This window comes from Molothrus ater, chromosome 3 (genome assembly GCF_012460135.2).
Source record: "Molothrus ater isolate BHLD 08-10-18 breed brown headed cowbird chromosome 3, BPBGC_Mater_1.1, whole genome shotgun sequence".
NCBI lineage: Eukaryota > Metazoa > Chordata > Aves > Passeriformes > Icteridae > Molothrus > Molothrus ater.
Genome location: NC_050480.2, coordinates 88,182,124 through 88,414,720, shown reverse-complemented (window position 1 = coordinate 88,414,720; position 232,597 = coordinate 88,182,124). Strand labels below are relative to the sequence as shown.

The following is a 232,597-nucleotide window of genomic DNA, read 5'->3' as shown; positions in this document are numbered from 1 at the left end:
GAACTCTATGCCCCCAGGTGAACTTTAAATCACAGTTGATTTGCTGTATTCCAGGTCTGAGCTGTTGCTTCCAGTGAGCTGCCTGCTCTCCTGGCAAAAATACTGAACTAAAAAGGAGAGACAAAAAAGGAGAGCAATGAGCTAGTTGTAGATGTGGGGGTAAGGACCTCATAGAAGAGTAAAAGGCATCATCTCTTTTGCTCATAATTTTGCATGAGGTGGAGGTAATCCAGCAGTTTAAGGCAGGGAAGATACTGGGGGAACTAGGCCAGGCCAAAACAAGTGACACCTCAGTGTGCAGTGCCAGACTTCCAGCTGTGAAGAAACTGTGTTGATTCTTATCCCAGTGGTATAAATGTATGTTTCGTCAAGGCTGAAAGGAAGCTCCTGATCCTTTGCTGGCACTTAGAGCTATAAAAGCATCAGAGTTAAGCAGGCAGAGACCAGTGGAAGCTAAGTGGAACCTGACAGCAAAAGCAATAGGAAATACACTGTGAGCAGGACAGGGTGACACCCCAGGCCCGACAGGAAGCCAGCAAAATCTGGGAAGGAAAGACTCTAGCTTCAGTGTTTGCATGGGTGTCTCTCTGACAACCTTGGCAGGACAGTTCAGTCCCAGAGAGCCATGGGTGAGATGTTTTTTAGCAGCTGTGAACCTGGTTATTGTGTGCACTGGGCCACTCCTTCTCTCTGCTATTGTTTCACTTTTCCGGCTTTGTTCCTTTTAACTTTTCCATCTGATCAGACCCCATAGAAATTAATACTACTGTAAACAACCACTTAAGACAGTTCCATATGCTTTAGAAATAATATTCATGTTTTCCAGTTGAGAAACAACTGCACTGAATTAAACCTGCCCAGGCTCTTCAGCAGGCCCTGGTGACCTTACAAACACAGCACTGGGACAGTTCTTCAGTCAATCCCTGCATTCTCTAGAGTAGAGCACTTCTCTTTTGCAGGATTTCCACTCTGCCAGCACTCGCTCTGTGAGCATTGTGTTACCAGTAATTACATTTACTACAGCGTGTGCCAGTAAAAATAATTTGCCAGAGTCAGGTGTGACCATGAAGTATAATTTAGGTGTATGTACAGGTACTTTGTGCATTGTAACTACTCAAGATGCATTATATATAATGATGTCCTATGTGGGTAAGTACTTCTTATGGATAGTTCATTCAGCTCCAAGAGGAAGTAGGATCTTCATTCTACTTTAGGAGTTTTTAAATTTAGGAGTAATGCTCCATAAAATTCTGTGTATGTGTCCTGTCAGTGAATTCCTCTTCCCTGGTTGAAATTGCACCTCTCACTAAGAGATCTCCCATCTCTTTTGCATTTTCACTCAGCTACCAAGAAATTTACCTTATCTAAAGCATCAGCTGCAAATACACTACAGCTGGTTGTAGGACAGTCCTGCAGGAGAGCCCTGCTATCTTCCCATCCCCCAAGCACAGTCCTGGCTGTTTGCTGTTCAGCAGTTCTGTTGCACGGTTATTTTCTTCACTTTCACTGTCTGCATCTGAGTATTTACAGTACAATCAGCTGCCAATATCTTAGTGAGAAACACAGCAAAACCTTTTCTGTTTCTGAGAATATCTGCTTTTGCTCAGGCTACTCTGTCCTGAATTCCCAGGGATACAATAAGGAATAATTTCATTGTGTTTTTCTTACAGCCTATTTTATGGTGTCAGAGGGGTTCTCTAGTGCACTCACTGTGTTATCTAGGTGTTCACTGATATATACCTTCATCCAGCTGATAGCTCTTTGCTTAATTTACAATTTAAGCCACTGGATTTTGCCAGTATTTGCAAGGAAAACTCCCCTGCATGGTTCAAATTTCTGTCCATAACGTGTGCATTTTTCCCAGCATGTGCTCAATATTTCAGGCCAAGCTCATGAACTGACTGCTTAAAACCAGCACCAGAAGCACAACAGTTGTGACCTTTGGGATGTGAACATCTGTTCTGCTCTCCTGCCAGGGCAGGCTCCACTGCTGGAGCTGCTCTGTGGCACAGGTATTGCCAGCTCAGTGTAAAGTGTGAGCAGATGCTGGAGGCAAATGCAGCTGCCTCTGTACCCTCGCTGACTACAAACCATTTTGTGGTGACTACAAAATGTGGTGACATTTTGTAGAAGGTATACCTTCTGCCTTGTTGTCCTTGCAAAAATCAGTAGGAGAACTCATTTCCAGGAGGATACCCCAACCATACAATGAGAGTGAGTTTTTTTCAAGCCATAAAACACATGTGCATTCTTTAGTTAAAGATCTTTTACAGCTCTTGTGATTTAGACTAAAGACTTTTAGACAAGATGTGTTTTATTCTCAGCAGTCTTTCTGCAGTCAGTCTGTCCTTACAAGGAAGATTATTATCAGTAGCTTTCCATAAAAATCAATGTAAACTAGATGTATCTGCTAGTCAGATTATACTAATGAGAACTGCACAAAATCCATTACCAGATTCATTAAAATATTTTCCTTTTTTAAATTTGGCTTCCAGCTTAGAACAGCCTTCAAACTATTCCATTAGTGCTGCTGCCTCCCCTTTCTGTTAAGCTAAAAGCCGAGATAACGTGTGCTCAGAGCAAATGAATGATGCAAGATGATCAGTATGCCGGTACAGCTGTGCTGGAGATTTGCAGTTGCATTTAAGCCATTGGTAAATTTACACAAGCATTTCAGAGATCAACTAACTGGCTTCGAGGCAGAGCACAGTACCTTCCTCCTCTTGATACAGATGTCATTAGTTCTGGGAAGAATGGGACTACCACAGAATTATTTATACAGCAAGCACTATTTGTTTTAAGAGATGGTCTCTGAAGTGAAAATAGTCTCAGAGATTCTAAAAACTTATTTCTGACTAAAATAAACAAATAAGTAAGGTCTTGTAAACCAAACGAAGATGTAAGGAACCCTTCCAATGTTTTTATGAAGTCATTTGTTGACAGAACTCAGTGATGAGGATATTAAAGGAGGAATATTTAGTAAATATTTTGCTGCCCTCCACTGGACAAGCAGCAGCATATCCCCAGCAAGGACGGCGCCGTGGGACCCGTGTTACTTCAGATGCAATTGAAGCCGTGAGTTCTACCTCAAGCGAGCATTACAGGGGTTTGATTTTTGAATTAAAATTGGATGGTTTCAATTTTAGAAATAATCGAAAAATATTAAAGATCTGCCTGGTAGAGCAGAGCTACCTGTGAAGGTGTGGACCAGAAATTGTTGTGCATTCAGGGTCCAGAGGTATTTTACTCTTTCTACCCTAATGAGAAGAGCAATACAGAATTTGGGGTTTATGAATAGGTACCTGGAAATAGAAAAGATGTACTCGTTTCTCTACTCCTGTAATATTTTGATCTATGAATATGAGATATCTGCAGACATGTATGCCTGTGGATGGATTTTGTGCTTAGTCATTGTACATAACTTCTGTGGTTTACAGCAATGATGTCATGTTGACCTTGCTGTTAATTTATTAGCAACTTTGTACCTGCTGTAGTCCTTGACAGAGGACTAACAGCAGTATTGTATCTAGAAACATTTATTATTAAAATATTTTCCAGTTTGAATAATGTTCGAGATGATAGCCTGAAAGAATTGCTTTATCAAGCCAGGAGACTGAGGCAGTCGCTGGGACTGAAGAGCAAAACATTCCTGTGAAAGTAGAGAAAGGACTGCTTAGAAGGGAAGGGGATTTGCAAAAAAACCAAAGTAGCAGACCTGCATAGACAGGGGTCAGAATTGGTTGCTGAGAAGGCTGGAAGAAATATTCACTGTGTATCTACAGTTGGGAAATTTCCTGTGTAAGGGACACTTTTGATGACCACAGGCTTGATACATGATGTGCAGAACACTTCCTTTGGGACTCATTAGGTTTCCATTTGTATATTGCAGAGCATATATCGAGCTGACCCACTCAGGCAAGGACAGTTTTTAGGTTTGGCTATGAATATTTTCACCACTTATTTTGTTCTGACATTTTCATATGAAACACAGGAAGTGGAAACAAGAACAAGAAACATTAATCAGTTTGTTTTTGGTCCAAGAAACTAGGCGTGATTCATATCAGACAATAAAAATGAACCACATGATAATCAAACCCTGAAGAGCCTGAAACCTGCTGGTAGCTGTTTGTAGGAGGATGACCACATTTGGTTTTTTTTTTAATGTTCATGTAATTTGCAGTTGCTGTCTCAGTATTATAATTGAAAGGATTATGACAGAACAGATTTTAGGTCCAGTCTAAGTTTGAAAGCTACTTAATAGCTACTATGTTAGATTTAATTTATCCTAGTTGATAATCATGCTGCTACTCTCCTGGTTCAAGTTTTACCTTACTATTTCTCCAAATGTCAAAGATCTGTTGTTTGGGGTTTTATTTGTATTTGTAATGTTGCTTTCCTGTATTGCAGAAGTTCTACCCACCACAGTGTATCCATACCAGGTGGCTGTTCTTTGTGACTGCCCCTAACACACAGCATTTGGTTAACTGTGTTACAGGAATTCTTGCATTTGATTTCTCTCCCTTTTCTTCATAACAACATGTGATTTTATTCAGCATAAGGAATTTTATTCAACAAATAGGAACAACTGTTCAAACTCCAGTTCATATGAGATTTTTTTAAATGTTGTATTGTAGGAATATTAAAAGCAATTTTTTTCCTGAAGGTATCAAGCACAAAATGTTCAGGCTGTCTTTAAGGTAAATATACATGTACTTTAGCAAAAATGGCTTTTTAATAATGATGAGATTTGTTTTGACACAAGTAATTTTGATCTTTACCTTCTAAAAATAAAGAGGAAAACTCCTCCTGGCTCGTTCTTATGGTGATCATGATAAGAAATAAATCTGTTTAATATCATACTGTCCTATGTTGAAAAATATTATCCATGTCTGGATAATTAAATTCAGGAAACAGGAAAGAGAAAATCATCAAAACCATGTGAAAAAAATAAGGCAGCTAGAATAGTCATCTAGTGAAAGTCTGTAGGAGAGCAGGAAGCTGACTTTTTAGAGCAAACTTTCAAAGTAAAATCCAAGTGTTACATTCAACACCTAAATCCACTTCTCAGCAAAATAGGGTTGAATTATCCCACTTCTTGAGGGTTTTTAACACATGTTGGTTAAAATTCTATTATTTTTCCACTAAACATGAGGAAGTGCTATATTAGTGTTCTACCCATGGAACATGCTACCTGTTGCTTTCTTATTGTAGAGGATTCTTCAATATAAATTTCAAAAGAATTATTGTGTATATTTCTAGACCCTGATTTTATATATTTACATGTGTAGCACTTATAAATCTTTTGCTCTGTGTAGAGCTAGAGTATGTTTAGACAGAGATTCAAAACACATTAAATAAGAACACTTATTAGGTCATTAACATTTTTTTTAATTTTCAGACATAGTTTTTTTTGTATAAAAATAACTTCAAGGCTAGTGCTTAAGAGGTTGTCTGTACTGGCCTATCACTAATAGTGATCAGAATCACCAGTAAATATCTGAATGATAGATACATGTATAATGTATCCTACCACTCATACAGTGCAATTTCAGGTTGTTTTGGTTCTACTGGTGATACTCTGCAGTACTTCATTATGCCTGTATTTAATCAATGCTGCAGGTGTGCAAACAAAAATGGTCTCTCTTATTCCTTTTTCCTCCTATCTGAAATTTCTCATTTAGAATTAGTCAAAAATACTATCTTTGTTACAATAAGCATGCTACGATGAAGAAAAATGGAGAAGTAACCATGATTTTTCTTGATAGTTTATCCATGATATTTTAAATTTGAAATAGCCAAAAAAAGTCTGTTAATAATACTAAAATACAACATGCTTTGTAGGTTTGTTTTCTTTTTTTTTTTCTGAGCGAAATGAACTTAAGTTCATTTAATGGAATTAAAAACATCCTCTTTTATTATAACATAACACTCCCTTTTTTTCAATATATACATGTATATATGTTATATGTATTTATATGTGTTTATTTCCTTTGTGTATAGAAGAATTAGGAGACATCCTGAACTGTACCTTCATTTAGGACACAATTTAAGATTAAGCTTAAAATGGTTTACTTTCTCATGAAAATGAATAGAAAACATCCAAAGATTATGCTATTTTATGAAGTAACCCACCAAATTTGTTTCTAAATCCATGAGTGGGTTTTCAATGTATTCTGAAATCATAAATCTCCTTTAGTTGGTGTAACATGCTGTGTATCAGTACAGAAGCACTGGTGCTGAGCTCTGTGCATGGCTGCAAGATTTCCACAGCTAATCCAGTGCTGCCACAGTCCGTGGTCTGCAGAAAGACACGGCAGCTACGTTTACACTACTGAAGCCCCCATGTAAATTCAGTGGATGCAATTGGGTTTCATGCAGCTGGATAAGAAATGCATTTCCTGACAAAACACTCCCTTTTTGTGTATAATTACCTGTGGAATAAGCAACTCGAACAGCAGATATTTTTTTTCCCAGGGCAAGAAGTCATTGTTAGAGCTGGGGAAGGAAATGTCTCATACCTTCCGACTAGTCTATTGGTTTGAGAGTGCATTTACTGTAGAATGCACCAGGTAGCCCAGAAAAGGAAATTCATAAAAATTACATTGAGTTTTCTTAAGGGAGATATCAAGTAATCAATTTAGGTGCAGATTCATATTTAGGAAGCTGGGGCTGTGTGTTCTCCAGTCCAAACCATCCTAAACTTCTGGTTTTAGTAGGCAATGAGGAAGCAGGTCCATAATTTTGTCTTTGTCTGACTTCCTCTGAGGCAGCCAACAATCCCTTGGGAGTGACCAGTGCCAGAGCTAGGCATGCCCTTGGCCTTCAGACTTTCTTGGAAAGAAGAGGAGGGTCTTCATTCCTTTGAGTTGCAAAACCTGACAGTTTTAAAATATAGTCCAGGAAATAACCAAACCAGATACATATTCTATTGGCAGCACTCACAAGATATTTCTTGATAAGTATCTGCCTCTAAATAACAATTTCACCCCCAAACAGATGGGCAGAAAACTCTACCATGGACAAATTTGTAAGGATACACCCCAAATAAATGAAAAAAAAACCTATTTCCACACTGCAATATTCAAACTTCTTCAGGAGTTCTGGTTGTCTGGGGCAAGTGAGTTAGCTCACAAAATGTAGCCCACTACAGAAATCCTGCCATGAATCACAGGAAAAGCTCTATGCAAGTTATAAATCAAGCTCTCTGATTTTTTTTTAGGAGACAAGACACTACTAAACAAACAGATCATTGTGTTAATTGCAATCAATACACATAAAAGTCCCTTGAGATCGCTCACTTTGGTTGTACTGGAAGACAACCCACCTCAAAGGATCAGGTAAGTGGGCAACCTGCTCTTGGTAGTCTCATCTGCTGTGCAGTTGTCAGAGCAGTCCTGAGTGTTGCAGGGAGAGTGGCCCTGGTGTCTCCAGCAGAGGCTTGTCGAAGAATAAAAATTAAAATAGTGACCTTTCTTCCTTTGAACTTACCAGACATATGCCTAATTAGACTCAGGAAACCTTGTGCAGCCAAATCCTTTAACTACTCACATTAAAATGTGGCTCTTGATGTGGATATCTCTACTGCATTAGAGGATCATGAAAACAGCCATTTGAGAAACCTTGGAAGTGTGATTTATTGAATGGATCTTTTCTCTATTTCTCAGCAGGCATATTCTAACAGCCCTTACATGTATTTTTCTTACAGTGTGGCTTACCCAAAAGGCTTCCCATCCGAGTAGTCCATCACTGTGGCCTTTTGAGTTTGTGACAAGCAGTCTGTGGCTCAGGTGGAATTTACAGCAAGTCAGTAGTTCTGACAGCAAAGACCATATTGTCATTCATGTCCTGACAGAAAGGCAATCTCTGTGTCTCTTCTGTACCACACCAGATCAAACACTCATGCTAAAGACTAAACAGAATGAAAGGAAAGATTTTAATGGTCCTTGGCATAAGATAGCATTGAGCAAGAAAGGAAATAATGCAAAATTATTTCTTGATTGTTAGAAGGTCCATTTTATCCCTTAAAGTAAGGAGAGCAACACTTGAAGATGTGAATATATTTTGCTATGAAGCCATCAGCTCTTCTGGTTGGTGGATCAGGCAGGTGAGTCATTGTTTTCTTCCTCCTGGTACCCATTACAAAGAAACTTGTGTGATGCTGACTGACTCCCTGATGGGACTCACAAGTGAGTTGTTTTTCTGAGTTTAACCACCTTTTGTTCCAAGTGCACCCATTTCCATCCTTGTGTAATCTCTTAAGGAGTGTCTTCTTTTTATTGCAGTCAGTATCTTTATTTTTATTTTGTGGGACTTTTTTGTTTGTTTGTTTTGTTTTTTTAAGTCTGCCAAAAGCAGTCACTTTTACTGAGAATTTTTAACAATCTTCGGGCAGATTCCCACCCCAACTCCATCACCCATTTGTCAATCTTATAGAAATAGGGGAAGATTCCTGATTTTTACTAGAATAATGGAGCTTTTAATTGTGGGAAGCTTGTTTTTCTTTTTTCTTATAACAGAGTTACCCCTCTTAGGGGCTTTTTGCAACTAGTCAGTGTTTTTCTTGCTAATGGAATTAAGTATTATTTATCCAGCTCCTCCCTCTAGTGGTGACCAGAGGGCTCAAAACCGAAGGAAGTTTTCATGCTTTATATCTACAGGTGAGCTTTATATCTACAGATCACACAATCCTGTGCATTGGTGGCACCCTTGTTTTCTGTAAATGCAGTATTGTGATTACTAAGTCCGCTATTTGTGAAAGAGTTTACTAATTTTAATATTTTTTGTGGATACTAAATCGAAGAAATTAAGAGGGAAAGAAAGCAATTGGAGCAAAATTAGATACTATACTTTGAATTAAAATAGTGTTGCTCTTCATAAAGCTGCAGTGAGTATTTGACCTAAAACTTTCAATTGAAAAAGAAAATTATTTTATTGTTGAAATCAATAGAGATGTAACTGCCTCCTAGTCTGTATTCAATTAGAAGACTGCAGTTTCTCCACAGGACCTGAAATCTTGTTTAAGGGGAGGAATCTACTGGATACATGTAGAGATGAGTTTAACCAGCAGAGCAGTGTCGAGGCCTGTGTGGAAGCAGAGGCTTCACCAGGCTGATGGACACGGTGGCTGCAGTGCTTGAGTGGTCACAAGCTGTGTCCAGGAGCAGATCAGGGCTAGGGCTTTGGTGTGTGGGTTTGTTTTACCTATATATTTGTTTTCTAATTACTCTCATGGTATGTGTAGTTAGACAATTATTTAATGTGTCCCTGAGATGCTCTTAAAGAAACTCGAAATTCGCTGTAATGCAGATAGAGCCGCTTGGACGGCTGCCGGAAACTTCCCGATACAGCCAGGCTGTGCTCTCTTCCCGGCAGTGCAGGCTTCCTCTCATGATTACTTTTCCTGGTGATTATTTAATATTAGCTTGCCAGTTCTCCCTAATTTTCTGTGATTGTCTGAGAACATGCAGCTTTTTTTATTGACTGCGCAGCTGAAATGAATTTATAAACAGAAAGAGCAAGTTTTAGTCTCACTCTGTATATTAAGCAAGAACATTTGGAAACTGATTATTTTGGTCAAAATGAAGAGACTGATGGTCATTGTGAGTTCTGTCTGTGGAGGGGGCTTAGAAGGGGGTTGGCATTTAGGGATGGATCAGAGTTGCTGTGCTTGTGAGCCAGCCTGCTGCTGTGTAGGTCACCTCCTGAGGGGTGCATGGGTGCCCTGCTTGATGTGGGAATTGCAGGAGCCCCAAAACATTTATGTGATTGCACTTGCAGTGTCTGCCAAGGGACAGCTCTGCTACAAGAATTTACAGCCTTTCTAATGTACTCTGAGAAGAAGCAGCTTTGCGGTTCCTCACACAGCAAAAACAAAACCAAAGCCAGAACCAAGTGCTGTTCCCCAGAGCTGCTTGCTGCAGTCCCAGCTGGTTGCCTGCACTTGGCACAGACAGGCTGTCTCTCTCCACCTCCCTCTGCCTCCTCCCTGTCTGCACAGCCTTGTCTTTGAAATCTTCTTCCCAGATGCAGGGGAAGAAAAGGCCTGCCAGCTCTCCAGTGCTTGTTCCTCCCGCAGCTTGCAGAGTCACTGAAACTTATTTGCCAGCAAATTTGCCTTTGGATGGAAATCAGAACTTGGAAAATAAATAATGCCTCTTCATTGCCACCATGGAGACAGGGCTGAACTTGGACAGTCAGTGGAACCCACAAAGCCAGTGTGCCAGCAGCATTCAGCAAAGGTATGGAGCCCCAGGCCACCAGATAACATTTAAACACAGTCAGCTGTCCCTGAGGAGCTTTCCATGTCCACATGGAAGTGCTGCTGATTTCCTTTCGTGGCCCATTTTTCTTTTAATACAACTACCAAGGGCAAAAAGGACAGTCTGAAAGATTTATAAATATAGCAGCCATATGCTGCAGTTTCAATATCAAAACAAGGTACCACCCTTCTCTCTTACCAAGCCAGCTCTGAATCAAATAGGGTGAGAAGCAGAGCAGCACCAGGGTGCAGGTGGTCAGCACAACTTTTTTACTGCCTGCACACTGTGATCCCACAAAAATCTCCAAATATCTTCCCACACCTCTCCCCTCTGCCTGTGGAAAGGCACCTGGGCTCCAGAAATCTGGCCTTGTGTAAGACTTGCTTGGCTTCTCTCAGCAGAGAGGAAGCAAAGGCCATGGCGTGTTAAGGATGGCTGCTGTGGGATTTGGGATTTTAGTCACTCATTAAGAAGTCAAAATACACTTCTGATCCTCTGTGGGGGGAAAAAAAAATAAATTCACAGACTGAAGCATTCTGGTGTCACTCTGAGCAAGCTGTCATCCTAGCAGCCAGACCTAAAAGTACATGGAGGAAGCGGAGAGGTTTTAAGCGCTGCTGTCATGGTAGGCTCTGCTCTGGTACCTGATCTCATCTGCGCTGTGCTGTTACATGTCCTGCATGTGTGATGTGAAGGTTTCTGAAGCTCAGCTGTCATGTTTGCCAAATGCTGTAGGCTGCACTAGAAATGCTGGTTTCTCAGCCATGAGTGTTTCTCTGAATATAGGCTGCTGTGGGAATCAGTCCTAGGGTTAGTAATGGCAGCATCTTCTCCTTGCACCTCCAGGACTGTACTGAGCTACAGGGTAAAACTACAATATCTTCTGCCTCAAGGTATAACTAGAAGGTGAATAGAAAGTGCTGTGCTTCAGCATGGTCATTAAAAAATATTCAACTGTAATAAATTCACTTAGAGCTTACAAAATTCATTTATCTATTGTTAGCAGAGTGATCGAATAGAGTATGGAATTGTCAGAGTTGTGGCACAATTGTACAATTTTACTGGATTTCTACTTTCATAGGTCTCTGATTAAATTTTCTTTTTATTTCCTTAATAATGACAACAGTTTTCTTTTTCAATAGTACTTGTTTAAGGTAAGAAAGGTCAGGAAAGAGTACATGTTGGATGGAATAGCACTTGCTTTCTATTGTGCTTTAAAAAGTCTGACATATGTTGCTACCAAGCAAGCTAACATTAAATTTTAAGGAGAAAGTTAGTACCTTGACAAGGAGCTATGCCACTTTTTCATCAAATTTTTAATCTCAATTTTTTATCTGTAAATGGTGAATATAAAATCATGTGGGAGGAGAATTACCTTCTTTTATAAATAATATTAAATGCTTCCTTTGTGTAACTCCTTTACATTCCCAGAACCTTAGGTTAAGAAACTTGGTCTGTATGAAGATATGGAAATTGCTTAAAGTTGCATAATTGCTTGAAAAATTAGATGAGATCAGTAATATAAAATTGCTAATTTGGTTGACAGGTTTTTAATGCTGTAGTATTTTCTATATTATGAATGCATTTCTCTTTCAAAGGGGGACAGCTCTTTGCCTGTTTTAAATTCTCCCTGCAATATCTACGTGTGTCTCCTGCAGTTTTAGTGTATTATTAGAGACTAAAGTTGAAATACATGTAGCATAATGCCATTATCTTCAACAGAGCAATAAAATTGTTATTACTGAAGGCAGCTGGTAGTACAAATTACTTTTTTCCCTTTGGGGAGTATCTGAAAGACTTGAAACAGAGGACAGCCCACAGCAAAAGCAGAGAAGGTTGATTTTATGACTTGTCTCCTATGTGAAGGTTTTGTATTACTCTTACTGTCCTCTTTCCACGTTCCATTGTCTAATTTCAACCAAATGTGAGTCATCTCAGAGTAAGGAGTCAAGGTCCCACAAGCTTTGGGAAATACAAAATAATAAAAACATGAAAACCTAACCACTAAGAATGGCTGGGGTTAGCACTCTGGTTTGAGCAAGAGAAGCAGAACACAGCTTCTCTTTTTCCTGGCAGCAGAGGCTGGTCAGGCAGCAAATGCCATCTATGCCCTGTCAGAGGTCTGGACTACCTGCAGCTTATGGCAGTTTTCCCCATGTGGCAAACTGTGTAAAGGCTGGCAGAAGATATGGAAGGAAAACAAGGGCTGAATAGTCTGTAGTGGGGATGTGTAAGGATCAGTGGTGACAAAGCATACTGAAACAACCTTCATTTGTTTGCTATTGCAGCCATTGCCAATTATGGCTTCAAAACTGAGAAACAAATTTGAAAGTTGTGTGGTAGGGAAAGCCTTGGTGTGCAAGTGGTGATACCAATGACTCAAAGACAGCTCTCTTGATGAGTGAATACTGAATTGGCTCTGCAGGATTTCTGAACAATGACACCTTTCTGACCATGAGCCTTTCCCTGATGACTTTCAGAAATTTGTTTCTGGTTACTTATGGGTTTTGAATGATCTTCTTTTTTTCTGTCACAGAAATAGAGAGACTAAAACTTTCCCTGTCATTAGACCCAGAAGGAGGTTTCTAGAGAAGATTTCTGGCTCGCTGAATCTGTATTAACCTTACAAGGAAATTAAACCAATCTGATAAGATCATAGATATTTGCTTGTAAATTTTTTTCTTATTTTTGTAAAAGTAATTTTTTAAAACAACTACATTTGAATATTTGACTGTAAACATAATTTTAGCCTGGATACTAGAAGAAGGCAGTACAGCCAAACACTGTTAACCAGATAATTACAGGCAATTTAGGTAGCATTTTAGTGAGATTTTTTTGATGGAGCTGTTTCTACTTTATTTTCCTAATGTTTCTAAAGCTCCTTAACTTTCAAAGGGACTACCTTTTCTAGACATTCTTACAATTAGAAGTGTGTGAAAGAATGTTCTTGGTGCAAACTTCTGCTTCTGCAGACAGCATGAGGAAGTAACATGCCAGCAGCTGCTCCCTCTACAGAAACCTGCTGGTGGTTTATCCAAGACATTGGGATATTCTTTTATATCCTGGGCACTAGGTAAGTGTACTGGAAGAGAAAAATAGGCCCATTTCACAAATCTAAATGTTTCTGAAGCACTGATATGGAACATGAAGGACTTTTATTGGTGTAATGTTATACTTGATTTTGTTCTCATTGAGCTAAAGCTGAAATGAGTTTTCCATTTCCTTCAACAGGAACCAAGGATGGTTTTTTTACCTGCAGGGAAAAAAATACAGATTTATTGTGTTTTAATGTCCAGGATTTGGTATTGGCAGGCTACAGAGGTCATTTCAGTGAAAAACTGACAGAAGCTTGTATGACAGAGGCAATGCCAGCTGGCTCCATGGCTGAACCCATCAGCGACAGTGGTAGCACCTCTGAGATAACACAGTTAAGAAGGAGGAAAAACATTGGTTGGGCAACTGCAGCCAGAGAAGAGAGAAATAAAAATATGTGAGACCAACAACTATTCAGGCACCAAGGTCACTGAAGAAGGAGGGGGAGGAGATGCAGGAAGTACTGGAGCAGAGATTCCTCTGCAGTCCATCGTGAAGACAATGATGAAATCTAGGGAAATGAGACCATGGGGTTCAGGAAGTCTTAAGCTCATAAGTTCTGAAAGGGTTAAATTTGAAAGGCTATTTCATTCATTGCTTTGGCTGCCAGACCTGTTATTGGGGAAATAATATATTGAGATACATGTATATTCTAGAGCTATCTTCCAGCTGGAGTTAAGGTCTTTCCTGATGAACCATGTCAACTTGAAGCTACTGGACAAAGGGAAACAGGGGTTTAATCTTTTCAGCTGCTAGAACACATCCCTCTGCTCTGGTCTGCTCAGCATTTCTCTCCTCAGCAAGACTATCAAGGGAGGGAGGAAGACAGAAATAACAACCATTCCCAAAGTTTCTCCTTGGGGAAGCAACACAAACTGAGACACTTGTCTGCAAGTGACACGAGACTGAGTTATGAGCATCAGGAGCCATGAGCAGGAAGGATCTGCTAGTTCAGGAAGGTACAGGAGGACATGGACTTGGTGAGTGCAGAGATTTTAAAGCTGCTTTAACAGGGCAGATGGGGATTTTTCTGAGTGTTTTTTTTAAGGTGTTTTATATGTCTTTTTTTTTGAAGATACCTCACTAATCTAGAGGCTTGTATTTCTGGGTCAAGCAGAAGTCAGAGAAGGGTCTAAGAAAAGCACAGTCTGCCCTGAACCACTGAGTGTGTGCTAGTGCTGCCCAGCATGGAATGACATTTATTTCACTATCTTCACCTCAGCTCAGCAATCCTACATTTTCTTCTACTTTGGAGGCAAAAGTTACAAATTATTCGAACTGACTGATGTGATGTTTTGCTGAAGAAAAAAAGGATGAGATCAATATCCATTTATACTTTCATAATTGTCTTAACATCTCCATTTTCCCCATCTTGGTGAAGAAAGTTCAGCTCATAGACTGGCCTCTGCCTGAATGTGCAATGAGTGGATAAAAGAGAGCCTGTGAGCTTCTTCTGAGTCCTAGTCCTGTAAGCACTAAATTGTTCATACCACAGCTGTTATAGTTAGGAACACATAAAGATTTGCTGAGCTGATGATTTCAGAGCCTGATCTTCTTCAGAGTATTTTGTAATGACTATGACTTCTCTTTGAAATAATCTGGTGGTTTGGTTTTTTTTTTGTTGTTTTTGTTTTTTGTTTTTTTTTTTTTTTTTGGTGGTGGAAGAAAACCTAACAGCTAGGACTTTTCCATTGATTTATATGAGATTTAGTAGATTTCAAGAAGCCTTTTAGATGGAAAATGAATTTGATATCAATCTTAATGCAAAATGTTCTTAATGAGAATATTTTCCACGTTGGAAAATAAATTTTCTGATGTTAGGAGATGCCTCATCCAAGACTGATTGTATTTATTATACCACAGCTTTTCTTCAGTTAATCAGACAAACCACATAATAGATGTGCTGTATTAGGCATGGCTTTTATATCTGTTGTTGACTTTAGTGTGTGGCTCTAGGTGTTCTTACTTCATGATATTTGAGCTGCTGTTAGAAAAAAAATAATTTGTTTTCCTAAGGGCTTTTATCAGGCAGCGATTACTTGAGTGTCTTCTCTGTTTTCTAATGAGCTAGATTTATTTGACAATACCTTGTATGCCTAAGGAGTCTTCTTATATTTCCTTCAAAGCTGTGAAACTGAGGAAAAAAGAATGAAATTGGGAGTGGGGAGAAAAGACACTACTACAATACTAAAAGACACTGAAAACCCCTGAAAATTTATATTCCACTGTATTCCTGCCCACTGAGACCCTGGTATTAGCTGCCTACTCATAATCACACAGAGAAGGACATGTTTTCTGGGACATCTTTTGAAATGAACAGAAAGGAGAGTTCTCATATGAGATATCCACTGGGTGGCAGAAGTAGATCAGAAAAAAATGGTATTCAAACATAGGAGGGACATACAAGTCTAGCCACTAAACTGTTTTGTAGCAGCACTATATCAGCCTGACACCTGAGCTGGATGTGTTTGAGATTACCATGAGATACTATATTAGATAGATTCCCCTTTCTGTATGTAAGAAGAAGTAGATTTGTGGATATGCATTCTCATCCCTTCTTTCTTTTTACCTCACCAACTACAGGAACAGCATTTTCACAGCAAAAGAGGGCCTGGACTGCCCTGCCTTATGATCCTTTTCTTTCCACCCCTTTTGATGGAAGACGCTGTGGCTGCAGCTGGAGGCTCTGCTGTTCTGCTCTCTTCCTGAGCAGAAACTTGCTGCTTTGGAAAAATTACACAAGAAGGTGTCTTAAACTCTGTCTACTCCAATGTTGCCACAGCTAAAAGCAATTGTTAGTATTGGTACAACAAAGATCCCTCCAAAGGTACTTGTGCCCAGGTGATCCAGGTCCTTGAGCTGATCACTTTTACCTGTAGCTCTCCCTTTGTCTGACCTGGGACTCAGACTCAAACCAGTTTAAGAGAGGAGCTGAACCCAGTGTAAAATAGTGGGCAACTAATTAAGAGATGTAGAGGGAAGCTGATAAATTTAATAGTGATTAACAATCTTCACCTCACTGTGGTTAGTACTGGACAAGTTTTAAGCCAGCCCCGTGAAAATGAAGGTAAAAGAGCAGGAGTTATGGACTTGGAAAGCAATGAAGAACCAAGAGGTAAGCTTTATCCTTGAACATTTTTATGATAAAACTAAATTTAAAACACAGTCTACATATTTCTGTCATATGTAATTCTGTTAGAAGCAAAGCTGACACTGTGATCCAGCATGCTCCCTATGGATGTGTGTGTGCTCTGGTGTGATAACTGAACATCCTCCATCTGTCCACTGTAAAGCCTCCAAATCCTAAGTGACCTAAGAGATCATGAATATGATGTTTCATAAGAATATAATCCTGGGGTTTGTAAGAATATATTATTTTGGTCCACCTCCTGTTTTGTTTTGGTGTTTTGTGTTTAATTTTTTTAAAATACATTCTCTACAATATCTGTGAGAAAAAATATAACTAGTGTTGTCATTGTTTAGGATGTTTTTACAGAGAAGTTGGCCTTCTTGCCAGAATTTGTCTTTTAAATCTGTTGTTTCACTGCCCTCCAAACACTCCTGCTTCATAACTCACTCTATCCCCCCTTCTCTGCTCTCTGTGGAGCTCCTGCTTTTTTGCACTGCTTGGGCAGAGAATGATGCAGTAACCAGCATGGTTAGTCTCCATGAATACTTTTGCCCTATTAAATTCAGGGCTCAAGAGCATCTTTATTATGTGTTTTATTATTGTGGGGCTGTGAGGGCTGTGGCTCAGAAAGACATGCTGCCTGGCAGGTGGGCAGAGCAGTGGTGGGATGGGCTGAGCTCAGCATCTGGAGGATTATGTCCAACTTCGTGTAGGGCCGTTGACCTGGAATGCTTTTAATTTACAAGGGTAGTTCCCAATAGCATATTTCTAGCATTCTTTCTTTAGAGGGCCATGAATGCCAAGTTGTAATAACTAAAATGAGGTCAGCTATATCAGGCCCAAGCTATTTGACAGCACACTTTGCAATCTCTGGAATGAATTGGATGAAAGAAACTGTTCAATCTTGTTGTGGCATGACCTATTCCCCCTTTTAAAACTAATTATGGCAGTATTATTCCACTTTGAACTCTACTGTTATATGTACACAACAGTATGAGATTTTGCATGTTTTCTTGACTCACATGGTAGTGATTTTTAGATAAAACTGCTTCTAGCTATATTGTGTCTAATCTTTGAATAAAAATATAAAGATATGATTCCACTGCACATGCATATTTAACTACAAAAAATTCTGTATTCTATGCAAATCTTATACACAACTTGCTTTATCTATATTTGAAAATCAGTAGAAGTTTCTAAACAAAAGTTAGCATTCTGTAAACAGGTGTGATAGACACAAATAATGTGTTTGCTATTTTGAGTTTTTTTCACTGAATAGCAACAATCTTAGTCCACAGCAGCAAGAGTGGTGGGGGAAAGAAGGATGTTCTCCAACAGTCTGTATATTTTTATGCCAGATGTAAGAAAGTCTGTTGGTACACTCACTGAAGAATTGCACGTTATTCAAATGGTCCAGGTCCAAATTTACTGTCAGAAACAAATTCTTTCAGCTAGGCTTAGTTCTGGGTGTTGTGCCATTGTGAAATCATAGTATTGTTTAAAAAAATCCTTTAAATATTTCCTGGATATCACTTAGAATAATTCCAAGTTTTGAAATCTGAATGAAAATTGTAATGTTATTAAAACATCTCAGAAAACTAACCCTAATCAGGTCTTGTCAATATTTAATTTTAATGATGTGTAAAATGCTCAGCACAAAATTTGCTTGAAGAAAAAGGAGGATACTAATTTCACCATCTTAAAAATAAAGAAAAAGCCCCTGAACACATTAAATATACAAGAAGAGAGCTCTGCTATTGTGGTTTGGTTGGTTTGTTGGGTTTTTTTAGTTCTAAACATATAGCTGAGGTTACTTGGAATGCCCTACTGTATTTAAATAACACATGTTGAAATATGTTTATTTTTTGCTCTTGCTTTTTCTAGTAAGGAAAATTAAATCTAAGACCCTCTACACTTAGCTACTGGGATGGAAATATTTTTATTCATGGAACACATAGCATAATCTTTATTATCCTCTGTATTAGTTTTCTTTTTTTTCTCCCCTTACTATTTAAATAAACAGCAGAAACTTAAGGCAAAGTTTAGCTAAATTTAAATTGTCATTGATCTATACAAAAATTGTACCAAGTACTCATGGGCTACTGTTATCAGCCCAGAAGAAATCATGCTCTTAGGGACATTGTATGATGCTGACATGAGCTTTGGACATGCAGTGGCTTACAAAACTTCTTCTAGTAACTTGAGTGTATACATTTTCCAAGGAAACAGTCCAGATTTTCCGAATAAAAGATGCTGAGTGGAAGGACATACTGGAATCGGAGAAAAAAGCCAGGGTGTGGGAAATGTTAACTCACAGAGCAGTTGAGTAATGCCAGCTGGTCCCTGTTCCATTCCCCAGTGACCTTTCTGTAAATGAACCCTGGCATGACTCACCCAGCACTCCCACCTCCACACCTTGCCTGCCCTCCCTCCCTCTGGGGCAGCTGAGAGCTTGCAATGGCAGTCATCTTCATTTGGCTCATTCATAACAGCAATTTGGTGTTTGGGCTTGGGGTTTTTTTCAGCTCCTATGCATAACATCCCTGTCTTTTCCTTGGGTTAAGGTAGAATTCAGCATAACGTGATGTAAAACTGCACCCTTTCAAAAAGAAGCTAATTTTTGCCTTTCTTCTGTAAGGTTCATCTTAACACTTCTTTTAAAAAATTTCTTCAACTGAGTATTGTCTTCTCAAGTACCATCCTTTTAATTATTTGATGCCAGTTTAATATGGTACATGTATTACCAAGGAAAACCAGCTCAGTATGACACAACACATGATCTACCATCTTTTTCTCATGTGTCAAAGGGCAATTAACAGTGATGACTGCAAGAATATTATCTATTTATCTTGAAGGAAAGTATTAGTCTTGCTTCACTCCCTAGGTTTCCAGAAATCAAGTTCCCAAAGACACTGGGATCAGATTTTATGTCAGACACAATTTTATTGCACCAGTTTATTGCTGAACCTTGTGTAATAACAGGATGGACTTGATTATACTTTGAGCAGTACTTGAAACTACAGAACTGGAAAGAAAATTCAGTGGTTCAGTATTTTCTGAACCACTCAGGATCCAACAGACTTGAAAAGGAGTCAGAAAATAATTGAGCCATTTCAGTGAGCCATTGGGGAGCAAGGCAAGCCTTGCGTCACAGAGGCATCATGCCATTTCAGGAGTCTGTAGCTCCTCAAATGCAATTCCATTTCATGTCCTCCTTTCTGATTTTTTTCCCTATCTTCCCCTCATGTTTTCCTTGTTTTTCTGGCTGTATCTCATATTTTAGCTTTTGAAATGGAAGGGGGAATAATCCATTTACTTAGAGGGAATTTGTATGTGTTAGGCAGACTGAAAGGGAAAAATTGTTATTTCTGGAGGTGCCAGAAGCCTGATATCCAGGAGTTTTTCCAGGTATCTTTGTTAGAAAAAAAGACCCACTGAATTTTAGGCTTGCCTTGATCATTTCTGATTAACTTAAATTTATAACACCCATTCACAAAAATCTCCATGATCTATTTTTAATGATATTATTATTCCCCTGTTTCTTGTACTTTGACAGCTGTTTGTATTATATTAATTGAATGGTTGACAGATTATTAAGAATAGAAAAATTCAGTATAAAATTACCTTCCAGTGCCTGTTTCTTGGAGTTAGCAGGAGGAGTCTTATAAAAACTCTGCTTAACTGTGTAGTGTTAGAATAATGGAATATGAATAAAAAGCCTATATTTTTGTTCTAAAATCTTCTACTGTAACATAATGCAAATCTTGAATAATCACAGAACTCTTATCTATTGTACTGCAAATAATGAATTGTGTTTTACTTATTATAAATTTATAGATGTATATGAATTTTCAATAGAGAGTATATAAGTAATATTTTAATTTGATCAGTTGCAGAATATGATGAGAGTACTTTTCACAAACTTCTATTGTACTTCAGTAACTATAAAGTTTTTCTGTGGAAGGCTAGAACATGAACCAGGCAATTTACTTAAGTAGCAATGTAATGCTGCTTAACATTGTTTTCTCATTTGCTCACAACTTACACATTTTTGAAAAACCAGTAAATTAATATACACAGATGAGAAGGGACCTCCTCAAAGAACCAAATGATGGAGGAGGAGGAGGAAAGAAAGATGGACTTTTGTTTAAACATTACTGATAGGGAAAAGGATCCCCCTTTCTGAAATCCCAGCCCTAAGGAAACCTATTGCAGTTTTATCACTGATTTTCTTCCATGTAAAAGCTATCTCTACATCAAGAATAAATTTCTAGTATTGACTAGGCTATAGTACAGGTGTAATACTTTGTGATGTCTGACTTTGCCTTAACTCACTTTGGCTTCTATATCTTTAGTGACAGTGGTACATAGGTCATGATAAAAACTGAAATATTATGAATTCTTAATTAACGCAACAAAAAAGTTGCTCTTGAAATGCAATCAATGATTATTTGCTTGATATTTACAAAGAGACATGGCAAATGGAACTGTTACATTTGAAGTTGGGGAACTCAAAAAATATCTCATTCTCTTTTTGAAGTCAAAAGAGAATGAGATGATAGTAGGAATAATGCAAAATGAAAAAAAAAGGACAAGAAGACAATCTTTTTAAATAATGATAAATAAACTTGATAAGATATTGTCTTGATAAAATGGGACTTCTTCATTGTTTGACACCTTAAAAAGTAAATTAGGGAAACATCCAGAAGAAACTATTTAGGATGGGGACTATGACTTAATGATATTTTTTCCCCTGCTTATGATTTCATTGACTTCCATGACTTCAACTTACCTCAAGCTATCATTTTTTAGGTATTAACAGTAATGGTTGACTTTTTAACTGACTTTCACTAGCTGTTTTAATAATTAGCAAAAATTTATTTTTCAAACAGATTTTATTTTTCTGATACATTTAGGAATCTCTGTAGAGTCCATCTGACATGTGTCATAGGACATGCAGCCATGGTCATTGGCCTAGTCAGGTTCAGCATTTGATCATAGGCTTAGCCTGTGGTTGGACTCAGACTGATGAGTGCAGGGGGATACAGTATGGGTAAATGAAGGCGGTGTAGAATGTAATCTTATCCCCCAACGAGTTGCAGCTGGACCAATCACTAAAGATTAGGAGCAGGCCGGATCTTAACAGGCCACACCTGTAGCAAATAAGAACAAGTGGTATAAAAGAGTGGATTGGTGGGATCTGGAGTCAGATGACTACTGCAAGGATCAGGAACAGTCAGTGCTTGGAGGAGCTGCCCGTGGGAAACATTGAGGAGGTATGAAACTCTGGTGATATGGAATCCTTGCATGATAATGATAATAGAACTCTTGATATATAAGACAACAAATGAGATCCAGCTCAAAATGGTTTGAGTGTTTCCACTTGCTTTCTGGACTTAAGAGGAGACAGAGTACCACCACTCAGGTAGCACATCAGATTTGGTCAGCTGAAAGCCTTCTCCAGTGTTCCTGAAAATCCACTTTACAAAGAGGTATTCTTAGAAGTCATCCCAAGTCAGGGATGAAGTTACTCTCACTAGCTCTGCAGCTGAATTTAAATAACTGACTACTGTTCACTTTCCATCATTGTGGTGTTATTTGAATGCATATTTAGGCATCTTGTGAATTCGCAAACATCCTAGCAGTTACTCTGAATTCTGTGCTCCATGTATCTGTTAGTTCTGTATTCAGTAAGTAAATTTATGAAAGAAGTGGGAGATCTCCATAATAATCAATGAACTTTTGTAGTTTTCTAATTTTTGATTTTCAACAGTTTTTGTTCTGTGTCAGTTGAGCTTGACAATTTTGTTGACAATTTAAGAACATACTTACTAGAAAAGTTTGACTTATCAGAGGTATATGGCAAGTAGCTGGAATGAGTCAGACATGGCATAATTTAGAAGTCATTCCCTGCTTCAGGATTAATCTTTTGACTGTTTCTCAGTATAGAAGAATATAGAGTAGAAAAGCTTGTATTTTCTGCTCTCTGAAGAAGTTCTATGTGCCCTCACTGTGCCTTTTTCACATATATGGGAACTTGCCATTATTTTACTCTCCATCTTTTTGGACACAAGGTTCCAGGCCCCCATCACTGACTTTTTGTCTGAGGAAAAGTGTGTGATCCTTTGTAAATGAGCATTTATTTCTCACAAATTTAAACCCTGACTTTTAAAAGATTTGGAGTACTTTCCACTTCTACCAGATGTTCCACCCATGTTTAATGGGAACAGATGAAGTCATTTGAGGATGTGAGGATATTTTTTGATCCTTGGAACTTGGGTTATACTCTTCGCAAACATCTGAAATATCCCTGGTGCATTCAAGTCTAAATGGAATTCTACATCACTGCAGAAGCAAGCTACAGGTTATCATAACAGAGGTTTTTATTTCCCCTTCCATGTCTCTAGGGTAATTCAACTTGAAGAATAACCCTATAGTCAATAAGTTCAAACTGTGGCTATATTCTCCTCCTTATCTTTTTTTCCTAAGTATCTCTTGCATAGTAAGGTGGATGATCTTGATCTTTTTGTGAATGAAGACTCTTGTAAGCAGAAACCTTTGTGTACCTTCATGTCTCTATTAGATATTTGATACAGTTATAAGTAGAAGATGGTGGTGATCACTGCTTCAAGCCACTCTCTAACATGAAATACATTTTATTTTTAATTACTATATGATATGCTAGAAGATCCAGTGGGAGAGAGGCTGCTTTGTTCCAGCATTATTGCATAAGTTATACTTCACTGCTACTTCTCATCATATGTCTCCACCTCTTCTTTATGTTGGAGGAGACAAAAACCAAAGTAATCGCTCTATCAATTTCCTTTCACTGTTTTTTATGGACATTTCTGTTGAGTTGGTTCCTAGGTTTTTTTGATCCTGGTGCTGCTTTTGGGTTCTACCTTTTAAGAAATATGAACCATGTTGTACACTGTCCTCATTATGCCTTTTTTCTTTAGGTTCACTTACATCTGGTCATTCCTTTCCCTTGGAGCTCAATCTTTCATCCATCTTGACTCTAAATTTTGCAAAAGAGCAGTCCCGGTTTCAAAGAGTGGTTCATAGTCTTACAGATGTACTTGTGTGTTGATTTATTATCTTTCTAACTCTATTAGGAGCTCTTTCTCAGAATGAGGGCAATGACAGGATGTTCTCCAGTCACCCTGTATGCAAGGCCATTGTGTCAGGAGGTCACACATCTTTCTACTGATGTTGAACACTCGAGTATTATCCTGAAACTCCCTATTAGAGTACTGAGAATTCCCATGACTTGGATCAAATCCATTACCAAAACACCTTGATTAGAAACCTTAATACTATAACAGCACACAACAATTTACTGTGAAATAAAGCATGGAAAGTAAGCTGTGATTCTCTTCTTGTCTGCTGTGGCAGAGGATTAGCATTAGGCACAATGTCTTTAACTCAACCACCTGACCACTTCTTTGGGTCAGTAACCAGGGCAACAGCTCTGCCACTTGCAAGCCATGGATGTCTGGAGAGGAGTGCTACAGGAAACTCAGCAGCTCTGGGGTTGACCAGTTACTTCTAAAAACTGCTGCCAGCTCTCCAGTAACCCCAGAATTTCATTTCCTGTGAGGTGGCAATCCTCAGCATACGTTGTTCTACTGTCTGATGCCTCTACTGCACCTCTGCCACATGGGTTGGAGCCAGCTAAGAAACATATTTTCTCACTTAACTGGCCAGTGACTTTTTTTGTGAAACTTCTGCACCTTGAAGTCCTTCACTATTTTCTGATCACACTGACAATCATTCAGGTTTTTTCCTCTTGAAAAAAAATATTTTTCCATGAAATTTCCATGTAGTTTCTGCTTATTACTTGCTACTCTTGATCATTGTTTTTGCACTGTGATCTCTTTCTTCATCAGGAACCATTTATAAAATGACATTGTGCTCAGGCTTCAAAGTTACTCTCTTGAGCAGACTCTTACAGGAATTGCCCAATCAGCTGCTGCCTTCCTGTGCATCTGGTCTCCTGCTGGCAGTAACAATAGCAAGCCAGGCAATTATTAAAGTTACGTCTTTTCCATATTGAGAATCATCTATTAATGAAGAACAAAATGGAACTGATATTTAAACACAAATCTAATGTACATTAACACCTAAAGGCTGTTTATTGTTTCAGTTCTTGAATGTGCTAGATCAGAAATCGTAGGCTTACCTGATATCTGTTTCCTCCTTGTGCAAAACTCACCAGGCGTAACTGTTGGAAGCAGTTGGCAGGGCAGCGTTTTGAGGCAGGACTGGATTTTCACCTTGTTCCGGTTCTATCTGAAGCAATACCAATAAAACCACTGCTAGAACGAAGTACTTGTCCATAGAGGTGCTTCCCAGAATGATTATTACATAACTCACAAGGTCAAAATCAGATTTTGGAGCTGCATGTTATCAAGCTGTTGTAAGATAATGATCTCATCACAGAAAAGTTTTGAGTGTTAGCCAGTGCAAATATATTTGAAACAACTTTTGCCTACAGCACTTCTAAATCCAGTTCTGTGTTGATCAATATGGATTATATTAATTCACAAGAGAAGAAAATAGTATATGATGTAGTTTACAAGATACCTGAGTTACAGGACAGCTGTTGAATTAGCAAGTTACCACACACACAGGGCACAAGAGTGCTAGAGTCTGCTGCGTGTAGCCTTTTAACTGTGATTTATCCTACTTTCATCCTTTTCTTTTTTTTTTCTCGTAGCAAATCGGAATGATTTATCCAGGTGAACTTTCTGTACAATCCAACTAAATGAAACTGAAATAGTGGGAACAGATTCTGTATCTTGAGTCACACCCAGTGTGGTACTCTGAAAATCACAGAATGGTTTGAATTGAAAGGGACCTGAATCATCTTGGTCCAACTCTCCTGCCATGGGCAGAGACACTTCCATCAGACTGAGTCACTAAAAGCCCAAGCCAACCTGGCCTGGAACCCTTCCAGGACTGGGCCATTCCACAACTTTTCTCGGCAACCTGTTCCAGTGTCTCACTATCCTCACACAGTAGTATTTCTTCCTAATATCTAATCTAGTATCTAGCCTGCCCTCTATTAGTTTAAGGATGAAAAAAAAAAGTCTAAAGGTGCTAAAGTGCCAATAGAACTAATATAGCATTGTGCAGTAAAAAATGGGGACCCTCTTATTTTTATTTTTTTGAGTGGATAGAAATCTGTAATATTTCTGTGAAATCTTACAAGTTCAAGAAATGCCTATTTCCCAAGTTTAGAAGTTTCTGTGCATTTTAAATACTCCTGTCTTCTGTGTTAATGTTCTGTAACTGAAAATCAAATGCACTACCCTTTTGTAAAGATCTGTTTCATTCATGAGAGCTATTGACATTATGTAATTTCATTCCAGATTTGGATAAAGCCCTAGTTTAAATGTTCATGGAGTAGCTTCTGCTTGGTGTTTACACAAAGAGACAGGGTTCCAAAAGTGGACAGCCAATTTAAGTGTTTGTATCTGTAGCCTGGAGTGCCTACATTAGCATCACTAAACTGTAAAGAGCTGTCACTTAAACTTTGGAAATACAGCTTTTCAACCATGCTTATTTTAAGCAATGGCTTAAATGACAGGGATTGTGGAAACTTCTGTTTTGCAAATCCTGGGCTCCAGCTACTATTTTCCAGTTGTTTCTTCTCATGCATTAGCTTTAATTTCTCTTTTACAGCTCCAGTCCCTGCTCACCATAATAATCCAGAATTCATTTCAGAATCTTGACTGTGCCACTATAGTAAAGCAAAGTATGTTTATTGGAGAAGTGATGGAAAATACAGAAACATTGGGTTGCCATAGGGTGGTTGAATTTCTGTCCCTTAAAATACAACCTGCTCTTGTGGAGATATTGTGGAGAGTGTGATGTGGTTGATGACAGCATAATTAAGTAAATGTCTTGCATCGCTAGTTCTCTAAAGCATAAATTCTCAGTGGGGTGATTACTGTAGAACCTGTGTTTATTAGCATTTCCTACTGAGGTGGTGCATCTGTCCCCCTTGTTTTGCTGTTTTTATATAAAATCTGGTTTTGCTGATTCCTTTACCAGTGATTCTTTAAGCAACCTTAAAACACTCATTTGTAACTTCATAAATATTGACATTGTCTAGAATGCAACCTCATTAGGGTGTGAGGTGACACCCTGGTGTCCTAAACACAGCCTAATCCCTTACTAAATTTTGCCATTCACAGGCAAACATATGATTATCAGAACCATAAGTAGACTTTATGTATGGGATGTCTACTGAGGTGTAAAGAATTTTTGTTATTTACCAGAGTGGGCTTGATCCCATGAGAATTACCTGTCATACAGAGATGTAAATTGAGCTGGCTCGGAGTCTACAATTATCTCTGAGCTTATTGGTTCCTGGCTGACTTCCTACTATTTAGTGGCTGATTTTAAGGGTGGATAAAAGTAAAAATAGGCACAGAATTTCACTGAAACTTCAGGCCAGACAAGTCTGAGAGCAAAAACCATGTTTGAAGCTAGAAAAAAATATTTTTAATTTTGAAACACAGAATATCCGGAGTTGGAAGAAACCCACAAGAATTATCAAGTCCCTCTCTTAAGCAAATAGCCCATACTAGGATTGAACCTGAAACTTTGCTATTATTAGCATCATCCTCTCATCAGCTGAGTTAATCTCAGGGTCATAGGTCAGGAATATCAGTGTAGCTGTCTACAATATGTAGAAATGTCATGATTTTGCATGTGACCACTAGTACCAAATACAGAAGTTGATGTAACTCAATCAAACTATGTGACCTGAACTCTATTGATTGGAAATTATTTAAATATGTGCATTTTTTTGAATCATTATGCAGAAAAGTATATGAATTTAAAACATGCTGGTTTGTGATCAGTCTTTTATGCTCCACCACTTCATCTGTTCCATTTGTCCCTCACTGAAGGACATGGGAGAGGGCTCTTCCTCAGTGTTGCAGCTAGGAGGAAAAAAGTAGAATTTGTGTCTGGCTAATTGGAGCTTGGGAGAATTGACTTTCACATGGTTTCTCCAGTGCTGAGTCATGCTACCTCCATGACTCACATCCTCAGGATGATGTCCTGCAAACACTATCCAATATGCACCATGTATGCAAACACCAATATGCACGCCATGGAATTCTTCTCAGTAAAGCCACTTTTGAATAAGGTACTTCTGAGTACTTGTGCAGTACATGAGTATGCAAGTCATTACAGCAGCAGGCCTACATAATCATGAAATGTTTATTGATGTGCATTTTATATTTTCCAAACTTTTTCGTTGACACAGCACAGCTATGTTCCTGTCTATTCTATCCTTTAAAAATTCACTGAGGGAAAGTAAACTGAAAAGTTAAAATTCTTCCTGAGCAAGGACGAACAAAGGCTGCAGATTGTGATGCCTGTTTCAGGAGGAGGAAAATAGACATAGAAGAATAGCAGGTATATAAGTTTTGAAAGGTATTTTTCTTAATCCCAGTCAATAAAATTTCAATCTTCAATATATTTAGGTAATATCAGTGTTCCTCCTGAGAGTTTCCACAAGGAAACAATTTCTGTCTACATAGCCTTGGCTAATGCAACTTGATTGTAAAATAAGCAGAAACTTAATTTGAAACCACAGAATCCTGAGACAAAGAAAGACATTGAGAACTTTCAGAGTGTGGGAGGAGGATGACACAATTTTTGATTGCCTGAAGCTAGATAGGAATATAGTGGAGACCTCAAAATGACTAATTTGCATGCAATTTGTGCTTAGATTTTAGACTGCCATTTAATTTAATTTCTGCATGCCCTCATTGGGCACCATACTGCTTAATGCTTTACATAAGAACATTTTTTCCCCTCTTCAGACTCATTATTTAGGAAATAACATCAAATGCTACTGACATGTAAAAAGCTAAAAAATCACCATTTTAATAATTTGAAAAAATTTAATTGAGAAAAATTTTAATAGATGAATAAACATGGTAGCAACAAGATGATCTACTGGGGGCTGTGTTCACATCCACTTTGCGCATCATCTCTTCTACCATGACCAGGATAAGGCCTAACAAGACTTATACTTCTATCCCAATTTTTTGGTGTAAATTAAACAAAAGTTTGGGTGTTTTTTTTTTTTGCGAAGCCTGGGAGATCACTGGTAGATTTAAGTCACAAGACCACTGCTTTAGTACTGTAATTTTCCAGACTTATCTATAGATTCAGTTAAAGGCAAAATTTATAAACATAGTGTTCTAATGTTTCTAAAGTTATTCATAGGAGATAAATTGGTTAGAGTCATCAAAGTTTGTAAATGATTCATGCTTAAGGAGCCACAATACATTGGCCATGAATGGTGGGAAATTTTTCATGCTATAAACAGAAATATCATCATTGTATAAACAACAGGCCAGAGGTGCTAGATTTCAAAAAAAATGATTCTGTCAGATTTAAAGCCTCTTAGAGTTGACATTTGCTATTATCTACTCTGCCCATGGTATAGTTATTAAGATTTTTTATGAGCTTTTTTAGCTAAAGTAGGTATTGTCTACTCCATGGCAGTTCACTTGCAGAATTTCTTAAGCATTTCTCTTCTAGAGGCTCTTTTTTTAAAGTGGGGAAAAAACTATACAGAAAATACACATATGTGTGTGTCTTCAGACAGATATATATATACACACATATATGAATTCACAACAGCAATCAAACTGCATCATCATAAAATGAGAGATACATTTGTTCATGGCTGAGCTGCTCAGTTTCCCAAACATGTGGTCAGAGGGAGGATGGGAAACTATCAAAGTTGTTCGTTTCAGATGTCCCCAAACCGTGCCTTTCTGGGATACGATTTAGAAAGAAAAGCATCTTTTAATCCTTTGCTGTGTTGGGGAAGGCAGACAACAGCAGGGTTGCTTTTTAAAATTTCTGTCTTGCACTTAACTGAAAGGTGAAAACCCTTTCTGTCAAGTGTGGAGGTGTTTGGCTGAACTTTGTGTGTGATGGGCAACACAGACACTTCCTGCCTTGTTCATTCGCAAAAAATCTGCTGCTCATTGGTGATCTATATAGAATATTAATCCTGATGTTTCCGGGTATGTCGTGCCTGGCTTCGTCTAGCCCTCGCTGCTGGACCAAAGGCGGCAGCTGTGGTGTTTTCACCGCAGAGATACCTTTGGCTGGCTGGGTGCTGCAGCTGGGCACTCAGAACAAATCCAGGCAAAGTAGGAACTCATTTACCTTTGGCGGAAAAGGTTCAGGCAACGGTGAAGAGAAAAGAGCGGATTCTATCGTAGAGTCTTAATCCAGAGTTTTATTTTAGGATGATAGACCTCTGAATCTTGTAACAGCTCCCAATAGAATCCAGCTGCACGGTCTTGTGTCCTTTTAAGCCCTGGGGACAGGGGGAGGGGAAGAGATGGGACGGGACAGGTGAGGGCCAACCAGGTGTGAGGAGGGGAAGGCTCAAGGGATATAGATGCTTGCACAGGCCAATGAGCCCGGACCTGAGGGGCATCTTTTGAACTTCTGCCAACCACACGATGCCTTGCTGGAATGTTAAGATTGATGGACAGTTCTTAGCAGGAGGGCAAAAGGGGGAGGGGGAAGGTTGGCACACCTGAGAGGTTGGGATAGGTGAAACAGGAAATCACACTGCAACAGTGATCCTCAAAAGAAGCTTCCTGTAAAAGCATATTGGGACTACATTTGAAGCCAGACTTGTCTCCTGGCTAAATGAACTTTGCAAACACAAGGTTTTACACAGGCATGGGTGTAAGGCAAGCAGGAAACATCTGGGGGAAGAGAGTGGATGAGGTCTCTTACCACAAAATAGATTAATTGATCATGGATACTGGTGTGCCCACAGTACAAATAAACCACTCTTGGAAAAGCAGCAAGATAACAGTTGGCCCCAGACCCTGAAAATGGCTGTGGCAGAGGGGGTAAGGGCCTTGAGTATGAGAGCAAGGAGCCTCTGCTTGTGACTGCTGGCCATCCATAAGCCACACAGGTTTCTAATGTAGGTGTGCTTTATTTGCAGAGAGCTAGGGAACAGCACTCCCCTTTGCACCTATCAGCCTCAGACCCATGTTAGCTAGGCACCCAGTCTGATGAAAACTAACACTTCTGTGTTATTTACTTAATGCTTTTCTCTATATGCATTCTGTCACAGAAGGTCAAGGCTTGTGTTACACAGCTCTGATATTTCTCCAAGAGCTTTCATGGATGTGCAGGAACAGGCAAGGGGAACATCAATCACCTAGGTACAACCTGTAAATAAATAATTAGGGAATGGCCCCAGAGGTCTTAAATACTGCTTCAGCTGAGCCAAGTGGGCTTGCACACGTCTTTCAAGTGTGGGGATTCTCAAAGTTTTTGTGAAGGTGGTGAGAAACACTGCCTCCTGCTTTCAGTAAAACCTCCTTACACCTGAAAGTCATATGCTTATTGTCTAAACACAGTGTTCCCAATAGTCTGTCTCCTGGACACAGCAATCTCTGAGGCCAAGACTCAGAAGTCATTTTGTCCCTTCACCTGGAGAAGAAACGCTGAATGATGGGCAGGAGTATATCACCAAACTACTTCAAACCACCGGCCTGTCCCTCTGGTATCCAACAACTTGCTGATCCCCGATGCAGCCGGGGGTCGGGATGCTGTTCCAGAGCGGGGAAAGCCTGTCCGAGCCGGGGCCGTGCGGGACGGCGGGGGCGGCACTCGAGCTGGCCGCGGGCCAGCAGGGCCGTGCCAGGGCGCGGGGGCGGCGCTGCCGGCGGGGCGGCTCCGCGGGGCCGAGGCTGCCGCGGTGGAGCGGGCGCGGGGCAGAGCGCGGCACGGCAGCGGGAGCGGCCGGCGGTAGGGGGGCACCGCGGCCGCGGAGGGACGGCGAGCGGCCGCCTGCAGGTCAGAGGGGTACCGGGGACGCGGGGCCGGGCGGGCTGCCCGGGGCTGCATCCCGGCGGGGCTCCATCCCGGCGGGGCTCCGCTCGCTGCAGGAGCTGTGGGGACAGGGACAGACACGGGCAGGTGCAGCCCCTGGGGCGCCTCGGGCACCGCTCCGCAGCCGGGCAGCCGCCGCGGGAGCCGGCCGTGGGCGCTGGGGACCCGGGGGGCTGAGCTAGAGAAGCTTGTGCCCCCTTCTTAGTAGGGAGCTGACAGTGGATTCTGTCACTGATGCAGGGTTGGGTGGTTTTGTTTTTTTTTTTTTTTCTTTTTTGCAACGTGACTGTGCTGCGTGCAGGAGATTGGACTAGCATGACACCCTCGCTTAGTTTATTGGCACGAGATGAAATAATTCATGTCCTGCTATGTCCTTCTGTGCCATACAGAAACCTGCATTATTCTTGCACTGTAACCAGTACCGGGTTACTGGTTAACTGCTTTAATAGGTTGTGGCATGGGAGTACAAACTTTACAAGAATTAGTAAAGTAGACGGGTTCATAATAACTGCAATTATACTTGTTTCTGTACCTGAAAAGAAAAATTTACTCTGTGGGCCACTTCTGATTTTTACTATTTAGTTGTGTAATGTTTAGATGTACACAGTATTTACTGTGCTGAAAGGATCTGGTCTTTGAGGATTAAAAGGCTGGGAAACCTGTCCATTGGTTGATTGTGAAAGTCTCCAGCTTCCAGGCACCTGAGAAAGCCTTGTGGGTCTGTTAGAGTTAGTAAACTTGGAAATTTTCTCTAAACCTTATTGATTGTGGTTGTTCTCATTATATATATATATCACTCAAATATTTATTCAAATACATAATACCGAACTAAAGGATGAGCACAAAATATTTCTTTGAAGGATTGTGCTAAGTAGTTTCCTTAGAAAATTTATTTTTCAGCATGAAGACTTTGACAGGATACAACATGTTAGAGATGTGCAAAATCAAAAATTTCTCTTGGGGATGCATAGCAGGATTATAGCAGATGTGCGATGGCATCTCTTGGTAGTTGTGATTTTAGGGTTTGTGTCTGGTATCAGTACTATCTGAGATTCTGGACACCAAAGCTCCAGCAATCTTACTCATTCAGCAGGAGATGAGTAGCCAGAGGTGGTTAGAGATCTAGGAAACATAATCTTTGGGAAAACAGTGAAAGAACTGGAATGTTGCGATCTAGGGAAGCAAAAACTGATGAGAGATGTAACAATCTTTGACTGTATAATTGGTTTCTGCAGAGTGGTGGGAAGCAAACTCTTCTCCACATCCAGTGGAGATATGACAAGAGCCAGGAAAGGTTAGGTTAAATTGGTAGGGGAAATCCTGTCTAATTGTACACGTAATTGAGCATTTCATGTCCAAGCAATCACCTAGAAATCCATAAGGCAAATGTGATCCTGCCTTCCTTTTGTCAAAGACACTAAATAACCTCTCCAGGTCTATTAAAGATTCCAGGGGTGGCAGATGCAACTAGGAGACCAGCCTGTGAACTCATATACTCCTGATGATGATCATGCATATCAAAGAACCAACTCTGTGAGGTAAACAGGGCTTAGTGATCCATTTGTAATATTTCACTCTCATGCCTAACTTTTATACTAGATTTTGTGTTTCTTCTCCCTTCTGCTCAAACTGCATTTGCCATTGAAGTCTGAGAGGAGTGGTGTGTGATCTGCTGATGAACATCACATCTTGGTTTGGTACCATCACAGCCAGTAAATTGACTTGTTGGTAAATGTTAGGAAATTTCAGCTGCATTTTGAAGTACAGTTCTGCAAAGTGGATCACATTGTTTCATTGAGTCCTCAGTAATTCAGAGTGTCTCAGAAAGTCCATGAGGCAGAACTACTTTGGTTTAATTAATGTCTATATTGGCTATGATTATCATTGTGGAAAGTACTCAGAATATAATTCAGTTTGCAAACATACTTTGAAATTTGTAGTTTGTCCTACTACATTTAACAAAGTTTTGCCTGCAGTATTAGCCAAACTAATTACAGAAATAGCTGACTCAAATGAGTATGGGTGGTTTTCTTCCCCTTACCTCCATTCTAGAGCTTTTTGCTGCTTACCTCAATATTTATTCTTTTATCGTGTTATTCTTTGTATTATGTTTATGAATTTAAATGTTAATTATATTACAAATTCTACCACAGTCTTTACTTCCAGAAATTAACTTCCTGGTGCAAAAAAGGATCACTTAAGTTTTTTGAACATTCCTATTTTATAAGAGTGGGAACAGGCAAGGTCTAACCTGTCTTTCTAGATTATTTGTTACTATTCTGTGTCTGTGTTCTGCCCTTAGTATTTGGAGAGACATTGAATAAAGCTGATTCAATCTTTCCAGTGTCTCTTTATGAAAAAGGAGACCCTTTCAATGCTCTTAGTCATCTGTTTTATTAAGATGTCTTTGTTTCTGCCTTTTTTCTCTTCTTTGAGCTGACATGACCAGAGCTGAGCCCAGTAGGCCTGCTGAAGACATGCTGTTCCTGAGGCATCTTCTGCTCCTTGCTTCTCAGCTGCTTTCCATCACACCCATGGCAGCATGGCAGGCTAGAGTGCTTGAAGAGTAACCAAGATGTGCCTTATAAAATGTCTTTCATTTGTTTTTTCTGGTTTGTGGCTCTGGACCCCGTCAGAGTTTCTCTGAATCATCTCAAGGATGAATTTTGTCAGGGTATAGCAGTAGGGGCTCCCCATGGAGGGGTGGCAGGGATGAGCCGGGCCTGTCCCACTGCCCCAGCACAGAGCAGAGTCTCGGGGGGCACCAGGGCAGCCCCAGCCCTGCACACCTGGTGCCTCCCTGGGGAATGGCTGAGGCCAGGCTGGGACCTGGGCCTGCGCCTGGACCTGGCTCCAGGAGGCCCCTGGCCAGGTCAGGCTGGGCTGTGGCATCACTGGGACAGGGGCTGATGGCCCAGGGGGCTGACATGGCAGCTCGAGTTGTGGGATGGGCTGGTGAAGGCTTGTTGCTGCCACAAGCCCTTGACTCATTTCAGAGGTTCACTGACCCGAGTTTTGTGTTGGTAACATGTGAAATCTACCCATCAGCACAGTAGCAGGTATCAGAAATATCTGGAAATGTTGAGCTGTAGGGAGAGTGGGCCTACACAACCTGGAAGGTCAGCTTTGCCATCTGTGCCAGGTGACAGTCACAAAGAGTCTGCCTGAGAGTTTAGCTCCCCCAGTTACACAAACCAACGTGGCCTCTAGAACGGGTGTTCTGTGATAGAGAAGTGTGTGCTTGAGCACCGCATTGTTCTGCAGCATTCCTTGGCTCGCCTGTCCTGCAGCGTGTCGGGCTGCAGGATTTGCTGCCTGCTGTGCATTCTCTGCGTGGAGAATCCAGGGCACCTACTCCAGCACCGCTGGTGGCAAAGCTCAGATCTTTGGGTTGAAGGTGGCTCCTCCAGCCAGGTCTGCTTGTAAGTAGCCGATACTAGTCATCTGGAGTAAAATTTAGGGTAAGCAGACAATTATCAAGAAGATTGCTACGCTATGGCAATACATACTGCTTTGTTGAGTAAAAACAACCCCATATTAATCAAGGCTTGACATTTCTTCCCCCCTTTTTGCCCATGAAAATAGGCTGAGCCCTGCAAGGCTTCTGTGTTCCTTCATTTAGAACTTGTCTGGCTCTGGAAAAACACAATATGTGGTAGAAGAAAACTTAGGCCTGTGGGAGTGTAGAAAAAATGTCTTGAGGGACTTTTTTTCTCTCTCTGGTTTCTGTGGTACTGGGGTGCAGTGAGACTTACAAAGGAAACTTTTCCAAGTTGCTATTAATCTGCACAGGCATTGTTTTAAAGCACTGCTGATTGATTTAGTCTTTGAGGGTAGATGTCAGGCACACTATTCATGATTAACAGCAGATAGAGACCAGGGAGATGAGCAATATTGATCATACTGAAAAATACTATGAGTGGAGAATACAAGGTAAATATGTGTCAACCTTTTGGAATTTTGTGTGATTTATATAATTTGAATGTTGTGTAATTTATATAATTTCAGTGTTGTATAATTGATCTTTTTATTAGTGTGCTTTATGCTGTAGTGAAAGAGGATTTAAATAGTGAGAAGTTAATAGTTGCTCCAAGTAAAACACACAGGCACTGGAATGAGACCCAATCTCTATAACTAAGAACATGCAAAAATTCCAGGGAAGTTTGTTTGAACTTGATGTGGTGCAGAATAAAACCATTATTCATGCCAGTGAGATTTGCATTTTTCCTTGAATTTTCTGTCTGTTCAAAACAAGCCAGTTAAGTGTACTGTTTTAGCACATAGGAAATTTACATTTCTACCTTGTATATTTGGAGTTTAAGGCTGCTTCATAATTCAGATTTTTGTATTCCAAGATTTTTCTCTCTCCTGTGGTTCTGGTAGCTTGCTCTGAAGCTCTAGTTTGAACTAATAACAAAGAAGGGCTGGAGGCTTCTTAGTAATGACAGAAATGAATATAAATATGGCAAAATGAGCTGGTTATGGAGATCACAGAAGGTAAGACAAGGAGGGACTGGGATGAACTGCAGGTCCTCTGGGGCAGGAATAGTTGAGAAGTGGCTGCAAGGGCTCTTTGGCTGTGGAACTCTAGTTGTTGGTGTCTTCTGGCAGCTGACAATGGGACAGAGGCATGAGTAGGGCTCAGGGACAGGGGAGGTTTGGCAGAGATTGTGGCAGCAGGGTCTCTTTAATTCCCTCACACTTTCCATCCAGACCAGTTCTTCTCATTGTCTTTTTTACTGTCCCACGTTGTGGGGTGCCTTTTATGGCCTCTGCAGTCATCCATTTTTACTCAAGCTAACATTTTTTCTTTCCCTCTTCATTGCCCCCTGCTAGTCCCCCCCAGGCTTTGGGAAAAGAGCTGGGATCTCAGGGTCAGTTGTTCCTGCTGTCAGGAAGGGTGATAAAGGGAGGTATGAAGAGAGTGAGGGGCCTGGGCAGAGGTGAAGACAGCACTTCAGTAACCTTTTAGAGAGAGATTTACTCCTTCTGGAGTCCTGCTTGATGCGAGGGATGTCTGGCAGAGAGGCACAGCAAGTGTGCCTCACATACACTCAGTCTCTGTCCTCGGAGATGGTGGCAGAGTGCTGTGTGAATAGGTGCTAATCAGCGGTTCAGGATGTAGCTCTGCCATTCCCGTATTTAGCATGGGTAAAATCTGCTGCAGAAGGGGACTACTTGCTTACAAAAGTGCAGGTTTATGGGTGTAAAAGATGTTGAATGAAGAAGTGATCATTGGGTTTTTGAATGTTTTAATTAGGAAGTTAATCTTATCTGGGAGGGCTTTAAATATGGAATATACACAGCTGTGTATGTGCTGTGCAATAAAACTTGTAGGATATTTAAAGATATCTATTTATCTGTTGAATATGTTAGAAAAGTGTCTTTACCCAAGCTGTCTTTGAAAGGGAAAATTGAGTTGTTGGGATGAAGAGTGCCCCATCTTCTGTGGCTGGAGTGTTCATTAACAATGCCATTTGATTAGCTCAGAACTTTTTTGTATATTTCAAAGACCGCTTACTCTACCCAAGCCTCTGTATTTTTTTTGCATTTAATCCAGTTTACCAAATATACAGTATTGATTTGCATTATCCAAACTGAAAGTTCTTTTCCCTTTCATGTAAATTTTCAGAGCCATTGTGATGACAAAACATGTCCTAACTTGCCTGAACTAATTTTTATCCTACATCAAAAAATGGAAGAAAAAAAACAAACTCTGAGCTCTAGTTTAAATTAAGCCAACAATTTTTAAAGCATGCCAACTTGTATTTTCCAAAATATGTTATAACAATCTGTACTTTCTTCATTAAGTAAAGTTAATGATTTCCAAAAGTTTTCTTTTTAGTCAGAACTGTTTCAGCATATAAAAATGAGCCCAGTTAAGGTGACTGGAAGACACATAAATGAAGCGTGCTGCAGCTGGTATAACAGCAGGAGTATATCTAGGTGTAGCCTTTAATAGACATTTGGGAAGTCTTGTCAGAAGTACCTTGTGCTCCTTTTGGTCTCAGTTGGTAATTCTAATTCCCACCCCCATATGAGCTCCCTGGTTCCACAAGAGTTGCCAGGATCACATATCTAGAGGTCTAGATAAATTTGCATAGTTGTATTAAGAGTACAATTATAAAAGTATCAGATTAATTGAGATCAGTTTAAAATTTGTGGTATAACCCTTGCTTCACTAAAGTGTGCAGACTTTTGCCAGACTAGCAGAAGAACTGCCAGCAAGCATGATGGGCTTTCTAGACTGTCTGTGTAATTCATACATTTGAGGGAAGATGTATGAAGTAGTATGCAATTCTTTTCCTGATGTTGGATGCTGAGAAGGTTCAAATTTTAGGTGCAACTAGAAAACTCCACTGTCAGTGTCCTCAAATGTATTTTTTTTTCTTAGTCTTTTAACCACCTGGGATTACCCTGGAGCTGTGTCCCCAAGAGACTCCATTGGACAGAGATCTAAGCAAGGCCATTTAAGCCTCTTTAGTTGCAACCTTCCTTGACCAGATCAGTATGTTCCTCCTTACTTGCACTTGGGATCTGACCCTGGTTTTCTACTGTTTCCCCTTTACTCATTGCACATGGAAAAGATGGAATAATATTCCCAGCTGATTAAACAGTGTAAGTAAGCATAGCTGCAGTGTCCTGTGTGGAGAAGAGGAGCGGACACATCTGTGCAATGTTTACAGGGTGGGTGAATTATGCAGAACGTGGCTTGTTAGAAGAAGTGGAAATGGACCATGCAGAGTATGGTAGTATTGTGAATTCACTTCTTTCTTAGTTGTGGGAAATGTTGCAAAAAAGCATTCTTTGGGAAGTGACTCTGAGATTACACTTTATGCCCAAGACAAAAACCCATGGGAAAGTTACATAATGCTGGGCTTCCATTTTATCAGAGGTTTGATTACCCATGGAAAGTGGACATGGGAGTCTCCAGCTCTTTAATTCTTGGTCTTGATAGCACAGGACTATAAAGGGTAAAGTAGATCACTCCTGGCAAAATATAAGCTGAACTGAATGTCAGTGTCTTGGTAAGAAGCTATGTGCCTTCTTCCCCAAGTGGAATGGTATCTGCCTAGCTATCACATTTTGCTTAAAAAGTTTCCATTAAGAGGGAGCAGAACTGGGTGGATAAAAGTGAGAGAACTTTTGAGATAGATCATGACATCTTCTGTCGACTCATGGGACAGAACAGTGTGGAAAAGTACAGCCGAGAACACTGGAGTTACTGTGCAGCCCTTCATAGCAAAAGTGAAGTGAAACTCTGTGTGGAAATATAATAATACAGAGTGTTAATATGTGGAGGGGAATTATCAAAGACAACCCCCCTAATTACCTTTCCCACTGAAAAGAAATTTAAATTCTCACCTACTGAAAAGAAGTCCTCTGTCTTTCAGAAGCTGTCGTTTGCAGTGAAAGTGAGCATCAAATGGCAAACCTAAGAAACCCAACCAAATAAATTAAATGTCTTTTTGAATAGCTGTGTCTGGAAGTTAAGAGAGAATGGGGAAATAATGGCAGTTAGGAGACCTGGAGGCATTTTTTCCTGTCCCTGAAAAGTAAAATCCAGAATTCTTCGGGTCCTATGTAGAATGACACCAGCCATGAGAAATCAGTGATGATAAAATCTACCTAAATGCTCACAATATATTAAACTGTGAAAAATATGCCCTTTCAGTACAAAGAAGATAAAATGATAAAGGAGTTTTTTGCTGTTTTACTACCATGGAAAAGAATAAGTGTTAGGGAAGAGGAGGAAGATTTGCTGAATAGAAATAACAGCAAATTCTTTTTAAAGGTCCTAGACAATGGTGGTTTATGTTTGTTATTCCCTGGTGAATTTTCAATGAGGAGAAAGGAATGTAATTGTATGCCCCTGTGATTAAGTCCATTTGCTGTGCAAAGGGGCCCACATGGCCATGGCGTGCTCATGACTGGGCTGAAATGAACATTGACAAGTTTTGCCAAAAAGGGGAGGGAAGCCGGAATGCAGAGGATTTCATTAAGGAGCTCAAAAGAGAGGACAGCTGCACCTAATTTTCAGAAGCACATATTTGTCTTCGAGGAAGCTAAGCAGTACCAAGAATAAAGATTAATTTTTATTTCCTAAAGAGCAAAGACATTCCATTTATTTTATCTTGTGTTTTCTTTTCTGATCTGGATTTAAATAAGGTATCTGCCGTCAGAAGAGGTGTTTCTAGCAAAGGAGAATTTCTTCTCTGTGCATGCATAAGTATACCTACTAAGTACTCACTGTAGTTGTCAGTGGCTCATGGCTTGATGGTACCTCTCAGTAGGAAGGAAAAGGCATTCAACAAAACCATCCTGGAGCTGTCCAATACAGAGCATTTCCTTTGAAGAAGGCCTGGTTTTCTCTGTTCTTCAACACTTGACCACATGCAGTTTTGGACTTGTTTCATAGTCACTGTATGTGATTTTTAAATAGATCTGGGTGATCCATGTCTCCAGCTCCTGCAGAATTACTTACAGGATGCTTATTGGGCAACTGCAGGCAATGAAATCTTGCTCAGAAATCAAGGAGCTATGAAAATTCTGTTACATGGCGATTTCATTCTGAAAACTCTCTTACATTAATACTACAATAGAACACTGGGCACTGATGATTGACACCTGAAGTAAATATGTAATTGCTTTAAATAATTAACCTGTTTTCTCCTTTGAATAAACAGGAAGTAGCCTTCCCTCCTGAAAATGAGTAGGTTAAGATGTTGAGAACATTTTGATACAATGGAAAATATTGATAATTATTACAAAAATTGTTATGAATTACTTCTATGTCCTTTTGTGATACAAACACAGATTTTTGTACTTTTCCATGAAGTAGTTATTTTCTAGTTTTTGTTGCTTACACCTTTTTCACTAGTTGATGTTTTCAGTCTATTTTGGTTTTTGTGGAACCTTAAAAACATGACTGAAAAGAAATTGGCTTTCTGTATTTGTATATACACTTTTTTCTCCTTTAATGCTATCTGAGAACCAATTATCATGGACGTATATAGAGTTCCTGTTCAAGTTCTTTCCAAAACATACATGAGAGTATTTCATTTTAAAGAGCTAAAATATAAAGTAATGCTTATGTATTATAATAGCATTGCTAGCTCTTGTGGCTAAATCGTAGCTAAATTGTGTGAGTTCTCATGAATTACATAGCCCAAACAAGAACCAAGAATGTAATCACACATTTTGAAATAAGGCTCAGTTACAAGAAAATCCATTTTAGTGAGAGCTGGATTTATTTCTTATAGTTTAAGTAAGGAAACAGTATATGATACTATACACACCATTTTTGACTCTTGATACTATACCAAAGATTCCTCCAAAGATACATTTTTTTAGGGAGATGATCGTTATATAAAATAAGATTGTAAATAACCATATGAAGTTATTTAGCCTATTGCATAGATTATCTAGAATTCACACACCACTTACATAATTATTGAGGTCTCAAAGTACCTTCAAATACCACAATTTTTGCAGTGGCAAATATAACTTCTGTGACATTACCCTGAAAGACTTAAGTTGGCATTCTTGTAGAATTCAATATTTCAGTAGTTTAGTATTTTGTAAACATATTATCAACACTGGAGGAATAGAATTTCAAAGAATACTTCTTTTTGTTTCTTTACATGAAAGACAATGTGGTGGAGGTTTGAGCACTGCATATCATTCTGTAACTGGAAATAGAATAGCTGTTATTTAAAGTTTCAAGTTAGAGGGTGTAATGTGTATGCTTATTTATTTTGATTACTTCTTGATCTGTTTTGTTTGCAGGCCCAGTTGTACAGACACAATGCTTTGTTTATGCCTTAACACAACAAATTACAGTCCAGGTGCAGATTTTATGATCCATTGAGATCACTATTTCTTTTTTTTTTTTTTTTTTTTGAGTGGAAACTGCAGTCTATCCAGTCATTTTAAGTTGAAGAAGTTACACTCTGTACAATACTTGGTTTTGTCTAAACACACAGATGTTAGTTTTACAACCTGTAGGTAAATGCTATAGTTATTTTTACATGTCTGTGTTAAAGTTTACATATTTTTTATACTTCAGCATGAAATGTAGACAATAACATACTTTATTAAAACCAAATTTGTCTGTCTCTTCCTTAGTATTAAATTCTGTAAAAAAATTTTCTATATTCTTTGGCAGAAGTAAGGTAACATTATTATTGGCTTGTAGCCAATAGCACACTTAATGGCTTCTTTAGGATTTTCCTCTTCAGGATGTCTCTGAGCAGAATTGGAGAAGTGTGTCTCTGTCTCTGGCACTCACTCAGTGATGCTCTGGAGCACTGACAGCCAAGACCTGTGGCAGGGGCTGTGCCTAACTCCAGTCTACCTTCACCACCACAAGGTTGCCCTCTGGTACAGAGGTTTCAACACCTCTTGGTCATACTGTGTTCTTACCCCTTACCTTACTAGAGGAGATAAATATACAAATGCATTTTTGAACCTTTTTAAAATTCATGTTAATTAAGTCTACTAACATTTTTTCTGCAAAGCAAACTTTATAGACCAGGAACATAAAAGGGACTATGTTTAGAAACTCTTCATCTGGATCCATGTTGATTTCTTTTTGTGCTTGTTGTCTGATTTAAATTATTTATTGCTATATTTTGGATAAGTTGATTATATAGCTTTTTTACCTTTGTTTTTCGCCATATGTAGTTGTTCATGCTGCATTCTTACTATATTTTCAACAGTTTATCAATCCCACAATTTAAAAGCTAATAGATATTTTCTAGTAACGCTCTAAAAATTATTAGGAATCTCATCATTATGGTGAAAAAATATAAACCAAGTTACTTTATGTTGATTCTCCATGGCATAAATGTAAGCACTAATGAATCTCTAGATTTGGGGTTTACCACAACACAACAAGAACCAGCAGCACCTCATTTTGTAACTAACTGCTTTGTAACTTGTAAAAATGCGCTAATATTACCTCCAGCATCTTTTGTGCTCTGATGAAAAATGGTCAAACTCTTGGGAATGTTGGCAGACAGTTGACAATTGTCTCAATATAATTAAAAAGAATCACTCCCAAAAGGGAGGCTGCAGAACACCACGGCCTGAAGAATCTGTGCTGGTGGTACTGTTAAACCATGGCTTTTTATTTACGGTAGGAAATACAAATTGATGATTAACACATGCATTTATCTCAATAAGCCTTCTTTATATGAGGTCTCTAAGACTGTATGCATAGTGCTTTTGTCCAACTGTGTAATCCTTAGCTTCGAGTGCCACAATAAACCCTAGAAACACTACAAATGTTTGCTCTGAAATGCTGTAAGTGATGCACATGATGTGCTCCCTCTTGTATATAAATTAATCTTTTTAAACAAACAAACAAATAAAACCAACCTGAAATCAACCACTTTTCTAAGAGCATGAGTTTGGTATTAAAAAAGCTCATCTCAAGTTGAATAGCTCTGGAATATGTCTCAAAATGCATTTGGCATCTTTTGAAATGTCAGATTTCTGGCACAAATAATAATGTATTCCTTTCACTTTTTAAACTTTTTATTAAAACTTGTGATAATATAAAATCTGTTGTTTTTTGTTTGTTTTTTAATTTGAGGTATTCCTCTGAAAGCCAAGTTGTACACCTGGTTATGAAAGAAAGCATGACCTATACTTTGTTCAGGCCTGTGTGTTACCATCAATATGCTAGGTAAGCAACTTGCCATAGGTCCTAATAAGTGTGCCATGCTGCTTTTTTCATCCTTTTGCAAACTACCTTGGTGACACTTCTTAATGGACTCTATGGAAAATAAGTTACTCGTGTCCTGTACATTTTGAAATATGGGAACTACTTCAGAAAAATCAATCGCTGTTTTTGAAAGAAAAAAATGTTCCCTCTGCTGCTCTAACCTCTACTGGTCATTTAATTCACCGGTGGCTAATTTAGGTCAAGTTGGCTGATTCAGAAATGTGACACTCTTGAATTATTAAGAGATTCTAGGACCCTTCATGTCAAAAAGAAGCAAAAAGCAGAACTGTTTGCACTTTTCTCTTGAACATGAAAGTTGCAATTGGAATGGCATGAAGGATACAGAATAGAATAATAAAATTCTTAAGGCTGGAAAAGACCTTTAAGAACATCAAGTCCACCTGCCAACCCAGCACCATTACTACCTTGACCATTAAACCATGTCCTCAAGGGAGTCTTTGGCTGTTTACTGTATGGATTTTAATATATAACCATTTAACAAAATATATAATCTCTCAGAATAGTCTGTGGTAGGTCTTCTGGTAAATAATATTTAACTGTTGCTCAAAAGAGGGAGGAAAGTGCCTGATTTATTTCATTTCCCTGGTAGGAACCTAAGAGATGTTTGGGTGATGAGTGCTTATGACTGTTTGGGATCACTGCTGAGTATAGTAGCAAGTCTCATGGCCTGGGGGCCAGATGACTCTCTAACCCATATGTTGAGCATTTCTTCATGGATTTAGAGTGGGAGGAAGGAATTTGCCTTCTTCCCATGAGTAAACTGGCAAGATGGAACAGGATGCAGCCTTCCACCTCCACTCCATCCTTGCAGTGCCAGTTTGTAGGGAACAGCCTACAATGCAGAGAAATTATTTTCTGCAGTTTTGAACACTGAGATTTCTAAGAACTTCTAAGTGCAGAACAAACTTGCATGCCCTTGTCTGTTGTTACTGTAATACCGAAAAACTCTCAGCCTTCAAGGTAGTTCTCCTCACAATATCCTGGAGATTTAGTGTTGCACTCCCACTTAAACTCCCCCAGCCCCAAGAGAGTGCTGACCAGGACTGCATGCAGCTTCTGCACCCTCACTCCCCATACCCCAAGAGTCCTCCAGAGACCTTCAGACATCTGACCTTCCTCTAGGTTCTCTCTCAGTGACCTGTATCAATGCAGACACCCACACAAGGAGCTAAATTACTTTTTTAAAGGCCATTATTTAAATAATCAGAGACAGGTTTACTAGCAGACACTGAGGGATATCTAAAAAGCAGCACTTCCTAGATCATCCAGAATAATTTTCATCAGTTTATTCTATGTAGGTTACTTCAGCAATGTTTTTTTTTTGTCTCGCTGTTCCATAGATAATCACCTAAATATGCACTGTTGCTCCAAGACTGGGACAAAATAGAGCAGACTGTTTGGATATGTGAAGTTGTATTGGGTTTGTGTGGCCAGGTTTTGATATCAGTGGGGGTTCTGTGGTGGCTTCTTTGAGAAGCTGCTCGAAGCTTCTCCTGTGTCTACAGGGTCAATGCCAGCTAGCTCCAAGGTGGGTCTGCAGTTGCTGTTGGCCAAGGCTGAGCCCATCACTGATGGTGGTACTACCTTTGAGATAATTTTGTTAAGAAGAAGGAAAAAACCTGTGCAATGGCAACTGCAGCCAGAGAGAGGAGTGAGCACATGGGAGAGGAGCAGCTCTGCAGATAGCAGGGTCAGTGCAGGAGGGGCACAAGGTGCTCCAGGTGTCAGAGTGAAGATTCCCTTATAGCCTGTGGCAAAGACTATGGTGAGGCCCTGCAGCCCATGGAGGATGGGGGTGCAGAGATCCACCCTCCTGGAGGAGCCCACTCTGGAGCAGGTGGATGCCTGAAGAAGTCTGTGACTCCATGGGAAGTCTGTGCTGGAGCAAGCTCCTGGCAGGACTTGTGACCCCGCAAGGGACTCACACTGGAGCAGTTCACGAAGAATTTTATCATGTGCAAAGAACTTACCTTGGAGGACTTGGTGGAGCACTGCATCCCATGGGAGGGGACCCCATGCCAGAGCATGGGAATCTTCCTCTGAAGAGCAACAGAGAAAATGTGTGATGAACTGATTGCAACCCCCATTCTCCATCCCCCCTGTGCTGCTGGGAGAAGGAAGTAGAGAATTTGTGACTAAAGTTGAGGCTGGAAAGAAGGAAGGGCTATGGGGAAGGTGTTTTTAAGATATGCTTTTATTTCTTGTGATCCTACTTTGATTGGTGATAAATTAAAATAATTTTTCCCCTAGTAGAGTCTGTTTTGACTGTGATGGCAACTGGTCATGATCTCCCCCTGACCTCATCTCAACCCACGAACCCCTTGTTGTATTTTCTTTCTTCCTTCCAGCTGGGGTGGGAAGTGATAGAGCAGCTTTGGTGGGCACCTGGCCTCTAGCTGGAGTCACCCCACCACAGAAGTACAAGGCTTTTAAGTAGAAATAGGGAATTTATCTGGGATCTCACAATAACAAGCATATTAAAATAAAAAACAGCTTCCTGTTGAGATATCTGCCTGGGACATCAGGAAATATTGGTGTTTTTTTCTATGTGAAAAAGTGATTTACAGCATCCAGGGAGAACTTTGTATGGTATCTACTGGCTTACTTCATATTTTTTCTTAATGCTTTTTATCTTTCTATGGTGAAAGGAGAGAAATACACAGGAATCTTCTACAGGAGGAATACCCAGAGATAGGGTTTGTATAGTGCAGGACTGCTGCCCAAAGATGCTTTGCATCTTTGCAAAGCCTCCTGGATGCAGCTTGTCCATTTATTTGTTGCTCAACTCTGCGGCTGCTTTGTCCTTAGTTGCTTGGTGGAGTGACTGAAACCATATGGTAGGGTTAGGAAGGAATTTTATGCTTTATAAAAGTAATAGAAATAATTGTCTACATAGGCTGTAAGAGTCATTACAGTTCAAAGAAAGTGAGCTGGATTACTTGCTGGAATATCTTTAGTCTTTTTGCAGGTGTAAAGCAGCTGGGTGTAGAAGTTCTGCATGATTTTAATTTTTGCTTGGGATTATACTTTTCTGGAAATGTGAGTATTTCTCAAAGTACCAAGTTTTGGATATACTTGAAACAGAAAATGTTTGTTTTCCCCTTTGAGTATGCATATGCTAAAGGTCTTTATTCTTCCCTCAAAAAACTGTTTTAAATCTTAATGGTTTGATTTAGCTACTCTGAATACAACTGTAATTCTTTCAAACTTTTTCAGGTCCTAAATTCCTCAAGAATTTCTACTAGTTTCGTTTCTTCATCCATCACAACCTCCTTTGAGTGAATTGTCAATATTTTCAATGAAAACAGGACTAAGTAAATAGATTCCTATCATTTAAAAACAATACAATTGGAAAACCTAAAAATACTTTTTATCTATTCATCTTGTATGATTCTTCCTGGATTGATGTCAGTGAGTTTGTATATTGTTAAAATACTAACATATAATCAAATATTTTAGAGGGCAGTGTGCTTCATGATACCTTTATATACAGTCTAAAGTACATTAAATTGAATAAACACTCATTCTTTCTATAGTGTAAAACAATGACATAAGGTTTTGAAGCTTGAACAGATAGTTTAATCATCCTTTCCTGTGGCTATGGTTTTTTTTTTTTTTTAAAGATGGAGTCTGATTTGCTTTTAGTTGACTTTTTCCCAGAAATTATGGGAAAAGGGAGAGCACAGTTAAAGAATTGCAAAGGACTGGGCTTTCAAAGGAAGTTTTGATGCCTTTGGCTAAAGCAGGCACCCACAGCATTATTCTTATCCTCTCCAGCCTTTGACATTACTTATGCTAAAACAAATAATAGCATAAAGTATAATTTGTGAAAAAAGACAATTTCATTAGTGGTCTTGCTGCTGGAATCCAAACTTGTTTGGAGGATGAATAGGAGAAAGGAATAGAAGAAAAAGATAAGAAGACTGAAAAATAAAATTTCTTTTTCTGATTCAGGTCCTTTCTTGCCGGAGGCACCAAAGTCTGCAGACTTATTCTTTCCTTTACACAGTAAATTTATTTTAAATCCCCTCTTGTGTATTTCTCACTGCATCTCTCTTGCTTTCATGGCAAATGTTGCATTCCTCTCATTGCAAATAAGATCTTAGCTAAGCAAAGTCTACCCTCGCTTTTTAAAAGTATAGAACTAAAATAAGAAGATGAAAATAAAATCAATGTATTGGGAAAAGAAAGAAGCAGGTGAAGAGCTATTGGCAGAAATTTATGTCTCACATACAACACCTAGTTGAATCTGGTTGCACTGACAGTGTTTAGGTCCATAACTGTCTTGCTTTTCTGAGGACTTTGAGACCACGACAGTAACTGATGAGCAATTCTGTGTATCTCTTGTCAAATGGGAATGATTCAAAAGTAGTCTTATAATTGCATTAGGAGTTCTTACTTGGATTGATTCCATTTTTATGTTGCCTTTATGACTCTTTTTATCAACACTTACTGTTAGAGATTGTTGTACTTTTCTCTCAGATTTAAACTGATTTCTATAGTGGTTTCACTGCTAAATGCTATATAATTTAATGTAATTATATATAATTACTTTATATAATTTCTAGTTATTTCATTATTTGCCCCAATTATTGTTTCTCTTGTCAGTGGCCCAATTGAACTCTGAATTCCTTAGTGCAAACAAAATGTTCTCCCAAACTATTGCACCAGGTTGTAATTTTGATTAATTTTTTTCTCTTTCCCTGTTTGGTAATATAGATACTTTTACGTGTGCACAGTCAAAATTCAAACTTTGAGATTTCCTCTAGGAGTTGGTTGGAACATTTCTTATGTAGACTCCTATTATCATATGCAAGGTTAATTTCAACTGTACCATTTGAGTGTCAGATTTTATCCTATTGATTAGCTGTTTTGTTTTTCTTGGGTCCATCCAAGGAGGGAAAGTTCTGTGGAATCTCAAGATGCTTGATAAGAGAGAAGTTACAGCACAGGCCTTTCACAGACAGGATTAAATCATGGTTTCCAGGGAGACTTCAAATTCTTTTGTTGCAGCCAGAAATCTGAGCTGCCAGGTGTGGTTACTTCCTGAAGTTGCCATCCAATATTGTTTCCCAGTCAGTTGTGTGTCAGTCCAGTAGCTCAAATGCTGTGGTAAGCTCCTTTTTCTTTAACCCATAATAACTAATTGCCAGGTCCTGGCACAGCATCCTCTTGGAGTGGGAATAAATCCGACAAAGTACGAAGTGCCAGAATAAATAGGATTTAAAAATACAAGTCTTCTGTGACTTCAGATGTTGGAGCATGAATCCAAACTGTCTCTGCTGTAGACTGGAGGAACATGTGGGTTTGTGTGCTTTACTGAATCATGTGAAAAATAAACAGTCAGCCCATGTCAGTTAAGAGCATTATTTGCTTTCAAAACTATGTATAGTCTTACTTGGGTTATAGTATGTCTCAGTTGCTTACTTTAGTCTTCAATGTCTAGCATGGAACTTGATATAAAGCCTTTATAAAATTTATGTAAAGCCTTCTGTTCAAAATCTGCTGAGAAGGTGATGAATTCTTAATCCTCTCTGCACCTTTATGTAATCTTCATAGTACTTTATATGTCATATATATATCAAAGCTAGAAATATGAAGTGTAATCTTAACATGTAGTACCAATTCCTGTGAGTTTATCTTTTTTGTATTGAATACCACTAAAAGTAGGAATTGTAATCATGTTGGAGAATGACTGCATTTAAACTACTGGTCCACTGAATTTTTTTCTTACCTATCCCTAAAATGTCTTGTGGAATGAAGAGTGAAGTGGTTTGCTTTATCAGTAGTTTTGGCAGTAGTTTTAACAGTTGACTGTTAAGTGAACTATTTTTACTGAGAGATTTAAATTGTATCTGTGGCACAAATAATTGAAATATCAAACATCATCTTGAAGTACTAGTTACTGTCTTTACTGTGTTTTGAGGGAGAAATACAATATAACATTTAAACAGCAAAACAGACCATGCTAATGTGTACTTGAGGGACAACAGATGTATGTGCAGAGTAAGGTGAGATTGATTTCTGAAAATGGAGATGAGATGTGATGTTACTGTTTCTCTGAGGTCTTCAATATTCATTCATGTTCTTCACATGCTTGGACATTCATCTTCAGCTAACTCAGCTGCTTGGCCATTAACTCTGCACAGCTCTCATTGCTGCAGCTGTGGACTTGAGCCAGAGGTCTTTGTCTGCATCCCTTCTCAATTTTCCATGTGTTTCTCCAGGTCCATTAGGAGATCTCTGTTTTTTAGTCTGTCTGCCAGGTAGGCTTTAGATTCGTAGAGGGAAAGTAAACAAAACTCCTCAGCCTTTCTTGCTGTTGTAAAAAGAGAGATAGCAAAGGTAGTGGAAATGGGTCAGGTGGCCCAAGCAGTGCCTGCATTAGTCTTTTCTTTTCAAGGTGGTCCAGGCATTGCTTTCTGCTCGATTTCAGGGTTAGGAAATAAAATATCTGAAACTGTGCACTAAGTGTACTTTATATTGCCATGTATTCATATATAGACTTAGTACAGCTAAGAATTAGCCAGAATTGAACCATTTTATAATGGCTTTTTATCCTTGTTGCACTAGTACTTAAAAAAGAAAAAAACACAAGAGAAAGTTCTTAGTATGTGTAACTTAAACACATAATTTTCTTTCTTGACCCCTCTTAATTAAACCACATCCTTAATCATATATTTAATGTTGTAGAAAACTCCTGGCATGAATGTAGTTATACTGCTGATTATGCCAAATCTTTATCAACATAGAAAGAAATGGCATGGAGGATACTGATGGACTTGTCACTTTTGGAGATTTTATCTATTTATAGGCAATCTTGCATTTATGTACATGTATATAGGTGCAAACTAAGCTTAAATTAATCATATCTTTACAGCCTCACCCTTCCCAGGAAATGCTGTTATTTTAAATGTTTGCAAGTATAACAGCCTCATCAGTTGTGCCCACCAAGAAAAATAAATTAATAGGAACAATATGTGGAAAACATGAATGGAGAATGGGAGTGAAATCCAAGTGGAAATAAATACAGATTCAGATGAATTACTTGATGAAAGAAACTGACTTAGACTCAGACTTTTTGAATGCATAGGACTGGTAGTATTAGGTAGAGATAGAAATAAAGAGCTAAAGGTAAATTGCCCTAACATTTTATTTGCAAATCCCATTAATTCTGAAAATGAAGGAAGCAAATATAAAAACGTGGTGATGAAATATTGCATTACTTTTCCACATTACTTAATGCATATTAATGAGGATTTTCAGGGTTCCTTTTTCTTGCTGCTCAGTTCCTGTAGTATTGTGTAAATTTTGAAAATGCCAAGAGTCTTCTCAATGTCCTTTCACTCATTACTGTTGTAATGTCTTCATACTTGGCCCTTTGTACAGCAAACTTAATGATCTCTAATTGAATTATGAGAGTTTTATGCAGTGATGCAATATGAGAGAAGTGTTAACTTATTCTTGTGAAGCTTGCTAATGTATATAACCTTTAGTCTGGTTATTTTCTCAGAATGCTGGAAAGGATTAGAACCATACCCTTCCTGACTTTCTTCTTAGGCGTAACTAGCAGTGGGAAGAAGTGAAGGAAGAAACTCTTCCTTTCAATGTAATTCTTCAGCAGGAAATCTTCATGCAGCAGAGAAGCCAGAAGATTTTGGAGAGAAGAAATTTCTCTCTATGAATTTGAATAGTGACAAAACTGCACTGAAGAGCAAATATTTTTGATTCTGTCAGATTCCAAATTGCTCTAAATGGAAAGTTTCCTCAGAGAGTATTCATGAAAAGAATAAAATTATTTATTTGTCTGGACACTGAAAAAAATTGCTGTGGAAAGACTGCATCAGTAAACTGCCCTTTGAGATGCAGAAGGTGCTGCTTTCAGGCATCATAAATGCAAGGTGTAAATACTGCCTGACCTGCTTAGATGCACAAATTTTCTACTGAAAACTTAAGTTGGATGTGAAATTATTCTGCTGTGCATACAGAGGAGATGTCATTTGAACCTGTGTGTACTTCTGTGCAGCAAAGCTGTTCTGGGAATTGCATGCCTTTGCATCTGTAACACACTGACAGTCTTGAATTAGTTTGAAAATCAAGTAGAGGCTACTGGTTTCAGTAATGGCTGTACCACATTTCCACTGTATAGGAAACCTGAATTCCATTCCCTTCCCAGTCAGCAGATTTCAGTGGCCCTGTTGGTGCAAATGCTGCTGCACAGCAAAATTGCTCTGCCCAGAAGAAAGTGAGAAATAAGTTTCAGGAACTGTCCCAGTGGTTAAGGCTGCCTGCAGTGACAGCATGTGGGTGAGTTGCTGTGTCACTGGTTTCCAAACTTCATTGAGTTTTCCTCCTGTGCACAGCAAACAGTGAATGTGCATGTGGGAGGCTATCACCTGTCTCTGACCATGCTCTCATGGAGTATGGCTGATGCAGCCAGGTTTTATTGTGCCACCTTTCTCTCCTGCCTTTGGTGAAGACAGAAATAATACTTTTTGAACTCTACTCTGGAGAACTGGGTCTTACACTACTACCCCATTGGTTCAAGGCTCTGATGTTTAGTAGCACTGCTAGGACCTTATCTTTTGTGTACACTCAGATGCAGAGAAATTTGCCTGAGTCTTGATTCAGATCACTCAGATATATTGTGTTTGCTCTACAGCCCCTCATTTTGGGAGCTCAGAGCAGAAGCCTTTACATAAGCTGTTTATTTTCCCTCTGTCTGAGATAGGCAGTTTTCCTTAGAGGACTGTTTCCCCTCACTCTAACATCCCTTTTGCTATCAAACTGGCATATAAAAAGCATACAGTGGAAAGAATGGCCATAATGAGTCACACTAAGGGTCCACCCAATCCAGTATCTTGTCTCAGTTAATCCCTCATTAAATCTTGTGGCTTTAATTTAAACAATTTAGTGGTGCTGGGAGATAGCCAAAGGTTTGCTCCTGCCACCCTATGCATCACCAGCGTTACAAAGCCTGGGGTTGGTTGTGGGGCTCTGTCCCTTTTAAAGTGGAAAAAATAAACAACTATGAGGATGCCTTGAAAAATACAGTAACACATGTGCTATTTCTCCACTAATACTCTCTCAGTCTGTCACCCTTTACTTGAGCTGGATGCAACATCTGTGTATTTATTTAGTAACCCTGTATGAATTTCTCCTACATCAACTTCCATATGTTAAAAGTGGTTTGGTATAACTGAGAAGTGGGAAGCCAGTTCTATGTGTTTTCCTGGTTATGTTTGGTAAAACCACAAACTAATCACTAGGGAAAATTTGGAAAAAGACAGAGGCCAAAAGTTTTATTTAAAATATTCATTCCTGGATTGGGTGGTGTTTCTGTAGGTTTCAAGTACACTTTTGATGCCTGTTCAATAACTGCTGTGTTGACAAGATACAGCAGCTAGGTCTCTGGGATTGTTGGTTTGGCATCTCTTTTTAACTGTTAAAATGCAGTGATATAATATTATTTTCTTTCTAGTAAATTGAGCATTGGAATCCTCTTTATCTGGTTGCTTAAGCTCTAGTTTTATCCTTTTAATTTTGTTTCCTGTTAATAGGTCCATTTTGGCCTCCTAAACATTTATTTTGGTTTATACTTAAAACCTTGCCAGGGAAAAGGCTGGAAAAGATTTTAGAATGATCAATTGTGCAAACCACCAACAAACCAAATAATCTATGTAAAATGTCTACCTCTACTATATTCTTTTATGTATTATAAGCCTAATACTTATACACAGTTTCATAGTTTAAAATTGATCCTTTTTCAAATAGCTGGAATAAAAACCTGCCACTTAATCTGTTTGAATGAAGGTGATATCCCAGTATTTGTGTAGCAGAACTGGAGAAGTTCTGGATCTTATGTCCTATCCCATAGACTCCAGGATGTGTCTGATTTCTTACCCATTCTGACACAAGGTAATATGAATAACAAAATATGGCTCTACCTTGCAATTATCTGTAATCTGAAGGAGAAATTTAATAACAGAATAATTATGGTCATGCTTCATTAACTTCAGGGAATCACATTAGGTGGGAGTAGAATTTCCTGGAAGTTGACTGCTCTGCAGTGAAATGAATTCACCCTGAAAATTGCATTTTACATTGAAGGATGAGATGAGAGAATACAAAAGAGATTCAGTATACTTTCTTTCACAGTCATGAAATTAATGGATCTCTAATAAAGTACCTCAAAAATGTATCTTTTACCAGTATGATACCTTTTTTCATTAAGCATAGTGAATAAATCTTTCTTAATTAAAATAAATTAGTCAAATAATATTTTTAACAGCAATATGAGACTTAAATTGCATCTTTGCTTGACGTAGGGTTATATTTCATAAACCATGATAGCAAAGGAGACAAAAACAGAGGAAAAAAAATCAAAAGTTGAAGATACGTGTAATCATAGATGTTGCAATACACCATCTGCAGGACTTGGCTTTGCTGGGGAAGGGCTGGGGCTTGCTGAGACCCTGACTGCTGGTATCAGTGTCAGTCCTGGGGTAGAGGAGTGGCAACTGTCCCAGACTCCCTGAAGCAGCCAGGTGTGAGGCTGAGACCAAAGTAGCACCTCCCCACCAGTAATACATAAACACTTGCCATGTTTTGGATCTTTTGGTAATGTCTTTTGATAATTGCTACAGAGTGGGATAGTGGGATAGTGTTTGGACAAGTGTGACTAGGAATGTAACCTACTTGTCAATGTGCCTAGCAGGAGAAGTATATAAATGCACCCCGGTGAAAACTGAGCTTCTGCAAAAAGGCTGGTGAGGGTTGCTGAGTTTAGAATCTCAATTTTGGGCTTACATGACTGACACTTTTTGAGTCAATGGTTCATTGAAGAGTGGCCACATCTGGTCTTACAGATTTGATGCAGAGATGTTCCTCAGAGACAGTTTTAAAACTGCAGAAGCTTGGATTTTTTTTGGTAATACAATAACACTGTATTTTCTTTTCATTTTTCCCCATCTAGTTTTGTATCAAGACCTTGAGAATAAAATACACATGGCACAGATTGTAACATTTTTTCAGATGCTGTTAGTTCTGCTACTTCATGATTATATCTCAGCTGAAGATGGCGAAACAAGAGCAAGTAGGTCTTAATTTTTGCATTTCAGATAAGTGCAACTTCAAAGCATGCCTCAAATTTTTAATATCCATTTTGGTGTTCACATGTACCCTTCTGTTGATGGTGATTTTATTCCAATATAGTTTTCCTGGTGAAAATCCAATAATATAAAAATAAAATAAAAATAGCTTAAATATCTTATTTCTTCACTAGGATGGAAATGTCTTTACTTGTGTCTTGGAAATGCCCAAGGTGGCAGATGGAACTATAAAGCTCCAGTCTTGATTTAAAATTGAGTTTGAGTATTTCTATTTTCATTGCTTCAGAAGTCATGATCTGAATAGCTGAGTGTTATGTGAGAAACTAAATAAGGAAGAATAAAGGTTCTGTGAGAGGAAGCTAGCTCCAGTTAGCATTTCTCCAGCAGATTGTGGTCACTTGCTTTCAAGGAAGGTGAAATCTTGTCTTGATCAGAAGTGTCCATAGGCAGATTTCAGGGTAAGGCAAAGCTCTCCTCCCTGTGGTGGAGCTGCAGACTTTCAGAAAACAAAAGGACAGTAAGCCTCATGGCCTCATGTGCCATGAGATCAGAATAATCCCTCCTGCTTTTGGCCATGTCCTTGGCAACCTCATGTGTCAGTTATCAAAACCTCTTTCACAGTCAATGGAAGGTGATTCTCTCCTTTAGAAAGTTACACCCTCCATCTGAGAAAGGGTATGTAGCATGGAAGGACTTTCTCTGAAAATGCTTGTGTCTGTCCATTGCCTGTAGTTGGCAACTTAGTCTAAAAACTAAGTTCATGACTGCAGCTAGGAGAGCTGAATCCATGCCTAAGTCATCATGCAGTTACAGGTAGTTAGTAAATGCTTATGAGATTCTGTATTCTGGAGGTCGAGCTCATTCACTGAATACTTTTCTTCTGTAAAAATCAGAATATGCTACCAGCAACATTCAATTGAGACTCAGGATTTTATAATACTAGTTCTGTAAATGCCATTTAGCAGTGTCCAAAGTCAATTAAAAGGTATTGGTAAAAGGATTCTGGAGTATTCAGGCTATAGCCTTCCTCTGCAGTGTGCTTGGTTTGCTAACAAAATGGAGTTTTTATGTTTATCATCTCTGCAGATGAGATATGAAAAGACCCAATATATATTCCTCTCTGTTTATTGACTAGAATGCAATTGCCAGCTAAGGAACTGAATTCCAGAATTTTTCATAGTTGTTTCTGGAGCTAATGTAAAAACTAGATAATTGCTAACCAGGTGTTGCTTTCAGGTACCAAGTTGAATCTGTGTAGCTTACACAATCTTACACAAGTTTGCCCTGATGAACTCTGCTATTTTTTTTTTCAGCTGGAATGCATATGTCAGTATAGATCCTAATATAAACATTAATTGATAAGACAAACATTTACTGTGGAGGAAGAAAGGGAAAGTGTTCATTAAAATATTTGTTTGATTTTTTTTTTAGGTTGCCGAACTGCTCCGGCAGATTTAGTTTTTATCTTGGATGGCTCTTACAGTGTTGGCCCAGAAAACTTTGAAATAATCAAAAGTTGGCTTGTCAATATTACAAGAAATTTTGACATAGGGCCAAAGTTTATTCAAGTTGGAGTTGTCCAGTACAGTGATTACCCTGTACTTGAAATTCCCCTCGGAACTCATGAATCCACTGAGAACCTCATCAGGGAAATGGAGTCCATACACTATCTGGGAGGAAATACAAGAACAGGAAGAGCTATTCAGTTTGCCTTTGACCATCTTTTTGCAAAATCTTCACGATTTTTAACAAAAATAGCAGTAGTTCTCACTGATGGAAAGTCCCAAGATGAAGTCAAAGATGTAGCAGCAGAAGCAAGGAAAAATAAGATCACTTTGTTTGCAATTGGTGTTGGCTCAGAAATTGAGGAGGATGAACTTAAAGCTATTGCCAATAAACCTTCATCAACTTATGTATTTTATGTTGAAGACTATATTGCAATATCAAGAATTAAAGAAGTTATAAAACAGAAACTCTGTGAAGGTGAGTATAAAATACTTTAGGTGTGCAAAATGTAGTTCTGTACATATATTTTTTAATTTCACAAGCAGAATGCATTATTAATGTAACCTAAGGGACCTGATACTCTTTACTATGATCTTCTTTCTTTTTTGGAAATTCCTCCCAAAATGTTATTTTCTCTGTCAAACAAAGAGATATATTTGGGAAAGGTATGGTGGTTTAACACAGTATGTGTTTAATTTCAATATGTATCCTTTTACCCTAAGCCCAAATTTTTTTTCATTGATAAAGTTTAAAAACACTAAAATGTTTCAGCAGTTCTCATAGTGCAAGAATATAGAGTTTGCTTTATTGATTTCCTAGTTGCAACTGATACACACAATCCAGCTTTTCTTCTAGGGAGGTGAGAGGAGAGCCTGGCATTGCAACAAGAGTTCTTCTGAATACATACTTCTAGTATGTAAAAATCATAGAATTGTGGGATGGTTTGGATTGTAGGGGACCCTAAAGATCACCTGATTCCAACCCCCCTGCCATGGGCAGGGACACCTTTCAGTAGATCAGGTTGCTTTGAGCCCCATCCAACCTGGCCTTGAACACTTCCAGGGATGAGGCATCCATAACTCCTCTGGGCAACCTGTTCCAATGCATTAACACCCTGACTGTAAAGAATTTCTTCCTAATATCTAATCCAAACCTACCCTCTTTGGGTTTAAGGCCATTCCCTCTTGTCCTGTCACTACATGCCCTTGTGAAAAGTCCCTCTCCAGGTGTCTTGTAAGGCTCCTCTAGGTACTGGAAGGCTGCACTAAGATGTCCCCACACCCTTCTCTTCTCCTGGCTGAGCAACCCCAACTTTCCCAGCTTTTTTCCACAGGAGAGAGGCTCCAGCCTTCTCATTAACTTTGTGGCTTCCTCTGGACTTGCTCCAGCAGGTCCATCCTTCTTGTGTTGTGGCCCCAGAGCTGGACTCCAGGTAGGGGCTCATGGGAGTGGAATAGACATCTGGAGTTGTAGCAAGCAGTTATGATGTTTCTTAGAAGAATTTTATAGAAGAGTTAGCCGAGACTCTTTTAACAGCATTACTGCATTGAGGTTTCTGAAATTTTGTAAAACAATGGCTTTCTTTTATGTATAAAAAAGATAGCAAATTGCTCCTAAAATGTATCACTCAGATTCTAGTATGTCAGTGCTATTTTGTACATGTTTTATTATCAAGAATTGATGCAAGACATATTTCAGTTTTACCATATTTCTGTACTTAGTAAGAGTGAAAAATAGATTTTGTTTGCTCTCACTTTGAGTATCAACTTCATTGAAAAAATATGGTGATGCTTTTGTTGAGGATACTAGTGTTTATTTCCTGCTACATTAAATGAAAATCATAGTAATTCCTTGTGGCTGATGTAGTAAGGTTGTCAGTCCAAAAATTAAATCCGCTAAGTGGAGCTAAATTCTTTAATAGAACTTCATACGGGGAGAAATTCCCCTAAATAAACACTAAATAAACACTAAATAAACACAATATTTTCTTTGACTAAAGTTTTAGAAGAAGTGCCGTTATATTTCATCAAGATGGATTTTCAGCAACAAGTTAACTAGTATCCTTTGAAATTCATCTGTGGTATTTCACATGATTTACAGCAGTAATCTGTGAATATTGACTATTTATACAAAGCTTACTCACTCTTTCACTTGAAGTGACCCTTTGCTTTGTCTCCCTTACATTGTGCACTTCCCTTGTTATAGCATTTAGATCCTTGCAGAGCAATCAAAGACACTTGGCAGCTTCATTTCCAACCACAATGTCTTTACCAGGTGAACTCCAAGACTGATAAACTGGAATTTTTATAGCTAAGTTGTGCATATTGATTAATTTATTTGCTTACTGATTATTGTGTTGTTGAGATTGACTTTGACTGAGGGAGAGGAAGTTCATGAGGGCTGAGCAGCAATGGTTTGGCTGTGGTCAACTACATGAAACTGCCTGAAAATTTAGCAATTCTCTCTTCATGGTCTTTGTGTAAATGTCTAAAAAAAGCTAGCTGTTGCTCTATGGAGTTTTAAAATCCATTCTGAAGTAAAAGTGTAAACAAAAAGGCCACAGGGGCAGTATTTCCTTTATGGACAATGAAAACTGAGGTTTGGTGGTTCTGGAGCAAGTATTGCTCTTAGGAACAGGCTTGCAGGTGGTGTCTAATGTGCCTTTTGGGGACTCTAGTGTTTGTTTTAGAGTACATCAGGGGAATAAAGACTTCATGAACCTGTCTGCCAGAATTGAATGAAATATTTAATAAATATTTAATATTAATTATTTATTTTCAAAAGTCAAATGTTCCTGTACTATCAATATGCTATAACAAGGAAAAAAAAATTGTGTCTCAGGAATGTATTCAGAAAGAAAACCCAGTGTAGACCTTAGAGGTTTGTCTGAAGGATGCAGAGAAAAGTTGCTTTGTCCCAGATACTGGGATTTAACATCATAAAGCTATTTTACACTTTAGGAAGGAAAATAAGCATCTGAAAACTATGTAAAAACACTAAAAGGCAAAAAGATTTTAGAAAAGGCTAGAGAGTTGAAGTGACCGGCACTATGGACTAGAAATACAGTCCCATTTCCCATGAAAAATAGCTTTTAATTTTACCACTAATTTCTGCATGTTGTATAGTGGCTCAGTGAGTTATCAGAATAGAAGACCCAGAAAGGATCTACCAGACTGAATTTTTCATGTAATTCACCAATGTGCCACTGGAAAGAAAAAATAGTTTCCTAATGTGTAATTTTACACATGCTTAATTTGTTTGGTTGGTATTGGTTAGGAACAGTTATTTTGGCCCTGATCCATCATAATGAGCCTCTTATATAAAATATTCCTATTTCTGCCTTTAGTTTTTGATTTTACACCAAATTTGTAATATTCTAACTGATAGGAGACCCTATACTTGTCAATGTATACGTATGTGATTATCTGTAATCTCTGTTAATTGTGATGTGACTGTTATCCAGCTTTGCTATAAATGAGTTTAGAAAATAGTTCCATGATAACAATGCACATTTGAAGAAACCTGAAAAAACCACTATTACTCTTACTTAATAGCATAAGTATGTTGACTTAAATCTGCGTTTTGAGAAGAATGAGAGGGAATGTTTTGTAGGACTTTTTTTTTTTTTTCTTTGAAAGCATTCAGGATGCAGACATTTTAATTTTCAAAATGTGTGCAGAGTTCTTGAAATTCTTTATATTAGAACAGACAAATAATTTATTTCTATTTTGGAAGTCAGGTGTCATTTTGCTGTGGAGAGGAAAAGAAAACTAAGGGGAGTTTATGTGGCTTCTTGCTGCTGTCCCAAGTACCTGTGACATCCCCATGATTGTCCTTTCCCATGACAGACAGGGTTGTGCAGAAAATTAGCAGAATTTTCTTGGAGCATATATATCCTGCCTCCCCCACCAGAATGGGGGAGCTTCTGACTGCCCTGGGGTTGGTTAGAAAGGGAAGTCATGCAGTGTTGCTCATACTGTGAAAAGAAACCAGTCTAGACCTTCAAGCTGATAATTCCCTGGCACGGAGACAGGAGTTCTCCAGCCCATGGCTGGTCCAAATGGAGATAGGAGAACTCTCCACCCCTTCATTGGAATGTATTCCTAACCTCTTCCTTGTCTATGAACTGCTGCTTTTCTGAAGAAACAATAGGAAATGAATAATGATATTTATTGTAAGCAGTTTAGCATAACTTTAATAAAACAAAAAGCTTTATTTTTTATTGATTTGTTATCCTAATGTTCATTTTAGTATTAGGTTTCACTGTCCTATCTCTTTTTCTTTTTTTTTTTTTGTTTGAGAAAACTTATGTTGTCACAGAAAATATATCACACACTCTATTTTTTCCATTGAGAATAACTTGAAGCAGATTTAAGTGAAATAGACAAAACAGCTCAGAGTCCATTTGGAGTTAAATAAAATGAAAATAAAAGTCAGGGATAATTTTAACTTTTTCTATTTTCAGACTGATTTTATAGTTGGGAAGGATGCTCAATTCAAATTGTTAATGCACTTTGGAAATTAATATCTATAATTTTATATAATTTTGGAACCATGCAATTTTAGAAATGAAATTCAATATATTCATTAGCCAATACAGTAATACTGTTTAAATACAATTAGTGACATACAGTTAGTGACAATTCAAAATATTATGTGAATGTAATTGCAATAAAATATGACATCTTAATATTCTTGCTTTAAGTTCCTGAGGATCCTGTAAACCACTTTTCTCATGTTGTACTTAACTGACAGTTCTCAGTTCTCTTTTTATTTCTTGAAAGGCAGATAAAAAATTAGTTGGGTGGGAGGCTACTTTTCTTGGAAGTCTTAAGTCATATTTTGGACTGTCCTTGCATTTATTACTTTTCAGAATCTGTTTGTCCAACAAGAATTCCAGTGGCAGCTCGAGATGAAAAAGGATTTGACATTCTTGTAGGATTAGGTGTGAAGAAAAAAGTTAAAAAGAGAATTCAAATATCAACCACTAATGCAAAAGCTTATGAAGTAACCTCACGTGTTGACCTCTCAGAATTAACAAGGTATTGAATTTTATAAATGTTCTTCTACATTCAGTAAGATTTTTTTTGTTTCTTTAAATAAGAAGGACTTATTTTAAGATTTATATAAATGTTCAAGTAGTGTCTTGTTTTTTCCACCCTTTCCCCTTACTTAGGAATGTGTTTCCAGAAGGTCTCCCTCCATCCTATGTGTTTGTTTCCACTCAAAGATTTAAAGTAAAGAAGACATGGGATTTGTGGCGAATTCTGAGTCTAGATAAGAGACCACAGATAGCAGTCACTGTTAATGGAGAAGAAAAAACATTATCATTCACTACAACAAGTTTAATAAATGGCACACAAGTTATTACATTTGCTGCACCTAATGTAAAGGTAAGGAGTATGTCACTATCATGCTGGAATGCTTCTTTAGGTACACGTTATTCCAGTATTCCCCTCTTTGAGCAAACCAGTTTTATTGTTTTCTAGTACAATCTGAAGATTGTATTTCAGTCTTTCTTCAGTAATTTCCAGTGGAGTATTCCACTCTTGTAAAAAAGATTGTCTTAGCTGCAGATGAGACAGAGGATTGGAGATTGAATGTCCCTATTATTGCATTTGTAGCAGGAATATGTGCAGCCCAGAGATGGCCCTTCCTGCCACAGGGAGTATTATTTAAGTGAACAGAGAGGGCTATTTCAGCAGAAAAAGACTGGGAAAGATTTGCTGCTGGAGCACTTCATGGCCAAGTGGGTTCAACTTTTCTGGGAAGTGGAGGCCTGCATTCAAATCCCTACTCCAAATCAGGCTGAAGGAATTTTAAATATAAATCCTCAGTAAAGGAAGGACTCCTATCCAAGGAATAGGTCTTAACTTTTTTATGCTAGAGGCATTTTATACTTCTGTTGCTAGATGGAGAATTTTTGCTTTTTCTTTCCAAATTTCCTCTACCTTTTAATAATTATTAGTAGGCAAAATAATTTTTTTATTATTTTAAGAAGCTATGTTAAACTTGATTTACTGGAAACTTGGAACTGAATTTAAAAATCCAGTTTCAAGTCAATACTCTATTTATATTTATGTATTTCTTGAAGCTGCACAAACAAATCAATCTGATTCATGCAGTCCCAGGTATCAATGAACTTAACCATGATAACACACAACTTCCGTGTTTTGTTTGTTTGCTTTTGTTTCTCCATGCCTGCCTTGCTATTATGGAGAACAATAATTTCATGGCTTTTTTAGACTTGTGCATCTCTAAACAGAGTATAAATGCCAATACACTCCTAATGAACATTTCTCTTTAATAAACCTTTATGATAATTTATCACCTATCAATTTATCACAAGTACCAATTTTTTTTCACCATAATTGATAATCTGAAGTGTTTGAGACGTTAGACCAGTGCTTATAAATAGGCTTCTGGCTGCATATTTTCAACAAATACAGGTTTGAGCTTGTTCACAGTCATAGACTAAAAAAAAAAAATCTATGTGAGTTGTAAAATAATTCTGAAATAAGGATTAATTATTACCAATTTTCATATTTTCAATTACAATATTATTTTGCAATACTTCATTTTACTATATAGTTTAGAATAATTTGTATGTAAAATCTTCAGCCTTGATCAGCTCAACCATTAACAGCAGTTTGATTGTTGAAGTGCAGTTTTATCACTATTTAAATTGAAAGCATTTTGTTTTAAACAATGCTGTTTTCTTTGTTTTTCTTAGACATTGTTTGATGAAGGCTGGCATCAAATTCGTCTCTTAGTAACAGAAGACTTTGTAACTTTGTATATAGATGGCCAAGAAATTGAAACAAAGCCATTACATCCTGTTTTAGGTATTTATATCAGTGGCCTAACCCAAATTGGAAAGTATTCTGGAAAGGAGGAAACGGTACAGGTAGGCATATGCTAAAACTACAATAATTCAGTAATTCTGTTGTAGGTTAAATTGCATTGGTGGCTTCTGTTTTCTTGAGCTTACTCTTCTAACTTAGAGTAGACTGAAATTTAGTGTACAAAATTTAATATACTTAAGAGAGAGTAAAAATGGTCAGGGGAACTTAGCACAAGTGATCTATCCCGTGACATAGATACTTAACTGGTCTCACTGCTTCCAAGGACAAAATTGATGCAACGTGGTTGCCTGAGTTTGGGAAGCAGTGTCTCAAATTTGGGAATTTCCTCTGCTTGACATTTGCACATGATGTCCTTCCATCAGTATATGTACGGGTGATGCTGATAAAAGAGGAAAATTTTGGTCAAGTTTCTTTCTCCTTGCTTTACAGTCACAATAGTTTATGCTAGAGAAACTGACAGTGGTTTCATTTTCTTTTGGAATGTAGCAACAAAGGAGAATGGCATAAAACTTTTGTTTACCTCATGCCAGTGTTTTTATTCAATGCTTTTTAAAGATTTATACTGTATACTAAACACTAAGCATTAGGGATGCCTTCAGATGCTTCACCAGAATTTACTAATCTTATATCTGAGTTTTTATTCAATGCTTTTTAAGGATTTATACTGTATACTAAACACTAAGCATTAGGGATGCCTTCAGATGCTTCACCAGAATTTACTAATCTTATATCTAATATGAACAGGTCTGTGTAGAAGTGTCTTCCCGGGTCCGTTAAGGTGAAAAGAAAGAGGATGGGCTTGCCTGTGTTATTAACTTTTTTCCTTAATGATATTGGCAGCCAGTATAGTTCATGCTGCATGTGTTTGGATTAATGCCCAGGGAATATGGATGGTGATTTCTGTGATTTTAAAAAATTCTTGGATTGATTATTTTTATTTAAGTAATTCTGTTACAGTATGTTTAATTGGTTGTGCATATTAATCATTATGAGTAACCTAAAAATATTTCCATACAGTTAATTGATTTTTAACTGTAGTGAATGCACAGACCTCTAAAGAGTCTTTTATGTTTGAAATTACAGTTTGATATACAAAAACTGCGAATCTACTGTGACCCAGAGCAAAATAATCGAGAAACAGTCTGTGAGATCCCAGGATTTGTGAGTATGATAGATGAACTTTAGAGGACTACGTGGCATTTTTTTACAAATCACTGTTTAAAGCTGACTTAATGAATTTTTAAAATAGATTAATCTACATTGATTCAGCTGGTGCAAACACATGCTTATTACAGGCCTTCTTTGTTTCAACCTTATTTTCTCACAGTTTTTTCAAGTTTAGGTATTTAATGGTGCATTTTTGATATATATGAGTATAGAAGAATCTCAGAATCCTCTCTTAAAATTTCAGATTTTAAGCATTATAGAATAACAAAACTTCTAGGTTTTTTCAGTGTAAAATTTTTAAAATATGATTTTTCAACTTTTCTGACATACTCCTTGCTACTTGACAGGTCATTTAATCTATGAAATTTTGGTGCATAATCAGCAAACCTGCATTTCTAAATCACCTTCTCCTGTTTGAAATATCTGTGCTGAGGTCTGTGATAAACACGCCATTATCTGAATTGTTGCCATGATTTCAAGAAGTACATTAAGTACAGGGCAGAAATAAAATCAAGACTTTATGACTCATGTACACAATTATTAGCAAGTTTATGGGGACCTTTGGCCCTCTCTTGCTCCTCTTAAAGTTAATTATGCACTGCAGTGTAAGACATATACAAACAGATTTGGAAACCAGTCATGACTGACAGAGCCAGATTTAAGCATTCAGTTCCCATCTCAAAGCATAAGCAAGAGATTGATTTAAACATGCAAATTCAAAATAATCTCCTTTGCTTGGTGGATGAAACAAACTGAGCTAAAGATTATCAGTTGCCAGTGTCCTACTATGTAGACTCACATTCCTCATGTTGTGATTAGATTTTGTGTCATTTGGCTGGTTTGACAATAGAACCATTGAATCTCCAGCATCCAGATTTTCTTTTTTGTCAGACTGGCACTTATTGCCAGCTAGTCTGTTTTTCTTCTTTTTCTTTGGGACCAGTGGGTCTATTGCATCCTTATCAGGGCTTTTTCAACTTTCAGTCAAGCAGCAAGTAGGTGAATGGATTATTAGCTGTTCTGAACTCTGAACAGGTGCAGGAATACTTCTGTAAAATTAGCTTTGAATCTTGAAGAAAGTTAAGTATTTATTTAACTATTATTTAACTGCACCACATATCTTTCTGCTCTTTAAAAATTAAAAGTAAGATATGAAAAGTAATCAAGTGAAAAATATTTTGCATAAAGAAAGCAAGCACTTAAAAAGTCTTTCATAGCTTATTTTCTCTGCTATTTATCAAGGAGTTGAAGCCAAAAGTTGGTTTTTTTTGCCATTTTAGTTTCACTGTCTGTTTTTGTAAATTAAATTTGGACTTTGCCCATGAAATTCTGGACTCCTTCAGAAAATAAAAATGTTGGATGATCTTCAAGGAGGAATATGTGGTTTGTGGTTGTATTCTGTCAGAGTGTGGTTGTGTCAGAGTTCCTGAAATAAGCAGAGGCTTTATGTACTAATTACAGACCAAATTAATTCCCTTTCCCAGAGATACCTTGCTGCATAGTAATTTTAAGCTCCTTCTATGATCTGTGGAAAATGAAAACTTTCTCTAGGGTTTGCTCAAGCTGAAAATTGAATACAGAGGAAGCTTTCTGTGTCCACAGAGTGTGTATGAAATCTGCAGTGACTGTGTGCATCAGAATACTCCTGGGGACAGTGTGGCTAATGGTGGCTACTAAACTATTAAGACAGAAAATTTCATGGTTGCTCTGCTGAAGTATTTTGGGTTGGATTGTTCTGTGATGTTGCAGATACTGGATAATCAATTGATAGCAGAGTCTAATGCAGTCACAGGAAAGCAAGAAAAAGCCAGCCTTGCCCCTGTGCTGCTCTGTTTTTCCAGATGCTGGATTCAGGCAGAGAGCAGAGATTTCAGAAATATTTTGGTACATTCTCTGACATGAATGAGCAAGCAGAGCATATTTTTGATGAGAAGTTACTTCTGGTAAAAGGTTTGAACCAAATCTAAACATTTAGTGTGTAAATACTGACATGGTTTAGTATTAATTCTGTCATTATCTTTTAAAAATTGCTACTGATGACTCCCACTGACAGACCCTTAACAGCAGTTAACTAAATTAATTTAATATGCATTGATAGCAGCTGTACATAAGTCTCAGAAAGTCTAAAAATTTGAATTATAATTTCTTGACAGTTACAGCTCAGGAGTTATGATTGGTTTTGATAGTGTTTCCAAATGAATGGATTTTCTTTTTAGAAATATTGCTGTACTCTTAAACTGTGTTTCTTCTTGTTTCAGAATGGAGAGGTAGGCTCGATCCTAAACTACTCAAACTCATTTTAAGGTAGTATTTGAGTTTTTATAAGCTTCTTAATGTTCTAGGTAATATACACTTTGTTTTCAAAAGGGGACAGAGATATGCTAAGCTTAAGAGTGCTGGACTTCCCTTGCTTGAATTCTAGTCAGTAGCCAAATTAAAAATAATTTTTCTGAAAAAACACATGTTTATTAGAATAACTGGTCTGATGTTTTCCCCCAGTTCAATTCACTTGCTGCTATTTTCAGGGGGGTGGGGGATATACACAGGGGATAATGCAGCTCTTCCCTGCACTGTGCTTATGGCAACTCCCTGAACAGGACCTTTTCTGAAGATCTAATATGACAACTTCCCTAACCTTACCTGTAACTCCCAACTTGTACCATTGCAATGGAAACATGAGTGTTTGTGTTTTGGTCAATCATTTGACCCCAAGAAAGAATTCCAGTCAAGAAACATCTTAAAAGGTGTCATTATTCTAGAAAATATGAGTAAAATGCTCTGGAAAGTTTTAGATAATAAAAAAAAACAAAAACCTTTTCTTTTTAGCTTGGATTCTTAAAATTTTTGCCTTTCCATAGGTCTAAGAACTTGCTGGGTTAGGGTTGATGGATCAAAAAGAATTTACTGGATCTAACTTCAACATATAGATTTAGTAGAGATAAACCTATAATAGATTTGATTTAGTAGCTCTCCCCTTGCCTGCCTGAGTAAAGTACTGAGGTTTCATGTGGAGCTTAACGATGAGAAGTAAATATCACAAAAAAAGAAATAAATTCTAGAGGGTTATGTGATCTGCCAAGGTTTAGTGTTTAGTGCTGCAGGGAGCATGGTTTGGAGGAAGTCACCTAATGATCTTTGCAGGAGGGGCACTCTTGGCACCAGGACTAGTGACCTCTAGGAGTCAGTGGTAGCAGCTGTGTCCTGCCTCCCCTCAAGTAGCTTCATACTTGGAACATACGCCTAGGACGTAGGAGACTTGGGGTTTATCTTCTTTTCAGGCTCACTGCACAGCATAGCATGCCAATGGTTGGGATCATTATGCTATATACATCATTTTACACAGTTTTAAATTAACTTGTTATATTTGAGAATTGGTCACACTTCAAATTATGAATATAGATTAGCTAGAAGAAGTGGCTTTCAGGTTGCAAGATTTAAAATTTTCAAACTATATGACAAAATATTTGTGAAAAAAACAGTTACAGGTGTCAACCCAATACCAGTACTTACCTTTTAAATTTTTATTGTGGATAAAATGATTATATGCATGAAAACTACTTGGAGGGCAATATTCAGATAAGCAGAAGTTCCAGCTGAACAAGGGAGTGAATGCTAAGACCTAAGTGAAAAGCAGCCTAAGGAAGGTCAGCTTCACCTGGTGTTCCAATAAGTTTGTTGGCTGCCTTTGGCATATGCTGATGGCTGTTTTCACTCCTGGTAGTGCATGAATGGTCCCAGTGACGTAGGCTCAACACCCGCCCCCTGCATATGCCCACCAGGAAAGCAAGGACCTCCAGGCCCCAAAGTAAGTTCTGTTCTGCCTTGTTGAGTGTGTATGACCTGTCTTTCCCTGCTACTCTTCAGCAAACGATTTGGACTGTTAATTGAGGATGAAATGGTTTTCTGACAAAATCTTTTAATGGATAGGGGTTTCTTCCTTCTTTGTAAAAGAATGAACTAGATGCTTATTGGGAGAGTTTCACATTAGCTGTGCTGATGACCTCCTTTTTGTGTTGATGAAGAACTAAAATGAGAACTGGCCTTGAGCTGCAGAAGTCTTACATGGCAAACTCAAATCCCCAGTATTTGCTTCATTATCTCTCTCAATAACTATACTAGGCAGTGTTTACAGAATTATTGATAAGTGCAGACAAGAAAACCCCAAATCACTTGTCTTTATTAAGCAAATGAATAAAAACCTTCTTGGCTGTCATCATAAAAGAGGTTACAGTATACTGTAGCTACCTCAAATCTATGGGCTTCTTGATACAGTAGAGAAGATTTCTGGTCAGGGAATTGAAATCTGAAACACAGAGATCATTATTATTGTTTCATGTAATAGAATATCTGTGGTCTTTTACCTTTTTTATTTTCTTTAGAGAAAAAAGAGAGAGAATGAACTATTTATAATTTTAAAAGAATTGAAAACCACTTCCTGTAAATTATGAAGGAATATGAAATTTCAGAACTCAGATTATCTATATCTATTGCCTTATGTGCAATTCTTCATCTACAATGCATTGTAATAGTTGTTTGGGGATAATTGAATAATACAGGTGAGAAGATGGTGCCTAACACAAAAGGCTGCAGAAAGTGAAAAGGAAGCCAATTTATGGTTGAATAGGTTGTCTCAATTATAATATATATTTATTAATGTTGAATACTGGACTCTAGAACCATATGAATTTAAACTTAATTTTTGTGTTTGTGATATTAATGGAGTGCAATAAACTGAATTAAATCAAAACAATTTCAAAATACAAGTAAATGATTTTTAAGCTTTTCAAGTTAAAAGCAGAAAATTTCACAGTTAAATGGTATATTTGAAAGCAAATGTTTTTTTTCTCAAATCCAAACATGGACTTCTTAATTTGGACAACAATAATTCTGGGTAGCTTATTCTAATTTAGCAAATGATCACTGTTATGCTTTTCAAAAAAGACATTATTCTATATTATCTTCCACTTGCTTCAGCATTACACTTCTGTGGTTTATATGTGAAATGATGTTTTTTCACATTCACATTGAAAGCTAGTTTCCTGTTTCCCTTTTAATGTCCTCCCTATTTGTAACAATTCTGCAGTTCAAAGTGACCCACAGGTCTGTTAATGGTTCAGGCTGAAGAAATAAATACCTGCTTAACACCCTGCAGAAGTAAAATAGTTTAGAGGGCAAGTCTTTTTGGATTTTGCTGAGTTCAAATCAAAGCTGTTAGTAAAACAAATAGAGAAAGTCAATACTCTAGGAGGATATACTGAGTAGGGTGTTACGTTCCTGCTTTCTCACCATAAACATGAAGCCTTGGCAAGCAACTTTCCTTTTACTTCAATCTGACTGTAAGAGTGATTATCAAAATAATTGCAAAGAACTTATAAGAGAAAATCTGAAAAATATCTTTTTCAACAGCAATTGTTGTGTGGAGAGGAGTTTATTATTTTACAGGTTTTAATCCTGGCTCTTGCCTTTTTAGTGCTTTTATCTTAAGAATTAGGCTCAGCTAAAGCAAATGAGAGATTTCTTCAGAAAATAACTATTTTATTAAAGAAGTTTTATTAAAGATTGTTTCATCTACTTGACAAAAAATGTTTCTATTTCCTTTCATTTACGTGCTAAAAGACTAGAAAGCTTTTAAGTTGATGGGTCAAACTTGTGCTGTAACCAAGTGTGGATTCACTTGTCCAAGAACTGCACAAGAAGTTGGGGAGAAGTCAGGGAGAATTTCCCCCCCCAAAAGCAGTTCTTTTTCACTGTAGGAATTGCTCCTCAATAGTAGTTCCTTGGATTTGTAGAGGCTGTTTTATGGAATGTGTTAGGGCTAAGGTTTCTTTGTGCTCATTTGAAAATACTCTTATAATTTAAAAATGCTTATATATTTTGTGTGTTCACATGTTGCTTCTCCATAGGGTGACCCTGGGCAGCCTGGGAATCATGGTTATCCTGGTCTGCCTGGTCCAGATGGTAAGCCTGTGAGTACTAAAAACTTAGTCATCTATTGTAAATGTAAAACTAACAGGAGAAAAAACATGGAACACTGATACCACATTTTTGAAGTTTATATCATTTTGTTGCCATTCTCTGAAGCTGTGAATGTCATTTAACTGTATGCAACTGTTGTATAAATATGTCAATCATTGTATTTCTGTTTCAAGGTAAAATACTGTAAATATTAGAGTTGGGTACTGTTGTAAAGCAGAGAACAGTGTGTTCTCTGCTTTGCAACACTATGAGTGTTTCTGTTGATCTTTGCATTACTTTGCAGCAGTTATGTTACTACCGTCAGTCTTTACTCCTTAAGAATTTGTTCACTAGAAAGCACTTTGGGTCACCTGAAATCCTATCTATTTTTTTTAGGGCTTGCTCCTTGGTTGATAGAATTTCATGTAGGCTACCTCAGAACATGTAGATATGCATGTAAAATTAAAAAAAATACCAGATCTTTTTTAGTTCCAAACGGGTTAATTTCAATCACCATCATCACTGGTGGTGATTCCATCTGTAAGCAGAGTTAGTTTAACAGGAAGAAAAGAGATGCTAAAATCAAAAATGTAATAGTTTCTAAAAATTGAAAATTTCCCTCTTTTAAAATATGGGACTTATTATATTGAAACCTGAGCATGCTAACCCTGATAGTACAGGTGAGCAGTGCGTACATGAATTTTTCATCGGTCCCACAAGTAAATATACTCATTTTACATGTGATATAAAATGTTTTTATCATTTTGCTCTTAAACAGCTTTCAATAGCTATTAAATTCAGGAGTTTTTTGAACCAGAGTTGGAGAAGACAATCTGAATTGAAACTATCAGTGCTTTAAAATACTGCATTTTGATTTTAGACAATCCTGAAAATACAGGTTTTAAAGTATTCTAAGATGGGGAAGTCTATTTAACCAGAACAGCTTTTCAATTGATATTTGGTGGTGCTTAAGCTTATGAAGAGCAGTTCTGATCTCCCATAAAAGACAAGTATACAGAGTGTCTGAACATGGAGTTGCATGGGGGAAGGTGTCCATCACATCTGACCATGCTGATTTCTGGAAATAGATTTGCAGTATTGATAAGCATAGCAGAGCTGCCTTTAATCCAGCTAAATCTGGTACTTTGAAAAGTAAGGGGTTATCATGTAAGCTTTAATGAAGGCAGAATGGACTGGATATTGGTAGGGAAATGTCAGCTCTTCTCTTCTCTTCTCTTCTCTTCTCTTCTCTTCTCTTCTCTTCTCTTCTCTTCTCTTCTCTTCTCTTCTCTTCTCTTCTCTTCTCTTCTCTTCTCTTCTCTTCTCTTCTCTTCTCTTCTCTTCTCTTCTCTTCTCTTCTCTCTCTTTTAACAAATAGATTAAGACTTCATTTCTGAAGCATCCAGTCAGCTACAACCATACTGTTTTAGAAACAATTTGTTGTGACTCTTTCATATTTTAATAAAAAGATTTCCACTTCAAGGCTATTTATCCTCCCATAAGCACTAGAATTTGTAACAGCATGAATAATGAAGGAGAAATATATTGAAACTGTAGACCTACTGTAACTTTGTAGTCTGGCAGTCATGGCCTATTTTTTCCTGCAAATAAGTCATAATGTGCATAGATGGGCATTCTCTGAACATAAAAAAGATTACCAGAGTATGTCAGAATGAGAATCAAAAAGCTCTAGTACAGGAGAAGTTGTATCATTTTGCTGAAGGACTTACATTATTTTAAGTGCTTGCTGCTAAATCCTGTAACTTTATTAACTAAAGAATGTTTCTGAAATATCATTTGTAGTTTTTGTGCCTGTTCTCTGTAAGGACATAATTGCAAACCAATTAGATCATCTCACCTTTGGCCAGTACATTATTTTCCTTACAGCAGATTTTTGAGTGCATTCCAGGCGACCTTTTAGCTGTGAATGGTCAGAGACTCTTTAGATCCACTGTGCAGGAAAACAGATTCCTCTCTCTGTCTTTTTCTTTCTGTTTTACTTTTGTATTTGCTAATACAACTAGCACGTTTTCTGTGCTGTCAGTGATTTTTCTTGTTTGGGGAAACTTTGCCCATCTGAATCTTTTTAGTTTTGTATCTCAGGGAACTCTGAGAAACAAGCATTTAATTCAGACGGCACCATAGGCTTACAGGTAGTTGTGTAGTCAGTTTTGTTTAATCAAATGGCTTTTGCATGAAAAGCTTTTCCTGCAAGTCAGTCTTTTCTGTTCCCAAGCACATTTTTATGTTCTTCTCTAAAGTCTTTCCAGTTTGCCTATCTGTTATTAATTTTCTTGGAACACTATAACTGGTCAACAAAATGTTTCTTCCTCTGAGAAGGGTTTTAGGCATGCATTTATATTACTATATGAAACTGATTTTAGAGTAAAACATCTAATAAAATTTAGTTTGTTGTTTGTGGGCTGGCTATATTGTTGTAATACTTAATGTTAGTTTTAGTCTAGAAAAATTAAAAACAATTCCTAATATCTTAAAACTTACCAGAACATAATTGTCTACCTGGTGTTAGCCAGTAAAATTGTTTACTCTGATATTTGGGGAAGTGAACATAAGCATTACTTTTTTTCAGACATTTCTTAAATGTTATTTTTATTAGTTTTATTCAGACAATCTTTGTTTTTTCCCCTTTAATTGCCACCTCTGTTTATATTCTGATACATACAGAAAAGATCAATTAAAGAAACTGTAAAAAAGCCTGAAAGTGAGAAGCATAAGGAATGAAAATATGTTTTTTCAATAAAAAATGTAATTTAGAAACGTAAATTATTAAACTGTCTAGTCAAGAAAAAAACACTGATAAATTAGTGCAAAGATAAAAACAATATTTGAATCTCAAATGGAACTCATTTTCATGAACATTATTAGTCAGAAAGAAGCAGTTGGAGTGATTTCTGGCCCTGGAAGCACTCAGCAGCCTAACTGTGTGGTCACAAAGCCATTTTTTATTCCAAAAGACGCTTTGTATGTACTGTGGAAAAACTCAATTTAAGGGGAAAAATAAATTATCAGAATCTATGCAGTGATCACTTGTGGTTAGTAGAGGTAGGTTATCAGTCTGCAGACAGAAATTTTAAAAATCCACCCATTTGTCAATTTTGAACTGTGAACCATGCAGCTGGCAAATCTGGACAATTTTCGAGTATTCCATCTAGTTTCACTCATGAAAGTTTGGAACAATTTGCCTTGTCTTTACAGTATGTACAAGAAAATAAAATAAGAAATGAGAAAAAATAAGCAGTTGATAAAAAAAAAATCTTGTGAGACCAACTTTACTGATAGAAGTCGATATGGAATTCATAAGGTATCAAAAGCCACACATAATAAGTAATTTCTGATCATTCCAATATTTTTTGCTAATTTTTTTGTGGCTGGTATATATTCTTTGACCTAAGAAGTGTGTGCAGTCTTTTTCCTTAGAACTATTTGCAAAGATTATAGAACATTATTACAGCTGTATTACCTAGAGCTTAATATTTGGTGACCAACTGAAGGCCAAATCTTTTGTGATGTACTTACTTACTATAAGAGCAATGATGAGCTATTTCAACAATACTTTTGGAATAAAAATGGGTAATAGTTTCACATATACATAGAATTCCCTGTGTGTTCCCAGATGGCTTGCCTGGGATTTAAGTTGTTCTAAACTCTGGAGCTACTTTTCTCAGAAAACTTTCATAGACAGAGTTGATAATTCAACTGTGAAATGCTGTTCTCAATTCCAGGAAAATACATATTACTCAGTAATACTGTGGCCTTTTTATTGTTAGAGGAAATCTTTCTGCTCTGTTCTGATGCAGTCATGTAATGCCTTTCCTGAGACCTACAAGTCTGGAATCAGAGCAATGCCTGATGCTGACTTGTGCTGCAGAGACAGCTGTAGAGTTCAGACAAAAGGCCACATCACTACCTGCAGCAACTGCCAAAGGCAGAGATATGATAAGGATGAACATCTAAACAGTGAGCAGGAAGTTAGACTCCCTTGGTATATCATCCTATCTCTCAATAGCCTGAAGCTTATGAACTTTTAAAGCTGGATTTACAGCCTTTTATTTAATGATCTTGTTGGATCTTTTTTCCTCTGAGCTATTTGAGAACATTGTGTTTAGGTAAAATATTCTGCCAGGGGCTCTGAATTATGAAGGCCTTGGCAGATGATGGAGTAGCTAATGGAGGAAAGTGTAATGAAATGCAGAAATAATAAACATGGATACATGTCTGCATAGTTACAGCAATTTCTGTTAAGATGTAATGTATTTTATGAAGAGTTTGAAGACTTGTCTTGTAATGCTTTAGATAGTTGTGCTTTAAAGATTTTCTGCAAGAAACTCCCACAAGAGGTCTGCAGACTTCGAGAGTGTTTTCTTAACTCCAAGTTAAATTTTCCTTTTGCAGTTGAATTCCATTATGCTTAGTTACATCACCCTAAATAGTTCTTTTTACTTAGTGTTTACAGTCCTTGAATATCTTCAGACCATTACTGTTGATCCCTGGTTCCTTCCTAGCCAAATTGATCTTGCTTACTTCTCCATTTGTCTTTCCCAAGCCATCTTGTGTTCATGCCTTTGGTGTTGATGTTCTCCATTGATTCCAAAAGCTTTTCATTATGGGAGTGTGCAGTGCAGTTCTCATTGACTTATCCATAAACCCTCAATTTTAATTTTTATTTTATTTTATTTTATTTTATTTTATTTTATTTTTATTTTATTTTATTTTTATTTTATCCTAATCAGAAGAGATATGCCTAGGAATGCTTTGTGAACTTTTGTCCTTTAGGTGTGCAAATGCATTGAAGATATACTGAGCTTTCCTCTGCTGTTGCCCTCAGAGTTCTCTGCAATTCTCATAATATGTCCTTCTTGCTCACTTTTTTCCCTTACAGGCAAACTAAGTTTCTTTTTCCAGTAAGGATGATTGCTAATTTTTTGTGGCTGTTATGTGTTCTTTGACCTAAGAAGTGTGTACAGTCTTTTTCCTTAGAACTATTTGCAAATTATTGCCATTTTCTTTAAATTCCAAAGTTTCATTTTATCTGTGATTTTTTCAAATACCCAGCAATCTGGGACAAAACTAATCTCAATGTCCTGCTGTTTATCACTTTCCCTTTAAGGATTTTCAGGCACTAGAAAATTATCAGTACCATTCTCACAATAGTAAACGGTGAGGTAAATTTTGTGTAATCCTGATTTCAGATGAACTAATGTAAAATAATAAATATGAATATAAAGTGCTGTGGAGTAGTGCTGACTGAAAACATTGATGAAAAATTATAGGTGGCATTCATTTTCAGGCACATAAATTTAGGATTTAAATGGGTACAGAGACACAGGGTGTCTACATTCTCATAGTAGTCAACTGTTTAATTAATATACCACAAAAAGTATGAGATTTTTATGCTGTAAGGTATTTTTTCTTGCCCACACTGCAAGAAAATTATTGCCTCCCAAATACTTTGTGCCACTGTCTTCTAACATTGGGTGAGTGTCTCAGGAGTCTCAAAAGGCAGGAGCTGCCTATATTCAGGCAACTGCATTCTAAACTGAATATCAAATTCAGAGTTAACTATAACACTTCTCATGCTATTTGAAAAGTTTATGAGAGAAGACCAAACTCAGATAAAAATTATTGGTTTTGGTGGCAAATATAGTGTGTTCACCCTATTTGAAAGAGAACCTCTAGTCCTGAACTCATCAATTGAAAAGTGAGATTTCATCTCTGTTAATTTTACATAAAATGGCAGCCATGGCACTGCTATTCTTGCAGATATGTATGTATGTCACACAGGTACTCCTACTGAGGACTTTGTGATAAGGGAAAGAAGATTTGAGCTGACTTTAGTGCAAAAAAAAATTGTAGGCATTAGCATGTAGATCGGTGATCCATACTGCAAAAGGAGTAGTGATACAAATATATACTCATTTTTTAATGAAATCTGTGGGTTTTTTTATTTTATAGAAGGTGTTTTTTAACTTGCCCAAATAATTGTGCTGCTATTGCACCAGATAGTGATTCTAGCTTTTGTGACTTTCTGTGAATTTCCTTTTGAATCTTGTCTCTTCCAGCTTTCCATTAAAAGAACACGTTGACAATGTGTTTGATTTGTATTGAAATCACATTACAATATCTAGCCTTGGGCTAAATATGCAGTTTTGTAAGCTGAAAACTCTTCTGCTGTCCTCCATTCATCTTGTGATTTTGAAATTTAGTTCAGCCAGGAAATTGTCCTCTTCTACATCCCCTGCTCAGTTAAAGGGAGAAGGGAAATTGCATTGCAGAGATCTAAATTGTGAAATAGAGCTTTATTTGTATAGAATTATATCCTACAGAAAGTCACAGCGATTTTTTTGGAGAATAAAAACTGGATAAACTTTTAGAGGCATTTTTTGATTTGGTGAATTGTTTCAGCTACCCAGGAGGCCTATAAGCACTCTGGGGAAACTCTACAATTTACAGTTAAAGCTGATTTTGGGGATGCTATACCATTTACAGTTGAAGCTGATTTTGCTAGAACTGCCTTGAGCACTAAAAGTAAAATGCTTGATAAGGGATCCATGTATGACAGAGACCTAGAATTCTGTTTACTTCTATATTAAACATTACCAGCTGGCTCATCGGGCAACTGCTCAAATGTCTTTTGGGAAGAGGGCACAGCAAGGACTCTCTTGTATCTAACCCAGCAAATAATTTTAGCTCTGTTTATTATTCTTAGGAAGCTCTGACTGATTTAAAGAAGAAATCAGACAAACACAATGCCTCCCTTGTACTGAAAACGTTCTATTAGTGCCTTTTTACCAGTGTGGAAATCACCCCTGGAAATGTTTTTGCCAAGGTTTTAAGCTTGACACCCATTTGGAAATAGGATTATTACTTCTCTCAGTTCCAATCAAGATCAGATTCTGGGTATTTGAAATTGTATAGCCTGTTTAATGGGATTTATCAAACTTAGTTTTGTCTGCCTGCTGAAATGTCTGAACCAAATAGCCTCAGAATATTATAGAACAATTTCTCTTCTTGCTTTATATGTTTTCTTTAAAAAATCCTCTTGATAGCTCATTTTGTCTACTGCAAGGACATGTTTTTAAATGAGCCAAGCAAAATTCTTATTCTTCAGTAACTTGCCTCTCTTAAAGGATTTTTTTAAAGCTCTTGTTAATTTTGCATGAAAACTGGCTATCTTTGCTGTACCAATTGAATAAAATATACTAAAATATAGACATATATTTTGGTTTCTGTAAAGGTTCTCTTGTTCTGCCAATGTTGATTTCTAGCAAAGCATTCCTGAAATTCTCTTTTTAACTCATGAATTATTTAGTATTTCTTTTTGTAGTCTCAGTCATTCAAATTATTTTTGTTTGTATAGACTGTTATATACCTTCAAGTTCATAGCTAAGTGCTTAGTATCAAGAATGGAATTTTTATTATGCAGAGATATTATAAAACTAGCTGCATAATGTATTAGAACATACCTTGTTTGTTAAAGCTGATTTCTGTAACTGGATAAAAGCCTTTAAAAGTCTTGGCCAGTTTCAGCTATTTTTCTTAAGAGAGAGAGAGAAAAAAAAAATGTGCTACATATGTGGATTAATTTCTTTTTTTTTTCCCAGTGGAAAATAAAACAATATGTTTGTTATGCTTTTGTGTAACAATTCTAAAATGACTGGTTTTAGCTAAAGTCTGGAGGATGAGAACTTCAGCTGCAGATATGAAGCTTTTGAAGGCTGAAATCTAAATCCCAAATGTATGATTGCCATAGTAGTTGCTAAAATCTGTGACGTAAAATTATAGGATTGTGACAAAAGTTTTTTAGTAAGCGCAAGGATTGGGTTTTTTCTTTTTAAATAGGTATTTTGAAATTTGTTTATGTTGCTTTTGAAAAGTCACAAGTCTTGGTTCTTTTCCTTAGGGATACCAGGGATCAGCAGGAACTCCAGGTATCCCAGGAACTCCAGGGATTCAAGTAAGTTTCTGTTTGATTCCTAGAATTTGAATATCTGAGACAAATCCTGCCAAGTCTCTCTCAATATCTCATTTGTCATTGAGAGCTGAGGTGTGGGGAATGAAGAGGACGTAAGGGGTGTCATGAATCAGGGCCATCCTTGGGTGAATTGCTTTGAAATTCATATGGCTTTGGGGTTTGTTGGTAGGCTAACAGTTAGAAGCAGGGCTAGGTAAAGCCTCTAGAAGATGGACTCAGCCACAGCTTAGATATTTTTATCCCAATCCAGAAGCCAACGGTAGTTTGTTCAATTTTTCTGTGAATCTCTAGCAGTGATCTGAAGTCTTGTCATGGTCATGGATTGCCCACGATTCACAAGTCCCAAGCAAGTTTTCACATAAAGCACAGATTGACGGAGGAGAGTTCTTTTTCTTTGTTGTATTAATTTAGTAGTCCTTCCAGAGACAGTTGTTGGAAACCTGTGCTGTATTTTGCTTGTGGCCTGATCCAGTCTGAATGATAGTCAAGGATTTACTCATTAGTGGAATTAAATCCACAAAATCTGAGAGCCTGCTGAGGCCAAGAGCAAGCCTGCAAAATGGCAAAATATGTGGAGGCTGTCTGATGGGCTATTGAAGGGGACATCTCTGGCCTCACACGTAGACAGGTTGTGATTTTGAACAGGCTAATAGGGCTGTGTGACATTCTTTTTTTTTTTTTTTTGGGGTGTTCCTTGGTTAGAAGAAAAAATTGTTTGAGTGTTCCTCAGTCGTGGATTATGATAGTGTGCCATGTTCATCCATGGGTACACATTGTGCTTAGTTCTGCTTTTGTGTCCAGTCATCGAAATGTTGGAACCAGGCAGCTGACACATTGGTCTCTGGCCCATGTTGTGTCACATTTCTGTGTCTAATTCTGTATCAGATTGTATTAGTATTATCAGTATTTGAGTTGGTGTTCATTTCTTTCTCAATCTAGGGACCTCGTGGCTTGCCAGGTATCAAGGGAGAACCAGGAAAAGATGGAGCAAAGGTAAAAGAACCTAAACCAGAATGATAGATAAAAAGCTTTTACTCTTACCTTTTATAATTTTTGGTTGTACAGGTAATAGTATCAGTATTTTCACATGAATGTTCTGTGAGAATTGTTTGCTAAAAGGGTAATAAGGAAGGACTAAGAATCCTAAATTTAAATTCTGAATCTAACCCTTTTTTATTTATTAAAGTTTATATAGGCTTTGGCACTGCCAGTAACAACTTTAATTCACTGAATAACATATACTTAGAAAGTGTATCTAAGTATGGGTACCTGGAAGCACAATACAGACATCTGTCAGAATGGGTTTTTTTTTAATTCTTTTCACCCTTTTTCTCTTTAAGTGAGTATCCAGATGATTAAGGTAGGAATTCCTGGATGGCACTTTATATCAGAAAACACTGGCTAACTGAACCCAAAACTCTTTGTGGAAAATTCTAGCTGAGGTGTAGCCAGTAGCTTGGAGATACTGACAGATGTGGAAGCTTATATGTAACTCTCTCCTGGTAATCAGGATAAACTTGACTTGGGATCTTCTGTATACACAGTGAATAAACTGTCCATTGGCTGTGGCATTCTCTCACATTTCTGCCCTATGTTTAGAAGAATTCTAAGCTGATTGTAATGACAGTTATTTTGGTTTTGATTCATTAAAACTCCAAAGCCCTTTCTGTAAAACAAGTACTTATTTTCCCAACAGATCTTAGAATTTCTTTCTAAAGTTTCTGATAACTAGATCCTTAAATTCATTGCTGTTCAGCAGAATTCTCAAATTCATGGTTAGAGCTGAAAATTGCTTATGTGTTCTGTGCTTAATTTCATCTCAATCTAATTGATTGTAGAAGTTAATCTAATCAGTCAGTATTGGGCTGTGTGGAGAAATGAAGATGCTGCTGATGAAAAACTCTAATTGCCTCACAGTGTAGGGTTGTGACAGATAGAATATTTCCTATTGCTCAGTCTAGCCTTGTGTAAAATAAGCCAAGAAATAGGGCTTCCACCACTGTTTTAGAGAACATTTCCATTGTAAAAAAGGTCTTGCCATTAGAATATTTTTCCTGGAAATTCTGCCCAAATTTTCGTCTCTTTATTTCATCCCATTACTTGTAAAGTTTCTATAGTAGCTAATTTAAAATTGTTTTCATTTCCAAATGTTTTAGTTTATCCAATAATTGAACCACCACTTCTGAGTAGAAATCAAGACTCCACACTTTTTCATTAAGAAGCAATGGATATATGAAGTGTTAATTTTGTAACCTTTGCTGATTTTTAAACTCCATTCCATTGTCTGCTTTTAATAATTATTTGTTGAGAGATATTGTGATAGCATTAAACCACAAGCTGTCATTCCTGTGGTCGTGTTCCTGCCTACTGCAAACACATGACAGACCTTTCCAAATCTGCAAAGGCATGAATGGCTTTGATAAACAGCATTGAGACATGTTGTCCTGGTTTAACCCTTGTCTTAGAATTTGAAATATTATATAAAATAACTTTCTAAGCATAGTTTACTATTCCTTCTATCTGATTGAAATATATTAAACAAATTGAAATATATTGTTCAATATAAAAGTAGGCATTAACAGAAAGAAAGCATTCTGATTGCCCAAAAATGATTTTGTGGTTAGCTGTTTTTTCATGGGAAGTAGTCTACTGAACCAAGGAACTAGGATTGGTTTTATTGTTTCAAATCAAGTAGTGACAAGTTGTAATTCAGGATTTCATTGTTATTGCTCAAGAGAACTTGAAGACAAATTGTCAGGTACCAACAGCAAAAGTTTGGAATTCCTGATACCTGACACGTCTGAGAACAATAAAAAGAACTGGTATTTTGCCTTGTCTTTTCAATTGCTAACTGTTTTAACCTAAGTGGATTATTTCTTCCTCTGAAATGAAAACTCATTTGTCAAATTGCCAAAGTTGTTTTATAAGTGTATTTTGGTTTAATTTAGTTTCTTTTGTAGAGTAGATACTTAGTATCTTACTTTTAATACTTCACTTATCCAGGGTAAGCTGGTAGGAAATGTCATAAGGTCATAAATAGCTGCTTTTGGACCTCCGTAAGACTTACTAAAAAAGTACTGTAAATTTACTCTGAAATTTAGTGATTAAGGCTTTTCTTTTATGTAATGAATTTTGTTTAAAGATAAAAAACCTCTTATTGATCATCATACCAATGTTAAAAGTTGATACTGTAATATATTACATGTTTCCACTATTTGTTGATCACTTGATCACAAGAATATGAATGTTGTTGTAGGATATTACCACTATTTTGATACAAGGATTTAAAATATGTTTGCTGTTTCAGGGTGACAGTGGACTACCTGGTTTTCCTGGATTACATGGGATGCCAGCACCAAAGGTTGAAATTGAATATTTCTTGTTAAAATATTCCTGTGTTTCAGCTTGCCCTGTAGTTCAATATAAAGGGTAAACATGTCTATATACAATACTATTTCAGAGAATTTGATGAATTGCTCAAGATTAATAGATATGGAAGTGATATCTAGGGAAGATACATGCCATGGGACTTCATTACATAGACACCAAACAATAGAAACCTCCTGTTATTTAATATCTGTCTTGCTCTATGGGATTTTATATTAATTTGATTTTACTACTACTTAGAGGATTCTTCATCACAAATAATGTTTAAAAAAATAAAAACAATTCTATGTCATTCTACTTGAGTGACGGCATTTTGAAGAACAGTTCTGATCTGTCACAGTGATTTTAGTTCATGTGTGTGTTCCCCAAAACAATTTTCCCCATAGTTTTTGCTCATCTATGTTAGTACTCAACAGAATTTACCTCTTAGTTTTTCCAAATTATTATTTTTAACTCTTCAAATAAGGTCTTCAGAAAAGTCCAGCCCTTTCCAAGGAGCTGAATTTTCACTTAGGTTCCTGCCTATATTGAAGCAATGAAAATCACAAAGTGTCTTCTATAGAAAGTAGAACCCTTAAGCCTGCAAGCTGTGGATTGTCTCACCATCAGTGTCGGGCATTCTGGCCTTCTCCTCTAGGAAAACTGTGCAAATTCAGGATTTGCGTTTAAGGCTTGGGCTTACATGGAGCTCTTTGCCTTCTTTGCCTTCTGCTATACATGTATACTTTATTTATATATAAATATATCTTCAGGTAACTACTTCTATTTTAAAAATTAACTTGCTCACATACATTTTATCTAGGGAGAAAGAGGTCCTAAAGGAGATCAAGGAGTGCCAGGAATATATGGAAAAAAGGCAAGTGACTTTATAAACATAAATTAAAGCAAAATGCTATTGGTATCTGTGATGGGGTCACCTAGACTGGATGCCTGGTGCAAACCCCCAGGCACCTCTCTCAATCTCCCTTCTCAGCAGTACAGGGGAGAATGTAAGATGGAAAAGCTTGATGGTCCAGATAAGAGAGATCACCTGCCAGTTACTGTCACAGGCAAACCAGTGGCTATTTGGGGAAAATTAATTTAATTTATTGGCAACCAAAATAAGTCTGGATAGTGAGGAAAAAAAACCCCAAAAAAACAACTAAACCCCCTTCTCCTCTACCCTACCTTTTCCCAGGCTCAATTTCTCTCCTTCATGGGATAGGAAATAGGAAGAGAGGTAGGGTGGTTTTTAACAGCTTCTCCCTGCTCTTCCCCTCACCCTCCTCCCCTGCTCCAGGGCGGGTCCTTCGCATGGGCTGTGGGCCTTCAGGGCAAACCTGGCCTTGCACGGATTCTCCATGGGCTGCACCTTGGTTACCACAGCTCCACCATAGCCCCTCCAAAGGCTACAGGGGAATCTCTGCTCCAGCACCCTCTTCTTGATGTCTGCAGAGCTGCCACTTTTCTCCTCTTTCCTCATTTTGCTGGTGTCGTGTTTCTGTCCCTTGTTAAACTCATTCCACACTCCCACCCTGGCCGTGGCTCAGCCTCACCCTGCAGTGCGCAGTTGGATCCGCCCGGAACTGGCTGTGCCTGGCTGGAACCAGCTGGAGCCGGTTGTGTCTGGCTGGAATCGGCTGGAACCAGCTGTGTCTGGCTGTGCCCGGCTCAAACCAGCTGGAACCGGTTGTGTCTGGCTGGAACCGGCTGGAACCAGATGGAACCGGCTGTGTCTGGCTGGAACCGGCTGTGTCTGTCTGGCTGGAACCAGATGGAACCAGATGGAACCGGTTGTGTCTGGCTGGAACCGGCTGGAACCAGATGGAACCGGCTGTGTCTGGCTGGAACCGGCTGTGTCTGTCTGGCTGGAACCAGATGGAACCAGATGGAACCGGTTGTGTCTGGCTGGAACCGGTTGTGTCTGGCTGGAACCGGCTGTGCCCGTCTGGAACCGATTGTGTCTGGCTGGAACCAGCTGTGTCCGGCTGGGGCAGCCCTGGCCTCCCCTCATGGAGCCCCCACATTCCCACTGGGAGCCTGGGCATGGGAACCGCAGACAACATAATTGATATTTTTATAACATGCATATTCACAGAAAATGTAATTCTTTATTTACAGCTCAGAAAAATCTTCCATGCTTTTAATGGATGTATTTACATTTAGTAACATCAAATTTAGTAATGTCAATTCAGATTTACTGATATTTACATTTAGTCATGTCAAACTCATGCTCTGCTTATTTGGATATTTTGAGAACCTTTTCATTCTGCTAGGGGATGAGTGTAATTCATTTTCACATAGCACAAATGCATGTATTTTTTGTGAATATGTCTATGGTGTAACACACCATATACAGGGCATATGTAATAATTGTACTACAAAGAAGTCTGTGTTTTTTAATACAGGTGTACATATAACCAAGCAAGAGAGCAGGAGAGGAGTTAGGTGAGGGAGGAGAAGAGCACATAAAAGGAGTGGGGCTGATAGCAGATGGAAGAGAGATGTCTTAATCTGTAATTTATATAAAGCAGAGAGTATAATTGGCCATTAACAGCTATATTTTCACCTGGCCTTATATTTTCTTCATGTGTTTAGTCTAGAGTTTCAAGCAATTTGAAAGAGTGCCTGTGTTAGCATTTCTGTAGTTTGAAGCATATTTTTGTTTATGTAATGGGGTTGTAATAATTAATTGGCAACTGCCTGACTTGAGAAAGAAACAGATCTTCTGTACTTTTTCAAAATAAGAAATAACATACATGAATTATTGGTGAAATATATTGAATTTACAGCACAAACATAGAGCACTACTTACTTTCCACTTGTTGTTTTTCTCAGGGTTCAAAAGGAGAGAAGGGTGATACAGGGTTGCCAGGACTGCCTGGGCGATCAGTAAGTTTTCTGAAGACAATTTGTCATTAGCTTTTGCTTGTTAATTTACCTGCTGATTGCTGTTAAATGTTACCACAGGGAGACCCTGGCAGAAATGGGAAAGATGGATTACCAGGCAGTCCTGGATTCAAGGTATGTAGAAATGGATATTAATATCTTGATAAAAGTCTTCAATAGCATTGCTCATGGTGCAAACATACTGAGATTATTCTGTGGAGTGTTACGGGAAATCAAAATAATGTTGTTACTGAGAGCTGTGAAAGTTTACTGCAGTGATGAGCAGATTTCATTGTTTTCAATTGTTCAGTGAGCAAAAGAAAAGCTTTTATTAAGAGTGTATTAGTGATCACTAGAGATTGTTTATGCTTTATCTCTGATATCCTTGTGTGTTTCTCTAACCCTGTGATTCTGGTAAAGAGATTCATATACAAGCATACACTGGAGAACATAATTGCTTTTGAAAGGAGCTGCAGCAAAATTAGGGGAAAGTACCTTCAGTACTGGATTAATATTTTTGTATGTTTTCTTATTCTCTTCACTATGCAGTGCTGTTCATATTTGACATAGAACAGTTTTCAAGTCAACTAAGAATGTGTCTACTGTAAAAAAGGCAACAGGACCTGGTGTTTCTAGAATGTATTGCAGTTTGTGAGCTTACTGGATGTTTTGTTTGACAAGTTGTTGCTTGCACTGTTCTAATTTGTGAAAACATAGACTTGTAGTATCAGTTATAAGTTCACAGGGAAAAGATTTTAATAATATGTGATGTAAATGCTCAATTGAATTGATCTAAAGAAGTTTTTCAACAACACCTTTGTTCCTAGAAGTTTTTTTTTTAATAATAATGAAATTATCTAGGGCTGCTCAAGATTAATGTTACTGCAGTGTTCAAAAATGCAAAATTTGGACTGCATTTTGAATTTTAAATTCATATTGCTCTATTTGGAGATCTGGATCTTCTGTTTTGTGACCATGCTTGTCTAGTGCAGTTGGGGATGCACCTGGCATATCTGTCACATCTGCTGCAGCAGGGACATATGACACAATACCCATGAGAGACCTAAAACCTTCCGGGCAGCAGCTGTCAATGGGGTGGATCCCGGGTAATGCCAGTGGAGTCTGGAGAGTAATTCAGCTCAGAGAAGGCAGACTCATAGGTTTCAGTTTAGTTGTGCACATAAAAAGCCCCTGATGCATTTGAAGTGCATTAGTGTCCAAAACATCCTCAGGGAGCTGAAAAATATGACATAAGTCCTATGGAAAGCCAGTGCCTTTCAGGAGTGGGAGTAGGCAAGATACCACGGGGTAACTCAAATATGATCAAATGATATGATCAAATGTCTGTATTTGAGCAGTGGAATTCAACTCCTGGTGTCTGGTCAGCTGAATCAATCTTCCATCAATTGTCCAGACTAGACTTCTGTTATCTGTGATATGAGCTTGGTTACCTCCAGGAATTTATTTCAAATAAATCCTCTCTTATTTTATATATATATGTGTGCGTATATATATATATATATATATATATATATATACACACACACACACATACACAGGTATCATTGCTAAGTTGGAGGAGAAATTTCTTCTCTGGTACTTCAGAACATAGGAAAAAATAGATATTAGATTTTTTTCTTCTCTGGTATTTGATAACATGGACAGGTACTAGTCACAGTTAACATTAACATCAAATTTTAATTGTCACTGGTGGCAATTTAGAGTGAAGCATTGTGTTGCTAAAGCATGCATTTGGAGAGTACATATATTTGGAGTATATGTTTTACACTCACTGAATTCTCTGTAAGCAATATACAGAGAATTCAGAATATTGTGTAAATGTGTGTAAATTTAAACTGAAAGACATTTTCTGGACTATTTTCCTTATTGTAGTACCAAAAATATGATGTGCTCATTAGCTTCTATTAATTTTATAATGCAATAGTTAATAGAAGCCATATTTTTCATTCAAACATTTTGTTAGCCTGACTTCAACATCTGCTTGCTATAAAATATTGCTTCATTTTGGGTCTGTAATCAAATTCAGAACAGTAAAAAACAGGCTGTCTTTGAAGGAAATTTCTGTAGGAGCTTTCCTGGTTTTTACAATATTAATTTTGGGAAAGAATGTGGAAAAAACATGGCTGGAAACCCAGATGCTACCCATTGTTCCTTGAAGTTCAGGTCTTATAATTTTAAGTTGATTAGTGCCAGATTATTTTATACATGTGTATGTGTATATATCTATCTACATCTATATCTATATCTTTGCCTTTTTTATGTGCTTTTATTTCTGGAATTATTCAGATTTTCCGAGTACTTCAGTTTTGATAAATATTTGATCATTTTTTGTATTGCTGTATTCTGAAGTACTTTGAAATATTTTTCATAGTATTATTTATGCTAACAATTAGACAGTAACAGTCTGTTACTGTTTTATGCATTTTCTTCAACAGAAATTGCTGTTCTGAGTGAACAGAAAATTTTCTCTCATCTCTTTTGCAAGCTGTTTGACAGCTGTCAGACACAACATGAGAGAATGTTGGATTGATGACACTTCTTGCTGTGTATTAAACTGTTAAGAGATGTTTGTTTGGTGAAGTCTCAATGTATATTGCTTTGAAATTTTACTTAGATTAAAAATATAATTTACTATTTAAAATAATAATTTTCATTGTGCAAATAAAGTTGTTTTATTAAGACTTTTTTTATTTTAAAGGGAGAAGTTGGGCAGCCTGGATCTCCAGGCCTAGAAGGACATCAAGGAGAGCCTGTAAGTGATTAAATTGCTGACATATCTTTATGTACTGATTTGTTCGTTTTGTTAGGTTTTGTCTTTTTAATTTTATTTTTTTAGTTAATAGCTATTATGCTTCATGTTATTATGTTGTTTTAAATTGGTTGATATGTCCATTTGTTAAAAAATACTTTTTTTTTTGCTGTTCATCTTTAAATTTGATTTAATTAAAAGCAATGAACAAGCCCTTAAAGTGAAAGATGCCTTAAAAGAAAAGATTCTTCACCATATCGCTGTTGTATATACTGAGAGATTTATGGTATAAGATTGTCTCATTATTGAATTCTGTCCTGCTGATGTTGTGGTATAGTTAGATATTAATAATTGCTTACTTGAGGAAAGACTGGATGGGTTTGACTCTCATTTCTAGAAGATTACATGGTTTATCTTCTTTCAAATACTTGTTAATCACATTTGTAAAGTCTATTTTTTCACTATATGCCACTGCCTTTCCTTTGCCCAGTTTTAGTAGCCTTTTACTTCCATGCATCTTCTTACACCACATTATCTGCATCTCTGTGCTTCTTGCTTCGCTGGGGACTGTGCTGCTTCATTTTTGCTTTGCTTCTTTCCAAAGACATTGTTCCTCTACCAGTATTTGGGCAGCTCATTTTACCTCCCCTTAATATCTGATAGCCAGGCTTTGTCCTTCCTTGTTTCCTCCTTGTCCTCCTTTGTTCCTTCTTGCTTCCTTCCAGGCTGGCAGACTGCTTGAAGCAGATGAGCCAAGATAGCAGCTTTGAGTGCTGAGAGACAGCCAGCTGTCAGCAAACCATCAGCAATTCTTCTGCAGGCCAAGAGCAGTAAACAGAGCTCAGTTGATGGAGCACTGCCTTACAGATGAATTGCCTTCTGAATTACATTTAGAATTGTAAGATAAAGAGATGCAGCTTTATACAGTCCGAAATTTTGTGATACTGAATGTAATGGGAGGTAGTCTGAGTTACAGGATCTGAAATGTGATACAAAGTTTTGATAATGAGGAGTTGGAAATAACTATTCTAGCTGAAAAATTCTGAAAGTTTTTAATTTAAATTTTTTATATAATCACCAAAACCTTCTCAAACATTTTGACTACACTGCAAAACACTGAGAAATCATGCCCAAGAGACTTTCTTCCTGCTCGTCTGGCTTAAGTGAAAAACACACATAATTCCTCCCTTGGCTTTATTTTTTCCTATTTTTCTGCCCCAAATAACTGTGAGGTGTTTTAACCTTTTACAGTCTGTGGTGTCTCCAAATGTAAGAAAGACTGAATGTTAATTAAATATGATAAAATACAAATTAAGGGATTTTGGTTTATTGTAAGTTGGTACACCTTAACGAATGTGTTGAGATAAAAGTGAGTTCTGTTATTGTCCCTTGCCTTGGTTTGCCTCTTTTCATTTTTACAAAATAAATGTTAGTTGGTCATTTTGATTTTTTAAAAAATTAATCTAAGAAATGGAAGGGAAAGGGCATTTCTGACCTAAAGAAAACTAAATATTTAATACGTTAACAGCTGTCTTTCTAGTGTGATTGCATTTGTTAAGTATGAACTGTATCTACTACTGAAATGTATTTTGGTTTAAAGTTAACATAAATTACATATATAATATAACATTCACAATATAATATTTTAAACAGTAAGGTAAACCCATCACTGAAGTCCCATAATTTTGCTCTAAAGGGAAATGAGGTGGTAGATTTAAGACATTAAAAGTACTAAGAAGTCTTTTTAAATCACCGCAAAACACTATAGAGGGAGACTTCCAAAACGTAAACAACTACAAAAAAATTTAAACAATCCCAATAGAGCAAGCTAAATTGCATTTTATCCTTCATTTATAATCAGTGGATCTTCTGAAGAGTTGTAAGGCTACATGCTGACCACGAGATTGCCTCAAGGTCACCATTAGGGAATGTAAGACACTGAATCATCCCTGCCCATCTGCCTCTATTGCTGATGTAGCACCATCCTTCATGACCAACACAGCGCTCCCATCGATTTAGAGCCTGGAGGAGGAGCAAAAAGCAGCATTTCTGCAGTTCATTGCAGAAAGGTTGAGGTGAAAATGTGTGTTTGGGTTGTGGAAATGTGTGTTTGTTTTTTTGTGGAAATGAAAGGTATCTTCAGCTGTGACATATATGGGCTCCTCTATTCAAGTAGAGGGTAATTGGCTTTCACCTGTTGGAAAGTGAGCTGGATTTTGGGCACTGTGAGTGATATCTTGTGCAACTTACTGCTTGTGTTGTTTCTGCTGTTCCCCCAATGTGTATTTAAAATATCATGTGAAAGTGCCTCTTCTAGGCTCCCCTTCTGTGGAATTCAGTGTAAACTTCTCTGGTGGGACACCCTTATAGTTAGGGCACTAGTGTGGAAGAGAGGGATTGAACTGTGCTGTGCCATCCCTGGCACAGCCTAATAGGCTGCCTAAGCACAAGACAAGCCTTGGATGATACTGGATGTCTTTATATCATTAACCAGCCACATGCAGCTGTGGCCCTGGGACAGCTCAGCAGATTGTGTGGATACCCCACCCACACAAACAAACATGCAGACAGTCTTATTTCTTTCATTCAGCCATATTAGTGTTAGACATGGCTTAATTTGTTAAGTTGATGATTTAAAAAATAGACATCTTATGATCATTCTTGCTTTAGCCAATAAAAATAACATGGTTGTGAAATGGATACATGTTGAGACATCTCAGGAGCAACTGCCTAGACTGGAGAGCATAGGTGAACTGAACTCCCATTGCCTCCAGCCATTGAGATGTATGGTTATTTTTTGGACAGAATACTTTCTGGTATATTATTACTCTTATTAATCCCCAAAGTTACAAACAGAAAAAGTAGGTTGTGAAGATAAATAAATAATTTCAAGAGATGTGCTTGGTTTCCCTCAGTAATACTATTTGGAACTTAAGTTAACCAGACTGTCCCAGTTCTACCCACTCTGTAGAATAACATGGGACAGTATGGACAGAATAATTTAAGATTTGGTAAAGGTAGTAATCAAGCTTATTTTCCTGTTGACAAAACCAGGCCATGCTGTCACTTAAGTAGTTCAATGGCTAGTCATCTATCTTACTGATGACAGGCAGTTTGGATAAATGCATTTTTTTTAGGAACCAAATGTCTATAGAATAAATCAAGATTTATTTGATCCTAATTCCAGCCTGACTGTGCTTTTTAACATAGGTAGGGTTTTTCAGAATTGGGTTTCCGTGGAATCTCCTTGTGTTTGCAATTATGCAGATGGGAGCCCTGAAGTGAGTGCTTGTGGGTAAAGCTGGCAGGACATTTATAGCACTCTTCTAGGCCCAGCATATGCTCTCCTGCCACAAGTAATATGTCTGAGCATTTGCAACTGCTCGTGTTTACTATCCAGAACTCATATTTTTCAGAAATACATCTGCAAACACTTAAAATGGTAGAGTTTTGTCTCAATATTTAGGTCACATCGCAAGACCTCAGATGTGGCCTCATTTGTGCCAGCGACAGCAGCACAGAGTGACTTCAGCTTCTGACCTGACTCCCACTGTTATATCTATACCCCTGGTTTGTCTATTATGATTGCATCAGGAATGCCAGATCAGTGCATTCTCTGAAAAAAAAGTGTGTTTTATGCTAGGCAATGGTAGCAAAATTCTTTTTGAAACATGTTCAAGGTACGCTACGAAGTACAACAGAAGTTGTACTGTCTTCATAATGCAGAAATCCTGAAAACAAACTGGTATAGCCAGATATCCTGTGTGTTTGGAAAGCAAATATAAAGTTAATGTAATTCTGCTGCATTTAATAGCTATGCTGAGATTGATAGAAACAGGAAAAAAGGAAAGAACAATCCTTATCTAGTAAGATAGTAGTATTCAGGCAAAGTTTGGGGTTTTTTGTTAATAATATTTTCCTCTCTGTGTCACATAATGTTTTTCTTGATGCTCCTGATGTTGATGTTATGTTGATTTGTACCAATTTTAGGTACTAAGATGCCATTTACTCAACATTTGTATCTTATACTTGCATTTACATACTGAGTTATGAAGTACTTAGGCTAGAAGCAAACTTAAAACCTCTATTGTGTATCTGCACAGTAGGCCTTGTGAAAAAATTCTTTTCTGAAAGTGTTACATTATTTTTTATCCATCTAGTCTGATTATTAAATTTCTACTTTTAATCTCTTCATACATTAAAGCATAAAGGTCCTGTTGTATTTCCAGTGCTCAAAAGTTCACGTATTATTTGAATTATTTGTGTAAATACTCCACAGAGCACTATATACTCCTTCAGATTTCATATCACCTTAAATTATGCCCTGCTATAAAATAGCACTCTCTTCATAAGTAGTCGATAAAGAAATTATTTCCTGTCAGTTTTCAAGAGAAAAGTGGTCAGGATACTCAACAAAGTAGTTGGTGTGGGTCTATCATTTTTTTTTTCATTTCTGATCTGATATTCATGCTTTTCTACTAGTCTGAGATGCCTTGATGGTAGGACCTGAGCTCTGGTGGTCTGCTTTTCAAAGGTGTTAGCATTACACTCATGAGGGATATAAATACTAGCATTTTCTCTGCAAATTTTGTGGGTCTCAAAAGAATACCTATTTCTTTTTGAAAATTCCCAGTTTTAACTGTAAATAAAAAAATAATTTGTTATTTAGGTGGGATGATTTTTTTATTCATAATCAGCTGAAAGTGATGATTTTTGCAGGGATGTGCCATGCATCATTATTTCTTTACAAGTAGGTTTTGTTAGTTGAATGTACTTTTTGATATTGTTTCTTTATTCCTTCTTCTAATATCTAAATTGTAGAGGTAGGCAGAGTCTTGCTGATGACTTTCTGAGTGCCTGAGCTACATAACAGATGTTAGTTTTGTTCTCATTTGAGAAAGGGGGAGATGACAGCTTTGACTGCACAATACTCCCAGCAATCATTTTAATTACACAGTGCTGCAAGTCCAAACATGTTTTTTAGACTGAATGCAGGTTTTTCTGTCAAATGTAATTTCTAGGTAGCTGTATGTATTTTGAGCAGACTTTATTTCCAACTTAGGTTATCTTCATTCTGACTGACAAATTATTTTAACTAAATTCATTCCATACGATACTTACAGAAGTTAATTGCTGTTAAGAAGATTAATATGAGAATAGTGCTGTAATGAAACAGGTAATTAAAACTTCTAGAACTTCAGGCAGGCTAATCTGAGTTACTTCATTATTCCCAGTTGACAAAGATGATACACGACATGACAGCATAGCTGCTAATCCACAGTGTATTAAATCAATGGAAAGATTCCCATTGGATTCAGTGTGGACTGTGGCCACAATAAATGCTGTAATAAACTTGGACCCACTGACCTATTGCAGCTTGGAAAATAAAGCCTGCTTTTCTAAGTTGTCAAGCTACCAGTTCTGTCCCAACTAATTCACACTTTCTGCCTGTTTGTCATGATTTCTAATTTTTAAATTTATTTCCTCCCACAGTGCACTTACATTAATATGTTAATTTGCTATAATTATAATATCTTTTTTCTCCTTTTTTTTTTGTCTACAGAGACTTAGGAAACTATTTTTTATTACATTTTGTTCAGCTAATGCCATTTTAAACTTGAAAATTTGGGAAAATCATGTAGAGAAGAGGTGGCATTACTGCTAACATCTAAGACTGTTTTATAAATGCAATGTTAACTAAGAGAAATTCTTTAAAGTTGTAAGGAAATATGAAAGGAGCTCTAGCTGTAAACCCATTGTGGACATGACTGGCATATGCTATAATTAGTTGTAAATGGTACTCAAAGTACCCTGTTTTCTGCTTGTATGCTATAGTCCTTTTTATGGCTACCCTGGCACTTTTTACTAATTCATATGCTGATAGAGGTTAGACATTAGCATTCCTCCCCTATTGCTTATGTTTTATGAACATAGAAATAGAAATACCTCTAGCAAATGTTTTATAACTATTTAAAATATTTCTACTGACTTGATGAGCTGTGTTCTAATAAAGAAGTGCTTATCATTTTGTTAAAATATCTCTTAATTTGTTAATATTTTATAAACTGAAAAAGAGTGTTAAGCCAGTGTGATTCTGAAAGAATTGTCCTGCAGTGAGCACTTGAAGGTGCAGCTTTGTTAAAGAGTGCAGTAACTGACTTCTAAGCACAAAATTAGTGGTAGTGATGATTTATTTGTATTCCATGAGTGATTCCAATGAGCTAGACCTGTTTATACAGAAAGCCACAGGCCCTTCTGAAGAGTCTGATTTCTTCTATGCATTGAAATAATTAGGGGTGTTTTTAGAAATTCTCACATAGAGACTTTAGGCTCAATAGTTATCTGTACTAGAAAGTGAGCTTTAATTGCCAGATGAAGTGCTTTGGCATAAGCTTATTCTTATAAGCTTATGTTGTTCCACCTGAGTTTTTTCCCCTGAGGGAATGATGATGTCTAGGTTGAGCCTTTAGCTGTCACGTTTTCAGCTTGGCTTTGAGGGAGTCTAGGGATCTGGGTTGAAACTAAGAGTGAAAACAATTTGCTGGTATGGATGTATTCATTGCAATATACTCTCTCATGGTAATATTCCCCAAAAATATTAATAAATGTTTGCCTATTTAAATGCTTGTGCATTTAGGAAATTGCAGAGACTGTGATATGTGCATGCTTAGAAACATTGCTACCTTTTTTCTCAGTACCAGAAACTAAATTTTCTTGGTATTAGTATTGCAGTGGGTTTTTCTATAGAAATTGGTTTTTTTTTTTTTGCATTTTAACATTATAGATATGAAATATGACAATGTGTTTTAAGTGGGAAAACATCAGTTTACCACAAGAGATTGTCGTTCAAAACCATTTAAAACCATTTCTGGTGAATTGTTTTTGTTGCTTTAATTAAATGATGTACTGATACATTTCAAGTATATTACTTAATGTACTATTTCTTGGACTGAGAAAAAGACATTCTAAAAAATCACTGGACTTGATGAAATGTAGATTTTTGAAAAGCTGAATGGACAAATCCACACAACTGTGAATTGATCCTGTGTTCTTTATCAGAAATTTCTTTATTCTCAAGTATCAGCTAAAAGTGGGGTTGTTGATTTGGCTTAAATTAAAGAATTAAAGCAATAAAATGTGTGTGTGTGTGTCTGTGTGTCTGTGTGTGTGTGTACCTGTAACTGGTTGTTTCAACCTGCTGAAAATAACTAGTAAAGATCTTGGAAGTTAAATAGTACAATGGAATAAAATAAACATACCTGAAGTGCTCAACATTCACTTCCTTTGATGTGATATTTAAAGAAGGACTCATTTGCATTCTTTTGGGTCCACCTGATGTCAGTAGTAATATTTAGAGCATTCCTGAATGCTTGTGCTAATTTCATTCAGCTAAGAAAGGCTTTTCTGAAGAGAAAAGGCTTGAAGAGAATGTTTGGACTGGTATATGTTGTGTATTGGACTGGCATCTGACCTGTTAGTGCCTGGTTTATACTTCAAGTAATCATTGTTTCACATTTGCTGATTATTCTTTAAAAAGAACAACATTTCCTTTTATTCTTGCCATGCAATTTTCTTGTTAACATTTTATGACTTAGATAAATATCTGCTGGAATTTCCAGTGAATCGGAAGACCAAGCAGAAACTTCCCCCAGCTAATTGCTATACTTAGAAACCAGACATAGAGAGTAGAGTTTGAATGAGGAAGATACTCAGTTAGAATGTAGCAGACATAAATATTTATTATTTTGGTTAATTTCATTGGCACATTGCTGTTCTCTTCTATGCTTTGCAACATGTTTATAGTAAGTTACTTAACCACAAATAGAAAGAGGTTTACCAAAAGGATGTTTGACTTTCATTCCTCTGATCCAGCTTCAACAGAGTAGTAACAGGGTAGCCAGTTTTCCAGCTAGTCATCCTTCTTCTTCAACATGGGAGAAGCCAGAGAAAAAAATTGTTGTACCTGAGTCCTCAGAAGGTCTGAGTTACAGCCTCCTTGAGAGCTGTGGTCAGGGTGGTGATTCAAAGCACTCTAGCTGTATCTAGCTCTAAGTGCTGTGTCTGGCATCAAATCTGCAGTCTGCATTCTGAGAATTACCCAGAATGGTTTTCATTTCAACTCATATAGTCAAGTATAAGTCTATACTTAGTCTATTTCTTTCATATGATTTTTTTCTACAGTGAAACTGATATCTGCATTTAACTCATTACTAAATACGTGTCTCAAATAGAAGGGATCATTTTTGTTTTGTCTTAGACAATTTAGATATTTGGATTAATTGAAGTTATTTTAATTGAATCCCTGCAAAAAATACACAAGAGAAAAACATACAATTTGTAGCAGGGCTGCTTTGTTACTTTTATGTTCAAGTGGTAGCTGGGCTGTCAAAGTAATTAGTTACTTGTTGTGTTTCTTCTGTGTGACCTTCTTGATCAATAGCACTGCATTATTCTAGTCCACAAACAGCTTTAAATGTGAAATTGAGAAACTAATGCTCAAGTCTCAGACACTCAAGTAAATGTAGTGCTAGAAAATTTGGGGAAATGTGGCACAGAAAGTGTTTTGGTTTTTTAATCCTTCCATACTAAAATTACTACAAATTGAAGCTATGGAAAGTTTTATCAGAATAGAGTCTGGCTTCTGATCCATTACAAAACAAAACAAAGCAAATCAAAACACCATGATCCATAAGAGTGAATTTAAATCCATTTGCATGATTTAACTCATATTTCTCCTGATATTATTAAACCATTTTAAGAAGCAACCTTTGCCTGTTATTGTGCAAATTATTTTTTGCTTTAGTAGTTAGTTTTATTAATTAAATTTAGCCTTTATGATTGCTGAGTGAGTCAAGGTGTGATTTTCTTTCTTTGTGCTCTGGAAGGGTTTTGTCCCAGCCTTTGTTCCAATTTTTCTTAGCTATTTCTTAAACAGGTAACAGCTGCCAAACAGACTTGGACTAAAGGAATTATCACAGAACTTTTTCTCTGGGAATGGATAGGAACATATAGATTTTTTTTTTTTTTACCTGTTATTTACTGCCAGATTCTCTCTGTCAGAGCTTTGGGACTTTCTTAGCCAAAAATGCAGGCTGGCCCATCCTGCTTAATAGCCAGCAATGGACCAATTCTGTAGGAATTTTACAATCCCTTTTGGAACACAGTTTTACTGTTTTCTTCTGCTGCATTCTGTGACCAATTTTGCAGAATCTGCCATATTAAAAAAAAAAAAGAGAAAAAAAAGAGTGAATGATTTATTGTTAAACTTACTCCCTGCTAATTTAACAGAGTGGTTCCTTACTATGGGAAAGAGATGTGGCTGAAAACTCTATCCAACTGCATCAGTGTGACCTGTAAGGACTACTCTTTGCTTATGTGATGGGTGTAAGGAGCAGAGCAGCAGTCAGTGCCCTTCGGGGAGGCTTGGCTGGCTTCAGCCTGCCCTGTCTTACTGTGTCCTACGTGCTCAGGTGCTGTGACCCTTATAAATGTTTCCCTGTAATTAAAGTGGTGGAGAAATTTTAAACCATTTTGAAGGCTTGTAACTGTTTGAGTATCAGTGTGATTAGGTGTCAAACATGGGTCAGTTTGTCAGCATTTAGATGTTTGTAGGATTTCTGACAGATGGGATGTTGGTTATCACAATCTCTGAGGCCAGTGCTAGCATGATAGGCAGAGGGAGGGTATCATGGTGTCACCTGCAGGGCTGGGAGTTCAATTTTGTCTGCCCATCTTTGGATCCATGAAGATTTGGCAAGTCTGATGTTCGTATTCTTTTGAGGGTTCTTTACAAGAAACAAGAGTAACACCAGTTTCAGCCACTGACAAGATATATAGTTTTCATTTTCTATCACTATTTCCAGCTTTTAGGTTATAGTTTTCCAAGGTCCGTGGTGTTGGCAATGCAATAGGGGTCACTCTGTTCCACATTTAACATGTGTGTTTTATTGCTAATAACTGATTTGCCAACAAAGTGTTTGAAAACTGTGGTCTTATAACTGCAAAGATCTTGGTAATGCTTTTTCCTTTCCTGAACTTAATTTAAAGCTGCTGTGCTGGTCTGGTGGATAGTCATTATATCTGTGGGAATGCTTCTTTGTATGTAGCCCTTTTATTTTTTTCTTTCATCAATTGCAACTACTCAGTAGTAGCAGATTCTGCTTAATTGAATTTCTTTTCCAGTTTTATACATCATCCAAATTTGGTTTGTCTCTTTCATTCTATTAGGATTATCAAGGATTTGCTATAATCTTTTAAAAAGTGTTTTCATTGCTGTACTTTCTTCCAAATTATGGGTTGACTTGTATTTTTGTGGGTCTCCAGTAAATCTCTCATGTATCATCAAGTAGGCTTTTTCAAATAAGGATCAGTAATACATGAAGATTTGAGTTTTCCAGGTGTTTAGAGGGATCATGGGAACATGTGGATAGATAGATATCTTTTGTGTATTTGTTCTATTGCTGTAATTTATGTAAGACCCTTTAGGGTCATCTCAGCATTGCAGGTTTTTCAGAGTGGAAGGAACCATTTGATTGAAACATAAATCAGAGAACTCATATATGCTAGAAAAAAAACATCTTTTTATCAGAAGAAAATAAGATAATAAAGGCAAGTATACTAAAGTTCTCTACATCTACCTGGGGAATTGACTGCAAAGCAGTTTGCTCTTAACAAAATAGCTTTTGGAAATACTCAATAATTTCACATCTTCCAGAGAAGAGATAAAATGTTATGATTATGGATACGCTACCTGTAGCCTAGAACTTCTACTTTCCATAACAGGGTATCTTGTCCTACAAGGCACTGAAGAAATGGGGAATATTAAAGACATTAGCAGAAAATAAGGAATAAAAATTACCTAATATTTACTCCTTTTAAGACTAAAATAGGTTTTGTTTTGTTCTTAAGAAAGGTCTTCTGCGTGGTTTCTTCTGCTGTTTTCAAGCATAAAATTTACCATGAGGGAGATGCAAATAATCCTGGTACTAACTGCAAAAAGCAGGAAATATTTTGAGAAATGTAGCTTGTGTCTTAAGTAAAAATGCTTACACCTAGTTAAACTGTATATGAGGCCCCAGGCAATTTCCTTAAAGGATTTTTTTGTGGGGCTGCATGGAAGAAAGTCCATCTGTTTAATATAATCCAAAACAAAAATAGACACCTCATGATTAATGAAAACTACAGGAAAATTTTTCCAGGGATTGTGAAAACATTTTCCTCTTACAGTTCAGTTCTTAGAGTTCCATTCTATTACAGTTAAATCCATTCTATCTGCCAGATATTATCAAAGAGTGGAAGATTTATTTAAATTGTTGAAACTGGAATAAAATAGAATATTTATACAAAATATAGTAACTGTCATAATTGAGGTTCATCATCACAACAGAAACAAATTACTGTGTGTTCTGAAGTCCCAGCTGTGCAGGCTGCAGCTGAGGAAGACTGCATCCAGGGATTTGGTCGCATACTGAGATGAGCTTCATTTGGCAATGTGATACTGAGACAGAAGGAGATATCGAGGTGTGTGGGATTTGGCTGCCTGGGCATGGCCACCAAGAGCCACTGGAGTTGTGTGAGGACAGCTGCAGCATCTGGCAGGCACTACACAGTTTTTAGAGCAGAGTGACATCTTTTCAAAGATGCTATCCCACAGCACCATCAGTGACACTAGAGATGACTTCAATTATCTACATTCAAGTGTCACTTTAGGCCCTGGGGTTACCCTGCAAGGCCTCCCCAGGCCTAGCCAGGCCTTAGAAAGCTGACAGACTTCTGGGTACACATAGTTGAAATAAAGTAGAAGATAAATGATTAAACAAGTAACAGAGGCTGAATAAAGAATAAGGACAGCAGTCCTTACCCAATCTCCAAAAATCTTAGTTAGCTGCCAGACAGGTACACAATGACATTAGTTTTTAGGCACAAACTCAGCTGTGTGTGATAAAACTGCAGTTGAGAATTTTTAGAATAAACATGACTTTAAACCAAAGAATTAGATTTGCTCTACTATCTTGCTGGCTTTACATTTCATGTGATTATTGCACTTGGTGATAAAGGCTAAAATAATGAATAATATTACAGGCTTTTATGGGGTAAGGGAAGACTTCTCATTTAATGGAAAATTTCAAAAAGAGGAGGCAGGCATTGGAATGAAGTTAAGGTAATTGATGAAGTCAGATTGATGATGTTGGAAGAACTGAGGCAGTACTTGCAAGTAACTTAATTTTTAAGTATGAAGAAATACTGAATAAACCTTTCATGAAGTTTGATGTAAAAGAAAAAGGGGAACACGTTAACCAATTCAAAGTATAGAAATTCTCCAACTCACACAAGGATAGAAATCAGTAAAGGACAGTAGATTGTTTGATTTTCAGATATTCTGGCTAGAAATGTAATGCTACTTTCTGTTGCTATTATAACTGCATATGTGATATACACAAACCATTTAACATACATTTTCTGTAAAGGCAAGGAAAAAGAAACTTGGAATTACAACTCCTTTTCATATTTTATATAAACAAAATGTGCTCGATAGCTTTGCAAAGGACATCCCCAAAGGCAGGGTTTATTTTTCTATAGGCCAGTGAGTCATGAACTATTCCACAGCATTGATTCTAATACTCCCAGTGGGTGGCAGTTTTCCCATTTGTAGCAGTTCCAAACATTGTTTTTCCCTTAGTGGCAGAAAAATTGCATGATAAATGTGTTTCATATTAAGTTTTGATTAAACACAGGCATTTGTTATAATTTTAGTTGCAATATACTCTTCAAAAAAATAATTTTTTTTGTCTTACTAATAGAGTAAAACTAATTGCTTTGCCTCATATTTTAAAGTTAGAATGCATTTTTTGATAATTAAAATAAGGTTTCTTTGACAGCTTAATGTTATGTCAGCTTATTAAATATAACTTCCTATTCAAAATGTCTATGGAACAGAAAAAAAAAAAAAAAAAAAAAAGATGCTCAGATTCTAAGGATTTGTATTGTGAATGAAATCTCTGTTTGGGAACAAGACACATTTCCAAAGCTTGATTTGGCTTTTGATTTAGAAGTTAGGTAAGAAACTCTTGATATCTAAACTACCTTTTAACCTTGTCTTCAAGAGAAAGTGCCAATAATTCTAATTGGCATAATCAGAGATAATCCATGTAAATGGAAGTAATAGATTGGGACAGATGATCAAAAGACAATAAATTTTAATTTTTTAGGTATTCTGGAGCTGATTCTACAGAAATTAGTCCTTGTAATTACTTAACCGTAGAAGCTACACAGAAAAATAACTCGTGGGAAGTACTCATTCTTTATGACCAAATTAGCCCCTTCATTCTCCTTTTGTGCCAGTCCACATGTGGAGAGTATCTGAAAATCTCTACCTCGTGCACTCTGAAAATCACTCACATCAGCATAAGTGATTTATTCATTCTTAGCTGAGTAAATGTTAATGAACCATAAGAGAATTTTAAGGGTTTAGACCAGCTCTCACTGACATAAGGGTCTAATTTCCACATACCTCAGTAGTGCAGAATCAGTCAGAAAGGGGAAAAAAAGAGGGGGGAAAGAAAGGAAATATGACTTAGTTTTACAGTTGTTGTTCTTGGAGTTTTGTCTTTCTTTGTCACTGATATAAAATTAAATGTTGTGTACTAGCAATTTATTTTAACCAAGAAAGATCAACACAGCTCAGCAGGACATTGTGTTTCTCCTAGGCATGCTCATATCATGGTATATCATTTGTTATGTTGGATAAGTGTGTAGAACTGTCTTCTCTGAGCCCTCTAAATTGCCCAGAAATGTAACTGGAAGTCTCTGTTAGATTCAGGATAAGAGGGCTGCTGCCTAGTGGGATATTTTTAGCATATATTAAATTCTGGTTTATATTACAGGTACAGACACTTGTAATTTGGTTTTATATTTTACAGCTACAGAAAAAAACCCCTACATTATTAAATATTATAATTATATTAAATAATTATATTCAGAACTCACCGATGGGTCTGGAAATTCCTAAATGTGGTGACAAACATGCCCTATTTCCCATCTCTTTATTAGTGTAAAAGATCTAAGAAGGTTTTTTTGGACAAAAGTTACGAAGAATTATATAACATAATGTGATTGGAAGTCTCAGTATGAGGCATTATTTTCAAGTTATTTTTATTGCATTATTTGATCTCTTCCTTTAATGATACGTACATCCGATTTTTGATGGTCTGTAAAATGCTCAGGATGTAATTGTTAACTCATATGCCATTGACCAATGAACTGTTTCTACTTTGTGGGGTCATTATTTACTAAAAGTGGGTGTAAACTGCAAAACAATGGGACTACCTTTTGCACAGATGTAATTCATATGAAAACGATTAGGTTATGGCTGTTACATTCATGTTATGTTTTCCTGTAGAATTTACGTGTTTCAGTGGTGTCTAGAACAGTTGTCTTCACTGCAACATGTTATTTTTAATATTAGATTAAAATGTAAAGCCTGTAAGCCAAATTCTTGCTGCAGATTAGTTATGGTACAAATAGGACATTGTCTGTCCAAAAAATTTGAATTAATAGTTTTTACTTGAGAGAAAAAATCGACTAACTGAATATAGACTTCTGCATTAAGCATATAGAGAGGTCTCTTTTAACCTGAATCACATTCAATTAAATTATCACTGTTAGAAAAATGTGAGATATGCTGTAGAGCTGAATGAGCATGATGCTGAGGAAATGGCAGAAATCTTCAAGTATTTATGAAGGTGGAAGCTAGTATGCATCAAGTAAAACTGCATCTGTCTCTTTAAAGTCACTGTATTTTAGATAATATGATCTGTGATGCTGATGGTCCTGTTGACCAGGGCTTTTACTTCAATTTATGTGGGAAATCTTATGGATAATGTAAAGTGGTTCCTTTCCATGTGTCAGTCAGGGTTTTGGGGCAAGCAAGAGCATATGAGCCTACTGAGCAGTAGACGTGGGCTACTGCAACAAAAGCAGTGGGGAACAATTCAACATTAGTGTTTCACTGTATCTCTAGAGTAGTCTGCATGTTTCTAGCTGAAGCTCTTTCTCCTATGTGTTTTTGGTCCTTTGAGGGATTTTTTTATTCTTGGGGTTCTTTTTGTTGTTGGCTTTTTTTGGGTTTTTTTTCTGTATTTTTGTTGTTTGTTTTCTTCTGTTCTGTTTTGTTTTGTTTGTCCCTCCCCATATTTTGAACCCAAATCTTTTAGGCAAATGCTAAAAAAATTTCTGGTGAAATTATTCCCTATATTTAAAAGGTTTTCTTTTTCCTTCTCAGGGAATTCCTGGAATTCCTGGAAATCAAGGAGCAAAAGGACAAAAGGTACTATTAGTTGTTCAAAACACAGTTAAAACCTATACTGTATATACTCATTCCAAACTAAGGGTTCAGGCTTAGAGAAGAGTTTTCATAGTGGGGATTTATAACATCAAATCATGCTGCAAAAGAATGGAGACAATTCATGGCACGTTTAAAAATCTCTTATTAGGTTTTACTTTAACTACTCCAGAAAGAATGAATAGTTTAAAAGGAACCATGCTAATTTCCTAATACATTAAGAAACAATCTTAATGAATTAAATCTGCATAGTTAAAGAATATATTAAAAAATGTTAAGTATACATACATTAGTCATAGAATTTTTCTCTTTATGTAAAAAATACAGGGTGAAATTGGACCGCCAGGTCAACCGGGAGCAAAAGGGTCACCAGGAGATACTGTAAGTTTCAAAATTGTGTTATTATGAACAAATAACTGTGGTGTTGCCATTCTATGCTTGTCATAAACAAACATGCAATGGTAAATACAGGAGCAAACTAGCATTTGCAGGTTGGAAAGACAAGTCTGTGGTAAATGTAAGTTTTTAGCTCAATGACATTTTTGCAGCATGGAAATTCTGACTGAAAGCTGTGAACTGTTGTTTCTTTGTTACCTTTGCCATTACTTCAAGTTCTGAATATTTTGACAAGGAGTGAGTTTATGTTTTTATAGGTTCTTGGATTCTGATAGTTGTTAAGAGATTGTATTTTTCAGTTTAGTAACTTGCCTGTCTCACAGTTGATCTCTCCTGTCATTTTTTGAGGTCTTTCCCTATGATAATCTTCATCAGTGAACTTCTCCTTGACATTCAGTAGTCAGGCTGGATTTCATCCATTTTGATAGACAAAGGGGGTTCTGATGTCCCTTTGCAGTGTTAAAAGTAAAAGTAGTACATATTTATATCTTCAAGGACAAATACAGAATACTCAGTGGTTCTCTAAAAAGGACTTGATATTCATTTCTCAATCATGAGGACTGTCACATTGTTAAGGCCATCTTAGTAGCTGCTTTTCCTTGCATGACAGGAATAATCTTTTCAGGGACCATTCTTCCCTACTTTCAGTGACTGCAGGGCTGTTACGGTGGCTTCTGCCTCACTTGGTTGGATGAGAGGAACCTTGAAGGAAGAGGATGCCAAGGATGTCCATGTGGACCTTTTAATCCTCTGTCTTTCTTGATGAATCTCTTTAACATCCTAGCTAAGGTTATCATCCTCTAGAGTGTGTAAGGTCAGACCTGAAACCAAAATTACTTGGGCTTACATCCCACTGCAGTATTCCCTGTTCTGAAGAGAATCCTTGTTTGGATGGAGGTTAGCAACACATATGTTTGACCACCTTGGTATGTGCAGTCCTGTGTAATTACATGTCACTGCATGCCAAATCAGCCATCTGGGTATGAAAGTAGCTACTAACCTAAGCATCATTTACATACTGGTGTGCTGGGGTGTTCCTCATGGTATGGCTTCCTTTCCCTTCCTTTCCCTTCCTTTCCCTTCCTTTCCCTTCCTTTCCCTTCCTTTCCCTTCCTTCCCTTCCTTCCCTTCCTTTCCTTCCCTTCCGTTCCCTTCCTTCCCTTCCTTCCCTTCCTTCCCTTCCCTTCCCTTCCCTTCCCTTCCCTTCCCTTCCCTTCCCTTCCCTTCCCTTCCCTTCCCTTCCCTTCCCTTCCCTTCCCTTCCCTTCCCTTCCCTTCCCTTCCCTTCCCTTCCCTTCCCTTCCCTTCCCTTCCCTTCCCTTCCCTTCCCTTCCCTTCCCTTCCCTTCCCTTCCCTTCCCTTCCCTTCCCTTCCCTTCCCCTGATGTAGTTTTTGTTGGAGACAGAAATTGTAATTAGTTTGGAATTTTAAAATCCCTGGGCTACTTTGGCATCCAGTACATTTTGAATTTCCTACACAGTATACTTACCGGGTATCCAAACAGCATCTCTTCCTTTCCTGACTACCACAGGCACAATCACTACATTACAGCTGTCAGAATGCCTTTTTTATATAGAGTACACTGGTTAATTTTCTTTTCATGAACTTTGAGGACTTTTCTAGCTACCTCCTAAAGATCTCTGGAAAAAATAGATCTCCTTGACAATCAGTTATTGCAGTTGTCCAGAACAAGTTTGGATGAAACACTGCCTGAACTGGAAGTTTAAATGTCCCTGCTCTTAGTTAACACATAAACATTTGTTCTCTCACCTGTGCCTCCTAACTATTTTTATTGCCTGTTACTGGAATTTCTTTCTCCATTTCTTTCTGAGAAAATTTGAGCAAAATGCTAGAGGGAAGGCTATATCATCAACTCCAATAAAGCCTTGTGGGATTCCAAAGTGCTCATATTTATTTAACTCACCTACCATATTTTCTTCAAATTTTATTTAGATAAATAACATCTGGTTCACGATACACTTGAAAATAATTTATTTCTCTTTCCTGTCAATTCATTTAATGTATTTTTTTGTCACCTGATAAATTAAGTAGGAGATTGATGCATGGAATATTTGAATATATTATATGGCATTAGGGAATTTAAACCAGAAAAGATAGTGGGGTTTTCCTTGTATTAGTCACACTGAATATGTTTGTTCCAGAAAACACAGATGGAAAGCTTGTGGATGGTCTATTAATAGCTTGGGAAAGTTTTTCAGTAACAAGCTCTTCTTCAGTAATCACTATCCCTATTGCATTGCCAATACCAGCAATTTATTAATTTACCTGACATATAATGTCAGCTCTGCAAAACAGGATGATAATGCTATATTTTATGTCCTTGTTCTACATTTTTGTTCAGGACATTCTCTTCTCTTCTAATTTTTTATAGCTTTTAGATTATGTTCACAAGCTTTTCCTATATTGCATCTGAAAGTTTCCTTCTTGCAGTGTGCTGATTTCATTTAGTAGTTTCCATGTAATTTTTTAAACAAAACAAGTCAAATATGGCCTAGTAATGAAAGTGTAAAAAAGGAAACCAGGAAATATGGACTTTATTTTCCCCTTTTCCTGCAGATGTATTCTTTACCTTTAATTATACTAAATGTATTTTCTCATTTGCCTTCTCTAGTGTGTGTTTGTAGGTCAATGTGAATACATGGCTGATTTAACTTAAAAAAAAAAAGAAGCTATTCTGTACCTATAGTACTTCTGCTTTGTATAAGATAAAACAAATGAGGGACATTTTTGGTGAGCATATGCCACTTCTGTAACCCAAAGACTGATGTGGATTTCACTAGAAATGATCTAGTGTGGTGGTAGATTGTCTATGACCTAAAGAATAAGTGGCTATATTTATTGATGGAAAATTTTGGTGAGCAGTATTTTCTTACCATAAAGCAGGCAAGAAACATGAATTAATCTGTGGTTAATTTGTATTAATCTTTGGTTAATAATAAAGCACAGGTGAAATACCAGAAAACTGATGAAATTCTGAAAACAATGGCTACAGTGAATTACTTCTTGGTTTAGGTATTCTGAATTTTCTCTTCTATTGTGGAAACAAAGACACCCTTTAAGTTTTAGTTTAGTTTTAAACAAATAAAGTTTAATTTTTTTTTTGCAAAGCTGCGTTGTTATCTGTATGAGAAATTATATCTGGTTTTGATTACATGTGACTTTTGGAAGAAGTCTGAGATAATGTCGTGGGAGTGAATTGTTCCTAACATTTATTACTAAATAGAAGGTGATTTTTTTATTTATATGAAAGCAAAGATTAAAAAACAGCAATAACAGTGAATTTTGAAAATATTATCAGTTGGAATAATTGATAAAATTTAATCTCTGACAAGTTAGATTTCTAGGCCTTACTTAATTGTTTGAGTTTCTGTATCATTATGCCTTTATTTTATGCTGCTCTTATTGCAGATTGTATTTCACAGTATTTAAGCAAGTCCAAGTATAAAAATAATAATATATTGATTTTATTGATGCATGCTGTTCTAGACTAAAAGTGAAGTGAGATGAAGTGGTGAAATAGAGAATTGTTAACAACAGATGTGGAAAATGTGATTAATGGAAATTCCTTCCTGGAAAGTATGATTTCAAAGGATTTCTTTTCTAATGTATACTTGAGACTAGCTTTAAACAGAAATTAAGGAAGTCAGCCCTTTGATGATTTGATACTCTTTAGCTCTTATTTTAGGTTAAAACAGGCAGCTAAACATACCTTTATGAACTTGATTCCATTTGTGGAGTCCAAGAGGTTGTTTTGGCTTTGTACATGTGCCGAAGTGTCATGATCTGAAACGGCAGAAGCTATTGGGTTCTTGAATGAGTAATTTAACTCTGAAGATTTTGCAGAAGATACAAAGGTGTGGCCCCAAAAGTTAATTGCTCCTGATAAATCTCCACAAAATTTGCACAATGGGTCAAGTTATGTCCCTCAACCTTTGAGGGACACACAGTCAGAAAGGAGAAAGAGAATTATGAAATGCCACAAATACTTCTGTTGGTTTTGGAAACCCTAAACAGAACCACAGAAATTTTTGTGTCACTTTCAGTTATGACTAAGGAAGCATTACAGACTGGGTCTTGAGTTGAAGAATTTTTCTCTCAAGAGTGTTCGATGACAGCCTGTTCATTTCTCCTGTATGATTTTTTTCTATTGCACAGTAGCCCTTCATTAGAAGGTCTACTGTGGTCATTCAGACCATAGAAGGTCTGAATATTTCACTGTACTGTATCAAAACTGTAGCCTGTATAGTAATAAGAGAAAAACATTGCATTTTACTGTTTAATTCACTAAAGAAATAGAACAATGATACTACTAATACAATACCAAGCTCATTATTCCTCTGTTTTAGTACAGAAACATCTCTGTCTTTTTCATAAATAAATAGGGTTTGATGGGACCAGAAGGTTCACTTGGTCTACCTGGAGCTCCTGGGCCTAAGGTAAGTGTTTGACTTAATTTGCTTGTGACTGATAAATGACTGCTTTGTATGCAAATTTGATCTGGGCAGTGCCAGGATTTTGCAGCTCATTTTTTTGTGTATTGAATATTGGTGAGCAGCTGGATGATTTTCCCTGTGTTACCTTTTTATGATAGTTCAGTCTCAAGAGAGGTTAATATAACTCAGTAAAATGGCGCCTGTCATCCCGTGAGGTTTTTAGCAGTTGTGGAAATGGTCAGACTTTGTTTCAGCTTACAGTCCTGGAAAACATTCTGCAATGCTGGAAACCAGATAATTCTCAATATACATCTGAACTTTCCCATGTTACATTTATTTATATTTTAATTGTGTTCAATAATGTGATGTGCTGTTTCTTCCACCCAAGGAGCCAAAAATATTTCAGATTTAACTTTATTGATTGCACTTCAGCTACAGCAAGAACTAATTTTACCAATGGTCTCAAAAGCTAAAATAAATAAATACTACAAATTCAGATTGGTTAGTGTAACTTTTTTATTTAATCCAAAATGAGTTTTGGATTAAATTGTAAGTAAGTATTGAATTGTATGTCCTAGAGAATATTTAGGAATACAGAAACCATTTCCCTAACTTTGCATTTACATTTAGATTTCTTTCCCCCGTACATTAGTCTACATCCAAAAGTGCATATGCATTTATTTATAATTGTATACTGAGAGTATCATTTTTTTAAGTATTAATGTTTTCTGTGGTCAATAAGTTTGAATACCCTTGATACAGCTGAAAATTAATTAGCTGCATTTTTTTCTGTGAAAAATGCTTTTATTTTGTATATTTTTCTCACTTAGAATATAAGCTGTTTCTTAGAGAATTGCTCTTAATAAGCTCATTCTTACAGAAGTCCATCATGATGTAGTCAATAATTCTTAAATTTAATGCAAATTCTAATGCTGAATATATGTCTAATTCCATAGGCTGTGATAAAAACCAGAACATAAATAAGTATTTTGACTCAGACAATTAAATAAGATGATGGAAATGTGAGATCGGTACACACAAACTTGGTGTAACTGTGTGAGGCAAATCAGGCAAGTGGAGATGGGACAGGTATGCAAAAGCTGGCAGATCAGGTTTTGTCATCAGTATCTCATCTTTCCTGAGAGAAAGTTAAACCTTCAGGCTACCTGTAATGGAGAAGAACTTTAGCCTTTCAGTCACTACCTGGGCCCATTTTTGAGTCAGTTTCTCAGAAGTGTCTGTTTATGTTTGCTAGACATACCACATGTGACAAAACATAATGATGAATCCCCCACATTGTTATATAGGGTGATAAAGGCGAACCAGGAATACAGGGGAAACCAGGATCATCAGGAGCCAAGGTAAATATGATTCTGGCAGTGTTCTAGTTAAAGAAGGGATTCATTTACTTCTTCATGATGTACTAATTTTCCATTATTTCCCCATGTTAATTATAAGGCAGTTGGTTTCACAGTAAAATATTAGTCAACATCACATTGCATCAGAATCCCTTTGATGACTTACTCTTACTAATTTTATACTAGATTTTAGGCTGTGAAAATAAGATGCTCATTAAGCTCAAACCTGCAAACGTTGTTACTTGAGGTAGTATTTTTCGTGTAATTTTGAAACAGCAGCTGTATTAAAAGAGAATAAAAATAGATACTGAATGTGGCTTCTCTATATTCACCATCCCTTCAAGACTCCTTTAGACATTTCAATGATCTTCAGTTGTAAAATTTCAAAATATCATAGCCAAAGTGTATCCTGTGGCCTTGAGAAACATGCAATGTGTGTTTTTATACACAGCATGTCACTGACACAAAGCTATTGTATTACTCAGGGAGATCTAGGAGTACCAGGGGCTCCAGGTGAACCAGGCTACCCAGGCATTCCTGGTACCCAGGGATTAAAGGTAAGTATTTTTTCCCAGTTTTACATTAATTGCATCGTTTTTTTGGAAGTGCTTTTTTTATAAGTGATCATTATTTTACAAAATCCTTTCTCTAAATATATCATTATTAGTAGATAACAGTTGGACACATTTAAAACAATAATATGTCCATCCTGAAAATTTTCTTCTAAAGGATAAAGCCCTTGATGTGAAGGCATTTGTGGTGAGTTGACAGTGGATGAATGCCAGGTGCCCACCAAGCTGCTCCATCACTCCCCTCTTAAGCAGGGCAGGGGAAAAAATCAAGAAAATAAGATGGGAGAAAGATCATGGGTCAATATAAAGGCAGTTTAATAAAGCAAAAGGAAAGGCCATGTGTGAAGCAAAATAAAACAGAGTATTTATTCTCTGCTTCCTGTCAGTATGTGTTGTCCCAACCATTCCCAGCAAGCAGGACTTCAGTACACATAGAGGTTTGGAAGACAAATGTCACAAAATTAAAATTTCCTCTCCTTCCCCTTTCCTTTAGCATTTATTGCTGAGCAGACATCTTATGGTATGGGAGGGATATCCCTTTCAGTTTAGGTCATCTGCCTTGGCTATGTCATAGAACCATAGAATGGTTGTGTCTTATAGATCATCTAGTTCGAACCCCCATGTCATGGGCAGGGACACTTCCTCCCCCTACATGAGGTGGCTCAAAGCCCCATGCAACATGGCCTTGAACACCTATAGGGAGGAGGTATCCACACCTTCTCTGAGCAACCTATCTCAGTGCCTCACCACCTTCAAAATAAGGAATTTTATCCTAATAAACCTGGTGTCAGTTTGAAGCCATTCCCTCTTGTCCTGTCATTACAGCCCCTTGTGAAAAGTACCTCTCCAGCTCTCTCCTAAGCCCCTTTCAGGTGCTGGAAGGCTGCTCTAAGGTCTCTCCAGAGCCTTCTCTTCTCTGGGCTGAGCAACCCCAGCTCTCTCAGTCTGTCTTCATGAGAGAAATGCTCCAGCTGTCTAATCATCTTCATGGCCCTCTGGTGGACTTGATCCACCAGATCCATGTCCTTGTTATGTTGGGGGCCCTGGAGCTGGACATAGGTGGAGTCTCAGGAGAGTGGAGTGGAGGGGGAAGAATTGCATCCCTTGCCCTGCTGGCCACACTGCTTTTGATGCAGGCCAGGATGCAGTTGGCTTTCTGGGCTGGAAGTGCACATTGCCAGGTCATGTTAAGTTTCTCATCTGTCAACATGAACAAGTCCTTCTCTGCAGGGCTGCTCTCAATCCCTTCTCCACCTAGCCTGAATTTGTGTCTCCACCTGAGATCTTACCTGGCCCTAGCTTACAGGAAAAAGCAGGGATTTGGAGAGAGAGCCTTGATGTTGCAGGGAGCTCTGCTCAGCAATACCCAAAGCATTGATGTGTTATCAACACCTTTTTAGCCACCATTGCATAGCACAGCACCATGAGGGATGCTATGGACAAAATGAACTCCTTCTCAGCCAGACCCAATAGGGCATTAGAGAAATAGAATTAAATCAGGCATTTCACTTTCATAAGAAGAGAAAGGTTGAAGGGTAAAGAGACAGTAAGATAGAAGGGTGGTGTTATGATTCAAGTTTTATGAAAACCCCATGCAGAAGTATTCCAAGAGAGTTCATCTTCTGCTCCAGAAGGCACACATTTCTTGTATGCCCAGTGTCATATATGCCAGCCTCATATACATGTGTTACTTATACTAGAGTACTTCACATGTCAGTAGACACATATATGGATGTGCCTTACATTGACTAGAGCATGGATTTAGTGTTATAATAATAATCATTTTCATTATCACTATATATTCAATTCAATATCTCAGGCGATGTAAGGCACATGTACTAAGACAATATTTTATGAAAGATGAATTTGTTAAAATTTATGGAACTTCTCTAAATTTTAAACTGAAGAAGCCTTTGAAAAGGTCATTTATTTTATATGAAGATGCAAGTTAGCTGGAGTTACAAGTCCAATGACACACTGGAATTATTCAGGAAGAAAAGCACAGTTTGGGCATCTGGTAGTAAAAGTGAACCCTTTCAGCTAGAGATGATTTCAAAACTTGAAACAACAGAATATTTTACTTTCAAGTACAGTACAACAAAATACCACAGGTGGCATAAATGTCTTTTATGTTCTGGGATTTTCAATCAGGTAAATATTTGCCATGGCAAAAGTCTCCTCTTCACTACTGTTCACATTTAACTAAATATTCTTTTCTTTTTCACTGCCCTCCCCCCTCCCCCACCCCCCCCCAAAAAAAACCCAAACCAAACCAACCAAACACACAAAATTTTGGCTCTTACAGGAAAGCTGACAAAATGGACCACAAAATCTCCATTCTAATTATTTTTATTAAATGCAGTTTTGCACACCCCCCAGCAGATCTGTCTTTTGTTCCATGAGCTGCTATGTTCATTGTTCAGCATTTTGATTTATGTCTATTTAAACATAAGATGTCAGAGTTAGAGTAAGAGCCACCTCCCATAACTTTAAGTTTCCTTTTCAATTAATGAAGAGAGATGGCCACATTTTCAGCATACATATTTTATGCCTCTGTTGTTAATTGGAGTGAATAGTTTTCATGCACTGCCTATTTCTCTCCAATGTCAATTAGGTGGTCTTCAGACAAGTTGATAAAACTACATACCTGACTTCCAAGCACCATTTACACCATCTGATTGCCAATCCCCTCATTATTATTAACTTTAAACATTTTGAGGCAAAAAAGTGAGTCAAAATGGAGCTTGGTCCTTAAATATTTTGATTGAATTTAAAGAGGTGTTTGTGCTGAAAAAATACTTTCTTGTTTTGCATAACTTATGCATGCAGTGGTGCATTCAGCTAAAATTTAACCCATAAGAAACATTGCCTCTCTTCCTGCCTACATCCTCTCCACTCCATGCACTGAGTAGATAAAATCCTGCTAGACTTGCCACCTCATTATGTTGTATCTTTTAATTTTTTGCTTGGTATGTGAACATCCACTTTCTTTTTCATAGTTGTTTTAATGACAAAGTCCTTTCTTAGTATAGCTTTCTGGACTTTTTTTTTGTGTACACGAGGATAAAGTGATTTGTTTTCTTTCAGTATAAGAAAAAGATAGCTCTTTCTTTTGTAATTACTGTGTTAAATTAAGGCACAGATGACATGTTTTAGAGGTGACTCATGTTTAAATGGAGACCTTTCTTCTAATTTTTACAGGGGGAGAAAGGAAACCAAGGTGACACTGGTATCCAGGTACATCAACTTTGTTTCTGATGAAATCATCGGGCATTGCTATTTATACAAGTCTTAGGTATTAATTCAGACAGGGCTTTTTTTTAAGATTAAACTCCACAGAAGGTTAACTTGAATAGCAGCAGTAACTCTCCCTCAAGGAAATCTTCTGCATTTCCGGGGGCCTGAGCAGGCTGTTGGCATTTGTTGCAGAGCTGTGTGCTCCTAGCAATGGTGCAGGCACAGGGTGCAGGTTGTGCTGCTGCCCCAGAGGAGGAATATCCCTGTCACAGAATGCATTCTGTCCCTGCCTGCAGGATCACAGAAACGCAGTCAAAGGAACTCCACCTGGCCTCTGCCTACCTACTTTACTATTAGCATGTGGGATTTTCCTCCTTGCTATCTAAAATTGTGGAAATACCTACAAGAAAAAGAAGAGTATTCTGTCATTACCTGGATCCTGGCTTGGTTCCTCTGTGTTCAGGGTAGAAATTTTGTTCTTCACAGTTTCTGCTCTGATCTCTTTGAAGAGTAACTTTTCAGGTTGATTTGTCCTGGTTTAGAATGAGGTTTTAGTATTTAGCTCCTTGTGTTATTTTTTTGATAATTTAATAACATGTGCCAGATAAATCTATATTTTATAAAATGTGCTTCTTTTCTGAAGGGACTGAAAGGAGAAAAAGGAAGACAAGGAAATCCAGGCTTACAGGTACTGTTAAAATATTGATCCTACTTCAAGAGAGCCATAGTGACCCTAGCTTGAGGCCATGATTCATATTTGTTTCTTAACACTTCTTCCATCAACACATATAGGTCTTTGCATCAGGTGAAATATATTTATGTGTAACATGGTAACATAGTTATATAAGTTGCCTCTTAAACACTCTTAGTATTTTTAAAATAATAACTGTAACATACAGAGAAGATGGAGCAACACTTCTCTCAGCTGTACATGCTTGAGGGAGGAGAGGAAATGCACATGAATTGGAACACAGTAACTTGATGTACAGGAAAAACATTCTGCTCTTCCAAATTTGCCCTAAACCAGGACAGGTGGTCAAACACTGAAGCAGGTTGTTCATAGATAATGTGGCAAAACCTGTCTGAACAACCTGTTGAATTGATCAAGCTGCATCTGTTTTGCAAAGGAAGTTGAATCCAAGGAGGTCACTTCCAACCTACATCTTTCTGTGTTCTGTGATATTATATCTTGAGAAACGGACCATAAGTGCATTTCTTTTATTATTGTAGTAAAGCCTTAATTATAGAATATTTTTATAAAATAGTTACAAGTAATATAAAATGCAGATAACAGCAAATAGTGGCTTTTGTGTAAAGGTTATAATAGTGTTAGTTGGGATGTTAAGATTTTCATGCACTATGCTACACTTTCTTACAGTTCACTACCTCCTAGACTATGCTGGGAGTCATTATTGACATCTGTGCTCATAAATTACAGATGTTTCCTGTTTCAGCTGTAAATCAGTGCAATCCAGTTGTATCTCTTTAACTCTAGGCCAGTGCATTCTGATTGTGTCATAGTTGGCAATCTTATTATTCTGCAGAAAATAGCTGTTAGTATTTATAAATACTTGTTAACTGCATAATCTATGTCATGTCTAAACAGAGAAGTATTTTTCAGAGGTACATATCTAAAACTAGACTTGGAAGGAAGCCACGGTTGCTTTTTTCAGAATTACAACATTGATACAGCTGCCTGTCTAGCCAGATGGACCCAGTTCCTGGGGATTCTGGGCAGGAGATCTAGACTGCATGTTAGTTAACACTCTCAGAGATATGTAGGTTGAAAATAGTTCATTGTTAAACCTGACCACATTTTTTAATAAAGAAATAGTTTAAACTAAAAGACAGGTCATTGACTTAACCAAATATAATGTCATTTGATTGACATTATACAATTTAAATTTTGACATTTTACAATTTAAACTTTCTGGTTTGGTTTTTTTTTTTTTTTTTTTTGCAAATAACAGGCAATTATAAGGGAAAACAAAGTGATAGTGAAAGAAAACTTTTTTTTTTCCAGATAGAATGATGCAACTGAATTGCTGTTTGCTTGCTTTCTTTTTTTTCTTTTTGAGAAAGCTGAAAAAATAGTACAGACTAAGTCTAAAATTGTTTCCTATGCTTATCTGGTTTGGTCAGGAACCAAACAAATCAGTCATTTAGTAGACAGCAAAAGATCTTTCCAAGAATTCTCAAGACTCCAAGACACCCTACAGATTTCCTTGTCCATAAGAGTGAATCAGAAAAGTGAACTGCCATCTTGCCATGGGACGTAATGGTCAGTATCACCATTGAATCACTTGGCAGAAATGACACCAAAATAATTTCCTAGCATGCAAAATCTTCCTTACCATGGAGTCTTTATTTCTAAGGCTCTGAAATTAATTTCTGCCTAGTAAGATGGTATTAAACAGTTTGAATCAGGAGTTTACTTCTGCTAGGACACATGCTATTTCTTTTGTAAAGTGAATAAGATTTTGTCTCTTAAATCTATATTATGTTTATATGTTTATAATAGGTGTGATATATTCCCAACTTATGCTCTAGGTACATTACATTAAAGGTAATACTGAACTGTTCATTCACCCTGATACAAATTTTTTATCATTATATATAGCTTTGTTTGTTGTACTATAGCAATCAGAGAATCTTTAAAAATTACCATATGTGATTGATTACTGAAAACAAAGGACAAAAAATATTAATTTTTTATTCCAAGTAATTTGGCTCAACCTAAATTTTAAATTTCTTTTTCATCTTATTTTTAAAGGGAATAGAAGGATTGAGTGGAGAACGAGGAGAGGTATGTATTTTTGCAATGATAAATTTAGTATTACAAAATTACTCCATTTGTTTCTGCAAAATAGGTGACCTGTAAAATGTGTGTTTAGTCATCTATACTCACATGTCTATATGCAACAGGGGAGAAATTGAAAAATATCAAAGAAGTATTAGTTATAAAGAGGCAGAATGAGATATACATTTCATTTAAAATTATTAAATCCAAACATATACTTTAAGAGAATTGAAAAGCCAAGAAACCAACCAACAAAAAAAAGAAGGGATTGGTTGAATAGAGGAAATAACCAAAGAAAACAACTAAAGAAAAAGAATCATTGTGTTGCATGTTGTTTAAAAATTGGTATTTAAAATATTAATTTTGTTGACTATTATTTATTTATTTCAATATTTTGTAAAATCAGAGTATACACTTTCCCATTATTCAAATTCTTCTTCAAATTTATTTACATATTGTTTGTTCAACCTTTTTCCTTAGAGCATTGTTGCATATCAATAGCTGGATATATTAGCTGGAAGTTTCATTCTGATAATGAAATTATTTTATCCATTTTAACATATGAATTGTTTCATATGCTTCTGTGGTTCTAGGAAATTCTTCAGTTGCAGTTTGCCTTATAGGTGTTTTACTAAATTATTGCCAAAACTGGTAAAAGATTCTTGGTATGCTATTGAATTAGTCTCCTTAAGTATTGTAAAACATGGCAATAAAATATGTCTACTGGAAAATCATTTAAATAATTTCTTACTATCTGTTAAGCTATAACGATGTCATTGTGTTTACTTATCAAACCTAAAAAATTAGTTTATTTTCCGTTTCTCTAAAATATGTTTTTTGTTAGACTCTGATTTCTAATAAGTTTCTTCAGCCTGTAAGTCTCAGCACTCACTGAGCTGTTTTCCTTTCTTTGCTTTTCTTTGCCAATAGCAAGGGTCAGCAAACAAGGCCTCACATGGATGTGGCTGAGCATTAAAACTCCAAGATATACTGTGGAAAATTTTCCCTCTACAGTTTCAGTTGTTCCTTGGCAAGTTCTTCAGGCAGTTCTGCTCATGCTTCCAGCATTTTCTCCTGGTGTTTTTATGCTGGCTTCTTGCCTCTAATGTTGTTCTACAGTAGATGCTATTTCCCCAGTATTCTCTGGTTCTTAATGCCTTCTAGCCCCTCTAACATGGGTAAAGGAATTAAAATTTAAAAAGAACGAAAACAAAATCTCTCCTAGCTATAAACCCAAGATGATTTCAGACTTCAGCACACACTTTTTCTAGTATAGCCATAGGTAGCTACATAAGCAGCCATAGGTAGCTACATAAGCACCATGTGCTTATCTCTGAGCCTTCCTGACTGTTTAAATGAAAAAAAAACACCTCTGCAATAATGTATTAGAAGTGAGCAAGTACAAATCTACATGAGGTAGCTAAGAGGATCCCTTCTCTGTGACTACAATATTCAAGATGACAATATCAAGAAAATAAATTACAACTACAACTTTGGAAGAAGCTGTATCTGAATTAATGAATGACTTTTGAAGGTATGGACTGCTGTTCAGGTCATGCCCCTGAACTGGCCATCCTTCCAGCAGTACTCTTAGGCACTTGACTGACATCTGTCACATTTTGTCTCTTTTCTCTGTTTCTTTAAGAGCATGAAGTACCTGTCTGATTTTACAGCCTAGCTCATAAAACTGGTTAATCTGACACTGAATTTAAAGCTTGTTACCCTGTAGTAATTCATATAGAGAATTCTGCGCATTGTTACTAATATAGACCAAGACAGGAAGCTTTGAATTTTTCTGATGTGAAGAATCTTGATAATATAGGAGATGTTACAAAGTAATATAAATACCATAATTTAAAATTCAGTGGAAGTCTATTAAGACCATATGCATGAGCATTTCTTAAACTTCTATTAATTGCTTCAATAAGTTTGTCATATATAATAGTCCAGTTCTCACAGTTCCATCTAAAATAGTTGGAAGTGGAGAAAGAAAATTTTTCAGCAACAGATAATGTTATGCAGAAGCTGTGCAAACAAGGGAGGAAAAAACTCATAAGGGAGCAAGTGTAGTATACTGACTTTAATCTTGGGCACATAATGATGTTTTGTTGGCTCCATAGCAGGGAAAGAGTTCTACATGAACTATTGCAATAGGTAATTCCATAAATGGAACCATTGCTTTGGTGAAGATACATCGAAATATTTTTCAGCATTTTTTTTACCTTTTCCAGTGAAGCAAACAGACTACAGTTACTACCAATCAGATGGAAAAAAAAAAGAAACAAAAAAATCCCTAACTAAAATAAAATTATTTTTTCCTTTGTCTTATACACTGAAGATATAAGGTAAAAGGCTTTAAGTTTCCAGGAACTTCAGTGGTGCCAGAATTTCACATCCAATTTTTCTGACTTTCTAAGGATTCTAACAGACTATAAAAAAGATTTCTGATTCTGAGGAAAAAGTGAATAAAACCCTTCCTTCCATGTGTTAATAATGAATAGTAAAATGGGTCTTGAAAGTTAAGAAAAGGTAATTTATTTCTAATTCTCTTTGGTAATTTTATCTGAAACAGCTACTAAGGAATCTGAAAACTTCAATGCATTTTAGCAAAATACATTTCATCAATATAAAGTTAATTTTCATTGGCATCACATTAATTTTATTAAGAACTTCAATAAAGATTTCTTAGAAGATGTTGGTTTGGTGCTACCTACTTTCCAAATGATCTGTGAACATATAAATGGCTTTTCATTGATTTTTCAATCCAGAAAGGTGAGAAAGGAGATCCAGGCATTCAAGGCATCAGTGGACAAAAAGGAGAATCTGGTGTCCAGGGATTGATTGGACTTCCTGGCCTCAGAGGTCAGCCAGGAGATAGAGGACCCCCAGGACCACCTGGATCAGATGGAAAACCTGTATGTATAGGACTTCAGACTTTTCATTTTTGGTACCTTAAAAACCAGAAAGAATTGCATGCTCTGTTCTCTGTTCAATTCAGGCACGGGAATTTTCAGAAGAGTTTATTCGACAGGTGTGTTCAGATGTACTGAGAAGTAAGTTGGAAAGCTTCTTTACTGTTGTTTCCTTGTTTGAAGTGCTAAAGAAGTTTCCTGATAATACAGAAATGCTTTTTTGAAAGCAAGTTCCATACTGCCAATTTATTCATTTTTTCCTACACGTGTGGAGCTATATTTCCACATCACAGGCTCCATACTTTACCATCTTGTTTTCTAAAACTATTATATTCTGTTAAGAGAGGGAACTGATTTTGTATTAGTGGTTGGGGGCAATACTTCTATTGTTACAACACTTCAAGCAATTTTTTCTTTGAATTCTCCCAGCCCAGTTGCCTGCCATTCTCCAGAGTGGAAGACTACAAAACTGTAACCATTGTCAGTCCCAAAGTGCTCCCCCAGGACTTCCAGGACCACCAGGTCCAAGAGGCCCTGAAGGCCCAAGAGGCTTTCCTGGTTTACCAGGGAATGATGGCATTCCAGGGCTGATGGGCATGCCGGGTCGCCCTGGGGCTCGTGGGACAAGAGGTACAGTGTGCGTGGGCACGGTGCTAAAGGCCTTTATATCATGGGTTTCTGCTTCTAGTTTTGGATGGGATTAATGCAGGGTGAGTGAGAGAATAGCTGGGATTGTTAGGCTGAAAGGAATTGCGACTATGGAGCAGTGTGTGGATGTTTCACCACCTTCAGGGAACGCGTGACAGGAGAGAGAATACGAGAACGCAGCCAGATAGTTATTGTTCAGTTCTACTGTGGTGTACTATAAACTCTGTTCTGATCTTTTTAGAGAGTTCTTAGTCTTATGTAAATGTTTCTACCTGCATTTTGATTATTTTTTTAGCTCAAATATGCATATACATAGATTTCAAGGGATTTCCATGTCTTCTGATTTCTTTTCTTCCAAACTTGTTCATTTCTGTTTTTTTAAGAAACAGTATTCACTGGCTACTTACTAGCTGTGCTGGTTTTTGACATCCAACAATTATTGTATTTATATTCCTTTGATTTTCTGACTTTTTGTCCTTTTGCTCTCTTTATCTCAAAAGAATTTTTGCTCCTTTCTTTGTAAACATTCATTGGTTCTTTTTAGGCGGCCTAAGGTATATGCTTTCAGGTAACTCAGCTGTCCAAGCATTCCACCTGATTTCTGTGATGTATTTGCAGATTTTATGTTATGTATGCATATGTAGTCTGGAACTAGAGCAAGAGACTGGATGGAGTCCATAATTTGGTAACTGGTAGCGTGAAAATAATCAGGAAAGCTGTATGAAATAACAGCTAGCTAATAATGTGCCAATGGTAAACAGACAAATGGTTGATAAATATTTACTTTCTTTGTGACTTACTACCTGTGACCTAGCACACCAAATTAATTTTGTATGTAATGCTGATTTGCCTGTAGTACTTTTGTAATTTAATCTCCAACAGGAGAATATGCAGTTTTCCTGTGGAGCTGACACTAGCAGTTCTGTTTATTCCATAAATGTTGGAAAAATAGATAATGTATCTATGAAGAAGCTGACTTTACTGGGTTGTACTGGTGTAAGAGAGCTCATATTTTGACTCTCACAATACTTCTTTGGTGGAGATTTAATTCTGCTGTGTGTGTTATGGAACATTTTCTCTATATATTCTGTATTCCACAGGGTTATGCTGAAAAACTTACACCTCCTTTATACAACATATTAAAAACTTTGCTGATAGGAAGACGATGACAGCAAATTGCTTAATTACCTGTCATCTATTCCCTCAGCTGATAGTGGCTGTCTGCTTAACTGTTGCTGCATCAACTCTAAATTCAGTAGAAATTAGCATAATTTAGAAACCAGTCACACTGTGCAGGTTACAAAAAAAGGGTTGTTTTGCGTCCCATTATTTGCTTTTGAAATATTACATATTTAATTCAATAAATATTATCAGATGCTGATTTCTGTCTTCATTGGATGAAAATGATGTGCAAAGATATGTGTGTGTTTGGTAATTCACAGGACTGCCAGGGAAGAATGGTGCAAAAGGCAACCAAGGAGTTGGTGTTCCTGGGATCCAAGGCCCCCCAGGACCTCCAGGTGAAGGATGGTTCAGATGTGCAGATTCAGTGCATGCTAATAACTTTTTTGAAGTGTGGTTTAGAAAAAAAGTTGATGTAATTTGGGAAAACTTGCATACTTTGTACACATTTTACTTACCAAATATATTTTAGGGTAATGCCTGTCACTTGCATCACTTGCACCTTATAAATTGCCATATAATAATTATTTAATATAAGACAGGTCCTGTAGGAGATTGGTATCTGAGACTGCTGTTTCATGATAGATGGATCCTGAAGTCAGCTATATCTGAAAACTGAGCCCTGATATGATCATGTGACTTTTAAGGATTGCTTAATGAGGGAAAATATTCTTCATAACATTAGTATATGCATACAAAGTGTAAAGTTGGGCATTTAGAAGATATATTAGGGCCCCATCCAAAGGCAGAGAAACAAATAGAAATAGAGGGACTGATTCTTGCCATGGTGGTACCAGATAATATGATAAAGTAGAATAGTGTACTAAAGCAGATTTTCATATTCTCTTTAAAAGCTATCTTTATTTAAAGTGTTCTTCATGTGATTTAAAAAATCTTTATAAGATATCATGTCGTTTATATAAATATATAAGCAGTTTGTAACAAGAAGTGTCTTTTGCAGGAAATGAAGTTTTCTTTATCTGCATACTTTACCAAAGAGCAGGGGTGTTGTGGATTCATACTTGTTCTTTTTCATTTTAAGGGTAATGCATTTATTTATTTATTGCATGTGTGTTATTAAGGTCCTGAAGGTCCACCAGGAATGAGTAAGGAAGGACGTCCTGGAGAGCGTGGGCAGCCTGGTAAAGATGGAGATCGTGGTACTCCAGGAATGCCAGGACCAGTTGGACCCCCTGGAATTTGTGACCCATCACTGTGTTTTAGTGTAATTGTGGGGAGAGATCCATTTAGAAAAGGACCAAATTATTAATTTGTGATATGATACTTTAGAGGAATAGTTACGGTGCTTATCTTTCATGGTCTTTCAAATCTCAGGAAGGTGACCAGCAATAATCCCATAGAAAGAACAAAAGTACCTCTGATATTAAAAGCATTATAAATAATGATCTCAAAGGTTACACATTCCTTTTCAAGAAACTCCAAAACACCTGTACTTTTTTTATACCTTGCACTGGTTGAATCTCAAGTGTTTTTAAAGAGATTATCAGTTTTAATAGAAATAAAATTAACTCTAATATTTGGTATTTAGTATTTAAGTGTCCTATCATTCTCCTTTTACCTCTCTTTACCAAAGAAAGTCCTTTGCAAAATTGCTGGAAACACCACTGGGAGCAGAATTAGGTCGTAAATGGCATTGGTCAGGTATAAATAACTGTGAAATTTTTCACATGCAGCCAACATACACAGTATTTGATTTTGAAAGAATGGGGCTGACTTTGACTTCATATGTGTGCAAATTTCATTGTCGTATGTCCATTTCATATGTCATTGCTCCAGATACGAGTGAAAGCATGTTATCAGATTTTTATGAATTAAGACAGATACTTGGACTCATCACAGGAGAAATGCCACCTGTCTTGCCATGCAGCTCTGCTTCAAACTGAGGTCAAGTGCAAAGGTAGAACTACAGGTCCAAGGGCCAAGGTTCTGTTGAAGATGGTACTGTCAGCTGTGACATGTCAGAAGTTTCCATGTGCGTGATTCAACTCATATGAAATAGCATTAAAAATAAAAAATACTAAAACCCTGACATAGCTGGCTTTAGCTATGATTTGACAAAATTAAAGATTTAAAAATGTTTGCACAACCCCAATGTAACAGTTCTCTGTAATGAAGTATCAAGTTATATACTCTTTGCTGCTTCTGCTCCAGGACTGCGTTGCCAAATTGAAGAAGCAGGTTTACAAGGAGAAAGGTCTAACTGGTGGCTGACCAGCTGCAATGTTTGTTATGCTGTTTCCTTTTTCATTTTAAGCCAGCTGTGTGTAATTTTCATTGTACGCTTTGCTAATGAAGTTTATTGCTTGCTTTTACATAAAGAGCAAAGGCACAGTTCCCATGAGAATTTAAAATCCATTTCTTAAATTAAGGCAGAGTCCTGTATTAAGTTAACCTGTGCTTCGTGAGTCACTTTTTCTAATGTGTTGTTTTTCTGTTGTCCTACTATCAGAGACTGTTAATATGCTTGACATTCAAGGTAAAATAAAAGACACACTTTCCAATAAGATGTATGGTTGAGTGAATTATGAGTCTGAGAGGAGGCAAAACCAAGACCAACCAAACAAGTGTAAGTCAGAAGGACCTTTGACTACAGTGAATACAAACAGAAGACCAGAGTTCCCTACTTGTAGAAAAATCCTCTTGATTTTCAGCCAGTCTGATTGGTAGCTTTATGATTTCATTTGATCAAATTAACACATATATCAAGCTTTAATTTTAAAAGTAGTGGTGGTTTCGTCACCCCATTAGTCCTACTGGAGGGTTGTTTCTGAGTGACTGACTAAGGATCTATGAGTAATTTCCAGTTTGCATCTATTAATTGCCCCTTTCTTGTAGTTTTTTATATGTATGATCAATTTTTATTTGAGCTCAGCTTTGGTTTTCTGTCTGCATTTCTGTGCACTGTAGTAGTTCCCTTATAGTTCTTGACGGGTGTTGGTCAGCTTTTCCAACTCTGGAACACTTCTCTTTTGAACAGACTCGGAAGCTCACAGTTCAGCCAAGGTGGTCTCTTGCTCTGCCTACTTCTCTATCTTTAAAGGAGATGAACTGTTTTTGTGCTTCCAGGAAGAGAATTTAAGAAAAACTCCTGGCACGGTCTAGCTCCTTAATCCTTCATGGAAGCTTCCCATGAAATCCTTCCCAATTTAGGTCTGAGAGAGCTGAAATTTCCTCTTCTAAAATTTAAAATGTTTTTTCCACTGCTGACCTCAGTGTGCTCCAGTTCCTCCTGTTTGTTCCCCAGGCTGTGTGCATTGATATGCGTACACTTGAGGTGGTTGGTCTTCTGGCTGTCATCTTGTCAGGCTGCTAAGGAACATTTGTCTTAATTTTTTTTTCCATGCAAATAAAAGAGATAGTTACTTATCCTCTGCTCCTTCTGGTATCTAAAGTAGCTCAGTCTGGCCTAGCGTGAGTATTTCTGTACAGTGCTGCTCAAAGAGTACAATCTAAGCTAGCAATAGCTATAAAACAAAATCTCATGTTGGACCCATTTCATTTTGTGTAATAATATGGTAAGAAAGACTGAGTTAGTAAACTAAATAATTAAGAGGCTTCACTGAATGTAAAACCAAATTCAAAGCCTTGATCTGCAAAAGGGGGAGATTTGTTGCTGAATCTAATTGATTGCCTACACTCCTGAATTGTTTGGATGCTTTGAGATTTAGTGCTGCTGGATCTCTGGTATTTTGCTCTGAATTTGAGTCTGTGAAACTGTGGCATTTTTACAAAAAAAGGTTTGGTTTTAACAAGCTGGAATTTTCCAGAAGACATGATAGCCATCCAGTCTGTGCAGGTGCCTTTTAGAAAATTAGTAGTAGTAGCTTAAATACATGGAGACACTTTGGAAATATAGTTCTACATTATTAAATGCCCAGAGCTCTATAGGAAGTATCTTCCATCCCAGTGAAATACATATGTTATAGCCTAGGAACTTGTGATTTCAATTATTCCTCCTTAAAATTTTATCAAGCCAGAATTTAGCAGACATCATAATAATTTAATTTCCTGACTTCATTTGATATAGTGGGATTATACAGCAGTGTAGGTGTGTCCAAGATTGTACCTTGTTTGGATCTTTTAACTGAGAATATGAATATATTTCCAGATCTTCATCTGATTCTACAGTAAGAGGTTAAACAAATGGTATAAACTTGAGTATTATCAGATTAATGATCCACTGGAGAGAGACTTTTATTTACTGTTGATGCAAACTATATGAGGTTCTTGCAGATGTTAATCTTCAATTGGAAGCTGTGAATTAAAAAGATCACAGTGCACATGTCACCATCTCTGATATTCTCTGGAAATAATAACTTGAAACTCTGTTAACTGACATTTACCTACTCTCCTGATGATAGTCTTTAAAACTGGATCTTGGGCTAATTTTTAAGCAGAGGGCAAGATTAAAAACAAAGTCTGGATTTTTTTTTTTGGTATCAGTTTGCTGTCTAATCTTGAGTTAAGAAATATCCTCTCTGGTTGTCTAGTGCCTCTTGGTGTCAGTAGAGGAACTATGATTCACTACACTAAATTTTTAATATGGCTTCAACTCCTAATATCTCTGTGTGCATAAAATAGATTTAATACTTTATTATGCTCATTGATTGCTATTTTCTCTCAGTTTCTTAGGCATGTACTTGGACTTAAAGATGCAGAATGGAAAAGTATTACTGTGGGAACTGGATTTCTTAATGAAAGCCTAATGCTGTATGGATGGAGCTCAGCAATTTTCACCTCTGAGAATCATGATCTTAGAGAAGTTTGGAGTAAATACATATGGAGTGATGTGACTATATATCAATAGATATGATTTAGCAAAAGACCAGATGTCACAGATGGTTTCCACATGTACAGATTTATTTGGTAAATATATACATGTATATATCATGTGTGTATATGTGTATATATCTGTCTGTGTGTGTGTATGTATCATTCTCAGTTCTTCATTTGTTTGACTGAAAGATATCATAGTCCTACAAATAAAAATAAAAAAGTAAAATCATAAAATCATAAAGTGGCTTGGGTTCGAAGAGACCTTAAAGTCCAACTTCCAGCCGTGGGCAGGGACGTCTCCTTCCACTAGACCATCCAGCCTGTCAGGGATGGGGCATCTGCAACTTCTCTGTGCAACCTGTTCCAGTGCTTCACCACCCTGACAATATTTCTTCCCAACAATCCCAATTCTCTTAATCTTTCTTCATAAGAGTGATGCTCCATCCCTCTAATCATCTTGGTGTCCCTCCTCTGGACTCATTCCAACAGGTCCTTGTCCTTCCTGCGCTGGGAACCGTGCAGGTGGGGTGTCACCAGAGTGGAGCAGAGGGGCAGAATCCCCTCCCTCACCCTGCTGACCACACTGCTCTTGGTGCAGCCCAGGGCACGTTTGGCTTTCTGGGCTGCAAGTTGACGTTGCCAGGCAGGCCTCTCATCCACCAGCACCCCCAGGTCCTTCTCATCAGGGCTGCTCTGGATCTGCTCATCCCCCAGCCTGGACTGATACTGAGGGTTGCCCTGACCCAGGTGCAGCACCTTGCACTTGGTCTCATTAAGCCTCATGAGATTGTCATGGGCCCACTTCTCAGGCTTGTCCCTGGCCCTGTGGATGGCATCCTGTCTTTCTGGACTGTGCAGTCTAGTCTGGAAATCTAGTCTTGTAAGAACTGAACAATCTCAGTCCTTCTACTGCTTCAGAGCCAAGGTGTCATCGTCAGCTTCAGGAGTAGTCAGCATATGTCAAGTTTGGTTGGCCTTTCAGAGGAGGAGCTGAGAATTGCTAGCTGTGCATCTTTCAGAACTAGAGAACCTCATTTCTGTGAAAACTCAAGGTGCATTAAAATGAAATTTCAGCACATCTGACTGTCCTGGCAATGAACACTCACTATGGCTCACATGGATTGAATCAAACCTCTGTGAAGAGATACAGTAAGTTTTTCCTGTAGGGGGAACACATAGGTGATAAATCACCGGATAGTCCATAGTCAGCAGAGACCATAAACCCCTTTAAGAGCTATTGCCTTCTGGAGTGCTATTGAAATGTTTAAAACTTGAATTAATATAAAAACAAATTGTAGGTTATTTTCTGTAGGTTATTTTCTTCTGTTGATAAGCAGGATTTTCTCATAGAGGACATCATCTATGTATCTTGGAGAATTTAAGTCCATTTTTACAATGGGGAAATCATTACTATATGGTTCCCGATTTTTTTCTTTATAAGCATCTTCCCTCTCCCAGTATTTGCATAGAAGTGCTTTTTCATATCAAAAAATATTCTGGTGACATTCCAGTATATTACTCTGTGTTATGGTTTTCTTTCTTGGCACAAAATGCAAGCACTAGATGTTTTTTCAGAAGTCATATCTGGCCACTCAGCTAGCTCTCCGGTGGGTATCTTGGCAGGTTGAAACTCCGTGGTTGTCTGCGATAGGCTTAAAAAACTAAAGTGCTGTATTGATTTTCTGACACTTCTCCCCAATTTTATGCTTGTAAAAGTATGTAGTAACCACTTAAGGAAAAGGTAGGTGAGAATTCATCAGAAGATGTAGCCATTTGACAGTTACAACATCATATGTCCATAATGCTTCCAAAATATCTTTCTCATGTTGGAAGCTCGTAATTCCAAAGAGTGTTTAATTTGTTGTTTACTGATTTTCCTTTTTTAAAACATGTAAAAAAAAATCATGGTATCTCTGGGAAACACTGAAATCACATATTGAATATAATGCAAAAAAGCCCCAATAATGCAGAGAAACTGTGTTTCAAATAAATAACATTATTGAACTGTTGAAAAACGTAATGCTACCTGAGAGATGGAGGAAAAAAAGCTCTCTTCTAACTGGGACATGGTTCTTCAAGGTATGTTAGATGGGGATGAATGGCTCCCTTTAATGTTGCAAAGATGGATCCTGAAGAAAAAAAAATGGCTTAAGCAGTACAGGAGTCTGGGTAGCAAATGAAGGGGAAGAAATAGGTCATCCACTTTATTCCTTCATTCTAATATAATATGTATTGAATGAATTGTGCTTTTCCCTGTCCTTCTCAAAAAAAAAATATGGGAAAGTACACTGTGGGTGTAGTACCTCTCTTGATATGAAGGAAGAGACCTCCCAAAAGTGACAGCTCATGATGAATATGTCAGTGATGAGCACCAGCAGTCTCTGACAGCTGGGACCAAAGGTCTGGATGAGAATTCAGGATTATAATAATTGTCTCACCCTGATAGTATCTCCTCCTCTGGAAATTGGCAAGCAAATGCTAGCACTTAACAGTATTTGTGTTATGAAAGTCTAAAGATATTTTTTCATGTACACATTAGTCCTTTTATAATGCTTGTCAGGGAAAAAACCCCCAAACCTAAAACTGAGGAAAAAGAATGTGGCTTTGTGTGTTGTGGTCACATAAATCTTGTACCGAATATCCAAAGCCATCTGTGCTCAGGAACTGGGCTGCTTTGCCTTTCTGAAGAAGGGGCTGAACTGGCATTCCCCCAAAATAAATAAATAAATAAACAAATAAATAAATAAGTAATAAAATCCCCCAGACTTCATTTTTTCTCTTGCACCAGGGTGTCTGTTGCACTCAGGAATCCAGCAGCCAGCAGCTTTTTCCAGGGCAGCTCATTATTACTCAGGCTAACAGAAGCAGTGTTCAGAAGTAATTTACTGTTCAGTATTCACTGTAACCAGATCACTGCTAAATTATGAATCAAATTATTGTACACTAAATTATGAATCAAATTATTGTTGGAGGTGCCTTCCAACAGGTGTACATACCACTGAGCTCATATAAAAGCTGGAGGTACCCACAAAATACCAACTGGCAAAAGCAAACAGGTATGAAAAGTTACTATCAATGTTTCTATAACATGTAGATGTAGTGGATAATAAATAGGAAAACTTACTTTTTTGGTAGATAGACAGTGTCTGTCATGAGAAAGAAAATTTTATATAGCTCAAAACAGAAGTAGGTCATTATCATTTTACCTCACAATGACATCACCACCTAAAGGATGTCTTTGTAATTCATTCATACTGGCAAAGGCTTGAGAAACCTTGGAGTAATATTTTGATGGGAACTCATCAGTGAATCTTCTTTTTTCTTTTTCCTCTATCTGCAATGAACTTTTTTTCTTTAATCTCACTTTCATTTTCTTTTTTTTTCTTTGTGACTACATTTCTTTTTAACTACATTTCTGCTTTTGTTAAGCTTTTGTTCTGCTTTTGTCATGTCACAGTCTGTATGTGTCTTTATCCACATCTTCCTTCTACTTCAGTCTCTTCTGCTGTGCTTGCAATGCTCCTTTAAACAGAGGTGTAAACACCAGGTATTTCCCTAGATCCTGAGGAATGAAGGGAGTTACTGGCAGACATGCAGCCTGTTGAGAGCTGTGTGCATATTCCTTTGCTACCATGGGATTGTTCTCTCTGGTTGCCAGGTTGTGTGAGAGAGCAAAGACTGCCTGGAGGAGAGGGCAGCTGCTGAACGGGTCTGTGAGAAGGACTCATGGAACCAATGCTGTAAGGAATCTTTGTGTGGTGGGAGGGAGCTCTGAGATATTGACAGGGGAAACCTTCTGCCTTGTCTGTTATCAGAGCTGGAAGGACGTGGTAATAAAAATAGTGTCTCTTAGGACTAAACTTCTTGCCTGTTTGAGCTTGGTTTCCTGTGTTGTCTAATCAGCAAATACAGCTCAAACCCTTTACCATGTGTCCCTTTCTTTACTGCTTAAAAATTGAGGCTGAATGTTTGTTTTATTAAACAACTTAGAGTTGGTGAGAGATATAATTAGGTGCAATTGAATGGATTGCAATCTTATTTTCCAATATAAGTTATATTATGCAGTATAATATAGTCTAATATTGATGCCTTAAGTTTAGCTTTCATATTTTTCAGATACTGTACTGCATTAGTATATAACTCTGAACTTCATATAAAGTGTTCACAAGTTCTCTTCAGTTTAGTTAGAGAAAACAATGCTTTTCCAGCCCAAGAACCAAGGACACCATTGCAGCTTCAGGCCCAAAAAGTGTAAACAACAGCAAATGGAGGAGAGTAGTCTGGGAGGACGGGACTTCATAACCTGAAGCTGTAATTGGACAATTAACCCCAATATGTAAATGAACCAAAACTTATAAAAGTGTGAAAATGTGTGACCCATCGTCCATCTTGGGTGTAGTGTGAGCCAGGCTCTTGTACTGCCCAAGGTGCATCCTTTGAAGACTTTTTAATAAATACCTACCTTATTCCTTGGACTCTCTCCAGCCTCTGTTCCAGGTAGCCTCTCAAGGCATCAATATAATCACAATGTAAGTATGCAATGAAACTGGTGGGACACTGGAACAGATTGCCTGGAAACTTTTGGATGCGTCATCCTTGGAAGTGTTCAAAGCCAGGTTGGGTGGGGCTGTGAGCCTTGGGCAGGGACACCCTTCACTAGATCAGGTTGTTGGAGAGTGCTGCTTCACATCAGTGCATCTATCAACATTTATTCCTTGGAAGATTATGCAGTATATGCATTAATGCCATTACATGGCAGTGACTTCAAGGAAGTCAAGGAGGCAAATTTTAACATCAGTTCCAAACTCTTCAGCATTAAGAACCACCTTTTCTCAGTGCTACAGCAATTTCTCATCGGTTGTGCCCGTATGCCAAGTAAAGAAATAACATGTTTGGAAGAAGTGACATTTTAATTTCCAGTAAAAATACTTGGATCATACTTGGAGCTTTATAGATACATAACAAAATGTTCATCATGTTTAAATCAAAAGGTTAAACAAATTGTCATCTGTTAAAATGCCTTGAGAGCACTGGGCACTAGGTGTTGACAAATGGAAATTAATTTTTATAGCAAGTGTACTTATGGGAAATTTTATGGTTACAGGAGGTGTTCTGGCATATCCTTGACGGTAAGCAGCCACATTTTCCATGCTGGATGATCAGAAGGAAAACACACAACTGTACACCTTGGCACATTGTTTTCATACAACTTCATCTGATCGCTTTCATTGTACATGTAATAGAGGGAAATTTTCCATGCAAGTTCTTTCCCCTTCTCCCAGCAGTGTTCACAGCCTGACTGGGGGAAAGTCTGTTCATGGTCTAAACCATGATATTATGTCTAAAAATATGATCAGATGAAACATAGTTATTGTTCATGTGACTCTGATGCCATGAGAAGCTCTCGTAATATGTTATTTAATTAAGTGCTTCTCCTGGCTGTCTCACCTTTACTGTGCTCAGTGCAGTTCTGCTTCAAGTCTGTAAGTTCACCTTTCTGTGCATATTCAATGAATTATGTACACTGCCATCAAATTCAGTTCTCAAGCTGTTTAAAGTGATTGAAGTTCAGTTCGGCACACAAGTCAAAGAAAGTGTCCTGTGTTTATTCTTAGTATCTAAGTATGCACTTCATTCAGAAGAGAAAATAGATACAGCTCCTTAATGTAAGGTACAAACATTTCTGAGCAGTTCAGCAATGTTCATTAAGTTCTAAGAAGTATATATTCAGTGCTAATATGCATGATCAAGTTCTCTCTGCAATATCTTTGTCATTTGAAAGCTCATTTAACACAAGATGACATCCAAATCCTACATGTGAAGACGTGTTGGCTGAAAGACAGTAGCAACTTAGCATTCCGTGTTGCTGAAAACTGAGTGTATTCTTTCATAATCAAAAATAGCCCAGAATTTGGAAAGGAAATGAATATGCTAAAAACTATTCAGAAAAAGCAGAGCCTCTACTGTTTGCAGAGTTACAGCTAAAGGAACGCTATAGATATAGCTCCTCTGTTCCTCATTGGAATGAATGCCTGTCCAGTCAAGAAAGAGTAAATTCCAGGTCAAGGGATACTTGCCTTTCTAGAGAAAGTGATCATGCTGCTTTTCTAACTGATTTTTCTTCAAATTAGGGGAGAATATAAATTAACAGCCAGATATTTCCTAATTCTTTGAAATGAGAATTAATATTTTTATAGTATGAGTAAATGTATCAGCCTCAGTCCATCGCTAATGAATCAGATGCCCTCAGAAAGCAATGGCTGATCTTAATTTGAAAGAGATATTTCTTCCAGACTGAAGACAAGGCTTGAAATTCCTCTCATTGTGACACTGAGAACACAGAAAAGCAGTGAAAATTCTCTGGATTCACTCACCACACCACTCTAAGAGTGCGCATAATTGCTCAGGGAGCTGACATGAAGGTACTTAAGGTCTGGAAAGGGATTGAGTCAGATCCAGTACAGCCAGTGATCTCTAGAGCTGGCCTTAGAACCCTGGGTGATGTACCTGGATTTCCTAAACTAATAAAGAGCTGCTGAGAGCAAGCTGAGAGGGAAGGACTTAGGGAAGGATCAGCCTTGGATTCTGCACTGAAATAACCTCCCTCAGTGCTAGAGAGGGTAGCAAATCTTCCAACCCATTAGCCACATCTGAATTAAGGCTTGTGACATTTTCTCCTGATACTCAGCAATTTGATTGCAATTTCCCTTTCCTATAAAGTGTGCTATGTTTGAAAACACTCATCCAAAATACAGTGAGAACTTCTGATTCCTGCTTGAAACTGAAGGGTTTGGTTTGGCTGAAGCAGGAGGGGCAGAACTGTAGGACAGCTGTGGGGCACCTGCCCAGAAGTTGTGTGGGAAAGTGGAAATGCTACTACTGCCCCCAGAGAAGTTCCCACATGTGTGAATGCCCATTGCCTACAGAAACAGGCTTTGAACTGAACCGACTGCACTACTTGCTGATAAAGTGCCTTAAAAGTCAGACCACAGTGTTGTGCTCCCACCCTGGCAGAAAAGCTTACAGAGCATCAGGAATTAAAGAAAGCACTCCTGGGTACTCTTTACATTGGTGCTTTGGCTGGGAGCTTGAGTGTCTCAAGTCAAGAGGGCTGAACCTCCTCCCTGATTCTTGGATGTTTCCCTGGTGCCTGGGTGTGACCTCCTGCAGATGGGCTGTGGCGCTTTGGAGGAGTTCTAAGTGGCAGAGCTGGCTGCAGTGGCGAACCTGGAACAAGGGTCATGGCAGGATTTCTGCAGGGAACAACCCAGACCAGGTATTGTGAATGAGAAATAAGTGTTTGCCAAGTTTCTCCAATTTGCTGGTGTCAGTGTAGCATTGTGTGTTTTAGATGGATTTATTGTAAAAGTAGTTATTTTTTATAAGTTAAGAATTTGGTTAGACCCTCGGTTCCCCCCATGTTCTCCCTTGTAATGGTTCGTTCCTTCCACCAGTTACCTGTCAATCAATGTAACCAACCCCCTTTCCTTTTGAGAAATTTCTATGTCAGTCTTTCCTTACCTAACATATGATTTGTCCCCTGAGCCTTTTCCCTCCCCTGGGCCATTCCTATTGGTTCAGTTGTGTCCCTCGCTCCTCCCCTGGGCTTCGTTCATTGGTCCCTCGTGTCTCCTTCCGTTACACCCTCCCCTTTATCAGTGCCTCCCTAACGGTTTTTCCCTGACACCGTCACTGGCCCCGCCTGGGTCAATAAAGCGCCTTGGCATCCATACGTGTGTCCACTCCTTCCTTCCTTCCTTCACCTCAGTGCTTCACAGTCCTGCTCTCGCCTGCGTCACTAAGCCGCAGACAGAGCCACTACTCGGGGCTCTCACAGAGGACCTGGGAGTGGTGAGTTTTGTAGTCTCCACTGCTCACTCCGGGAGCAGCTAGCCCACCCTGTCAGCTCCAGTGGCCACGGGACGAGACTGCAGTTTGGCATCCAACGTGGGGCTGAGAAGGCTGCGGCCATCGCTCTTTCGGGTGGCGGATTGGCTCTAAAGACATCTTCAATGATGAGCATTGCTTTCCGCATGCACTCTTCAATAACTTGAGTGAGTGTGGGCAGTGGTGACGTGGGAAGAGCAAGGATGACCCTCCTGCAGGCATCATTGGCATTGGTGGTTACAATGTCTAGAATGAGCTGCTCTTGTAGCTGAGGGCTGTCTACCCTTTTCTCAACTGCAGCTCTTACCCTGTCAACAAAATCTATAAATGGTAAGGAAAGAGATTGTTTAATGGCAATGTAAGGCACTGCAGGTTCTTTGGAAGGCATTCCAAAGAAGGCTCGTTCGGCCGTAGCCCTCACCACATTCAGGACTTCTCGGGGAATTTTTGTCGCTTGCGTTTGCACAGAACTCCACTCCCCCTCACCCATAAGGTGATCTATTGTAATTGGGTGGCCCTCAGTATCCGCAGCAGAGTCCTCACTTTTTTGGATCTCTGGGAGGAGGTCCCCTGCTAACCTCCTCCAAGTCCTTTCCCACAATTGATACTCAGCTGGAGCGAGCAGACAACTAAAGAGCTGTTTAATATCTTCAGGAACTAATGTTCTTGAAAATGTTGTCTTTAAAATGCTCTGAAAAACTCGCTTTTTGGGCCAAATTCTAGTTTGGATTTGCAGAGATCCCAGATATGATCATAAGAAAGAGGCCTATACCGCGGGTGCGTCCTGTTTCTATTATAAGTAACTGGAGCGAGGAACAAAGGCTCTGCATTACTTATATCATCCTGCTTTCCAGGTCCCCCCCCTCCAGCTGCTGCATCACTGTGGGAACTGGAAGGCGGGGAGTGGGAAACAGGAACCGAGGGGGCAGCACCCTGAGGGTGAGGGGCGGAACTCTGGGCGGAAGCCGTGTGGAGCAAGGGCGGAGGAGATGGTACTGCCATGGGAAAAGGGGAGGGGTCAGGTGATGTGGGAGGAGGCGTTACGTAATCATGTGGGAGGAAACAATGTAAACGCTGCAGAGGAAGAGGAGGCGAAAGAGGCAGGGTTAGGAGGCAGGGCGGGATGGAAGGGATTGTGGGAAGGAGACACTTCTGCCAGGAGGTGGCAGCCATTTTGTGGCGCAGGCATGGTCGCCACGTGGCAGTGGCCATTTTGCGATGACAAAGAGGGAGTAAAACACCCAGTCACGTGTTGGCAGCCATTTTGTAGCGTGGGAGCAGCTGCCATGAGGTGGTGACCATCTTGTGGCATGTCTTGGGATCGTGCGAGGAAGGAGTTTTGGGCAGCAAAAAAAAGCAACCTTGAACTTTTTTTGGCTCAGAACCTGCGAAAAGGGGATTGGAAGGAGGGTTAGGAGCAGGTTCCCCCACAGTGTGGCCAGCACTGTCAGGGCAAGGGTACCGAGGGGACTGGGGGAAGCCAGGGAGATGGTAGCAGCCCTGTGTCTGCTCTGGATGGGTTGCTTCCCCCCCTCCAGCCGGTTTAGGGGAAGCGGGAACAGGGAAAGACGGCAGGGACGGGGGTTGAGGGAGAACTGGGGAGCTTGCTGCAGGACATTTTCCACTTTCCCGTTCACGAATCGCAGCACTATTTTTTAAAACTTCGATAATTAAAAGAAACAGCCGCATATACCCTTCCCTGACAGTAAGATTGCCTTTCTTGGTACATCCTCCTCAGTGGGCTCCTGGCACATCCTCCTCTGCATCCTGGAGCCCACTGAGTCCTTTGGGCTGAAATGGCTGCCTTCATACTCCCTCTCACACAACCAGAACTGGAACTGACAGCACATGCAGTGGAGGGTGGGAGTTTCTGCCCCTCTCCTGAGGTAGAGAGGGAAGCTCTGAGAGCATGGTACCCCCAGGGGGTACCTGAAATAGCTGGAGGTAGCTGGGTCAGGAACAAACCCTGTTGCAAGGCCAGAAAAGTTGTTCTGTGAAAAAACCTTGTTGATTTCACATGGATGTTGGAGGTAGGGCTTGAATTCGGGCACCCGACCAGCTTTGCATCTGTTTTTAGAAGAAGTTTCACTGCTGTCTAAATACTTGGGGGACTTCAAAGGAGAAGATGTGGAGCACTGAGCTGAGCTGCTCTCTGCATCCAGCAGTGGCACACTAAGGGGGATTTTAGGATTGCAGCTTTTGTCTGAAACATTCAATTAGTTGTTTTTTTGGGTTGGCCCAGTTCCAGTCTTGGTCCCAGGCCCAAATGAGTGCCCAAAATTACTACACACATAAAAGACAGAAAGCTCCATACTGAGGCTTATAATTGGCCTCCTATAAAATTCCTCATACAATTCCATCCTGAAGGAATATTAAATTGTTACATTTCCTTTGTTTCACAACTTTGTATATTTTTTCATTCCTGGAAAATCAAACAGAGCTTTTGAAGTAAAAAGACACAAAAGAAGGGGAATAAGGAGGTAGGGGCAAGAAGCCTACAAGGCAAACAAACCCATTACAATCAAACAAATAAAATGTGTATGTGTATACAAATGGGAGATATTAAAAAAGGCAGTCAGAAGGCTCAAAGCCTCATTCTCTGCTTGAACCCAAACTTTTGTTAAAGAGCATAGCATGAAAAGCTAGCCGAGAAATTCCATCCATAGACACATAATTACTTATTATTTAATTGTGAGACAGAATCTACATGAAATGGAAACCAATCACGTTTAGTAGTTGGAAGGGGTTGCTGTTTTCTTCATCTTCTTTTTTTGGTCTCCCTTTTTCTTTTGCCAAAGCAAGAGATGTAGGACAATGAAACACATTTTTGTGACCAAAAAAAGCAAAGACTGTTTTACTTCTTTTCAATTTCTCACTCAAATGGGTAATTTCCTCATTCATGTTACAACTTTTCTCCAAACTGGATATGGATTCCTCACTGGACCTATGTTTTCTAAAATCTGTGAGTTAAACTGCTCAGTTTTTTCATACTCTAAAGGATTTTGTAGATCACTACTACATTCTTCCTCAAATATCTCTTTTTCTGTTCTTAAGCTGCTTTTGTATAGGAGTCTTTCCATGCCATCCTTACAGTCTCTTTTTTCTGAGCTTTTCCTAGTTGTATGATATCCTGAAAAGCATGATGCCATGGCATGATGCAGTGAGTTTTTTTCATTTTCTTTACTGTTTCTACTGTTTTTTCATGTGTTTTCCTCCTTTACTGTAGTAATTCCAAATAACGCTTGACTTTCAACTATGTCTGAGCCTTAAACTGATGTTTTCACAAATATACTTAAAGCAAATCTGAGGCCTTTGAAATGTAATAAGAAATTCAGACACACCTTTCTGTATCTGTGATTTGGAACTCTTTTTCCCCTACATCCATAGTTTTTCACTTACTGGATAATGGTTTTCATCTTCAGTCTATGTAATTGCTTGGTAACACTTTCTAGTGAAAAAAACACTTTCTGTTTATTGCCCTATTCATCCAGTCTAAGAGTTGATGATCTTGAGTACATCCCTGCCATCTGTGAACTTGGCAACAGTTGTAAGCTCATTATTTGTTCCATATTTCAAATAACTTCTGAAAATATGGAGCAGCAAAAAAGACCTGACAGCAGATTCTTGCCATCTCAGTCTATTTCTTTTTGCCTAGCTTTCTGGATTTTAACCAATTACTAATATCCTGGGAATTTTTTTACTCTTAGTGCATGATAGTTTCTTTTAGCTTAGCACAGGATCTTGCTGAGAAGCTTTGAAAAATCGGGCATACTCCATTCCAATGTTCATTCTTAGCTACATTCTTATTGTTTTTATTTTCTTGAGAGAGAAAGAGAGTGTGATTTTTTCTCATTTTAGTGTAAATGCCCATGCTAGGCTAGATTAAATCCTTTCTAAAAGTGCCTGTTCTCATTTACTGAGAACTAAGGATTACTATGTTGGGAGTAGCATCTACAATGGAGTTATATTAAAAACAGGCAAGATTCATCCTTCTCTCTGGCTGAATTGTACTAGAAAGTGAAATACTGCCAGTGAATGTTTTTGTGTCAGTGAATAGAGGGAAAACCCCTGGCATGATGTTCACCTAAATAATTGCCAAGTTCAGTTCTGAAGTGAAAATATTCCAGAGACCATCTCATAAGACATGTGCCTGTAGGCACATATAAACACCACGTTTTAGACACCAAGACAGTTCATCAGATTAGACATTGCCAGCTCCATCCCAGCTGACCTGGCTGTCTGGGGAAGTTACTAACTTACCTGCTTGGGAAAGTTAATAAACCAATAGCTAACTAGTATGAGGTTATTAATGTCCCATTTCTATTTCAGAACTCCCATTGGTTTCAATATCTATGGACAATGACTGCTGTCCTTATCATGACTGTGGTTGCTATTTCCCTCTACCCCAAATCCTACATGCATATATTTCCAGGTAACCCCTAAATCATCTTCCTACTGTATTTTATTTCTGAAAAACTGAGATCTTTGTTAATGCTGTATCCAAGAAATCTCTTTTATTCTCATTGGCTAATCATTTTGAAGGTATGAAGGCTTCCAGATTTTGCTAGGGCTCTTTACTTTTGGATGAAATTTGGGATGGACGATATTCATCAACCTAACAAATTACCTTTCCTTTTTTCTTTCATGCCACTTTACTCACTTATCCTCAATCACTGAAATTTCTTCAAGAGTTTCAGATGATTATATCCAAAAGTTTCCTTCCTTTCTTTTTGGGTGCTACAGCATGTCTATGCAGCTGTCTCTTTGTAGCATAAAGAAGGAAGCCAAAGTGCTACCAGAATAGGTATGCACATAAACAGGGTATATTTTCTCTTCCTTCTACTAACTGCTTTTATTTTGTCCTTATATCCCTGAAAGCATGTGTTTATCTCATTCTATCCAAAAGAGGTCAGTCATTGTCTAGCCTTTTCATACACTGTGGAGAGTTGAGGAGAATATAATGTGGGCCTCTGGCTCTAGTGGTTTCTGATCTACTCACTTTTAGTCCCAGAGGAACCATCAATTTTTATGTGAGTTAGCAATGTGGTGGAGTATTGTGTGATTCAGATGAGCCCTGGCAGCTTTTCTCTAAGTGGACTCCAGGCCCTTTGCAGTGGCACTTTCTGATACTTCACAAGTCAGCAGATCATTCTTTCAGCTTCTCAGCACTGAGTCCCAGAAGCACTGCTCTTTGAAATGCGCAAGCACCACTATAAAAAAGAAGTAGATGCTTTAGGGCACATTTTTCAAATCTGTAGGGTAGATTCCTTGCAGGTCACCAAGATAGAAATCAGTTATTGGCCTTGGCTGCTAAGGCTGAGCAAGCAGCATTCCTGACTGAGCCACATTCCTTCTCTCCTGCCAGAGTTGCTTCAGATTCCCTAGATAACCTAGAGCCTTCACACTTCCAGATCTTATTCTGCTTCAGGCAAATACATATTTATTATATTTCAGTCAGCCCACTTCCTTGTCAAGCTCTCCTGCTGCTCTTGAGAGGACCTTCTAACAGCAACGTTTTGGATGGACTTTTTTATTTTGACTTCCTGAGTTTCAGTGGATGTAAGACCCAGTCTTTAAGAAGTCTGTATGAGTAGATCCTCATATTTATTGGCATCCCCATTTGAACACAGCCTTTACAGAAGCAGTGGAAGATATGCCAAACAGATGTCTCCAATGAAGGTCCATTATGAAGGGGCCCTCCTTCACTGAAGCCCAAACTTTTCCCTTGCATATTATTATGATCTTCATTTTCCTGTTCTTTAACTCTGACAGTAAACACCTTTGCATTACCTCTTTACTTTCCTTTTTTTCTTTAGGTGGTTACAATAAATTCTCATTGAAGCCTAGAGTATGTTCCTACAAGATAGTGATTACAGAAATGGATACAAATAAGTGGTTATTATAACACATATGTAATTTGGGGAAGCCAAGTAGATGTTAGTAGCCAGGATAAACTGGCAGGACAGAGAAACATTGAATAATTTAGATTAGAAAGGACTTCTGAAAGTAACCTGGTATCTCTGCTCAAAGAAGGGCCAACTTGGAAATTAAAGCCTACTTGAAGTTAGATCAAGCTGCTGATCCATAAGATCAGCATTTTTTTAGGGCTCTTTAGTTATGGACAATGCTCACATTTCATGTGATGGCAAATTTTATACTCTTCTTCTGTACCAAAAAAAAAAAAATTATTTTTATAGCTATTCTGTAGATTTCTGTCATTTGATGAAGAGGCTACAATTCTGGGTATCTTAAAGACATGATGTAGAATGCACCAGAAACCAAAAGAGAAAAAATGCCCAGGAGCAAGAGACAAGGGGCAGGAACAGAAAAACTGAGTTAATATTATCAGCCCATTTATCACCAGTTCACCAATCAAGGCAGAGTAACAGAGACAATAGATTGGGAAAGCATCCTTTTATTGACCTTTTGTATCATTGGAGAGCACATTTCTATGACAAATGTAATTTTCTAGCTGCGGTGTTCTTGAGGGATGGGCGAGAAGAGGAGAGTAAGAGGGGTTAGTTTGAACTTTGCAATAGGAAAATAATATATATACTGGAAGGGTTCCATACACAGCACACTTTCCTGTACAAAATGTCCTTCAAAACAGATTTGGGATGTGTGATATGCTAGAAACATTTGTATTTTGTGGGCTTGTACAAACTCAATCAATGCATTGTCATATTTGATTCTCCTTTAAACAGTTATGCTTTTGGTTACACTTAATTCTGTAACAGCTAGTTCCCTTCTGCTTCACTGTTTTCAGATCAGGATATCAAATGAAAATATAGTGGATACTCAGATCTACTTTTGAAACTAATAGCTACTGTTGTCCAGAGCAATAGCTAGAATCCTAACAATAAAACTATTTTCTAGTGACATGGCAGCAAAAGGCTTTGGTTTTCTTTTGATACCTCTAATTATTAATCAAAGTGAAACTTACCTAATTTGCAAGAATTTACATGGTAGTGTAATTCCATCACAGGATATTCCAAATTAACCATAAAGGAACAAAACCATGTCATAAGCTTATCAAAATCAAAAGGTGATTTCAGGACACAGTTACAGCAATTTAAGCCCTCAGAACTTGTAAATAACATTGCTCATCAGAATTGGTTACTAGCTAATTTTCTACTTTCTTCTTTTTCCTTAGTTGCTCAAATACACTGAACGCAAAACAAACTAGAAAGTTACTTAGCATATGTTCTTTGGAACACTTAAAATTGCTGGGAATCATCTAATCCTTAGTCAAATTATTTGCACAGTTTGTTGAGCTGGACAAAAGTACATGTAGCTAACATAAAATTAAGCAGCTCCTGTGTGCAGCTGGATTTGGGGGATTTTTACTTGAAATCTCTGAGCTAATAGAACTACCACATGTGCTAGCTACAAAAATGCATCTTGTTGTAGGTCATTGCCTGTGGAAACTTGCTTTCTTGCCTAATGTTAAAACATAGCACTTCTTTCTGTAAACATAGTAAAGAGAACTGGAAATTTCCTTACTAAGACACATCATTATAGCCTTGGCCTGTATTTTAACATGATGTGCTCTATTCAAGTATATTGTCCTTCTTAAATATGTAAATATATAAATATGTATACTGCTTTGCAGCTAAAACACTCCCTGAACAAATAGCAATATGCAGCAATGACTGTTTGTTCAATTTTTCTTTTCCTTTCCAAAGTATATCAGTATTTCATAAATGTCATCTGGATCTTTGAGGAAAACCGGCTTTAAAAGAAAATTATTTAGATGATGAAATCAATAAGGGCATAGGAAATCTGTCAATTCCTTACTACTAAAGTGAAAAAGACATACAATACTTTTGGTAGATGATTCTACGGAATTAGGCTGAGAAATACATAGTTCTTACAAAATATGATTCTTTTGAGCACAAAAAGAACACAGTTTTCACTCTTGAATTCTTAACTAAGAGGAAAACTGGAACTCTGCAGTATTTTACTGATGGTGCTCCAGGGAACACCTGATCATTACTGTGCACCTTAAATTTTGTTTTAATCAATTTCATTTAAGATTCTACTATGTCAAAATGGCAATCACTCCATATTTACTTTTCATTCATATAAGTAACAAATTTACAGAAAAGAAGCGATGCTATATTTATTTAGATCATCTGTCTGTCATGACTGTTATTTTGTCAATGTTTATTTTTGCAATGACCAGTAGCAGACACTTAATATAAATTTAATATGGATAGAGTATGCTACACCTGCTCACTTCCCTGGAGTGAGTCCTTCATTTATGACAATCAGTGGTTGTAAACATTTCCTGAACTGTGGGTCTCATCTGGACTATCCGCTATGTAGCCTCTAATGGAGCTAGTCTCCATGAGAATTTTTTAATGCCTTTTGGAGCCTTTTGGACTTTTGACCTCCCCAACATCCTGTGATAATGAGTTCCACAGTTTAATTTGAATGAAATCTAATTAAGTGTGAAAAATGACTTCCTATGTTTGTTTTAAACTTTCTGCCTGGTAAATAAAGTGGGTACTCCCTGATTATTATACTAAAAAACCAGTGACTAGTGCTTCCCTATTCAATTTCTCTACATATTTAATGGTTTTATAGACCTCCATCATGTCACCCTTTTGTTATCTCTGTCCAAACTGAGAGACTCTGTCATGTCTTCTTGCATTAAAATAACTCCATATCTTTTTTCAAAGACGTGCAAGGATACATAATGATGGAAGAATGAAGGTGATGATGTTCTCTATGACAACAACTCTGTAACTATGACAACAATAACTGTAACTCCATTCCTTTTCCAAATTAGAAGGACTTTTGGCCGGCCTGCCAAAATATTTGTATGAAGCCTATCAGGCTGAAAAATTTCATAATTTACATTTCTTTTTCCGGAAGACTTTACTTTTTTCTCTAATATTCACACCTGACCTGTATGACCATTACAGGATTTTGCATCAACTGAGCCTTCAGTAATTAAGTGAAGATTCCTTGAGAGTGCAATTAAAATGTATTGTAATTGTTGAAGGAATTGCCCGATCTGCTGTTTTATGTTAACACAGAGACTACTTGGGTAAAATTTAATAGTTGGCCAGGTAAGCCCAGCAATGAGAGAAATCACATCAGATGAAATTCTCTTCCGGGTTCAGCATTGTTATTCTGAAAAGTAGAGATTCATTATTTCTCCAGCATGTCTCAGGAGTGTCTCTATAAAATTAATATTACTTGTGATGAGATTACCTATTTATGATATTGTTAGTTAAACTTTACTCTGACATTTGTTCTTTGTAGTTCAGAATTAGATTATCTTAAATGCATTTTTTATTTGAAAAGAAAGAACATTGCTCTGCTTTCAAGACCGCACAATGGCTTCTGCATATCCCAAATGGCATTGGATGCCTGTGTGAGGACAAGTGAATTGAATAATTTGTATTAATGAAAAAGAATGAAAATGTTTTCCTTTATTTTAGAAAGATACCTTATTTGAGAGGATCATATAAATCAAGCTTACTTTTTGATTTATGTCTTTTATTCCTATGGTTTCATGTACTCTTAACCTAAGTTCCTGGAAAATAATTAGCTTCTATCCTTCAAACACTTATCAGAAGGAAGCCTCCAAGTTACAGTGTATACACAGTAATCAGAGCCTTACTGCCTCATCTGAGCAGAGTACGGTTATTCCTGTTTCCTAATCAGAGCTGTTTGGGGGAAGAGCTGTGGGAACTGACAGGAAGCTCATCTGGAGTCCTAGGAAATCTGCTCCAGTGTTATTACCTAGTCAGTTCACCTGATATATTTCATCCCCAGACATATTAAAGCAGTTGGAAAGACTCCAGTAGACTCCAATGGGCTTATATCACACAATTACATGACTGCTGGAGAACTGGAAATTGATAGGCTTTTACTTTAGCTGGAAATTCTTTTGAAATCAATGTAAAGTGATATGGGAGTATCTTAACAGATATTCATCTCACTGACATATTCTTGGTTTCCCCTAAGTACTGCCATTGCTCATTATTAAGGAATGAATGGACTTGAGGTTTAATGAAATATTTCCTTCTCACTTTCTGGGCAAGGATGGAAGCTTTGCAGCATGTAACTGTGAGGGCACTTTTATTGACAAGACTGCAGCTGTCTGCAGCCTCAGGCACAGGCAGTGAGGCACTCACTGAGCCCTCGAGGCACTGGAATGGTTATTTTCCCAAAATAGTTTCAGTATTCCATTTCCACTAAAGGAGTTTCCTTTCTATTGATAAATTAATTGTCTGACATAGACAATTGCAGATGTAATTTTCATTACTTTGCAAAAAAAAAATTAAAAATTTACTATCTCAAGCAAGTCTTAGCATTCTCTATTCCCTGAATGTCATGTTATTATCCAGACTCCTTACCTCTCTGTAAGGAGAAGGCATGAATTAGTGACTTCTTTGTGGACAACTGGGAACAGCTCACAACATTTAAATTATATGTTAGAAACAATTATCTACTCTTCATTTTCCTCAGAGGGTTCTGAGCCTTCACACTTAAACATACTCAATGGCCTTAGCGAACTCACTAAAACTACAAGCTTTAGGACTGAGCCATTTGCAGTAATTTTGGTCTTCAGGGTATTCTAATTGATTTATTTCCATTTACAAGGTACTGTAAGTTGAGCAGTATATAAAACACTTCTGATGCAATATTAAAAGATGAAAATTGTGGCTTTGGACTATTATTGGCTCGAATTTTGAGATTTAGAAATAAATATACTGAAGTCAGAGTCAATCCAAAAAGCAATCCCATAGGCATGCCTGTTTCCTGGCCAAGCAGTGTAGTCTTCCTATACTGATGCTTTGCATCCAGATTTAGGGTTTCCCCAAAGGGCAATAACTTCTAACAAGACAGATTTTCATTTCTGTCTTTTATGGACTCTGTACCTCTCTCAGTAATGCCAGGAAGATGCTTTGCTGGATAAAAAGTTAAGTCATGAACGAGCATTGACTTTGTGAAATGGTTTGGTCTGAGGTGTACTACCATATATACTGTATAACACATAAAGAGTTAATACAATTCATATCATGTGTGCTGACTATAAGGAATCAGTGATGACATTCATTCAGGCTTGTTTCTATAAGGAAGTACTTCAGTTATTGCCTTTGTCTTCTATTAGTTTCCTTTCCTTTTTGCCAAGAAACATGGTTTTTCTTTCAAATGAATCATTAATTTTTTTCCAACATGATTATTTTGTTTAGCTAAATTTTGAGGCCCTCTTAATAATCTGGAAGGAAATCTTGAAAAGAAACAAAACAGATCTTGAATTAGTTGTCTGAAGCCATTTTTACTCTCCTTTAAAAAGACCAAGGAAATATTTCAAAGGAGTTCAAAAGGAGGGAGTAGAACATTTGGTGCAGATGTGACTTTATGGTATGTGACTGCAAATGAATGGCAACGTAAAATGTACATTTTTACTATCAAATGTAAACAAATTTGTTTCTTATTGTTTCTAGGGCTGTTTTTTCTCCTTGTTTTATTTCATGGCATGTATTTTATTGCATTTCAGCAGCTGGGTTGACTTTGGGTTCTGAATTAGTTAGGGTTATTTATGTGACTGTAAGTTGTGTTGAGTGTTAAATATTCATTATGCTTCACTACAGCTCTCATTCAGTTGCAAATATTTTGATGGGCTATGCAGTATTTATATATTATAATAGCACATAGCTTTGTGAACAGAGTTGCAATGCTTTTGGACCTCCTACGTATATGTCTTGGGTAAATATTTAATAAACGCTGAGCTGGTACTGCAGCTTTGAGGCATTAAAAAAGTCTCTCTTCCATTGATTTGCCTATTTTCACCAACTTCTTTGTCAAATTTGCTTAAATCTTGGTTACCTTGAGATCAAAATATTTTAGGCAGGTTAGGATTGATAGTATGTTATAGTTCTTATTTAATTTTTAATGTTTTTTTACTGAGTATCCGTACAAGAATAACACACCAGTACTGAACATTGTCTGCTGTTCTATGTCCCTTACTCTGTCCTCAGCTTTTGGCAATCAATGGCTTAGGGATTTCCTGAATTAGAGGCAGCATCTGGACCATCATATTTTAATAGCCACTGGTGGACCCTTTCTCCATGAATTTGCCTAATCTCTTCTTTAACTCCATTTATGCTTTGGCCTTAACAACATCCTGTGGCAATGAGTTCCAAAACGTAATTATGTGTTGTGTGAAAAAGTACTTCCTCTTGTTGATTCTTAAATACTTGTGATGGGGAAGGTGCATTCTCTGCTGAGTGATAACACTGTTTTCTTTACTGCACTTGGAAGCAATCACACCCTGGACAATAGGTGTTCCCAGCAGTAGGCTAATGTGGCTGTATGTGGACATCAGTGAGAAGAGTGACAGGACACAAGAGAATTGTGTAGAGGCCCCTGGTTCATTTGACTTTGCTCTGTCATGAGACTGTACATAAGAACATTACGCCCTTAAACAGGAATTGCACTGCTGGGTCATTTATTGATGATGTTTAACAAACTGGACAAGTGTTTATTGTAGGCTCTTCCTCTTCCCATACTTTGCAAATGAACTGAAATATAAACTCCAGTTTACCATACATGGTTAGATGCATGTTTCCACTGCTCTGTGTTTAACAACATGCAGTTAATATATTATGCACTTAACACTTGTGTTTGCAACACAGATAATGTAGTTGTCTAACCCACATGATATACTTACTGTGTCAGGGTCAATTTTTTCTGGCCAAAAGCTTAGAACTAGCAGCTCCATTGAGGGATGTCACTGTCTAAACCAAGCTCCTGAGCAGTAGGATCAAGACATTTATTTCTAAAAAAGTTTTATTTGTTAGTAAATGTTTTCCCAGATAAGTCAATTTAAGTGAAATTTCTAATTGTTTAGAACTTAGGCTTTTTACTTATGCAGCAAAATAAGGGTATAGGGTATTCTAACCCAATTTTACTAAAGAGACCAGTGCCTAAAAAGGTAGGAAAAATTTTGTGCAGACAGATCCTCTTATTCATGTCAGTAATGTCTCAAAAGATTGGGACAAAAATAGCTCTTCTATGAGTTAATTTTGGATTATATCAAGATGTTTACTGTTTGAACTTGCATTTGCATTACAATCCTACATTTTTAAGAGGAAGATTCAAAAACTAGTGTTACTATAGATGACAGCCACTCTTTTCACATGGGTTTTGAAGACTAGAATGAAATTGTTATGAGAACATACCTGGTTGCACTATAATATGTTCTTCTTCTTAATTTTTCATTAAATGGAACATCTATTTAACAAGAAACAAAAGGTGGCTAAAGAAACACTCTACTTGCAAAGGAAAATGAGACACTGCTTTATGCTCAGATGACAAAGACTGTCATAATATTGCTAACCAGTGAAAGTGTCTGAAGACATGAAAATGCAATATAATCTATAGAATATATTTTGAGGAGGAGACATATTTCATATTCTCTGTTGTCAAATTGTAGGCACCTCCCTAAGATATACAATAGTCTCTCTGTCTTCCCATATATAAAAAATCCTAAAATAAGATCTTCAAAGAGAAACACTTAAATTCAACTCCTATGCCAAAAAGAGACACTACTATAGGAAGTTCTCCATTGTTCCTATTCAGAATTACCCTTTGGAGGTGCATGTGTCTCCATATTATCTTGAAGTTTGGTGATGTGAACTTCCTCCTTGCAGGTCTCACTTCAGGCAAGAGTTGTGAACTCTTTTGCAGGTGCTGAGGGAACTCAGTGTAGAAATAGAGGGAAACTACAGCATTCACACGGACTGTGGGATTCAGTTAATGAGGATTTTATCTTCCTTCTACATATTTTTCAAGCATTTAAACCTACTGATTCATGCAAACTTAGGACGTCAGACTGCAATAAATTCAGTCAGTACCATTTAACTTACTTTTCACAAGCATTTCCAGAGAAAAGTTTTCTCCTTTTCTTTCAAAGAAAACTAGCAATTTTCCTCTTGGCAAAATATTCAGTAATAAAACAGTTGTTTAAAGCCGGGCTTGCACAGGGGCTCCAGAACAGTGCTTACAAATCATCTTTAAAATACAGTGGTCAGGATAGATGGGCTACAATTCACAGTGGGGTACAGTATAGTCTTCAAATATTTATAACTGATACTTCACAAATATCTACTTTTTAAATAAAATCAAGAAATCCTTGCATTAGGAAGAGCAGAGAGGGTGAAATAACACAGAGGATTTATTGGAAAATACTTGTAAGTGTTCAGGACAGGCTTAAAACATGTGGTCAACATATGTACACATTAGCTGAAACCAATATGTAGTTTCCACTGTCCAGGAACATAAAATTTATTTTGTAAATGCATTTTTATGCCAATGATTATAAGATATTATTCTTCATATCAGTGAAACCTGGTTATTTCTTTATTGACCTGACCAAGTAAGCAAGAGGAATCAGCACTTGTGTTAGTGAAACTCAGATGGCATCCCATGCAGCTCAGTTTCTGAGCCCAAATTTTTAATGACTGAGAGTAATATTTTGAGAAAGAAACAGTAAGACAAAAATACTATGTTTTTTCATTTATGGCAAAAATGGAGGAAAATGAACCTCCTTTTGAAAATGTAAGATTTTGCTTGAGGGTTAGGGTTTGGGTTTTTGTGGTTGTTTTTTTTTTTTTGCTTCATTGGGGCTTTTAAAATTTCAAATAGTGGATATCTTTGTGCATAGATCTTCATTTTAAAGGTACATGTTTGGTTGGTTGATTGGTTGCTTTTTTTCCCCTAAGCTGTTCCTACTACAAATGAATTGTGACTTGAGAGAAATCCATGGTGGCATTAACAATAGTTCCTGCTATATTACTCCTGAAATCAACTGCTTCTGAAAGGAAGATGAGTTTAAATACATAATCAATCCTGATTTAGATTAGTCTCAAAAAATATTACAATTGAAGGGTGCCTGTTACATTTTGAAATGTGCCTTGTCATTCTCAGCAGAATTTGCTTTGTTATTATTTTATTTGTTGGAGTTTGCATGACCTAGAGCTGTAACCTGCAGAAAGAACTGCTGGGATCCCACGCAGGCAGTCTGGTGCAGCATCCCTGGAGTCACTTGTACTCTGCCACAAAGCTCCTGAGGAACAAAGACGCTTGGTTGCTCAGCATGTCAGGAGCAAGACAGCATGTAAAAAGTGTAAAAAGTAGTGTAAAAAGTGTAAAAAGGCTTGTAAAGAGTGTAGAACAAAACCCCACAACAAAATGGGGAGTTACCCAAAACAGGTGGCGTACATGTCTCTATGTGTACTGCTGTGGGCAGAGGTCAGCCACTGAATCACAACAATAACTTACACAAAAAGCTTGTATTTCGTATATTTAGATACTTTCAGATCAACTGCAAATAGCTGAGCACTTCAGTTGCTGGTAAGATTTTAATTTTTGTTTAAATTTTTGCTGGGGGGACGTTTGTCCATTGTATGACCTTCCAAGTGAATGAAAGCTTCACATCTCTGGAATGGATCTTTTTGTCTCCATAGCCATAACTATTTACCTTCAGGTTATACCTATCTCTTAGGGACTTCAGAAAAGAGGTAAATATGTACTCTTAGATATGCAGATCCTGATTACTAGTAAATAGTTTTAGAAGGAAATTAGTATTACCTAAGATTTTTGAGAACCTGAGAGGATCTTGTCTTGTTCCACAGAACCCAAAGAGATGTTTTCCTCCTAACTTCCTGCAAACACCCATGATTTTGGTTTCTAAAGTCAAGACAAACAAATGTGGCCCACAATTTTCCATTGCATTCTTAAGTGGATGAAGAATTTTTGGACATATTACCCTGAAAAGCCTTTTTTTTTGCAGAAAAGGTATAATTTTAGGTGGATTTGAAATACCCATAAAGCAATGTGTACCTTAGGAAGCTGAAGTAGCAGTAAAGCCCATATTTATGGTATAAATTAGGAAGAAAATGAGACCTGCAGTTCTTCAATGAAAGTCTGGAATGTGCTGTGCATCAGGATAACACCTGAGACACAAAAGGCTTTGAGCAGGGAGCCCCTAAGGAAAAAGCATTTCCACTTTTTCCTGGAATAAGATTCTAATATGGGACAAACAAATCTATGGCAAGCAGGGTTATGGTCTAGCTGGGTGAAGCTGGTAAAAAGCCAAAGATAGGAACCTGTAATTTCAATGAAACAGGGCTGTTGAGAGAAGCAGGATTAATCCTGACTTCTAGCTGAGTGACTAAGATGGGGCCCTTAAAAGACACAATCAGGGAGTTTCCCAGCCATAACTGTAGAAAAACAAGATCTGATCAAGAATCTGGAGAATAAAGCTTGGATCCACACTGGCTATCTGATGACACATAAGGCCCTGCTACTGAGAGACAAAGATCACATGAACTGTAAAGCAAATGTTTATGTCTGGAGATGGTGAAATTTCAGTTGCTGGAACAAACATTTGTTTAGATTTTTCTTCCTGGGGAATGGTGTAGTTCTCATCCCTGTGTTTGAAGACTTTACTTCAATTTTCTTCTCCACGTGAAGAACAATGCTAAAACCAAGTCACTGCATGGAGATGAAGAAAGGAATTTCTGTGTGAAAGTTTTAATTATTATGGAAGTCTGCAAAATACTTAATTTGATTTTTAGGACTAAGCCTCTCCTTTTTGACTGTAAAGCAATCATGCAAAATTGTAAATCGTCATGCAAAGGTTGTTAGCTGTGTTACTGCTGGGAAGAAAAAAAAATAAGAAATACATCCTAGATTTTTAAAAACTTTCCACATAGAAGGAGATTTTTAGGTTTTCACATATGCCTTGACCTCTTCTTCAGTTGAATATTGCTGGGCACCCTTCTTTGACAACTTAGAGATTACAGGGTTTAGTACAAAGCTGAATGTTGTCAGATGAAGCCCTGTAGACTTGCTGACTTGCAGCTGAACACTAATGCTCTTTTACTACTGAATATCCTTTTTCACTAGACATTTTCATTTTAGAAATTCTCAAAAGAAAAGTGCCTAAAATACAAGCATTCATATAAACCTGAAATCTCAACTTGGAGTAATTGGAGTATATAATACTAAGAATTACCCCTTAAAATAAGAAGTGGAAAATCCACCCTTTAAAGATCTTTGCTGAGAGTTTCAGGTGAAGAGTCAGGTGGAATCTGCTCATCAGAGCAGTTGGATCAATGTCTTCTGAGTTGGTCTTATTAACAGGTTAAGTACTCAGTAACATGCAGCAATGATCTGATGATCTCCATGAAACAGTTCACTTAGGCATTTTTAAGAATACATTGCCATCTGCTGTACAAAATTTCAAATTTCTAGTTATCAGTTTTACTATTTAAAATCCAATGTCCTCGGGCAGAAAACTTCCATCATTTGCTTCTAACTTTCTGAAATCAACCTATTGACCTGAATGAACTAAAAACTATTGTACTTTCCAATGCAATTGTTTTGTACAGTGTTTCTGAACACTTGTGAATTCACACTATGGGAATGATACATTTAAATTACTATGGAGATTACTTACATGTAGGGGCTTTGGTTCCCAGTGGCTGAAATATCTATCTTGTTTTATCTCTAAGCTAAGAGAGGAAATCAAATACAATCCTGGAAAAAAAAATTGTGCTTATATTAATAAGATAATAAATTGTGCTTATCTTAGTAAGACAGGCACTGCACTGCTCTGAGGGTGCAGCATCTTTATTGCTTGTACCTTGTGCAAGAAGTATTAAAAAAAAGCAGACCTCCATCCCAGACAGATTTTAGGGGATGCTTCACTGATTTAAATTAAGCAAAGGTTTGATTCCTAATTTCTAGCTTGATTAAACAGCAGATTTTGAGTAGGTACTTCCATTTGGTCTCACAATAAGCAACTCTGAGTTTGTATTAGCTTATTAGTATATGTCTTCAGATCTTCCATAATCACTGACCAAGGGTGATTCTGGTATTATAAAAGCTAGTAAAACTAGCTCCTCAAATATCATGTTTGTCACCTGGTAGGCATCATAAAATGATGCTCTGTTAAAAATATTAGCAATCCAAAAAAAAAAAAAAAAAAAAAAGATTCCTCACTTAAGTACATGCATTTTCCTGAAGTGTAAATAAAATTCTAAAGTCTCTTAAATGCAAGCAAAAGCTCACAGTTTTCCAAACCCCAACTGCATCCAGTCTGATGAGAAATGGAGCAGTCACAGAATCACAGAAGTTGGATAAGATAATATTAGGATTGGTTCTGAATTTCTATGTAAAGATTTTTTAAATTATTCTAACAAAGTTTTCAAAAGTCACCTTTTTTTAACAGTTGATTTCTCATTTAGGTAAGTTTAAGGTAAGCTAGCTGAGTGACTTTCTAACAATGGCACTAGACATGCTGCTCTGTGGCTCTACGATGTCTGTCTACCACAGTGGAGTCCAGCTCTCCTTGGTCATGAAAGACTGCCATGCTAATAAACATGTTTAGACCTAATCTTTCTTATCTTGGGTTTCTGAGGACCTCTTTTTCTCTTCTCATGGAATCAGAGGAACAAACACATGAGGTTACTGGGTCAGGCTCTAGTTCTTCTAACAATGAACTTTGATTTGTTTAATTCATCTGTCAGGATTTGTTTGGCTTTACATAATTACTTCCAGACTTATCTGTGATAACTTAATGGCTTACTTTTGTTGTGACCTTTTTGGTAAGGTTGTATATAAAAAAATTTCACTGATTGCTTAAGAGGATGTGGGCAGTATTATAAAAGACATTTGTTTGATTAAATGGTAATTAAAAAGTGAATGCAATTAAAAATGCAGTTATGACCAGCTCTTGTTCAGTCTGACTCTTGTGTAGCTTAGAGGTCAGTTTATGCTCTTGCTTTTAGTGGTTATTACTATTTATTATGTGTATGCTAGAGTAAGCACAGCATAAATAAAACACCACAAAAGAGTTACTTCAATCCCTTTGGAAAAAGTAATTGTCTAAAGTAAACTTCTTGGATTGCATTTTAAAATTCTGTCTATTATTTACCCTGAAATTGTTTGCTGCAGTCAAATTTGAACTCACAGTAGAAACCTGACCCTTAAAAAATGGCCATTTTCAACAGAGAGAAATGTTTTGGTACATGCTAGAGTTGTCTCAATTTTTCTAGGTTCTCTTTTGGTATAATTAATACTTCAAGGGAAACTAGTCCCAGCTCTGTATGAGAAGATAAAGATATGGTTGCACAAGTGTGGGAAGACAGCTATCGTTTGCACTTTCTGATGTAAGAAGGAAGACTCCCTAGATCCTCATCTCACTATGACATCTTTATCTTATCCCTGTTAAACTATGCTTTGAACCTGATTGCTGGTGAGTCAGGAAATATAAGGAGGAAAACTTAGTACAAATTAGAGTTGTTTAATTATAAATGTAAATAAGAAAAATCAAAGTTGTTTGACCAGGCTAAGGAATCAAGAAAAATACATCTGTTTTAATATCAAGTATAGACTTTTATTTCTGCTTCATCAGAATGATTTGGAACATTAATTCTATGATCACATTATAATTTATAAATGAGACAGCAATCTCTTTTTTTTCCAATATACCCATGCAATCATACCAAGTTAATCAAGACATAAACTGATGCATTTTATTTTCTCACTTGACTACCTTTTCATCTGGGGTAGAAGCTAAGGGAAGCCATGAAGTCTTGATTTCTGTTTCCACACTTTTTTTTCTTAGTCAATTTTAATACATTTTAAAAGTCCTACCTTATGAAGCTTTGCAACATATCAGACACAGTTGCAACACTTATATTTAACAGTACTCTCAGGGGAATAGAAAATTGATGGGACATGTTCATCTAGAAACATGTTGCATAAATTGGAAGAACTTCCAGCTCATGGAATAAACGAGTTGTTTCCATTATTTTGGGGCCTTTTATTTGTTTGTTTTGTTTGGTTATTATTTTTTTTTTTGTTTCTACGTAGTTTTCAGGGGGGGAAATGTTTGTAGCCTCTGACTGTCATTATATTATTTGGGAATAGTAAGTATTTGTACTTCTCTCTCGAAGATTTATAACTAGCCTTGAGCAGCAAGCTAGTTCAGTTCATTTCTGTTTGGATGTTTAGCCAAATAGAAGTCTTAATGGACCTGAAATATTTAAAATAATAGTATTTTTTCTACAGACTTTATGCTGAAATTGGATTCCCTTTTGTGTTTTCTTAGCAGTTTTAACTGTAAATTCATCTTGATCTATATCTTTAAGTAACTTTAATACTATAGTGCTGTTCCTAATCTGCTGTGCTAGTGCCAGATCTAGATCTCGCCTCATCTATATTTCTTCTTCTGGAGTTAAACTCCTAATTCAGACCAGCTGCATAGGTAGCTTATGTCTAGGGGTTTTTGCCAGTGAAAAATAGCAAATAGTAATAAGTGCTCACTGTGGATGTGGGAGATGGGCAGTTGAGTCTCTGCTCTAAATCAAGCATGAGCTGTACCATCTGTAGTAGGTATTCACACACCAGATGAATCTCCCAAATATTTCTGTGCTGACCTTTGGCTCTTAGTATGCTCTGAACAAGTCCATAGCTTTAAGGTCCACTAACAAATTGGGTGTTTTCTATAACATTACATCTGTAAATGACAGTAATTGTAAATTGCTGGAGAAGCTCCTTAGTGGAAAGCATACCTATCTGTATGACTTTTGAAAGGATGGCAGCTTTGAGACTTAAGCTAATGCAACTTTGGCTGTCCCTTCCTTTTTCTCCTGATCCTTTTCTGATAGAAGAAATATGTGACATGAAGTTCAAATGTCAATATAGAACAGTTTGTTTAATCTCTTTTTTCCCCTTGGCATGCAGGGCAGTTGGGTAATTCTGATCTGAATGTTCGATGCTAACTGAAGTCCTATTCTGGTGTGCCTTCACTGAATCTGCTTGCCCTCATCCCTACGTAGCCAATTGAAACAGAATTTCCTGTTCCTTTGGAGCTGTAGAGCTGTGGGGACTTAAAGAGTCAAGTTCAAAAAAGGGATCTTCAGGAGTTCTTCTTGTCCCTGTTTCAGAATTAGTGAATTGACAAGATGGCCATAGAGAAGAGAGCTGGATTCCATTGTCATACCTGAGGTAGAGATGTTTTGTCACCCAGAAAAAATAATTACGTCAGTATATTTGATTTTTTAATTGTTGTTTTTACATTTGTTTGCAAGATTTAGAGTAAATGCTTGGAACATTGAGTCACCTAAAAATCTGTGGATTTGAGCCGGACAGGAACAGTAAACAAATATTTCCCTGGTGCTTTTAGTTACTAGGGACCCCATGGAGGAAAACCAAATAATGCGACCTACACATGTATGGTTAGCTTTATGCTAAGATTAATTCTATTTTTACTGCAATAACCTTCCCATGTAGGATGTATGATTTCCTTTACTGCTACTTTCAATATTATAAAAGATAGTTAATTACAACCTAGATTGGTGTTAGTGAGCTCCTCTGGACACCAGGACTCCCAGCGGGGGCTGCGGAGCTCCGTGAGGGGAGGCCGGGGCTGCCCCAGCCGGACACAGCCGGTTCCAGCCGGATCCAATGGCCGGTTCCAGCCGGATCCTGCCGGGCACCGCAGGGCAGGGCTGAGCCATGGCCGGGGCAGAACACTGCGGGGGAAGGTGTTCGAGGAGGGAGAAAACACTGTGGGATATCCCGGGGGACAGGGAGAAGGGGAGAGGGAGGAGGAGGAGGAGGGAACCGGGGAAGGGACAGCAGAGGGAGCGCACGGTCAGCGGAGTAGGAGGTGCCCTGTGGCAGAGCTGGCACACCCCAGAGGCACTCCAGCCCATGGAAGGCGCATGCCAGAGCACGGGCAAGCTGCAGGAAAGAAAGATTGGCAGAGAGGAACCACTGTGAACTGACCCCCATCGCATGTGCCTCCCATCGCGTCCTCTAAAGGCACTGAATGCACCTGCGGCAAGAGCAAGGAGAGAGAAGAAAGGACTGGAAAGAAGTGACACGGGGACCAGCTGTGGGGAGGAGAGGTGCCTGATGAGGAGCTGAGACTGGGACACGATGACAGGTGGTTTTTTTTCCCCTGTTTTTTATTTTTGCCTTTTCCCCACACTTTCTGGATCAGTTGTTAAATGGATTTTTTAATTAACATTTAATTCACCAGGTTGAATCTTCTTTGCCCAGGACACTGCTTGGTAATTGGTCTCCCTGTTTTCATCTCAATCCATGGGTTTTTTTACTCCAGTTTGTCCTGTCCCTGGTCCTGCTGGCTCATGGGAATAAGCATGGAAGTGTGTGTGAAGGTTGGGGTCAGCCTGCCATACCAACTCTTTCCTAATGGCTGTTGCTGTGACACCAGCCTGGGTCTCTTGCACCTTCATCCTGCAGGTGTGGCCTTGTGGACAGAATTTGGTCCAGCCCTTGTGTCAGTGAGAAATTACACCTCTCAGTGTTCAGAGAAATAGCACCTCCAGGCACAATGAAGATAAAATCTCTGGTTTGGATAGGCCTGAACTGGGATTCTTCGTAGTTGGATGTGAATCAGAACAACCCATTCTGATGGGTTCTCATTCTCTGCTGAATTCAGGGCTCCTGAATCTAGCATTGACCTTTCTCTATGGACAGTCTTTATTGACTTAAGCTGTCATTTCCTGTATTGCTTCATTGCGGGGAGGTGGAGGATGTTGCAGGAGGTCTGTTGGGTTCCTGTCACTTGTCCAGCAAAAGTGCCCAATACAGCTTTCCAGGCTACACTTTAAGATCAGGATTATGACTGTGAATGTAAATACAAGAATATATTGCCTCTTAGGACTGACAGTTCTGATTTGTGTATCTGAAATACTAAATCCATTGGAAGGGATCTACAACTGCCTGAAAGGAAGTTGTAGCCATGTGGGGATTGGCCTTTCCTTCTAGGGAACCAGTGATAGGACCAGAGAACACAGTCTTAAACTGTGCCAGGGGAGGTTTAAGTTGGGCATTGGGAAGAATTTATTCATGGAAAGGGTGATTAGGCACTGGAAGAGAGGTTGTTGGAGTCTTTTCTCTGTAAATGTCTAAGACTGGTTGTGGCAGTTGCTGCCATGGTATGGTTGACAAGGTGGTGTTCAGTCATAGGTTGGACTCGATGATCTCAAAGGTCTTTTCCAGCCTAATTGAGCCTGTGATTCTGTAAAGAGCAGCTAAGAGGAAAAATAGTTCTTAGCTATGCTAAAATTATGGTATCTTCTGGCTCTGTTTGGACCAAAGGTTATAAAATTTTCATCTCATTCTATACTGGAGTAATTATTATTTTTTTTTTTTTAGGTTGAATTTACTGTATGTAATCATCTACAAGAAACCATGAGGGTTTTTGAAAGCACTGTACCATTATTTGGAAGAGGTTCTAAGCGGTATATAGGTAGACTGTCTTTTAATCCTTTGCATTTTGACAGCAAACCATCTCAGGCTTTTAGTTGAAACTGAATCCATTATTTTGGATTCCTCCTCCAGATTGCCTGATATTATGATGCTTTGGTCCTTGGTACAGACTTGCTATGCTTTAACTATGCTCTGAAGTACTTCAAGTGATAAAGCTATGGTAATAAACCCATCCAATTTTTAAAATTTGAATTTATAGAATATATATTAATGACGAATTTTCTGGATAGGTACTTATCTCAGAGAAGATTTCCGAAGTGAGCCTGATTTTGTGCTAAAGCAGTGATGCTTGCTTTTCCAGTCAGTGTAAGTATTTCTCAGTGGCTTTTCCGAGTGGCAGGGAAGCAGTGAGCCTGAGGGCAGCCTGTGAGGCGCTTTTCCCACTAGATGGCAGAAGATACTTTGGACCACAGTATTTAGCAATTCGAACAACATACAGAATTACTGGACTTGTATACTGTGTTTTTCCCACAATTACAGAGATTTCATTTCTTACAAGTTTTTTTGGTCATACATTATCTAGATTACTTGGAGTATACAGCCCCACTCTCTCTCCCTACAAATAAAGCAAGTAATAAGTAAATTAGTAAGTAAAAAAGTAGGTAAATAAGTAAATTTAAATTGCAAGGGTTTGATTGCAAAAATCTCTTGCTACTAACATGGCATTGAAATCAGAAATACTTGTAGAAATTTCTGTATAAAAAAATCAATCTAAACGAAGCTGCAAAAGTGCAATGAAACTGATGCAAATACTATTGTGTACAATGTTCCATGGTAATATGTGCCATGTTTTGAGACTGTATATATAATATAGTATTTGTATTTTAAGTGCTTTGGGTTGGGTAACATACTGAGTTGATAGGATTTTTACCTTGTAATAGTTTTCACTAACGTTTGCATGGATATTCAGTTTAACGTGGCTTAGGTACAGCACTGTGATAAGACAATAATTCTTGTTTTGCCAGCTCTTCCTAGAGCATTTGCAGCTCCAGCAGCTGGAATTCTCATTGAATAATGCAGCAAATGTACACTGCACATATACATAGATACAGAAATCTCCCTCTGTCATGTATACATGCATTTATGTAAACATGGATCTGTGCTTTGACTTTTTTCCCCCCTAGGTGTTTCTCTCAGCATGAGACAACTCCACAGCTGATAATGCAATTGTTTACTGTGATTGTTTTTCATACAAATTTGGCTTCAATATCATCTGCAGGCTGGAAATACTGAAAAACCCAGCTATGTCTCAGGCTGAAGGTGGTAGAATATATTCTGAAAAGGTCAGTGGAAAGCAAAAGGGTGTAAAAGGCCTTAACTCCAGCTAAACTTATTTTATTGTTTTATATCCATGGAACAGATGAACTGCTCAGTGTCAGTAGAAAGTTTCCAAACAGAAAAATACTTGGACCTCAGTTTGCTTTAATTAACTGTTAGTTACTTAACTTATCCTCGTGACTTAAAAATATCTAGATATGTAAATTATTTATTATTGAGACTAATTGAATCACCCATGCTTTTAATATTACCAGTTCTAAACGCCATTTTTCATCCCCTTATGATTTTCTGAACTAAACACTTTTTCAGGGTACTATTTTATATCCTGGCTGTGCCTCAGGCTGAAATGTTTGAAAATTTCTGGCTGAGAAGGTTTGGGAAAAAGGATTATTTGCTCCATGTTTTTTTAAAAATAAAATCTTGGCTCTTTTTTTTTTTTTTTTTTGAATGAGTCTTGCTCTCTGGTGCTCTAGAGTAAGGGATTTGAAATTCTAGTGAGGAGGAATTGGTAAGGAAAGGCGTTTTGGAGTCAGAACGTGACCTTTGCTACTCACATGAAAGTCTGTCACAGGCCTTTGCAAAACCTTTCTTGCACATAAATTGTATAATCTCCATGGTTTTTCTGGGTAAATGTGTCCAGGAATATATTTACCCATCCCAGGTCTTCCAGGGAGGGCACACAACACCCCCACAGCATGAGTGAGCACGCTGCCCTCCGACCATGGGACTGTGGCCAGAGACAGGAAAGGATCAGGCTGGATTCACCACTGCCCATTTCATGCATCTCTGTCAGCCACTGTGTGCTGCTCCCTGCATAGGCTTTCTTAGGCACAATACATATCCTGTCTTCTAAAGTCTGCTGCCAGTGGGTGGGGTAACCCAGCTCAGATGTATATATTTCTAATCTGGATGAATCTGATCTGATGACTCCAGTGAGAGAACTGGATATGCAGTTCTGCAGAAGGAAAATTGGGCTGACTGAGCATAAAAGAATGCATGTTCTCAGCATAAATTTGTTTCAGGTACAATGTTTGGCTTGACAAAGGAGGTGTCCTGACAGTATCTGAAGCCATCTCAGTATTTTTGGCATCAGGCAAAAAGATAGTGATATATTGTTGGAATTTAATTATACTGTTTCCTCTCTAGCTTGTTTTGAGCCTGTGTTCTTGCAAGAACTGTCTCATACAGAATGATGTCAGTACCCTCACACTACCCTTAAAATTCTATATTCTCGGATTGCATATGAAATAGCAAAACACAAATTATTTTTTGAAGGATGCCCTTCCTCCTATTGTGTAGTTTGAGGATGTCCATTGTATTACATTTAACTACTGAAATGATAAGCTGATACAAGCAAATTATTTTGTAACTTGCTGGAATTTGCCTTTTATTTTAGATTTTGGTTTTATGGTGTTGTTTCTTAATCCTTCTATCAGGCAGAAAACATAAACATTGTCAAACTTGTTTCCCTTAACTCATGTCTCCTGTAGAAAATTTGTGCTGTCAACTGTATTTCTCAAGTGAGCTCAACCTTGTTTTCTTGCTACCATTTTCATATCTACTATTACACAAGTCATGAAATGTCTTAACAGCACTGTGTAGAAATCAGCCTAATCTCAACATCTCATAGAGATCAATTAGGCTAAATAAACATGTTTTATTACTAGATTGGAAGAAGATACTCTGGACAGTATAATGCCATTTCTCTCTACATTGCTTTAGAGAATTATTTTAGTGAGGTCTGTCACACAGAGTGGCATTTACATTAAGAAATACTCTTTCTTGTGTATGAGAAGCTGTTTTAATGTATATGAATAATTTGGTTGAAAACGTTGCATAGGCTTTGGGGTTTTTTTCCTAGTTTTCTATTTGTAAACAGAAAACAGAGGGCAAGTCATCAACAAAGGGAAATTCCTTCTGTGAAATAACATTTCCAACTGATCAGGTGTCCATTACAGTTCTGGGCAAGTTGGCAGACAGTAATGCTACTTTGGGGTTGTGGTTCTAAGCAGATTTTAATGCTCTTGCTGATACCATATAAATATTCCAAGAGTACTTACACTTAAAACCAGTTAAAAAATCAACTGTGTCACTTGGGGGTATATTTGGGTCTATATTCCCTTTGTTGTTGCTGTAAAAGATAACACAGCAGTACTTTAAATATATACGTTTCCTGTCTCCCATAAAAATCTTGGCTCTTAGTTTGCTTTCATGTTAGCAGAAGAGATTAGTTCCAAACAACATTAAGAATCAAAGAAACTCAGCAAATTGAGGTGCCTTGAAATATCTGTCAAATAAATCCAATATAATGGGTTGTTTGGTCTTGATAGTGAAACAAAACAAACAAAAACAACATCCCACGTCTGCTAAAATTTCAGTGCGGTGCTGGAATGGAGGTCAGAGCTTCCTCAATATGAAAAGGAATCCTGTTACGGGGATAAGTAATCAACCACCTGGGAGAATATAAAACTAAAATGAGAGGTGTCCACGGAGACACAGCAGTGCTGCCAAGTTAAAGATTTAAATCCAAATAAAATATTACAGTAGTCTCAGGTGATAGCATCCATAGAAGTTTGGACCTCATTAGGGGAATTGAAAAGCTTAGAGCTGTTTCCAGTAATAACACTCAATTTAGTTGGTTAAATTAAAGCCAAACTAATCTCCTTTCCATGAAGTGTTTGAACAAGTTGTAGAAAACTCCCCCATCAGTTTTCTTGTAGGAGAAAGAAATCTCATACAAATAGTGCTGCAAGACTGAAAAACTCTTTGCAGCAACCCAGCAATTCCCATTTACACTTTGGTGTGGTCCTATCTCTTCACCTATTAAACAAATCTTGCTGTTTCATCCTTCATCAGATCTTATAAAATGAAGCTTCTGGGGTGTGTTCACAAGTGTCAGCTTTCATAAAGAAAGTGGTGAGTTCATGATTTCAACAGAAGCTGGTGGAATTTGGTTTGAAGGAACTGAAGTAGAGTTTTCCTACTCATGTGGCATCCTCCGTGTTTTTTTCATTTAGACCTCAACAGCTTATAAAGATTCTTAGGAAACATTTCACTAGCCAGAGAAAAAGTGAAGAGATGACTTTAAAGGAGCTGTTGAATCAAGGAACAGAACATGTTTGATACATTAGAAATCAAAATTAAACTGAAAAATCAACCAAACTAAGGAAAAGCTATCTATCTTCATAATTCAAGGAATAGCAATTACAGAAAATGATTATGTACATACAGTGTATGTGAGTATCCATCAGCAAAGCCTTTTCTATGAGCCATACTGACAACGTGACAGTAAAATTATAAACTCAAAATGTGCATTGGTACTTACACCTAATCAGTCATTCTTGGTCTGCCCCTCCTTAAACAGTACTAGTGCCTCTTACCTTTTGCATTTTTCTATTTTTCCATGACACTTCTGAATCAAGTGTCAGTGGTACAGCAAATTTGGTTTTCCTATTTTCCTTGGCATTTTTGAATATATATACAGCCAGACTGAATAACTTCTCTGTGTTTAGATTTACCAGCTATTTTACTCTGACTAAAATTGGGGCACTACAGTAAAGGCTGTAGTGATATCATCAGGAGAATTGTGGACATCATGAAGACAAAATTACCTTGTTTTGTATACAGAGTTTTAGTAAATGCTTATAAATAAATCTTTAAATAGATGACATATCTGTTGCCTTTTTTTGTTACTTATTGTGTTCTAAAACTTATCCTGGATCCAATAAAGTGCTTAAGAGGAATTTGCCTCAGTGAATTTTTGAATGTGTTTAAAGGTTAGCATATGCTGGAGGGCTTTCCTGAACTGGATATCTTGGTTGTATCTTATGATTTATTATGCTTTTATTATGCTAAGTTTCTCATGCTTGTCACCTTTGCTTTCACAGCTTAAATAATTTCTCACTTTAAAAAATCACTTTGCTCTTGATAAATAGTGAAAAATGATGCTTTTTAAAGCAAAAAGTGTCCCATGAAAGCTGTGTACAGCAGGGATGAGAAACAAAAGATGAAATCAATGAGAACTGTTGAGTCAACTGGACTGAGATCAAGAAACTGCTTTCCTATCTTCTTAGATAAGGAAGCATGTTTGTAGTAACATGCCTCTTGATCCTTCAGTGTGCTGCCACCATTGTGTCAAAAACTTCAGTGTGGTCCATTCAAAGCTTTTGATGTGGCTTTGAAAAGATGCTTAATGTGTTCAGGGATGAGCTTAGAGAAGCAGAAGCCTACAGAAAGGATGACATTGCACCACTAATGGATCCAGATACCCACAATATTATTAGTGAGCAAGTTATGGTTACTTTTCATAGGAGAAATAAAAGATTACATGAATGGATGCTTGAGACTGACCTATTCAAGTCACTATTGCTCTGCATTTGTTTACAGTTTAGGTAGACTATGCTGTTGATGAAGGAAAAGCTGCTGACTTTAGCTTGCAAAACTTCAGCTTGACATCAGTCTTGCAGGTATGGTCTTGTAGTCACTGAACATACCAGTGATATCTGAAGAAAAAACCCGAGTTTCTGCTTCAGTCATAGATGGGAAAGGAACGTGGGAATGTGCTGGATGGGTTGGACTTAGCAGCCTGGCGTGTGACAGGAGCAGAAAGGCTCACTCCCGGGCCATGAATGTTTCTTTGCTGACTGACCCAGGCAGAGTATGACCAGGAAGCCACTAGTAATACCCAAGTCTTTTTAGACACACAAGTCTAAAATGCCTTAATAACTTAGACAGTTACAGAGAAGAAATTAATTAACAGCCTCATTTAAAAAATAAAATAGCAAGGAACAATGCTAGAAAGTTTAAAGGTTAAGCTGATATTCCATTAAGATATACCCTGATTTTTGCAACAGTTGAGGTCATTTGTGCTCTTCAAAATAGCTTGTGTTAATCTGTGTTGCACAACATGGCCTTAAAGGCACAATGATGTTGGGGTTTTGATTCAGTGAGGTGTTGTTTAGTCACAAAAAATTTCCACTGACTTTTTCCATTTCTATTATTAAAGTCTTTTTTTGCCCCTTACTAAGGCTGCTGGTGTACAAATTGATGTACCATGAGGTAATAAAATAAATTTCTTTTTAGGAAACAATTGATCCAAAGGCCTCTTAAGGTCTCATTCTAGATAAAAATATTAAAATTAAGCTGTGCTTACCTAAAAGCTACCCTACAAAAAGCCCAAGATAGCACTTCTTGTTGAAACAAAATTCAATGGAAGCTGTTCTGTTGAAAGGAATGCACACTTGGACCCCAAGTAATCACAAAATTATAATGTGGTTTCATTTTATTCCTGAAATTGCTAGTCAAAGGAATGAAATTATAGGTATGAATCATGTGCCTATGGAATACAGCACATTGTGAAACTAACTTCTCATTTATGCTTTATTCCTATTGTATATAGAGTCTAGAATGTTTTGGGTTTTTTTTTAATAACCATGTATAGCTCTCTTAAACTGTGTGAGTCTCTTTGGAATATAAGCCTGTTTATTTTATTGTGTTCTGTTTAGTTATTCTAAAAAAGAGTTACAGACACATAATTGTAGCCATCTGTTGTGTTTTAAGTCCAATCTAGCCCAAAAGTCAAAAAAGTCATGGCAACAACTTATAAAAACAAAGGCAATAATATGAACTCACTATGGTTACTGGTGAACCTTTCTTTCTCCCTTCAAATGAAGTAAGTTTCCTCAGAGAATTATTTTAATGTTTGATTTATTTCTTTATTAAATATGCCCACAGTATGACCAGTTTCTCTATCAAGATTGTCATATAGCTGTCTCCTTGATTGTAAATCTGTGTTCCTCCAAAAATATGTGTTCACTTATGATAAAAAATGAAGCTCTAAGTTAAACCCCAGTGCTTGCCATATATTACTTTAGAATAAACCAGCAAGCAGGATTAAGATTGCTTAAGAAAATTTATTAGTGGCGTTGAATAATATTTATCATATGATCTATTTAACCCATATTCTGACAGATTTAAAATTCATTATTTATATATTTTGGATATTTGATGTATTAGGTTTAATAATTCACTGAGATATTTAGTAAATAGTTTCCGCAATTAACTTAATCAAAATGTCAGTGACTTTTATGAGACATTGTTAATTTTCAAGATTATTCTGTCTTCTAGATATATCGAGTTTGTAAGTGTATCACAGTTATTTCAGCTAGGAGTGATGCACTGGTACTTGCACAGTGAACAGCACAAGTGTGTTGAAAATGACCTCTACCTGTATTGGATAAGGTCAGATAGATGCTTTCTCCTAATGCAGGTTGTTGACATGGTAGATTTCATCAATTCTCTTTTCTCTATATTTATGGAAAAATCCTATGATAGAAATCCATGTACAACTATCTTTGCTGAATAATTCACACACCTACCTCCTGTTAAACAGAAAAGCTGGAGTGTTTGGAGAGCAGTGCTGTCCTTTGAGGAGAATTACAGGGTACAGAATTCTAGTGGCTTGTAATTTCTTGAGAGGGATGAGGATGCCAGAGGAATGAAATGCATCCTGGCTAACCCCATTCCTCTCTTTTGACTCTGATGAGCCTACCCTTATGCTTGCCATTAGGCAGGATGGGTAGAAATCCCAGGCACCTCAGGAGAGATGGTGGCCCAATGACAAATGGCTGTCTGTCCTACAAGATTCCCTAATAGTCACCAACAGGAGCTAGGTTGTTTCTGTCAAACCAAAGTGGGCACTGGAACAGTGAAGCTAAGATGAAAAATAACAGCGATCAACTTCCAGTTGTACAAGTCATCTTATGGGAAATAAGAGGAGATTTAAGTAATGGACAATTTGTAGATTATTTTATTCAGGTAGTAAAAATACTGAATAAAAAGGCAGGTAGTTCACACTGCTGTAGATTAGAGGTGAAATAAGAAGTGTAAATGATAGTGTCTGTGCAAACTTCACTCAAAAGCATAAATGTCATGTAAAAGCGAACTGTTATTTTTTCACTTCTCATTTGTTGAGTTAATTGTGTGTGGATATCTGTGTTTTTACTCTTGATACTTTTGTTAAATATGCCTAGTGAGCATGGGAGTGAACCACTCCCATTGGTATCAGCCTCATACTACTATTAAAAGGCATGCTAGAAACATGCTAATTTTTTTTTTCAAAGGTGTGCATAAATACTAGTTTGTAACCTAAAGATATTTACAGCATGATGGTAACCACAGAGCTTTGGTCCATAACATCAACTCTGATTTTTGTTTTCTTCCTTAAAAACTTACACTGAACAATTTTTGTATTTTCTTGAGCTACAATGAAGAAATTTCTATAAAATATAATATCTTCACTAATCCCTCCCTCCTTTTTTTTGCTCTCCTACTTTTTCTTTTGACAGACTTTTGGTTCTCTCCTAGTCTAAGTATTTTCAAAGTATTTATCATTAACTCTTGGTTTTGTATGCATTTGTTCATCTGTAACTGTCTGTAGCCACTGTCTTTTAAATTTAATGGCCAAAATTTTCTGGTTTGATGCATTTCTTTCATTACCTTTTATCAAATAACACAGTAATTTAAAGAAATATTTTATGTTACCCATGCAAGGCATTAATTTCTTTACTACTTTATCCATATAAATATTTCTCTGACTTTGAGTATTATTTCATTAGAAATAAATCAATGGGTAAAAGTGGGTCATGCCCATGGTTCAGAAAGGGAAAGATGCAGGTGGACGTGGAAAAGAAGCTGTGCCAGTCTGGAATCTGATCAGTCGCACTATTGGTAGCCTCACTTAGACATCACCCACAGACAGCTGAGACTACCTGGAAGAGATCCTGATTTTATGGAGATTGTGTCGTCATAGCAGGTAAGAGAAATAATTTCAGGAAAAGCAAAGAGCTTAGGACATTTTCAGTATTCATCCCAGGAAACTGAAATACAGATGACACCAACTTAAATGCAAGTGGAATGGTTTGGGATGACTTAAAACCAAGGTTATTTCTTAAAAAAAATTAGTACTCCTGAAGACCAGAGGTTTAAGTTTCTAATCAGAGACCTAAGACCAGAGGCTTAAGTTTCTAATCTCATCTGTTAAGCAGGTGGTTGTGCAAAACCATTTGAAAAGTATTAGTAGGATTAAAATATTGCAGTTGTGTGTTGCGGTGCTTGGAATGTCAGTTTGCTGTAAGCCTCTCTCCCCCATTTCATCTCTCTCAGTCTCTGGTTAATATTAATCCAAGCAAATAGTGCAAACATTCTGGGTGTGATAGAACAAGGCATAAAAGCGTGTTCATAATTTGGAGTATTTGAGTTATCCTTTCAACTGATAAGCAAATGATTGAGTGCTCTGCTGGAATGGGGCCAAAGTACATTTTGCTGCTGATTAGAATGAGTTTGTGCATGTGCTGTAAGAGACACCTTTATATCCAACTGCACCCCTGTGAAGGATGGAGCTGGTACATGGTGGACAGGATTGTTATTCCATTAAATAGCCAGACAGTGTTCATGTCATCTTTCAGTAATGCACAACAAACAAACAAACAAACAAACAAAAGGTAAGAATCATGTTCGGTGAGTGAATGAGAAAACAGGCTCATTTCCACTGTTCAAATGAAGGGAAGATCTCTCACTGTCTTAATTAGGTGCACTGCCTGACTAAAGCCTGCATGATTTGGCCAACATTTCCTATCATTCCATTGTTATGACAGAAGTTGCCGGAAAAATTCCAGCTGAGAAGGAGTCGTGCTCCACACTGCATTCAGAGAACAAATGGAAGAAGACTGCAGAACCTGAAAATGGATTCACAACTGCTAATGATAGCAGATAATCCTGTTGCTCAGCTGCTGTTGAGCTCTCAGGTTTAAAGACCCTTCTGTTTACACATAGCATGAGATAGAAGAGGTTTCCTGTCAGGTAAACAAAACAAAGCTTTTGCTCTTAGCTCTTATACATTTTGCATAGGCAACTCTGTTTTGATAAATCTTGTAAAAATAGTATTGTATTTCCAATAAAAATCCTTAATCTTTTATTTTACTTATATCTTTTCTGGTTTTGGTATCTGGTGGCAGAGATTTAGGTTCATTAGTTTCCTATTTGTGTATCATTCTTCAGAGAGTAATATCTAATTCTGATTTTCCAGCAATGATTCCTAATAGTATTTTTAATTATATCTTTTCTTCTTGAGTAGCCTAAATCTTGACAATAACTCAGGTTCATATTACAAGATGCTTCAAGAGGAAAATCTGTTGGTGTTCAAGAACTTCTCTGTCAGACTGTCTTCCTCTTGACCACAGAAGAGACAATTATACTCCATTTACTTTTTCTGACACACCTCTTTTTCTGTAAGTTTTGTTTCTGAAATACATGCATATTTTCAAAATTTATTGCTGCTTTTAAAGGGCGTATTAACTTCCCTTCTATGGCACAAAACAAAGTGCTGCAGTCAATACATACTCCTAGGAGATGGATTCTACTCATTTCTGCTTTCACCTTTGTAGGCATCCTTTTCTGGGAATTAGAAAAAGTTTCCCCATAAAACATGTGGAATTGATAAATGTGATGTCAAGGCAATCAGTCTAGTCAGTTTGGATAAAGGAATCAGATCATGGGGCTGTTTTTTTTTTTTCTTTTTTATTGCACATGCAGTCTGTTTGTTGGTCCCTCTTGTTTCCTGCATGATGAAATATTGCTTGAGCTGTCTTTGGAGAATCAGATGAAAAGGTGTTTTAACATATGATCAAGCAGAGAAAAAACTATGGAACTGAACCTGCATTAGCACTGACTGCAATAATACTTCATTAGCATTCCTCAAATCTCCTGTGTTTTCTAAAGTCTGGTGGTCATACCCCACCCTGATTCCTTGCCCTCAGCTCCATAACACTGCTTGGAAGGTGCTGGGTGCCTCTCGTGCTGGACAACTTTCCTAGACAAGGTTGTTCCTTCCCTTGTGTAGCATCAGCTGAACTGGAACTTGCTTGATATCTCACCTTACAGCCTTCCCTCTTTCTCATGATTAAAAGTAGGGTGCGTATCAGAAAATTATCTACTAGTTCATCCAATAGACTTTCCTTTTCCTAGGGACCTCACTGGACCTCGATGTGGGCTTTCTAGGCTCAGACTTCAGCCTTTCCAGTCATCCCACAGATTATTGCTTGCTCATCAAGTTCATCTGACTGAGTGTTATCACTGAAATATGTTTTACAGCTTTTTTCCTCACACAATTGAAATCAATGCCTAATAAATAGTTGGTGAAGAGTGATTTTTAAGATATTTGATATCTCAAATATAGATATTTGTGATATAATTTTTGAGTAATTTTTATGAATTTTCTTGCTGTCTATTTCTTCCTTCACTTACTCTTCATTTTGGAAGTGTTTTTCACGGACTCAAAATATAAATAAAAACTTTTTATCTGTTTTTAATCATCTCTTTGCTAATGCAATACTGATAAGTGCTTCAGGATCCAAAAGAAAATCACAAGACAATGCCACTATTTTCTAGATTTTTTTCCCTCCCATACCCTGTAGTGCTAGATTATATTCTATGCTCTCTTTTTTCTGTGCTCCACTTGGAAGATCCAAAAGCAGCAAAGTCTTGTTGAAGGTCCTTTTGGCAGGAGGCAAATTTCTGTAGGAGGAAGAAGAGAGAGATCTGCTGGTAAGGCTGACTGCTTTGTCTCTTTTCTTAGTCTGCAAGTGTGTTGGAGAAAAGAAAGGAAGTGACATAATTAACTTTGATAATCTCTCTAGCTGGTAGACAGTCCTGGGGGAAAATGACTGAATAGTGTTGGTTGGAACAGCACTGTTCTGAGGCCAAACAGAGAGAAAGAGTCTGTGAGCAATGCTTTTAGCTGAGTCTGCTGTACTCAGTGCCAGTCAGGCACATAAAAAAAAAACAAAACAACAATTTGAGAAAAATATTCTATTTGTTCTGAACTGCTTCAATTCATATGTGGTTTCCAGTTAAAAATGCTAAACGCTTCTATAGTTCTCGTTTGTACATGTGCCTGTTAAGCTACAGCATATTAAATTGCACATGGGCTGGTGTGATCTACTTAATTCAAGGTCATTCTCTAAACATCTAATTACCTGCTGTCAAAATTAGAAACCTAGTGCTTGTGGACCAGGCTTGTACAGAGCTGCCATTTGTCAGTGTTGGCCGTGGAGGACACACTCCTGCAACATGAAGAACAGCTGAAAGAAATCAGGAAACGAAGGCAAAGCTGAAAAATGGAAGGAGTGTGTCTGTAGCAGCAGCTGCTGCAGGGGTGAGGCTGAGGGCAAGGCAGGTGGGCAGCATGGCCAGCAGAGGCCACTGAGGGTCTGAGGTGCTGAGTGGTGGCAGCAACCCTTGTGGCATTGTCCCAGCGCCTGGCTGGCTCCTCCCCAGCACTGACAAACAGCTGGTGTTTCTCAGACCACTATGCACCATGTTTTTTAATTTCAGCAATGCACAAGGAGCTGGTAACAAGTAGGATATAGAGCCCAGTGCCAGGAACTGAACTTCTCTGTCCCATGGTGGGAGCTGACATGATGCCCTTGTCAGGACAGCAGAGAAACACTGAAATTGTTTCGGTATCTCTGGGTAACGGGGTCTGTAGTACCTGCCTAGGGCATTAGGAGAGCATTGCCAAAGAAAATGCTTTCTTATGGAAGGCCTGCATAGTACAGATTGAGGCAGATAACAGATATTACAGTATTATACTTCTCAGAGACTTAAACTGTAAACCTTTTCTGGTCACAGATGAGAGGAACAAAGATCTCCATAAAAAATATAGAACAACTGAAGTCATCAAAAGACAGTTAATAATGACCTATAAAATGCATGCAATCTTCAGGACAAAAATATAAAATGTATTTAAAATATTTAACAAAAAAAGACTACTAGAGGCAAGAGTTTCTTGTAAAAGAGTGTCCTGGCAAGAGGGGCGGCATAACAGTCAATTATTACAAACAAAATCCAGGTTTCTTAATTAAAATACAAAATACTGGCTCTGCTGTGTAGCCTGTAATAAGTTATGTCTTGAGAAGACTGTAATTATGCTGGCGCCTGCTAGTGCTGCCATACTTAAGTTTGTCACCATTTCCATTATAAACCCCATTTTTAAGCAATTTATAATGTAACCATAAAACATGATTTTAGATAGAACTTGGAAACAAAATTCTTAGCCTGAAAAGTTTTGTTTCTCTATTTTCTATTTTTTTTTCTCTAAATACAAATAATATGTTTGGTGATCTTTATGCTTTTTAGGAGAGCACTAAATAAGCCACAAGTTTTATGGTTTGAGGCTCTCTGGCCATTCTGTACTTTAAACATATTTTATTTTTTTCATCTGCATTAACAGGATCAGTCATTGCTTGAAAGCAGAGAATTTTAGTTCTTTAAACGTCCATAAATATAGGAGAACAAACTTCATAAAGCTTTACAGAAATAATAAACTGATCAGCTTTGAATTACGATGAAGAAATGAGAACTTAGTTAACCTTGGGCCTCAGAATGAATTGTTGCAAAATGCTTCTGCCACGAGACTGAACTTCTCTTTCTAGCACCCTTCTCATGCCAAAGGAAGATGTCAGAGCCAGGAGGCAGCTACATCTCAAAGGTGGAAGCTTTCCTGCCAGTCCATTACATGTGGTTCTTCTAGCAGCGCTCACAGGAGCATACAGAAAATATCCAAAATGCCTAAAAGTCATGGAAAATTCTCATTGATTTGTCCCAGTGTACATTTTATCACTAAAAGGTGATAAAGAGGAGAAAAAGAGCACAGAAAATATTGGGCATCTGCTCTGAGAGATCATGATGAGAAGGTGCACCCACATGCTTGGGCTATGCAGAAGTATTTTTATCATATGTATCATCCTAATCTAAACTACTCATGAACAAGGCTCAGTTTGTTTTTTGTCATTCAATGCTTCTTTCTAGAGAAGCAGATATATTTTTTGATGATTAGCAGTGAACAACAGATAGCAAAACCTAAAATAAACCTGAAAAATAAAACCTGAAAATATTGTGAATCCACTACCCAAAGGAAAACATTGTCCTACAGTCTCAGTTGGCATCTGTAGCTGTTTTATAATTTGCATGGCTTAGCTAGAATTCCTTCTGGAAACACCTTTTTTTTTTTTTTTCCAATTTAAAGGTCTAAATGTAAAGGAACAAACACTGAAAGTAGTACAGCTAAAGAAGCAGAAATGAAGGACTGTTCGCGTGTCTCTTCGATGTTTACAGATTACAGATTACAATGCAGTTTCAGATGCAAGGATTGCAATGTAAATCATGTTCCTCTTGCCTAAGCCTACTTTACAAGAGCCTTGGATTACTCTATTTGGCATCATGCAGGTCATGTTTTCAGACCTCTGGCTACATAAAGGAAAGTTGAGTGGCTACAATAATCTTTTAACTTCAATATAAAGATTTTGCAGCAAATTTACTGCAGATTTCAGGTATATACTTTCTCCAGTATTTCAGTTTTTTCTCAACCATCATAACAAACATCTGAGAGAAACAAATGGATTTTCTAGACCAACAGCATAAACCGATTTTTCACTTTATTCCTTTGCTTTGCCAGCTTATCAAATTCTGGTTTGAACAGACTGCTGTAGTAAATACTGGCAACGGTTGCCGATTGTTAATTAAATAAATTTTATCAGCCGTGGCCCATTGTAATAATTTTGCAAGATCAAGGCATTACATGCTAGAAGAGAGTATGGTTGAAGGAGAGACATTCAAGAAAACAGTATTTTATTTTAAAGACTTTTCTTGATTTGTGTTTTATCATTGCCACAGTGCTATAGCATGTTGGTTTATTAAATAGACCAACAGCGTGAACAGTTGCATTTTTTTGCTGGATCAAAAACTGTATAGCTGGGCTCAGAGAGTGATGCTGAATGGTGCCACATCCACTTGGTAACTGGTCACTAGTGGTGTTCCCCAGGGATCAGGAATTTGGACCAGCCCTGTTTAATATCTTTATCAATGATCTGGACCAGGGAATGAAGTGCACCACAGTCAGTTTGTGGATGACACCAAGTTGGGCAAGTATCATGATATGCTGAATTGCAAGAAAGGGTATTTGGATGGGCTGGATCAATGGGTCAAAGACAATTTTATGAGGCTCATCATGGCCAAGTGTTGACTCCTATTTTTGGGTCACAACAACCCTGCACAGAACTACAGGCTGGGGGCTGAGTGGCTGGAAATGTGCCCAGAAGAAAACCTGGGGGTACTGCTTTACATTTGGCTGAACATGAGCCAGTGTGTGCCCAGGTGGCCAGGAAGGCTCATAGCATCCCGGCCTGTATCAGCAATAGTGTGGCCAGCAGGAGCAGGGCAGGGATTGTCCCCCTGTACTCAGCACTGCTGGGGCCACACCTCCAGTGCTGGGTCCAGTTCTGGGTCAGAGTGGAGCTGTTGAAAGGTCTGTACACAAGTTTTATGAGGAATATCTGAGGGAGCTGGGGTTGTTTATATTGGAGAAGAGGCTCAGGCAAGACCTTATTGCTCTCTTTAGCTACCTGAAAGAGGGGTCAGCAAAGGGGGAGTCTATCTCTTCTCCCAAGTAACAAGTGACAGGACAAGGGGAAGTGACCTCAAGTTGCACATGGAGAAGTTTAGATAAAGAAATTTCTTCACAGAAAGGACTGTCAGTCAGTGAAACAGGCTGTCCCAGGGAAATGGCTGAGATACCATCTCCAGAGGTTTTTAAAAGACATAGATGTGGCACTTTGGGACATAGTTTAGCAGTGGGCTTGGCAGTGCTGGGTTAATGGAGTTGATTGTCTTAGATGTCTTTTCCAACCTAAATTATTCGACAATTCTATGTAGAAAGATCAGTTAGCACATACCAAAGATTTTAGGGTGCACATAGTCTAGCAGTTGTACCATGCACATCTTTTTCTTCCACAATCCTCCTCCAACAGCAGGAGATTACTAGTCTCTCAAGGACTGTGTGATTCATGGTAGTGATCACTTTCAATTGGAAGTACTGGAGCAGCAGCTCCTTTTTTACTGCCTGAGAGGCCAGCTGATCTCTTAGAAAAGGGGAAACTTTGCTAAACAAAGGAAGTAATTTTAAAAGAAGGAAATAACATCTGTCTACAGATATGTGGAGGGGGAAAGAAGAAATGTGAAAATGGAGATGGTGAGGAAAAAATATTTAAAGTTTAAAAAGCTGAAAAGAAAGTCCATGTGGGATCAGAGGCAGCACGTTTAAGTGGCAAACTAAATGTAGAGAGATGTAATAGGAGAAAGTATTGGGAAGAGAGGGAAGAGAGTGTATAAAATGAAGCACAGGAAAACGGTATAAAACCCCCAAAACTAATTTAGAGAGATTAAGAGACTGCTGCACTATCCCATTGCCAGTAGAGGTGCTAAAGCCACAGCTATGGAATAGAGTAGCAAAATGCTCAAGGGAAGAAATAATTCCTGTACTTACATAGGTAGAGTATTTCACGATATAAACAATAGTACAGTGCAGCTACCTAGAAGGCATCCGTTTAGAAATTAATTTCTGTTTGAATCTGTAGTTGAAAATAAAAAGAACTCCAGCAAGAGGCAGAAGATGTTCCCTGGAAAAGCACTTCAACCAGTCTGGGAACAGCACAAGATACTTCTGGCCGTGCTGCAGCCAGAGAACAAGGAGACCAGCAGGTACCAGTCTACAGCTGGGGCACAATAAAACCCTTCTACAAGCTGAGCCAAGAATAATCTTCTTTAAAAGTGCTTTACTACTTGCAAATGTTGTTGCTCTTGTCCAAGTGTTTTGTATTTGCTTCAGTGCAGCTTCATTTTTTTCTTTTGAGATAATTAGGGGCTTACTTTAAACCAAAAGGGGATTTCTGGGAGTTCTTTGGGTTTTTAAATTATACAAATGATAGCACTGTGATGTTGAGTCATATTATTAATTGTATATTTTGTTGTTCTCGTTTCTGAAGTATATGTGTGAAACAAGGTTTTTTATCTCTCAGTCCTTGAATACAAGAAGTTTCAAAAGGTCCTCAGGCAGATTGCAAAATTATTTTTCTCAATTTTCTTAATGTTAAAGCAAAATATAATTTTAATACTGCAGACTATTCTGTGCTGATAGTTTTACAACATTGTGTATGTACTGTGAATAGAACAAACTTCACAAATTATGGTACTTGAAGCTGGAGCCTTTTCTGTAAATTTTAAACAAAGTTTTCTATTAAATGCCATCTATAAAATGCTTGATGACTTACCTCCTAGGTTGATTTGTGATTTTTCCTGTGCTTTTGAATACCTGGATGAAAAATTCTTTTTTTCAGGAAACTGGTTGGTAACTGAATAAATAGCACTATAATCTAAGTATTGAACACTTCCACATAATCAGTATTATTTTGCAATGGATTCCTCTTACTGTAGCATAAAATGGAAGTACTCTCTCTATAAATAAATAATACTCTGAATAAAAGGGGTTTGCAAACGTCATAGTTAATTTATGTCTTAACTGCCAATTTCTGCAGTGAATTCTACCAGTTTTCACACTGTGCCCATTGCAAATGGAATTACCTTTGCATTAGAAGATGTGTCTTTCAATGATGCAGAAAAATATATTTGTGCTTAATTCTTATGTTAGCAGGGTAAGAATACATGTCATACAACATCCAACTCAATAAAATAAAAACCTGAGTGAAAGTTATGTACAAGTTTTTTTGATTGGACATTTGGAACATTTGGACGTATGCATACTTATGTCCTAAGTCTGAAATGTACACCTTACGCAGTCCATACCACTCTAAATCTGACTTGGATACAGGTAGTGCAACAGGTTTGCCAAATTATGGTGTCAGTGTCACATTCCTCCCCTAGGAGATGTTCAGACTACTTACTTTCTTTTTGCTGGGGAATCTGTAGCTTTAGCAACTAATTATTCTCCAGCTCTCGTGAAACCTTTTTATAGGAGTCTTTCTCTGGGTACTTTTTGCAGCAATAGCCTTGCAGGGAGGTAACAAGAACAGACTTAAATATTTTTAATGCTGAATCTTCTGTTTATGCATAATATTGATCTGAATGTCAAATTTAGCTGGTCATTAAGGAGGGACAGGGCCATCAGAATTATTCTGTGTGCATGCATATGTTTCAGATTTAGACTGCAAATATCCTGAAGAGGGTCTGCATTTTAGTCTAACTTGCCGAACAGTTTCAGAGAAACATTGCTGTGGCGAATCACCCTCTATTGATGTGACATTGAGAACAAAAGGGATTCTGCACTGAGAAGCCATTCACTGATTTTTGTATATTTTTGAATAGTGGGCATTGCCCACAAAACCCCTTCTACCTTCAATGATTACAGAGGTCTGTTGGGTAGCTATATTTTTTTTCACCATTATAGTGAATGGTGATCCATTGGAATGCAAGATTGGCAAGATCTGGATTCCCAGGTTTCATTACTTCCCCTACGATATTTTCTCTAACATTGTTTAGGTTAGTACAAATGTAATGAGCTCTGAATTCACTCATCATGTGCATACATGCCACATTGTTTAAGAAATTCATGCAGCTGCTTCCGATCTTGTACTGCCAGGGTGCCTGCACAGTGCTCTGCTGCTTTCCTGCCTCTGAGTCCCTGCTCTCCAGGTGCACCACTGGTTATGTGCTCCTCTCTCAGATATCTATCCCTAAGGGGAGCTCACTTCTGGAGCCATTTTAGTCTTCATTTTATTTTTAAAGGGCTGGGTAAGGGCTTCTCAAGTGATTTCTTATGTTGCTACCAGGTTTAGCATCTGGCAAAGAAAGGTCTATCTGTTTATATCTTGATATGCTGAAATTGTACACAGTATTTTTTCTTTAGATGTTCATAGTTTCATATTGGAAATGCAAATTGGGGTCTATCTGTGATTACAGACACCTTTCACTTCTTTAGCAGAGACTTTCAATTTTAGAGTTGCCCTGTATGAAATATGCATGCTAAAACTGAGTATTTGTGGAATATAGGCTTATGCAAAAGGACATTTTGTTTATATTAATAAAAACTTAAAAAATATTTCTGTGTTCTAGTCTGGGACATTTGGTGCCTGAGTGGAGTGCAAGTTATTGTAAAATAAATGCTTTGTATTTATGTTACTTGTTTGGTTGTGGCTCCATAAAAAAATAAGAGGAGCTCTTTTCATCAAACATGATTACTAGTTCAGATATGTTCTTATTTAGTTACTGTCTGGAAAGATGTTTGCTACATAAAAATACCTTGGAATTTAAAGGCATTTTTGTCTTTTTTAATGAAAAAAAAATTAACTAATGTGTAACTTGCCATAATATAGGAAATTTCTATTGCTGGACGTACTGATGGGCTGAGGACTTAAATCCTCTGAGCAATCAATCCACTGGCTTTTATGAATGCTTAGGGAAAAAAGGAAATATATTACTGGAAAAGAGGAAGAAGTCTTGTTGCAGGCTATGCGATGGCCAAATTTAGAAAAGACATATGTATGGCAAATCTCATGTATCATTGCAACTGACTGAGCAGAACAAATGAAAAGAAGAAAAAACAGGGAATAACACTCTTCTTTTAACAAATAGATTTTGAAGAAACACCTTAGCGAGGAAAGAAAACGTATTCTGATTGTGATTGTTCTTCTGCTAAGAAGAACAAGACTTTTGCTAAATATCTTCCTAATTTTAGTGCCAATTCGGCAGGTCTAGCATGAGATAAATCCTTTCTTGGGAGAAGCATTGTGCATTACATGTGCTGATTTATGATAGAGAATCAGCTGTATTTAGGTGATGGCTGGACTAGAGTGTAAAGTTTGTTTGTGCTTAATATACTAGATAAATTGTTCCTGGCTTCTTAGGGTGTGACTATACTTGCTGTCACACTCCCAAGTTTACTCAAGGACTGTGTGATTTGCTGAGTAGGTGTCATGTAAAGGAAAACCCAAAGCAATGGATTTTATATAGCTAGTTTTTCCCCCCCTAATTTCATGTTGACAAAAAACCTTTTTTGTCCCTTTTTCCTACCCTTCATCAAAGTAAAGTCTCCTCAAGGCTAAAGGCAAATTTTAGCAGCAAGGAAAATGACCACCAATAATCTGAGCAGTATGAAATTTAACACAGTGGTTTTGTTCTAGTGAGAGGAAAACACCAGTTACCTGCTGTCAAAAAATTCTACACTGAACCTTAACTTCATTGGCAGCAGCTTTTAAATCTATTTAATATTCTTATTTCTTCAGTTAAGTTAATAACAGGCTGTGGGATTAAATCTTAACTTTACATATTTACTGGGAAAAGTAGTATAGCAATTTATGAGTAAAAATGTACTTTGAATAAATTATCATTGCAAATTGCAGTTTATGAAAGTTGTGAGTATAACCATAATTACAGCCTTGACTGTGCACAATTTGAAATCTTACTTGCTGAATAAATTTGTTTTCATTCAGATTGCATTTCCAACATTTTTAGAAAAGAGTGAATCAAGCCTCACTTACAAAATATCCTACAGAGTTTATTAAGAAGCTCATCTTTGTTTGCTAAATTTGCCTAAAACATAAACTTTTCTTGAATTAGTGAGTTGCTATTTTAGTCTGTTATGAGAGTTTCCTACTCAGGTTTAATAAACCATAGACTCATAAGGAGACTCACAAGATCTTCCATATTATGCCATCTATATATGCTAAAGTTGTTAAAGTTAAAATTGATTGTACAAGCTATTACGAAAAAACAGCCATTAGCCAAAATTAGGTATATTACTGTAAATTGGAGAGACAGGGGAGAGGTTTAAAGCTCTATCTGGCAAGAGAAGGGTTAAGGACTTTTTTGCTATACCCGTTTCAAATTACAATGAGAAGCCTCTTCTTTCCCAGCAGGGTTGTGCTTACATTAGTCTTTAGATCTCTCTTGAAGAGAGCTGTTATATTTGTGCCTGCTACAGTTGGAAATAACAGTTCAGAAGCTGAAAAGGGTTGAATGGATTTACAGAAGGTTATTTTTTGCAAGTAAATTCATGGCAACACATTAATTTGATTAGTACATGCTTTAGAATTACTTTACACTCAAGAGATTCAAAAGATGTTAAAGTTATCTCCAGGCTGCTGGACAAATATGTGTTACACCACCAAGGTACAGATCAAGACAAATCTGTGACTCAGGATTTTATCTTGGGAAGAGCGCAAGGTGTACGAAGAACTCAGAATAACGAGGGAAGATAACTCTGGGAACTACAATGTGTCAGAAGAACATCTCTTGCTAATACAGCTCCCCACCAAAGACCCGGTTATCTAAGGTTTATTTAGGAATGCCTAGGTCAGCTGACAAAATACTGGTCTTCTGCTCCATAAATGCAGAAAAAACGATAACAACAGTGGAAAATTGGAAGTCTGAATTTCAGCTTTCTTAGAAATAACTGCAACCTGACACATTCCATAATATTTAAACAGGGTGGGGGGAGAGGAATCACCAAAGATGTTACGATGTTACGTTTAGAGATGACATTGACATGAAGAATAGGTAAATTTTGTTTTTCAACTACTGGGAAAGCAGACCTCATAGGAACTCAGAACAAGTAGGAGAAAAGTTGTTGTTTTTTTTTTTTTTTTCCTTGTTCTTTTTCTTTTCAAAGATGAACCTAACTGCGCTCAAAGCTTTCGTGGGCTTGCTCTGGAATTGCTGGGTTCTGGTGGGTCACGCACAGGGAGGTTTAGGAGACAATCATGTCCATTCGAGTTTTATTTACAGGAGGCTGCGGAACCATGAGAGAAGGGAGATTCAGAGAGAGATTCTCTCTATCCTGGGTTTACCTCACAGACCCAGACCATTTTCACCAGGAAAGCAGGCTTCTTCTGCACCCCTCTTCATGCTGGACCTGTATAATGCCATGACAAATGAAGAGGATTCTGAGGAGCTGGAGTATTCACTAAAGGGATCAATGGCAGGGGAGAGCAGAGGGATACGAAAAGGATACCCTGCCTCTCCAAATGGATATTCGCGGAGAATGCAATTATCTCGCATGACCCCCCTGACCACACAGAATCCTCCCTTAGCCAGCCTGCACGACACCAACTTTCTGAATGATGCTGACATGGTCATGAGCTTTGTCAATTTAGGTATGTGGAAATATTTTTTGTTTTTGCTCTCTCTGACAAACTGTTAGCCTGCTCCTGTGAAGGGCAAACCTCTCGGCCGAACTGTAACCTGTTCTAAAACAGCAGGATTGAGCCCGGGCTGTGGTGCCACCGGTAAAAGAAAAATCATACGGATGGTAAAGTAGCTACATTGTAGGTGGCCATGGAAAAAGATTTTTCTCACTGTTTATATAAAGTCAGTTTCTATAACTTCCCTCTGCTGGCTTCTGTTTTCTTTCTTTCATTGATGTAATGAAAATTCTAGCCTTAGGCCAACTAACTCCTTTTTTTTAAATCTCTAAAAATCAAACACTTATGCCTATTGCTCAGTTATTTCCCTCAGTGTTTTCCTTAAAGCTTACACATGAACAAACATCAGTTGTTAATATTTTAAAGCCTAGAAAGGTATGAAAAGGGAAAAGTTAAACCATTAAAAAAATTCTTAGGTTATTTGGTGGGGTTTTTTTCTGTTGTTAAGAGTCAGAATTTTATTATCTTTTTAGTTGAATGGCTGGATTTTAAATAATCTGTTGCTGTTCCTTTGTTATTTCTATTTAATAACAACAGGCTGTGTTTTATTATACTGCTATGGTGCTCAGAATCTACAATGGTTCTTATTTTCTCTGTCATAAATAAATTAAATGACAAGTAGACTATTAAACACCAAAAACATGCAAGCAAAGAATGCTTTTGAAAATTATATAAATTCTGATAGAGACCCTGATAAAACTAAATTATATTGGCTTCTGAGTGTAATAAACATGCTTGCCAGTTACATTGTTGGAGAATAAAGCAGTTACAGATTTCTTTACTAAAGCATAACTTAAGTCTCATCTAGAAAGCTGCAAATAATTCAAGAAATCCATTTAGTATTTTTATAAGTATTTGAAATGCTGCAGGACTCATAAATTTGGCTAAAAAAGCCACTTCTCATTGGACCGGAATAGCAAGAGATTTAATTGAAAATGTGAAGTTTCACAATAAGCTGGAACAAATTCTGATGAACTCTTGTTTTCCAGGGTAATACTTTCTGTAGAAACTTTTTAACGGCGACACATGTTCCAAAATACCTTCATTTTATCACACACATTCTGTACTTTTTATGTCTACCAGGTTTTTAGTAAATACTAATACTCCAAATACTAAAATTGTAGTAAAGTAACATTCTAGAGTTTATTTTCCATAATAATAAAATCACTTTTCATTTGTTATTTGGCTGACAAGGAGGTGTTCAAGTCTGAGATCTTTTTCCTTATGAGTAACAAATGTCCACACCTCTAAATACATTTGCTTGTTGTTTTTGCTCCGGAAATGGCAGGTTAGGAATGAAATGGAATCTGTTTTTTGAATATGTGTTCCATATCATTAGGAAACAGTTATATATTGCTCATGCATTACTTTTAAATTAACATTGTGTGCCTCGATTTACCCAGAGCATCTGGAGTCAGCTGAATAGTAAATATTATTTAAAATAGTAAAGTTATACAGAAAAATTAGAAATGCTCTTATCCTCAGCATTAGTCAAGGCATTGATCCTGCAAAAATATTCCTTGTGTGTCCTGAGAAGTACCCTCTGTAAATATATCAGGGACCATTCCATCAGCATCCCTGAGGACTATTTACATGGGACCTAGCCTTTGATTTCAGAAATGTCTTTGATTACAATAGGACTTCTTGCAGTGAATGAGTAGAAGTCTTTGAAGTTTCAGAGTCAGATATGTCCTAGGCTGATCCTACTGTGCTTTCCCAGACAAAAACCTTCTCTGGAAGAACTCAGGTTTCCACTGAGAGTCTTACCTTGGGTAGGAATTTTCTAATATTTGTCTTATTTTGTTGGGATGCCAGTGCTGCCCTAAGAAAGTAATTCTGAGAAGCTAAAGCTTATCCTGTGTTTCAAAACTGTGAAAACTGGGACTGAGATGTTGTATTTATCTAGTGATTAATATTAATAGACACCATTAACTTAAAATACTGTGTAAATATCAGGTTTGATTTGGCATCTGTAAAATTAAATTGTGTCTCAGCTCTAAGTTAGTTTAAATCCTAATTCACTTTGAATACCCTTCCATGCAAGTTGGATATTGTGGTATATCACACATTCCATGGTGTAAAATGCGTAAAAAATATTGATGACCAATATAGATTAGCTTCAACGTTTTTATTAAACAATCCTATGTTTCAGTATAATTAACATAAAAATGAAATAAATCATGGAAACAAGTAACCATTTTATATGATTTATGCAGTATGAGATTGTGACAGATGAGGGCAAGCTCTTTTAATGGAGAATGGGGAAAAATATGCAGTGATAAGTGAATGCTAATGCTGTACCTTAAAATCAATAAATGCTGATGCAGCAGAGTAATAACTCAAATGGATTTAGAATTGAAGCCCCAGACAACTTGCATCAAATAAATCTGCTCTGAAAATAGTATTCACCATGTTCATACTTGCACATCATTAATTACATAATTTGTAATTATAAAACTCTATTAATCATCATGATATTTTAAATTGAAACTTTTGTGTATAGTTGTACCAGTTATAACAATTTAAGACATATATATTGAAACAAGAAATACGTAGCTGAGAGTTTGGATAGAAATTATTAAGCATAAGAATTGAAAAGACTGAAAAAGATTAAAAAGTAAAGGAAAAATAGACAAAACCAAATAATTTAATATTAAAGAATAAAAAATTAAACTCTTATGCTAACTTTGATTAAAACCCCAACCTGTCAGAGCTGCAAATACCTCACTTTCAAAAACAAATTTAGAAAATAGTTATCAAGGGAACTGCAATCATAATTCTGTCAAGCAACCAGGGAGAAAAATAAGAATACATTTACTTTTCCTGAAGTTAAAATTGTAAACACCTGCTTTTTCTACTGGAATTTCTATCAGAATTTCCATATCTTTCTTTCTTGAAAGATACAACAAGACAGAGACTTTGTCTTGTCTTGTGTTTTGTATAAGACTGTGTGTGTTGGCAACTCGCCATAAATATTGATGAGTGTAACAGAGAAGTTAACTGGGTTTGGTCCAGCAGTCAAAGAATAAATCCTCCACTAAACACACTGGGGTTTTCAAAGATCTGATTCTATCACCTTCAAATTCAGAACTTTGTTTTCCTGACTGGGTGTTTTTTTTATCCTATTATAATATTTTATTGTCTTATTGCAAAACCCCGACTCTTTAGAGTTCTGGCATCTTCTTTTTTGGCTGGTCTCCCAAAATGATATATATAGGATACCCCATTTCCCAGAGAACAGGCAAATAATACTTATGCAGTCCAACTCACTTTTTTGCTCACTCAAAATTTAGTTAGGGAAGGACTTTTTTAAGATAAATGTTAGTGTTCCCACTCTTCACCTCTTACAAAAAGAGGGGGATTGGATAAAATAGATCTACATGGATGAGGCTTGGAAAAACAGCAGCCCTTTTGCAAACTACATTTAAACATTTCAAATACTGATTTTTTCATTATCATCAAAGCGATCATTAAATCCACTATACTTAGGTGTTTCTTCTCAAGCCATTCCAATGGTCTGTATTTTTCATCTTTTTTACATCACGTCTGTTAATTTTTCTCGTAACAGATTGTTTCATTTGCTAAGCGAGCCTGTTTGCTTTCTTCATATTTTCCTGTTCATTGATATGAACCTTCCATAAAATGGGAGATATATATCTGCTTTTGTAGTTTTCTGTTATGTTTTCTTTTTTAGCATATAAAATTAATTTCAAAAACTTGAATGTGAAGATCACAGTAAAATTTGTGACCCCTGATGTACATGTGCTAAGAAGGATACAATAATTACTGAGATTTTTAAAGTAACCAGCCCACCTCAGAAAGACATTTTTTCTTCTTCACAGACAATGTGAATGATTCCACAATCTTAGAATAATTTTGAAACCGCATGTGCTGTGTTCAGTTCTTAAACCAGACACTGAAATCAATGGAAATTTTGTCTGAGGCAGAGAAGACTGTTCATATTTCTCCAGCTTCTCTATCCCAACTTTGAACACTGTTTTACAGATTATATGCTTCTTTAAAACCTGAATCATTAAGTAAATACATAAATTCAAAAGATTTATAGCCCATTGTGTTCACTGCAGAATGCTAACATGATATAGAACAAATTTTACAGCTACTTTGAGAAACCTATAGTACATCAATCCACACCAAATACCTGTAAAAATATATTTTTGTTACACATGAAAAAGAAAGTATTCCTTACTGCAATTAGACCCTGAGCATACATAGTAGCTCGTTTCTTAAATTAAACTAATTCAGTTTCTACAACCTTCCACTCACAGCTAACATATCATCAGCGAGGAATATGGAGTGCTAAGCTATAAAATGCCAGGAGCTGAGGAAGGGGTTTGAAGGATACATGCAAAAAGGCCTCAGGATCATTAACTTCTCTCCTAAAGCTCAGGAATGAGCACACTTTCTTTCTTTTCCATAGGATTTCAGATGCTGCTGTCTTAATTTTAACCGTACATGAATTTCTTTGGCTGTGGTACAGTTTTAGTGTATAAAGCCAGGCTTCTAATGAAAATATTGACACAGCCTTAGCTGAAGTGATGGAAAGAGCACTATTATCTTGCCTTGAACAGAGGGATGCTATTGCAGAGATAAAGCTTGTTAAATTACAAATAGACCCCATGTCTTTAATTGTGGAATTGGATCAATACTGAGAAAAAATGAGAAAACGTCTGTGAAGCTTTTATTCAATGGCAACCCCAAGTCAATAAGGTGTTATTTTTCACTGTTTTACATAACATTTAGAGCAAATTGGATCAAGGAGGTCTCACTTAATTTTCATTCGAAGTAGACATCACTTGACATCTCAAAATTCTAAGACTTTTTTTTCCCTTTATTAAATTTTTATCATCCAGTGAGTGAACGGAATGAATTTCATGTGACCTAGTACAGTCAGGCATTAAAAATAACTATGAATTATGAAATAATTTTCTATGATCAAATTAAATATTAAGACAACTCTTGTAAAATACTTTTTTTGTTTCTAGAACAAAAGGACTGTACTCACAGGATGACATGAGCTAAAAATCCTCATCCAATACTTACAATTCATTATAGTTTTAACCAATTTTTGTGCAGTGGCAGAACAGGTTTTTGGAGATTGCTTTTAATTTTTAGAAAGAAATATCCTCTATATCCCTTTTCTGAATTGCACTACCTTTGTTGTTTTATATTGAAATACTTTATATTTCCTTTGAAATCTCTCAAGTTACATGAATCTGAAGTACTATATAGCTCTACCTCAAAATAGGTTTGTGTGATCCATAAATATCATCTAACAAAATAATGTTTTTATAACTGTAATTAATTTTTTTGCCAAAGTTAACACTTTAAATCCAAGTAAATTATTGTATCTACCCAGCCAAAAAAATGTCAAGCTCTCCATTAACTGGAGTATAAAACTGTCTGACTCTCCTTGCCGACAGGTTTGAAAGAATTTGCAGATAACTGAAGAGAAACTGATTTAGCAGATGGTTAGACGTGCATGGTGAAAAGCTATATATATATGTATGGATATATAAAAATATATATTATTATTAATATTTTTCCCATTGGGAAGAACGGCTGACCCAGTTCCGCTTCTTCTTTAGAAAGTGTTCCTTTCCAGACTAAACACAGACTTTGGGTGGGGTTTGGGGGATTGCATGTATTGTACAGTGCATATTTTCCCAGGAAAACACAATCTGGCAGTGACTCTGGCTAACCATGAAAGAGAAAAAGGCAGGCTTGTGAAGACATCTCTGTGTGAAGAGTATTAGGGGAGGAATCCTGCCATGGATTGGATGGAGAGCCTCTTGGTTCTCTCCCTAAACTCTGGGTTGTTTTCTAACATAACTGGACAACTTTGGCATCTATGCCATCTCCCACACTTATTGCTCCTGTTATTATTTTCTCTGAATCTTAACTCATGCAAAGAATTTTAATGTGGCTACCTGCCTACTTACTGCCTGAGTAATGGTGGTAATTATGACAGGGGCAGTTCCCTTCTCTTTTCTCTGTAGCCATGGCAGTTCCTTTCAGCTTGCTTTCATAGGCCCACATACTAATAGAATTTGGAAAAAAGATGATTGATTGCAGTCTGATCATTCTAGGTGTTGTCTGGTGTTTCCACATAGCTGAGAATGAACAGTTTATGAAGTGCCAATTGCAGCCTCCAGCTAAAGAAAGGCTCCCCAGGGCTTCAGGAGAGCTCTGGCTGCTACCAGACTTTATAATTATTTCCCACACTTTTCCCTATCCTCTCCTCCTTGTCCTTTCCCTTGTCTCTAACCCCTGCTGCCTGGGCAGGGTCACTGAACTTTAGTTTTATGTCAGTGGCATTTGGCTGCAGAAAGGATTAAAGGCTGAGAAGTGGTGAGTCCAGGCGACAGTGCAGGAGATGGAGAGGGAAGGAATGAGAGCAAGCATGACAGAAAAGCAGCAAAGCACAGGCTAGGCTTTAGAAGGAGGACATCCCTCTTCCCAGTAGGTAGCAGCCAACATGCAGGGCTGAATACCATGGGAAAGGTTCACAACAGAGAAACAGCCTCTGCAGAAATTGCTGGAAGATTTAGTCCTGCTCCTCCGTGCCTCATGTGGAGCATGATGTTGCAGCACTGAGAGCATTTCCCATGCCAGTAGGACAGTCATGTAGGGAGAAGGTGAATGCAATGGAGAAAGAGCAAAGAACATGATAAAGAGAGATACTGTACAAATGAAAGGCAAAATTAGCAGAGCTGTGGGTTTCTTCTCTGAGTAAGCCTTGAAGGCAAAGGGAGCACTTTTCTCCTGAATCCCTTGTGGCAGAGCAGCTACCTCAGCCTCCCCAGGCACTTGGCTTCCCAGGCAAAACTCTTCATCCTTGCAAAACAAAATGCAGCTCCCCCCAGCCTTCGGTATGTATGTGCTGGGAGTACACAGACGGGCTACTCACGTTTGCAGCCGTAAATAACTTAGAAGCCGCTTTTAAAAACCGCAGGTTAAAGGATGAGGGCTGCCATGACGCACACAGAGGTTGAGATCAGAGGAGCAGCTAAGAGGGGTCAGGAGAAACAATGAATCCCCTTGTTCTGAGTCATATTTATGAGTGCTCCATTGCACCTTAAGTTCATATTTATTGGCTAGGCCATGGGGTTTCCCTATTTGCTCATCTCTTAAAATAACACCCCTGGTTAAAATTTCCTATAAAACACAGAAATGCTACAGCAGGCAGAACTTGTCAACCCTGACAACTACATTATTTAAGTTTGTGGGTGGGGTACACCAAGCAAGAGCTGGTTTTTTTTGTACTGAATTATGATTTTTTTCTATACAAAACATGACTGTAATAAAAGTAGAAAAGGTTAGATTTTGTAGCTCAGCTTTCCACTTGGAAATTTCCTAGTTATTGAGAGATGCTCCAAGAGGTGAATTTTGGTGTTTAGTTCCCAGCTCTTTTTGAGCAATTATTCTGGTCCAAGAGATCAAGAACCTGGCTTTATTAACCACTACTATACCACTTAATACACATGTGGTATATGAGGCACATGTGGTACCTTACCAAAATGTGGTTCTACTTTTTTCCCACTGTAATTCAAGGCAAACTGAGGCAAAAATTATTAATGAGTCAGAGCCTAGAAAACTAACCAGGACAGCTAGTGCTGGTTCATGATATGTATTTGTAGCTAATAACCAGTGACTTTGCAGAAGCAAAATGCCACATCATTTTCTTATTCAAAGAGAGTCAGGATGAGGAAGAAATTTGTACAACTGAAATTTCTGTAAGGTTTATCCTTATCTGACTTGACAATATTACTTATTCAGACTCCATGAGAACCTTAAGGTCTTTTCCAGCTTTGATGATTCTGTAATTATATCCCTTTGTTGACTGGGTCAATTAAATGAAATTGTTGTTGTTTTAATTCCTCAGATATTTGACTGTAGTCAAATTAATGAAGTTAAATTCATATGATTTGGTAAAACTGTACCCCTATTCCAGAGTAATTATTGTAAATTAAGAGCAATTTGTCTAGGCATACCCATTAAAACAAAAATGGAGGGGAAATACACATGGGGTATGCCCCTATAAGATACTGCAAAATAAAGTTAAAAATTCATTTTATTGGACTTTTTCAATTGTGAATGGCATAATTTTTGGACTTAGAGGTGTTAAATTCTGTCCTGAGAAAGAATAAAATTCTGGGAAAAAAACCTATTTCTGTTTTGTTCTAGGCCTTAGAAACAAAAGAGCAGGGACACTGAATTAGCAGGGACTCTGATTTTGGAGCAGTGGGCAGATGGTATCTGATTGTATCTGGTGCCTAGAGCCATGAGATTCTGGTGTCAGAGTTTTCAAAAACACTAGCTGCTGAGAAATTGAACGAGTGGGAGAACAGAAGTGTGGATGATATCGCTGTGGGAGCAAGTCCAAGTCCAGCGTACAACCCCAAACCAGCTGTAGTCTTTGGGGTGATTTAGGATGGTAGAGATCCAGCAGGAACATAGCTCTGGGAAGGTTGTTCCCAAGGTTAGCTCAGCTGGAATATTTGTCAAAAACTACAAGTCATAACGTACCAGTGATCCCAAAGGTTAATCTGCTGCTCCTGACCAGGTTACCTTGCTGCCTCATACATGAAAATTAAATGTATGCAAAGGTTTTGCAGTGAGTCAGTCCCACCCCAGCTGAGTCAGAGTGAAATATCAGAGCAACCTAATAGGAAAATCCTGAAGAGCCTCAGATAGAGAATGAAAACAGTGTGCTTCTGTTTTCCAGTCCATAAAATGAAGATGGGCAAACACTCCTGCGTTCATTTTCTCTTCTGTGCATTGCCATTCTTTGAAGTTGCAGAGGACTGTTACAGCTTTTGTGTTTTACACTGGCTGTGTGCTCTGTAAAATACTTTGCTTCTAAAAGCCTCACAACACCTTGCATTTCATCATGGTGATCTCAAATGTTATTTTAGAAAGGGATAAAAAGGCTCTTCTATAAGGGCAACAAGTTTGCTGTTCTTAAACTACAGTTTACAAAATAATGAAAATGAGAAAGAGGCACTGGAATGTAAGCACCAAAACTGAGATTTTTGTTCTGGTGTAGTGAAGAGAGGAAGTGTGGCTAGCTTAGCTCCTGTTCTCAGAATATAGGTTTGTGTGTCTCTGAGTCATCTGCGCATGCATATCAGTCTGTGTGCATGGCTTTGTGTATGTAATATAGAAAGCATGTAAATCTCTTCAGTTTTAGTCACTGGAATTTTTTCCTCCTTAAATCATAATATTCTTTCCCATCAATACTATGTGGTTTTAACAGCCCTGACCTTTCAAGCTGCCTGTTTGGACCAGTGTTTATCAGATGACCATTTGACCTCCTTGTTAATTGTACTTAATTACATCCTGTTGTAACATTTTGAAATAAGGAGGCGAGTTTATGGATCTGCTCCAAAGACCTGAAGACTAAAACGGCAGCAGAATTCAGTGGTATGAGGTGCTGAGTAATCTTGTAGTGAGACTGATGAGAGCTGTGGCTTGTCCAGTCGATGGCAAAATTAGGTCCTTAAAGCAGTCCTTTTCCATTTAGGATTGTTGGTACTTCTGTGAATAAAATCACACTTTTTTGTTTCTCCAAAGAGATCAAGAAAGGAGTGAGATATCAACAGTACTGCAAGGGCTGAAGTTCACATTTGATGATATAAAAGAGAGTAGCCTCTGTTTGCACAAATGATATCTCTGTAGTTTTCCAAAATTTCACAGTTTCTTATGCTTCCATAGAATTGCCAGTTCCCACGAGTCATTTGAGACTTAGATAATATTTGCTATGAGATTTTCTGTGCATTGATGATTTATGAGCACATCTAAGGTTTCATTAAAGATCAGCAATTATCCCCTGCAGCTGCAGAAAAACAAAAATTAAAACAAATCAACACCCAGAAAGAGCTGCAGTTCTTGAAAATGGTCAGTCTAAAGGCTCAGAAAACAACTTCAAGCACTTCTTATTTTACAATGCTTTTCATATAGCTGACGGCTTTTGAAACACATGGCATTGGCCATATAACTTCTCTCTAGTGATAATATATATATATATATATGTGTGTGTGTGTGTGTCCTTTTCTGTTGTTGTTCCATAGCTTACTTTCCACACATTTGTAGTAAACTTGATTTCCAAAAATACAGTAAGGAAAAAGGGAAAAAAAGCTATAAAATTACCATTACCAGGAAAAAATCTAGTCCCAAAATTTTAAGGCAAGGCAAAAGAATACATCTTCAATTTTGTTTTATTATAACAGTGATCAATAGACTTCTTGCAGAATGAAGTGCCATAAAAAATTAATTGTTTGTAGTGGCTAATTGCACATCATTACGGCATTATTGCAATGGTTTATCATCCAGCATGAGTCAAATTCTAGATAAAGAATATAAGTTACTTAGGGCTGTGCTGTGAGCTCTTTGGCTGATGCAGTACTGCCCATGGTTGTCACCGTGAACTGAACACTACTGTGAAAGCTAAAACTTTGTACTGTCTTTCATATAGCAAAGGTTAAACCTATAGTTCAACTAGACACAATTGCTTTTACATAGTTAAATGTTTTTTATGTATTGATTTAAATTACAAGCCTATGTGATTAAAAATAAAACACGTAATTTGCTGGATGTCATAGTAAGGTATTCAAAAGATCATAATTTTTAAATCCTCTTGGGTGCTAAGCAATAGAAAATATACCTGGAAACATACAGTTAAATATTATGACATTCAGGAAGCACTGATTTACTTTTCAGAATTTTGAGTTAGTATAACATGACACTATACAGTATTGTATATCACAGTAATCTAAAATTACATAATTATTATTTCAGAATAAATTATTTTCTTTAATTTTTTGGTTATCTCCTATATTATATCCTATAGCTATCAACTATGGTTCTTCAAAAGGTAATTTTTTTCATCACTTCTTAATCTATTGAATGAATAATCATGTTTAATGAGGCCATATATAATAATGAGATCCCATTTACAAGGACAAATATTTTTAGATATATCAAATTTTTAATTTAAGTAAGTATATCTTAAATATCTTTATAATTTTATAAAATATATGTACATATATATTTTTCTATAGAAATATAGATGTGTTAATACAAAATCCAGAGACAATTGATGTTGTGTAGTAAATTATAAAGACAGAGATCACAGAATATTCAGAGTTGAAAGGGACTCACAAGAATGGAGTGCAACTCTTGAGTGAATGGCCTATATGGGGATTGAACCCCCAGCCTTGGTCATATTAGCACCATGCTCTGGCCAACTGAGCTAATCTTGATGCTGGTTAGTTCAAGTTCATGCTGCAATTCATTGGGCCACAGTGAAGAGACTAGTGTCATTAGGATTGACAGCATACTGCCACTATTTTGATTGCCCAACAGTTGTGTTCTACTTCCTCCATATTTGTATGTATTCCTTATAAATGCAAAATACAAAAGATGTTCTATTAGGATGTGTGTGTGCATGGGAGACCTTGTCTAAAAGGCGTTCATTACTCAACTGGAACCAGTACACAGGAACACTCATGAACTGAAATCTTGGCTCCATGGGCACAGCTGCCAAACAAGTTATGATCTGTTCATGCTGTATTTACATTACCATCTGTACATTAATGAAGCTTCTTTTATTAACATATCACTATATCATTAACATTATATCATAATATCAGTGAGATTTACCACAGCCTCAATTAAATCATGCTGCTTCTCCTTGTCTGCAGGTAGGGAGCTTGTTTTCATCAAAATGGGAATGAAAGCATGTATCCAAAAGACAAGGCTGTGTTGCTTCCAGATTGACAAATGGAGTTTTTTCCTTTTTAAGCCTATCCCCAGAGATTAGAGCAGTTGTCACTTCCAAACTAGTGGAAACACAGGTTTAGCACAAGCATGGGCAAAGGTTGATCAGCTGCTACGAAATGCATGTGAAATATTCTTAGTGGTGTGGTATTAAAAAGATTTCAGGTCAGGTTCCCACTCCCTGCTCATTCTTACCTTCTGCTCAGGAAGACACACAAGTTTTACTGGGGCACATCAGCTCAGCAGAGTACAAGCTCCAGGAAACCATCTTTGCTGTTACAGAGAAGTGTTACACCTACAGCACAATTGTAGGTGTATATAGGTGTAATACCTCTACTACTGGCTTAGGTATTGTGTTTGTAAGTAACTGTGTGAGGAATAGGAGAAATGCAGTCCTAGGTGGAATAACACTGGAATGCAGAAATATTACAAGCATGTCCACAGTCCTGGGCAACCAGCTCTAGGTGGCTGTGCCTGAGCCAGGAGCAGATGATCTCCTCAAGTACCCTCCAACCACAGCCTCTCTGTGACTCTGTGACAGAGTAGCTACAAAGAAGGGGGCCCTTACTCTTGTCTTGTACATTGACATCAATCATTGGGTCTTTTTCAGAGAGGAGTGATGATCTTGCATCAGACAATTGTTGGATGAACAGTACTGTGTGCTCAAAATGTCATACTTTCTACTTTGGAAATTAGTTTCTTGCTTGTTATGTCATTTTGAGCCTCCTGTGTCTCTCTCCCCAAATCTCCAAAAGAATCTACCATGAGGGATTACAACCTACTGTCGTGTTACCTGAAGTTAATCTGAGCTCTTCACATTGTTTGTGAAGATTGTTTTTCCTTTCCTTTGGCAGTGCAGGTGTAATGCTGGATGGCCAGTCCAGAGATATTTTATTCACTAACCATCTGTGAGTTTCTGCCCAGAAAAAGGGTCAAAAAGATAATTAGCTTTGGTAAGTTTTAAGCTTCTTTCAGGGAAAAAAAAAACACACAATTTTTCTCCTTCTTTTTGAGAGGACTTATTCCATATGGGGGTGAAATTATCTCTGTGGGCATAAATCATGGTCAGATTAGACTGACAGAGCTACAGAGGAGAGGGTACATTTTGTATCCGTATTAACAAGCTGTTACAACCACAGACAGATCCCAAACTGGCTGTTAAAACCTGCCATCTCAAAGTGCCACTTCTGACCACCCCAGGCCAGTCTCCTATCTGCTCTTCCTCCTCACCTTCCTCCCATTTTCTTCCAGTACAATGTCTGTGAGGTCCTGCCCCTGCTGTGCTTCTGGCCCCCTTGCTCTGTTTCTCAGCACCACCTCTTAGGCTCTCCTAGGTGGCTCCTTGGTGTTGGACAACAGCAAGAGTGTGCTGGACAAACCTGCAAAACAAGGGCCAACAGATTATAAAAGTGAAACTTAGTCTCCTTACATTTTTAATTTTAAGGAGATGGCTCAGTGTAGTGATTAGCCCAGTATACATTTTTGCAACCAAAGTATAAATCAGAGGGCTTCTGATTTTATTTGAGCCAAGCTAACAGAATAACTAAGTGCATGGCCTGTCAGCAGCTATTTTTTGCAACTGTATTTAATATCCTGTCTATAATATAGTCTGGCAAAATTTTTTGATTTCTTATATGTAAAGAAGCCTTCTTCTACTTTCTAAATGAGATGTTCTTGAGGGCTTCCTTCTTTATCCTTGTTACAGCTGGACTGTTTCTTTGGAATGTTTGGTCAGTGTTAATGAGTATGGGTAATATTAAATACTCAGATGTGAGCACAGAGTAAGCAGAAAAGATTGCCTGTCCAGTCATATCCAGCTTAATGTTCAGACACAACTTCCATGGAAGCATTTCTAACAAATTCCACAGCAGAGAAGAGATGGAGTTTATTAGACAACATGGGTGAATGGTAAATGGTAGAGTGGCTTGCCACCTCTGGCTGGAAGTGAGCAGAGGGTTAACATGAGCAGAAACTGAGGAGATGTGAGAAGATAGAGTGCACTTTAATGTTTAGCTTTTCCTCCCCTGCCAGTTGCCCTATGATGATATATGCCCTTTCACCCTCCTCAGAAGTTATGTTCCATCTGTATACTTTTACAGTGTCAAAACAGTTATAACTTACACCTATTTTCTGACCATTGATCCCAGAGGTATAACTTTTGTTTCTATTCAGTTGCAGCTGAACCCAAGAGGGATCTTTTTTTCTGTCATTTGTTAACCTTGAGGTTGTGTTGATCTGACATCCTGACTTTCACACACAGTCAGAAACCTGGCAATAATTGTTAGTTTTCTTTGTGATGATCTGTGATTATAGAAAAACAGAATTAAATGTGAGAAAAAATGGAAGTCTGTTGACAGATGGTATCAAAATTTACTGGCTTTCCCAAAGGTGAGGCAAAATAGACATCTTTGAAAACAGCAGGCAAAATTAGCAACCTGAAGTGGGGGTGGTGTAAGGATTAGCTAATTTATCTATGCATTAACTCAGAACTACGTAATAGAGGGTTCTTTGTGGAGTTCTTTTTTTCCAAGTAAAGATTTATTTATCATTGATGAAACTGAACACAATCAGAAATCTAGTAGATTTAGATTAACACATGTATTTGTGATTGGAGTACCTTTGTAATATGGTGTGTCTTAAAACAACAAAGAAACCACAGGGTCCTTATTTATTAGAGATTAAATAGCACATATGTGCAGTTGTATCCTTTGCTGTGCTTTGTGCTACAGCTGAGCAACTGGAGTGAAAGATTTGCATTTGTCAGGTTGAAAGATACAGTGCACTATACAGTCAAAACCATCAGAAAAAGGAGATTTTGAGGAATCACATTGGCAACCATCCTTTATGTTAGGATTGTGACAGCACCCAACCTTAGACTCTCAAAGTTCTGTTCACTTCTAGAACTCAATCTCTTTGTCTGGTTACTTCTCCTCTTGTTTTCGCTGGGTTCAAGGCAGCATAAGAAAGGCAGGGTGATGCTTTCCCACTTATTTTGTATCAACAACTGAAAGCCTTCCAGCATTTAATTATCATTGGACCAGCTGCAGTGCAGCACTTGTTTTGACTTGTTGAGCAAGTGCATTTGACTTGGAAGAGTAAATTGAATGAATAACACATGTTTAGCAATGAAATTTTTAACAAAACATTGGCTCTTGAATGAAGACCAGCAATTTCATTAAAACTTCTGCTTCACTCCATAATTTAATGTAAAGTAGCAAGAAGGTATCATGGGTAATCTCACAGTGTCCAGATCACCTGGGAGGTTGTGTGTGAGAAAGCCAAGCCCAGTTATGCCTCTTTGATGGAGGCGTTTCTTTAGGTATCTGCTTATAAAAGTTGCTGGCAGGCACTGTTACATGGTTTCTGGGAACACTTTCCTTCTCATGGTGAATGCTGGAAGCTTTTAACTATTAACTGAGTTTTAATTCTGAAAATAATTCATGGAAGAAAAAAAGAAACTTATCCTTTTACATATTCACTTATATATTAGCATGGGTGTATTACTTTCATTATTTACCTGGGTACTGTCTATCACTTACTAAAGTGACACATTTATTTTTAATTTACATTTATTTATAAATGTAAAATATTGCATGCACATTTTGAGGGGATTAGAAAGTAGAAATCACATAATTTGAAAGTCCACCTTAATATTTTAGTCTTTACGCTATTTGGAGTTTCTGAATGTGTGTTTTGTTAATTGGCAAGGATCTATGAGATCTTATTGACTACAATAACAAAATGAAGAAATGAACATTTTAATAATAGAACAGTACTCTCAAAAGATGTAATACTAAGTGCTTGATTAAAATACATTCATACAGTAAAACTGTTTCTTTTTTTATAAATTATGGGATTTTGAAATGCATTTCTTTGAGGGTTAAAGAGAAAAAACCAATAAGTTAAATAATTTTGCTTTGAAAAAAGAAAAAAGGCAATTGGTGTTTTGTTTGATTTTTTTATTGTCCTTTTTCTTTTCCTTCTTGCTTTATATTGCCATTGTTGAAGGTGTTTTCATTGACTTGATTTTAATTACTATGCAATTTATACAGTTCAGTATGTCTGTTCAATTATAGAAGGCATGTTCAACCACTAAAAATTTGGATTCAATAAGTATTTAATTTTTTAAAACTGTCACTAACTGCATAGTATTTCATCAAAAAATTTTCAAACTGCCTCTAATTTTGGTAAACAAAATAGGAAAATGTTGCTCATTTATGTCAGTAGCTGACCTGAAAATAAAGGATTTAGTGAAATAACTCTAAATTTACAGCAGTGTATCTAGCTTCTGTACATGACTGATCAAACTTTATTCTTTGTGTTTTGAAAAGAAAGTTTCATGTGAAAGTAATTTACATTATTATTTCAAAACCACATCTGTAAATATATAATTACTTTAAATAAAACGATAGAATTATAATAAATGCAGAGAAACTCAACTAAAAAGTACTGCAATAAATCAGTTTTTAAGAAACAGAACTGTTGCAATGAAAAAAAACCCTCCAGACTTGCCCTTTCTAATTAAGCAAAATCCCTACTGATAAGGGAAACAGCTTTGCTCCAGTTGGAAGGGGATCTGAATGTAGATTAAGTTTCTGACAATGACTTTCATGTCTAAGATAGGATATGTGTGGAATGTAATTTGGAGACTCCTGTTTTCAACCTCTGCCTACATTTTTCATATAGAATCATTTATATTGAGAAAGGACCGTTGACTCAAAGTATTAAACATTCACTGAAAAGTCCATCACTTTGAGGGCTTCATTCTGCTCCCTGTACCTGTCTTCAGCCTCAGGGAGCTGGCACCCAGAGAACAACTGGCCCAGCTCTATTAAAGGCTGAGACAAAGAAGACATCAAGTACTGCGGCCTTTTCCTCATCCTTTGTCACTGTGTTTTTCCCCACATCCAATAGTATGGAGATTCTCCTTTGCACTCCATTTGTTGCTGATCTATTTACAACAACCTTTTCATTGTGTTTTAAGGCAGTGCCCAGATTACATTATAGTTGGGTTTTGGCCATGCATATGCATACTTGGAGTCCTTCTGATTTCCTGGCCCTTCTTTCAAAGCGCATAAACTCCCCTTTTTTTTTTCTGATTTCCAGCCAAATCTCTTTGTTCAGGCAGGCTGCTCCTCTTCCCCATTGACTGTTTTTTTGGCACATGGGGACAGCCTGCTCCTGGTCTTTCAGATCTCTCTCGTGAAGGATATCCATCCTTTCTGGACTCCTTTGTCCTTCATTCTGCCTCCCAAGGGACTCTGCCAACCAGCCTGCTAAACAGGCAAAAGTCTGCCCTCAGGAAGTCCAGAAGAGCAGTTCTGCTGACCCATTACCTTACTTCTTCAGAATTAAAAACTCCATTAAAACCCCATAATTCTGTGTTTGCTGTGCCCAAGAGGCCTCCAACTATCACATCACCCACCAGTGATTCTCTGTTCACTACCAGCATATCCACCTTCCCAGCTGTGTGAGTGGGTTCTCTTCCACACATTCCAGGAACCTCCTAAACTGTTTTCTCTCTGCTGTGTTGTATTTCCAGCAGACAGCTGGCAAGTTGAAGTCCCCCATGAGAACAAGGGCTGGTGACTGGGAGACTTCTCCCAGCTGCTTGTAGAACATTTCATTTGCCTCTCCATCCTGGCTGGATGGTCTGTAGCAGACTCCTACCTGGATATCTGCCATTTGCCTTACCTATAAGCACTCAACCCCGCTGTCACCATTATTAAGTTCTAGGCAATTAAAACATTCCCTAATATAGAGGGCTGCCTCACTGCCTCTCCTTCCTTGCCTATCCCTTCTCAAGAGTTTATAGCCATCTTTAGCAGCACTCCAGTTGTGCAAGCCATCCCACCAAGTTTCTGAGGTGACAACTACTTCATCCTAAATGGAAGACATGCCGTGGGGAAGTTTGTAGTTAAAATACTCAGCTGAATTGATTATGGTGATGTAAATGGTAAATGTCTAATGTCACATAATAAAAAGAAGTCAGGCGTGGGAACAAAAACCCATTTCATTCTCGTTTTGGACCTCAACCTCTGCATTTCTTCTCAGGATGTCCCATTTCTGGGTTACTGGCATCCTGGCAGTTAGGACACAGTCACTGACATCAGCTGATAAGGATTGAACTGTCCTTTGAGCAAGGACTATCCACTGGAGCTGCAGTGGACCAAAGAGGAAATGTAAACAAACTCTTGTTCTGTTTACTGGCTGGTACAAGACAACTGACCCTCAACAAACAGAATTGTCTCTCCACTGACCATATCAGGCAGCCATCTCTGCTGTCCAAAGCAATGCTTTAAGGACAGGTAACTGTTTTTTTCAATCTCAATGTCTAACTCAAAATAGATTCCCTGAGTTCATATCAGGAAACTTACCATTCTAAAAAACAGATAAACCTAGTGAAGCAGTAGTGCTCAGGGAAGTAGAATCATAGTCTGCTGCTTTTTTTTTTAATCACTACTTTGGGAAGTTTTTTTTCTTCATTCTTGGATTTTAAAAGTTCACCTGATTTAAAACCCTTTCTAGAAGACTGTAATCCTCATTCAAAGGCCAATGAACGGGATGAAATGGCTGCCCCTTACTTCAATATTGACTAGATTGTACATATTTAGGACTTCCAGGGTGAAAAAATGAAAGGTATGCTTTCCCAGATAAAGTAATTTTTTTTAAAGTTGATATTAATTTTCTACAAGCCAAAAAAGTTACAAAGCTTAAAAATACAAAAATATATATTTTAGAATCTGTAATCTGGTCTCTCTTCAACTGAGAATGACATTCTTATTAATGTCCTTAACTTCTCTCAGAAGCACTTCATTGAGATATTTACACCTAGCATAGCTGTTTTATTTTGGTTTTTTTAAATGCTGGATGCTTCTCTAGAATCACTTTTCCCCTTTCTACATACCCTACAAAACATTTGTTGCCTTAATTTATGAAAGGGGGGTCACCCTAAACAGTCTCATCTGTGATACTGGAATTTGAATGAGAGAGTGAAGAGCAAGAGTGGGGTAAACAGTTATTTGATGTCTGTCTTTTCACAGTAGCACAATAGCTAATTCCTAGGGCCTCTGACCTTTCAGTGTCCTGTAACAGAGTACTTGCATTAATCTGTTGCTTATCTGTCACCTACCACATTTGATATTTCCAGTCTCTGCTTTCAATTATCAGTCATTAGAGGCAGCACTGAGTAATTTCAGGAGAAAATGCCTGGAACCTTTGACCTGTTTTGGTCAGATAACCACAAGTGTTCACTGTAGATAAACTATCATTTCATTATATTCAAGATGTAAATGAGTGTCGTTTGTAGTGTATCAGCTTACTGTAAACTTTATCACCTTGGAGTGATTAAAACTGGCTGGTTTACTTAGTACTTATACAAAGAATTTAGAGTCAAACAGTGAAATTCAGTGAGATTAGTCTAAATGACCCTTTCTAGTTACACAGGTCTGTAAACCCTCCATTTTGCCTTGGAACATAGATTTAATAGTTAAAAAGTGACATTAATTTGATTAGTGAAGGTTCACTGTTTGTGAAGCCAGTTGGGATCCTGGGATGTTATACTGTAAAATCAACTAATTATAACGTGTCTTTCAGCATATCTTTGGTTTGTTACCCATTTGCCAAAGCAGCTTTCACTTTGCCCATGCGTCACAGCCACACACCAAAATTTTCAGGAAAAGTGAAGCACATATCAGTGTGGAGCTAATCACTAATGTAAGAGCACATCTAATAGTCCCTCATGCACTATGACCTAAACTCATTGCTAGCAGTTTTTATAATTTTTAAGCTCAGTCAACATAATCAGACATTTATAACTGAATTTCTAAAATACTGATTACTTGTTATACATCTATGTAAGTGCTTTCGGTGTTTTTTAGTTGTTATTTTTTTCCCCTCATAAAATAAATAGTTTTGTTAATGAAAAACAATGCATGATATTTTATTTTGGTGTAAAAGAAGACCTCTTTTCCAAAATACCTTTTTTCCTGTAAATTTGACTTTTTTCTTCTTAGAGTTGGACTTAATGTTAATACAGTGTAAATGTTTCATCAGTTTGCCACATGGGTGGAAAATATCATTCTTTCCCATCTTACACACAGGTGTTTGTGATATTCCCCTGAGCCACGACTTGTCTGATGTAACTGTCGTGCTACATATATTAATTTCAGGTGGTATAAAAATGCCATTTTTAAAAGTCAATGCTAAGAATCCTGACCAATGAGAGCAAAGGAAGATTTTTTCTTTTTTTTTTTTTGTAATCAGAACTGCCCCTAATATTCTATTATTTTTACTTAGAAAAATTCTATTCCTCCAATGATTAAAAAATACTTCCTGATTTTCTGTTCAACTGGTTTTTAGGCGCTGTGATTTGTCCCACAGAAATGCATTTTGGCAGATGTACTGAGCAGGGCTGGAATGGCATGAGAACATTCTGAAAGGACCAAATACTTGAAAATTTTAACCTGTGTTTTTCAGGCTGCCAGTGTTGAAAAGCTCTTGCCTGTGAAATAAAAATATTTGAGAAATGGTGCTTCCCTGCACTTCATGCTATTTCAGCAGGACGAAGGACCTGGCAGATACCCTACTGAGCATTCACAGTCTTGCCTGACAAGGCATTTATTAGATGCAGAAGGGACCAAGATTTGTGTATTATTTTCAGTAATAAAATATTCATTATCATTAAATAGTATTTTACTTTTTAAACTTGTCTACCATTCTAACTATTGGTCATTATTGTAACATCACCATCACCTCTTTTTTTGTAGTCTGCTATATAATGCAAGATTTTAAGTTGTCTACATTTGTGTACAATTTTTTTTTTTTTGCTTTATACATTGGGTGATATAAATCTGTAGATGGACATCCTGGGTTCACTGCAGATGGGACCTCCTTGGACTTGGGGTGTTTTTTCAGTGTTGTTCAGTGTTTCCTACAGCCCCTCACTTCTGCAGACTGTTGCTGCTCTGAAGTCCTGGCCTGCCTGTAAATGCTGTCTCGAACCAGAGAAATTTTGAACTTGTGTCCCTTTCAGATGACAGTGCTGCATCTTCCTTGGGTATATATGTGGAAACACAGATAAATACTATCTGTGTGAGTTGTAACAATTAATTTGAGGCCTACCAGAAAGTGGCTGTCAGTATTCTTTCAGCAGTTGTGAGTGATCCTGAGAGATCCCCACTGATACTGTTAAGGGTATTGTCGAGGCTTCTGTCCAAACTATAACATATAGGGAGACAACTACTGTTTCAAAACTGATGCTACTAATTAGAAAGTACTTGGTAGAAACTAGACAAAAGGAAGCTTCAAACCCAAATAAAAATCAATCTGTCCGGTAGTAGTGGCATTTAAACCTTTCATTCAGTGTTTAATTGTTCAGTATTTACTCATAGTGAGTAGTGCTTATGTATTACCAGTGCTATATGTGCTGGTAAATACTTGTTGAAAAAATACTATCCAGAGACAGCAGAAAGGTTTGCACTATACTAAGTCTGTGTTAAATATAGTTCTGATTTGAAGGTTATTGACATATCTGTTCCATGACAGTTTTGAAATGCTCAGTTATAACCTCAGAAACTTGGAGCACGCTCTTTGTACTAGAAAAAACCCTCCCGGCTCAGTGCTTTTGCATATGCTAATCTCTGCCAAGCTCCCCTGAAATGAAAGGCTTTACATGGGTATTTAAAAAAAAAAAGCAAACAACTCCCAAACCTTAAGTCAGATCTCTGTATATATCTCAGGGTTTAGAACCGGGCAGTGGAGCTGCTAAATAGACTGTATCCTGTTTCTCTTCAGTAGCAGCCCATCCATCTTCAGCTACAGAGCAGCCAGTTTACATGCTTCTGCTGCTTTTCTGCTTTACTTTTTCTGCACAGCATTCGATGGCAAACCCATGTAAGCAAAATATGCACTTGAGCCAAGTAAACCTCACAGTTAGCAGACAATTTTCCTTTTGTCAGCCAGGAGAAAGTTCATTTTCACTGAAGATAAAGTGTTCTTATAGCCTATATATTTTATTTTTTGTGGTTCTTAAGGCAATACAGACTTGTATGTAAAAAAAAAAAAAAAAGCTAATGAAAGCAAGGAGGGTTTGAAAAGGTGACAGGGAAGTACACTGTAAAGAACTAGTTACATGACCACAGGTGACTTAACTAGTAACTACTGCTCTGAAAATAGTGTTAAATACCTTTCGTTCAATAGCTCCCACTTTAATATGTCCATAACTATACCCTTATATGTCAAGCCCAAAATTATTTTTTACCTTTTAGTGGATTTCTATTTTGTAAGACAACATATACATGATAATAATACAGATATGTAGGTTTATATATAAAATTATATAATTATATGTATATACATGCAAACACATACACGTTATGTCTGTAGAAAGAATTGTTTGGGAGGCATGTATATATAAGCATGTAAGTATAAATATTGTAATAATTTACACATTATTCATACATGTAGCATTTAGTAATGCAAATATGTGCTTTTTCAGAACAGACATTGTTCCTCCCTCAGATCTGAGGACTAAAATGCAGTCAAAGAGCTGGGATTACAGGAGAGAGTGTTTAGGGAAGCTGAGTGTAGCCATAAATGTTTAGTTGGTTATCTAAAACCAGATCCCAACTCTGCATTTTAGACTTTGTCCACCATCAGTTATACAAAGCACGTATGTCACCAGGCAGGTAGAACTTTCCAGAAGACAGAAATTCTGTCTTCCAACGGAGGACAGCTTATTCATAGGTCAATGATATGTTGTACTCTGTGGAAGTGGAAACCATGGATCATTTTCCTTTCCACATCCCTAAAATCTGAAGTATGAATCCCATAAGGCGATCATCAGCCAGTACTATGGCCTGTAGTTTCCGTCGTCACATCAAAACACATATTCCATTGCAAAAGTTGCTCCTAAATCAGAATCAGAACTGCAGCAGACAATAGAAATAGACCCAAACCAGTTATAAATTAAAATCATCTGGTTTGTTCCTCTTAAAATTCTGTAGAAACCTCAATTAAGCAATCACGAGGCTTGCTTTTTTATTTTAAACTGTGGCAGTGTCAGAAGCAATGGGAGCTGCACCTGCCCACCAAGAACAGGTTTGAGGGGACTTGTCAAGCCAGAATTGTACATCTATGCTGCTGGGGTGCCAGGACCACTCGGCCCTGACCCACAGTTCCTTCTTCTGACCACTGGAAAGATGACGTGCATGCCATTAGAGTACAACTTGTGTTAATTTATATGGCTTAACTGCTTCTTAACTATACAGTTGTTGCAGTGCACTTTAGTACCACTTTTATTATGTTAAACGGAAATAAGCTGCATTCCTCTCATCAGCCTGGTTATTAGAGGCAATTAGTGTTTTTCAGAGTCATCTATAGTTCTGACATTGCTATTGCTGTTCTTATGGCTACACTGAAGTCCTAAATCCTTTCACAGCTTTTAGTTTGTCCATATTTCTAGTTGCTTTACAACATGCCCCCTTTCAGCTTTTTTTGATATTCTTTCACTCCAGCTTCTGGAATTTATATAAAAGCCACGGAGGTTTTTTTTTCCTTTTGAACTGAAGATACTGGGCTGGTGGAATTTCCTTTAACTGGAAGTATGTCTGGGCTTGTGGTTTTATTATTTGCACAGTTTTATATTGTCATGTTTGTTAACCCCCAAGCAGAGGGAATGCTCCATTCATCATGGGAAATGGGCATTTGTTTCACATCTTTAATTTACATTCAATTCTTTTTCTCACAGTTGAAAGGGACAAGGACTTCTCCCACCACCGAAGGCACTACAAGGAATTCCGCTTTGACCTGACTCAGATCCCTCATGGAGAGGCAGTGACAGCCGCCGAGTTCCGGATATACAAAGATCGGAGCAACAGCCGCTTTGAGAATGAAACCATTCAGATTAGCATCTATCAGATCATCAAGGAGTATCCCAACAGGTATCCCAATCCTGGCATGGACTCATCACATGCTGAATTCCATCCCCTTTGCCTGTCTTAAGTTGGGACAGTATTTGATCATACACCTGACAAGGCATCATTGCTACTGCTGTGGCTTGCACAGTGTTAAGGCAACAACAGCAAGCCCTGAACAAGAATAGAATTTAGGCAACAACAGCAAGCACTGAACAAGAATAAAACTTACCTTAAATGTAATTTATTCCAGGGTTATGTCCAAGTTCACCAAATAATCTGCCCATGCACAGAGCAGGTGACGTTCATGTTCTCAGTGAGCAAATGGTGGAGTCCTGTGCACAGTCCAAGTGTATGGGTTTGGGAAATGAACCATTTGCTGACACTGAGGTACTGCAAGCCAAGATTCACTTAGCTCCTTAGAGGCAGAAAGATTGTCTAACTTTTGAAGAAGCGTGGCTTTTTTGCTTGTGTTTGACAATTCTGCAGAAGGCAATTAAAAGATAAACTCATGCATTAACTTTAAGATCACATGTGCATACTTAACACATGCTGCTCACCATAACTGAACATTAAAACAAATCAAAGAATCATCTAGGCTGGAAAATATTTTTGAGATTGAGTCCAACCATAAACCTAATGTTGCCAAATCCACCAATAAACCATGTCCCTAAGTGCCACATATGATGTTGCATGAGCAAATCCTTGAATTTGAGTTTGCAGAGCTCTGTGTATGATGTTTTCAAGACTCTACAAGACCTCAGTAAATTAGCAGATTTCACCAGGCAAAGTAGCTAAGTACCTGAAAATTATGATTGAAAACTAGTATCAATTCCAAGATGCTTCTGAAAAAGCTACATAGACCCAAAATATAGGGATTGAAATTAAATTAATTTATGTCTTTTCTCAGAAAAGGCGGGGGTGAAAGAAGTTCTATTTTAAGATAAACAAAAACTATTCTTCATCTTGGAACTGATTTCTATCCCAGGAAGGTTTGGCAAAACCAAAGAAAATGTCAGCTTAAACTTGCAGAGTATTTGGTAGGAAACAAAAGTCTCATCACAAGTTATCTTGAAGGCTGAGCCAGAATTCAAATCTCCTTTCTGCCCACAGAATCTTGAGCTTGTACCCTCCAGGTCAGATCTCTGAACTCCAAGTTATAAAATATTTATGGCTGTAAACAGGGATTCATTTTATACCAATGGAATCAACAGGAGGGAAAGCACTCATCCTTACAGAATATCTTTCACTTTCTTAGTAAATTTGGGGATGAAGAAAATAGTATTGGGTTTTGTTTTGTTTTTTTTTACCTCTATCTTCAGCTTCCCAAAAATTCTTTTGACATAGGTTCTAAAAGAAACTTATTGGAGGAAGGAATGAAGCAGGGAGGAACAAACCATATCTTTTTCAAGAGGAAAGGTCAAGGCTAAGGTGATGAAAGCTTTTCACCTGAGAACTCAGATTTTTTTGTGAACTAATGGGAAAAACTATTTGTTCTAATACTTTTGAAGTTTTCTTTTTAAGTGTTTGAATATTTTCAGTTGGTGGTTTGTATTCTAATTTAAAGAAAGCAAAACTGTTTACCACTCAGATGAAAATCACAGTTATTACCTGACTTGTTAAAATGGCAACTGCCTCTGTGAAGGCATTAAACAATGCTTTTGACTTCTTTCAATGCATAAACAGAAATTTATAAATGCTTTATATTTGCATCTACAATCATAAAAGCCCCATATCCTCTAATGGAAGCATGCTGCTGGAAGGAGGAACAGGCAATGACACACTGTGCATTTGATTTCACCAGTGTAACTACGGAAGCTTCAGATGTAGACTAAGTGTTCCTCTCCTAGTGTTGATTTTGACAGTTTCTGCTAATATGTAGGGATATTATAGGCAACTGCCTCAGTGGAACAGGACAGGAGAAGACCACAAGCTCTCACTGTTCAAATTAGAAACAACAAAATTTTTCCATGAGCCCCTTACTGTCTCCAGGCAGAAGAAACCCTAAGACGAGCTCCTAGGAATTTTTATTTTTCCAACAAAACCACAGCTTTTGCTTTTGTGGCCAGACTTCACTTGTGGTTTTCTTGACTTTATCACCTCAGGTTTATTTGACATATGTACATTAGGTTTCAGGTACAAAATTTTTAGAAGCTGTAACTACAGAATGGGAGAGGAAGAGAACTTTGAAGATGGAGAGGCACTGGAACATGTAGCCCACATAAGTTGTGAATGCCACATTCCTGGAAGCTTTCAAGGCCAGGCTGAATGGGGCTTTGAGCCACAGGTCCTAGTGTAAGGTGCCCCTGCCCATGGCATGGGGTTGGGACTTGATCATCTTTGAGGACCTATCCAACCCAAACCTCCCTCTGATTCTATGATTCTGTAATATCCCACAGTCCTTACTAGTGACATTCCACAGCAGAACTGCTCCTGCACCCTTTGCTTTGAGCAGGACACACGGGTGTCTGACAGGACTCTGCAATCCCAAACACAGTCCTGCTGTGCTTTCAGGCACACGGCTCAGGGTTTCCAAGTTGCATACTAAGGATTGTGCTGTAGTCTCAGGCATTCTTCTGTCTCTATGGCAGCATGGCTACTGAAGTGTGTGTGTTTAATTCCCTTGGAGTTTGCTGAAGTTCCAGTCTTTGGGATTAAAGTTTTTTATTTGGTCTAAGGAAATGTACAGCATGGCCCATAGCAGGCTGACTTCCTATGGAGCCCCACCATCGACTCCTACCCGAGTCTTTTCTCAAGACAAAAGTAAATATTGTCCAATTGATGCCAAATCTTGGTTCATGATTTGGTGGCAGCTAGCCACTAATTCAAGTAAACTCTGAGGGCTGTTTTCACATTAGGGAATGCTCAAGTGGCAGTAAGAAACAAAAGCCAGTTTCCAGAATGAGGATGGAGGTAAAACAGCATTATTGGGATGGCCTATTACACTGTAATGATTATTTTATCTGATCAAGGACTGTTCTGGCTTTCAAGGAACATGTAGCTGGTTTGTTCCACCTTTTCTTCCTTAAGGGTCCCAGGAGATGTGGAGCTTCTTAGATGCTCTGCCTTCAGCCTCTTTGCTGAAATTTTTGACTGTGATAGCATTTCTCCTTTATAAAACTGATCATTGGGGACCAGACTGAAATCACTGAACTGAAAGAGCCTCTGTAAAGGTACAGCCAATCAGCTGCATTCTGCATTTTGGGCTATTTACGACATAATGCCTTGGGTTTTTATTACATGTTGTGGGCTATATTTTAAATAGAAATACTTTTTAAAATTCAGCCAAAATTTGCAGCTGTTTTTCATTTTAAGTGTGATTGCACAGAATAAAGGAGAATTTTAAAATTAAAAATGTCACAACATATGATGGGAAGTTTGAACGAATGACATGAGCTAATGGGGGAACCCTGATCCCAGAGCTCCTGCTGCCTTCTCAGGGGTCAGGTTTTTTTTTTTTTTTACCCTGTATCTGTATCAATTGTGGAAGAAGTTGTTATTTCCCCTGAATTTTTTTCTCTATGTTTTACAGACTTTGAATTTCTGTAGTAACATGCTGTTGTTATGTGGGCTAAATTACTAGTATTGGTCCAGATACATTTTCTCCATTCTTCTATGTGCTCTCAAGAATCAGTCCTGGTTTTCTCTAAGTAACCCCAACTCATTTTCATTTCATTTGTGGAGGTAATGAGTAAGAGCAATCTGTCTCTTTAAAGTTTATTACCTTAGCCAGATCACTGTACTTGCAGGGACACAGACAAGTATTTGAACTTTAGTTTGAGTTTTTGCTGCAGTACAAAGTAATAAAGTCACATTGAGGAAAAATTTGTCCCTCATAGGCATTTCTGGACTGGACCATTAGTAGTGCCTTATTCTGATTTGGCATGGGAAACATTGTGATTTTGAGAACATTTAGTATCAGTCCTGAATTTGGCATGGAAAGACTCTATACGAGAAAACAATTATGTATTCTAGGAGGAGAAAAGACAAGTGTGGAACTATATCACTGTGGTATTGTACTATTTTATATTCCAAACACCTTTACAGTTTTCTATTAAATCTACTGAGTGATGCAAAAGTATTTCTAAATAAAAATCTCAAAGACTATTACAGTCGGAACTTTTCAGGTTTAAAATTCTGATAAAACTGCTTATTAGAGAAAAAAAGTTGGCATTTAAGACTCCAGAGAGTACTATTTATGAGCTTGTGGTACGTTGTTAATTTGTTCAGTGCTAGCATAGCAGGTCAGGCTCTTTTGAGTTGTAAGATTTTCTTCATGTTAACTCCAGAGGGGGAATGTAGGTTTTCTCCTTGTGTGGTCATTAGCACAGGTCTACTAGAATGGAAGTGATAAGAGCCCAGCAAAAAGATGATCCTTTAACAGAAGAAAAAAAAAAGGCAACTTGAAACAAAAGCCCTTTCAATTCCCTTTTTTTTAAAATTACCTTCCTTTATAATTTCTGAGCTCTTTAACCTGATTTTGCAGATATATCTCACGTATAAGTAAACACATGCTTGTCGTAGTTCACTTGGTCTTATTTTCTTCATTATTTAGCAATCACAGTTTCAAAGGTGCACTTAATGCTTTTTTTAGTATCAGACATTCTAGGTGCATTTACTGTGTTTAGATAAGACAGGAACTTTCTAAGGTGTCGTTGTGATTAAGCATGTAAGAATACAGTGACAAGACACTAGCAATTTTAAATCCACTTTTTCACACAAAGCCTATTCTGGCTGGTTGTCTTTCCTCTTTAAGTGTGAATTCATTTTGTCTGTAAGGCAACAGTACAATTCCCAGATCTGTGTGAGCCAACTCTGGCTTTAGCTGACTTGTACAGTAAAAATTAGAATTAAACATTTTTTCTTGTATCTTACTGTTTTGACTACTGTTTATGGCATAAAAAATATGTTTCTATAACTATAGATTTTGATTTAAAAGGTTAAATGGTGAAAACAGTTTTTAATAATGCATGCTGCTTTGTAGAAGCGTGTAAAATGAAACTGGTGAGAGTTAAATATCTTGGGTTTAGTCTGGTCATTGTAGTAAATTATTTGTAATACAGATGATGATCTGGAACCAATTGTGTCACGAGATATGTGGAAACAGAACAAATAAATGACCCATGCTAAAAATTTATTAACACAATTATACTAACTCCCCTGAGCAACCCTTCTGAATTACTGGAAGATTTCATGGGAACAAATTTGAAAATATACCAGGGAACTGAGGGTTAAAATGTAATAATTATATTATTGAATAGATATGTAATTTCTGCTTTGATATAGAGACTTATTTTCCAAACATCTGCAGTAATAGGAAACAGTCTGAACTGCCATCTATTCATGTTTTGTCATAGGATACAGCTGCCATCATATGTTATTAACAACAGATCTTTTAGCAATGCTATACCTCTGAGTTTTAGTTGAAATTGGGAAGTGATTTTGACATTTTTTGTCTTTTATGCTGAAAAGTTTATAACAGTGAATCTTCCTGATGCATTCTAATGTTCAGAGATGAATTTTTTATACACGGCCTCAATGATGTTTTTCATGTTGTATCAGGAAGCTGTATTTTTCAGATTTTCCAGAGCTATCATTTTTACATGCTGAAGCTCATTTCAGAAAGGCCTCTTAGGGAAATACCTGCATTATACTTACCAACTACCTGTCATCTACAGCACATGTTGTACTATGTCATAATGAGGATATATCAAAGGATTATTGATTTGGACTCCAAGAAGTTATTGTCAGCAAGAAAATTAGGGACAGAGCTAATAATATTTGAATGCCTTAAGTCCCTATTTTCTTTAATTTAGGGATGCAGACTTGTTCCTGTTAGACTCAAGAAAGGCTCAAGCTTCTGATGTGGGCTGGTTTGTTTTCGACATCACTGTGACCAGCAATCACTGGGTGATTAATCCACAGAACAACCTGGGCTTGCAACTCTGCGCTGAAACTGGGGATGGTAAGATCCAAACTACAGATCCCAATGCCTTGTGTGCTCTTGACAAACCTTTTTCTGGATGGGTGTTTTTTAACTTGACTGGGTGACAATTCACTGAGAGTTTGTAAGCAAATAACACTAATCTTGTCCTGCTGTGGATGTGGTGTGCAAATTTTCTAGTATTTTCAATTCTTTAGAACATTGCAATTATAAAACTAACTGAATCAAGTCAAATTCGGTTCAGGCTCCTACATACAAAATTAAGATCCATTTTAATGTTCTACTACTGATGATTACATTCAGGAAAGTCAGACAGATATGCAGAACTTCTTCTGCAAACTTCTGCAGAACTTCTTCTTGGGCTGAAGCATAGAAGAAGTTATAAAATAAACCTCAGAGCCATTCAAAAGATATAGCATCTGTTGATACTGATGTTGAAGCAAGTTTAACAATAGGGTAATGTGGGAACTGCTTTTCTTTAATTTGAAAAAAAAAAGATTTTTTTTTAACCTTGAAATGGGTTAAAGATTTGAAATCTTGAAAATTTTAGTTAGCTGAAAATTAGAAAAAACCACTATCAAAACTGAAGTTTTGAGCTGTGGGGGTTTTAGTACAAATTTGCTGGGCTACTGCATTATTCAGAGTTATGCTCTTCATTAAATTTGAAAATGCATCTCAGTGCAAAACAATATTTTTAGAAGAAATGTTCTTTACTTAGACTTCTTTAGAAACTAATAAAAAGAGACTTATATACTGTTTTTTCTGTGATGGTTCACTTAATCCATACCACTTTACAAGCAAACTCAGATTTAACTCTTTTTGTCAAAAAGCTTTTTATGTCAGAGGTCAAGGGATCTATGATGCCAGTTAATCTAAACCTTAGCTGACATAATGTTAATGAGTAGCAGAAGAAACCCTGGTGTAAGGATTAATATTTTTTTTCTTCTTTGTTCTGGCTACATTTTCTCATTGGTTTTGATCTAAATTCTCCCTCAGGCTCAGCTGGGCTGTGAACAAAGCATCTCATACTTTTTCAGCAAGTGCCCTGGCTGCTGGAGAGTTATGCAAAAACTGTCCTTTAGGCATGATGCTTAAGAAGAGAGCTGGCAGGCTTGCACCGAAGCTCATGGCCATTTCATCTGGTGTTACCTTATGGTCAGAGTACAGCCAGTGGACAAAGGGGCACCAGTGCAGAGTAGACCACGTTGCTGCCTTCACCCAGCCTCCAAAGGCACCACTCCTGAGCCTGGGCTGCATGGGGAGTAGATCTCCTAGGCAGCCTGGTTTAGTGAGGCCATTTTAAAGCTCTTACAATTCTGGGGAGGTGACACCTCCGTCAGGAATCCAAATTAGGTGGGCTGGCTTCTGGCCAGCTTTCCTGCTCCAGAATAAACTCCATCCTTGACTTTTTTTTTTTTTTCAGGAGATTTGAACACAGAAATTGTTGAAAATTAAATATCCATGAAAGGCATTCATTAAGAAACCCTGCAACCAGCAATTTGTTGGTTCTAGCCTCAAAATTACATCCGTTTGGTAAACTACAGGAAAGTTTGTATGGGTAAAAGGAAACCTTTAGGTTAATACACTGAAGAAATTGTAAAAGAATAGCTCATGTAAATATTTCCCCTGTCCTACTCCCAAGATCGGAAAGGTGATAGATAATTTTCTATTTTAAATTCCAAAGCCACAAACAGCTTTACCTTTTGCACCTTACTTATTTGACTTATGAAGGAATTTGCCTTTTCCCTCACTTTCAATTCTCTTTTTCACTTTATTTGTACAAGGAGTCAACTTCTAGGGACTAAAGTTTTCAAAACTATAGGATAGACCTACGCTACACTACTTCAGCTTAGCACAAGCAAAATCATCCTTTCATGCTCTTACAATTTTGCTCTTAAGGCTTTGATTATTTTTATTGGGTTGCTGTTACTTCTGGAAGCTATTAGAAACACCAGCAGTTGAATGACACGTTTGTGTACAGATGGAACATGAATTTTTATACGACTCAGTGTGTAGCAGACTCGGTTCGTAACCCAGAGAACCCCACCCACCTTTCCTCCAACCAGTTCTCTGAGAGAGCTCAGGGACTGGCTCAAATCAGCTGAAAAACCTTCCCTTGGCTCAAGTGAACTTCAGGCCATGCAGGTCTGAAGAACATTTCTTCATGCCTCCAGCTGTCAGCCGAGTTTACAGGAGGCGTAGTACTTCTGTCCCCATAACTGGAGAGATATTTATGATAAAACCTGATCTATTAACCTTTCTATTGCAACAGATCATTAAACTAAATGGGATTCTGGTAAGTAAGAGGACCCCTGATTGAGTTATTCCGGTGCTACACTGGGGTCCTGGATAATCAAGTTTGTAAAAACATACTAATTTTTAGATTTATTCATACAGCCAATATGGGTAACCAATGGTTGCTGAGACTCCAGGGTGCTATTATATTGTTATCACTACCATTAAAAGTAATCTTTCTTACCATCATCTATCAGAGACATTTTTTGGCAATTACTGGTATATATTTCTTTGCATCCCTGAAGATGGTGCACAAATAATAATAACAATGTCTACATAAGGAATAAAAAGAAGTTTGTAACTAATACAAAAGAAAAGAAAATGTGTGAAAAGAAAATCTTTGGAAAAATGTCTGGTTGTTGTAATTCATATTTTCCCCCCTTTGAAAATCCTGAAAAAAGTACAAAAAGCCACATGACACTGGAATGTGTTTTATTTTTTCTTTAGGACAGTATTTGGTATCATACGTCTCATTTTAGCATGAAATGTAGACTTTTTCTCTTAATGGGACATTTTATTTTGAAAAGTAAGAATAAAGGTTTGCATGACACATATGGAAGCTGTCAACATATAATGCACTCTTTCCCTGGGGCTGTGGCAAATTAAGGATCAGGTTTTTTTGATTCTCTTTTTTAACGTATCCTCAACATTTTGCCGCATCCCCTTTTGGCTGATTCCCTGCTTTTGACACCAAAACTCTCTGTCATGATTCAAATGAGAGGTGATCTTTTTCACACTGATGGATGCACGGTTGGATGAATTGCAACATAAAATCAATACAGATGCACAAATAATTTCAAAAGCTCCATGCAACCTCTTCCTGTATATATATCACATGTCTCCTAAGACTTAAAACTTGTTCTAGTGGATAAGCACCTTTGTATTAACATTTAGCATTTTTATAAGTGGACGTTAGCAGTGACCTGAACATCACTATTGCTGAAGTGGTATAAGCAGCTACAAGAGTAATCCTTTTTCTATTTATGTCATTGCTGAGGAGAACCTAGAGTTGTTTACAGAGTATGGGAGAGGGAGATAATGTGCAATGTGATTGGTGGTGATCCACACAATAAAATGGATTCCAAATACACAGCTTTCAACACAACATCCTGAGTAACCCCACAGTCATATAGTCATGTGCCTTTTATTAGATTACTGCAGCTCTCACTTATTTTTCATCTACCAGCACACCAGAAGGGAAGAAACTGGTGTCTACTTTGAAAAAACAAAGATTAAGATTTCTGTTACCACATAGTCCAATAGAAGGTTTCTTTGAGTTTTCTTGCTTTTTGAGGTGGGCAGGAAGCCGGAACCCTCAGCTCCCTGACTCTGACTCTTCAAGTATTTTCAAGTATTTTTTTTCCCCAGAGCAAAAGCAAACTCGAAAAAAATAGGTTAATCAATCCAAGTGAAGCCTGTCGAAGGCTAATTCCCCCTTCAGCATGAATTTGGGTATGCTCCGATGTGTGTCCCCTGGAAGGGGGTTTGGCTCTTAACCCCACATGCTGCATGAAGGATTGGTGAAGTTCTTCTCCAGAGATGTTGGGGAAGAAACTAAAAAACATTGTCTCTCTTTTTTACCCTCTCTTCCTTTTAGCCTAGATCTTCCAAGGTCCCTTTCTTCAACTAAGCCTTCAGAAGGGCAGCTTTCAGTGTGGCATGGAGTGGCTGATTTGCTCTCAACAACCTGTGGCAGCACTCTGTCCTCTTCATGTACTTGGCTGTATATTTGATGTTGATTTGGCCTCACCATTACCACACTAAATGTCATTTATTTATCCCACAGCTGCCCCTAGACCACCTTGGCCATGGTAGCTATCAAGTATGCTGGAGGATGCTGCTGGGTTGTTACCTTTAAACCTCTTGACGGATCTGGTATTTACAAGGCAAAGTATGAGGAGCAATGTCTCCTCCGTTACTGTCCTTATAGTGGGGAAACTTAGGAAATATGTATTTATATTGATATATATATATAGGCTTTGGCAGGCAATAGCTCTGACTAAATTCTGGGCCATCTGGAAGCCATATAGCCATGTTAGCACAGCACTGAACCTGAGCTAATACATCCTGCCCCTCAGCAGGTTTTATTAGCTTGGGCTCAAGCACTGCCTAAGTACAGCTACATTCATTTCTAGTTCAGAGCAGACTTTGGCCAAAACTGTACTAGTTTTAAATTAAACATGCTCGGCAGTACTGTGGTGTGAAACAAGCTGGAAGGATGAGTCTCAGTCTCCAAAACAGGGTGATCCCATGACAGCTGCCCCCATGAGAAAGGTCCCAGGGCTGCAGTGCTGCCTTGAGGTTCTGTTGACTGTGGTGGAGCTGGCACAGGACGTAAACGCACCGGGAGCACACTCCTACCCTGAGCAGAGCGGATGATCCAGTTCCAGCAGTCTTTAATTTGCTCAGATAGGTGGAACCACAGTTTCCAGCTGGGTACAAACACTCCACATTGTGTCAGCTTGTAGCAAGTGAACACACCCTTTGTTAGTAAGGGCATACTCACTTTAAGCAGAAGGGCCAAGGAGGGAAGTGAAATGGGCTCCCACCCCTTCTCCTACCACCACTGGTGCACACTGGTCCTGGCTGTACAGCTGTGCAAATCACCCCACACCCTGCTCCCCAGACAGATGAAGGATACAGCTGCTTCTCAACACCATTAGTTTAGAGATAATGGCATTTGTGTTCTAGTCCATTCAGAAGGCTTTTATCCATTTTATTCTTTGGTGGATGACCAATTAATCTAATCTCTCCTTGTTTTATTGTCTTCCTGAACACATTTTTTAATGGTGCAGAAAAGCCCCAGGACTCCCACAAGCCACTCACAGTTTAAGTGCATTAACTTGGAAGGATAAATCAAGTACTTACAGAGCATTTTTGTGTATAATTACAACTGATTTTCTTTGTGTAAGCATATATGGTACTGCCACATTATACAGCATATTGGAGTTCCTTATGTGTTCCCAAGAAAGCTTTCTTCAAGAGCTTTATGAATACCAAAATTAACACAAAAAAGATACCAAAAATTCCTTTACATGAACTGAGTAAAAACAACTAAATGTAAGATTTGACAAACAAAAGATGAATCTTGACTAAAGCTGTGAAGCCTAGGAAAGGCAGAGTACAGCATCCAAGACCACCCATTTGTCAGAATTCCTTAAAGCCTCCAGGGAGAAGAAGAGTTAATAAAACACATAAAGCATGTGACAAAAGCCTATTTTATGCTGTCATAGATAAATGTGTCCACCAAAGGAAAAGTTTGAGCAACAGTTTATGTAGATAATACAATAGGGACAGTAAAAAAGTACTTTAGAGTGGGAGTGTTGAGGATGTGTTATATATAGACCATCACATTGGTGTTATTAGCTTTTCTCTTGTCTTTTATTAAAATAAGCTTAGGTAGCCAAGCTCCAGGCTCAATTCTTTGTTTCAAGTCCCACTGCTCTTGAGAGTGCTGTTCGGGCATAAAAACCATGAAAGTTTCTCTCTAATTCTGAAAACTACTGTGTCAGCTTTCATAGTCAGAGCCTATGGGCAGTTTTTTGCTCAAATATGAATTGTTATTGGACCTTGGATGCTCAGGATCTTTCTTCAAAAGGCCTTTCCTCATTTCAGATGTCACTGCCCAAAAGAAGGAAATCCTAGGTGTGGCACTGGAACTTTAATTTTTTTTTTCAGCAAACTGCATTGAAATGAATTCTCAGAATGGCTAAATTTTTCATTTCTAAGTAGAAATACGTAAAATTATTACCAAAATAGCTACTGTGACCTAGCAGTAGTGGTTAATCTATAAAATCTGTTTTGTGACTTCTTGAACACTTTTGAAAGTAAATAAGTTCTTGTTTTTCATAACAAAATGAGTGGTTTGGCGCAGGCTGATGACTCAGGACAAAATAATGGATTTTGGAATTACTTATTGTGCTGTGTTGCCAGTGTAAATCTGGCTAGGATGCATAATGACTGAAAGCTCTTGCAAAATAAGTGTCTGATCAATATTTTACTTAAAATATATACTGTCTGAGGAGATAAAGCCAAGGCACAGATCTTCCTGTCATGAGCATCCACACTGGCAGTCTTGGAAAAAGTCAGCTTTCTGAATGTTATGAAAAACAAGGATATGTCTCCAGGTCATGACTGCAAGACAGAGTATTATTGAAAGCTTGAAGGGCTCTTGCATTTCCATTTGGAGCAGCTGGAGGGGAAATGGACTTTTAAGATGGAACTTGATCAGTTCATGCAAAGGATTGTATGATATGACTTCATGTGACAGAACTGAAGCAGACAGAGTGACACAGCAAATAGCTCTGCTGTTATCAACCTGAGTGCAATTCCTACTTTGTGGGTGAAAAAATAAAAAACACAGAATTGTCAGGATTGTTGAGATAGGACCTTATTGTAAGCTGAACTTCACAGTTATTTTTGCAGCAGTGATCCCTTTATTATAAGGGGAGAGAATGTGAAAAGGCAAATAATATTCATTCAGTTCAGTCAGTCAAACCCAAACGTCCATGCAAGCTTTTATGCAAACTGCTAAGGGCACTTTACTATCAAATAGTATAAAAGCCAAAAAGAATTTTAAATGCCAAGTCAAACAAATACATCTTGCCAAAGATTCAGAATCCTATGAATAAGGACTAAGGAGTTCAGCAAATTTGAAACATAATGCTTTAAATAAGTCTTAGTCTCCAAATATACCTGCCAGTGTGTAGAGGAGATAATTGTCAGAGCAGTTTTGAGAAGTGCATGCCAAAATGCGAAGAATATAAGGGCTCTGGACTATCACTGCACAGAGTAAATCCATCTGTTGTGTTTTTGGGGTTTTTCCTAGGTGTAGGGGCAATTGCCGTGGCTAAGTTCAGTGGAGGAGGCACTAGCAGACTGCTGGTTACTTGCACTTCTTTTCTTCTGAAATCTGAAAAAAAATCTTTGAAATCCTCAGAATTAAAGATTTGATGGAAGGACAGAATGCAGCCCATTTTTCAGAATGCTTGACAGCGTTGTTCAGAGATGCTCAAGAGAAGCAGAAAGACAAACCTCGCTGTTTTGGTTTTATGAGTTTCATCTGGCTGAAGCTCTGAGTGTAGTTAAGCAGGTCAGCCTGAGTCATTCAGCTGACTTTAGAAAGTATTGCTTTAATGCCACAGTATGGAACAACTGCATGCCCCAGAGACCTGGATTTCCAGTTGCCATTGAAGCCAAGAGTTTTCGAAATGTTTACAAGAAATGATAGCTTAAAACCACTTACAAAAATGAATGCTACAAGGGGAAATTCAGCATAGAGCAAATATTTTTTTAATGTATACTGAAATTGACACTACAAACAAAAATAAGGACTACCTAACAAGACCATGACACACACAATGGAGCTACTGCTGTGGCAGAAAGCTTGATGCTTTTCAGAAGCAGAATGTTTTGAAATACCTCCTGTTCAAGAAGGGGAAATGCTTTTTAGACTGAAGACCATTTTTAAATTTTTTCTTCCTTTTTTTTATTTTAATAAAGGATAATAGAAGTTCTGTAAATGCAAAATTTCTTTTGAAAGGAAGCAACCTAAAATGGAGACAACATATGTCGTTTGAATTTCCAAACCAAACCGTTCAGAGATCCTCCACAGAAGAAATATAGTGTCTCAAGGGCAGTTTATATTTTGATTGCTTCATCTTCTGAAAGTTGCAGTTAAGCTAAGGTATATGATAAACTGAGAAAGAAAAGTTGAACAATGTACCCACAGAAGTCAATAAAAGCTTTCCTCCGCACAAGAAGCAGATCCAGTGCATATACCATTCATGATTTGAACAAATGAGTCCTAAAATCTTATGCTGGCTGCTTAGGAGATCAAGCACATAAAGGAATATAGTCACATAAGCTGTTTCTCTGTGTAAAAAGGCTGTGGGTTACAGGATTAATTTTTTATAGTATATCTCTATACTCTGGATAACCAAGTAAGCCTTAACTTGTGGAATCTTAATAGCCATCTCATTGCTGAAGTCTAAAGGAAACCCAGAGGAAACTTAGTAATATTAAAAGTTATTTTAAAGGGAGTTCACATTGGTTTGAAGGATATTTTGCTTCGCACACAATATCCACCATTGTAAATTCAGGGAACCTAAATTTAAATTCAGAAAAGCTTCACACACCTTTACAGTTCTCAATATATAAATCTAATAGTATTCTCCATATGTCCAGCAGTAAGGCATTAATATTTTACAGATAAAATTAAAATTCTGAAAGTCATTGGAATGAAAAGCAAAGAAAAATAGTAAAAATATTCCCTCTAGAAACGAAGGGAAATGTGGAACTTTGTGGTGAGAAGCTAGCTTGTCCATGTTGTTATGAATAGAGAATAGCATGTACAGTTTTTCATATCTGACTTGCAACAGAAGATTGGAACATATAGAAATTAATGTTACTGAATTATTTAATAGTAACTCAAACACATGAAAAAAAGAATTAAAGAAACACAAGACTAAAAAAGCATTTAAAATGAAATCAGAAGCTTCAACAAATATATTTTTCCATTGCAGTCAAAAAGGCAATTATCAAAATTGTTCAGAATATGTTGCCAATTACTCTGCTCCATAACTGCTAACTTTCTCAGTTCTTCTCTTGCCTTTGCTGGGCTCTCTGTCACTGGAAACATCTTAAACCAATTTAAAGTGCTACACCTGAATAAACATGTTGTAAAAGTGTTTATGTATTGAAGTGGGTCAGTTCAAGGTATGGTATTTGGCTGGAACTTCTAATTTCTCTTTTTACTGCAAAAGGGCTGCCAGAAGGAGGAAGTCTGAGCTGAATTAATACATTTGTTACAGTGGAAGTAGAATGGAAACTACTTTAACCACAAATCAAACTGCCTCTTTCATTTACGCCAGTGATAGAGTTTTTTAAAGAAATATAGACTCTGGCGCGCAGCCACTGTGAGTTTGTGTTTGAAAAGGAAACCTATAGGCTTATTTCTATAGTGTTTACTCCTATGTTTTCAAGTTCTTTTTCAGGGTGATTAAGTTAACAGCATTATACATTTGTGAGGCAGATGCTCCTTTGTTGCCCACGTACCGAATTTTCCAGCGGGTTTAGAAGAGTGCCAAGGCGCCCCGGTGCCGCCCGGTGCGCGGTGCCCGTGCCCGGAGCCTCCCTGGCTTTAAAGGACCTCTGTGTCCCCACCCTGCACAGCTGCACAGCTTCACATGACACTGTCTCATTTTCTGACGGTTGAAGGGCTCTGCATAATACACGTACGCACAAAAGTGTTTATGCTGCCAAAATAAATTCTGTTAAGAGTGAGGGTTTATTTGCTAAAATGTCACTGATGCAGTTTCAGTGACTTGTTTTGCTTTCCTTTCTTTCAGTGAGGTTTAGACCACATAATATAGTGAGGTTACCACACAGTCCTGACTGAACAAATATTTTAAAGAAATATGCACATCCCCTGGGAACAGAACCAGAGTCAATAATACACATATTTCAAACTCTTTTCTCTTGAACAACTGAATGGCTTCCTACCTTCACTGGTGAATGAACATCTGTTTGAGTAACACTGCACAATATTTATTTGTAAAGCAGAATTACATTTATTATTTACATTTCCATTTGCTACTGGTTTGCTTGGGGGATATAAAGTTCCACATCCCACTGAAACGATGCAAAATTAGAAGACCTCATTACATTATCCTTTCTATAGAAAATAGACTTTAATGGGCCTCATTTATTCTTCAGTTCTATAGATGTATATGAGACTGAATTAAAAATACTCTGTAATGAATAAGATATATAGCACACAGAGACTGCAATTTTATGAAATAAAAATTGTATCTGTAAAGCTGTTGAAACTTTTGCAAATTGCTTAGCTTTTTTGTCTTTTTAAGTTCTGTTAAACAAAATGTGGGTAGACTCCTAATCATATCAATTCAGGATTGCAGCAAATTCCTTGCTATGATTTAGTCAGCAGTTGAACTCCTGCTAGGGCTTTGGGAGAGGCAGAAGTTCACTTTTTAACTTCTAATTTCCCTTGCTTTTAGGTCGAAGTATCAATGTTAAATCTGCTGGTCTGGTAGGAAGACATGGGCCTCAGTCAAAGCAACCATTCATGGTTGCATTCTTCAAGGCAAGCGAAGTGCTTTTCCGTTCTGTCCGAGCAGCCAACAACAAGAGGAAAAATCAGAACCGCAACAAATCCAGTAGTCAACAGGAGTCCTCTAGGATGCCAAGCGCTGGGGGTAAGATAGAGCTATGATTTGCAGTCTTTTTATGGGAGGTATGGGCACCTGCTCAAATGCAATACAGTCACAACAGCTCAAAAAGGTGCTGCTCACTGGCTGAACTGCCAGAAACAGTGTTCCCGTTCCCCTTTTGTTATGTTGGCCCTGGGTGCGATCTACCTTCTGTAAGTCAGATCAATTACATGTATCATGGGCCTCAGGAGGGTGAAATGACCAAGCAGTTTAAGAAAGTCTGTGTCTGAGCTTGAAACTAAGCCTACACAGTATCCAACTGGATGATGTCTTTGCTATGCATAAGTAAAAAATAGAGGAAAAGGATTGCACCCTTACTACTTGTCTAGCAAGCCTCAGCAAAACTGCCTCAGCTGAAGAAGGCAAGATGTAACATTAAAAAGTCAATACTGGAAATGAGGAAGCTAAACCAATCTGCAAAATTGTTAACTGCTTAGGAGTTCAGACCAGCTGACAAGTAATGATATAAACATAAAATATATCCTGCTATGGAGTGAATTTGGTCCCTTACCTGAAAGATATGGACAATAGTGCACATAAAAATGTTCTTAATTGCTTTAGAGCCTGGAATAAATTTTGCTCCAGTTTTTCCTGAAACAATCCTTTCAGCTGAAGGCACAAAGTCACTTTCTAAATATTCTCACTTCTGAACAAACATCTCTACTTTTTGGGAAAAGGGTGTGAAAGTGTTTCTTTCTAGAAGCATGGCAGATTTAATAACAGCATATCAAAGCCTTAATATAAGTGCTGTTCTTAAATCCCATGGAAGTCTAAAAGTAAGCAAATCAATATTTTGTGGAAGGAATTTAACCTTGGGGTGGGACTCACCTATTTGAGGAGAAATGTTATAAGCAATATGCATTACTTATATGCATCTCAGAACCTTGACAGAGACAGGCTAAGACTACTCTAATACAATGAAAAAGCCTTTCCCAGATCTTTTGCAGAAGGAAAACTTTACCATAACAACGAAAAATTACTGCTAAGTTGCTAAAGAAATCAAAGAAATTATTTAAATAATTTTTCATATTCTCTGGAAAGTCTGCTGATTTTGAGAATCACATTATTTTGGGTGAAGGGATAATCACCTAAGTAAATGGTACATGCAAGATACCTAAATATAAATATCACACTTTCAGATTGAATCCTATGTATCTTGTGCATGAAAAAGTGAGAAATGAACAGATTTTTTAAGCCCCATTGATTATAACAGGAAAGCCAAAGCTCCTTGCTGCCTTAACCTGGGAAAAACACAACCTTATCACATTGTATTGACATAAGAATTACCTCAGGGAGAGCTGCCTGTAGGTCTCAAAATACTTTTCAACCTTGTCTCTGCATCCAGTTGTTCTCCAGACCTGTTATAAAATAAGAAAATCAGAACATCTCTAGTGAAATGGGTATTAAGAAACAAATTTTCTCCTAATCTTTTAAAGGTCTACATAAGCATAGAGTACACCACTACATAGATCAATCCATGGCAGATATCTTTCAGAAGAGATTGCAGGTCAAGAAAACCATACTGTTAAGAGAAAATCAGGTTAAGAAGCAATTGCACATGCAATTGTATCAAAATCAGAAGCATTGCCTGGAGAGGGAGGCATTAAGATATAGGCAGGCTGGAAAAGATGGCAAAGCTGAAGGTAGATAAGTGACCACAGCTTCACATAGCAACATCTGTGGCAAAACTGCTTGAGGGTGTAGTTCCTGCACTGTAGCAAGCCACATTCCATGCTCTTGCCTTGCAGTTTGCCTCAACAATCCCCATGTCACAAATAAAATTTGGTTGGACATCAAACCATGGGTGATCCAGAATTCTTTTAATGACTACTGCAACAATACTCTTGAAATATTGTGGATGAGAATGCTGAAGGCTACAAAGGCAATATAGGGATTCTGTCCAGATGTCACCAGCATGCAAAAAAGACGTAGAGAAAAAAACATGTTTGTTGTTGTTCTATTTCTAGAGTCTCATACTGCTGTTATCAGATTTCTAAAGTCTATACCTCTTCAGCATGTTCTTATGGCTGCAGATCTTCACAGCACAGACTCCTTCTTCTGTATGTTGCTCTTTTTTAGTTCAGGGCTCTTCTAAGGCTCTCCCTGACTGGCTAACCCTGCCCCCTTTTATCCCAGTTATCTTCATTGGTCACAGCTGCAGCCCAATTAAGGACATCACAGCTGCAGCCCATCGAGGACAACCGGGACCTCCCGGGGCAAAGCCTTTATACAGATATTCAAGTACAATACATGCATCTTGCTAGGACTTAAAGGCCACCTCTACTATACATTTTCTTATTTCTCTGATCTCTGACTTTTTTCAGAATATAGTCCCTCTATATGGAGAGTCTGCTATCAGAGAAAAGCTATGCTCTTTCTCTTCTTTCCAGCCCAAGATCTAGAGGACATACTGCATCCCTTTATGTTTGTGGTGAAGGCTTATTGTCCCACTTCTCTACAGCTTCAGTAATGAGCAGAACTTCGAAAGTAAAATTCACATCTTCATATTTAAACACAAAAGTCTTTGGGAAAAAAATAATTTTGCCCTATCATCTTTCTCATGGAAGATAGTCAATAGACTGTATTCAATCCTCATTCATTCCTTGAAGCAAGACACTTGACACAGTGACCAGCAAAGATAATTGTGTGATGTAGGTATTTTGTTTCTAAGCTTCTTCCATGACCTTGTATCTACAGCAAGTAAGACAGACACTGACAGTGGAAAATGCTCACTTACATAGCCAGAGGTAATGTAGCCAGGCCCAGATAGGCATGTTGTCATTCATATATGACAGACTTCTAATATTTCTCTTTCTATACATCAGTCTCAACTTTATCACAATCATGTCTTCACTTCCTCCTTGCTTCTTTGTTCTTTGTTTTCTCTTCCTTTTTTCCCCTTATTTTTTCTTTTTTCTTTTCTCCCTTTTCCCCTTGCTCTTGCCTTTTTTCATCTTTCTTTTGCCTCTTCCATTTTGTATTTTGCCACCCTCTTTTTCCTTTTTTAAGTTCTTGGATTTCATCAATTTGCTTTACTGTGTTCTCAGCTTGTCAAAAAGGAAAGCTCCACCAGACAACCCAGCTCTTCCCTTCCAAAGGACAAGACATTTTTAAAATTACTCATGAAGTTTCATGAAATCATAGAATGGTTTAGGTTGGAAGAGACCTGGTCTAGTAGAAATGAGGGGACTCCCTGCCCCTGGTAGGGGAGTTGGAAGTAGATGATCTTTAAGGTCACTTCCAACTAACATTCTGTGATTCTCTCATATACACAATCTCAATATAAGAGAATAAAATCTTATGTATCTATTATTATAACACCTGGGAAATTGTTGACAGACTTGGGGTCACCACCCCTGTGTTGCTAAGATCTTCAAGAGGAGATGACATCAATGCAGTGTAAAGACAGACAGAATTAAGCTTAGCATTCAAGCTCTACTTGTCTGCTATGCACAGAGGATTAAACTCTTTTATTTACCTAGTTTTATTTTTGTTGAACTATAGATAGAAGAAATAAAAATTAAAGTCCCCAAACCAAAACAAGACCAGGCAGGTTGTTTACAAAGTAAGCCACATAACTCTCCCCTAAAAAAAAAGCTGGCTAAATTTTAACTTTTTTAGCATTGTCTGAAAAGAGTTACAGTGTAACTGGGCACTAGAGAATAGCCACATTTAAATACTGAATAGTGACTTACACCAGGAAACTAAAAAACAAAGCTACATAATTTTTATTCATATGGAGATAAAACAAAGAAACAATACTTAAGACTAAATTATGTGTATGCTATTGATTGGTGTTACATGAACTGATTCAAAATATAGTATTTTGCAACAGTATGTATAAGCATGTTTTTATGTCTTTATTTCCCCTGAAAAAAAAAATCTCATTAAATTTCTTATACATATATTTTATTGACCTCTTTCCACAGCTTTTTCTGCTATGTAGGGATTTAGATTCCACTGAGGAACAATGTTTTCTCAATCACAATAGCCTATGGTTTTGATTCTTGACAGAATAAGCATATGGGCTTTGAAGCTACAGTGTGTGAAATTGAATCCTTAGCACCAGATCTTATTATAAATGTCACATTTGATACTTATATAAAATGTTATATTACACACAACATTTGTCCTACAAGAAAGGTAGAATTCAGGGAAGGATTCAGACTTTCCCGAGTCTCACTTTCTTCGTAGGTGAATGGGTTAGATGGCTTACAGTCTGTACATGCTGGCTGTTTTATCAGGTGTTCTGGTGTGACCACACATCATCTGAACCTATATTCAGATGGCTCAGAGTATCACAACAATGATGACATCTGTGCAATGATTTACATATGTATTATTCAGATTTTCCCCTTTAAATGGAGGATGTTCTGCTACATCTTGGCCCTAAAACTTCTGTACATGTTCTTGAGTATGAAACTATCGCTGCAGAGAAAGCTGGCAAAACCACAATCTTCAGCTTTCGTTTGTTTGCCTGCTTCTGTGCTATTAAAAAAACATATTGTGGCTTTCCTGACTTTCTCATGTGCGTACTTTCCACATTTTTCAGTCACAGTTCTTTTGCAAAGTGGCTTTTATTGTATATGTATGAGTTTTAAATTCCCTCTAATAGCTGAGACAGAAAAGCTCAATATTCATCTCCTATGGGCACAGATGTTAGTGAAAATGAATATATAGAACTGTGTGAAGAGTGATCAGTGAACACAGCTCCAGTTTTTTAAAGTTCCTTTACTTTTAACTACCTTTACTTCTAGAGTGTGTGCAAAACCCATTGGATTGTTACATACAACTCAACACGAGGTATGACTCAGGGATTTTAGCTGTATAAAGGCATATGGATTTTTGAAAAATTGTGATGTCTTAGGGCATCCTGTCTTGCTTCTAGTTGCTTCTCCAAAAAGACATAGATATCCCATGGGATGTGGGTGTATATTTTGACCCTGCATGCCCTAGGACAACTAAAAGTATCTGAGATGGCAGCACATAACCAGCTCTATGTGGAGATCCTTTAATGGCGGTCATTGAAGGGCTAGGAAAATACCATAAGAAAGAACACAGTGTTTGTCTTTAAAAACCATGAGGATTTGAGGAATCATAGCTTAAAAAGCCTAGCTTAACATCTCTGACGCTTATCTAGTATTGCAAATGGACACATTTGTGACTTGTGGACAGCTTTTGACACAGTTTTGGGAGTCATATTGGGCCCATGTGTATTCAATAGAAAGTAGGTACACAGCCTGTTTAAAAAATAAAGAAAAAGCCTATTCAAAGAGCATGCTACCAGTAAAAGAAAAAATTGTCTGTTTTGAATGATGTCTTGTTGAGTTTCTTCTGGGTCTGGTGCAGTCCAACCTTTTATTGTTAATTTGGATGATGGAGCACTCCTCTTACATCTCATATCCTCTGTGAACTTCCAGAGAACACATTCTATTCTATTGTCCAAGCTACTGAAAAGGATGCTACTACCAGCACTGATCCTTTAGGGACCACCCCAGTAACCAGTGACTCTGTACCACTGACCCTGACTGTTTGGGCCCAGAAGCCTAGGCAAGTTTCCATCCATTATATTCTTACCTATCAAAATACTCTAACCTATCAAAGTTTTTGATTGGTTTGACCAATTTGACTCAAGGAATATGATGGGAGACCATATCCAAAACCTTCCTAAAAGCAAAGGGATCAACACCCAGAGCTCTTCAAAAGCCCACAAAGCTAGTCAGATCATCGCAGAAAACAGTTAGGTTGGTTAGGCACAGTTTGAACTAGTAAATTCATGCTTACTCTTCCCAAAACACCTTCTTTGTTCTTTGTGTGCCTGGACAGTTTCCATGAGAATTTGTTCCAAAGACTTCCCAGAAGCTGCGGTTAAGCTGATTGGCTTTCTTGAAGATGGGTGTGACATTTTCCATTTTGAATCATCGGAAATGTCTTTTGGTGTATGAATGCTCAAAAAGGGCAGGAAGTGAATTTGCAGCACTGGTCAGCTCATTCCCCACCCTGAAATTCATCCCTTCTGCTTACATGGACTCATGTATCTTCAAGCTGCTTAGCTGACTCCTAACTCTATCTCTTTTACTGTGGGTAGAGCGTCAGTCACTAGGGTCAGGGCCTTGGGAGTCCTGGGGGTAAATCTTGCCAGTAAAAAACAAGACAAAGAAATCACTGGCTACATTAACCTCTGCTGAGTCCTTGTCGCTAGGCCCTTTGCTCTACTGAACAACAAAGCTGTATTTTCTTATGTTTTCCCAGGTAACATGTTTATATTATTTCTGTGTGGTTCATCCCAATTACACATTACTTTTGCTTCCTATTTGAATTTGAATTCAGTAGACAACCACAGTGGATTTGTGCCACATTTGCTTGACTTGCAACAGGTTGCAATGCTGTTGTGGATATCATCCCTCAGAACCTTTACTCTACCATGGTTGCTGCAGCCCCATCATGCTGCAGTTCTCATCATCATCCTCATCCACAATCTGTTCTTTATTCATTGATGTGTAAAACTACAACAGACTCCTAAGGCTGACGAGGCAGGAATACATTAAAAAAAGTTTGGAAGCTGATTACTTGACAGTGTGGTTTTACTGAAAAGTTCATATTCTGGGTAATACTACTAGAAAACAAGCCTGAATAGCTATTTTACTTTATTTTATGCTGTTTTTGGTTGCGGACATCACATCTTTTGAAAGACACAGAGAAGCTGAAGAAAACCCAGAGAAGCAATGGTAGCAGAGGTCAGGACGGCTGACAAGAAGCACTTGACAAATTTGCAGAAAAACTCCTCTAGGCCATATATTTGGAAGAGTTTTCTGCAAGGATGGTGAAGAGCTACACAGATTAGTTAACAGACTGTGGAAGTTACTTTAATTTTATGTGAAAAAGGAGTTTCTCTCTGAATCTTAATTAACCTGAAATTTTTCAGAGACCTTCCCATTTCCATCTCAAGTCTTATAATGTTAAAAAGGAAATGTGCCTAAAAAATTCCTTTTCTGAAAGTTTTGTTTTACTTTTCCATGTCTTCATTTTCAGGGTTTTGTGGACTTTTGTCTGTTTGCTTTTTCTTGTTGTTGTTTTTGTTGTGAACTTTTTTTTTCCCAGAATGGTTATTTTGGTTCAAAAAAGTCACCTTAAGCATTCTTGAATTGGAAACAGAGGAGACAGTCTGTGCTCCCTGCTCTGTCACATGCCTCACTTATGGCACCACATGAATAGCTGTATAAACCAACTTTGGGGGCTAATGTGATGAAGGCATGATCCTGTTCCCTTCCTTTCCTGTTACTTAGGAGCAGTAAGGAACAAGCACTAGAATTTCTCCAGGAGTAAGGTTGTCATGGAAAAGCATGTATGGAAGGTTCTGGGTGTCCTTCTGTCCTGACACATCTCTGACAGAGAGCTTTCAGTCCTTTAAAAAGCACCTGTTAGTCTACTTGTCTACATTAGTATTAGCAACTAAAGATCATCAAGTGGTGAATATTTCCAGAATATATGGTAAAAATTAAGAAGTATAATATGTGCCATTATGTGTTTAACTAAGATACTGTAGAAAATTCCCTTGTTTCAGGACATTTTTTATTGCTGTTAATTCATCTTTTGAACTCGGCTACTTTCTTTACCTGGTAATTAAAACTGTGCCAACCTAGAGATGATTTCCCTGATATTTTGGATCAGGGTCTCACTTGTCCTCTTTGATTACCTGTGTGGATATTATCAGAGGTGTTACTCAGCTGGTCAGCAAATAGACATTTTGTAAACCTGTTTCCCCTAACACTGGGAATATATGCAGTATTTTGCCAGTGCACAGAAATTGTATCAGTCTGACTGTGCTGATTCCATATTTCCGGGTTTACATTGCCTTTACAACTTACCCTAGGAGTATAAATGACAGTATGGTTTTCCTTTCCTTTGTACAGCTTGGTAAGGATCTCAAAAATATCTAAAGCTTGTCAGTTCTAGCAATGCTTCCAAATAATTTATGAATGTTATTTACTTCCTGTAGATTATAACACAAGCGAGCAAAAGCAAGCATGTAAGAAACACGAACTTTATGTGAGTTTCCGAGACTTAGGATGGCAGGTAAGATTATAAATGCTCTTTCCTAATGGTTCAAACTGGGACAATCTATTTTAAAGTCCCCCATTATTTACACTCTGCTTTCTTTATGGAAATTGGTATTAAAGTGATGAGAGACAGATTCTTTAAATGCATTTTGTAACAAATTCTTATCAATATTGCTATCACTATAACTTTACCTTTTTTTAGCTCTGCTCTCAAATATATTGCATACATTAGGGACTTTATGATATGGATTCATTCACATAAAGATAAATTTAAACTACTGCTCAAGAGTTGAGTGAATTTCTAAATGAAACCAAAATCTCCACATCAAGTAATGAAAAGTTTTCAATTTTGACTAGTTCAGATTTAATTCCCCCTTGTTAAGTGCTGTCTGCTGCAGGTCATAGAGATTTCACTGGGGTACGTTCCTTAGGGAAATAAATCTTGGATTTATGTCCCTAAGGAAAATAGGCTCAGTGATCTTTATGTTACCATAGCTAATTTTATATAATTTCTGCCATACAGTAACAAAAAGTTAATATACTTACAGTAAAAGGTCGTGAAGTCAGAAGCAGGGCATTGTGGGAAAAGAAAATAGAGATCAATTTAGGGGTTTTTTCCAGAAAGCAAGGAACTCTCTATAAAGAAAGAACAAGAAGGCCTTCAGCAACCTCTAACTATTGCATATATAGGTAAGAACCCAGGGATGGTTGCCTGTGCATTTCAGATTTCTCGGAATTATTTAAAAACCATTCTCCAGGAGCAGGACAAGTCCATGAGGAGCAAAAGTATGCTATCTTTTTAGTGACAGCTCAACCTTTATGTATCTAGCTCAGACTCTCATATGGCCTCATTATCCTTTCTGATATTTTGTAGTATATTTATCCCCACAGCAGCCTGAAGAAGTAGGCAGAGGCTGTTTTCCCAAGTCTGCAAAGCATAATTACCCTGTGCAGGGCCACAGAGCAGGCTTGTGGTATTGAACTCAGGCCATTGAACAAACGAGCCATTGTCTCTTGATTACAGGGGTTTTTTTCAGATATCAACAGGTTTTTTGGTTTGGGTTTGTTTTGTTTTGTCTTTTTTAACAGTAAATTCTGGTATGCTACAATATGTGCTAGGCTCTCAGATCAGTGGCCATAGTGGCCACAGTAGTCAAAGAAAAAAGAAAATCTAATTTTAACACAAACGCTACTGTAAGAATTAAAAGTTTCAGCTGGAAAGCCAGAGCTACGCTGTACAATATTTGATCAGTGAAACACAGGGTGAAATAAGATACAAAAAAAAAAGATACAAATCCCAAGTAGCTACTTGATCCTCTCTGCCCTTCCTGCAGCACCTCCATTACCTGGCAGAGGAGGAATTCAGCAAACTAAACACACAGCTTTCATTAACATTTTAAAATATTTTCCCTCTTGCGGTCTTTTGCCCATGCTGTGTTGCTTGAAATACTGAAAATGTATGATTCATTGATGTGCCAACAGGTAATCCCTAGCAACGCTGTCTCACACAGTAATACAGTTAACAGTGCTGACTGTGCTGAAGGAAGAGAATGCATTTTAATTACTTTTGTTGCACCAAGAAGTGCTCAAGACTTTTAGTCTGGAATAAAAATTATTCTGCAAATATATTTTAATCTTCAGTCTCCCTTATAGCCTCATTAGTTGGTATTCAGTACAGATTTTTAGGTTTCATTAATTTTCATCTCAATTTTACATGAGCAAAGCAAGTACTTTTTTTTAAAAAAACAAAAACATTCATTTCACATGCCACCTTCTGAAGTTCATTTTGTCATTGAGCAAGTCTTAGTTTGATATAGTTACAAATTCCCTGAGTGAGAAAATATAATGAGTGGATTTATTTGTTGTTGTTTTAGGATTGGATTATTGCACCGGAGGGCTACGCTGCGTTTTACTGTGATGGAGAGTGTTCTTTTCCCCTCAATGCCCACATGAATGCAACAAACCATGCCATTGTTCAGACTCTGGTATGCCTCTGACTGTGTTATAGTTGCCTATGCTGCAGTTGTTTGTGTCTTGGCTCAAAGTCTGAGTCTTCTGTTTACCACTACTGAATTTTGATTATTTCTTGGTAAATCATAACTCATTTCAAACCCTGCTTTAGTGATTTTGTTGGAGAGAGGATGAACTGCTCAGAGTTACCTGTGTGGTAGTTTTCACTTCCATTTCAAATGCAATAGCACATGAGAAGACTGTGTTGTATTACTGGAGAATTGTGTAGACAGGAACCAAAGGGGCCCCCTGGTTTGACTTCCAAGAGTTTTTGCAACTTATTGAAGCTCAGTGTTAACATCTACATGTTATACCTTCCAGAAATGATGACACTTGGCCACTCTGTGGACCTCTGTTGTCAACTGTTGGCACAGATTCTTACAGTGTAATTTGATGTGAAGCTTTGCAAACAGATGCATTTGCATGTACGAAATTGTGTTCAGTCATGCCTGGCTTACAAATGCAATTTAAAAATAAGTGTGTTTGGATCTGTTGCTCTGCCTGGTACATCTAAAACGGGATTTGCAGCCAGCTTTCTGCCTCTGCTAATTCTTATGTTAGTCCTGTGCCTCAGCTGGAGCAGCCAAAAAGATGATCTTAGTTGAGGCAGCTGGCTAGGCCTCCTCTAGCCCAGCAGTGTTCAGCTACAGAAATCATGACCTTTAGACTATGACTAAATGTCATTACATTTGAGGCCAAAGTCTGGTCAGTCTGGTCAAAACCTGATTTTTCACCTGTGCCAGCTGAAGAACTGGCTCTGAATAGCACTGGTATTAGCAGAATGATTAAGAAGGAGAGGGATGAGAGATAATACACAAGGAGGGAGTCACAGCATGAAATGAGAACAGGAAAGGGCTGTCATCCCTAGTTAGGTTCTGGAAAGTTCAAGACACTCAGCTGAGATTAGAGAAACACGGATTTAAGGTTCCGTTGGATTTAAACTAATAATGGTAAGGTATCCTGACTATCAGATTATGCTGATGACTCTGTCCAAGGATAATGATCTTTTTCTTTTATTCTCACATCAAAATCTGGGCCTGTAAAACCTTCCCTCTTGAGAAATGAGTTGAGTTACTACCTGGGATACCAGCCCAAACACCCCCCTCAAATTTAAACCCCACACCAAAAATAAAAAACCCAAAACCAAGCAAGCAAACAAACAAAAATAAAATTTGATTTCTTTCTGATAGGAAACAAGGTCTGTTTGTGAAAATTGCCAAATATTTCTACATGAGAGGGACATTTTCAAAAACTCAGCATATGCTGAGTACTTTTCCCTTCCATTCAATTCTTCATTTACTCACCTTCTCCAAGTCCAGTCACCAATGCAACATTATTCCTCTATACTAGAATTCCAATCATCAAGATTTAAAAAAAGAAGGGGAAATGTCAGAGGCTGAAAATAAGTAGAAGTGTGTTAAGGAGTTCAGGTGAAAGGGAACAGAAAATGCCAGTTGGCAAGGAATACAGCAATGTTCTTAGAAGACAATGAAGAACAGCATATCTGCAGTCCTGAGCAGAAAAGAAGTAGGTCAGCAAAGCAATAGTTTAGTATTACACAAGCATTGTCCAGAAAAGTTGCCAATATCACTGAGATCCCCAGGTTAGAGTTCCCTCCTGCAATTATGGACTGTTAAATAAGAGTTGGCTCACTACTACTTTCTCTTGTGTGTTTTTCCTTTCCAAAAAATGGTTATTTTCCCATTGTTAGGAAATGTGTGTAGTTTGTCCTATTTTTTAAATTGGATACTTAATTTTTGCTCTTTTTATGGCCATTTTGGAATTGCGTGTCTCCCTTTGCATGTACTGTACACGCATTCAGTGCAGCCAAAAAATCATGAGGCCAATTAAGTTTTAGCTGTACATAAATTAGATGAGATAGCAGTAGTTTAATGCTTTCTGGTTTAAATTATAAAAAATTCAGATTTACACAAGGTGTGCATATGGGGATGGCTTGGGAAGCAATTATTCATATGCTCCACCCTAATCCAAATGCAGTCACCTCCTGGCCATAATGATTACACCATTCTGAAAAAGCCTGCTCTTTGGTGTGGGAAGTGATTGTTCCTTGGTACCCCTCCAAACTTAACTGATTCTTTTTTATTTTCTTCTGTAACAAGAATAGGAGAAATACAGGCCAGTACCTCACTCTCTCCCTCTCTTGTTTCTCTGCAATTAAACTCAGGCAAACAGACAATACAGATGCATATAAATAAAAGACAGGGTGCATTTAATAAGCTCTATAAACTTTCTTCTTGTCTCCTGCATCACCCTCAGAACAGGCACAGGGGTAGCATTGACTTCCTGGTCATGCAAGGCAGTGGATTATCAGGTTGGCTTGCACTGAATTTGGGGTAAACACTTGGAAAGGCTGTGAACATCACTTCCAAGGGGGTATTGTGGGGCCACAGATCTTCCATCAGGTGTGGCAGGGGCTGGTGGATTTAAGCCCACAATTTATGGCTGGACAAACATCTGACCAGGTCAGGCACAATCATTTTTTTTCTCTGGTGCTTTGCTATTCATTTGTTAAATATTTTTTAAATGTGTGTCTAAACTGTTACAAAACAGCTACTTCAGGATTTATTATTCCTCATTTCAAAAGGCCTTCTCATGGTAACTGTTATGTAAAAATTGTTTCCTGATAGACTGTTCTCTGTTGTCTGGCAAAGGCTCTGGGTTTATATTACTGCAAGACAGATGGCTCTAACAGATTTACAAAGCCTTAACATACAAGCAAAATCTATTACTGCTGAAGTCTTCATCCATGCCTTAATGATCTGTTGCCCTCTCTATTACAACTCCTTCTTCTCTTGGCTCCCCAGATTCCAAGTCTTCAGCGTGTGTAGAATATTACATCCAACCTTCTTTCAAGTACAAAGAACTTGAATTTCTCCCATTTTATTTCCACTAGATCTTGTTTGTTCTGGGACACTTTTCAAAACTATTTTCTTTTGCTTTAATCTTTCATTGATACATTTCAGCCTGGTGAACACAAAGACTTCTCTGCCTCAGCCCCTGCCCCAAATATTCTGTCCAGCTGGCACCCACCTTATGAACTGATTTTTATTTCAGTGGAAGTAGAATTGGTTCCATAGATACCTAGATAAGACCTTAAAATGCACTCATACTGTCTGAGACTCCACATCTTATCATTTCATAGGCTGAAAACAGTTTCATTATGAGGCTTTGCCTGCACAGTCTTTGCTGTCTGCAATAGATTTTCCTCCATACTGAGCCCCCACCACAGGAAAGCATTTTAGCACATGCTGGGGTCCTGGTGAGACCTGGGGCTTGAGCCTTTACTTCATGCTATGCCTCACCCTCAGCAAAGATAGTACAGACAATATGTTTAAATGTCTTCCTGAGCAGCTGCCTAACTCCAATTCTCTAAATTTCATCTGAAAACCAACTTTCTGTCTTGGCTGCTTCTCATTTATCTCTCCATCTGCTTTTATTGTATAACCCTGCCTGTGCAACTGAAATCAGAAAAATGTGCTGGAGGTAAGCTGCACTTTAAACTTGCTAACCAAGGAAAATTTGTGACCACAGCCCTTGCTGAATTGCAAAGACATGTTTTGCACTGACATTGTCCTTGCACCTCTCTGTTTGATATATGAGCTGTGTATTTATCTGTCTTTCAGGTTCACTTGATGTTCCCCGATCATGTACCCAAGCCATGCTGTGCACCAACAAAACTGAATGCAATCTCCGTGCTCTACTTTGATGACAGTTCCAATGTTATTTTAAAAAAATACAGGAATATGGTGGTGCGTTCATGTGGCTGCCACTAAAACAAAAAAAAATAATCTAAAGCAGAGGGTTTTATTCAAAATTGTAATGAAGTCAAGATATGAGCATTGCTGATGAAAAGGCAGGCCTAAATTTATTCCATTTCATGTCATCTCTCATTTAATTGTACAGTATAATGTACATAGTAGCTTTTATTTATTTAAAAATATATAGTTGCTTTTGTATGAGCAAAATTTCAGAACCATTTATTTAATGGGTCACCTCACTATGCAGCAGAAGTTCACAAATTAATTTTTCCATTGACCATACTGAAATTTGCTTTATCCCATTTCAATATTGGTAAAGTAAAGCCTTTTTGTATGGAATTTTTTTAAATGAGAAACTCCAGAAGTTCTGTAACTGCTTTGTATAGTTAGAAGTACTAAATGCATTTGGTCATATTTTGCCAATGAAAACTGTGGCAAGGTATTTATTTAGAAAAAGGCACAGGAAGAAAAAAACTAAACAAAACTGCTCAGCTAAACATATTTTTTTTTTCTTTTAGAACTTCTGCTCCATTAGAAAAAGTGAAATGTT

At 37.5% G+C, this 232,597-nt stretch overlaps 2 protein-coding genes across 3 annotated transcripts; both read left to right on the top strand.

Moving 5' to 3' along the window:
- The first annotated feature begins 7,265 nt into the window (after positions 1-7,265).
- Positions 7,266-122,746, top strand: COL21A1 (collagen type XXI alpha 1 chain). Its single transcript, XM_036381406.2, has 30 exons — positions 7,266-7,337; positions 54,120-54,239; positions 55,687-56,238; positions 60,635-60,803; positions 60,938-61,154; positions 62,495-62,668; positions 63,711-63,788; positions 66,053-66,061; positions 67,516-67,599; positions 69,698-69,760; positions 77,671-77,724; positions 78,682-78,735; positions 81,050-81,103; positions 81,932-81,985; positions 83,947-84,000; positions 84,079-84,132; positions 86,717-86,770; positions 102,048-102,092; positions 102,435-102,488; positions 106,906-106,959; positions 108,264-108,317; positions 108,800-108,871; positions 112,088-112,123; positions 112,767-112,811; positions 114,897-114,929; positions 117,692-117,838; positions 117,922-117,976; positions 118,265-118,465; positions 119,926-120,003; positions 120,748-122,746. The coding sequence occupies exons 2-30, from the start codon at positions 54,152-54,154 to the stop codon at positions 120,933-120,935; spliced, it is 2,874 nt and encodes a 957-aa protein (XP_036237299.1). The 5' UTR covers positions 7,266-7,337; positions 54,120-54,151; the 3' UTR covers positions 120,936-122,746.
- A 54,736-nt stretch (positions 122,747-177,482) lies between these two features.
- BMP5 (bone morphogenetic protein 5) lies at positions 177,483-232,062 on the top strand. 2 transcript variants are annotated; one of them, XM_036380596.2, is made up of 7 exons: positions 177,483-177,966; positions 201,563-201,755; positions 207,545-207,693; positions 217,986-218,183; positions 226,198-226,274; positions 228,133-228,243; positions 231,913-232,062. In XM_036380596.2, the coding sequence occupies exons 1-7, from the start codon at positions 177,483-177,485 to the stop codon at positions 232,060-232,062; spliced, it is 1,362 nt and encodes a 453-aa protein (XP_036236489.1). The 2 variants fall into 2 exon arrangements, with proteins under 2 accessions (XP_036236489.1, XP_036236490.1); XM_036380597.1 differs by lacking the exon at positions 228,133-228,243.
- Positions 232,063-232,597: the final 535 nt, after the last annotated feature.

Bases quoted from the DNA above. Each gene is read 5' to 3' on its own strand.
- COL21A1 (XM_036381406.2), top strand. From the start codon at position 54,152: ATGGCACAGATTGTAACATTTTTTCAGATGCTGTTAGTTCTGCTACTT. The intron at 54,240-55,686 runs GTAGGTCTTAAT...TTTTTTTTTTAG, and splicing joins AGATGGCGAAACAAGAGCAA to GTTGCCGAACTGCTCCGGCA. The intron at 117,839-117,921 runs GTATGTATAGGA...TGTTCAATTCAG, and splicing joins CTGGATCAGATGGAAAACCT to GCACGGGAATTTTCAGAAGA.
- BMP5 (XM_036380596.2), top strand. From the start codon at position 177,483: ATGAACCTAACTGCGCTCAAAGCTTTCGTGGGCTTGCTCTGGAATTGC. The intron at 177,967-201,562 runs GTATGTGGAAAT...TTTTTCTCACAG, and splicing joins CATGAGCTTTGTCAATTTAG to TTGAAAGGGACAAGGACTTC. The intron at 201,756-207,544 runs GTATCCCAATCC...TCTTTAATTTAG, and splicing joins ATCAAGGAGTATCCCAACAG to GGATGCAGACTTGTTCCTGT.